This window comes from Myotis nattereri (genome assembly GCF_964212035.1).
Source record: "Myotis nattereri genome assembly, chromosome: X".
Classification (NCBI taxonomy): domain Eukaryota; kingdom Metazoa; phylum Chordata; class Mammalia; order Chiroptera; family Vespertilionidae; genus Myotis; species Myotis nattereri.
Genome location: NC_138078.1, coordinates 92,495,646 through 92,784,003, shown reverse-complemented (window position 1 = coordinate 92,784,003; position 288,358 = coordinate 92,495,646). Strand labels below are relative to the sequence as shown.

The window sequence follows — 288,358 nt, the reverse complement described above, 5'->3', positions numbered from 1 at the left end:
TAGGTAGCAACTTGTTTATTTATGTAATATTAAGTCACAGATTTATATATGAAGCACTGAAGGAGGCACGGGGGACACAGCACAGAGAGCAACATAGGCAGGAGCCCTGGAGTTCCATTCTAGTTTGGGAAAGCAGGCAGTAAGCAGGTAAACACCTCAGTAAGCATGGCAATTTCATATGGGGATGAGTGCTTTGAAGAAAGCAAACATAAATAGGGTAGAGAATGATGGGGACAGGGATTACTATAGATGGGCTGTCAGTGAAGGTCTTTCTCAGGAAGTGACATTGGAGCTGAGTCCTTCATGACAAGAGGAAAGCAGGCCTGGCATGTCTTTGGGTCGCTGGCCCTGCGATGTGCATGGCACCAGGTGTTCCAGGAGAAGATACCAAGTTCCGGTGGCTGGAGCCTGGCACAGTGCAGATGGTAGGAGAGGAGGTCAAAGGGCAGACAGAAGCCACATCATTTGGGTCTTGCAAGGAGTTTTTTCTGAGGGTGGAGGGTGGAGTGTGGGAGTGACATGTTCCCATTCATGTTCTCAGAAGGTGACTGGCTGCTGTGTGGAGAATGGACTGTTCAAGGACAAGATAGCTGTGGAGATAACCATTAGGGGAACCATGCAGCCTCCAGGTGAGGGATGAAGGTGGATTGACCCAGTGCTGCAGCAGTGTGCAGAGGACAGGGGTGGCCCTGGACAGGGTGTGCTGCAGGTGGGGCACCTGCAGTGGCTGTGCGTAGAGGGCACGTGAGGAGCAGGCAGGATCCTGGGTGAGCCCTCGCCTTTCTGTTCAGCCACATGCAGAAATGGTGGTGGAGTTTCCTGAGATCAGTTGGTCCAAGTGCTTTAGAGATGTTCTCATGATAATCACTTGGGTACCTAAGAGTGGTTATCCTGAAAACTAGTGATTTAAAACATGCATCAGTTGATGCATAATTTTCAGTTGTAAGACTCTTTTTCATCTATATTGCTGAGAGTATACAGATGTTCCCCATTTTCCCCCTACTGCCCCCTCTACTCAGTTCCCACCCCACCCCAGGCCTTCACCACACTATTGTCTGTGTCCATGGGCTATGCATATATGCATATAAATTCTTTGGTTAATCTCTTCCCAACCTCCCACCCCCACCACCTTCCCTCTGAGATCTATCAATCAGTTGTAAGACTTAATCTTTTAAACACATATGCAAACTATAAAATTATAAAAATATCACATTCTATTTTTTAAAAAACAGCTAGAAATTTTTGAGCTATTACTGTGTGCCTAGCAGAGTTCTAAGTGTTTTCATGTACTAACTGAATTAATTCTCAAAACCACAACCCATAAGGTAAAAATGATTGGTTTCCTCATACTACAGAAGAGGAAACTGAAGCACAGAGGGGTTCTTTCAAACTTCTGAGATCACACAGCCAGCTATCCCATGTCTCTGCAGTAGATTTTTTTAAAAATCTGGACAATTTATCCTTGTAAAGACCAAAACACAAAGCAATATTTTGCTCACCTTTTTAACTCGTTAGAATGGATTGTCAACTTCCATCTTCTTACATACAGGACTGGAACCAGAAGTTCTATTCTGTATTTTTAAGAGAATACATACATCATTGGCTTCCATCATGGGCTGTTCCTCTGTCCCCTTATAGGTAATCACTTTTATCAGTTTTTGTTTATCCTTCCAGTTTCTGAAAATATAATCAAACATAGCATGTGTATTAGTTTTTTAAGTTCTGTTCAGAAGTAAAAGGTAGCATATTCTACACCAATGCAGTCCAATAGAAATTTCTGTGGACGTGAAACCGTTCTGTATCTGCACTGTCTGATATAAATTCTGGTGAGCACTAGTGAGAAACTGAGTTTACAATTTTATTTAAATTTGATTTATTAAATGTAAAGTAGGTGAGTGGCTACTGTATTGGACAGGAGCAGCTCTACATACTTTTCTTCACCTTATTTTTCACTGAACAATGTATCTTGGAGATTACTATGTAGCAGTTTAGAGAGGGAGTCCTCATTTTAAAGCTGCATAGTACTCTAGGATGTAGACATATTTTAAATTATTCAACTAGTCCCTTATTGGTAGACATTTGTGGTGTTTCTATTGTTATGAATTATTGTTATGAATTGTTCTGCAAGGAATAGTTTTGCACTTATGCCCTTTTGCCTTTTGCATTGTTTCTTTGGGATAGATTGTCAGAAGAGTGCTTTCTGATTCCAATAATATGTATGTAATTTTACTAGATAATATCAAATCCCCTCCTCAGGAATTTTACATTGTCTCCAGCAATGAATGAGATAACCTCTTTCCTCACAGACTATCTAAGAAGAACCCTGAGGGGAGGTGAATATGATATGAGTAATCTGTGAAAACCATTTCACTAAATCAGGAGAATTAGATCTTTGTACAAGGTTCCTAGTCCTGTGCTTGTCTTTGAGAACTCTGGCTCTACTCCTTTCTGTCTCCTTGGATCTGGGCCCAGGCCCTCCCAACTGAGAGAGGAGGTCTTAACATGAAGCAGAAACTCCATGTCACCTCACAATACAAGGGGGCGTGACTTCCCTCTAGGGATAAGGCAGGTACAAAACCGGTTTGGAAATCCACCACTGTGACCTAATAAAGGGCTAAAGTAAAAAGTAAAGGCTGTAGGTAGTTCCTGCCATGAGGAAAAGCAATATTGAAACCTGACAAGGGTTACCTTGCTCTTCGTAATCTGTGAGTGAGGACCTGTGAAGAGAAGGTAGGAGCCTATTGGTGCTACGCATGAGGAGGGAGGGGTGGGTTACAGGTACAGCACTTTCCCAAGGTTCAAGTTCTCCCTTTTCAATCACATGATTTTCTCCTTAGATGCTGAATTTCCAGGACTCAGGACCAAACTTGCTTGGAATGGAGTCCATTGTACGTCAGACACCATAGGGTAGACACTAATATCCATCTTGCTCCCTGTGAACATTTCAGATTTCAGGTCTAGAGATCAAGAAGCAAGGTGCAGGATGCAATTATGGAATTCCACTGACATGTCAGTGCCTGGCCCAGTAAACACCCAGCACACATTAATCAATTAATGAAGCATAGATTCAGGAATAAGCAGAATAAGATTATCATCTCAATCTACATATATAAAATCCTAATAAGCAAATAGACTGAACGGCAGAACAACTGAACAACTGGTCACTATGACGTGCGCTGACCACCAGGGAGCACGTGCGGAACATTGCAGGCATCAGCCATGGCAGGATGATGAAGCAGGTGAGCGGGGGTGCCAGACCAAGGCAGGGCGCCTGTCGCTGTCATCGGGGTGAGCCTAGTTACTGAAAATTCTTTGCTCCCGAGTGCCATGGTCCCGCCCAGTGCTCACACCCGCTGCCAACACCCAGCACGGGCCCCAATTGCTCGGCACCATCAGTGGATGCGAGCGGCAGCTGCCGGCCCCGATCACCCCTCAGGGCTTCTCCACCTCCCCCTGCTCTTGAGGGGCGATCGGGGCCAGCAGCCACCTCTCACACCCGCTGCCAATGACAGCTCTGCTCACACCAGCCGCCAGAACCACCGCTTGCACCTGCTGCTGGTGCCCGGTGCTGGTCCCGATCACTCAGCGCCCTCAGTGGGTATGAACGGCGGCTGCTGGCCCTGACTGCCCCTGAGGGTTTCTCTACCTCCCCCTGTTCCTGAGGGACAATTGGGGCAGCAGCTGCTGCTCACACCCATTGACGGTGCTGGCCCCACTTGCACCCGCTGATGATGCTGGCACCAATCGCTCTGTGCCATCAGTGGGTGTGAGCGGGGCTGGCACCATCAGCGTGTGGGAGCAGCAGTGGCAGGAGCAGGGCTGCCAGCAGACAGAGAACTGGGGGCCATGGCGGGAAAGGCTGGGCGTGGGCTTGGAGAATAGGCCAAGACCTGCCCCTGTGCCCACTGCAGCCTTGACGCCCACAGTTCCTTTCAAGGTGCACAAATTTGTGCACTGGGCCCCTAGTCTTTTTATAAACATGAATTTTTCAAAGAGAGTTGCGATCACGCAGTACTTACTATTTCATAATCTGCTTTGAAGGAAACATTTTCTGTTTATAAAAATTATGACTTTTCATTGGGATAAAAATAACCTGTATTAAATGGCAAAAGATGCCACCTGGTGATCAGAGTCAGAATTGCAGGCATGGAAGTCTCTTCTAGGGGTCCTGATAAAGGGTGAGGTAATGGGAGGGTGGGAGGGAGGTGTATGAATTCCATTGCATAGGCCAAAGCTTTCTGAAATTTTCTACACACTGGTGATCCTGCTATATTCCTGCCTGTTGGGAAAGAAAGTCTCAGGGGCATAGTCTTTCAACCCTCACTCAGCCACAGAAGAATGGACCTCGGGCCTGGAATACTTCCTTACCTAGAGATAAAGAGCCCACACACAGCCTGTGTCAAGCTTGTTACCTATTGTGGGAATATCTTTCTCTGTTTCAGATGCAATGAGTACTCCTTTGTTTTGCTCAAGGATGTGTGCCAATGACCTTCAGGACAGCGCGCCACCCCCCCCCCCCTTTCAGTATTTATCACATCACCAGTTAATTCTTTTTTTGTTTAACACATATCAAACAATATCAAAATGTATATTATAAGTTAAAATTATTCTGCCTCTCCCTTTGCCCCCAACATAATACAGTGATAGTTTCTGTTAAGTTATTGATACCTATTCTCCAGATTATTTTCTCTATATGTAATACACTGAACTTACAATCACACATCTATAAACCCATGCTGATATATATATTATTTTGTATAATGAGACCATATTATACATTATAATTTATTACTTGTCTGATTGACTAAATATTATTATTTTCATTTTATTTATTTGTGTTGGTGTGTTTCCAAGTATTTGTTGGGGATTTATATAATTTTTTATGTGAATTGTCTGTCATTTTAAATAAGATAATTGACATATTATATTAGTTTTAGGTATATAAGATAATGATTCAATATTTGTACATATTGCAAAATGATCACAAGTCTACTTAACATCCATCATCATATATGGCTATAATATTTTTTCTTGTGATGAGAACTTTTAAAATCTACTCTCTTAGCTTCCCTAAACAAAATATAATAGTTATGCAACTTTTCACTACACACACACACTATTATTCTTGAGTTTACTGGTAATATTGATATATCTATAATAATAAAAGCATAATATGCTAATTAGACCAGACGTCTTTCCAGACATCCTTCTGGACAAGCTTCCAGACAAAGCTGAGGCTGCGAGGGAAGCCCGGGTCCTGGATGCCAGAGGGAAGCCGGTGCCTGCAGCCAGGGGAAGAAAGGCCTACTCTTGCATGAATTTCGTGCATCGGGCCTCTAGTATTATATATATTGATTGAATAATTGTGCTTTCTTTTCCTGTCCTCTGTTGATGCCCTCTTTCCTCATCTAAGGAATGCTCGGTATCTGGAGTCTGGAACCTACTTAAAGTTCTAGGAAGAGGTGACTGGGGGTCTGCAAGGAGAGACACTGCAGTGACATTCGGGAGCTCTTCCAGGTCCCAGTGCCTGAGCCATCCCAGGGAGAGTTCCTTCCCCTGCCATGACCTGCATTGTCACACAGGTGTTCACTGAGCATCTGTCACTCTTCACACCTCCAGTGACCCAGGGGCTACAGAATTCACAGTAAAGGTTTCACATGGTCCAGGTCCTTGTGAAAGTTATGGTGACCTCTGTAGAACCTCCGTAGGCCTCAGTGGAGTTGTCTGAGACTCCTCAAAGAGGAGCTGGGCCTGGCACAACGGGCAGGACTAATGGAGGCTGGATGGGAGGGAGGGAACAGGGAGTCCAGCTTGACTGGAGTCAATAGTGGGGCTCCCGGGTGAGCAGACAAGGCTCTGAGGTAACTGACTGGACACTTCAGGGATCTGAGGCAGTCAAGATTAAGGACAAATTTGCTTCCATGGGACTCTGACTAGTCCATTTACACACTGAAATGACACCAATGTTGGTAAGAAGGAAGGTGCCCTGCGTGTCTGTCACTGGTCCATGTGTTAGTTTGGAGATCCTTCCATAACCCTATGTGGAGCTATTCATTCTTCTTCTTTTTAAATCCTTACCCAAGGATATGTTTATTAATTTTAGAGAGCGAGGGAAGGAGAGAGAAACATTGATCAGTTTCCTCGTATACACCCTGACTGGGGATCAAACCCACAACTAGGTACGTGCCCTGATCATGAATTAGATCCACAATCTTTTGATGTATGAGACAGTGTCCCAACCAACTGAGCCACGCAGCCAGGGCCATTCTTCTGAGGCTTCTGATTATACACTGTTGTGTGGTTCTGTCACAGTTTAGTCATTCATCTCCTCCTATTGATATATACAGGGTGGGGCAAAAATAGGTTTAGATTTGTTAGGATGGAAAACAATACAATAACAAATAAATAATATAAAAATAAACTGTGTGTTTTGCATACTCACAACTATAAACCTACTTTTGCCCCAACCTGTATTTAGGTTTCTTCTTTTACAATAAAGATAACACTATAAATTAATATATATCTGTATGTATATGTATATTGATGTGTATATCTATTATATCTTTTGTGTTATAGCAAGTAGATCTTCAAGATATATATATATATAACATATATATACATACATATATATATTATTTATGAAAATTACATTATTGAATCAAAGGATAATGACATATATAATTTTGCTAGATATTATAAATTCCTTTCCATAGTATTAGTAGTTATATTAGTATCCTATGGCTGCTGTAACAAATTACCACAAACATAGTTGTTGAAAAGGAGAGAATTTTATTTTATCATAGTTCTGGAAGCCAGAAGTTTGAAAATAGTTTCACTGATCCACAAAAAAGGTGTCAGCAGGACCATATTCCATCTGGAGGCTGTAAGGGAGAATCTGTACCTTGCTTCTTCCAGTTTCTGAGGGATGCTAGAGTTCCTTAGTTTGTGGCTGCATCATTCCAATTCTGTCTGCATAGTCATATTGTCTTTTCATGTGTCAACAGTCCCTCTGTATCCCTCTTAAGGACACTTGTGACTGCATATTAGGCTCACCCAGATAATCCTATATAATAAAAGCCTAATATACAAATTGTCCCCTCAGGTGATCATTCAACTGAGGTTTTGACTGGGAGTTCAACCGCTCGCTATGGTGTGCGCTGACCACCAGGTGGTGGCGCGGAACATGGCAGGCGTCACCAACACGGCACTCACTGGCAGCGGGCAACAGTGGAGGTGCTGCTGGCCCTAATGGGCCCTGACGAGAGCAAGACCATGGCAGGATGGTAGAGCAGGAGAGCAGGTGGCACCAGGTCAAGGCGGGTGCGAGCAGGGGCTGGATTGTCCCACTGATCACCCCACAGATGGCAACCAGGAGTGGCGGCGGGCAGTGGGGCCACTGCCCAGCTCCCAGGCACCGAGGGAGCCGGGCTGGGGGTCTGGCCCAAACCGATCACCCTGCAGGCTGGATGGTGGAGCAGGTGAGGGGGCAGCACCAAGCCAAGGTGGGGTGCCAGGCGGGGCTGCAAGGTAGGGGGCACAAGCTGGGGCTGCAAGGGTGGGGACATGAGCTGGGGCCTGATCTCTGCAGGGCACCCTGAGGGACCCCACCCGTGTATGAATTCATGCACCAGGCCTCTAGTCTATAATAAAATCCCTATTCCAAGATCTTTAACTTAATCACATCTACAAAGAGCCTTTTTCTATATAAGGTAAGATTTATAGATTACAGGGATTAGGACCTGATATCTTTGGGGACTGTTATTAAGCTTGTTACAATGATCATACAACTTTGATTTTTTTTTTTACATTTATGAACACACTTTATTATTTTTTTAATAATTATTTTATTTTTCAATTAGAATTGAGGTACAGTATAATTTTAGGTGCTCAACCTAGTGATGGGACAATTATATAATTTACAAAGTGATTATCCCAATAAATCTACTACCATCTAACACCATACATGGCTATTATAATATTACTAGAGGCCCGGTGCACAAAAATTTGTGCACTTGGGGGGGAGGGGGGTCCCTCAGCCCGGCCTGTGCCCTCTCGCAGTCTGGGACCCCTTGGGAGATAATGACCTGCTGGCTTAGGCCTGCTCCCAGGTGGCAGAGGGCAGGCCCAATCCCTAGGTGCAGCCCCTGGTCAGGCTCAGAGCAGGGCTGATTGGGGAGTTGGGGTGCCGCCCCCTGTCATGCAGAGCAGGGCGATCGGAGGTTGTGATGCCACTCTCAGTCACACTCAGGGTAGGGCCGATTGGGGGGTTGGGGCACCATCCCGTCACACTCAAGGCAGGGTCGATGGGGAGGTTGCGGCACCACCCCCTGTCATGCACAGAGCAGGGCCAATCAGGGGGTTGGGGCACTGCCCCCGTCACTCACAGAGGAGGGCCCATCAGGGGTTTGGGGCGCTGCCCCCTGTCACGCACAGAGCAGGGCCCATCAGGGGGTTGGGGCGCCGCCCTCTATCACCCACAGAGCAGGGCTGATCAGGGGGTTGGGGTGCCGCCACTGTCACACTCAGGGCAGGGCCGATAGGGAGGTTATGGCTCTACCCCGTCACACACAGAGCAGGGCCCGTGGGGCGGGGGGAGGGGGAGGTTGGGGCGCCGCATCCTGTCACACACAGAGCCGCAGGGTGATCAGGGGGTTGGGGAGCTCCCCCCTATCAGGCACAGAGCAGGGCTGATCAGGGGGTTGGGGCACCTTCCCCTGTCACGAACAGAGCAGGGCGGATAGGGAGGTTGTGGCCCCGCCCCCTGTCACACACAGAGCCGCAGGGCGATCAGGGGGTTTGGGCGCTGCCCCCTGTCATGCTGATCCCGGTGCTGGGAGGCCTCACGGCTCCTCTAATCCCGGTGCTGGGAGGCATATTACCCTTTTACTATATAGGGTAGAGGCCTGGTGCACAGGTGGGGGCCGGCTGGTTTGCCCTGAAGGGTGTCCTGGATCAGGGTGGGGGTCCCCACTGGGGTGCCTGGCCAGCCTGGGTGAGGGGATGATGGCTGTTTGCAGCTGGTCACACATCCTTCAGGGTGGGGGTCCCCACTGGGGTGCCTGGCCAGCCTGGGTGAGGGGATGATGGCTGTTTGCAGCTGGTCACACACCCTTCAGAGTGGGGGTCCCCACTGGGGTGCCTGGCCAGTCTGGGTGAGGGGCTGAGGGCTGTTTTCAGGCTGGGGATGACTGAAGTTCCCAACCGCTCCTTTTTTTCTTTTTCTTTTTTATTCTGGGCCAGCTTTAGCTTTGAGGCTTGGCTCCAGCTCTTAGGCCTCCACTGCTGAAAGTAGGTTTCTGGCCTTTGCTTACAATGTTGCGATCCTGCTGGCTGAAGCCCGGCAGACTAAAGCAGGTTTCTGGGGTTTTGCTTAGCTTCTATATTTGTTACATAGTTGCTTAGAGTTGCAGCTCAGAGGCCTGCAGCGGCAGGTGGGAAACGTTGGAGTCCTCCGTCACTGAAGCAAGCAAGCCTCATGTTAGTTTCAAGCTGCCTGGCTGCCGGCCGCCATCTTGGCTGGCAGTTAATTTGCATATCGCCCTGATTAGCCAATGGGAAGGGTAGCGGTCGTACGCTAATTACCATGTTTCTCTTTTATTAGATAGGACTAGAGGCACAGTGAATGAAATTCATGCACAAGAGGGGGTGTTCATCACCCTGGCCTGCATCCTCTCCAATCTGGGACATCCCTCTCGCAATCCGGGACTGTTGGGTCCTAACTGCTCACATGCCTGCCTGCCTGATTGCCCCTAACCCCTCTGCCTGCCTGCCAGATCACCCCTAACTACTCTGCCTGCCTGCCTGATTGCCCCTAACTACCTCTGCCAGATCACCCCTAACCACTTGCCAGCCTACCTGATCACCCCTGACTGCTTGCTGGGGGGCAGGGCCAGCCCTGCAAGGGGCCATCTGCCTACCTGATTGCCCCGAACCTCTGGCCTGCCTACCTGATTACCCCTAACCACTGGTATGCCTGCCTGATCACCCCTAACCACTCTGCCTGCCTGATTGCCCTTAACCACCTGTTTGGGGGCAGGACCAGCCCGGCAAGGTCCCGTCTGCCTACCTGATCACCCCTAACCGCTTGCCTGCCTGCTTGATCACCCATAACCACTTGCTGATGGGCAGGGCCAGCCCGGCGAGGGACCTTGTGTTTTTTTTTTTATTGCTTAAAGTATTACAAAGGGTATTACATATGTGTCCTTCCCCCCCCCCCCCCTTGACAATCCCCTGGCCTCCCCTACTCCCCAGTGTCTTATGTTTATTGGTTATGCTTATATGCATGCATACAAGTCCTTCGGTTGATCTCCTACCCCCCTCCCTCCTTCCCCCTAACCCTCCCCGGCCTTCCCGCTGCAGTTTGACAATCTGTTTGAGGCAGCTTTGCCTCTGTATCTATTATTGTTCAAAAGTTTATAATGGTCTCTATTATCCATGAATGAGTGAGATCATGTGGTATGTTTCCTTCATTGACTGGCTTATTTCACTTAGCATAATGCTCTCCAGTTCCATCCATGCCATTGCAAATGATAAGAGTTCCTTCCTTTTTAGAGCAGCATAGTATTCCATCGTGTAGATGTACCACAGTTTTCTAATCCATTCATCTACTGATGGGCACGTAGGCTGTTTCCAGATCTTAGCTATGGTGAATTGTGCTGCTATGAACATAGGGGTGCATATATCCTTTCTGATTGGTGTTTCTGGTTTCTTGGGATATATTCCTAGATGTGGGATCACAAGGTCAAATGGGAGTTCCATTTGTAGTTTTTTGAGGAAACTCCATACTGTCTTCCATAGTGGCAGCACCAGTCTGCATTCCCACCAGCAGTGCACGAGTGTTCTTTTTTCTCCACATCCACTCCAGCACTTGTCGTTTGTTGATTTGTTGATGATAGCCAGTCTGACAGGTGTGAGATGGTACCTCATTGTTGTTTTGATTTCCATCTCTCGGATGATTAGTGACTTTGAGCATGTTTTCATATGTCTCTTGGCTTTCTGAATGTCCTCTTCTGAAAGGTGTCTATTTAGGTCCTTTGCCCATTTTTTGATTGGATTGTTTATCTTCCTTTTGTTAAGTTGTATGAGTTCCCTATAAATTTTGGAGATTAGGCCCTTATCAGATATGACATTGGCAAATATGTTTTCCCACGCAGTGGACTTTCTTGTTGTTTTGTTGATGGTTTCTTTTGCTGTGCAGAAGCTTTTTATTTTGATGTAGTCCCATTTGTTCATTTTCTCTTTAGTTTCAAGTGCGCTAGGAGCTGTGTCAGTGAAGAAATTGCTTTGTCATATGTCTGAGATTTTGTTGCCTTTGGATTCTTCTAGGATTTTTATGGTTTCCCATTGTACATTTAAGTCCTTTATCCATTTTGAGTTTATTTTTGTGTATGGTGTAAGTGGGTGGTCTAGTTTCATTTTCTTGCATATATCTGTCCAATTTTCCCAACACCATTTATTGAAGAGACTATCTTGGCTCCATTGTATGTTCTTGCCTCCTTTGTCAAATATTAATTGAGCATATTGGTTTGGGCCGATTTCTGGGCTCTCTATTCTATTCCATTGATCTATATGTCTGTTCTTGTGCCAGTACCAGGCAGTTTTGAGAACAGTGGCTTTGTAATATAGCTTGATATCTGGTATTGAGATCCCACCTACTTTGTTCTTTTTCAGGATTGCTGCAGCTATTCGGGGTCTTTTTTTATTCCAGATGAATTTTTGGAGAGTTCCTTCTAGATCTGTGAAGTGTGCCATTGGTATTTTAATGGGAAGTGTGTTGAATTTATAGATTGCTTTGGGTAGTATGGGCATTTTAATGATGTTGATTCTACCAATCCATGAACACGGTATGTTCTTCCACCTGTTTATGTCTTCCTCTATCTCTTTTTTCAACATCCTGTTTTGGTTTAACAGTTGTTATGATCGTGACGCTGTTATTGTCTCTGGCCTTTTATTATATAGGATTGACTATATTTCCTATGCTGAACTTTACATCCCCATGATTATTCTGTACCTACTAATTTGTACTTCTTTTTTAAATTCTTATTGTTGAAAGTATTACATATGTCCCCTTTATCCCCCCATTGTCCTCTCCCAGCCTGCCCCCTCCCCTCAGCATTATCTATGTCCATTGGTTATGCTTATATGCATACAAGTTCTTTGATTGATCTCTTACTCCTCCCCCTTCCCCATTCTCCCCTGCCTTCCCTCTGAGGTTTGATGGTCTATCTATGCTTCTGTGTCTCTGGATCTATTTTTGTGCATCAGTTTATGTCATGATGGCTAACCTATGACACGCGTGTCAGAGGTGACACACGAACTCATTTTTTTTGGTTGATTTTTCTTTGTTAAATGGCATTTAAATATATAAAACAAATATCAAAAATATAAGTCTTTGTTTTATTATGGTTGCAAATATCAAACAATTTCTATATGTGACACGGCACCAGAGTTAAGTTAGGGTTTTTCAAAATGCTGACACGCTGAGCTCAAAAGGTTCGCCATCACTGGTTTATGTTGTTCATTATATTCCACAAATGAGTGAGATCATGTGATATTTATCTTTCTCTGACTGGCTTATTTCGCATAGCATAATCCTCTCCAGGTCCATCCATGCTGTTGCAAATGGTAAGAGTTCTTTCTTTTTACAGCTGCATAGTATTTGATTGTGTAAATGTACCACAGTTTTTTAATCCATTCATCTGCTGATAGGCACTGAGACTGTTTCCAAATCTTAGCTATTGTAAATTGTTCTGCTCCATATATTCTTTCTGATTGGTGTTTATGATTTTTTGGGACATATTTCTAAAAGGGGATTACTGGGTCAAATGGGAGTTCCATTTTTACATTTTTGAGGAGACTCCACACTGTTTTTAACAGAGGCTGCACCAGTCTGAATTCCCACCAGTAGTGCAGGAGGGTTCCTTTTTCTCCACATCCTTGCCAGCACTTGTCATTTGTTGATTTGTTAATGAAAGCCAGTCTGACAAGTGCGAGATGGTACCTCATTGTCATTTTAATTTGCATCTCTGGGATGATTAGTGACTTGGAGCATGTTTTCATATGCCTCTTGGCCTTCTGTATGTCAGCTTTCGAGAAGTGTCTATTTAGGTCGTTTGCCCGTTTTTTTTTATTGGATTGTTTATCTTACTTTTCTTAAAGTGTATGAGTTCCCTATAAATTTTCCTGTTAACTGCTTATATCTTTGATAGCATATTGGTTTTGCTATGCCTCTCTATTTATAAGCTTGTATATAGATCGGAAATCACTTTTTTTAGAAGTCTTGGTTGCAGATATATTTCCTTGTGTCTTTTTAATTGGCTACCATGCTTTCTTTGCCTTGCAAAAGTGTTGTTTTTATTTTTATGTAGTCAAATGTTTCAGTATTTTTTCGTATGGTCCCTGATTTTGGTCATAGTTTAGAAATTTTTCTCCACTTTCAAACTATAAGTATTAGCAGGGTCATTCTCTCTTTGGAGGCTAAAGAAGAGAATCTGTTCCTTGCCCCTTATAGTTTCCAGATTCTTGTAAAACTTAAACAGTTTCATTGTTTTAATATTTAAATCTGAACCATTTAGGATATATCCTGATTTAAGACATATGAATGGAATCATTTTTCCCTTTTTAACCATATGCTTATTTAGTTATCAATACAACTTTAAAGTCATCTATCATATCTCCAATAATTTGAAATGCTGCCTTAATCATATTCTAAATTTCCAAATATAGGTTAATCTATGTCAGTATTTTCCAGTCTGTTGCATTAGTCTTTCTGTCAATTCATGGGCCAATACCACACACTTTTGTTGTACAAACTTTATTATACATTTTAATATCTAGTAGGATCAGCCGTTAGCCCCTTCCATCAACCAACACTCTTCTTTTTCATGGTTTATCTGACTATTCTTGCTGTTTGTTCTGACAAATAAATCTGTAAGTTAAGTTAACTCAATAAAAAAGCAAATAGTATTTTTATTGGGACCACATTGAATTAATAACCTAACTGAGGGAAATTGACATCTCTATTTTTCTTTGCTTGAAAGTACTTAATATTTTATTATAAAAATGCACTTAGAGCCATTTGCATAGCTTTGACTTTTCATTGCTGAAACGTAGATAAAAATAATTACCCAACAGTTGTTGTAGATATGTTCTTACCAGTCAGTACTAGATTTTATTTATTTTTTATTTTTTTTAATTAAATCTTTATTGTTCAGATTATTACATTTGTTCCTCTTTTTTTCCCCCCATAACTCCCCTCCTCCCAGTTCCCGCCCCACCCTCCGCCCTCATTCCCCACCCACTGTCCTCATCTATAGGTGCACGATTTTTGTCCAGTCTCTTCCCGCATCTCCCACACCCCTTTCCCCCCCAGAATAGTCAGTCCATTCCCTTTCTATGTCCCTGATTCTATTATAATCAACAGTTCATTCTGTTCATCAGATTATTTATTCACTTGATTCTTAGATTCACTTGTTGATAGATGTGTATTTGTTGTTCATAATTTGTATCTTTACCTTTTTCTTCCTCTTCCTCTTCTTAAAGGATACCTTTCAGCATTTCATATAATCCTGGTTTGGTGGTGATGAACTCCTTTAGCTTTTCCTTATCTGTGAAGCTCTTTATCTGACCTTCAATTCTGAATGATAGCTTTGCTGGATAAAGTAATCTTGGTTGTAGGTTCTTGGTATTCATCACTTTGAATATTTCTTGCCACTCCCTTCTGGCCTGCAAAGTTTCTGTTGAGAAATCAGCTGACAGTCCTATGGGTATTCCCTTGTAGGTAACTGAGTTTCTTTCTCTTGCTGTTTTTAAGATTCTCTCTTTATCTTTTGCTCTTGGCATTTTAATTATGATGTGTCTTGGTGTGGTCCTCTTTGGATTCCTTTTGTTTGGGGTTCTCTGTGCTTCTTGGACCTGTAAGTCCATTTCTTTCACCAGGTGGGGGAAGTTTTCTGTCATTATTTCTTCAAATAGGTTTTCAATATCTTGCTCTCTCTCATCTTCTGGTACCCCTATAATTCTGATGTTGGTACGCTTGAAGCTGTCCCAGAGGCTCCTTACACTATCCTCGCATTTTTGGATTCTTTTTTCATTTTGCTTTTCCGGTTGGGTGTTTTTTGCTTCCTCGCATTTCAAATCATTGACTTGATTCTTGCGCTCCTCTGGTCTGCTGTTGGGAGTCTGTATAATATTCGTTATTTCAGTCCGTGTATGCTTAATTTCTAGTTGGTTCCCCAATATAACATCGAGGGTCTCATTAGTTTTCTTGTAGATCTCATTAAGTTTATCGGCGGCTTCTAAACGGTTCTTGAGAGACCTTAAAAGTGTGGTTCTGAACTCTATATCTTCCATTGACAATTTTGTCCTGTTTCTTTGTCTCCGCATTTTGTTATGCTTCCTTGGTGCACCCCCTAGTGGTCTTTGTGCACAGTCTTATAGTTAAACGATTGTTGTAGCTAATACCAGGGAGGGTTTGACCTCCAGGCCAAGTGGCTGTGAGAATCAGCTGTGTCTGCAGTGGGAGAACTTCTGTTCTCTAGGGAGGTGCTAATCTAGCCTTTGCCTGAGGCTATCTGGCAAATGCCTCTGTGCAGGGCTTGGGCGGGGCGGGTCGCACAGGATCAATAGGGTGGGCCGGAGAGAGCAGTTATGGCGGCTCTCAGTCCTGTCCCCAGGGGCTCTGCCTCTCTGAGTCCCAGCACCCGCTGCAAACCTCGGAGAGAAAGCTGCACTCGCTCTGACCGAAGCCAGACAGTCCCGCTTCTCCCGTTTGAGTCTGGGTCCCTAAAGACTCGCCTGTATCTGGAGCTCAGAGTCTGGGACTCCCTCCCGATTGAAAACGCCAACCGCGCCCTCCGCCGCCAGCCCGCTCCTCGCACTCCGCACCTCAGAATTTGACTTCAGCACTGCGCCTCCTCTGAGTGTCCGTATGCGTTTCTCTTTCCTCCTAGTTGTAGGACTTCCACTCAGCCAGTGTTCCTGTGGTTCTGGGTGATGTCCCTTCCATTTTTTGGTTTCACTTTTGAAGTAGTTGTTCAAAGCAGCAAACTCCTGTGTTAACCTATGCCGCCATCTTGGTTCTCCTAGATTTTATTTTTAAAAAATAATTGTTTTTATTCTGCTATAGTCTCTGTACATATTATATGCATTTTTAAAGTGGGCTTGCTTTGGCCTTCATGCACCCAATAAATAAAATTAATTCCATTTTTCATGATGAACTAAGTTAATTTGTTAGGCAAATAATTGAGTAAATATCTCATGCTTAATGGCGCAGTGCCCTTCCTAAGAGGCACTCCTGTCCCCCATACAGGACCCTGGAGGGCAAAGTCTGTGGGTATAGATATAGGTGTCTCAAGGTGGTACCTGGCCTACAGGAGGTATGTGAGACCCTCCTCAGAAGATCACCAGAGAGCACAGCATCTGATAAAAGTGTAATATTACCTACAAGGAACCTCTGACATGTTCTGCCTTTTTGGGAGACCTGGAAGAGCTGCCAGTTCTTTAGAGCAGAAGTCTCACCTGAGGTACTGATAAGGCCAGACAGAAATGTGGGTGTGTAGCTCAACCAGGCATAGGACTCAAAATCTGGCAGGGCCTGGTGGACTGGAGGGCATTCAATCCACACAGGGACTGAGAAAATCCACCTTGTACTTGAGCCCAGAGGCTATGGGCCACCAGGAATGGCCAAGGTGAGCCATGGAGGAGGCCCTCCAAGGACCTTCCCACTCAAGAAGTGCACAAAAAGGAGATTTGTAAAAAGCTGTTGGCTTCAGAATGGGCAGTCTTCATCGTCTCAGAGCCGATGGGCAGGCAAAGGATGGAGGTGAGGTCATCCCTCTAACGGCCTTTGTCCCTGCTGGTTTCTCTCCATGGCTATAGCACTGTCTTTGAGTTCCCATGATGGCACTGCTATTTCTGCCCAGGTGTCTCCCAACCCTACCCCGCCTTTGACCAAGGCCTTGAGTGTGCCACCTGGAGTTCTGTAGGGTCGGGTCACTGTCTGTCACCACTAGTTTCCTCCACAGAACTGACTGCATGATCTCATGGACAGGCCCCCAGAGAACTAAGGAAGGGAACGTTTTCCAGGATGCCAGCTTCCTGCCTCTGTGGCCCTCTGTCACCCATCCCATGGTGGCTCATCCTCCCCATTGCTGACCCCATTCAGGGCCCATAAGCCCCAGATTTCTTTTTTTTCCCCTCATGGCAAATCAACTCATCTGCTGGGATATAAAATGCAGATGAAAGTTGACTCCTTCGCATTGGGACATGGAGCCTATTCAGTCCACACTCAGGTCAGACTCCTTTGTACCTGGGGCCATCGCTGCAGTGGTGACTGAGGATTGGAGGGGACTTCCAAGATGGTTCCCTCCAGGCAGAGGCCCTTCAGAAGGTGGCAGTCATGTCAGAAAACACACTTCAGTGGGTATTGCTTATCCCAAGCCTTGGAGCTGGCTTTCCAGGCTGGCCTAGAGGCTGAGATTGGAGCAGCCATCTCCAGGGAAGTGTTAAGGGTGGCTTTGCCCTCATGGGCAAATACTGTCCTCAGAGCTCCTTGGCAGTGGTGTCAGATGAGGAAGGTGCTAGTGTTGCAAATGGCTTTGCCATCTCCTCTCTGTGGCCTAGTTGAGTCTTCTTATTGAAGGCTGTCATCAGATGTCTTTCTATTTGTTCAAATCTAATTTGGGCTTTATATGAGTTTAGACATTGCTTCTTAAGTTTGTCCAGTCATTTCATTTTTGCTTTATATCTCCTATTTCATTTTTTTGTACATATGAAGACCTTTAATAGTTAATAGTTTTATCTGTTACTTTACTAAATTCTCCTTTTGTTTATAGTAGTTGGGGGTAGTTTCCAATTTGTAATCATATCTTCAACAGATACAAAGAGATTTTACCACTTTCTTTGCTTCTAATTGCTTGATCTTGTCAACTTAATTGTCAGACACCTCCCACACAAGGTCAAATATTGAGGAGATAAGTGGTCATTTGTCTTGTCTGTGTCTTTAGCAGGAATAACTAGTGTTTCTCCATTTAGTAGGTTGCTAGTTTTTTGTCTGATGTGTGTATGTATATTGTCCTGTTAAGAAAATATTCTCCAATTCCTATTTTATTAAGTTTTTAAATGAATGGGTGTTGTGCTGTTAAATACCTTTCTGTGTTTTGAGGTGATCATATAATTGTTGCACTGGCTCTATTATTACACTAGATTATATTAATAGATTTCTTGATATTGAAACACCTTTGTGTTCAATTGTGTTTGAAAATATTGTATTTAAGAACATTCCTTCATATTCTTATATAATCCTATCTAATAAAGAGGGAATATGCAAATTGACCTTTACTCCACCACAAAGATGGCTGTACCTACAGTGGAGGCCGAGTTCCCATAACGAGGCTTAACAAGCAATCAGCAGGGACTTGAGGCTGCGCCCCCCCCACCCCCGTGGGGGTTGATAGGGGACCTCAGGCCGCACCCCCCACCAGGCAGGGCTTGACGGGAGACCTCAGGCTGTACCACTTGCCCCAACACTGGGCCAGGGCACCTGAGGTCGCACCCCCTGCCCCAACGCCAGGCCAGGGGACCTCAGGCTGCACCCCCTGCCTGGCGGGGCTTGACGGGGGACCTCAGGCTGCTCCCCTGGCCCCGGTATGGGAGACCTCAGGCCATGCCCCCTGCCCAGCAGGGCTTGATGGGAACCTGAGGCTGCACCCCCCTCACGGTGCCAGACCAGGGGATCTGAGGCTGCACCCCCTGCCTGGCGGGGCTTGACGGAGGACCTCAAGGCGCGCCCCCCACCCCAGCCTGGGGGACCTCAGGCCGCACCCCCTGCCCCAGCGCTGGGCCAGGGGACATGAGGCTGTGCCCCCTGCCCAGTGGGGCTTAACAAGGGTGGGACCAGCTGGGTATGGATCTAGCCCAATGGGAGGGGCCGGCTGGGTCTGGGTCTTGTGCAATTTTGAGGCACACGTGAGTGGGCAGGGACTTGACTCTGGGTCCCGTGGTGCGCCCCAGACTCTGACAGGAGGAAGATTTTCATATACATTTTACTAATTTTCTTTCATCTCTGACACTTCTATTATAGAGAAAGGGCAAATAGCAATATTAAAATATTACCTCTAATTAATCCCCTTCTAATGTGCATGAATTTCGTGCACCGGGCCACTAATGTTATATAATGTGTAATTTCATTTTTGGTGCATTTTTGCCATTTTAAAATCAGTTTTAAAAATAGATCCAGAGACATAGATGCATGGAATAGACTGTCAAATCTCAGAGGGAAGGTGGGGTGGGTGGGTGAGGGGATGGGGTTGGGTGGGTGGGAAGAGATCAACCAAAGAACTTGTATGCCTATAGCATAACCCATGGACACAGACAATAGGGTGGTGGAGGCCTGGGATTGGGGGAGGGGAGGCGGGGTGGGCTAGAAGAGGTCAATGTGGGGAAAAGGGGGACATATGTAATACTTTCAACAATAAAGTTTTTTGAAAATTCAGTCCCCCTGTCCTGGTGCCTCATATCCATCCATTCTCCTTAGAATATGTCATTATCTTATATACTCTATTTGATGTATGTTGTTTATCTCATACACTAGAGGCCCGGTGCACAGATTCATGCACCAGTGAGGTCCCTCAGCCTGGCCTGCAGGATCGGGCTGAAACCAGCTCTCCAATATCCCCAAGGGGTCCCAGATTGCGAGAGGGTGCAGGCCAGGTCGAGGGACCCCACTGGTGCACTATCAGGGCCAGGGAGGGATGCAGGAGGTTGGTCAGCCAGGAAGGGACTACAGGAGGGCTCCAGGGCATGTCCAGCCCGTCTCACTCAGTCCCGATTGGCTGGATTCCAGCAGCAAGTTAACCTATCAGTTGGAGCGTCTGCCCCCTTGTGTTCAGTGCACGTCAAAATGACTGGTTGACTGGTCAACTGTCTGCCCCTTGGTGGTCAGTGCATGTCTTAGTGAGCGGTTGAGCAGCCTTAGCATATTATTAGCATATTACACTTTGATTGGTTGAATGGATGACTGGACACTTAACATATTAGGCTTTTATTATGTAGGTTTATCTTCAAGAGAGTGTAAACTCCATAGGGAAAGGAACTTTTCCCATTTGATTAATTATGTCTCCAGGCTATATGTTCACATTATAAAGGTAAAAAGAAACAGATGAAAGTAAGTTTAATAATATACTCTGTTTAACTCATTATATCCAAAGTATTATCATTTCAACATGTAATGACTATAAAAATTATTCATGAGATAATTTACATTCTTTTTTATGTTTTAAGTCTTCAAAGTCTGGGGCATATTTTACACTAACAGCACATTTAATTTGCACAAGCCACATTTCAAGTCCTCAACAGTCACTTATGACTTGAGGCTACTGTACTGAACAGTTCTATGTAGCTTACTATGTTAGCATTGGGACATTTTTCTTAGGAGAAGTAGGATGTTATTGAAGGGCTTTGGGTAGGGTTTAGGAATAACATGATCAGTTTTATATTAACACAGATTACTGCGGCAGCAGAGAGGAGAATGAATTGTGGGTAATCGAGAGCATATGTAGGAAATTTGATTTAAGAGACTCTGAGACAGATTGGCTAAGAATCAAACATAACTGCCTGGATGAGGGTGTTGGCAATGGGGAAAGACAGAAAATTATAAGGACACAGTAAGTTCTACAGGGACTGACAATAATTGGATTCAAATAGGCAAGCTAATTTTATAAGTCAGATAATAATTTGGTTATAATAATTTTTTGTCCTTTGTCAGACAAAGAACAGGTTTGATTGAAACACTGTTTTGAAGTGTTTTCCATTTATTTTCAAATATTGGTTGTGATTTTTATGGAGTTGTGGGACTATGCAGAACTTGAGTTTTTAGTGGATAAATCTAAATGGCTACATGATGGTGCCAAAAGCTTGGTAGTTAATAAGGTTTTTCAGAACTGCTTACAAATTCTTTCTACAGAAATGTTACCACCTTGGCTAAGTTATTTTATTTTAAAAAACAAACAAATTTATTGAACATAAATGAAAAAATTGTTGTGTTTTTAAAGTAATGATTTATTTCTAATCATGTTCTTAAGTCAACAGGTAGACCTTAGTTCTCATTATTTTATAGTTGTAAAATTAGAGTTTTCTAAACCCAGTTTGGCATATTCTCAGTAGTGCAGAAGAGAAATACAGTCCTATATTTATTTTAAAATAAGACCAGTAGGATATGTATATGATAGCATTCCATTTCTTTGAAATTTCTCTATAGTATTTTAGAAGATATACCAAACTTCAGTAAGAGATAGTTATAAAGCTAGTGAATCCAGATGCCTTGATACAATATTTGAAGTGATTAGTTAGAAGTTCTGTACTCTATACACAGTAGATTCTTAATTAAATTTGCTGACACAGTACTGCAAGTATGAATTAATGAAAACCCAAACCACCTATTCGCCAAAGAGTGTCACTTTTTCCAAATTAAGTAGACAGTTTTTGTTGAATACAAAACATGGAGTGTAGAAATATGTAAATATTAGCGATATAACATTTAGCACACATTGGAGACCCAAGAAGAGGCCATTTATTCATTCATTCTTTGAGTGTTTAATGTGGGCTTGGGGCCATGATTTTAGGATGAGCAAATGACCCTTAGTGCCATTAAACATCCACCTTCTAGAAATGTAAATGCCACCAGCACTCACAGCCAAGGATCACCAAGTATAAAACCTCAAGTGCTGTCATGGTCTAGACAGCCGTGGGCAAACTCCGGCCCGCGGGCCAGATCCGGCCCGTTTGAAATGAATAAAACTAAAAAAAAAAAGACCGTACCCTTTTATGTAATGATGTTTACTTTGAATTTATATTAGTTCACACAAACACTCCATCCATGCTTTTGTTCCGGCCCTCCGGTCCAGTTTAAGAACCCATTGTGGCCCTCGAGTCAAAAAGTTTGCCCACCCTTGGTAGAATCATAAGCGCCACTGTGTCCCAAGAAGCCTTCTCCATGGGCTGGTTCCAGATGTGCCAGAAAACACCACAACCTATAATCATATGTGCTATTAAAGTATTATCAAGTGCCACAATGTGCTACTAGTGTCACTGAGACCTAAAAGTATAAGTTCTATCAGCTTCTAGGCCATAGGTCAGCCAATTATGGTTTGCAGACTTACCATCTTCTTTGGTAAATTAAGTTTTGTTGGAACACAGCCACACCCATTCACTTATACATTGTCTATGGCTGCTTTTGTGCTATAATGGCATAGTAGTAGTTGCAACAGAGACCTTTTGCCTGCAAAGCCTAAAATCTTTACTGTCTGACAAGTGTCATTGATTCCTAAAACCAGATTTGCCTCAAATATTTTTAATCAAAGCTGTTATCAAATGCAACAAACACATAGAAACACAACTCTTTCAATGAGTAAGCATACAGAAAACCATCTTGGAGGAGTGATTAAGCACTGGGGAAAGCTGCTAAGAAAGTTTGTAGAGTCTATCTTTTCCATTATATTCAGAATAAAATTATAGAATATAGACAAAGATTACAGGTTACATCAAAGTTCTCATAATCGTAGCCCTAACTGATTTGGCTCAGTGGATAGAGCATCAGCCTACGGACTGAAGGGTCCCAGGTTTGATTCTGGTCAAGGGCACGTACCTTGGTTGCGGGCACATCCCCAGTGGGGGGTGTGCAGGAGGCAGCTGATCAATGTTTCTAACTCTCTATCCTTCTCACTTCCTTTCTGTAAAAAATCAATAAAATATATTTTTTAAAAAGTTCTCATAATTGCTATTGACTCTATAATTTTGACCTTTCTTAGGGATATTGATTTTGTAAAAGAAGAAATAGAGAGGAGGAAGTAATAAATTTTTTCATACATGAAAAAAATAAAATCAGTTGTGTACTTGCTTCATCATTTTACATATTTTCTATGCCTTTGGAGTAATGTAAATAGCATTGGGATTACGTTACCTTTAAAGGTTTGCTAGAATTCTGGAGACCCTGGAAAGATTTGAGTTTGGTGCTTTTTCACGGAGATTTATGTAACCTATTTCACTGTTTCTTCTGTGTAACTGGCGTATTTAGACTTTTGGTCTCTATTGAGGTTAATCAGGGTAAATTGTATTTTTCTAAAATTTTATCCATTTTGTCTATGTTTTCAAATGTATTTGAGTGCAGTTCCGCAAAATTTTCACTTAAGAGACTTGAAACTCTCCTTTATTTTAAAGACTATATCACCCTTGTCATTTTAAATTTTGTATACAGTCATGTGCCTCTTAAAGCCAGACATATGTGCTGAGAAAGGTGTCATTAGGCGATTTCATCATTGTGTGAACATCATGGAGTGCACTTACACAAGCCTTGGTGGTATAGCCTACTACTGTAATTGTATGTCCCATGCTTTTATAGGACTGGCACTGCAGTAGGTTTGTTTACACCAGTATCACCACAAATATGTTAGTAATGTGCTGAGATGTGACGTTACAAGTCACCAGGTAATTGATACAAATTTTTCAGCTCAATTGTAATCTTATGAGACCACTACTGTAAATGCAGTCCATCATTGATTGAAATTTCATTATATAGTGTATAGCTATAGATAAAAATATTGAATTGACTCTGTGTATGTGTGTTTCTATGTCCCCTCTAGCTCTGCCACCTTAAATGCACGCTGACAGTTGCAGCTTTATCCTCAGTTTAGAACGAAGCTGGACTTCCAATCTTGTTTAGATATCCCAGAAAATAAGCTTTTCTGTCGTAGAAAAGTGATGGGTACAGAAGTATTGCTCCAGTTTAGTAAAAATCCAGAAAATGTTGGCTGGCTGTACCCATTAAGGTAGCTGCCATTCTCCATCCCTCCCTCCTCCTTGCCCAGCTCCCTGGTCTGAGACTCTCAGAGCTGCAATCCTAAGAGCTGGCCACCAGGTGGCATTACATCTATCTCCATGTAAATATATATTTTAATTGATTTCAGAGAGGAAGGAAGAGGGAGAGAGAGATAGAAATATCAGTGATGAGAAGGAATTATTGATTGGCTGCTTCCTGCACACCCCCTACCGGGAATCACAACCCGGGCATGTGCCCTTGATCGGAATCAAACCTGGGACCCTTCAGTCCGCAGGCCAACACTCTATCCAATGAGACAAACTGACTAGGGCCATTCTTTTTTTTTTACTAAAAAGGAGTACATTTTGTTAAAAAAGTAAACAAATATCATGATTTTTTTTTTTTTTTTTACTATGGCACCAATTCTGTTTGGAAACTCCACATGTATATTAAAGAAGTCCTATCTGCTTTTGATTTCAATCCACATCAGGTAAATTGGTGTATCTTTTTCCTTCTTAGTGTAAGTGGATGTACAGTGTGGATTGTAGATATGGTTCTAGGGCATTCACCCTCCATTTCCCAACCCCTGTACCAGTTGCCAGTGCTCTCGCACCACCTGTCTGTCATGCCCTGTTCATGACACTGGACACAGCTGCCTAGAACCCTCCAATGCGCTATCATCTCTCAGTTACCTTCCACCTGCCCTGCTCTGCTTTTCTCCTGCCCGCTGCTCACTACCAAGGCACTCTACTGTGGTTCATCATATGCAGCCCCAGAGCATGTTTTATAGTCATCTTTTACATTATCTGTTTTTTCAGACATAATTAGAATCATTCTGTACATAGGTTCATAGGATGGATTTTAAGAAAGTGTATTATATATTTTTGGTCTTTGAAAAGCTTCTTTGTAGAGAAATTTGTTAGTGGAGATTGATGGGAGCCACCTCGTGCCAGAAGCCTGAACTGCAGCTTGAACACTAGAGCAGAGGGAGGGGCTGTGGCCCAAACCCAACAACCATGTTTTCTGAAAGTCTGAGTGAAAAGGGGTAATTCCTTGAGTACAGCGATACTGATGTCCTCTGTCTGGACATTTCATATATATGAAATGATACAATATGTGGTCTTTGGCACATTTGGCTTCTTTCACCGGTATATTTTCAAGGTTCTGCCATGTTGTAGCATGTAGTAGTACATCATTCCTTTTCTTAAAAAATATTTTTATTGATTTCAGAGAGGAAGGGAGGAGAGAGAGAAATATCAATGATGAGAGAGAATCACTGATTGGCTGCCTCCTGCATGCCCCACACTGAGAATCAAGCCTGCAACCTGGGCATGTGCCCTGACTGGGAATCGAACCATAACCTCCTGGTTCATAGGTCAACGCTCAACCACATAGGTCAAGATGAGCTATGCGGGCTGGGCCTTCATTCCTTTTTATTACCAAACTAGAGGCCCGGTGCACAAAATTTGTGCAGGGGGTGGGTGCGTCCCTTAGCCCGGCCTGCACCCATTTGCAGTCCAGGACCCCTTGGGGGATATCCACCTGTCGACTTAGGCCCACTCCCCGGGGGATCAGGCTTAAGCTTGCAGTCAGACATCCTTCTGGCAGCCAGGGAGCCCTCAGGGGATGTCTGACTAAAGGCTTAGGCCCCCAAGGGTTGGGCCTAAACTGTTAGTTGGACATTCTTAGTGCTGCCACGGAGGTGGGAGAAGCTCCTGCCACCATCACTGAACTGGCCAGCCATGAGCCAGCTTCTGGCTGAGTGGCACTACTCCTCGGTCTGACCTAAACCCTAGAGATTAGTACTTCATTTTACAACTTTTTTCTCAGTTTATAGGCAGCAGCAAACTCACAGTCGGGTGTGCAAGAAATGTTGCTTTCTTTATTGTTTAGTAACCAAACCTAGCTTCAACTTCAGCCCCCATTCTGCCAAGTGAAAAAACAAAAACAAAATATTATTTAACTTGGGTTCCCCACCCCCTTCTCTGGAGTTGTACTTCCATGTCAGACAGTTTATATCTCAGGCAGAGGTGCCAAAGAACCGAGCAGGGTCAAGGACATCTGGACCTGAGTCTTCTGTCTGGGCTGGCCCCCACCCAGCTGCCCTTGACCCTCACCTCAGAGCTCACGTCCATGCGGATCCCTGGTATAGTCTCCTCATCTGGGCCTTGAGGCCTCTGGAGTCCAATGTGCTCCCTCCCTCCCTCCCTGCCACCTTCTCTCTCTCACACAAAGAGCTATTGGGCTTTCTGGGGTGAGGTCCTCTGACACCTCCTCAGCCCCGTTGCAGGGGCACCATCCTGGTGCCTGGGTCACGGCCACAAAGCTGTGTGGCTGCTCTCAGACCCTCCGTCTCCTGCTGCCTTAGGGAGTGACTCAGCGGGAGGGGAGGGTCACAGTCCTTTTCACATGGCTGCCAACAAACACGCAGTGTTCCTTCCCTCTAGTTCTCCTCCTCCTCCTCACCCCAGTCCAGGCACATCTATGTGCAGGGCAGGGGAGGGTGGGAGGCAGGCCTGTCTCTGACCCAGCACACAGGCTTCCAGATCCACTGCTCCCCCAGGAGGTCTTCCACGCTCTGGACCTCGACACCCAGAACCTGCCCCCTCGCAGCTGCAGGTCTTTGCCCGCAGTGGTCAAGTCTGTTTAGAGCAGTGGTTCTCAACCTTGGCTGCACATTAGAATCACCTGGGAATCTTTTCAAAATCCTGATTTCTGGGCCTCATCCTCCGGAAATTCTGATTCTTTGTTACTAATGTTGTGGCTCTACCCCATAACAAAGAAACAGAATTTCCAGAGGATGAGGCCCAGAAATCAGGATTTTAAAAAGATTCCCAGGTGATTCTAATGTGCAGCCAAGGTTGAGAACCACTGGTTTAGAGGCTTGAAGTCAAGAAGTGCCTCTTTGTTCTCTGCTTTCTGGAGGCGGTCAGCGTGGAACATTCCTGCCTGGACTGGGGAGGGGTCTCTGGGTGTTAAGAATACCAGGAGGGGGAGCACAGACTCCTCCTAGAGCTCTGAGATGGGAAAGGCAGCACCCCCTCACCTCTAACCCCAGGACATTTCTTTAGAAGCGGAAGCCTCATCCTGTGCAGGGGCCTGTGCTGGCTGCCTCAGTTTCTCAGAGACAACGAATTTGATGAACGTCTTTTCCCCACTGCAGTAGCTGCTTCATTTGTTCGTTCTCGCATTTTTCATTAGCTGCTAAATCGCCCCTGTGGCTGCAAACCTGTTGTGCCTGACTCAGCCAGTGGGGAGCTATGGGAGCCGTGCAGGGACAGGGGAAGGGGGAGGGGGAGGGGGGCCCGGCCTGCAGAGAGGGTCAGTGCTGCCTGCCCGGCTGTCTCAGAGGATGTGGCTTAGGTTAGGTCCTGTCCTTTGGCGACTTTAGGAGGGGAGGCCGTGTCCTCCGCTCCCCACTTTGACTCAGGGGCGGAAGTTCTCCTTGCTCTCTGGCCTCATAACTCAGTGGATCATAGTGGGATGCGGCAGGCAGGCAGCTTCTGTGGCTGCACACAGGCGCGGGCTGGTGGCTTCTGTGGCTGCACATGCTGTGGGCAGGCGGCTTCAGAGGCTGCACACGGGCTCGGGCTGACGGCTTCTGAGGGGTCGGGGTTGCTGCCCGGCCTGCGCCCGGGACCTCCCGCCCTCCGATCGCCATGGCAATTGCTGAGTGCAGGCCGGCCGGCAACCCTGGCCCCCCTGGGGTCCGGGGTTGCGGCCTGACCTGGGCCTGGCCCTCCCGCCCTCTGATAGCAGGGGCAGGCCCACCCGCCCTCTGATCGCCATGTCGATCTCTGGGGCAGGCCAGCTGGCAACCTCGCCCCGGGGGGACCAGGGTTGCTGCCTGGCCTGCTCCCAGGTCCTCCCGCCCTCCAATCGCCATAGCGATCTTGGTGCCGCAGGCCAGCCAGCAACCCCAACCAGCTTTCCGATGGCGATCACCAGCTGAAGGCGGCCTTTGCCGACCCCCCAGCTCTTGCCTGCCGCCTGGGTTGCCAATCACCATTCTTCAGTCCTTCCCCTTTCACCTCCCAGCATTGTGGCTACGTATGCAAATTAACCGCCATCTTTGTTGGTGGTTAACCGCCATCTTGGCTGGCAGTTAATTTGCATATCGCCCTGATTAGCCAATGGGAAGGGTAGCGGTCATACAGCTAATTACCATGTTTCTCTTTTATTAGATAGGATATTTAAAACCAGGTTCAGAACAATTGACAATCTTGGGTGCGTAATTTTTTGTTTTGTTTTGACATTAAAAATAATCATGAACGTGCAAAAAACCAAAATGGGTTGAGGCCTTTTTTAGTTGTCACCATCCCCCTTTGTCTACTTGTGGTGGGCAGATCTTCCTGGAAAATGTGTGGTTGGTCATGTATATAGTTCTGTTTTTATACCCTTTCCCCTCCTCCCTACACTCTGTTTGCCCTGGGAAAGTTCAGTAACCGACTGGCAATATGTTGTTAGCTTTTTTAGTAAACGTTGACTATGCTGAAGATATCACTATTTCCTAAAATCTGAGCACCCCTGCCCTGGTGACTGCGGGCAGGTCTGACAATGTCCCATAACTATGTTAACACTGAGGAGCCAAGAGCAGCAGTTGGGCCAGCACCACCCCTTGTCTCCCTGGTGTTGTTACTAGAGAACTGAACTTCCCCATCTCTCGAGGGAGAACATCACCTGCAACAGGAGTCACTGGGGTGCAGGCACAGGAGAGACAAGAGGGTAACAACCAGGAGAGCACGGTCTTTGTTCAGAAGGTAAAATAATCCTGTTTCCCTAGCTTGCAGTGGCCACGCCCATCAGGCCACGAAAAGTGTGACTGAAAGACTGGTAAGCACCTTCCCATGTCACTAAGACTGATGGGGGCAGAAATAGAATATCGGGAAGCAGCTGTAATTGCAAGAAAGAGTGACCATGCTCTTTTAAGTGTGATTGTTTTATTCTGATTAAAGAAGGCACATTCTAACCTGGCTGGCAGTTGCCTGTGGGACCTGGGACTCACCTGGAAATGCAGCCCATCCTCCCCATCAAGGAGCTGCCTATTCTCCTGGAAAGATTAACAACCAGAGCCAGAAACCAGAGCCACCAGATCTTTGAAGACCCCCAGCCTTTGCATATCGCTAGACCTTTGAAGATCCCCAGCCCCTTGCATACCCGCAGGCCTTTGTAAATCTCCAGACCTGTAAACTGCCCATTGCCCTTTTTGCCTACTTCCCCATGTAATCTTGGTCCTTCTACCCAATATAAGCAGCCGGCTTATGGTGGGGGCAGAGCAGATTTTTGTGGATGACCTGCTGCACTCCCATGCTGCAGGCAGTACTGGAATAAACGCTCATATATGATTCAACCGTGTCTCTGCTTAATTGGCTCAAGTAGTGACAGGCAGCCTGGACCCACTGGTTGTCCGGTTACAAGACCTTACTGGGCATGCATCCAAACTGCCTTTGTCCAGTCCCTTTCCCCAGTGATCAGTGGGGACCAGTCTTGGAGAGTGTTAAATGCAGCTTTTTGGCAAAGCTGTATAAATGGCAGGCCTATATTATCTAGTCTTCCTTTCCTGTGAAATAATAACCAGATTATTATAACAGTATCAGTGTGACCTCAGCTGAGTCAGAGACAAGACTGGGAACTGGATTAGGGTCTGTTCAGAGGCAGGATGTGGAGCAGCTCTTAGGAGCTTCTGAGACATCCCAGAAAGGAGAACATCGTGTGTCTCCAAAAATTGAACTTATTATGAGAAACAACAAAAAACAACTTTTCACAATGTCCACCTTGGGCCTGAGGCTCAGCCAGCCCCCACCGCTGTGTCCCCCCAACACTACAGGCCATTGATATCCTCCCGCATGCCATATACTCAGACAGGTGTGCTCATTTACCCCTCGGGGCAGCTCTGTGCCAAGTTAGCCTGAGTCCCACTTCACACATGACCAAGCTTGGGCTGATAGAGTCTATGTCACTCTCTAGATAAGTGACAGGATGGGAATGGGGTTCCATCCCCCGCCCTTTCTAGAGGACACAGAGCAGCCTCCCTTCTGGAAGATGGACTTCCCGGGCAGGAGAACCGATCAGATCACACTCCCTGCTATTGTGGTCCCACGGGGATGGCCCTCCACAACCCTCTGGATGACAAAGATGACAGAGGAGATGAAATCCTGTCCTTGTTCCAAGAGGCATCCGTTATCCCTAAAGGGGAGAACTGGGCTCCAGCAGAAGCTCAGGTGTTGCCCCTGGGACAGGTGACCTAGAGGGAAGGGAAGTGGTATGTACAGACCTGCTTTAAGAAAATGCACTTTATATTTCCTCTCCTTTCATTCTAACAGCACTTACATTACCCATTATTATGAACAATACTCATAGCAGGGTACTGACATTAGAGGAGTATGTGCACCTCAGAAAAACACTTTTTCTTGTCTCCTGATCAGCTGCTCACCCTGGAATAGTCTTAAAGTTTTCCCATTTTGTCTTTATGCTTCCAGGGCTCTGAATGCCCTAATCTCCCTATCAGATGCCAACACAGACTCCTTTGGGTCAGGAGGTAAAAGCAGCACTAGTGAGAGATGCAGGAAAATTTCAGTTTATAAATATACTTTTATATATTGTTTGCACGCTTGTACTCAGGAAGAATGGAACTTTGATAAAACACTGACAAAAGAAAATATGCCCAGCTGACATGGCTCAGTGTTTGAGTGTTGACTTATGAACCAGAAGGTCATGGTTTGATTCCCAGTCAGGGCATATGCCCAGGTTGTGGGCTCCATCCCCAGTGTGGAGTGTGTAGGAGACAGCCGATCAAAGATTCTCTCTCATCATTGATGTTTCTATGTCTCTCTCCTTCTCCCTTCCTCTCTGAAATCAAATATACTTTTTTTAAAAATATATTTTATTAATTTTTTACAGAGAGGAAGTGAGACAGATAGAGAGAGTTAGAAACATCGATTAGCTGCCTCCTGCACATCTCCTATTGGGGATGTGCCCACAACCCAGGTACATGCCCTTGACCGGAATCGAACCTGGGACCTTTCAGTCCGCAGGCCGACGCTCTATCCACTGAGCCAAACTGGTTTCGGCTAAATATACTTTTTTTAAAAAGAAAATATTTGGGGCAAGAGCATACAGTGGAGTCAAGACAGCCTCTTCAATAAATGGTGTTGGGAAAATTGGACAGATACATGCAAAAAGATGAAACTAGACCACCGACTCACACCATACACAAAAATAAACTCAAAATCGATAAAAGACTTAAACGTAAGACGGGAAACCATAAAAATACTAGAGGAATCCACAGGCAGCGAAATCGCAAACATATGCCGAAGGAATTTCTTCTCTGATAATGCTCCTAGGGCAATGGAAAATAAAGAGAAAATAAACAAATGGGACTACATCAAAATAAAAAGCTTTTGCACAGCAAAAGAAACCATCAACAAAACAACAAGAAGACCCACTACATGGGAGAACATATTTGCCAATGATACCACCGATAAGGGTTTAATTTCCAACATTTACAGGGATCTCATGAAACTTAACAAAAGGAAGATAAACAATCCAATAAAAAAAATGGGCAACGAACCTAGATAGACACTTTTCGAAAGAGGACATACAGAAGGCCGAAAGACATATGAAAACATGCTCAAAGTCACTAATTATACGAGAGATGCAAATCAAAACGACAATGCGTTGTCATCTCACACCTGTCAGAATGGCTATCATCAACAAATCAACAAACAACAAGTGCTGGAGAGGATGTGGAGAAAAAGGAACCCTTCTGCACTGCTGGTGGGAATGCAGACTGGTGCAGCCACTGTGGAGAACAGTATGGAGCTACCTCAAAAAACTAAAAATGGAACTCCCATTTGACCCAGTGATCCCACTACTAGGAATATATCCCAAGAAACCAGAAACGCCAATCAGAAAGGATATATGCATCCCTATGTTCATAGCAGCACAATTCACCATAGCTAAGATTTGGAAACAGCCTAAGTGCCCATCAGCAGATGAGTGGATTAGAAAACTGTGGTACATACACAATGGAATACTATGCTGCGGTAAAAAGAAAGGAACTCTTGCCTTTTGCAACAGCATGGATGGAACTGGAGAGCATTATGCTAAGTGAAATAAGCCAGTCAGAGAAAGATAAATACCACATAATCTCACTCATTTGTGGATTATAGAGAACAACATAGACTGATGAAAAGGGACAGACCCAAAGACTGAGAAACAGCGATCAGGCTATCAATCCCCAAAAGGAAAGTAGGGGAGGGCGGGGGTGAGGGGAAGAGATCAACAGAAGGACTTGTATGCATGTATATAAGCCAAACCAATGGACATGGACAACAGGGGGATGGGAGCATGAGTGTGCGGGGCGGGGGTGGGGGGAGGTTGGGGATTAATGGGGGGGGATGAGGACACATTTGTAATACCTTAACTAATAATAAAAAAAAGAAAAAATATTTGGGAAGATATCAAAAAAAATAATGAACACATATTTTCATTACTCTGTAAAAGTATTTTGTTCAATTTTATTATGTGGAATTTGGGGCGTTTGGACTATTCCTGTGGGTTCTTGTCCCACGAAGTTTGAGGAATAAAATTCGCAGACTGAAATAAAATAAAATAAAATAAAATTCGCAGACTGAAAGATTTTTAAGCAACGTGTACAAGTTTATTGTAAGCATATACAGACTCCCCTAGGGAAGTGTGCCCGAAGGGGACTCCCTGGGGAGGGGTCCCCAAATGGGAAAAACCTGCTCTCTCTAATGGGAAGAATCTAGTTCAGTTTCTGAGTTTCCTTGTCTACCAGTTTATATATGCTGGTAGCTTTGTCCATCTCACTTTCTAATCGGACCCTTCCTTAATTGATGTCCACCGTACTCCCCTAATTGGTCACTCTCCTGCAGAATATCAGTTTCAAAGCTCAAACCCCACCAGGTGCCCCCTCTTCCTTTTCCCCTTAACTTGTGACATCCCTCTATCCTCTGAATTCCTCTGTCCTGTGTCTTCCTCTCCCACAGACCCCATTTTTTTTGATACCGCCTTTCCTGTCTCTAAAATTCCTTTCAATTGCAAGGGGAAATGAAGTAGATTTTTAAAAACTGGGTTGATTCTGTATGTTTGTGTGTGTGTGTGTGTGTGTGTGTGTGTGTGTGTGTGTGTGTGTTACTATGTTCCCTCTAGCTTTATCACCTGAAAAACACATTCACTTACAACTTTACCCTCACTTTGGACCGGAGCTGGACTTCCAATCTGAAGGTTAGATATGCCAGAAAATGTGCTTTTATATCCTAAACAAGTGATGGGTACAGAAGGATGGTTAAGTGAAAATCCACAAAGCTCTGGCTGTACCCACAAAGTCAACCTTCCAACCTCCATCACTCCCTCTGGCCTTACTCAGCCCCTGGTCTGATTCTCAGAGCTGCAATCCTGGACCAGGCCACCAGGTGGCAGCACATCTATCAATATTTATTCTTTTTTACTGAAGAGGAGTACATTTGGAAAGAGTAAGAATATTATGAAAAGTTTTGTTTACTAAGATGCCAATTCTCTTTGAAAGATTCATATGCATATTAAAGCAGTTCCCTCTGCCATTGACCCCAAATTTACATCTCTTTCATTGATTCATCTCTCCCCGCATCGGTGCCGGTGGATGTACAGCGTGGACTGTACAAGACAGTCCTTACCAGAAAGCAGGGCTTTCACCTTCCATTATTACCCCACCCCATACAGGCTGCCGTGTCCTTCTCTTCCACACATTCTTCCTGTCATCCCCGTCCAGGACACTATGGACACAGCTGCACGGACCCCACTCTATGCCCCGCGCTCTCAGTCACCTCTCATCCCCTGCCCCTTTGCCCCCCATCACTGCTACCCGGTGTTTCATCGGGTCCAAGTCCTAGGCTGTATGTTTTTTAAAAAAATATATATTTTATTGATATTTTACAGAGAAGAAGGGAGAGGGATAGAGAGTTAGAAACATCGATGAGAGAGAAATATCGATCAGCTGCCTCCTGCACATCTCCTACTGGGGACGTGCCCGCAACCAAGGTACATGCCCTTGACCGGAATCGAACCTGGGACCTTTAAGTCCGCAGGCCGACGCTCTATCCACTGAGCCAAACCGGTTAGGGCTAGGCTGTATGTTTTTACAGTCTTCTTTTACACCTTCCTTATTTTTCATTCAGAATTAGAGTCATTCCATGCATAGGTTTATAGGCTGAATTTTAAGGGAGGGTGTTATACTTTTTACTCTTAGAATAAACTTACTTGAGGAGGAATTTGAAAGTGGTGGTACTTGGTGCCACCTGCTGACAGAAGTCTGAACTGCAGCTTGAACATCAAGAAGCCTGAAGGTGTGAAGGAGAGAGAGAGGAAGGAAGTGCCTGTGACCCAAACCCACCAGTCGGAGCTTTCTGGAAATCTGGGTGGAAGAGGGGAATTCCTTGGGTACGGTCATACTGATGGCCTGTCTCTGGAAATGTCATATAAATGGAAGCATGCAGTACGTGGTCTTTTGAATATTCACCTTTCAAGAGCATAATGTTTTCAAGGTTCATCCTGTTATAGCGTGTAGCAGTACTTCATTCCTTTTTATTGCCCAATGATGTCCCCATTTTGTTTATCCATTCATTAATTCGTGGACATTTGATTGCTGTCACATTTGGTTATTATGAGTGTTGATGCTAGGTACATTCCTATACTAGTTTCTATTTAGACATGTTTTCATTTCTCCGGGCTTTGTACCTGGGAGTGGAATTGCTGGGTCATATGTTAAGTCTCTGTTGTTATTGTTTTTTTACATATATTTTTATTGATTTCAGAGAGGAAGGGAGAGGGAGAGAGAGATAGAAACATCAAAGATGAGAGGGAATCATTGATCCACTGCCTCCTAAACCCCCCCGGCCCCCACTGGGGATTGAGCCTGCAACCCGGGAATGTGCCCTGACCATGAATGTAATTGTGACCTCCTAGTTCATAGGTCAACACTCAACCACTGAACCGTGCCAGCCAGGCTCTGTTTAACTTTTAAGGAATTGTCAGATTGTTTTCATGACCCTGACAGTCTTGAGGGTGTCAGACAGTTTGTTATTTTTTATTATTATTTATTTTTTATTTTTTGATTAAGGTATTACATATGTGTCCTTATCCCGCCATTGCCCCCCACCCCCCTTGTGACTGTATCCATTGGTTAGGCTTATATACAAGCATATCAGTCCTTCAGTTGATCCAGTTTGTTATTTTTCTCATGATTAGACATGGTTATGGGTTTTGAGGAAGAATACCACAGAGTTGAAGTGCCCTTCTTGTCACACTGTATCTGGGAGGATTGGATACCCACGTGACATCACATGGGTCACTGATCATGTTGAACTTCATCCCTAGGTTAAGGTGGTGACTGCCAAGTTTCTTTAGTGTACAGTAACTATTTTCCATTCATCGACACTGTTCTTCGGAAGTGATTCCTAAGTGGGCCCTGCCCTCAAGGGTTAGAGGTGGAATTAAGATTCACCGCATGGAAGTGTTACCAGACAACTGAACTTCTCCTTCCCTTGTGATTGGTCATAAAGGACCAAATCTGATTGGTCAGTGAAAATGATGGAGGATAGAGCTGTGCAGCTTGGATTGGACAGGGGAAGCCTGGGTTCTATTGGTAGAAGTACAATTCCTTTGTAAGGGCTGGCTCAGATGGCAGCAACACAGTGCAGATGAGGAGTTTAGCTCAGACTTCACCCTGAAGCAGTTTGCCTGAGAGGGACCTGTGTAGAAATGGCTACTAGACTCTGCTTTTAAATTTGAGCCCAGTTAGCCACCAGGAGCCTTTCTTAGTATGCATCTTCTAAGAGTTCAGGCTTAACAAAGTCAGAAACATGTGAAAGTTTTCTGTCACCACCATTGTACTACATAAATATAGTACATGACACAATGCTTTTTTACAACCTGTTTTTACATTTATTTTTGTTTTTACCTTACTAGAATTTTCCTTAAACAGTGATTGGAACCTGCCCCCATCCCAACCCCCCACCCCCACCCGATAAATAATCCACACTATTAGTCAATGCCTTTAGACAACATATTGTGTAGATGTAAAGTCCAGCATGCAAATTACCAAAGTGCAATTTGATTTGTCAACCAATATGAATCAACTATTCTATATTTAGCCATCATTCAATAACATTCAACCTATATGATAAAAGGCTAATATGCGAATCGACTGAATGGTGGAATGACTGGTCGCTATGACACACACTGACCACCAGGGGCAGACGCTCAACACAGGATCTGTCCCCTGGTGGTCAGTGTGTTCCCACAGGGGGAGCATTGCTCAGCCAGAAGCTAGATTCAGGGCTGACGAGCGCAGTGGAGGTGGTAGGAGCATCTCCTGCCTCCGTGGCAGCACTAAGGATGTCCAACTGCTGGATAAGGATGTCCAACTGCTGGATTAGGCCCACCCCACCCAGGACCCCTCAGGAGATGCCTGCAGGATCGGGCCTAAACTGACAATCGGACATTCCTCTCACAATCCTGGAACGCTGGCTCCTGACCACTCTGCCTGCCTGCCTGCCTCATTGCCCCTAATCACTCTGCCTGACTGCCTGATTCCCCCAACCCAGGGGTGGGCAAACTTTTTGACTCGAGGGCCACAATGGGTTCTTAAACTGGGCTGGAGGGCTGAAACAAAAGCATGGATGGAGTGTTTGTGTGAACTAATATAAATTCAAAGTAAACATTACATAAAAGGGTACGGTCTTTTTTTTTTTTTAGTTTTATTCATTTCAAATGGGCCGGATCTGGCCCGCGGGCTGGAGTTTGCCCACGGCTGCCCCAACCCCTCTTTCTGCCAGCCTGATTGCCGCTATCCACCTCTGCCTTACTGCCTCATAGCCCCTAACCACTCGCCTGTCTGCCTGATCGCCCCTAACAACTCCCCTGCCTACTTGATCACCTCTAAACACTTGCCGGCATGCCTGATTACCCCTAACTACTTGCCTGCCTGCCTGCCTGCCTGAATACCCCTAACCACACACCTGCCTGCCTCATCACCCCTAACCTGCCTGACTGCCTCATTGCCCCTAACACTCGCCTGCCTGCCTGATCGCCCTAACCACCTCTGTCTCACCCCACTGCTGCGGCTTGGTCTGGAAGTTCGTCTGGAAGGATGTCTGGAAGGTCGTCCAGCTGTCTGGTCTAAGTAGCATATTACTCTTTTATTATTACAGAGAAGGTAGAAAGGCTACATGCAAGCAGGAAGAAGGGAAGCACGGTAACAGCTGCACAGACTGTGGCCCGTGTGTTTCCTTGCAGGATATTGAAGTCTGATAACAAGGTAATTAATTTTCTACCATGTTAAAACCCAGCTCAGCCCATTGCTGGGAACAGAGAATGGTCAGAATTCCTGAGACAAAGTCCCAAAGGTGGTCATGATTCAGCAAAGAAACCAAACCAAAGTGTGTCCTGTATTTAGTTTGTCCTCCAAATGAATTTTCTTTTTGAATAATCTGAGTTCTGAGATATCTCTTACATTTTTACAGCCCTGTTTTCCTCCTTCCAATACATACTCCACTTTCCCAGGGTTTGTAAGAAAACCTCTTATCTGTAGTTAGTAAGATGAGTAATCATTAACTGTGGTCCTATTCTTTTTTAAAAATATATTTTATTGATTTTTTAGAGAGGAAGGGAGAGAGATAGAAACATCGATGAGAGAGACACATCATTGATCAGCTGCCTCCTGCAGCGCGCCCCCCTCCACCCCCGCAGGGGATAGAACCCGCAACCCGGGCATGTGCCCTGATGCCCTGACCGGGAACAGAACCGATGGCCTCCTGATTCCTGGCTCCACGCTCAACTGCTGAGCCACACCCTGCTGGTCGGTCCTATTCTTATTGCATGCCCTTCCCCCTATCACTGTATCTCCTCAACTCTAGAGTGGAAGCAAAAGGGTGAGGAAGAACAGAGTTTGGCTCCCCACAATATGCCTTTGGGGATATTGAGTCTTTCAAGCTGATTATTTTGAAGAAAAAAAGACTCAAGAAGAGCCTTCCACTCCCCCTCACCTGCCTAAAGGAATTCAGATGGACAAACCTGCTCCAGGAAGGGAGCTATCTTCACACTTAACTATATTTCAATATGAACTGAGTGTGGCAGACAAGGAGGAACCTGCCAAGTCTGTTATTTAGACTCCCTGTGTGTCCCCTGATTCTGGTCACCATTGGCAACATGTTGTTTACCTAATGTTTTTTCCTCATCCACCTGTGAATTGCCTTACCCCCTCTCCCTTAAGCGCAAGATGGCATAGAGCCTCAACTGCTCCATTTTTCTTCTGGCCCCATGTTCCTCTGCAATTGTAACAAGCAGCCCTGACAGTTTCAGTGAAGGGGTCTGAGGCCACACTTAGGGAAACCCTGACCTAAGCAGCTGACATTGTCAAGAGCAACTGGGGTTTCCAAGCTCTTTCCACCTTTCTGATTCTACAGTCTAAACAAACAGAATTCCTGACGGCATGAACACACCTCAGAGCTCAGTTCACTGTTAACCGTGTTGCCGCCTGTCTCACCTGTACGTAACACAGCCTCTGTTGTTGTCACTGTCTTTCCAGCTTATTGTATTCCTGTTTAACTCAATGTAAAGCCCACCATGAAGGTTACTATTTTGCAATACAATTATTTTCAATTTCTTAAGCAATGGTACTTAGTGCTAATTCAATCCCCAATTTGGGGGTGCAGTGAAGAAATATACTTTATTCCCTGCAGAGAACGCAAATGTGACAGTATGCCTATGAGAGGAGTGTGGTTGTGAACAGCTCATTAGTGCAACAGCATAATTATGCAGCAAGACAGCTTGAACCAGACTGGCTGTGAGGAAGCACCAAAGCAAGGTGGTTCTGCGGTGAGGAGGGTTTGCTCTAGCTCCTGCAGCTCGCTCCTGCCACTCCTGACACCTCTTCATTGCATAGGAAAGTGTGCTCTCTTAGATAGCACAGGAGCTCATTTATATTGACAGAAGTCTCCGGCCCTTAGCCATGATTGGCCCGTTCTCAGGCAAATGAGGACTGCAAATCGTCATAGTTTGATTGGTCCCAAAAGTACTGTCCTGATTAGTCATAATAGTGCCACTCTGATTGGTTGGTGAAAGTGCAGATGGGATAGAGCTGTGCAGCTGGTTTTGGACAGGAAAAGCCTCAGTCCTATTGGTTGAAATAGAATTCCAGAAATACCTTTAAGTGCTGGCTCCACTGGCAGCAACACAGTGCAGGCAAGCAGTTTAATGCTGGAGGCAGGCAGTTCAGTGCAGGATTCTCCCTCACGTGCAGTTTTCCTGAGAGGGCCCTGGGCAGAAATGGCTGCTAGGCTCTGCTTTCAAATTTGAGTGTAGTTAGTGCCAGGCGTTTCAGAGTTCACAGACTTAACAATCAGGAAAATGTGAAACAGTTTTGTATCACCACCATTACATTACCTAAATATAGCACTTTAGCCCTACCTGATTTGGCTCAGTAGATAGAGCGTCGGCCCATGGCCTGAAGGGTCTCGGGTTCCATTCGAGTCAAGGGCACATATCTTGGTTGCAAGCTCAATCCCTGGCCCTAATCATGCACCAGGCCACTAGTACTATATAATAAAAGGCTAATATGCAAACAGACCAAATGGTGGAACAACCAAACAACCGAACAACCAGTCACCATGATGTGCGCTGACCACCAGGGAGCATGCGCGGAACATGGTGCGCATTGGCCCAGACAGGATGATGGAGCAGGTGAGTGGGGGTTCCAAAATACCGACTTCTGTGCATGGGCCACGAAGTTTCAATAGCACTGTACGTGCGTGCCCGCATATGGTATTTTGTGGAAGAGCCACACTAGAGGGGCCAAAGAGCCGCATGTGGCTCACGAGCTGCAGTTTGCCGACCACTGGCAGCAGATGAGCCCCCTGCAACAGGAATCTGGTACAAACAGCACGTAAGCCAGCCAAGAGAGGAACACCCTTTGTGCAGGAGTTTAAACGTTCAGGTTTCATACCCTTGCAGTGGCCACTCCTATTCTGCCACTGACTTGTCCCCAGATGAGACTGACAGGTAAGCATCTTCCCATGGCACTCAGACCTTACTGGGCATGTGCCCAAACTGCCTTTGTCCAGTTTCTTCCCCATCAATCAGCAGGGAGCAGACTTGGAGAGCATTAAATTATAGCTTTCTAGCAAAGTTGTATGAATGGCATGCCTATATCACACAAAATTCTATAAAGAAACAGCAAAGGTTTCCATTAATATCACCTGCTGTGTGTTTCATATCTGTTTTGTTCATTGGAAGGAAACTATTCCGTGGAAACAGCTTAAATGTGATACAGCATGCCTATGAGAACAGCATGCTGTGGTATAGATCAGCAGTATAACAACTTAATTATGAAGCACAGCATGGCTATGAAAAGGCACCAAAGCAAGGTGGGCCTCAGAGGATGTGGGCAGGCTCCATGGCTCCAGCTTCTGTATATGCTTCTGCTCCTGCTCCTGAAATATGGCTTCAGTGTTTCAGCTCCAGCAAGGAAAACACTCCTAAAAGGAAAGGGAGAGTATGCTCCCTAAAACAATGCGGAGCTCATTTATATAGACAGAAGTCTCTACCTCTGAGTCATGATTGGCCCATTCTCATGCAAATGAGGACTCCAAATCCTCACAGTTTGATTGGTCCCAAAAGCACTGTCTTGATTGGTCAGAACAGAGGCACTCCGATTGGTCAGTGAAAATGCTGATAGGGATAGAGCTGTGCAGCTCAGATTGGACAGGGAAAGCCTTGGTCCTATTGGTTGAAATAGAATTCCAGGAATCCCTTTATAAGGTCTGTCTCAGAGGGCAGCAACACAGTGCAAGCAAGCAGTTTAGTGCTGGAGGCTGACAGTTTACTGCAGGCTTCTACCTGAAATGCAGTTTGCCTGAGAGGCACCTGTGTAGAACTGGCTGCAAGGCTTTTATTTTAATTTATGATGTATTGTTGATAGTATTGCTGATATTCTCCACTTCCCCCACTTTATCTCCCCCCCAACCCCCCTATGCCTAGGATTTCACCTCACTATTGTCTGAATCCATGGGCTATGCATATATTCATACTAGGGGCCTGGTGCACAAATTCATGCACGGGTGGGGTCCCAAGGGGGCAGGGGCAGGGGACCAGGATGATACTAGCCCTACACTTGGGCACTGGGATGCCCTTGCTGGCCCGGGATCCAGATCCATCCTGCTGACATTCACACTGGTTGTTGGAAGCCACCTGGAAGCAGCTTTTATATCATTTCTTCCTTGTGGAGTGTCTAGGGAGGGGAAGTGGCCCCAGTGCCCAAGGCCGACTTCCAGGAGTCCAGCAGTGCTGTCAGGATTGTGCCAGTGGCTCTGGTCCATAGGTGCCTGGCCTGTTCGCCAGAGATTGGATCTGCAGGACCACTGAGAGAGTGAGTGGCTGCTGCCAGGCTGGTGGGCCACTGAGACCAGTTGGTCAGTTGATAGGCACTCCCACTGTGGGAGCGCACTGACTACCAGAAGGCAGCTCCTTCATTGAGTGTCTGCCCCCTGGTGGTCAGTGCACATCATAGTGACTGGTCGTTCCAGTCATTTGGTCGCTTAGGCATATATATATATATATATATATATATATATATATATGCACACAGTAGTTGCCCGGTGCACGAAATTCGTGCACATTAAAAGGGAATTAATTAGAGGAAATATTTTAATATTGCTATTTGCCCTTTCTCTATAATAGAATTGTGACAGATGAAAGGAAATTAGTAAAATGTATATGAAAATAATATATAAATTTATTAATAAACAAACAGTAACAAAAGGATATAACAACAACAGAGTCATGATATAAAAATGACAAAAACATGATATGAAAACAACAAAAACATGATATAAAAACAACAGTGATGCAAACAATGACTGATAAAGTGATTAAACTTATTCTAATATCTCCCTGTACACCACATTAACAGTAAAAACACTTTCAGAGTGCTTGACTAATTTCCCTTGTGATGAAATATTTAGAACTTTAACTGTAACGTCCCATGCTCTTTGCACTCGAGAGAAAGCAACATATAACTGACCATGTGCAAAAACGGGTTCAGGTAGGAATATTCCTACTCTGTCTAGAGTTTGTCCTTGTGATTTATTAATAGTCATCACAAATGCTGGCATCACAGGAAACTGTCATCGAATCAATTTAAATGGGAGGCAAGTGTCAGATGGGGACAAATTAATTCTTGGAATCAGAACAACCTCTCCCTCTGCAGATCCTGTTAATACTGGTTTGTGTGGCTGTAGGCTGCACCAGGTTTGTCTGTCTGGTATTTGTTGTCTGGTGTTTGTTGTCAAAAAGTCGTCTGCTTCTGTGTGCACCCTGCTGCAATGTTTTTGAAAATTTTTAGGACTTCAAGGAGTGAGCTACAGGTTATGGTTATGATGTTAATGCTTTTGATTAGCAGAAATTCTGTGAACGGGAGTGGCCCACTTTCCAGGTGGGATGGCCGGACGTAGGGACTTATGATTTAACCACTGCTTTTCGGGTTCACCATGTTGTCTATGGCTGGCCAGGTCACCCTGACCAAATTCCCTATATTCAAGTATAGGTTGATTTTTTTTTTTTTATTCATAGAGGAAAATTTTATTTTATTATTTTTTCTTTTTTTTATTGCTTAAAGTATTACAAAGGGTATTACATATGTCTCCTTTTTTCCCCCACCCTTGACAATCCCCTGGCCAGGGGACTGTATAGGTTGATATTTTGACTGAAAAACCAAGGTGGTTGAAGAGTTGTCAGAATAAGGAAAAGAAATTGGGACAGAGACAGACAGTCCTCTTGGTTTCGGCCCAGAAGGGAAAAACTCCCCCTGTTCTGCAAGGTCCGGGTGAGGAGGCACTCCCCAGGGTCAGGCCTCCCCTGTATGCTCCCCCACCCACCAGTCCGACGGTGGCAAATGACCCTGATCCTGAACCCCTGCCTCCTGCACAGCCGGTTTCCTTTCCTCCGGAAACACCAGTCCAGGGCCTGGCTCCGTTCTCCCCTCCTCACACTGGGCAGAGGACGGTGTGTGGAGGTGGGGAGTGGGAGAGCCAGCGGGGTCCTGCAATGTCTGCTGGTCCCGCGGCTCCTGTGTTGCCACTGCTGCAGGCAGGCCCTCCGGACCTGGGTCCAGACGGGCAGCCTTTTGTGGTCTGTGTCCCCTTTTCTACCGGTGGCCTGTACAGTTGGAGGGGCCGGAGTCCTTTTTTCTCCCAGAACCCACAGGCATTAATCTCTCTTTTGGAGTCCGTGTTTTTTATGACTGTCAGCAGCTGCTGCAAACCCTTTTCACTTCAGGAGAGAGAGAGAGAGTCAAGGCGGAAGGGAGGAGATTTGTGCTGGGTCCGGATGGGCAGCCTACATCTGACCAAGACAGATTAGAGGCTGTGTTTCCCTCCAGGCGATCCGACTGGAATCCCAATAGTGAGAGGGGAAAGGAGGCTCTCGATCGGTATCACCAGACTCTATTGGGGGCCATCCGAGCTGCTGCTCGGAGACCCACAAACCTCTCTAAGGTGACAGAGACAGTCCAGGGGCCTAATGAGAGCCCGGCAGCTTTCCTGGAGAGGCTGTGCGAGGCCTATGAGGCCTATCGGGTGTATACCCCCATTGACCCTGATGCCCCGGAAAATTGGAGGGCTGTCAATGTTGCATTTGTTTCCCAGTCAGCCCCAGATATTAGAAAGAAATTAGAAAGTTATAAGGCTTTGAGGGAAAAGTGCTGTCGGAATTGGTTAAGGTTGCTCAAAAGGCATTTCAGACTCAGAAAATGGCAAAGGTCCTGGTAACTGCCATGCAAGAGGACCAACCTAGGGGCCGGGACAGTGACCCACTCATTCTTTGTGACTGGGATGGGACCTTCTCAGCAAACTGCAGGCTACCATCTCCTTCCAAGAGGAGATGGCTATAGTGACTTTTAATCAGAGACCGGGGGCTGTGCTTTTGACTTGCCCCATGAGCGAGGAATAGCTCCTCACTGAGGGAACCGAGAACAACAATCCGGTCCCAGATGCCCCATTACTCCAAGAGCTGCAACAGAAAATACCTGGAGTATGGGCAAAGAGTAACTCCCCAGGATTGGCGGTCCACAGAGCCCCAATTGTAGTACAACTCTCCAGCACACCAAATCCACTACGGGTTAAGCAATATCCAATAAGCCAAAAGGCCCGAAGAGGCATCGCAGTTCACATAAAAAAGACTGAGAAACTAAACTGGACTAAAACTGAAACTAAGGCTTTTCAAGATCTTAAACAAGCCTTAGTCAGCGCACCAACGTTAGCGCTGCCAGACCTCACAAAGCCATTTCAGTTACATGTGGCAGAGGCTCAGGGAATCGCAAAGGGGGTGTTAACCCAATCTCTGGGACCATGGAAAAGGCCTGTGGCATACTTATCCAAGTGGCTAGACCCCGTGGCTGCAGGGTGGCCAGGGTGTTTGAGAGCAGTAGCAGCTACAGCTATATTGGTAAAGGAAACCTCAAAGCTAACATTTGGCCAAAATCTCCAAGTAGTTGCCCCACATGCAGTTGAGACCTTGTTAAGGAGCCCCTCGGAGAGATGGATGTCCAACGCCCGCATTACCCAGTACCAGGTGTTACTGCTAGACCCACCACGAGTCAGCTTCCTGAAAACAGCTGCGTTGAACCCGGCCACACTCCTCCCTGACGAGGAGGCAGAGCCCCCTTTGCATGACTGCGAGGAGACATTGACTACCCTCACTTCCCTCCGAGAGGACCTCGTGGACCAGCCCCTGCAGAATCCAGATGAGACCCTCTACATGGACGGGAGCAGCTTTGTAGAGGAAGGTACCCGGTATGTGGGGGCGGCAGTGGTGACACAAAAGGAGGTTCTCTGGGCACAGGCCTTAGGACGAGGCACCTCAGCCCAAAAGGCAGAACTTATAGCACTCACTCAGGCCCTCTGGTGGGGAAAGGGAAAAAGAGTGAACATTTACACGGACAGTTGGCATGCTTTCGCCACTGTACACATGCATGGGGCCCTATATCAGGAAAGAGGCCTCCTGACCTCAGGAGGAAAGGACATTAAAAACACTTCTGAGATACTTAACCTCCTGGCAGCCATATGGGGGCCAAAAGAAGTGGCAGCAATTCATTGCCGAGGGCACCAGAAGGGTGATAGTCCCGAAGCACAGGGAAATCGGTTTGCAGACCAAACCGCCAAGGAAGTGGCTAAAGGACCAGTAGGGCCCCTAGAAGTTCTCACAGCCCTGCTAGCGCGAAGGCTCCCAGAGAAGCCTACTTATCTGCCGGAGGAGCAGAGGCTAGCTGTGAAACTAAGGGCCCAGGAAGGAGAGACTGGATGTTCCATCGCTTCCCAGACCCACCAGAGTACCCACCTGGGGGGAACGAAGCTATTAGAACTACTGGGAAGAGAATTTTACATCCCAGGGCTCCAGAAAATATCCCAAGACTTGGCTAGAAGGTGCCAAGTGTGTGCCCGGGTGAACCAAGGGCTCCCTGTTGTCGCCGCACTGGGGCAGCGATTCCGAGGTCAAAACCCCGGAGAACACTGGGAAGTGGACTTCACCGAGATACCAGGAGGACAAGGAGGGTATAAATACTTGCTGGTTTCCATTGATACCTTCTCTGGCTGGCCTGAGGCATACCCACCCAAGGCAGAGACAGCACAGGTAGTAGTTAGGAAACTCCTCACTGAAATTGTCCCCCGGTTTGGCCTGCCACTATACATGGGGTCCGATAATGGCCCAACGTTCATCGCCAAAGTTACACAATCCATAGTTAAGGCCCTGAGGGTTACCTGGAAATTGCATTGTGTTTATAGACCACAGAGTTCTGGACAGGTAGAGAGGATGAATCGAACCTTAAAGGAAACATTAACTAAGTTAAAATTAGAGACTGGCGAAAACTGGGTAAGTCTCCTTCCTTTTGCTCTCCTCAGAGCTAGGTGCACCCCGTATATAAAAGGACTCACCCCTTTTGAAATTATGTTTGGCAGGCCACCACCTCTTCTTCCCCATCTAAGAGAGGAAGATCTTGCCTGACTCTCTACCCAAAATTTGCTTAAGTCCTTACAGGCTTTGCAGAGCAGCGCTACATCGGCACAACGGGTGGTGAGAATCCTATGGGAGGAGGATGCGCCGAGATCCAGTCCAACGCAGCCTGCCTTCTCTCCGGGTGATCTCGTTTGGGTGAAGCATCACGACCCTGGCAGCCTGGAACCTAGATGGGATGGACCCTACCAGGTGGTGCTGAGCACTCCAACCGCCATCAAAGTCACAGGAAAGAGGCACTGGATCCATCGTACACAGGTTAAGAAGGCGAATGACAGCGTCGAGGGATGGCGGGTCCAGAAGACCAGAGACTAGTTAAAGGTCAGACTCACTCGGTGTTCTTCCTGACTCTCCTCGTCTGTCTACAGCCGGGACTGGGAAATCCCCATCTGGCCAAAAATTACTCTTGGGAGGTCACACGCACTATTGATGGGACTGTTATAGGCTCTGTTGTTGGAGTAGCGGCGCCTGTCATCCCGACAGATCTCTGTAAACTGTTTGGAGAAAACTAGGGAAATTCCGGAACCATGGGGTTACGGGTGCGGAACGCTCGGGCTAGAGCAAGGGTTATGGCACACTCAACATTATGCTTGCCCCTGAGAAGTGGGTAGTAACTGTGGAGGAGAAGGCGACTTCTACTGTGCCTCTTGGGGTTCTGAGACCCTAGCCCTATGGGAAAAAACCCCCACCGACAAGCTCCTCCGTCTGAACAGAGAGGTTTGACCTGGGGCCCCAAAGAAGAACTGCACAATCGGAAATTGTAACCCCGTCCTCCTCATGCCTCTCGCCTGGTGGACAGACCAATGGGAAGGCGGAAAGACGTGGGGACTAAGATTCTATGTAAGCGGCCGAGACCCTGGCCAGCTCTGCACCATCCAATGCCGGACTCTTCCACGGCGTCTCAACCCGATTGGCCCCTTGTGTCCTCTAGACAAGCCAGGGAGGCCGAGCCTGCCACAACACCCAGCCCTCCAAAAATTCATCTGGAATTAAAAAAAAGACCCCAAATAGCTGCAGCGATCCTGAGAAAGAAGAACAAAGTAGGTGGGATCTCAATACCTGATATCAAGCTGTATTACAAAACCATGGTTCTCAAAACTGCCTGGTACTGGCACAAGAACAGACATGGAATAGAATAGAGAGTCCAGAAATCGACCCGAACCAATATGCTCAATTAATATTTGACAAAGGAGGCAAGAACATACAATGGAGTCAAGACAATCTCTTCAATAAATGGTGTTGGGAAAATTGGACAGATACATGCAAAAAAATGAAACTAGACCACCAACTTACACCATACACAAAAATAAACTCAAAATGGATAAGAAGTGCGTTGAATTTATAGATTGCTTTGGGTAGTATGGACATTTTGATGATGTTGATTCTACCAATCCATGAACATGATATGTTCTTCCATATGTTTATGTCTTCCTTTATCTCTTTTTCAACGTCCTGTAGTTTTCTGAGTAGAGGTCTTTTACCTCTTTAGTTAGGTTTATTCCTAGGTATCTTAATTTCTGAGCATTGTATTTTTAATCAGCTTATAATTATTTTGTTTTCAATATTTCATAAATGTTCCATATTTGAAACATTATGGAAAAGCAAATTTATAAAATGAAAGTATATCCCACCAACCCAAATGCTTTTAATTATTATCAAAGAAATGTTTTCAGGGTGTTATTTTCACACAACAGTATATGAACATGTTTCTAAATCAACAAATGTACGTATTTCCACACTATCATTTTGTGTAGAGGAATCCAAAGGCAACAAAATCTCAGACATATGACAAAGCAATTTCTTCACTGATACAGCTCCTAGGGCACTTGAAACTAAAGAGAAAATAAGTAAATGGGACTACATCAAAACAAAAAGCTTCTGCACAGCAAAAGAAACCATCAACAAAACAACAAGAAAGCCCACTGCATAGGAGAATATATTCGCCAATGTTATCACCGATAAGGGTTTAATCTCCAACATTTATAGGGACTCATACAACTTAACAAAAGGAAGATAAACAATCCAATCAAAAAATGGGCAAAGGACCTAAATAGACACCTTTCAGAAGAGGACATTCAGAAAGCCAAGAGACATAAGAAAACATGCTCAAAGTTACTAATCATCCGAGAGATGCAAATCAAAACAACAATGAGGTATCATCTCACACCTGTCAGAATGGCTATCATCAACAAATCAACAAACGACAAGTGCTGGAGAGGATGCAGAGAAAAAGGAACACTCGTGCACTGCTGGTGGGAATGCAGACTGGTGCAGCCACTATGGAAGACAGTATGGAGTTTCCTCAAAAAGTTAAAAATGGAACTCCCATTTGACCCAGTGATCCCACTTCTAGGAATATATCCCAAGAAACCAGAAACACCGATCAGAAAGGATATATGCATCCCCATGTTCATAGCAGCACAATTTACCATAGCAAAGATCTGGAAACAGCCTAAGTGCCCATCATCAGATGAATGGATTAGAAAGCTGTGGTACATCTACACAATGGAATACTATGCTGCTGTAAAAAAGAAGGAATTCTTACCATTTGCAACAGCATGGATGGAACTGGAGAGCATTATGCTAAGTGAAATAAGCAAGTCAATGAAAGAAAAATACCACATGATCTCACTCATTTATGGATAATAAAGACCATTATAAACTGATGAACAAAAATAGATACAGAGGCAGAGCAACATCGAACAGACTGTCGAACTACAGCGGGAAGGCTGGGGAGGGTTGGTGGGCGGGAGCGGGGGTAAGAGATCAACCAAAGGACTTGTATGCATGCATATAAGCATAACCAAAGGACATAAGACACTGGGGGGTAGGGGAGGCCGGGGGAATGTCGAGGGGGGGGAGAGACATATGTAATACTATTTGTAATACTTTAAACAATAAAACAAAATTAAAAAAAATACGATGCTCATATATCCATTGTTTTGGAAACACGTTCATATATACTATTTTATGAGTAAAAGACGATAAAAGCAACGCATTTGATACTGCTTCTAATGTGAGCATGTTTCCACATTGCAAACTTCATACCAACTATTCATATACAAACTTGTGCAGCTTTCCATTTGGTTCACATGGGGCTGCACTTGTAGCCTCATGGCTTGAAAATCCAAGTATGAGCATGAATATAGAAGGCTTTCCACTGGTGTATGGAAAGTTCCAGAAAGCTTTGGCCTATACAGTGGAATTCATGCACATTCCTCACTCCTGACTACATTACCTTACCCTTTGCCAAGCCCTCCAGTTGACTTTCAGACCTGCAATTCTGATGCAGATCACCAGGTGGCACCTTTCTCCACATTCTACAGGTTATTTTTTCCCAAAGAAAAGACATAATTTTTAGAAATAGAAACAAAATCTTTTTTTAAAGTAGATAACTAAATAATAAGTACTGTGTAATTCCAACTGTCTTTGAAAAATTCAGATGTATATAAAAACTGAGAGGATGTATACTTAGTTTTGTTTTTTGCTCATTTCTACACCTACATCTCATTAATTAATGTGTATTGTCTACGTGTCCAGCACTGTCAGTCCAATTCCACATCTGCATCTCACACCTTCCCTCTGTTGATCGCTAGACCTAGAAAACTAGAAATATCCACAGGGAACAAGATGGATACTAGTGCCCACTCGAAAGAGACTACATTCCAAGCAAGTGTAGTCCAAGCTTCACCCTAAGTTTTGAAAACCCAGCATCTAAGCATATGCAGTTGGGTGGGGGAAGTTTTCCACCTTGGGAAACTGAGGCATCTTAGAAACCACACCTCTGTCCTTTTGCATAGTGCTAATGACAGGATCTCACTCCCAGATAGAGAGTAAAGAATGCAGTAACCTTTGTGCATTTTCAGTCTTGGTTCTTCTCATGGGTATGAACTAGGATTTTACTCTCTTTTTTTGTCCTTGTGATAGACCTTTGGAACTGGTTTTGTGTCTGTCTTATCCCTAGGAGGGTGGACTCTTCCATTTAGTCCTCTGAGGGGTTCCTTTGAGGTGACAAGGAGTTTCTGCTTCATGTAAGATCTTGTCTACCAGTAAAAAGGCCTGGACCCACTTCCACAAGATACAGAAAAGAGTAGCAACCGAGTTCTTGAATATAAGCACAGTACTATGACACTGATCAGAATATTGGCTTGAACTAGTGGATTTTTTTTTATAGATCTCTAACATTAAGGTCACCTTCCCTCAGGATTCTCCTCATAACAACACCCCAGCATGATACATAACTCTTTCTTCTATCTCCTGTCCAGTGAAGTACATCCCTGGACAAATTCCTCTATAACCCTGTAGGGGAGAAAAATTGTCTAATTTTGATTTAAAATCCAGAAGCAATATGGGAAAAGTGTGATATGTGTGCATTTTTTCTCATTAAAAAACTGAATTGCAAAACAAAACCCAAAAGCAAAGTAAAATGAAAAATTGGGAAAGATATATACAACTTATATTACAAAGAAATGGGTATATCCCTAATATGTAGAAATCTTATTTAAAAGTGAATACAAAAACTAACAATGTGAGAGAAAAAAGGGGGCAATGAATACAAGCAGGTATTTCATACCAAAAAAAAAAAATGTTGACAGAGTAATTTGAGTTAACGAGCTCCTTAACAAGCTCCTTAATGAGCTCGGTCTCCGGTCGAATTAAACTCGTAAGTCAAGGCCCCACTGTATTGCCAAAAGCTGTAGTTGTAAACTTGAACCAAACATGTGGCCCCACGTGCCTGAGTGATATGGACTTGATAGAGTTCAGGTGCACATAACTGAGTAGCTCGAAACCCACGAGAATGTTGTAAACATCTTGACCACGCCCTTACTTTGCCTCTTGGAACCTGGCTATAAAATAAAGACAGGGCTTGTAGTTCGTGGTGCTGTTGATAGCTCTTCATCAGAGAGTCTCTCCATCAGAGAGGACAGCATCCCACCCAGACCCAGCTTTCTTCTCTTGTCTGTCTTTTCTCCATCCTTCACCACCCCCTCTCAGGGTCACTGAACCTGGCTGAGCTGGCACGACACATAAGGCGCCCAATGTGGGGCTGAGTATGCCATGGCCATACCGGCTTGCCACAGGATACCTAACTAATTGTATTGAGAATGTCTGGAAAGCTCTTGGACCAACTGATCTCAGGAAAATCCACCACCATTTCTGCATGTGGCTGAACAGAAAGGCGAGGGCTCACCGAGGATCCTGCCTGCTCCTCACGTGCCCTCTACGCACAGCCACTGCAGGTGCCCCACCTGCAGCACACCCTGTCCAGGGCCACCCCTGTCCTCTGCACACTGCTGCAGCACTGGGCCAATCCACCCTCGTCCCTCACCTGGAGGCTGCATGGTTCCCCTAATGGTTATCCCCACAGCTATCTTGTCCTTGAACAGTCCATTCTCCACACAGCAGCCAGTCACCTTCTGAGAACATGAATCGGAGCATGTCACTCCCACACTCCACCCTCAGAATAAACTCCTTGCAAGGCCCAAATGATGTGGCTCCTGTCTGCCCTTTGACCTTCTCTCCTATCTGTACTTTGTCTGCCATGCTCCAGGCACTGGAGCTCATTGTCTGCTACTGGAGCTGGTGCCACTCACATCACAGGGCCACTGACAATAAGGGCTGCCCAGCACTGGCTTCCTCTTATCATTCAGAATTCAGCTCAAATATCAGTTCCTGAGAAAGAGCTTCAGTGAAAACTCCTCTATAATAATCCCTGTGACCATTATTTTCTATTATATTTGTGTGTTTCCTTTTTTAAATGTATCTTTATTGTTGAAAGTATTACAAATGTCCCATTTTCCCTCAATTGACCCCCTCCACACCGCTCCTGTCTCCCCAGACCTTCACCACACTATTACATATGGGGTTTGCAAACTCCATATGTAACTCCCCCATTACTGATTTTCCTGCCTACTGCCAGTTTTTTCTAACTAGAATGGAACTCCAGGGCCCCTGCCTGTCTTGTTCTCTGTGCTGTGTCCCCAGTACCTAGCTCAGTGCCTCATATAAATCATATGAATCATTTAAAGCTGAGTGTCAGGAACAACTACCAACAAAACTAGACATCAAAGGATTCAAAATTTGAAGAAGACATTGTTGCAAAACCATAGCAGTACTTTACAAACTTGGATGAGTACCATAACCAACTGAAGACATTATTCAAAATGTAGACACCTTCCACTCCACCTACCTGTTTTTGATTCAGCAGACCCAGGGTGGACCCAGATAGCTGCAATTTTATCAAGCACCCCCTGATGATTATGATGAAATAGACAATGGACTACACTTGGAGAAATCCTTACTTAAACAGCTGACATTTGTGTAGCATTAATTTAATGTCTACCATGCAGAGTTCTATAGTATCTAAGGTGTCTCTGTTAATGTAATTACTCAAAAGTGCACTGGTCCTTCCCCGCTCCTAAAACCACAGCTTGTTTTCCTACCTAGATCAGACCTAAGCTCCACAATGTTCCTGAAGCATTGGGTATTGCTATCCTGTTGAATAGAAGACACTGGAGGAAAGGGTGGTGACTTACCCGAAGGGTCCCAATGATGGGAATCCTCACTCTCGCTCCAGGAGTCTGTCCAGCACATTTGGCATCACATTTGGTCCTTCTCCATCAGAGTCCACACCTTCTCTGACTTTCTACTAGAAGGGAGAGTCAGGGGATAAGACAGCACATGGACAGAGAGGAACATGAGAGGACGGGAAAGCGCATGAAATGCAGGGAAAGGGGTGAGGATGAGCTTCCTGCCCCCACTCAGTTCACTGGAGGCTGTGCAATGATGCTTTGCCTCTTCCCCAGCTGATCACACCCCACCTCCCCTCATAGCAGTGGCATTGAAGCTCACACATCGTGGAAAGCGGGCTCATCCCTGCTTGCTGTTACATGTCCCAGGGTTCTCTCTGGTAGTCATGTTATCATGCTAATTCCAGGGGCATCACACTGACAGAATAAAGGTGGCAAAGTAGGAATGGAGAAATAAAATTTGGTGAGGGCACACTAGATGCCACACATTGTAGGTTGTTGTTTTCACTCTTTTTCTGTTCAATTTCTGAAAGTGATGCTCTGAAGTGGGCATCATTACTTCCTTTTGACAGATGGTGAGATGGGCTCACAGAGCAAAGTACTTGCTCAAAGACGTCTAGGGAAATGTCCAATGGACATAGAGGCCATCTTGAAGGACTTTATACTGGCTAATTCTGGGACAATTGGAGCATCAAAATCTATAATAATAATTCCCTAGCTGGTTTGGCTCAGTGGATAGAGGGTCGGCCTGCGGACTGAAAGGTCCCAGGTTTGATTCCGGTCAAGGTCATGTACCTGGGTTGTGGGCACATCCCCAGTTGGGGGTGTGCAGGAGGCAGCTGATTGATGTTTCTCTCCCATCAATGTTTCTAACTCTCTATCCCTCTCCCTTCCTCTCTGTAAAAATCAATAAAATATATTTTTTAAAAATCTATAATAATAATAACAAAGTATAACTCTTTGACCATAATAGGAATCTATGAATCACAGTGATACAAATAAAACTTGAATAAATATATAAATAATTGAATAATAGGGGAGAAGGGGAAGCTCTATCCTAAGATAAAACCACCTAATAAATCTAGAAGGAATGAGGACTAAGAAAAGCAACACTTGACAATTACCATAGTAACGATTGAGATAAGAGTCCTGAACAGATGCTCAGTCTGTACCAACTCCCACAGCAGGCACTAAGTCACCATGGTAACCATGCTGGCCATGGAAAGCTGGAAAAATCTGGTTCCTAACATGTGCTGGAACGGAACAGGACTGACACAACACACAGAAATTAACCGCAAGTAATCCTCACAATAAGTGTTCCTGGTAGCTTCAGTATATACAAATACATTCATACATATCACACATATATAATGCTCTTTCCCTTTCTGTCTCTCTCACCAACCAAACTCCCAGGAATTCATTGTGGTGGATTTACTGTGAGGTTAAAAAAACAAAGAAACAAAAGCCTCACAATTCAACAGACTTAATTCTATGCACATATATACATTTGAAAGCTACAAACCATGTTCTTTCAGTGACAGGCTTTTCTGCAGATGTCCTGTAGAATTGTATCTGGACATTTTTCTCCCTAGTTTCAATAGATCATCAATAACGGATAAAAGCTGATTGAGAAATACATGCAAATGCATCAGTTATCTTTTCTATCCCAGAGTAGCCTGTGCTTTCAAACAAAAAGATTCCTCAACATCTATTGTTATATATTTTGCTGCTGACAATTCAGTGAAAATATAAACATTAGCAATTGTCATAAAAAATAATGGCAGTTACAGTAGCTTAAAAAAGTATGGAATACTTAGAAATAATCTGCCCACAGATGTGCAATGTCTACACACAGAACATTACAAATCATTGCTGAGAGGCATCAAAGAAGACCTAACAAGTGGAGCGATATCTCATGTACATGGTCCAGAAGACAGTATTGTGAAGATTTCAGTTCTGCTCAAACTGATCTACAGTTTCAGTTCAATCCCGATAAAAATTCCACAGACATTTTAAAAAAGAAAATTGATAGGATAATTCTAAAATTCACGTGAAAACAATAAGACCCTAGACTATGAAAACAATTTTGAAAAGTACAGAGCTGAAGGATGAATACTACCTGATATCAACTCACTTTAAACCTTCAATAATCAAGACAGTATAATATTGCATCAAGGTAGACAAGATCAAAGGAACAGAATAAAGAGATAAGAAATATGCTGTGAAATAAGCCAGTCAGAAAAGGACAAGTACCATATGAGATCACTTTCATGTGGAACCTAATGAACAAAATAGAAACAAACTTGTAGAAACAGAGAACAGACTACCAGCTCTCAGACTGAAGGGGGTTGGGGGCCTGGGTGAAAAAGGTGAAGGAATTTTTTAAAAAATACACAGAAAAACTCATAGACCTAGACAAAAGTATGATGATTACCAGAGGGAAAGGGAGTGGGGGAAGGTAGGGGAGGGTAAAGGTGAGATAAATGGTAATGGAAGGAGACTTGACTTGGGGTGGTGAACACACAATACAATATACAGATGATGTATTACAGAATTGTACACCTGAGACCTATATAATTTTATTAACCAGTGTCACCCCCCAAAATTAAAAATAATAATTAACATTTTACAAAAAATAGACCCAAATTTACATGAATACCTGATGTTTACATAGATCAAAACCAGTTTTTAAAAAGCCAATTCAGTGTGGAAGGTCTAATCTTTTCAGCAAATGGTGCTGAACAGTGGATATCCATATACAAATAAATTAACTCTGATTCATAAATGCACCACATAGAAAATACAACTCAAAATGGATCTTAGACCTAAATATAAAATTTAAGGCTATGAAATTTCTTGGAGAAAATTCTTGTGCTCTTGGGTTAAGTAAGTTATGTCTTATATATGGCAACAAAGCAAAATCTCAACTGTATAGGAACATATACATAAATAGGACTTCCTCAAAATTAAACAAAAACAGATCCAGAGACAGAGAAACATCAATTAGACCGTCAAACCTCAGAGGGAAGGTAGGGGAAGGTGGGAGTAAGGATGAGAGATCAACCAAAGGACTTGTATGCATGCATACAGGCCTAACCAACGGACACAGACACCAGGGGGTGAGGGCATGAGTGGGGGGGGGCAATGGGGGATAAGGTCACATATGTAATACGCTAATCAATAAAGACAAAAACCTTCTCTTCAAAAGACACTGTTGAGAGAATGGAAAGGTCAGCCAAAGACTGGGAAAAATATTTGCACATCATATACCTGACAAAAGGTTTGTATCCAGAATACAGAAAATTTCCCCAAAGGCAATAAGAAACCACCAGGCACTTTGCTAAATAAATGGGCAGATGATTTTAACAGACTCTTTACCAAGACTATACAAATAGCAAGTAATCACATGAAGAGATGCTCAACATCCTTACTCATTTGGAAAATGTAAATGAAAACGACAATGAGACACTACTACACCTCCGTGAGAATTACTAAAATTAAAAAGATTGAACACACCAAGCATAGGCAAGGTTGTGGAAGATAGAACTCTCATACACTGCTGGAGAGAATGACAAATGTCAGCATCTTAGCAATGTTAATCTTTTTTTTTCTTTTTTTTTAATATATTTTATTGATTTTTTACAGAGAGGAAGGGAGAGAGATAGAGAGTTAGAAACATCAATGAGAGAGAAACATCGATCAGCCGCCTCCTGCACATCCCCCACTGGTGATGTGCCCGCAACCCAGGTACATGCCCTTGACCGGAATCGAACCTGGGACCCTTCAGTCCGCAGGCCGACGCTCTATCCACTGAGCCAAACCGGTTTCGGCAGCAATGTTAATCTTACATCTACTTTAGGACCCAGCTATTGCACTCCTAGTATTTACCCGAGAGAAAGAAAGAATATGTCCGTGCAACGACATGATGCAAATGTTTATAGCACCTTTACTTAAGAGCCTCACACTGAAAACAACTCAACCACCCATCCAAAGCCGGCTGGTAAAACAAAGCATGGCATAGCCATCTAATGCAATGCTACTTAGCCATCAAAAGGGAATATTCAATCATGCAACAACATGGACAAATCTAAAAGTAAATAGGTTGAATATAAGAAGCCAGACAGGCAAAGAAAACATTCTGCATTATTCCATTTATATGAAATTACAGGAAATGAAAATTCATCTACTGTGCCAGATCAGTGGTTGTGTGAAAACAGGGAGGGTGGGAGAGACAGAGAGGCTGGATTTAGTTACATAAGAAGATTGCAACAAAGGGGCAGGAAAAAGGTTTTGGCGGTGATGGCTATGTTCATAACCTTGACTGTAATGGTTTTACAATGTATACATATCTCACAACTTGGTAAAGCAAATACTTTAAATATGTGCAGTGTATTTGGATACCAATCATACCTCAATAGAGCATTTAAATTGTATTTTTCTAAGTCATATATTAACAGAGTCACACTATATCTTATGAAATTGATACACAATACATATGTCAAAAACAGACATAATCATTTGAAATTATATATCTAAATATTTAGGAAAAGTTGATGCATATTTCCATCTTAAGTACAGACATGAAAATGTTACTACCAGACAAAATAATCAGTAATATTTAAGAATATTACATGTTTTTTTTGTTTTGTTTTGTTTATTAAATATATTTTATTGATTTTTTACAGAGAGGAAGGGAAAGAGATAGAGAGTTAGAAACATCAATGAGAGAGAAACATTGATCAGCTGCCTCCTGCACATCTCCTACTGGGGATATGCCCGCAACCCAGGTACATGCCATTGCCCAGAATCGAACCTGGGACCTTTCAGTCCGCAGGCCGACGCTCTATCCACTGAGCCAAACCGGTTTCAGCATGTTTTTTTTTTTGTTTTTGTTTTTGTTTTTTACAGAACATGGCTATATGTTATAGCACAGAACAAACTTTAGGATAACTTATTTTTGAAAGTGATAAATCTTTTTGACTAACACAGTAAAATTTCTTGACTCTACACAATTTCACTATAGAATGGATAAAAACCTGGCTACCTAGAAAGAATTCATATTATAATCTCACAATACCTTGGAAAGAAAACCCCTACATATTCAATACCCATCTGATGGTACTGATGGGAATAACTGATTACTATTTATATATCAAAATATATGTATATGTATTGCCCAACCATGATACATATCTAGGTCCTTCCTCAAGCTGGACACTTTATTGCATTTAGACAAAGAAGGCTTCTCTAAGATGGGCCTCAGGGCTACTGATAAGCACATAGCTGCTAATGGGCTAAAATTCCACCTGCTCAGCCTCTTCCCCCAGGAGGAGATTAAAGCAGCTTCTCTGCTTTGAGGCTGGTGTGTGACCCCCCACAGGAGCGATCCCACTACCTGCTTTTATCAGGTCCATGAACTCACCGGAGCCAGGCGTCCTGTCCCACTGCGGATGGGAAGTGTCGGGGTCTCCTGAGGACCGCTGTCCTGGAACCTGGAGCAGAAGCCTCAGCAGCCACCTGGACACAGATCTTCAGAACCTGCCTCCGTCAGACACCTGACAGGAGCTGGGCCGCTGGCATGAGGGGCTGCGTGGGGAGAGACAGATCCAGCATCACTATGCTTTTGTGGTGTGACTAAGTGCCCCTACCAGGCGAGGCACTGGGCTAGTGACACCTGAGACCTATATATGGTCTATTTCACTTTCATGTGGAACCTAATGAACAAAATAGAAACAAACTTGTAGAAACAGAGAACAGACTACCAGCTCTCAGACTGAAGGGGGTTGGGGACCTGGGTGAAAAAGGTGAGGGGATTTAAAAAAAACACACAGCTGGAAAAATCTGTGTGTAGTGGTCCTAACAACCCACAAGTGGGTAGTGGTCCTAACAACCAGATGTGATAACGGGCTGCTCACAGAGCCCTTTCTCCTTCCCGAACAACAAAGTTGGAAAGGAGTAAGGAGTGGCCTGGATTCATACAGGCATCATGATCCCACAATAACCACAGGGCCGAGGGCTTACTCATGTGTCATCACTGCACGTTCACAGCCACCCTGTGGGTTAAACATTATTATCCCTGGTTCACAAAGGGGGCTCTGGGACTCAGAGAGAGTCCTTGCCAGTCTTACCTCAGGAGCCCCTGCCTTTATTTATTTATTATTTTTAAATATATTTTTATTGATTTCAGAAAGGAAGGGAGAAAGAGAGATAAGAAACACCAATGATAAGAAAGAATCATTGATCGGCTGCCTCCTGCACTCCCCCTGCTAGGGATCAAGCCTGCAACCCTGGCACTGGAATTGAACCTTGGACCCTTTAGTGCGCAGGCCAACACTATCCACAGAGCCAAAGCAGCAAGGGCTATACCCCTGCCTTTAGAAGAATAGTAGCTCCAGGACACCCCTGAGGCAGGACATCACACTCACTGGTACTGGCGAGATCAAAGGACCAATCTCTCTATTAAAATGCTGAGGCATCAAGTCCCAAAACGAGAAAGGAAACTCTTAAATCTCATGCCTTTGTCTCCCCACATCCTAGGACAGTTTGGCCCCCTCCATGGGGACCACACCCTCAGCTGAAGACAAATACCTGAAGGCGAGGCCTGCTCTCTTCTCCAGGTCACCTCTGTCTTTATTACAAAGTCTCACTCTGGTTGGTGTTCCCAGTGGTGCAGGGGTGGGCAAACTTTTTGACTCGAGGGCCACAATGGGTTCTTAAACTGGACCGGAGGGCCGGAACAAAAGCATGGATGGAGTGTTTGTGTGAACTAATATAAATTCAAAGTAAACATCATTACATAAAAGGGTACGGTCTTTTTTTTTCAATAGTTTTATTCATTTCAAACGGGCCGTAGTTTGCCCACGGCTGGGTTAGAGCATCGCCCAGGCACTGAAGGACTGCAGGGTCTATCCTGGGCCTGGTCAGGGCATGCTCAGAAGGCAACAAATCAATGTGTCTCTCTCACATTGATGTTTCTCTCTCTTCTCTCTTCTCTCTTCTCTCTCTTCTCTCTTCTCTCTTCTCTCTTCTCTCTTCTCTCTTCTCTCTTCTCTCTTCTCTCTTCTCTCTTCTCTCTTCTCTCTTCTCTCTTCTCTCTTCTCTCTTCTCTCTTCTCTTTCTCTTTCTCTCTCTCTCTCTCTCTCTCTCTCTCTCTCTCTCTCTCTCTCTCTCTCTGACACTGACACTAACACAAGTGGGTAGTGGTCCTAACAACCAGACGTTATAACGGGCTGCTCCCTTCCACTCTCTCAAAATCAATGGAAAAAATATCCTCGGGTGAGGATTAACAACAGCAAAAAGTCTCAAGGTCACCATATTGACATCAGGTTTCTATGGCAACCATGACGCGAATCCTTGTTTTTCATACCGGAAATGCCTCCCATACCCCTCCACCCTCTCACACTTAGCTGAAAGCAGAACACCTTAGCTCTTCAGACCACCCAGTGAGAAAGACAACTCATTAGAAGCCCTAGACTGGGACCAGGGTGATTGGTGGAACTCTGCCCACGTTTTGGAACAAATCATGTCCGTTGTCAGGAATTGTGTGCTTTAAAGAAACAGTAGGAAAAATTTAAATAATAAAAAAAAGACAGTAGGGGAGTATATCAGCACAGAGACCCAGGGCATATCCTAGGGTTCTTAGAGATGGGCTAGCCTAGGGGGAACATGTAAAATCACAGACTATGCTAAGCAGTTGGTGATTTGTAGCAAAGAACTAGAAAAGTGTCTATAATCATGTGACTAAACGACCTAGATACAAAACTAAAAAATATCATTTAAGAAAGCTCTTGCCCTAGCAGGTTTGGCTCAGTGGATAGAGCATCCACCTGCTTGCGTCCTGGGTTCCATTCGGGTCAAGGGCACATGTCGGGGTTGCAGGCTCAATCCCCAGTAGGTGGCGTGCAGGAGGCAGCTGATCAATGATTCTCATTATTGATGTTTCTATCTCTCCCTCTCCCTTCCTCTCTGAAATAAATTAAAAATATATTTTTTAAAAAAGAAACCTCAGCTATTTCAGGGACTCGGGTCTAAAATATTAGTCATTTATTCAGCAGAAACCTAGTCAGATGAACCAGACATTGGTTTATCCTGAGGAATTCTTATCCACCATTTCTGATATTTTCTTCCATGTGGAGGTCTACCCATGACCAAGACTATTCCAGGCCCTCTCCACACTCACAGTTTTTCTTTTGCAGGAATGGCTTACCTGACTGGTGAGGTTGGAAGGAGAAAAGTGGTGTTGCACAGCCCAGACCCTCCCACTTTGAAACTCTTAAAGTAATCTTCCCATTGGAAGCACTGTTCAGCTCTGCCCTCAGGGGTGTGCATTTCCTCCTTTTTTGTGTGTCTCACTGGCTCACCAACTATTCCTACGTTAATGCTTCAAAATGCTTGTGTCTTTATTGCTCCCCCCATCAATACACTCTTGCTCCATGTATATGCTGTAGACCAACCAAGAAATATGAAAAAAAAGGATAGGAAGAATACATCAACTTTTTTCCTTATATAGGTGAGATTGGAGAAAGTGGCTTAGATATGGTGGCAAGTGGACAACCTATTAATGAGCTCCAGATTTCAAAGACTTATCTACTCAGCAGTGTTGCATTGGGTAATCCCAAAGACCAGAGACTGCAATGCATATTTCTCTCTAATGCCTTGTGAAGGAGCCCTGTCTATGTGTACTCAAAGGAAGTGGCTTCGTTGCCAAAGGCAATCCCTGTAGAAGGAGAAAGTATTTCAGGAAACCTTTGAGAAACACTTCTCAAAGTGAATAAATACCTGTTGTTCTGAATGAATATTCACCAATGTCTGAGGCTTTCCCTTAAGGAACCATTTGTAGCAGTACCATCTTAGTGCCTTAATTTATGTGATTCCATAATTATTCTGGAATTATTTTCCAAGACTAGTGTGAATATCATATAATGTGAAAATTTTCCTTAGAAATCCTTTCAAGAAGGGATTCATGAAATGCTCATAAATGCACTCACACACACATAAACCGATACACAATCTATAGGCAAAATTATAACAACTTCCTACAAAGTATTTAAGTATAAGAGAATCCCTGGCTTATCCTATATAATAAAAGCCTAATATGCTAAGTGTCCGGTGCTCCAGTCATCCACTCAACCAATCAAAGCATAATATGCTAATAATATGCTAAGGCCACTCAACCGCTTGCTATGATGTGCACTGACCACCAGGGGCAGACGCTCCAACTGGTAGGTTAGCTTGCTGCTGGGGTCCAGCTGATTGGGACTGAGCGAGATGGGCTGGACACACCCTGGAGCCCTCCCGTGGTCCCTCTCTGGCTGGCCAACCTCCCGTGTCCCTCCCTGCCCTGATCATGCACTGGTGGGGTCCCTTGGCTTGACTTGTGCCCTCTTGCAATCAGGAACCCCTCGGGGGGGATGTCGGAGAGCCGGTTTCAGCCCAATCTTACAGGCCAGGCCAAGGGACCCCACTGGTGCACGAGTATTCATGCACTGGGCCTCTATTATAGACATAAAGTAGAATGGTAGTTGCCAGGGGATGCGTGGAGGGGGAGGGGAATGGGAAGTTATTGTTTCACAGGGATAGAGTTTCAGTTTGGGAAGATGAAGATGTTTTAGAGATGGATGGTGATTATGGTTGCACCACATTGTGAATGTATTTAATGCCATCTAACTAAACACTAAAAAAAAAAAAAAGCTAAAACGATAGCTTTTGTTATTTGTATTCTACTATGATTTTAAAAGTATATATGATTTCACTTATATGTGGAATCTAATGAACAAAATAAACAAACAAAATAGAAACAGACTCATAGGTACAGAAAACAGATTGACAGCTGTCAAAGTGGAAGGGGTTGGTGCGGTGCTGGGTGAAAAAAGGTGAAGGAATTGAGCAAAACAAAAACAAAAACAAAAACCACCTTATAGACACAGACAGCAGTATGGTGATTCCTAGAGGGAAAGGGGGGCTGGAGATATATAACCAAGTAAAGGGGGGTTAAATGGTAATGGAAGGAGACTTAACTTTGGGTGGTGAACACACAATACAATATACAGATGATGTATTACAGAATTGTACACCTGAAACCTATATAAATTTATTAACCTAAGTCACCCCAATAAATTCAATAAAAATTTTTAAAAAGAATGTATTATTGATTCATGTAACAAAGTTTAAGAATCTCAAAATATGCTGAATGAAAGAAAGAGTATATACTGTATGATTTAATTTATATAAAATTATAGAAAATGAAAACTGATTTGTATTGATAGAAAGCACATCAGGGGTTGCCTGGGTGAGGAAGTTGTCACATGCAGGAATGTGAGGTAAATTTACTAAGAGGCAGAAAGAAACTTGGAGGTGATGGATATGTTCATTATCTTAACTGTGGTGCTAAGTTCATGCACCACATGTGTCAAAACAATGAATTATGTGCAGTTTAAGTAAATTATACCTTAATAAAGCTGTTTTTTATGGTGGTAAGGACATAAGATCAATCCTCTTAAATGATTAAGTGCACAATATAGTATTGTTAATTAAGACACAATTCTGCATAGCACATACCTAGAACTTATTCATTTTGCACAAATGAAACTATGTTTTCAAATAACTAAAGCTGTTTTAAAATGTATGCTTCATGGATTGTAATAATCTGGGAGCTTGTTATAAATGCAGGGTCTCAGACTCATCTATTAAATCAGGATCTACATTTTAATAAGATCCCCAGGTGATTTGTATGTAAAATAAATTTTTAGAAACACTGCTTTAATGAACATATGTGATTTTTTGCAGAGAAGAATACAAGAAATAATTTATTTTTGGAGAACGGATTATAAAACTACTATATATTATTATTCTTTTCTTCCCCAGTTTTATTGAGATATAATTGACGTGTAATATTGTATAAGCTTAAGGTATACAACGTAATGACTTGATATATGTATATACTGCAAAATGATCACCACAATAAGTTTCCATCGATGACCTCACATAATAATACATTTTGTCCTTGTAGTGAGAACTTCTAAGATCTACTCTCTTAGCAACTTTCAAATCTACAATATAGCATTGTTAACTGAAGTCATCATGTTGTATATTACATTCCCAGAACTTATAACTGGAGGTTTGTACAATTTGACCACCTTCATCCAATTCCCCTACTCCACCCCCATTTCTGTTTTATGAGTTTAGGTTTTTTTAGATTCCACATATAAGTGAGATTATACAGTATTTGTCTTTCTCTGTCTGACTTATTTCACTTGACACAATGCCCTTAAAGTTCATCCATTTGTGACAACATGGATGGACTTTAAGGGCATTATGTCAAGTGAAATACTTGTATATATAATATTATCACACCATATATTTATATTCTCACATTTTCATTATTCATTCACCCATCAATAAACACGTAGGTTGTTTCCATGTCTTGACTATTGTAAATAATGCTGAAATAAACAGGGGGTGCACATATCTTTTTGGGACAGTGATTTTGCTTCCTTTGGATATATACCCAAAAATGGAATTGCTGAGGAATACCCATACATTTTTTCATAGTGGATGTACCAATTTTCATTCCTACCAACAGTGAACAGGGTTCACTTTTCTCCACATAATTGCCAGCATTTGTTATCTCTTGTCTTTTTAAAATTTTTTTATTGAGAGAGAGAGAGAGAGAGAGAGAGAGAGAGAGAGAGAGAGAGAGAGAGAGGTTTGCTGTTCCACTCACATATGCATTCATTGGTTGCTTCTTCTGTGTGCCCTGACTGGGGATTGAACCCACAACCTTGGTGTACCTGGAAACGTTCCAACCAACTAAGCTAGTGTTATCGCTTGTCTTTTTTATGATAGTTATTTAACAAGTGTGAGGTGCTATCTCATTGTGATTTTGTTAGCATTTCCCTAATAATTAGTGATGTTGAACACCTTTTTCATGTACCTGTTGCCCATTTGAATATCTTCTTCGAGAAAATATCTATTCAGGTCCTTTGCCAAGTTTTTATTTGGATTATTTGTGGGTTTTTAAATATTAACCCCTTATCAGGTAAGTGGTTTGCAAATATGTTCTCCCATTCCAAGGTTGTCTTTTCATTTTGTTGATTATTTCTTTTGTGGTGCAGAAGTGTTTCAGTTTGATGTAGTCCCGCTTGTTTATTTTTTGTTTCTTGTGTTTTAGATATTATATCCAAAAAACAATTGCCAAGACTCCTGTCAAGAAGCTTTCCTCCTATGTTTTCTTCTAGGACTAGATTTTATGGTTTCAGTTCTTACACTTCAGTCCTTTAATCCATTTGAGTTAATTTTTGTGAGTGGTGTAAGATAGGGGTATAGTTTCATTATTTTGCACGTGGACATCCAATTTTCCTAGCACCACTTATTAAAGAGACTGTCTTTCCTCCTTTGGGCATTCCTGGCTCCCTTGTCAAACATTAGTTTACCATCTATAGATGAGTGGCTACACCAGTCTGCATTCCCACCAACAGCGCACAAGGATTCCGTCTTCTCCACATCCTAGCCAGCACTTGTTTATTGATTTATTGATGATAGCCATTCCGACAGGCCTGAGGTGGTATCTCATTGTGGTTTTAATGTGCATTTCTCTGATCATTAGTGACTTTGAGCATTTTTTCATTTATATGTCTTTGGAGAAGTGTCTATTCAGGTCCTTTGCCCATCTTGTAATTGGATTGTCTTCCTGGTGTGCTGTATAATGAATTTTCCCATATTTGTCCACTCAACAACCAGTAGATATCTACTGAGCACCCACCAATGACAAAAGGGCAGTGAAAGATAACATGACCAATGTGACGCAAAATGTTTCAGGGTCATGAAAATAATGATGTAGCATTTAGGCTGCCACTTACAGCTGTGTAACCTTGGGCAAATTACGTTATCTCTGAAATAGTTTCTTATGGATGAAAATGGTGAAATGAGATACCATACATAAAGTGCTAGTATAGCGCCTGGGGTTGGGGAATGTGGATTATGCTAAATAGGGAATAAAAGGTGACAGAAAGAGACTTGACTTTGGGTAGCGAGTGCAGGATGTGTTACAGAGTTGTACACTTGAAAATTGTTGGTTTTATTAAACAATGTCACCCCAATAAATTGAATAAAAACAAAAAATAAATAAATGAATAAAAAAGCAAACAGAACCTCTATTGTGCTTATGTATAAAGGACATTTGGGTAGAAATTCACATGTGAAGTTTAAATTGGCTCACTTAAATCTTGAAGTTTGCCTGATCAGTGGTGGAGCAAGTGAATGATGACTACAGAAGTACTATTTAATTAAAATTTTCTTTATGGATATATGCTTATCTGTTTATATATCAAATGCTTCTTTATCAGATCTTTTTTTAAAAAATATACTTTACTGATTTTTTACAGAGAGGAAGGGAGAAGCATAGTTAGAAACATTCATGAGAGAGAAACATCCATCAGCTGCCTCCTGCACACCCCCTACTGGGGATTTGCCCGCAACCAAGGTACATGCCCTTGACCGGAATCAAACCTGGGACCCTTCAGTCTGCAGGCCAATGCTCTATCCACTGAGCCAAACCGGTTAGGGCCAGATATTATTTTTATAATTTTTGTTACACAAGTATTTGTTTACCTCATTAAAAGTATAAATAAGGTAAGTGAAAAATAAAACACTCAAGTCCCTTCAGCTACAATCAGTTAGATTTTTGATATGTCATTCCAGTTTTTCTTTTTGCATGTAAACTATTATGTTTCAAAACGAATATGATGCTTTAGTTAATATAGATTTCTTTAATTATTTTTAACTGATGCATAGTAACTCATGTTATAGAAATAATGTTCTGGAAATACTGTAAATTATTTAACTAATTTACTTCAAGAAGTGCCACAAGGACGTTTCAATGCACCTGCCCCCCCTACTTTATTTTTATTTTTTTAAAATATATTTTATTGATTTTTTACAGAGAGGAAGGGAGAGGGATAGAGAGTTAGAAACATCGGTGAGAGAGAGAAACATCGATCAGCTGCCTCCTGCACGCCCCCCACTGGGGATGCACCCGCAACCAAGGTACATGCCCTTGACTGGAATCGAACCCGGGACCCTTCAGTCCGCAGGCCGACGCTCTATCCACTGAGCCAAACCAGTTACGGCATGTCCCCCTACTTTAGAGATGTCCAGATCAGCGACACTGTCATGGTGGGTGAGTGCTGGACCCTGAGCAAGACCATGTGCTTCAATGTGCTCAAGGTCTCCAAGGCCACTGGCACCAAGGACCAATTCCAGAAGTTCTAAGAAAGGATACCTGCCCACTCTCCCAAACAAAATAAAATAGCGCTATTTTCTGAAACAAAGTGGCAAGTATTATATAGACTATATATTTGAAAGTATTATGTAGAGTCTTCAATAAATTATATTGCTTTGATTGAAGGTGGTATGGATCACACAGATCCAACCCACTCTCCCTCCCCCGGAACCTCTTCAGGGCCTTCTGAAGCATTTTCAGGTAATCCTAGAACTTGAAGAAACACAGATTGAAAACCAGTGCCCTGGGGTAAAGTATTCCACCGGTATACTGGAAATGGCTTACAGATATGCTACAGATACTACTTCCTTCAGGCTCAGTGGTTGCAGCAGCAATAAGGCAGATGCAGTCACTGGGGCTGATGCCTTTAATGGAGAGCATATGGGCGTTTATCACAGTACAAATACCATTTTCTATGTGTGTCATGACATGATAAAAATTGAAAACACTAATCTAGAGAACAGAAATATTCAGTGTATAGCCATGGCTATAAAATAATGATCCTGGTGCGGCTCAGAAACTGGTTCTGAAAGCATTTCCAATGTTGTTTCCATAGGGGCCATTTTAAAGGATAAGGTTCATGTGCACTTATATTTTGATGTGTTTTTAACGAGTGCAATCAATCACATCATATTGTAGTATACAGAATCAAGATGGATCTGATAAGAGTAGTGCTTCATATCTTTAAACCATAATAGCCTGACTACACATGAAAATCACACAATACAGCATGTGCCTAGTGGGGGATACTCTCTCCAATGCAATATCCATTTTCCATTTCCAAATAAAAATATCATTCCATCATTGAGGAGAGGAAATAGCACTTTGTTGATTCAAAGCAAAGCATCTGTAAACACATTACTGCTTTCCGAATTACTCTCCCCCAAACCATTATTAACATACTAGGTACTTTGTTCATTCCTGACATATTTTAGAACTTTGCACAGAGTACCTCACTGCACTGTGGGGGGTGGAGTGGCAAGCGTCTACATGCACGCGCACGCGCGCGCGCACACACACACACACACACACACACACACACACACCATTTTGCAAGTTTCTGGGGTTCAGGGAAACCTTAGCAATGACTATTGAGAAGGACATGGCATCTCTAGGAGAGAGGGAGCCCGTTTCTTTCAGAAAATTTGACAACAGGGTATATAACACTGTCCTGCAGGGAATAGGTGTCCAGAGACAAGTTGAGAGAGTCCTATAATTTCTGAAAGCAAAATCTGCATGATTTACTGAAGAATTTTATCAGCTCATTATTAATTCTGATGTTGTTCCGAAGCTTATTTTATACAATAATGACCAATCTCTAATCTGAAGCTTATTTTATACAATAATGACCAATCTCTAATCTGAAGAATTACATAATCTTTACAAGGCTCTAACTAGAAAGCAAGTCTGCTCACTGCAAAGCTTGTGCTTGTCTCGTTAATAACCCCCATTCTGTCTCAAGCTTGCTAGTCCGCTGACTGTGGCCATTGCCTGTGTGTGTCCATATCACAATATCAGCACAGCTAAACTCTTCATTCTTCTGTTTTTAATTTAGTTCACAAAATGTAAAATGGTATAACTGTTCTGTTTGTCAGTTGGTGGTATTTGGAAGGGCCTGAATCTGGAGATCACATGGGAAGAGTAGCAATGAGGGGGCATAAGTAAAACAGACAAAGTGGTATACACATGTATATACACCACTCTCCTTTTCCCATTAGATGATGGGGTCCATCCTCACATTCCTAGAACTAACACAACAAAATGTAGCTGTATGATTTAATTGTCACATCCATAACACAAAATATTATGTAACTTTTAAAATGTTATAAAAAACATATTTTGGGCTGAAACGGCCCCGGTGAGGTCGAGACGGCCCCAGTGAGGCTGAAATGGATAATAAAGACCAATATAAACTGATGAACAAAAATAGATGCAGAGGCAGAGCAGCACTGAACAGACTGTCAAACTACAGTGAGGAGGGTTTGGGGGGGGCGGTTAAGAGATCAACCGAAGGACTTATATGCATGCATATACGATTAACCAATGGACACAAAACACTGGGGGGTTGGGGAGGCCGGGGGAAAGTCAAGGGGGGGGGGAAAGGAGACATATGTAATACTCTTTGTAATACTTTAAGAAATAAAAATTATTATTATAAAAAATAAAGAATAAGTAGGACTTAAAGAAAAAAACATTTTGCCTCTGAGAGTAGCAAAAATTGAAAATATTAATACTGAGTGATGGCAAGTGTATGAAGAAATAGCCATTCATGTTCTATGGCTTGAGAGAATATGTTTTGAAAGTCAGTTAGCCAATATATATCAAAATTTTTAAATGTCCTTGAAAAGGGGGAAAAAAGCAGCTCCTGACATTCAGGAACTGGCCTAGAACTCACAGCTAGGCCATGGTATTCTCATGTTGAATATAAACAATTTCACTGAACATTAACATCAAATAAGGCCACTCTGTGACTGTGATGTATCAAGACAAAAACAAGACCACTCTGTAATCATGTATGAACACAGATGAACATTGTCTCAATCACAAAAATGACCGAATATCCCCCTATTCTTGCTAATATGTGTGATTGCTACTTCTTTACCTATCATTTTAGTTTTGGCCTAGTCGTCCCCATTTGTAGAGTAAGACTGATTTAGATACCAAATCACATAATTACTCATGCTTCCTGACAGCTTTCAACCTACAGCAAAGCCTCGCTTCCTTAAACCCACCCAAATCACCTAACACAAGTCCCAATACTATAAATCAATTCTAACTCCTCTTACTGAAGCACCCCATGATTTCCCATGGTATGTACTCTACCTCTGTGCGACTCAACTTTTTAAAATATAAGCATGTTCCTGGTAGTTTTTGGCAGGAGGGCATTGCCATTCATGATTTTTGACAAGGCAGTTTCACTTCAAGGAATTTATCATACAGAAATATTCAAACAAGCATATATATATGTGTGTGTATACACATATATATACATATATACATATACACATATGTATATATGTATCTACACTAATAAAAGAGAAAAATGGTAATTGGCGTACGGCGATACCTTTTTCATTGGCTAATCAGGGCTATATGCAAATTAACTGCCAACTAAGATTGGCAGTTAACTGCCAACTAAGATTGGCAGTTAACTGCCAACTAAGATTGGCAGTTAACTGCCAACAAGATGGCGGCTAATTTGCATATGTAGGCACAATGCAGGGAGGCGAAAGCGAAAGCAGGAAGAAGCCCCCTGCCACTGACAGTGATCGGAAACCCAGGGGGGAGCTAAGAGCTGGGGGGCATGCCCCCCGGCCATGATCGGAGAATCAGGCGCCTTTGCTGCCCTGGCCAGTGATAGCAGGAAGTAGGGGTGGAGCCAGCGATGGGAGCTGGGCACGGTCGAAGCTGGCAGTCCCAGGAGCTAGGGGTCCCTTGCCTGGGCCTAAAGCGAAGCCCACGATCGCGGCGCCCCCCGCTGCCACTGCAGGTCCCCGCTGCCCGGGCCGGACGCCTAGGCCAGAGGCGTTAGGCCTGGGCAGGGGCAGAGCCTGCAACCGCGGGGAGCTGGGGGTCCCCTGCCCAGGCCTGACACCTCTGCCAGAGGCCTCAGGCCTGGTCAAGGGGACGATCCGGTGATTGGTGATCAGAGGGTGATGAGGGTCAACTCCTCTGGCCGAGGCATCAGGCCTGGGTGGGGGGCGGAGCTGGGGATTGGGGGGATATGATGGTCCCCTTGCCCAGGCCTGAAGCCTGGGTCAGAGGTGTCAGGCTTGGGCGGGGGTTGGAGCAAGCGATCAGAGGGAGATGGGGGTCCCCTGCCCAGGCATGATTCCTGGGCCAGAGGCCTCAGGCCTGGGCGGGGGCCAGAGCCAGTGATCGGGGGGAGATGGGGGTCCCCTGTCCAAGCCTGACACCTCTGGCGGAGGCGTCAGGCCTGGGCAAGGGGCCGATCAGGAGATCGGAGGGTGTTGGGGGTCAACGCCTGAGGGCTCCCAGTATGTGAGAGGGGGCAGGCTGGGCTGAGGGACACTCTCCCCCGCCCCCCTTCACACCCAGTGCACGAATTTCGTGCACCGGGCCCCTAGTATGTATATATATGTATATGTATATGTATGTATATATGTATATATATGCCTAAGCAACCTTTACAACTGGTCAACCAAATGACTGGTCAGCCAATCACTATGATGCGCACTGACCACCAGGGGGGAGATGCTCAATACAGGAGCTGCTCCCTGGTGGTCAGTGTGCTCCCACAGCCAACCTCCTGTGATCCTTCCCCTCGGTCGGCTGGCCCCAATCACTGGCCGGGCCAAGTGACCCCACCCGTGCAAGAATTCATGCACCGGGCCTCTAGTAAAGGTATAAACAAAGAATCATCAATTTTCACAGGAGAAAGAATATACAAATATGCTAAAGAATATGAAAGAACGTGCCAAAAGGTTATGTTGCATAAAAATTACAAAATGCTGCTGAGAGAAATTAAAGATGATCTAAATGAGATATTCAGGGGTGGGCAAAAGTAGGTTTATAGCTGTGAGTACACAAAACAGAGTTTATTCTTGTATTATTATTTATTAAATAGAGGCCCAGTGCATGAAATTAGTGCACTCAGGGGGGTCCCTCAGCCTGGCCTGCACCCTCTGGCAGTCTGGGATCCCTCAGGGGATGTCTAATGGCTTAGGCTTGCTCCCCATCAGTCGGACATCCTTAGCACTGCTGCAGAGGTGGGAGAGGCTCCTGCCACCACTGCTGCGCTCTCCAGCTGTGAGCCCGGCTCATGGCTTCTGGCTGAGCAGCGCTCCCCCTGTGGGAGTGCACCGACCACCAGGGGGAAGCTCCTGTGTTGAATGTCTGCCCCTGGTGGTCAATGCACGTCATAGCGACCAGTAGTTCCACCATTCGGTCGATTTGCATATTTGCGTTTTATTCTATAGGTTTATTTTATTACTAGTATATTCCATACAACCAACTGTAAACCTACTTTGCCCCCTGCATATTCTCTTAATAGGTCAGAAGATTCAATATTGTTAAAATGTCAGTTATTCCCAAATTGATCTATTGTTCAAAGCTATCTCAACCAAAATCCCAACTGGAGGTTTGGTAGAAATTTATAAGCTGATTCTAAAATTCATATGGAAAAACATGAATAACCAAAAATAACCAAAAATAACCTTGCAAAATAATAAAGTTAGAGGACTCACACTGTTTGATTCAAGACATTATAAAGCTATAGTAATCAAGAGAGTTTGGCATCATAACCAAGATACACAGTGGATCACTGAAACAGAATGCATACGAAAATATGTCCAACATCATTGGTCATTAGCTAAATGCAAATTAGAATGAGATATGGTTAATATTAAAAAGACTGACCACACGAAGTGTTAGCAAGGATGTGGAGGAAAACCAGAACTCTCATACACTGCAGCAAGAATGCAAAATGTTACATTTCAGAAAATGTAAGTTAAACATACACTTACCACATGATCCAGCTATCCCACTCCTAGGTATTTATCCAAGAGAAAAGCAACAGTTGTACATGAATGCTGATAGCAGCTTTATTTCTAATAGCCCAAATATGGAAACAATCCAAATTTTCATCAACAGGTAAATGGATAAGCAAAGTGATATAATCATATTGCGGAATACTACTTGACAATAAAGAACAATTACTATTGATACATATAACATGGATGGATCTCAAATAATTATAGTAAGTGAAAGAAGCTAAACATCCCCAAAAGAATACATGTGTGGATTCCATTTATATCAAATTACAGAAAATTAGAATGATTCTATATTGTCATAAAGCAGATCAGTGGTTGTCTGAGGGCAAGAGACATTGAGTGGTAGGAGGGAGGGGACTACAGAGGGACATGAAGGAACTTTTCAGGGTAGTAAATGTGTTCACTATTTTGATTATGGTGATTGTCTCACGTGTGTATACATATGTCAAAACTTATTGAATTGTATACTTTGAATATGTATGGGTTAATGTATGTCAATTATATCTCAATAAAGCTATAAAAAGCATGTGGCAGATATGTTTAATACTATAATTGAAAAAATAGCTGGAAAGATGAAAAGGCAAGTTGCAGAACACTACAGCCTTATTTTTGCAAGAGAATTTGTGCATATTGTTTAAGAGGATATGTAAAAGATTAGGCACTATGCACCAACTATTAACACACACACAAATTGAGTGATTCAAAAATATGCTGCAGTAACACATTTATTGACATGCAAAGATATTCACAATATACAGATAGTGGGGGAAACCAAGTTATAAACATTCATTTACAGTATGATCTTGTGTTAGTTTCTTAACTGTTGAAAAATTTCAAAGCATATAACCCCTTTTTTGCACACTGGGACATTCTCTTCAACTTAGACCAGGGGTTATAGTTCCTACATGAACCGTAGAGAACATAGCCATAGTCCAAAAGTCCTGGGGATGCTTTCTGAACCATGAAGACTTCCAGGAATTACTGATATGCCAGTTGAGTTAGCAGCTTCTCTCCTAGCTTTCCTGTTCTGTGTTGATAAAGCTGCAGTTCTGGGTCTAAATTTGTCCAATTAAGTCTATCCTGTACAGTTTTAGACTGGTACAAATGCAGAATATAGACTAGACTACTAGTAAAAGATGGAACCTTTTGACATTTCATGATATATATGAAATAGAAAAAAATTATAAAAAATTATGATTTTGCAAGGAGGAAGAAAGGATTTATCTTTTTAAAAATGTTATATATGAAACAATGTACAGAATGAGACCAGTTCTGACAAAAAAATATAATCAGGTTGAAAAAGGTAAGGATATAGCAAATTTTACTTGCTAATGACTCAAATTTACATGTTATTCAATAGCTTTGGGTACTTACTGCTTTCCAGGCGCTGCCAGTTCGTATCCATACACTCATCCCAGACTTTTCTCCTGACCCCAAATGCCTAATGGACATGTGTATTTGGAGGAAGTGAAGAATTGCAAGACTGGCAGGGGCATTATCTACAGCAAACTGAATCATTAAAACCAGTCTCTGAGCCTTCAAGGCCACCACTTAAAAAAGTGAGAGGACTATAAGGTCGCATAGTAAATGGTTTTTTTAAATAGACAGAACAGCTATATGCCACCTGCCTCTATGGGAATGTAGGAAAAAAGTATTTAACCTCCCCAATTCTCATTGGAGGTGATCCACAATGAGTTATATAAAAAATAACTACCAGTACCTAGGCTCACAGGACCATTGCCAGAAGAGGGGGGAAAAACCTGTATAGTGCCAACACATTGCCTGACATAAGAGCAGGTACTCAGCAAATGTTTCCTCCCTACACCTACCTCCTTTCTCTTCTGTGAGATGACTTTGACATAAATGAAGTAGCCTAACAATGAGTTATAAACGTAGTAGCGACATTTAAAAGTGAATCTTACATTTTATCTAGGATTCAGGGCCATTTCTGGGTTGTAGAATATGCTATATGATGCAGGCAGAATAGGAGGAAACTTAATTCTTATATTAAACATCTTATAGAAACACCTACCTTCTTTATGTTGAGAGTGTACATTTCACAATGGGTATGAGTGTGCGAATGCATTCATGATCTGTTAGTTATCTTTTTGTGTGTATATGCCTTATTTCTGCAACTAGATTATAAGTTAAGGCTATTTTTTTTTGCCATTTGAAGCTACAAATGGATCTAAGCAGATACTAATAAACAAGTTAGCTTATTTAGGATGAACTGGTTCACTAATTTCTTAAGTAAAATGTTGAAAAGTACCCCATCTACACAAGATAAAAATCAACATTTTCAGCTCACAATGTAATAATATTTGATAACCTCAAAATGGTCTAGCTCAAACCTAGAGACTACCACAAATAATAGTGTTAAAGACATCATTTATAATGTGCACACTATAACAAACAAAATATTATGCAAGGCTCTTTGAGAACAGAGGAAGAAACTCTTCCACCACTCCAAGGCCACCACAGTCACCACTGGAGATGGACCTAAGGTGGAAGAAGGAAATGGGCTTTAAGCCTCTTCCAACTGTGCTCATCTATGCAGACAGCCAAACAGGACATGAGAGAGTAGAGATGGACTGTTTGGTAGAAGTAGGAGTTATCTCATCAGAATTTGGAGATTGTTCTGTGTTCTATTTCTGGCTCATTTTACATTGTTTCAATAATCATTTTAACTTCACGGAAAAGGTCCATGAGTGTGCTGTAACTCGAGTGATCGACAACTACAATTGAACCCTTTCTGATATGCTCCTTTATGTTAATAAATATGGCCACAGCACTAACGAGACTGGCTTTTGCTTCTCTCTGGTTAAAAATTAGTTTTAATGCTGCTAATGCCCTTGTACTGATCATGTCTCTGGCTGCAACTGGGTTTTCAGACATATTCAAAAGTACCTTCAAAACAAGATTTCTGGTTTTACGATTTCCCTGGGAAAGCAAATAATAAAAGTCTGAAAGATAACTGGCAACAATATGGTGACGGTTAACATCAGTAGTCAGTTGCCCCAGTATTTTTAAGCCAGATTGCTGTCCGGGTGAGTTCAAGGGAAAACACATGGTTTCCTTACACATATGTTTAACATGTAATTCAACCTTGCGGTGTCTTTCAAGCCCACCAGGTTCATTCAGAGTAAATACAGCATTTTTTCTCCTTTCAGAGGAAGGAAAACTAAGCAAGCTCTCAATAAGTGTCACTACACCTACCTCATTAATGAACTCTTGGGCAAATGGATGAACCTTAATGATCCCCATTGCAATTTGAGCTACTTTATGAATGAGAGGATCAGTAGTTGACTCAAGTAAGGTAATAAGTTTTTCAAATTCCTCAGAAGTCATATAACATTCCATTTTGCAAGGACAAGCAAATGGCTTAATCCCATTCATCTCCCTGATCTTGATTTGGCGTCTAATCTGCTCTATAGTCTGAATGCAAGGCTCAGAACCAAATGGGTGCTCCGGGATAGACTCTGAGCATGAGAATATGCTCTTAGAAAGACTTTCTGTTTCCTCAGGCAAAGCATGAGCATTTTCCTCAGCTGAGCCCAGGACAATGTATGAAGGAGGCTTTGTCTCAGATGTGACTTGAGATCTAAATCCTAACACTGCTGGAGTTACAGCAGGGGCATTGGGCCAGATAGTTACCTCAGACCAGTCTTTGGGCCTATCTTTTTCATTAATTTCATCCACAGGCTGGGGCCTAAGTATTCTGCTCACAGGTTTAGGATCAGGGTCAAAACTAGTTTCATCTCCATCCCAAAACCAGTTCCCAATAACATTCTCTTCCTCCTCCTCTTCAGTGCCTGGCCTAGCTTTACAGCTAGCGCTGGCCACAGGCTCCAACTTCTCAGCACAGGATGGGGGACCAGTATCAGCTTTACCTTCATCCTTGGCACTGGAACTATTATCAGTCTCTTCTCCATTCTGGAACCTGGAACCAACACTGGTCTCTTCCCCAGCACAGGTATCAATACCAGCCTTATCTTTACACATGGACTTGGTCTTATCCTCGGCCTTTTTCACAGAACGACACTGAGACACTTGAGTGGCCTCATCTTCAACTTTGGGACTGAAATTTGCTGGGGCTCCTTTCTTCTCAGTAACAGTCTTCTTCTTAGACACTGCCTTCACCTGTGCCACTGCATTTGCCTTAACCTCTGGCTTGGCTATTGCTTTGGCCTGGGTCTTGGCTACAGGTCTGCCTATGCCTGTAGCTTCCCTCTTTGTTTTAGCTTCTACACTAGCCCTTTTTGCAGTTTTGCCCTTATTTCTTTTCCCACCCATGGTTAAAGCCCAGTTCTATCAATAGCCCTATAGAGTCTTGGCCTTGGTTCTCAACAAGTCCCGGGTCAATATGTTGACACTTTCACGGGGTCAGAGACCAACTTTGTAGCAAGAGTTAGAGCCAACTGTCAGTTCAACAGTCACACAGTCCCCTTTCTGAACACAAAACTTCTGTCAATGATACAGACAGAGGGCAGAGGCACTCAGACTGAGGGAAGATGATGGTTCCTGAGTGCAGACTTGCTGAAAGTGATACTCTTCCACCACTCCAAGGCCACCACCGTCACCGCTGGAGATGGACCTAAGGTGGAAGAAGGAAATGGGCTCTAAGCCTCTTCAAACTGTGCTCATCTATGCAGACAGCCAAACAGGACATGAGAGAGTAGAGATGGACTGTTTGGTAGGAGAAGTGGGAGTTACCTCATTTTATCCCTTCCACACTCCCACTAATGTCCAACATCCTGCTCAGGCACTACCACACTCTTCTCTGCATTAAACAGGACCAGGGATGATGGGAAAGTTTGCTGAAAGTGAGAGAGGCTACAAAGCATCCAGCCCCTTTGGTATATACCACTATACCATACAGGTCTATCTAGGTAGGCCTCACACCAACCTGCACTGGTCTTCTTTTCTTGATTGCTTCCAGTGTTGATAAGCCCTACAGCTGAAATCACAGGCAGACCTATGGACAAAAACACAGGATGGACTGGAATTCAGAGTTTCAGTAGAAAGACATGCACTTTGGTTTCTAGACCCAATACCTAGGTATCTTTTCAGATCTGGAGCTTTGGTTATACAGTTGGCCCTTGAACAATGCAAGGGTTGGGGCGCTGAAGTTGAAAATCTATGGATAACTAAAGTCGATTCTCCACAAACATAGATTCCCAACCACAGAGCTGAACCGTGAACAATGTAGGTTTTAATTGCAGTCAGTAGAACTGTGTGGATAAACTCAACTGTGGTAAATTGGAAAAAAATCCTATAAGTAGACTCACGCAGTTCAAACCCATGTTGTTCAAGGGTCAGCTGTATGTTTCTGGCTTTGTCCTCCTCATGGTTTCTTTCCCCATTTCCTGGATGTCTGTCAATTATCCTATAGCACAACCCTTTCTCACCCCCCATTTCCTAAACAGGAATGTGAGGGCACAGTTGTCTAGAATGCTAGAAGACAATGGCTCCATCTGTCTCACCCACTTCTCAACACCCAATTCCCATCCCCAATTAGTAGGGGTGCTCATGCTCACACTCACCTTGGGTCCAAATGAACAGTTTTGGTCTTCCTGAAAGTCAACAGCTACCTACAGATTTCTACAGGAACTGATAAAGGAATAAACCTACAGAGACAAACAGGCAGAGGAGAGAAAACAGAAGAGACTGAGATCCATGACAACTGTTATAACATACGCTTTTGTACATTCAAGGTCATGTTATATGTTTCCCATCTGTCTGCTCTTGCCAAATGATTCCCCATTCATTCCCCTAAGACTTGCAGTTTGTCTAATTACATACATCTCCCAACTCTGAAGTCAGTCATTTCCCCAGCAGAGGCCACACCTCTTTGCCCTGAACAAAAATGAGGTGCAAGAGTGGGTAGTGAAAACAGACAAATGTATTTAGAAAGAAGGTAGTAAAGATAATGGAACTATTCTTTCAATAGGATCTTTGCATATCCCAGCCCTTCCTTCTCCAAGCATACATAGATCCTATCTCATTCACCACCTATACCAGCCAGCCCACAGCAGGGGACCTCAGGAGATGCTATCTTTCCCACCAAAGAACAGTCTTCTAGCTAGAGATGAGTCATGCCATACAGAAAGAGGGAGGGGTTTTCAGCAAAACACCAGGAAAATATTGACAATAATAGAAAAATATCAGGTTGATGGACATAAACCCAGAATTCAGGTCGTAACACCTCCTTTTCAAGAATCAGGAAATAAGTAAATAAATGCCTCTCAACATCCATGTTCCTCAGGTACCCACTCTCAGGAAATCCACAGAAGCTTTTGTGAGACTGCCTCTGCACCGAAATGAGAGAGGCTGTGAAGGGTATATGGAGATGGAATTTAGTTTGAAATAAGCAGACTGACTTCATGCATTAGAAACGGTCTCTACAGAAAACTGTCCCCTCTATTCTGAACCGCCATTACCTCAATATATTAAAGTAGGCTGGGATGTTGAGTAAACAGTTGCCAAGTAAGAAAGGGGAATAATAGCACACTATTTGTTTATATGGACCCTTCCCATGAAAATCGATGGACTCCTCAGCCTGTCATTTGCTTGAATTTAATTTGGTGCAAGATCTAAACATAGAAGGAAAGAAAACTGCTGTATTAAGAGGCTGTATTTGGTGTCTTAATTTAACCACTGAGTTTTACTTTTGCTTAAATCGCCGGACCTACCACGCAAACATGAGGCTTTGGCATCAACGGGCGCCTGTGGGAAGGGAGAGCACCCAGAACGCAGGGCCCAACAGGCCCCTTTCCACAATCACGGCCCTGAGTAGCCATCGCCACCGCCATCGCCATCGCCCCGGCGCCCCCACCCCCGGCCCCGCTCCCGCTCCCGCTCCGCCATTTCTCCCCAGCACCTCCCCTCAGCCCTCTCCCAGCACAGACACCTCGAAGGCGGGGCGCGGGCGCCGGGAGAGCCGGCTGGGGAGCAGCGCGCGTGCTTCGCCTCCGCAGACGCCCGGGAGCCCCTCCGGCCCCTGCGCCTTGGCCCGGCCCGCGCCGCTCTCGGGGACCGGCTCCGACAGCCCGGCTCGCCTCCTCCTCGCCAGGACGCCAGGGTCGCGGCGCGGGCTGTAAGCGGGTGGGAGTGGGGCCGCCCCCCGCCCCCCACTTGCCTTTCCAGGCTCGGGGCCCGGTGGTCGTCCTCCCCGCCTCTCGGAGCCGCTCACGCAGACCCCACCGCCTCCCGCGAGCGCGGAACTGCAAACAGGCGTCCCGCCCCCGCGCCGCTGCACCAAACCGGCAGGGGCTGCGCAGGCTGCGACAGAAGCGCTGGCAGCGAGGGTGTCGGGAAGGGGGCGGAGGGATACGGCACGAATGGGCGCGACGCCCCCCAGGGCCCACCGTAGTTCCGACCCGAGGGGGCGGGGCCGGCCGGGGTCCGGGCCAGACCAGACCCAGCCCGAGGGGCGGCTTAGCGCCAGCCCGCCTCCGGGCACCAGCGCGGCCCCTGCCTGGCGACCACCCCCACTGCAGCGCCGTTCCTGGCGCTACAATCGGGGTCGGCGGGCGGGCGGGGGCCTGGGGGGCGGATGGGGAGGGAGGTCCATCGGTGCTGCGCTGGACGCAGCAGCGGAAGGATACAAAGCGCCCTTGGTCTGTGCGTCCCCAGACAGCTCTGACTGCCCACCTCCCCCTCCTCCATCCCACCAGCCATCCTTCCAGACGCGGTGGGAGAGGAGGGGCTGTGGGGACTGCGGGCTGTGACGGGGGGAGGAAAGCCATACGTATTTTTAATTCCCTGATAATTACACAGTCTGAAATTGGGTGAATAGACCCTTAGCAAGAAGTTTTATGTTAGGCTGGTTAGCAGTTGAGCTGTGAGTAATGTTTGCTGTAGCTGTAGGTGCCGGTGTTCAGATTCCTCTAGTGTCCTTATTTTTGTTTTCCTTATCTTTGGGCTTCCCTAATTACTCCTTGCAGAATCTATGCACATTATAGCTCCTTTAGCTGTACTCCACTCCTATTATACTGGACACTTGTGACATGGTAAAAATGTGTGAAATGTTCTATAACCTTACAATTAAATTCTAGTCCTTTGTGGGCCTGGGTCCCTAGGCTGTGTCCTTCACAAATATTTCCTAGCTTCTTTCTCCCTTTTACATGAAAATGGAAGACTAGAGTGGGTGGTTAAGAGGAGTACCTTTCGCCCTGACTGGTTTGGCTCAGTGGATAGAGCATTGGCCTGTGGACTCGGGGGTCCCGTGTTCGATTCCAGTTAAGGGCATGTACCTCGATTGCGGGCACATCCCTAGTGGGGGATGTGCAGGAGGCAGCTGATCCATGTTTCTCTCTCATCGATGTTTCTAACTCTCTATCCCTCTCCCTTCCTCTCTGTAAAAAAATCAATAATATATACACACACACACACACACACACACACACACACACACACACACACTAGGGGCCCGGTGCACGAAATTCGTGCACTGGGTGTGTGGGGGGGGGGAGAGTGTCCCTCAGCCCCGCCTGCCCCCTCTCACATACTGGGAGCCCTCAGGCGTTGACCCCCATCACCCTCCGATCGCCTGATCGGCCCCTTGCCCAGGCCTGATGCCTCCGCCAGAGGTGTCAGGCTTGGACAGGGGACCCCCATCTCCCCCCGATCACTGGCTCTGGCCCCCGCCCAGGCCTGAGGCCTCTGGCCCAGGAATCATGCCTGGGCAGGGGACCCCCATCTCCCTCTGATCGCTTGCTCCAACCCCCACCCAAGCCTGACACCTCTGACCCAGGCTTCAGGCCTGGGCAAGGGGACCCTCATATCCCCCCAATCCCCGGCTACACCCCCCACCCAGGCCTGATGCCTCGGCCAGAGGAGTTGACCCTCATCACCCTCCGATCACCATTCACCAGATCGTCCCCTTGACCAGGCCGGAGGCCTCTGGCAGAGGTGTCAGGCCTGGGCAGGGGACCCCCAGCTCCCCGCGGTTGCAGGCTCCGCCCCTGCCCAGGCCTAATGTCTCTGGCCTAGGCGTCCGGCCCAGGCAGCGGGGACCTGCAGTGGCAGCGGGGGGCGCCGTGATCGTGGGCTTCACTTTAGGCCCAGGCAAGGGACCCCTAGCTCCTGGGACTGCCAGCTTCGACCGTGCCCAGCTCCCATCGCTGGCTCCACCCCTACTTGCTGCTATCACTGGCCAGGGCTGCAAAGGCGCCTGATTCTCCGATCATGGCCGGGGGGCATGCCCCCCAGCTCTTAGCTCCCCCCTGGGTTTCCGATCACTGTCAGTGGCAGGGGGCTTCTTCCTGCTTTCCCTTTCGCCTCCCTGCATTGTGCCTACATATGCAAATTAGCCGCCATCTTGTTGGCAGTTAACTGCCAATCTTAGTTGGCAGTTAATTTGCATATAGCCCTGATTAGCCAATGAAAAAGGTGTCGCTGTACGCCAATTACCATTTTTCTCTTTTATTAGTGTAGATATATATATATATTTATTTATTTATTTATTTTTTTTAAAAAAAGAGGAATGCCTTTCCTTTAACAGAGATAACACTCTGGGAAAGTATTTCCACTGCAGAGTAGGTCTTTGTCATGGAGAAGGCTCTGAGTTATTTCACAGGAGCACACTTCCTCTCCCACTGCCGGAGCCATAAGATCTTTCTGGGATCTTCACTGTAAGAACCTGCTAGAGTTCCTGGATTGAAAGACGATGAAACCTCTAAGACTGCAGGTTGGGTTTCTCACTCTCATACTATTCCACACTCAGTCTCCAGCAATTTGTCAAATTTACTCTTTAAGTCTTCTCCCCAGTTTATGTCTCTAGCTGTTTGTGCTCTATGTAAGGACAGATAGGTTATGACTCCCCAGATTTGTCTTTTCTTCAGAATTCGGGGTGGTCATTTGCCCTGTGACATGTTTTCTTATGGGTCTAAGATAAGTCATTGATTCTGTTTGTTCAGCTTTTTTATTTTTCTGGTTTTCAGTACAAAAGCAATGACTTCCAAACTATCTACATGACAACTGACATTGGAAAGCTGGCCTATGGATTTTAACCCTGTAGCTAAAGGCCAGTGAACAGCTTTTGTCCTGTTCTTTTCAGCTGAAATTCAGATCTGAAAAATGAGAAACCATCTGATATTCTGAAATACCTGCATGTATCAGGTCTGTCTAGTTCCTTTTTAAAATGTCATCTAGTCATATTATGGGGTAAACTGGGGTAAGTAGGGAAGAGTAGATGATAACACTGTGGTAGCTTTTAGTGGTCTTAATTGCTAAGACATTGCCCTGTGCTCTTTTTTTTTTTTTTTTTTTTTTTTTTTTTTACAGAGAGGAAGGGAGAGAGATAGAGAGTTAGAAACATCGATGAGAGAGAAACATTGATCAGCTGCCTCCTGCACATCTCCCACCGGGGATGTGCCCGCAACCCAGGTACATGCCCTTGACCGGAATCGAACCTGGGACCCCCCAGTCCGCAGGCCGACGCTCTATCCACTGAGCCAAACCAGTCAGGGCACCCTGTGCTCTTTATTACTATAACCTCAATGCTTTGTAATACACTGTTTTGCCTACCATAACCAACTCCTTACTAAAAGAACGTCATTTTTGCATAAGTATGCCGCCCTTCTCCTTGTAGTCATGTGTCTCAGGGAGGCTGATCGCAGTTCCAGGGTTGAATCTGCATTGTGTAGGGGTAATCCATTCCCTTGGTGCTCTCTGGTTTAGGAAGGGTGATGATTTAACCCCAACTCTGCTCAATGAGACATTAGGAGAAGACTGCAGAAGGACGAAATAAAGTGTCCTCACTCATAAAAAAAGGCAATCAGGAAAAAATTGTCTTCTTTTCTTAGGAAGTTGCTTGACTCCTAGAATCATTGCAGCCATCAAGCTTCCAGCCTTCAGATGGAAGCTGATACTGTGAATGGTAGAAGAAGATGGAAAAAAACCCGAGTCCTTAGCTGAATCAAACACCCACCAAGGCTTCAGTACATCCAATATCTGAATCATAAATATTCTTATTTCGTTTTAGTTCAGTTATTTGTTATATGAAAATGGAACAATCTTAAATGATATGTATGCTCAGGCATTGAACAACTCTTCAGTGAATAATAGTTCCTGACTTTTGTTGTCAGTGAGCACCTACCTCTTAAAACCAGTGGCAGAACTCATGTTTCCATGTGAAAGGAAAAGTGTAGATTCTGAATGCCTTGCCTAATAATTGCTAGAGGTATGACAACTGCGACTGGCTTTTATTCTAGATATAAAAGGAAAGCCTTGGGCAGAAAACCTAAACCCTTACTTATCTAGGGGGGTTCAAAGATACATTAAATACTTGAGCTCATAGGTAAGCCTGGTTTCAATTTGGAGTCATTGTGTGAAAGTGCATCCTTATGAAATGTCCATAATGTAAAGATATCAGAGTTATCTGTGTTCAATTCAGAGGGCTGTACTGAGTTTGAGAAAGGTAAATTCATAGTGTCAATAGTCAGAAAGGTTTGGTTAACGTCCCCCAGGCATACTGCACTAAGCAACACAGGTATAAAAACAGGTGGATATTTGGGATTTATCAAGAGCTTGGATTTTGCTAGGACACTGGAACCAGGCACTGCAATATATGATAAGGTAGAAGCATAGTAAAAATAATGGACTACGATTGACCATTATGTTGGGAAGGAAGGGAAAGCTGGAATAGGCTGATACACAGGAAGAAGGGGGTAGGGGACAGGAGGTCTAACTATACACAGGTTTAAGTTTCTATATGATGAATAGAGTACTTTGCTATAAGCTGTGAGACAGGCTAGTGAGTCAGAACAAGTGGAATAGGGAAACTGAACAAACTGGCAGAGCAATTTATAGCAGATACAGAAGGTCATCTCCCTAGAGATAACATCTAGGGCTCAGTTGTATTTGAACTCCAGGCCCAGAAAAGCAGCAAAACCAGGTAAGGTGACACCAGGACCAGCTGCAATGACTAAGGACCCTGCCCTGACACTGACCAATCAGTGGAGACCATAACCCTGAAGGAGCACACCTAGAAAACTGATGAGTATTCTGCTGAGACCTCCCCTAAGATTCCTGCCTTCAAGAAAGAGATAAAAGCCCCCAAAGGACCCAGCACTCCCCCTCTCCCCCGGGGAGCAGCCCGTGCCATTCCCTTTCCCCTTATTCCCTCCCTTCTTCTCCCACAGGCACACATCTCCTAAACTCTAAGGGTCCCCATGAGACTTGCATCCAGGGCAGCAATGGACAATGGCAGTTCATTCCAAGGCGAACCCCCTGAACCTGACCCCAACCCCCCCCTTTTCTCTGACTTATTAGTAAGCCAAAGCAGACCAGCCTAGGCTCATTTCCCAGCCCTTTATTATTTTCCCTGTCCCCAGATTAATAAATGTCCTCTAAAATTCACCTGGACTTGTGTTGTGAATTTTTTCCTGCATGAGGTCAAGAACCCACACAGTGGGTCTGCCCTAGTCAGACCCTCTAAGGGCCAGAACTCCTTTCGGGTAACATAAGGAAAATCTGATGATGAAGATAGTGACAGTGATGATGGCAGCTTTTAGTGATAATCAGCACTAGAGGGATATAGACACAGCATAGTGGTAATGCACACCAACTCCAGATTCAAACTACAAAGGTTTGAATCTCAGCTCTTCTGTTAAACAGCTCAGTGAGCTCGGCCAAGTTACTTAACCAATCTGTGCCTCAGCTTCCTCATATGTAAAATGGGGACAGCAGCAGCAGCATGTACTCCATACGTTTGTTTTGAGGATCAAATAAGTTAATACAGTTAGAACCCTTAGAATAGTATCTGGTACAAACCAAGCACTCAATATATCAACATTACTATTATAAGTAACAAAAGGCTCAGGTGTTGCAGTCAGACAGATGGGTTTGATTCACACTTACAGAGTCCAAGTTTCTTCCTCTATGTTACTTCTATCCGAATTCCGTCTTATTCATTAAAAAAGACTCCAGTACATAGCATAAAGAAACAAATGCAAATAAAAACCTGTGCAGAGGAGTTACTTCCTACCAAGGGGCAAACAGTAAAGGTGAGGGTATCGGAAAGACTTCAGAAAGGATGACTGTTTCCCTAGGCAGAGAAAGGATTGTGAGAGTAGTGATGATTGAGTGAACAGTGGGGAAAGGCACAGAAGTAGTAAAGCACAGAGTACAATTGGGTTGGGAAATAACAGCCCAATGTGGCTTGAGTGCAGGCAAAGTGGAGCAGGGTTTGGATTAGGAGAAGGCACCTGAGAGTGAGTGCCTCCTCAAACTGTGTCCTTACCTTATTCTAGTCCTGACTCTGACTTGGAAGAAAGTGTTGGGAGATGGAGATGGAAAGGTGGAATTGTATGGAAAGGTGAGGGCCTTGAAACCCTGCATAGAGAACCTGGTAGTATTTTATAAATGAGATCCCATTGAAGGTTGCGCTTTTGAAACTGGGGACAGAGAGTGTCAGTGGGTGCTGAGTCCAGCTGTGCTATAAGAAAATACCTTTCTTTCATTTATGATTGGAGAGAAGGCAAATCCACTCTAATTTTGTCTCCAGGTGGGTCAACTGACATTTTTTTTTTTAAATCCTCACCCAGGGATATGTTTTTCATTGATTCTACAGAGAGACAAAGAATGAAGGAGAAAGAGAGAGAGACAGCAAAATGAGAGAAAAACATCGATCAGTTGCCTCACATAAGTGCCACAACCAGGGACTGAACCCAGAACCTGGGTATGGGCCCTGACCAGAATCGAACCTGTGACCTTTCGGTATACAGGACAACACTCCAATGTGCAACGTCGGCCAGGGCTCAAATGACATTTGAACGGACCCTTATTATCTTATTACATGAGATCCAAGTAATATTTATCCAGGAAGGGAGCAGAAACAAAAGGGTCATGTGAGTGGTGAGCTTTTTACTTTAACTATACCCCAGAAAAAAGGGAGTGATCAGAATATAATCATCTTCATTCTTGGACACACACACACACACACACACACACACACACACACACACACACTACTTACCCTGCCCTTGGGCTGAGACTAAAAAATTCCACAGGTGTGAATTGCTTAAGTATCTGCTTCCCATGAAAGTGGGACTAAGAGGTATCCAGCAAGACCACAATGTGAAGCTCCCAAAAATTTAAGCGCATGACCCCAACAGGAATTCTAGGCTGCAAGAGTTCTGATAAGAAAAAAAAATTATACAGAACTTTAAAAATCATCTAAGTGCAGGCATGTGTCACAAAAACATATGCTGCCCCCCCCATAATATACTGCTGGGCTCTACCTCCTTCATTTTAACTGATTTATGTATGATGCATAGGATCAGAGATAGGTTTACAGATACTAATCCAGCAATGGCTGCTAAGAGAATGACATCAATTCTTTGGCACCAACTACCTGGAGTTAGCATTAGACTCCACAGATTTAAGGCAGTCCTTAATACTGCCCCCATTTCAGGTAAGATGCCAGTTACAAGTCTTGGGGACAATAACCCATGCTTCTGATTCAGGAGTTCCCATGACCCTCTCAGGTTTGATAATTTACTAGAAAAACAGAAATTACTAAAAGTACCATATTTCACATTATAGTTTTATTATAAAGGCTACACACAGGACAAGGTCTGGAAGGATCTTAGACACATAGCTTCCATGCCCTTTTCCCCATAGGTTCAGGGCAAATCACCCTCCCTGGATATCACTGTGTTTACCAACCAGGAAGCTCCACAAAACCCTGAGTTTTCATTGGAGATTCTTTATATATGCATGGTTAAATCAATGGCCACCCAATTGAGCCCCAAATCCAGCCCTCCTTCCCTCTGTGGTCTAAGGTTCTAACTCTAATCATGTGGTTGCTCCTAATAGGTGACCAGCCCACATCCTAAAGCTATCTAAGGGCCCACCATAAGTCAGTTCATTGGCAAAACAAAGACACTCCTATCATTCAAGAATTCCCTAAGGCTTTTTGAGGGTCTGTGCTAGCAACCAGGGACAACGCTTAGATATATTCTTTCCATACCACACTATGTTTGAGGTAGTCTCTTTTGTCAAACTCTATAACCACACACACACAGACCAGAGACAACAGAGCTTAAGCCGAAAGACCGTAATCTGAAAATTGGCCCCAATACTTATCTTACTATATTGCTGGAGAGTGGAGGAAAGAGAATAACAAAGGAGGCAGCGATAAGAGAGGAGGAGTCAATCCTAGGCCTCAATCTCTGTAATTTTACCCCACAAGTCCACTGCTCAATCCTAGCTTTTAAATGTAAACATGGGGGCCTGAAGAAGTATTACAGCACAGTTTCAACTCTATACCGAGAATAAAAATAAGGATATGAGTAGCCTTAGGGAAATTAATTATTTCCTAGTGACACGTTCCTAAACTGCCTTGGTGTGTAGCCTAGGGGCACCAGGGGTCCCCATGACCCCCTCAGGTTTGGTAATATTCTGTTAGAAAGAAGACAAGAACTTATCAAGGGCTGCTACCTAGAATGAGACCAAAGGAACAAGTCCTAAAAACTGGGCAGAGAGCAAAACACATGGAAGAGAGCAAAGCATCTGTAGAGGGGAACCTACGGGACCATCCACAAAGCAGTTTCTGCAACTGTTTCCCAGAAAGATCCTACTCTGAAGCCCAGGACTAAAAAGAAAGGGAACCTCAAATGGAATAGCCACTTTTGTATTCCCAGATGGGAGGGATATGCTGCCCAGGGCGGAGATCCAGATATTATCTTGGGAGTTTAAAGCTTGGCAGTATCCCAAAGAGAAATTCTCTGCCAATGGTCTCAGCATCTAGGTTCCCTCCTCCTGAATCTGTCTCCAAACCCCGTTCTCTAGAGTTGTTCACATTGGGATTCATTCCTTCAGGGAGCTGGAGCCTTGGAGCATAAGGCAGATATATTCCCCACTCCCTTCTTCTCTTCCACCCTCTCTCAATTTTGAGCTGGTCTTAGCAATCCCCGTCCTCTAGAAAAGACAAAAAATAGAGTGGCAAATAAGATTGAGGACAGCGGTGTAGCTCAGGGTTCCTATCCTCACACCTGCTTTTCCAGAGCCAGGACTACTGGTTTATATGAGTTGCATGTTCATGAAATGTCACTTCATGGTTTCCAAATTCTAGACTCCCCTGAGCTAACTCCACTTCCCTCACCCACACATAGAGACACAGAATCAACACTGGGAAGGGAGCCTGGGGGTAAGGAAACAGGTGTTCAGAAGGCAGGAGGGTCTCAGGCACTTTCTCTACCAGGATGTAGCCCAGTGGTTCCCAACCTCTTTTTGGCCATGCCCCACCTAAGCATCTCTAAAATCCTGATGCCACCCTACCCCCGTGACATATAATTCTTATTATACAAAAAGTGAACTCTTATTCTCATGGGGGAAGCCTAAAAGGCCATTAACTTGGTCTAAACAAGCTTCCAAAGAACATGGCATCCATGAAAAAGAAAAAGAACGAAAGGATAGTTGAAGTACTGAGGAAGAAATCACTATGAAATTGTTTAAAAAATAATATGAAGTGATATAAAAATAGCAAATAAAGTTTCAAAAATATAATAGAGAACTGAAATGCATAAATATGGCACAATACATATTTATATACTGTATATGAGGCTCCTAGAACCATAAGAAATGCAAAAAAAAAATCACTGTTAACTCATTCTCAAATTGCCCCCCTGTGGGGCATGTGCCCCACGCTGGGATCCACTGATCTAGTCTCACCCACCACCTCCTGCAGAGGCCATTTCCCGGTCTCATACCCACCTTCTGCGTTCCTATCTCCTCTGCAAGCGACCACCGATTCTCTCCACTTGTGCCTCCCACGGGATGACTTCCTGCCTCTTGAGCTCCTGGACAAAACACAGACCCAGCAAAGACGCTCGCAATTGCCCGCGGGGCTGTTTCCTCTAGCAGCAAATACTGTAATTCTGGTCTTCCACGACTAGGTTTCAGGCTAGTGCGGCACGGAGAGACAACCACCCACCCACCATAACATCCTACCAGTCCCCCTGCAGCAGTCTGTCAGTCCTCAGGTGTATAAGCTTCCTGACTCTTTTCGGTAGGAGATAGGATACACCTCTAGGCCCGCCCAAAGGCGAGCGCGGTCACATGATCCACCGTCAGCCCATGTGACCACGCAGTCCCTGTCAGCTGCGGCCCCCTGCAGAACCGGAGGGCACAAGCTTCTGCCTCTGGGATTGAGCTGCTGGCTATGGAACCTGAAGCTCCTGTGGACGGTAAAGATAGCTAGAGGAAGTCTGGATTTGGAGCCAAAGCTTCAAGCCCGAGGCCTAGTTCTTGTTCTATGGGAGCCCAGGGATGGCGAGGAACACTGGATGAGGAGTTTAGAGACAAAGTGATTTAGCTTATTATTTCTAAAATTCAGGGTGACATGTGAAAACACACACAAGATCTGTCTTTAAAAGTATTGCAAGGCAAAAGAAACATTCAAACTCCAATTTCCACCATCAGGATGATCCTTTTTAACACTTATGGTTTGTGAAGGAAGGCAAAACTGCCATTTTGCCCTATTTCCATAAACCAGTGATTTTCAACCAGTGTGCTGCAAGAATTTTTAAAACATGCAATAGCTGACTTTTTAGTGAGGGGCACTGACCTCTTTCTCTGACTGTCAAATAAAAAAAATTACATCAGCCAACACAATAGCTGTCCTGTGTGAATGAATCACAATTATACCTGTTTGTTGTTTTTTGTCAAACTGGCAAAAAATAGGTTTTTTTGGTGTGCTTCAAACTTTTAGTGATTAGTTTATGTGTGCCGTGAGATGAAGTTTGAAAATTGCTCCCATAACTCTTGCATATTAGAAGGAGGGAGCACGTTGCACTGTCAGAAAAATTATACAAAACTTGTGTAAAGAAAACATCGGTTACTGGATATCATTTCAGTGCAGGGCTGAGCTTCACTTTCTATTGATTGAACAAGTTTTAAATTCTATGAGGCTGATTCTAACTTGTAGATATTTTGTCTGACATGGAAATGATTTCTGTTTAGTGGAACAGATAACCTCAATGACTAAAATTTATTGCCCTTATGATATTAACCAGTTTTGTATTTAACCCAGCAATGATATACTAGCATTTATTGTCTATGTATGTATGAAATTTAACATACTACATTTTGTTTTTATTATATTGAATACACTTACCTCCTTCAACAGTTTTCATAATCTTAGCAGTTCATTGTGCTGAAAAATATTTCATGATCATTTTTAATTTGAGTCATAATTTAACCTTTTCAAAAATTAACAGCATTCCAAGACAGGACAAAAATAACATTTCCACAATGTCTAAAAATAATAAAATGTATTTCTCACAAGTCTGGATTCCGTCTCCAAACCATTTCTATTCCTGACTTCTGTGATTTCTATCTGAAAGTGAGAAGGCTAACCCCTATTTTGTAAAACTACTATTTGGAATTCTCTGCTATTCTTTAGATGGCCTCTTATTCTAAAAAATAACTTTGCTTTCTAGCCTGCTTTAGCCTGCTTGAATAATGAGGAAGATAAACTTAGCTGTCTGACCTTGTAGGCCAGAGACTAGAAACGCCCATACTCTCAATGCCATGCCAGGTGTATTTTTTAATTGGATAGAACTGTGTAGTTTTCAAGGCCACCAGTGAGATAACCACTAAGCACACATAGGGCTGGCTCTTTAATAAAAAGGGAAGTTCTGCTTGTAGCTCTGCTTAGAATTTTAATTCATTTTCTCTAAGCCCACTGAGGTGAATAAAGTGTGACTCCAAACTCTCTGAGCATTGCTTGATTTATTCTGGTTCTCTGTAACAAAAGTATGGTATAATCTTCTTAGTTATTGTTGTAGAAAATACACATAAAATAAAACCTATCATTTTTTGTTGCTTATTTTTTAAATTTTTTTCTTTATTGATTAAGGTATAACATATGTGTCTTTATTCCCTCAATGTCCCTCTACCCCCTCACTCATTAAAAAAAAAATCTATCATTTTTAATTGAACAATTCAGTGGCATTAGGTACATTCACAATTGTTACTCCAAAAGGAAATGTTATCTTTTGAATGTAATAGTCATGTAAAAATGGTGCCATCTTTGTACAGCCAAGAGACTAATATAAACTTAGCAAACTTGATCACTTATTTTTCTTTAAAGCATTTCATTTAAAAAGCTAGTTTTTCTAAGTCTCATGGGAATCCACTTTTCTTTCAAACTTTTCTAAGTGATTTTATCTCTAAACATTCCTTCTAACAGAAATAGTTTGTTTTATTTATATAACTACGAGTGGCCCATTGCATGAATTCATGCACAGTGAAAGGAAAATAATTAGAAGAAATATTTTAAAAACGCTATTCACCCTTTCTCTATAATAGAAGTATCAACCAAATTCATGATCAACAATGACAGATCGAAACACAAGCATATGAATGGCACCAGCAAGAGCTTTATATGTATCGTGCATGCACGAGTCAACTTAGTCAACTTTATATACATAGACTAAACTTTCTTAATTAGACCTTCTTTCTGATTTACCTAAACTTTTTCCAGCCCAGTGAAGCACCCTAACTTCTCTTTAAGCAGTGTAGAGATTGTCAGCGACACAGCAGTAAATATCAACATGAAGCAGATTATTATTGTAGATCACACAGGGAGAACAAAGAGTAAAATATTTAACTGCAGCAGTGTTTGACTATATTGTGCACAGTGAGAAAACCTGAAGTCATTTTCAAGGTCTACCATTTCTTACTTCTTTTCAGTTGGGTCAAGTTTCTAAATCTCCATTTTCTGCCTAATGCAAAGAAAATAGGATTCCACCAAGTCTCCTATCTACCTATTCCAGGACTTTTGTGAGGATCAAATGAGATGAGGCATGGGAAAACACTTCACAGAAATTTGGTTAAAGTGTAAAATGGCCCTAACCGGTTTGGCTCAGTGGATAGAGCATCAGCCTGCAGACTCAAGGGTCCCAGGTTCGATTCCGGTCAAGGGCATGCGCCTTGGTTTCGGGCACATCCCCAGTAGGGAGTGTGCAGGAGGCAGCTGATTGATGTTTCTCTCTCATGGATGTTTCTAACTCTCTATCCCTCTCCCTTCCTCTCTGTAAAAAATCAATAAAATATATTAAAATTAAAATTAAAATAAAAGTGTAAAATCTTTCCACCTGTGTTCCTGGGTTGGAGAAACTTCAAGGAGGCTAGTTGCTAGGGAGAAGAAGCCAGGCGTTGCTATGTGACATTATCACCAGGAGCCCACAGCAACAGGGTCACATTTGCGCCATGGGGTCTTGGCAGCATTGGCTGCAATTTGGTGAGGTGTCGTTCCAGGGTGGTGGTGGGGTCTGTGTCCCACTTGGGGGAAGCTGAGTGTTAGTTTGTCCATGCCAGGTCCATGGTGCTGGCCAGTGAGTGTCATGGCAGCTCCTGCGTTGAGCGTCTGTCCTCTGGTGGTCAGTGCACATCATAGTGACCTGTTGGACCATAGGAGTGACACTTATTAGCATATTAGCCTTTTATATATATAGATATGTTCCAACATGTCTACCTATAACTTGAGGAATTAGAAGCATATTAAACGGGAAAAAAAAGCCCTGTGCTACTAATTTTTCTATCTCCCTCATGTCTGTCTTTAAAATATTTTTTACTATGGTAGATTTTATTTGACTATGGAATATATGATGTTTCTTAAAAAGTCATATTGAAATTGCAAAGTTGCTTATTCACACACAAGTTTTTAAAATGAGATCTAGCCCTAGCTGGTTTGGCTCAGTGGATAGAACCTGGGGACTGAAGGGTCCCAGGTTTGATTCCTGGTCAAGGGCACATGCCTGGGTTGCAGGCTAGATCCCCAGTAGGGAGCATGTAGGAGGCAGCCGATCAATAATTCTCTCTCATCATTGAGATTTCTCTCTTTCTCCCTTTTCCTTCTCTTTAAAATCAATAAAAATATATTTAAAAAAATAAAATGAGATCTAGTATTCCATAGATCAGCAGTCACCAACTGGTGGTCTGTGAGAAAATTTTGGTGATCCATAGAAAAATTTGGACATTATTTGCATTTTTATGTTTTTTATTAATCCTAATAAATAATAATAAAACAAAAAAATTCTAAGAAATTCTTATATTCTGACTGAATGACAATTTTCGCCTTTACATTGCACTAAATTGTACTAGAGTCTAGTACATTTCACGAATTCCCCTTTCTAGTATCTAGAGAGGGGGAAACGAGAGGTGCAAGTGGCTTCAGTATTGTTTTGGCCATTATAGCAGTCACCCGCTCCGCGATTACCGATTCTCATCCAATTGTTTTATTTTATTTGTGTACTGTATGTAACTGTGTATTTCCTTTAACTGTTATATAGAATGGCACAAATAGTTTGACTTTAATAACTATCATTACTTGTTTGGTTTTAGATTCGAATGAAATAAACCCATAATGAGTGAAAAAAAAAAGCAAAGGAATATTTTGCATTTCTTTAGTAATACAAAAGATAATGTAACTAATGATAATGGCCAGTGAGCGTCATGGCAGCTCCTGCATTGAGTAACAATAGTAATATGTGTACTTCACTTAACCGTGAGCTGATCAATGAATCAGAGTCTCCACAGTCCTCGTCAGGCACCATTTGGAAGAACATTTGAGCTAGAGGTGGAGAGAAGAAAACACTGAAAGTATTAAGAAAATATGATTCGAACTACTTGAAATTTGGATTTGTTCAAGAACCTGGTAGTGAGCTGGACCAACGGCCGCTTTGTGTTGTGTGTTCTGAGAGTTTATCCAATGATGCCATGAAACCTTCAAAACTCGAAAGACACTTGCAATCAAAACACCCAGATTTAGCTAAAAAACCATTTGAATATTTTCAAAGAATGCATGAAAATGTGCAAAAGCAAGTACTTGCTCTAACAAAAATGACTGGAGATAAATCCTTATCAAAGGCTTCTTATCTGATAGCACTTCAGATCGCAAAAAATAAAAAGTCGTATACGATTGGAGAAGAATTAATTAAGCTTTGCATGTTCCAAGCCTGTGAAGAGGTTTTGGGAAAGCAGGCTGCCCAGAAACTAAAAGCAATTCCTATGTCTGCTAACACTGTCAAACACAGAATTAAAGACATGGCTGAAGATATTGAAAATCAAGTTATCAACCAAAGAACTTGTATGCATATAAGCATAACCAATGGACACAGACAATGTGGGGGGGGTGATAAAGGCTGGGGTTGGGGGGCAGGGGAAGGCTGGGAGAGGACAATGGAGGTAAAGGGGGACATATGTAATACTTTCAACAATAAAAAATTATAAAAACACCGTTAACCAATAAAAAAAAAGAAAATCAACTTATAAAAATGGTGAAAAATTCACCATTTTATTCAATTCAACTTGACAAATCAACGGACTTAAGTAACAAGGCACTTCTCCTTTGTTTTGTGAGGGTTGAGTGTGAAGGAGAGTTACAGGAAGAACTACTTTGTTTGCTCAACTGGCCAGGTGGAACAACTAGCTCTGAGATTTTTGAAGCACTTAAGAGTTATTTCCTAGAACACAGAACTGAATGGAAAAAATGTATTGGGATATGTACTGACAGTGCCGCAAACATGACTGGACATCTTTCAGGAACTGTTGCAAAGGTGAAAAACGTTGGTCACCCAGACATTTTGTTTACACACTGCATTATACATCGTGAGCAACTTGCAGTGAAAAAAAAAATGTCCCCAGAACTACACTAAGTATTATCAGATGTTATTAAAATTATAATGAAATTTGACACAAAGCTCTCAATTCTCAAATATTTGAGGCACTTTGCAAAGAAATGGGTTCCCAGTATACTCACCTTCTTCTTCACACTGAGGTGAGATAGATGTTGAGGGGCAAGATACTAACCCAACTGTTTGCCCTGTGCGGAGAAGTCAAAATATTTTTCCAGCGGCAAAATAATCCGAAATTATAAGAATTCTTCTCCGACGATGAGTGGGTAGACAAGCAGATATTTTTTTGCTATTAAATGAATTAAACATATCCTTTCAAGGACAACTTAAGGACGGGTTCACACTACGAGGTAAAATGGACACTTTTCAAAAGAAAATATTACTGTGGCAAATGCGGTTGGCTGAAGAAAATCTGCAAATGTTTTCAAACTTCGATGAATATATGAGAGAGAAGGGAGTCAACCGGCAGGTGGTAACCGTTGTTCAACAGCACTTACAATCACTCACAGAACCTTTTGGTCATTATTACCCAAAGAAAGAAGATCCCAGGCATAGCAGTATATGGATAATAGATCCATTTGCAGCAAACATTGAAGACAGCAATTTAAGCATGAATGAAAAAGAAAGCCTCATTGATCCATCATCCGATGACAGTCTCGACGCTAAATCCCAGTCATCCTTATCAAGTCCTCATTTTTGGATCTCCATTAAAAGTGAATACCCATTGCTGAGTGAAAAGGCAATGAAAATTTTGATTCAATTTTCAACAACATATTTGTGCGAAAAAACATTTTCATCTGTCACAGCAATTAAAACTTGGTACTGGTCTCGGCTTGAAATAAATATGGCTCTCCATCTTGCAGTAACAACATTGGAGTAAAAAATCCATAAACTTATTTCAAGCAGACAGGAGCAAATATCACACTCTAAAAATGTTTAATACTTAAGGAAGTTTCAATTATTTCATAAAAATTAAACTTACTTTAATAAATTTGTTACAAGTAAACAACCTTTGAAGATTTTGATACGATTAAATAAGTATTTATAATGTTGTTATATTAAACTAGGGCCCAGTGCACGAATTTGTGCACCTTGAAAGGAACTGTGGGCTGCGAGGATGTGGTGGACACAGGGGCAGGTCTCGGCCCATCCTCCAAACCCCTGCCAGCCCCCAACCCCTGCTGTGGCTCTCTGGTCCCCTCTCCCCACTCCCACCGCTGCCATTCCCAAACACTGATGGCGCCGGCCCCACTCACACCTGCTGACAGCCAGCAGTGGATGCAAGTGGGGCCAGTGCCGTCAGTGGGTGCAAGCGGGGGTTCAGGCGCCAGCTGTGTGAGTGGGGCCGGTGCCAGCAGTGGGTGCTAGAGGTGGCTCCAGCACAGCAGCGGGTGTGAGTGGTAGCTGCCAGCCCCAATTGTCCCTCAGGAGCGGGGGGAGGTGGAGAAGCCCTAAGGGGTGATCGGGGCCAGCAGCTGCTGCTCACAGCTGCTGACAGTGCTGGGTGCTAGTGGGGCCAGCGCAGGCAGCAGGTGCGAGTGCCTGGTGGGATTGTGGCGTATGGGAGCAAAAAAATTTTCAGTGACCACCAGAGGCTTGCCCTGATGACAGCGACCAGTGCCCCATATTGGTCTAATGCCCCCACTCACCTGCTCCACCATCCTGCCACAGCCAATGCCTGCCATGTCCCATGCGCCCCCCCTGGTGGTCAGCACAAGTCATAGCCAACGGTTGTTCTGCCATTTGGTCTATTTGCATATTAGGGTTTTATATATATAGATAGGTGCATTTCATATTAATAAAATGGAAATTCTCTGATCATTTTATAAATGTATTTATCTTTTTTAAAAAATCTTATTAGTGGTCTGCAGGATTTAAAATTATGAATTTAGTGGTCCATGAGGTCTGAAAGGTTGGTGACTGCTGCCATAGATGATGGTATTCTCTATTTCACCAAACATAAAAGCATCAGTGTCATTTCATGGCAACAAATAGATCATTTTTGAAAGATGCATGGTATTTCCTTAACACGTTAAGTGTCCAGTCAGTCACCAGTGACTGACACTATACTTTCTGTCCGGAAGACAAAAACAGTTTGGGCGCTTAACATGTTAATACTTTCCTTGGACTAGTATCACAAAGAAAATCTTACTCCTGACTCCAGTTCATTTGCTATCTTACCCATTCATTCTTGTTGTTCATATATTTTTATTGATTTCAGAGAAGGAAGAGGGTGAGAGATAGAAACATCAATGATCAGAATCATTGATCAGCTACCTCCTGCATGCCCCACATTGAGAATCAAGCCTACAATCCAGGCATGTGCCCTGACCGAGAATTGAACTGTGACCTCCTGGTTCATGGGCTGACGCTCAACCACTGAGCCACACCCACCGGCCCCCATTCATTCTTTCCATGGCACTGAAACCACACGTGTAATTTGAGTTATAAAATATGTAGATTTGGCTGCCTTAGCTTTCCAAACTGACCTCACTCCAAGCGTATCCCTCAATAAACTTGTCTTACCTATTCCAGGCAGACAGGATACATCTACATTACTAAAACTGATTTTTAAATTATAGACTACCACTGGTCACTTCTTATCCTATGCTTCAGTGACCAATTTAAGGGGGTTTCTCTTCTCTGAAACATTCCTCAAGTACCACAGCCCACACAGTAATCTCCTTCCTAAACTCCAGAAGTGGAATTTTCCAGTGAGGATATGCTTGTCATACTTCTATGTATGTTTGTAAGTGTGCACAATGTATCTGCACCTGGGTTTTAAAGTGAAGAAGCATCACTTCTGCCAATTTTCACACAGAACTTTATTGAAAACACAGACTCAAATAGAGAACCATATGTTTAAACAACAAACAACAGGGTAGCTTACATAGGCAACTCAGTTCATTGGAAGCTCAATACTGAAAAATACTGCAATCTGGACAGCAAGACAAATATCAACAAATATGTTTTCAGCTCTAATATTCATTTGGCATCCAGAAAATGATCCAGCTCAAGCCAAGAACTGGACAAAGTTAACATCAGCATTAAAAATATAAGTTACAACACAAAACCAGACGGTGAAAACCAAAGCACTACTCGGGGCTCTTTGGGAACACAAGGCTGATGAGACAGATGGTTAATCTTATTCGTTTGGTTGTCCTCCATCAGGATCGTTTTGATTGTCTATTTGGGTTTGTAGTGCCTTAGCTAGCTTCTCAAATTCGTGGAATGCAGACATAAATGGCACAGGACTGAAATCATCATCAATTAAGGCTGCTTTTCCATTTCTCATAATAGTATTGATATTCTGAAACATTTTAATAACAATTTGAATATTATCATGTGACTCTTGTAAGGTAAAGAGACCCACAAATACCGACAGAGCTTTGGTACTGAATAGAGTTTTTGCCACCACAGGATTTTCAGACATGTTCAACAGCATTTTCAGAACATAAAACTTTGTTGTTGCATCTCCTGTGACTAACAGAGAAAGAAACTCAGACATAAAATTGGCAACCAGTGTGTGATAGTCATTAGTCATAGTGAGGTGTCTAAGCAGCCTTAATCCAAGAAGTTGCTCAGGGGAATCCAAGCCTTGTGCAAAGGTTTCCTCACACACTTGACATATGAATGTTTCAATCATGTTTAGATGTGGATAAGGTGGAGCCATGAGAATCATATTTTCCAAAAATCTTGTCCTAACTCGGGAGGTGGGATAATCAAGCAATGTTTCAATAAGTGAGACAACACCTGAATCCCGAATGAAATCTCGGGTAAACTGAGAAGCACTTCTCGTACCCATTGCAATTTTATATATTTCCTGAATAAAAGGATCTCGAACCTTTTCCATTAACAGGAGGAGTTCCTCAAACTCTCCAGAACCAATTTTTAGTTCACATTGTATGCAGCTGCAAGACCAACTCTCAGGCTCCGCACCCTCCCTGGTCCTAAGATGCTCTCTAATTTCCCGGACTGACCGGTAGGAGGGTTCACACTCCAATGTGAGCTGATCGGCCTGAGGGGAAGATTCCTCATCTTCCCCTTCCGCATTGGGCTTTCCCACAAACAGTTCAGCGAATGCAGAGGATGCATCTTCAGGAATTCTAAAGGAGCTTGGGGATGGGAAGCCAATCCTGTAAGGGCCAGATTTGTATTCAACAGTGACCTCTTCCCAGGTTCGAGGCCTGGATGCTGTATTAATTCCCTCTTCAGCTAAATCTCTGAACCTGGAACTAGCCCTGTACACAGGATTAGGATTTAGGTCAAAGCAAGCCTCATCCCTATCCCAGAACCAGGACCCAAATATGGCCTCTTCTTCAGACTCCTGCCTGGTCTCTTCTCTGGCCACAGCCCCCAAACTGGACTTTTCCTCTGTCCAGAACAAGGATCCACCAATGGCCCCCTCCTCAGCCCCTGGCATGGACTCACAGATGGCTGAAGCCCCAGCCTCCACACCAGCCTCTTTCTCTGCCCAGAACCAGGACCCAATGATGACATCCTCCTCAAACTTGGGCTCATGCTTGACCCTATTACTGTTATCATCTTTCTGGGCCCTGGGCTTCAAGACAGTATTAGGCTCCTCCTTATCTCTGGGCCTGAACCTATTAATGATCTCTTCAGGCAAAAACCAAGACTCATTATAGTACTCATCTTCAGACTCAGATTCAAAAAAGTCCTCTTTCTTTGTCCTGGGTTTGGACTTAGCATTTGCCTCATCCCTGACTCTGGGTCTGAACAAGTTATTGGCATTTTCTCCAGGCCACAAGCAGAATGGGTTGCCAGACTCCTCCTCAGACCCAGACCAGGAATCAACATAGGGTTCTTGCTTGGATTTGGGCCTAGACCTGGGGTTAGGCTGATGTTTAGCCCTGTGCCTGGACCTGGTACTGGCCTCTTCCCTGGGCCATGATCTGATAGTGGCCTCTTCTCCAGCCCAGAGAGAAGACATGGTAGAGGTCTCATCTGCTGACCAGAATCCAGATTCATTAGACGCTTCCTCTCTGGCCCTGGGCCTGGGATAGCACCAAGAGCCCATATTAGTTTCCTCCCCTGATCCAAACCAGGGTTGAATTCCTGACTGACCCTGGGAGCCAGGAAAGGTCTCAGGGTCCACATTTACCAGTTCCCTATCTACAGATAGGGCTATGGGTTTAGCAACTGATCCAGACTCAGTAGTGACCAGTGGCCAAGCTGCTGCATTGGTTTGGGGCATGCCCTCTGTTTGGGACATTGCTTCAGCTCCAAATTCAGCCTGAGCCCAAGCCTGGGCTTCATCCTTGGGCCTTGCCCCAGGGATTGCCTTGGCCTCAGTTTTAGGACGTGCCCTGCCTACTGCCCTGGCCTCAGTTTTGGGCCTTGCCCCAACCACTGCCTGTGGTTCAGTTTTGCGTCTTGCCCCAGACATTGCTTGGGACTCAGTTTTGGGCCTTGCCCCATTCATAATAGCCTTTGACTCAGTTTTGGGTCTTGCCCCATTCATAGCCTTTGACTCAGTTTTGGGCCTTGCCCCAGGCATTGCCTGGGTCTGGGTCCTAACCTTGGGTCTGACCACCATCTGGACATCATTCTCTCTCTCAGTCCCACCCCCAACCTCTTCTCCAGCCTTCTTTTCAGGCTTGGCCTGGGCACTAGGTTCAATCTCAGCCCCAGTCATAGTACCCGTTACAGAAAAGACACAGTTAAAGTATCAGTAGCACAGTCTGAGCCTCTACCACAGATGTGTCACAGTCTCTATCTTCACACTCTGATCCTTCGGTGATTCAGACGATACAGTTAGAAATAAGAGTTAGAGTCAATCACCAGTCCAGCAGTCAATAAGCCTCCTTCCCAAGACGAGCCACAACCAATATTATAGACAGGGTGCAGAAGAGGCACAACCAAGCTGGGGGAGAACGGATGGTTCCCAGGTGGGGGTGGATCCGTTGAGGGTGGTGGTCAGCAGCAATTCCAACACCACCAGAGCTGCCACTAGAGGTGAATCTAAGGAGAGAGATCAGCATGGGGCTTTGAGTCTCGCCCAATTGTGTCACTCCAAGTGGAGACTCACACAGAGACACTGAACCTTGAATACTTGGTGGAGCTGTTTGGCTACTAGAAAATCTGTCACCCTCATTCCCCCAGAGCTGCCACATACTTGGCCTGCCACAAAATAGGTGTGAGGTTGGTGGGGAAAGTATGTTGGTAATGGAGCTAAGGAGCCCCCAGACTAGATGCTAATCACTTTTGGACCTGTGTTAGTCTCAACTATCCCACTCCCATACTAACCTGCTCTGATGTGGTGCAATATCCCCTCCCTTGCTCTGTTCCAGTGGTATTCAGCTGTACAGCAGATAGCAGGCTGTCCTATGGACAAGTAAACATACAAGAGAAAATGAACTCTGAGTGCTTAGGTGACAGGCAGACACCCTGACGCCTGATGCAAACACCTCCCTTTCTGTTTAAGGGTCAAATTTTTCTAATGTTTCCTGTCTCCTGGTTCTTGACCCCAGGTCTTCTCTCATTCACACCCAACACATACCCAGATATTTCTAATATCTCCTGCAGGAAATGCACAGGGGAGGCTGTAACAGTGTGCAAATCTGGCAGGGCAGGAGAGGTGGATCACAAAGACCTGCCATAATCTTACTCGGTAACTGTCCCTTGCATTGTCCCTCTTTGCACCAACCTGCAGAGAACTGAGCCAATCTCTTCCTCTTTTCCTTCCTTGCAGAAAGTGACCAGCCTTAAAGCAAGCCTATGGACAGACAGACAAAAAGATAAGTCAGGAGACCATGGTAGCAACTGAGCACTTGATGGGAGTCCAACACCAATGATGGGAGTCCACATGTTATTTGTCTTTCAATATTTAGGGTCTTCCTGGTCGAATACTCTCGTTTTTATCCAGTCCCTCTGTTTCAGGATTCCAGATAACGACATATTTTCTTGACGTCACAGTCTTCCCATTGCTCCCTTCTCCAATTCTGAGGATTCACCACTAGGTGCACCACATCCCTTTGCCTTGCGCAGCATAAATTGGGGGAAGGGCTCCCGCATATTCTAGAAAACAGGTTGTGCAGTGGCACTTGTAATTATGAATCTGTCTCACCCTCACCTCTGAGCCCATCTTTTTCTGCCCACTTTTGGTTGAAATAAAGGGAGGAGGTTAAGAGAAGTACCTAGAAGCTGGTACACAGGGAACCCCCCAATTCTGCATACAGTCAATGCTGCCCACCAATCCCCATCCCCACACACCTCCAGATCCAGGCTATTTTCCTGCTCCAACTTTCTCAAGCCGCTCCTCTAAAGATGCACCCTGCAGCCTGAAACCGCCGGACCTACCACGCAAACATGAGGCTTTGGCATCAACGAGGCGCCTGTGGGAAGGGAGAGCACCCAGAACGCAGGGCCCAACAGGCCCCTTTCCACAATCACGGCCCTGAGTAGCCATCGCCATCGCCATCGCCATCGCCCCGGCGCCCCCACCCCCGGCCCAGCTCCCGCTCCCGCTCCCGCTCCGCCATTTCTCCCCAGCACCTCCCCTCAGCCCTCTCCCAGCACAGACACCTCGAAGGCGGGGCGCGGGCGCCGGGAGAGCCGGCTGGGGAGCAGCGCGCGTGCTTCGCCTCCGCAGACGCCCGGGAGCCCCTCCGGCCCCTGCGCCTTGGCCCGGCCCGCGCCGCTCTCGGGGACCGGCTCCGACAGCCCGGCTCGCCTCCTCCTCGCCAGGACGCCAGGGTCGCGGCGCGGGCTGTAAGCGGGTGGGAGTGGGGCCGCCCCCCGCCCCCCACTTGCCTTTCCAGGCTCGGGGCCCGGTGGTCGTCCTCCCCGCCTCTCGGAGCCGCTCACGCAGACCCCACCGCCTCCCGCGAGCGCGGAACTGCAAACAGGCGTCCCGCCCCCGCGCCGCTGCACCAAACCGGCAGGGGCTGCGCAGGCTGCGACAGAAGCGCTGGCAGCGAGGGTGTCGGGAAGGGGGCGGAGGGATACGGCACGAATGGGCGCGACGCCCCCCAGGGCCCACCGTAGTTCCGACCCGAGGGGGCGGGGCCGGCCGGGGTCCGGGCCAGACCAGACCCAGCCCGAGGGGCGGCTTTGCGCCAGCCCGCCTCCGGGCACCAGCGCGGCCCCTGCCTGGCGACCACCCCCACTGCAGCGCCGTTCCTGGCGCTACAATCGGGGTCGGCGGGCGGGCGGGGGCCTGGGGGGCGGATGGGGAGGGAGGTCCATCGGTGCTGCGCTGGACGCAGCAGCGGAAGGATACAAAGCGCCCTTGGTCTGTGCGTCCCCAGACAGCTCTGACTGCCCACCTCCCCCTCCTCCATCCCACCAGCCATCCTTCCAGACGCGGTGGGAGAGGAGGGGCTGTGGGGACTGCGGGCTGTGAGGAGGGGTGGGGGGAGGAGAGCCAAGGCCAGACCACCCCAGACATCCTGGGGTGGCCCCAAATATTTCTTTTATTGTTCACAGTCCAGGAGAGGGGTGGAAGGTGGGAGGGGGCTGACATGGAGGCCTCACCACTTGTTCCTCTTCTATAGGAGAGCAGATCTAGACCTCTAACCCTGGCAAACAGTCCAGTGCTCTGCGCCCAGTCATTCTTTCTGTCACACTGCTTTTTCTCTCATTCGAAATGATTATACGTGTTGCCATTTTGCGGTCCCCACAGTTGCCCAAGAGTTCCCTTCCCTGCCAGGACCCACGCTGGCCATGCAATCTTCCCTGCCTGTAGCCCCATAGCCAAGTATCAAGCACCAGGTAGGGCAGGGCCTGGCTCCTCTTCCTCTGGTTCTGTCTGTCAAGTCTTCTCTGGCAGTCACATCCAAGCTATCATAATCTTTGGCATTGTGGAAATGTGTCAGGGATTAGAACCAGCTTGGATCTCAGCCACTTCCCATATACACCTGTCTAGTTTGCCCAGTTATTCTTTGGATAAGGCTCTCGCATGCATGCACCCAATTCCCAAGGCAGAAACCTGGCCATTCCTTCACCCCTACATCCTTCCTCTAGTCTTGAGCCCCTCCTTTTTGTGCCACATCCAAACAGTGCAGTCATGGTTAAGCACACTCTGGTTGAACACAAACCTGCTGGCACTGATCCCCTTTTGAAAACCGAATTAAATGGCACCCCTCACTGCAGTAGGTTGTATGAAGGTCCCTCAAGCATGTCCATGTCTAATTCTCCCAAACCTATAAAAGTGTGATGTTAAATGGCAAAGGAGAATTAAGATTGCTAAACAGCTGAATTTAAAGATTATGGATATGCTGCATTATCCTGGCCAATGTAATCTCAAAGGTACTTTAAATGTGGAAGAGCCAGGTAGAAGAATCAGTGTTACAGTGAAGTGGCATGACAAAGACTGGACATGCTGACAGGCCATTACTAGTTTTAAAGATGAAAGGAAGCCAGGGGTCAAGGAATGCAGGCAGCCCCAGAATCTGGAGATAATGGATGCCAATTATCAGAGGACAGCCACTTTTACTATACAGTTTAAATGGCGTTAGCTGAATTGTGGATTTTTTTTTCTTTGTTCCACAGTATACTCTGTTGGGTGAATACCAGGCTTGAAGAAGGGAATCTGAGTGAAGCAGGTTAGTAAGAAGCAAGGAAAATTCTTTGGCAAGTGGAATAGGGAAACTGAGACATAGTTAATTGGCCAAGCAATTTACAGCCAGATACTAAATCACCAGGTCTTATCTTCCCTAACCAAGGACACTTGGCAAGTGGTTTACACATTACAGAAGGTGCAGGGGCAGACCCACCTAGGTCCTAGTCCCTCTTCAGTGACATTCTTTGAAGGTGAAACTGACCAGAGAATGACCCTGACCCCTCTATAGGCTCATTTTGACAAATCAGCATATTAAAGGACACACTTGGAAAGCTGAAGACTATTCTCTTGAGATCCTCCCCTGAAACCTCCCTTAAAATTCTCCCCTTTAGAAAACAGATAAAAGCCATTAAGACAAAGGACCCAGTGTATGCTCTCTCTAGAGCAGTGGTTCTCAACCTTCCTAATGCCACGACCCTTTAATACAGTTCCTCATGTTGTGGTGACCCCCAACCATAAAATTATTTTCGTTGCTACTTCATAACTGTAATTTTGCTACTGTTATGAATCGTAATGTAAATATCTGATATGCAGGATATATTTTCATTGTTACAAATTGAACATAATTAAAGTATAGTGATTAATCACAAAAACAATATGTAATTATATATGTGTTTTCCGATGGTCTTAGGCGACCCCTGTGAAAGGGTCGTTTGACCCCCAAAGGGGTCGCGACCCACAGGTTGAGAACCGCTGCTCTAAGAGTAACCAGGGGAGCAGCAGGCAGTGGTAGCTTTTCCTGGGCTAACCCCCTGAACCTGTCTCAAAGGGCTCTCCTTTTGCCTAACTTTTCAGTGAGCCAAAAATCAGTTCTACCTAGGCTTACTCCTGTTGCTGTGATCTTGCCTCTTCTATTTGGAGCCCTTCCTTTGTCTCACTGTCCCCAGCTTTAATAAATGTACTCTCAAAATCACCTGGACTTGTATTTTGAAATCCTTCCTGCACAAAGTGAAGAACCCACACGTTCCAAACTGTGCAGGGCAGACCGCCTTGGTCCTGGTCTTTTCCAGTGACATGACTACTGCTTGGATCTGTGGGTGTGTGTGAATCTCTTTGACTCTAAACTGCTCCTTCTCTTTCTTAAAGCTACTTGTGTCTTTCATTCACTCAACAAGTATATATTGAGTACAGACTTTGTTCTAGGCACTAGGGATGCAGTGTAAACAACAACAACAAAAAATGAATTTCCAGTTCTTATGGAGCTTACATTCACTTGTGGTTTCTATATTATTTAATTTCCTAATAAAAAGTTTACAATCATGCCAGCATAAGGTATCTGGTAATTCTCAAGGTGCTGGAATATTGATTCCAAGATATTTATTGACAGGGGAGTGGATCTGCAAAAGGTTGACTTTACTGTGAGACTTTGAAATATTTTTTTGTGTAACTTGTTCTCAATTCGTTGATAGAATAGGACTCAGTGATGGCGAACCTATGACACACATGTCAGAGGTGACACGTGAACTCATTTTTTTGGTTGATTTTTCTTTGTTAAATGGCATTTAAATATATAAAATAAGTATCAAAAATATAAGTCTTTGTTTTACTATGGTTGCAAATATCAAAAAATTTCTATATGTGACACGGCACTAGAGTTAAGTTAGGGTTTTTCAAAATGCTGACACGCCGAGCTCAAAAGGTTCGCCATCACTGGAATAGGTGTTGCTGGTGGAAAATAAGGCTCTTCCAGGGAATCAGGAGAAAAGCATTTTGGGGACCCACGCATGGAAGGATGAGGTGTAGCAGTAAGATTTATTGGAGCTGGAGCAAACACAAAGGACTGTCCCTAAGTGCCCAGTGTCTCATCTACTATCAGGTGACTTAGCTCCGTCCAGCTGTGTAAGAAGCCAAGCATTGTCTTCACCAAGCCCAGAAAAAGGGCCAGAATCCAGAGATGTTATGCCATTACCCGGTATCAGCAGGGCATGCAAGGCTTTCATAGTTCAGGTAAGACCATGCCAAAGCTTAGTCCAGCTCAGTCTCTATCTCCATGCAGCTAGCTTAGTCTCCGCTCCCTGCTGTGCTCCAGCTGGTGCTGTGCTACTGCACCAAACCTGCGCTGGGAGCCTTGCAGCTACTATGGAGAGAGAACTCACCCAAATAGGCGACGGAAGTGGCAAACATGTGCTACCAAGAGGGGCCTTTGTTAGGCTTTGATTATATTACCTCAGGCTTAGGAGAGGCTTTTCTTTTTATTTATTTTATTTTATTTTTTAAATATATTTTATTGATTTTTCACAGAGAGTAAGGGAGAGGGATAGAGAGTTAGAAACATCGATCAGCTGCCTCCTGCACACCCCCCACTGGGGATGTGCCCGCAACTAAGGTACATGCCCTTGACTGGAATCGAACCTGGGATCCTTCAGTCCGCAGGCCAACGCTCTATCCACTGAGCCAAACCGGTCAGGGCTCTTTTTATTTTTTAAAAAAATTATCTTTATTGTTGAAAGTATTACAGATGTCCTCTTTGTTTGTGTTTTTTCCCCCCTTCCACCCCTTACCCGCCCCTCCAGGCCTTCACCACTCTATTGTCTGTGTCCATGGGTTATGCATATATGCATGTAAGTTCCCTGATTCATCACTTCCCTCCCACCCCCACCTTCTCTCTGAAATTCCTCAGTTTGTTCCATGCTTCTATGTCTCTGGTTCTATTTTATTCATTAGTTTATTTTGTTCATTAGACTTCACATATGAGTGAGATCATGTGGTTCTTATCTTTCTCTGACTGGTTTATTTTGGTTAGCATAATACTCTCCAGGTCCTTCCATGCTGTTTGCAAGTGGTAGGAGTTCTTTCTTTTATAGAGTTGCATAGTATTCCATTGTGTAAATGTATCACAGGTGTCTTTTGTTTGTTTGTTTGTTTTTTTATCCACTCATCTGATGATGGGCACTTGGGCTGTTTCCAGATCTTACCTACTGTAAATTGTGCTGCTATGAACATGGGGGTGCATATATTCTTTCTGATTGGTGTTTCTGATTTCTTGGGATATATTCCTAGAAGTGGGATTACCGGGTCAAATGGGAGTTAATTTTTTAATTTTTTGAGGAAACTCCATACTGTTTTCCACAGTGGCTGCATCAGTCTGCATCCCCACCACAGTATATTAGGGTTCCCTTTTCTCCACATCTTTACCAACACTTGTCATTTGTTGATTTGTTGATGACAGCCATTCCAACAGGTGTGAGATAGTACCTCATTGTCATTTTGATGTGCATCTCTCGGATGATCAGTGTCTTTGAGAATTTTTTCATATGTCTTTGGCCTTCTGTATGTCCACTTTGGAGAAGTGTCTATTTAAGTCCTTTGCCCATTTTTAAAATTGGATTGTTTGTCTACCTTTTGTTTAATTATATGAGTTCCCTATATATTTTGGAAATTAATTCCTTATGAGATATATCATTGCCAAATATGTTCTCCCATGCAGCGGGCTCCCTTTTCATTTTATTGATGGTTTCTTTTGCTGTGCAGAAATTTTTTATTGTAATGTAGTCCTGTTTGTTTATTTTCTCGAGTTTCCTTTGTCCTAGATGTATCTGTAAACACATTGCTATGAAAGATGTCTGCAATTTTGCTGCCTATGGTTTCTTCTAAGATTTTTATGGTTTCCTGTCCTACATTTAAGTCCTTTATCCTCTTTGAGTTTATCCTTGTGTATGGTGTAAGTTGGTGGTCTAGTTTCATTTTTTTGGATGTATCTGTTCAATTTTCCCAACACCATTTATTGAAGACACTGTCTTGACTCCATTGTATGCTCTTGGAAAGGCTTTTCTTTTAAACTAACCAATTTCTTTTTTTTTTAAATATATTTTATTGATTTTTTACAGATAGGAAGGGAGAGAGATAGAGAGTTAGAAACATCGATGAGAGAGAAACATCGATCAGCTGCCTCCTGCACATCTCCCACTGGAGATATGCCCGCAACCCAGGTACATGCCCTTGACCGGAATCGAACCTGGGACCTTTCAGTCCCCAGGCCGACGCTCTATCCACTGAGCCAAACCGGTTTCGGCTAAACTAACCAATTTCTTGCCTGGCTCTTCGCAGGCTTGTGTTGGGTCCTACTGTCTTTATTCCCACGTTTTCCAGGCTAGACTCTGCCCCTTTATGGTGAACATCTTGGCTCTTACTGCACATGTCTCAAAGTAGAAGGCCCATCCCTGCACCATCTTGGTTTCTACTGCACATGCCTCAGTAGAAGGACCTACCCCTGTGTCATGAGGGAATGGACAAGTGGTCCCCTTGGGAGATTGGAAAGTTGGTCTGTCCTCCCTACAGGTGGGAAGGGAGGTACAGAGAGCTGTAATCCCCTTGGCAGGATTCAGCTATCCTCTGGGGTGTCTGAAGCTGTAACTTCCAGACCTATGTCTCATAAGTATAACTTCCAGACTCAGCTAGGCCCAGCCAATCTAGCTCTTTTGTTAACTCCTAGCTGCCTATGCTAACACAGGCACAATATGCCAATTAACATTTATTGAACTGAGGAAAGTCCTATTTTAAGCTCTTTATGTGTATACTAGAGGCCTGGTACATGAATATGTGCACCAGTGGGGTCCCTCAGCCTGGCTTGTGGGATCAGGCTGAAACTGGCTCTCCGACATCCCCCGAGGGGTCCTGGATTGTGAGAGGGTGCAGGCCAGGCTGAGGGAATCCACTGATGCATGATTGGGGCTGGGAGGGATGCGGGAGGTTGGCCAGCTGGGAAGGGACCACAGGAGGGCTCCAGGGCCCGTCTCGGTCAGCCCTGATCGGCCAGCCCCAGCAGCAAGCTAACCTACTAGTCAGAGCGTCTGCCCCCTGGTGGTCAGTGCACGTCATAGCGACTGGTTAACCGGTCGACTGCCCCTTGGTGGTCAGTACATGTCATAGTGAGTGGTTGAGTGGCCTTAGCATATCATTAGCATATTATGCTTTGATTGAACGGCTGACCAGTCGACCAGACACTTAGCATATTAGGCTTTTATTATATAAGATACCAGATAGGTGAAATGTCATCTTTAAAATCCAGAGAGCAAAGTAAAGATTGAAATAGGATACTACTGAATTTATGGCTGTCTGACTGCTAATTAATATAATATTTAGTTCTTCCTAAAAATGGATTCCAGTCTGACTGCAATATACATTGTTCCACTCCCCGTTATCTCTACTAGCAGTTGTGTAAACCTGACTAGCCTCTGATACTTAAATTTCTTTAGTCTAAGTACCTGACATTAAGCTTTTGATTGCCCAGGTATCTATTTCAAAAGACATCCATCTTGCACAAAGACATTGCCAGCTGTATGACACAGCTACTAGGAAAACAACTGGATAATGAATGAGGCCACCCTCACCTATGAAGTTCTCAGAAAACCCTGGGTAATGTAGATAACTGAGTCCTTGAATGACCCCACTTTATCCATTCCACAACCTATTTAAATAAAGTATAAAAATAAAGTTTTTATGCTCTATTTATTTAATCTTCATCCAAGGATATGATTTTATTGATTTTAGAGAGAGGAAGGGAAAAAGAGAAAGAAAAAAAGAGACATAAATGTGAGAGAGAAACATCAATCTGTTGCCTCCCATATGTGTCCCGACTGGGGATAAACCTGAAACCTATGTATGTGGCCTAATCTTGAATTGAACCCACAACCTTCTGGTGTACGGGACTATGCTCCAACTGACTTAGCCACCTGGTCAGGGCCCTGCTCTTTATACTTTAAATAAGCCAATAAAGAGTGAACCTCTAGAAACCCTAGGCTCCTCACCCTCAGACCTAATAAAAGCAGAGTCCCAGGTTTGTTGTGTCACCCCCCTCGGCTGCCCCCCACATTACTAACTGAGGGAGCTACCATCAATAGGCTCAAGAGCTATGGAACAATTTCAGAATCAAACATTCTCCCAAGCATTAAGCCCAGGTTAGAGAAGCAGCTGTGATGCTTCATCATACCTACAACTCTGCCCACACCCCACCCCCACATCCCACATCCATGCAAGTGAACTTTCACACTAGAATATCCCTTGCCTGTGCAGCTCAAATGACCTCCGTTCTCTCTCAAACATTGTGGGCATGGACCTGGGTTTATGCCCACTTAATTTAATTTGCCTCTGTTCTCTCCTTCATGTGCCACAGACAGACTTTTCTTCTGGGATCTCCCTTTTGTCCAAGTCTAAGCCAAACCCTATTCATTCTTAGAATGTATCTATTCTTCTCTCCCTGATTTTCAAGAGCCTTGCATAGGAACTTAAGCCACTTGCAGTTGGGACCAAGCAGACCAGGTTGAGTTTTTGTGATAAAATTGACTCAACAGATGTCTACTTTCAATAGAGGCTGAAGAGCCTCCTGGGAAAGATCTCAACCTAACTTTACTACTTGAGACAAGGCATATCTGGAGAACTGGTGGGTAGACTTGACCCAAGAATATTTTCAGTTCACATTTGGTGTGGGTTCTGCTTTAAGAGAATTTATCCTGAGGGAAAACAGAGCCAGGGACAATGACCTCAGCCCAGGAACACTACCTGGTCATTAGGGGAATACAGCTATTCTAATGGCAGCCTGTGGAATAGGGCTCCTATTTTTTTCTATTCTAACATATGCCCTCAACTGTATGTTTGTCATAACAAAGGCGGGTTCATAAGTTATCCCAGAAAGCACTGTTTTAAAATAAACTCTTTTATACTTTGGGGTGCAAATCTCATTTATAAAGTGCAACCTAAAGAGAGGAAAACATCCTTCTCTCTATTCTCTAGACTACTCAGCTCTGACATGATGAGGACTCTAGGTATGGGAAGTGGTTGGGAAAATTAGAAGGAGCAGTTGGAGGGACTTAAGTGTTTGACAGTAAAACTTAGTGTGGCAACAACACTTGAAAAAATCATGTGAAAGCCACTGATATTCAGGACATGGAAAATACTCCTTGAGGAATGCTAGATCTAAAGGGGTTGATGAGGTGAGGTTATTAGATTTGCTGGGAGAGGAAATCCTGAATTTCCACAATGCCAGCAAATACTGACATTTAATTGAATGTCAAATTACTTTCAAAATAGAAAGAAAATGAGAATTATACAGTACCTTTTGTTATGTTTCAGATTACCTAACCATCACTTACTTATTTTACTTATTTCTAAACATTTGTTTTTTAATTGACTTTAGAGAGAGGAAGGGAAAGGGAGAGAGGGATAAAAACATCAATGATGAGAGAGAATCATTGATTGGCTGCATCCTGCACACCCCCTACTGAGGATTGAGCCTGCAACCTGGGCATGTGCCCTGATCAGGAATCTAACTATGACCTCCTGGTTCATGGGTCAACACTAAACCACTGAGCCACACTGGCTGGGTCATCACTTACTTATTGCATCAGTACCATGGGACATAATCACAGCCTGTGTCCAGCCAGCAAAGTAGGGGAAAAAAACAGTAGAGGTAGTCCACCTGCCTCTTAAAATCCTCAGTCAAGAAATGCCCACATAATTTTCACTCATATCGCACTGACTGGAATTCAATCACCATTTATAGAAAATCCTGTTTACAAGCAATGCTAAGACAACTAAATATTCACATGTAAAAGAATAAAGTTGGTTCAGCAAATCAGGGAGAGTGGAACTTCCTTGACCTGATAAAGAATATCTACAAAAACTCCATAGCTGATATCACACTTAATGGTTGAAACTAGAAGCTTTATCATTAAGATCAGGAAAAAGTCAAGTATGTTCCCTCACACCACTCCTTTACAATATATGGGAATTCATACCAAATGCATTAAGACCAGAAAAGGAAATAAAAGGAATATAGATTGGAAGAAGAAATAACACTATCTTTGTTCACAGATGACATGACTGTGTATGTAGAAAGTCTGAAAGAATAAACAAAAAACTCCTGGAACTAATAAGACATTCTAACAAGTTTAGAGGATAAGGTTAATAAACAAAAGTCACTTGCTTTAGTATATACTAGTAATGAACAAGTTTGAAATTAATAACATAATACTTTTAGCACCTCAAAAAGAAAGTTGGAGAAGCTTTATTATTTTCATACAAAGCATACTTCAAAGGAAGGTAAATTATCAGGAATAAAGATCACACTACAAATGATAAGTGGATCAAATCAAAGACATAATAACCCTTAGTGCAAGCATGTCAACCTCGTGGCCCATGGGCCGCATGCGGCCCACAGTGAATATTTTTGCAGCCCAGCCAATATAATGGTATATAAGAAACATTTTAATAAAAATTTCCTGACTTAATTTTTACAATATCCTGTTATATATCACTAGAGGCCCAGTGCACGAAAATTCATGCACTTGGGGGTGAGGGTGGGGGGGTTCCTAAGCCCGGTCTGTGCCCTCTTGCAGTCCAGGAGCCCTCGGGGGATGTCCGACTGACAATGTGGGGTGTGGGCCTAAGCAGCAGTCTGGCCTCCCTCTTCGGGAGGCGACCCGTGGGCTGATTGGGGGATAGCACCAGTCAGTGAGCAGCCAGCCCCACACCCCAATCGCCCCTCCACCACCACCTCTGATCACCTTCCCCTCCCTCTACCCCAGCCGTGGGCAAACTATGGCCCGTGGGCCGGATCTGGCCCGTTTGAAATGAATAAAACTAAAAAAAAAAAAAAAAAGACCGTACCCTTTTATGTAATGATGTTTACTTTGAATTTATATTAGTTCACACAAACACTGCATCCATGCTTTTGTTCTGGCCCTCTGGTCCAGTTTAAGAACCCATTGTGGCCCTCGAGTCAAAAAGTTTGCCCACCCCTGCTCTACCTGCTGGTACCTGCCTTGGTTGGCCTGGTACCACCCATTTGCTGGCCCTGCCCCCAGCTGACCAGTAGTTCCGCTGTTTGGTCGATTTGCATATGAGGCTTTTATTATACAGGATTATTAATAACAAACTACAACGTTTGCTAATGACTGATTACTATAATCGTGTTGCATTTATTTCCCTTATGTGCCTTACACACAGGTGCACCATTTCTCTCCACTAATACTAGCAGCAAATATTTTAGCAGCTGATTGCCATGTCATTAGTCTTGCACTGACTTATTTGGTGTGTGCAACAGGAAATATTTCTCTTTCAGAGAACAAGAAAAATAGGTTTATTTGCATTACGCTTATTAATTTGTGCAGTTATTCAGTGTCTGATAAGTTAATGCTCAAGAAAAAGATATTAATTTTTATTAAAATGATTTTATGTGAACGGTAACTCATTTATTTCATATTCAGCATGTCTTTATCGAAATAAACCTACGTTTCTATGAAAATTGAAGCTTTTGTTTTTTTGCAGCCCACATAAATGTAAACCTTGTTTATTTGGCCCATGTTAGCCTTTTGAGTTTGATATACTTGCCTTAGTGTGTATGCCTTAACAAAAGAGTATAAAAATATATGAGGCATAAGAAAATTATTATTTATGGAAAGCATATAAGTGCATGCTATCATCTCACTTCCTTAAGTAGTTTAGGTTCTATCATTGGATCAAGTCAGATTAGTATAACTTAAATATTTTGACCTCACAGAAGGTTTAAAAGTTATATCATACAGGCTTCTTCAAGTTTAGATTAGGATAATAAAGAAATATTATAAACAACTCTATGCACATTAATTTTTATAATCAAGTTGAAAAGGACCAATTCCTAGGCACCATGTATCAAAAGTCACACAAAGGAAATAAATAATTCAAATAGATTCTATTTTTTAAAAAAATATTTTTATTGACAGAGAGGGAGGGAGAGGGAGAGAGAGATAGAAACATCAATGATGAGAGACAATCATTGATTGGCTTCCTCCTGCACGCCCCATACTAGGGATCAAGCCTGCAACCTGGGCATGTGTCCTTGACTGGAATTGAACCAGGGACCCTTCAATCCACAGGCTGACGCTCTATCTACTGAGTCAAACCAGCTAGGGCTAGATTCTATTATTAAAAGTACACAGTGGTTCCTTGTGGCAAGATACGGACTAAAAACATTGGACCTGAAAGCCAGAATTTACTATAAGAAGAAAATTAATTCTTTAATGGCAAATAAGACCACTAATGGGAGCCAAATATCCCATGAGAGAGGTTAATAACCTCCAAATAGAGGGATGGGAAGAATCTGGAAAGAGAGAAAGTTCTGAATAGAGTATTTTATAGAGACTTGCTCCAAATGGGCTTTGAATAAAATAAATGGTTTACTGACATTCTATAATTATTTGCTTTGTGTTTTTATTATATTACTAGAGACCCATTGCATGAAGAGATTCATGCAATAGGCCTTCCTTTCCCCTGGCTGCCAGAACCGGTTTTCCTCCTGCACCCGGGACCCAGGCCTTCGCTCTGTCTGGAGCCTTCAGTCTTCGCTCCACCGCTTCGCCCCTACGTATGCAAATTAACCTCCATCTTTGTTGGGTTAATTTGCATACTCTCCTGATTGGCTGGTGAGCGTAGCGGAGGGACAGTTAATTTACACGTTTGTCTATTATTAGGTACGACTAGAGGCCCAGCGTGCAAAATCATGCAGCACCACCCACCCGCGCACCTTGCTGCGCTCGTGCCCCGCCCACCCGCCTTGCTGCCCTGCCACACTTGCAGGCCCGCCCACCCACGCCCTTCACCATGCTCCCCTTGCTGCGCCCCACCAGCCCGCCGCCCTGCCCGCCCACCGGCCTCCAGCCTTGCTGCGATCAGAGTCTGTGGGCTGCGGGGGAGGGAACGAGAGGTGCTCCATGCACTTCATGGTGACCAGTCATTTGGTCGTTTTGGTTGTGACACCTCTGGCCTTTTATTATTATGATTATTTATTTATATTTATCTTGATTGTGGACTTTCCATTTTCCAGAATTATGAGAAATAAATATTTATTGTTTAAGCCAAAACAAACAAACCCATATACAAGAAATAAAATCTGGCCCTAACTGGTTTGGCTCAGTGGATAGAGCGTTGGCCTGTGGACTGAAGGGTCCCAGGTTCGATTCTGGTCAAGGGCATGTACCTTGGTTGCGGGCACATCCCCAGTGGGGTGTGTGCAGGAGGCGGCTGATCGATGTCTCTCTCTCATCGATGTTTCTGACTCTCTATCCCTCTCCCTTCCTCTCTGTAAAAAATCAATAAAAATATATTTTTTTTAAAAAAAGAAAGAAAATCTGTGAGGCAGAAACTGATAGAATTGCATACATAAATAGATGAATCCACTATGATATTTAAACTCCACACTCCTCTAAAAGTAACTGACAGATCCATAAGGCAGAAAATCAATAAGGACACAATTGAACTGAACAGCACAGTCAATCAACTAGATCTAATTGACATCTATAGACTATATCATCCAACAACAGCAGGATATAAATTCTCAAACTCACATAGAACACATCAAGATGGACCACATTCTGGATCTTAACAAATTTAAAAGAACAGAAATTGTGCAATATATGTTCTCAGACTACAATGGAATAAAACTAGAAATCAATAATAGAAAAATAATTGAAAGTTCTCAAAATACTGGAAAATTAAACAACATGTTTCTTAATTACATATGGGTGAAAGAACTCTAAATTTAAAGCAATATTTTAAAATGAATCAAGATAAAAATACAACTTTCAAAATTTCAGGGATATAACAAAATCAAAAGTTAGTTGGATATTTATACATTTGAATGTACATATTAGTAAAGACAAAAAGATCTTATATTTAAAAGCTAACCTTTCACCTTAGAAAACTAGAAAAAGAGCATATTAAATCTAAATTGAGCCAAAGAATAAAAATTAGAGCAGAATTCAGTGAAATTGAAAGCAGAAAATCAATAGAGAAATCAACTAAAATAAAGTTGGTTCTTTGGAAAGATTAGAAAAATGGGTAAGCCTCTATCTTGACTAACCAAGAAAAAAGAGAAAAGACACAAATTATCAATATCAGAAATGAAAGAGGTGCCAGCACAATTGAATCTATTAACATTAAAATGGTAATAAAGAAATATTATAAACAACTCTATGCACATATTTGATAACCAATTTGAAAAGGACAAGCTTTATTATTTTCCTGCTATTCCTGGACACTATGAACCAAAATTTACACAAAGGAAATAGATAACTTAAATAGATCTATATCTATTAGAGAAATTGAATCAATAATTGATAAACTTTCAAAATAGTGCAAGGCTCAGGTATTTTCACTGATGAATTCTATCAAATATTTCAGTAAGCAATTATACCAACTCTCTACAAATGAAAGCAGAGATAATACTTCCTAATACCCAAATCAGATAAATATATATCATAAAGCAAGATGTAAAAAGCCTGAACAAATATTAATGAGTTAACTCTAAAATATTATATATATACATATATATATCATAACTAAGTGAGATTTATCCCAGGTATATATGGCTCATTTCAGCATTTGAAAATCTATTAATGTAACAAATCACATCAACATGGTGAAGAAAAAAAATCACATGATCACATCAATACATGCAGTAAAAGCATTTGACAAAATATAACACCTCTTCATGATTAAAAAAAAGAACTCTCAGCAAATTAGAATGGGGTACCTTCTTCAACTTAATAAAGAGAAGCTAAAAAAAATTTTCAGCCAACATCACACTTCATGGTGAGAAAGTAGGTGCTTTCACACTAATATCAAGAACTAGGTAAGGGTGACCCCTTTTCACCTCTCCTAATCAACATCATACTGGAAATCCCAACTAAAGGAATAAGATAAGAAAATAAAAGGTACACAGATTAGAAAAGAAGAAATAAAGCTATTTTTGTTCTCAGATGATAAGATTGTGTATGTACAAATCTTAAAGATTCAACCAAAACACTCATGAAACTAATTAGCAAATATAACAAGGTTTCAGGATACAAGTTTAACATACAAAAATCAATTTCTTCTCTACATACCAGGAATAAAATTGAAATTTGAAATTAAAAGTGCGATAACATTTACATCTATATCCAAAAATAAAATACTTAGGTATAAATTAGCAAAATATGTACAAGACCTACAAAACCACTGAAAGAAATCAAAGATCAAAATAAATGGAGAGAGGCACTCTGTGTTTATAGATAAGTAGACTCAGTATTGTAAAGACATCAGTTCTTCTCAACTTCGCTTGGATTTCAAATCTAAGCAAATTACTTTGTGGATATTGAAAAATTATTCAAACGCTTATAAAAAAGGCAGAAAAACAAAAATAGCCAACATAATATTGAAATATAAGAATAGACTTCTGATCAAGATGGCAGTGTAGGTAGATGTAGTACTTGCCTCCTCCCACAACCACATCAAAATTACAACTAAACTACACAACAACCATCATTCAGAACCACCTAAAATCTGGCTGGAGGGAGGTACTAAAACTAGGGAAATAAAGAAGCCATATTGAGACTCACAGAAGGGGCAGAGACACAGAATGAGCTAGTCCACACTCACATGTAGACTATATCTCGGCTGCAGAGGTCCTTCCTGAGGAATGAGGGGTTTCAGCACCACACCAGACCCCCAGCCCAGGGTTCCAGTGCCAGAAAGAGAAGTCTCCATAACTTCTGACTATAAATCAGTGGGGATTGAGGCTGAGGAAGACAAAAGGATGCTGTAGTCCCAGACAGTTCCTGTTAAAAGGCCCATGCACTTATTTGGACTCACTTCTCTGAGCTCCAGCACTGGGGCAGCAGTTTGAAGGGCACCAGAGATGTAAAGGGAGAAACTGAATTGTCTGGCATCAGAGCGAGAGCTGGGGATGCAGCTTTCTCCCAGATAGGAAGTTCCAGTGACCACCTCCTTAGGTCTGATTCATTTGCTAGTGGCTCACAGAACTCAGAGAAAGTTTATTTACCAGATTACTGGTTTATTATTAAAGGATATAACTCAGGAAAATCCAGATGAAAGAGCTATGGCAAGGTATGGGAAAAGGGTGTAGTGCTTCCATGCTGTCTCCTAGTGCTCTACTATCCCAGAATCTTCTTGTGTTCACAAACCCAGAAGCTTTCCAAACCGTATCTTTTGGTTTTCTTATAGAGGTTTTATTATGTGATTGATTAAATCATTGGCCATTGGTAATTGATTCAACCTCCAGCCCTTCTCCTTTCCTAAGAGATAATAGTGGGGTGGTTGGACTGAAAGTTTCAACCCTGTAATCACATACTTGGTTCCTCAGCCAATCAGCTATCATCTTTAGGTGCTTTCCAAAAGTCACCTCATTAATATAGACCCAGTCATGGTGAAAAGGGGCTTGCTATAAATAACAAGACACCCATTTTACTTTAGTGGCTCTGAAGTAAATTTCAGGAACTAAAGACGAGACCAAATATAATGACAAAATAAGCCCCCATTACTCTTACCACTCAGGAAGTTTCAACTGTTTTGGGAACTGTCAGTCAGGAACTGTGGACAAATACAAACTATATATGAGAAGTATATTTTGGTTATTAGAATGACCAAATATATGCATATTTCTTACAAATCACAATATCACACAAAGCTTGTTACAACAACTCTGGTAATCTAAGCAGTATGGTACAGTAAACCCTCAATTTTGTGGACCTCAATTTAATGGATTTTGCATTTACCAGACAAAATTTCCAGTCCATATGTCATATGTGAAAATTAACACCCCGTTCATTTTAAAATGCTTTGAACTAAGATTTGCTTACAGTTAAATTAACAGCTTTTTTTTGGTTATTTTTAACAAATTTTAGCTAACAGGTCATAAGTTTGAAAAACACTTCTGTAATTTCACCAACATAAATAAATATTACATATCTACAACTATAGTCTACATATTTAAATCCAAGAGTCACGAATCGTAAACAATGTTCGGTGAATGATTAGCATGTGATCACAAAGCATCGCGCTTGGTAATTGTTTCTGTTGTCACCTGGAGTGACTTTGTACAGCAGTTTTAAAGCGTGTTGGCCAATGTTCCCTTGTGTGCTCAGCCACGCCCCAGCTGCATGCATTTGTTTACTCGAGGTGACTTGTGAATGTACACATTTACTAGACTTCTTCGGTATAAATTTAAAATTACAGTAATACATACAGAAAACTTTTCTGTGAAATTAATACTTAATTTTCATTACACAAATGTGTCTACATAAGTAAAAACAGGTCAACTAACTAATTTGTAGATTTTTTAACATACCCATTTGGAAAACCTACTTTATTATATAATGGACTTTCGGCTTTAATGGACTCCCTTCGCCTGAATTAGTCCATTATATAGAGGTTTTACTGTACTGACAAAAAGATAGACAATAAACCAGTGAAACAGAATCGATAGCCCAGAAATAACCCCCTGCATAAACGGCCAAATGATTTTTGACATGGGTACCAAGACCATTCAATGGAAAACAAGCATTCCTTTAAAGAAATGGTGCTGGGAAAACGGGATATCCACATGCAAAATAATGAATTTGGACCTTTACCTTACATCATATACAAAAAATTAACTCAAAATGGATCAAAGACAAACTTAAGAGCTAAAACTTAAAGACTGTTAGAACATAGGGAAGAACTTCGTGGCATTGGGTTTGGCAATTATTTATTAGATATGACATAAAAAACATAAGAAAAATAGATAAATTGGACTTCATCAAAATTAAAAACTTTTGTGTATCAAAAGACCATTTCAGGAAAGTGAAAAAGCAGTCCCACCGAATGGGAATAAATACTTGCAAATCATATGATAAGGGGTTAATATCAATAATACATGAAGAACTCCTAAAACTCAACAACAAAAGACCAAACAAACCTGTTTTTAAAGGTTTAAGTTTAGGGGCAAAGGTCATGAATAGACATTTCTTCAAAGAAGACATACAAATGGCCAGTAATCAAATCTATAATAATAAAAATGTAATATTCAAATCGACCGAATGGCCGAACAGCTGAACAACTGTCTGGATGACCTTCTGGATCCAGATTAAGCTGGGGCTGTGAGGGCCGAGGCAGCTGGGGCTGTGAGGGCCAAGCCCCTTGCATGAATTTCGTGCATCAGGCCTCTAGTGGAAATCTATTCAACATCACTAGATATTAGGGAAATACAAAGCAAAACCACAAGATACCACTTCACACACATTCAAACTGGTCAAACACAGAAAATAACAAACGTTGGCAAGGATGAGGATAAACTGAAACCTATGTGCACTGCTGGTGGAAATGTAAAATGCAGCTGCTTTGGAAAACAGTATGGAAATTCCTCAAAAAATTAAACATATGGTAATTCTATTTTTAATAATTCTACTCTAGTTATATACCCAAAATAACTGAAAGCAGGGACTCAAACAGATATTTGTACAACCAGTGTTCTTAGCAGAATTATTCACAATAGTCAAAAGGTGGAAACAACCAAAATGTCCATTGACAGACAAAATATTGCTAAAATAAATTAAATATTTTTTATATATTTTTATTGATTTCAGAAAGGAAGGGAGAGGGAGAGAGATAGAAACATCAATGATGAGAGAGAATCATTGATCGGCTGCCTCCTGCACGCCCCCCACTGGGAGGTCAAGCCCACAACCCAAGCATGTGTCCTTGACCGGAATTGAACCTGGGACCCTTTAGTCTGCAGGCCAATGCTCTATCCACCAAGCCACACCAGCTAGGGCTAAAATAAATTAAATATTTATATAAATTGGAAAGAATCCTGTGTTCATAGATTGGAAGACTTAATGTTATTGAGATGACAATACGCCCAAAGCAATCTATAGATTGAATGCAATCCCTGTCAAAATCCAAATAGCTTTTTTTTTTTATCAATGGAAAAGCTGATCCTAAAATCATATAGAATGGAAAGAGACAGATTAACAAAAACAATATTGAAAAAGAGGAAACTTTGGAGCACTTACACTTCCTGATTTCTAAAGTTACTACAAAGCTATAGTAATCAAAACCCTGTGCTACTGGCATAAAGATAGATACAGAAATGAATGGAATGGAATTGAGAGTCCAGAAATAAACCAATATGTCTAGGACCAATTGATTTTGACAAGGGTGCCAAGTCCATTCAATGGGAAAAGAATAGACTATTAAACAAACCCTTAAGTGGGAATGTAAAATGGTGCCATTGCTGTGAAAAACAGTTTGGCAATTCTTCCAAAAGCTAAACACAGAATTACCATATAGCACAGCAATTCTACTTCTAGGTATATTCAAAAGAATTGAAAGCAGGAACTTGAACAGTACACCAATGTTCACTGCAGTGTTATTCATAAAGTGGAAACAATTCAAGTGCCCATCAATAGATGAATGGTAAACAAAATGTGGTGAACACACATAGGAATATTACTCTCTCTCTCTCTCTCTCTCTCTCTCTCTCTCTCTCTCTCTCTCCCTTCCTTCCTCTCTCTCTAAAATCAATAAATAACAATTTAAAAAAACTTAAAAAGGAATAAAGTTCTGATACATGCTACAACATGGATAAACTTTGAAAATGGCATGCTAAGTGATATAAGCCAGACACAAAAGGACAGATACTGCATGATTCCTCTTAAAAGTAGACTGGTAATTACCAGGGGCTAGAGGGAGAGGAGAATGAGAAATTATTACTTAATGGTTGCACAGCTTCTCTATCAGGTGATGAAAACGTTTTGGAAATAGATTGTAGTGATGGTGCCAATTGTACACTTAAAGTCATTAAAATGCCAATTTTCATGTTATATATTTCATCACAATAAAAAGGAAAATTTAACAAGATGTTGAAAAGTGATGAATCATAAATGCTTAGATAGGAAATGAAGGTAAGGCAGAAGTGGTCTACACAAAGGGAAAACATAAGGGTCAAGTGTATCAATATACAAATTAAATTTTGAATGGGCAATGTACTTTACTAGGAGCTATGTGGGGATACAGAGTTAAAAAGTGGTCACATATGCTAGCTCCAGATTCAGAATACAAAAGGTTTGAATCTTAGCTCTACTACTAACCAACTCAATGAGCTTGGTCAAGTTATTTAACCAGTCAGTATCTCAACAGTACCTTCTCCATTGGACTGTTTTAGGAATTAAATGAGTTAATACAAGTAAAGCACATAGAACAGTATCTGGCACATAGTAGGCACTTCAATAAATGTATAAATGTTAATTATTATTACTGTACATAATTTAAAAAATCAGTCTTTGGAGTCAGACACTCTCAAACCCAAGCTTCCCCCTCTATACTAACTGTCCCTAAACACAAGTTCAAACTTAAAATTAAGAATCCAAGACATGGTATAAAGACACAAATGCTAAAATAGAGGAACAAGACAATCAAATAAAAAACACACCTCTGGAAATGCAGAAGGAGCTATTAATTTCAACGTGGAGGAAGGAAAGATAAGGCTGTCGGAGAAGACTTCAAAAAGGACCTGGCATTTTAACGGAGCTTAAAATAATGAATTAGTTTCCCCATAGGCAGAAAAGGGTTATAAGGGCATTGCAACATGAGTGAACAGCATGAGGGAATGCACAAAAGTAGGAAAAGTACATGAAATAGTCAATAAATAGTCCAGTGTGACTTGAATATACTAGTAGATCACTTAGTGGGATATAATGGGGAAAGTGGAAAAGTACTGAAGTATACAGAGTTTTGAAAGCCTTACTAGGGAACTTGGTGATATTTTATAGATAAATGTCCACTGAAAGTTCCTCTTTTAAAATTGAGGGCATAGTAGAGGGCCAGTGGTGCTAACAGCCCAGCTGTGCTGGAGGAAGATTCCTTGCAGAGTCCAGGTCCTTTTTGAAGTCTTCTTGGACATCCTTAGCTTCCCTTCCCCCATGTTGTAATTAATAGCTCCTCTGCATTTCCAGAGGTGTGTTTTTGTTGTTGTTGTTCCTCTATTTTGCTCCTTTTGCAAGATGAGAAATCCACACTAATTTTTACTCCTGGTTGCAACACTTTAATATAATTAACATCTTGATTAGCCCTGATACTACATGGGCTTGCCTGAATTATTTTACCAGGAAAGGATATGAAACAGAGATTAAGTTTGGATCTCAAGGACACCCTAAGAACAATTTGGCAAATTATTCTGTCTCCCCTGATTCCCACCCAAAAAGAGACCACCAGTTACTTGCTTTGATACAAATACTGACATAACCCACACTCACCCTTCTCTTTAGCTGATGGAAAAATATATAGTCATCAACTGATTAAGTGTGTGCTCCATAGGGTGTTTCAGACACAGAGTATTCCAAAGGGTCTGGTCCAATTGTATAGTGCAGGTTCCCAACTCTGAAAGCAGTACCCAGAGCTGGAATTCCAGGCTATGGGAGTTCTGTGGATTAAAAAGCAAGTTATAAAAAACTTTAAAAATCATATAAGTTGTAATTGCACATTCCAAAAAGCTTACCTGCTTTTTTTTTCAGGTAAGCTTAATGCCCAAGTATGACCAGTTGTCTTTCATTTTAACTCCTGGATTTATGTAGTAGTTCAGATTTTACCTTAATAGAACTTAAACCAGGGATAGCTGCTAAAACTAGGGGTACATAACACCTTGTTAAGATTTTTCAGTTTAGGCCTTCTGCCCAATACATAAAATGTTAAGAGAGAGAGGAGGTTCAATAGAAAGACGAATATTTGTACACTGATCCTAATATATCTATCTCTCAATTCTGGGCAGTAAAGTGGATAATAACAGCAAAGGAAGCAGAGGTTAGAAGAGACACAGGTGACCCCACAACCCAATCTATACTTTGGCATTTTATGCCACAATCCCCAAGCCAGAATCTAACTTTAGTTAAGTTTAAACAGGAGGAGCTGAGATAGTATAGACAATGTGGCTGTACTAAATTGTGAATTCTGTAAATTGTACACCTGAACAAATAGGATAGTGAGATAGGGGAATTAATTTCTTTCTGGCAACATACTCCTAAAAGACTTTGGTATCCTATGACTGTCTCTTAGTACTGAGCTCTGACCAAAAGGGATCAGTGAAAACAGGGGCTGTGCCCTGGCTGGTTGCTTAGTGGTTAGAGCATCAGCCTGTGGACTGAAGGTTCTCAGGTTCGATTCCAGTCAAGGGCATATACCTTGGTTGCAGGTTTGATCCCCGGCCTCGGTCCAGGTGTGTGTGGGAGGCAACCAATAGATGTGTCTCTCTCACATAGATGTTTCTCTCTCTCTCTGTCTTTCCCCATCTCTTCCACTCTCTCTAAAAATCAATGAGCAAAATATCCTGGGGTGAGGATTAACCAAAAAACAAAACAAAACAAAACAAAAAAACAGGGTTGCCACCAAGGATAGGCACAAATAAGTCCAGAGGATTGGCCAGCAAAAAAAAAAAAAAAAAAAAAAAAAAAAAAAAAAAAAAAAAAAGCAAGGATGAGACTAGTCACCAAGGCAGGACAATGAAACTATCCATGAAGCTGTTTCTGTAGTTGGTGCCCAGAAAGATCCTCCTCTGAGGCTCAGGACTACAGGGGGAGAGATATCAGATGAAGCCATAAATCTGGTACCTCTAGATGGGTTACCTGGATGTTGAGGGTGGAGTTGTCGTATCACAACCACACTTCCATGGCTTTGCTGAATGAGTGTGAGAACTGGGAATCATTTTGGGGGTTAAAAAGTTAAAGGTATCCTGATGAGATATCCTATGTGAAAGGCTGAACACAAGTTCTGGGACTCAGACTGGGATGAAACCATCTGTGTTCCCTTTCTCCTATGTCTGTGTCTTCACCCCTTTCCCCAGATTGGTCCAGATGTCAGCCAGGAGCACAGTCATGTCTTCTTGTGTACAGAGTGATTCTACTCTTTGAACATGCAACTAAAGTCTGTCAATGTGAATTTGTTTTGTTGGTATCCCTCTACAGACACAAACAGTGTACTGGTTGTGCTTTATCCCTGACTATACTTCCAACTTAAGAACTAGGACAATTTTTTCACCAGTTTAAGCATGCAACTTTATTATGTAAATGAAGTCTCAAATGAATACACTTATGTCAATATAAAGCACAGAAGTATAACTTACTTGGGATGAACAGTTTCATTATCAGGTCACGTTATACAAATAATGAAAATATCTCAATTTATATAGCACAATAAAAATTAACAAATATTTAAGTTCTCAGCATCATTTGGTATCCATAAAATTGCCTCCTTCAGACAACACAGATAACATAAATACTGAACTTTTAATATGCATTGGTTTCATATTACACCAAAAACTATTCAAGGCTTTGTGAGAACATTTAGCTATTCAGAGTTTGAGTATTAATCGTATAACTTTATCTCTCACCTCAGGATCACTGTGCTCTGCTAAGTCTTGGAGTTTCTGACCAAACTGTTTTGCTTCCTGGAATATGGAAATAAGTTCAGATTTAGTGAACTCTTCCTTGGTAAATAACTTCACCTTCTTTTTGAATTGGAAATTTATATTCTCAAAAATTTCAATAATATTAAGAATATTGGCCTTTGACTCATTCTTGTTAAAGGGTGCAACCAATGATGACAGTACTTTGGCACTGATCAATTCTCTTGTATTGGCTTGATTTTTAGACAAGCGCGAAAACACTTTTAAAACATAAAATTTGGTTTTGACATTTCCATTGTTTAACAAGGTAAGGAGATCTGGAATATAATTGGCAATCATATGGTGATTCTCAAATTTCACACTCAAGTGCTCCAATAATTTTAGTTCAGCAAGTTGCACAGGGGAGTTCAAAGGATAAGAGATTATGTCCTTACAAACTTCATTTACATATGACTCTCCTGTTTTTGCTTCTTCAGAAGATTCAGAGTTGTCATCCACTTTATTTAAAGCTCTACGGTGTTCTTTAACATTGGGATTATTGACCAGGTTTTCAATCATAACAGTAATTCCTACATCATGAACTATATCTTGGGTAAATGGATAAGCAGGACTGATGCCCATTATCATCCTTGCTATTCCATGAATGAAAGGATCCCTAGTTAACTTAAGTAGGGCCACAAGTTTATCAAACTCTTTAGGCTCTAAACTGAAGACCCGTGATTTGCAGCGGCAGTTTTTTGGATGGGGCCCATACTTTTCCCTATACCTAATCTGTTCTTTGATCTCAGCTAAGGTCTGGAAGTAAGGCCCATCATCAAAGAGTGGGATCTTGGTCAGAGGCCGAATACCCAGAGGAGTTTCAATCAAGGTCGCAACCAGAGTCCAATTCCCTTCTGGAGGCAAGGATGGTTCCCCTCCATCTATTGGGACTAGGACACTATACCTGGCCCTTGACCATGCTGCTGCTTTTTGCTTTATAGTAAGTTCAGGTTTGGGTGTGGACTTGGGCTTTTCCTCGATCTTAGGTGGTGGAGGTTTATAAACTTGATAAGGGTTCTCTTCTTCAGGCCAGAACCAGGATCCTAAACTAGGTTCTTCTCCAGTCCAGAACCAGGAGCAGACATTTTCTTCATCCTCATCATTGGACTCGATTATACCAGCTCTGTCCCCAGCCCTGAACTTGGTGCTGGCCTCTTTCCTTCTCAGGGGCCTGGATCCAATATCGGCCTTATTATCCACCTTGGAAAAGGACCTGATATTGGCTTCACTTCCAGCATCAGCCTTGACTTCATACTTGTGCACAGCACTGAACCTGGATGTAGGCATGGCTTTTGAATTGTTTTGGGGCACTATACGAGGTTCTGCCAGGGATTTTGCCTTAGTTTCAGCCATGACTCTAGTCTGAATCTTTGCTTCCATCTTGCTCACTTCCTTTGCCATAGCCATGGCCATAGGTCACTTTCTCTGTCCTGGCCACTGCTCCATCCCCAGCCTTGGCCTGGGATACTGGTCCTCTTTTCCGTTCTGCCTCAGCCAGTGCCTTGGCCTGGATTTTAGCCTTGGCTATAGTGTCGGCAGGACCACTGATCATAGTTTTCCGGCCAGCCCAGGCCTCTCCTCTGTCCTTGCCTTGGCCTCAGAGCCAGTCATGATCCAAACTAAAGTCAAGGACAATTTATATACCCCCACCCCTGTCACAGCCTTAACCAAAGGTCCATCCCAGGTTGGTGTTTTCATAAAAAGTCCAGTAGTCACTCAGCCCCCTTTTCAACTACAGGCTCTGCCAGTGATATAAACAATGTGCAGAGAAAGCTCACTCAGAAGAATGGCTGTGTGCCTGAGCGCAACCCTGTGGAGGGTGGTGGTCTTCAGCCCCTCCAAGGCCACCAGATCTGCCACTGAAGTTGGACCTAGGAGTGGAGGAAGGAAATGGGGCTTTGAGTATTTTCCAATGTTTTTCTCATTTTGACAGGAGAGTAGTATGGAAACTCAGTGTTAAAGGGAGAGATAGATAATTAGCAATCTTCCCCTTAAATTCACACTCTTCAACTGCAGGTGCTACTAATCTTCTTTCCAGACACAAAACAGGAGTATGGAGAGTGGGAAAGCTGGATGGGAATGAGACAGAGAAATCCCTAGATTGGCTCTTTACCCCTGATGGACCCAAGCAGATCTCCACTACCTCATCCTACATGACTACTGAGGATGTCTCCATCCACATCCATACCAATCTGCACTGATCTGGAGTAATTTCTACTCCTTTCCTTGATTCCAATGATGATAAGCCCTACAAAAGATCTATGGACAGATAATCAAACAGCAGGTTATGGAAACTGATCTCTTGGTAGCCAGACCTTGTACTTTCCCTATATTTGTACTTTTTCAAGTGTTTCCCTCCTTCTGGTCCCTTCCCCCATTGTCTTGCTTTAGGACTACTCCTCTCCTTCCTGCTACCTATCATTTTCCTCTTCAGTGACTACCCTACTATTTTCCTTGTTTAGAATTGGGCTAGGGCCATGGTTGGCAAACAGCAGCTCGCGAGCCAGATGCGGCTCTTTGCCCCCTTGAGTGTGGCTCTTCCACAGAATACCAAGTGTGGGCGCGCACGTACAGTGTGATTGAAACTCTGTGGCCCATGCACAGAAGTTGGTATTTTGTGGAAGAGCCACACTTAAGGGGCCAAAGAGCCACATGTGGCTCGCGAGCCACAGTTTGCCGAGCCGCAGTTTGCCGACCACTGGGCTAGGGTGAAACATACAGATAGAAAAATCAGATGGGAAGTTAGAAAAGCAGATGTTACCCTTCTGTAACCCCAATGCTTATGAAGACTCCCAACTAAATCAGCAGTAGATCCAACAGGGGTTAGTAAACTGGTAAAACAGAAGGGATATAATTCTCTAGTCCCTCTACCATCACACCAATCTTAACAGGGCACTTTTCTCTTCATCATTTCCTAGCTTCAAGTTGGGTTACCATTTATAAACCTTCACAACTGAGAGTTCTACAGATTTAGAGAACACACAGAGATTTACAAATGCAGAGATAAACAAATGGAGACACAGGACACAATGGAGGCTGAGTCCTTGGTAGAGAGCAGCATCTAGGACACCAATGCCTTCTTGATACAGATACTTTTTCACCAAAATTTTCCACCTCCCCTTCTCCCAAATCTCCAATCTTCTCTGCTTCATTCCCCAAATCTGACAACCCAAACATCCCTGCATGATAGCGGTGGTGTCAATAGGGATGGAATGCTCAGCCTTGGAAGTTTGCTGGGAAATCAATGAAAGTATTATTTTCAAATTTCATCTAAGTTCTTATGTTTTCATACTCTCCCTAAAACCTATCAATTGCTTCAACACAATGAGAGTATAAAGGACTATTCAGAAAGCTGGCAAATAGGAGATCTGGAGTTTCCCCTAGACCCCTACCTGCTCTAGTCTTAGCTATCTACCACCTTCAAAGCACTGCCCACTCAACAAAAATTAGGTTAATTTTCTTTTTCTTATCCCGTCCCTTCAAGGTCCTCTGCCCCCTACAGATTACAGAAGCATGGAGTACCGCACACTTAGAAACAGACGTACACATATAAAGTGCATTGATATGCATCCAGAGACCACATTAAACGACGGTGAGAGAGACTTGGTCAGACTAGTAACCAGGACATGAGACCCTTTTCTAATTCAGGACCTTGATTATCAAGCACTTCAACCTGCATTTACCCTCTCTTCCTTCCTGGGGTCTCCAGGCAAGTCTTCTTACCAATAGCTGCAGCCCTTCCTTCTATTATATAACCCGCCACTTCTCTACTAGAAAACTGCTATTATATTCCTTTCCCTTCCCAAACACGGTCGGAGGTGGGGTGGGGGTCTGAAAAATCACACTAACAAGAGACATATCATTTTAACTTTATCGTCGTGTGGCGCTCAAACTACCTCCGTCCCTCTATCACTCTCACCGCCCATGCCTCATGACCAGGTCATGTATTCCACATTCATCTGATACTCATATCCACATCCCCAAACCATACCCGCCTTCTCACTGACCTGCTCTGCTTGGATCAGGGGCAGTTTTCTCATTTCCTTGCCTCAAGGGGTGCCGTGCCCTACAGAAAGAGGGAAGGACAGTCAGATGGACACAAGGACACGAGACAATGGCGGCGACTGTGTTTGGGGATTGGTCCCGCGCCTGGGACGAGATGCCTGCTTTATCAGATTAAGGGCCGTAATTGCCAAGCAATAGTCACTTTTGGGCATTTCCCTTTCCTTCTCGTCCCCAGGGCTCCTCAGAGATCCGCTTCTAGTGACTAAATTAACTACCTTTCCCTCCACAGGCTCTGCCTTGTCTCGTCTCCAATACCAAAATCCACTGCGGGAGGAGCTAGTGTAGTTTAAGGTGATCCGGCCAAATGAAAGCGGATTGATACCAAGCTGTGCAGAACGCCACTTCTCTCTCTGTCACTGACTTCCATCCCGCCTACCACGGCTGTTTCCGGTATTGGAATGTGCAGCGGCGGGAATCTGGATATAGAGAAAGCAGCGCTGGATGGAGAGAAGCAGGCTTATGTCAAAGGGTCTCTAGGTATTAGTTCCCCTCTTTTAGGAACTCCCCCCAGCAAGCCTACATTCCGCCGCCCGGTAGTGTTCGCGGGTTTCAGGCGGTGACGTCAGTGAACCAGCTCCGCCTGACCAGGCGGATGGATACCGAAGTGTCGTATTTACACATTCATGTCACCAAAGCGCCGTATTTACAGGCTCACATCACCAGGTCCCCCGGCCCACGGAAAGGGCAGGTTGAGGAGGTAAGGTTGGAGAGAGGCTCCAGACTGAGAGGAGGATAAATTCTAACCTATTTCAAAACTGTACGTCCCCTCTTTGAGAGAAGCCCTCCCAGGCACTCAATTTTCTACAGGAAATGGGGCGGGGCGTCTGGAAAGCTGCTCTGGTCTGATTGTTGATCAATATCAAACATCGTAGTCTTGTTTCTCTCCAAAGTCTCTCGCCCTTGTTGCTTACCAAATTTCCTACAGGGAAAGAGTCAAGGTAAAGGTGGGATAAGGATATAGGGGGGAAAAATGGAAGAGAGAAGCATATGAATACCAAACTACCCTTGTGTGTACATGTCCCATTCTTATGTTCTGTCTCCCCTCCTGATGTCCACGATATTTTTCACACTTAAATATGTGGGAGCTCGAGCGTGGGCATGAGGAAAAATAATTCTGTACTCATGGAAGAGGATTAATACTCAAATATCTTTGTGCCCATACCGGCTTCCCTCCCCCCAATCTCATAGTTTGCTTATCACCTACAATGGAAGATGAAGTAGAACAGAGATAAGCAACTACTAAAATGAGAACAGATTAAATGCTAAAGTATCCCATTATCCCATTGTGAGCCCCTTCTAGGCCTGACCCACCACAGGTTCTGCACCTAAAGTCAGGTGGGTAGAGGACGTGTCAGGAAAGCAGGCTGAGAGAGGAAAGGCAATTTAAGGCCAGACTCTGGAGGTTCTGGGTGGCCTTCCCAAGTTCTTTCACTGTTCAGGGGGCCACAGAGGGGAGGAAAGTGGGAGGGAGCTGCCATGGAGGTCAACTATTTTTCTGTTCGTTTATCTGTAGTATTTTGCAAATTGCTTTAAAAATGTTTTAGAAGACTTTAGTGATATAGGGAAAATTCCAAAGAAATGATGCCAAGTGAAAAAATATTCCGTAAAACAATGTTATCCAGATGATGTTATATGGGTATAGAGTATGTATAAAGAAAAGCAAAAATCAGCAGTGAAGATTGTGCTCATGATTTGGATTGTGAGGGTATTCCCCCTTTGGTTTTTATAGTCTTCAGTATTTTCAACATTTCTATAGTAAGTATATTATATTCATGAAAAATTCAATGCCATTTTTAAAAGAACTCCACTGTAGATTTTTAAAGATTATGACAAAATATAGACAGCATAAAATTTACCACTTGAATCATTTTAAATTGTACAATGCAGTAGCATTATGTATGTTCGCAATGTTGTATAACCATCATTATTATCTAGTTTCACAAATTATTTACAAACCCCATATTATTAAGCACTCGTGCTCATTCTTCCTCCACCCAGGCCCTGGCAACCACATACCTGCTTTCTGTCACTGTGGTTTACCTATTCTAGATATTTCATATAAATGGCTTTTTTCACTTAGCAAAGTACTTTCAGGGTTCATCCACATTTTAGTGTGTGTTTTTAAATTGTGGGAAAAAAATCACATAACATAAACTTACATTTTTAACCATTTTAAAGTGAACAATTCAGTGGTATTTAGTACAATCAAATTTTGTACAACCATCATCACGATATAGTTCCAGAACATTTTCATCACCCTAAAAGATCCTATATCCATTAAGATGTCATGTTCTATTTGCATTTTGCTCCTGACCCTGGCACACACTAATCTACTTTATATCTACAGATTTTCATACTTTGAATGTTTCATATAAGTGGAGTCATACATTATATGGTCCTTTGTAACTTATTTCCTTCATTTAGCGTAATGGTTCATACATGTTGCAGTAGGCATTCCTTGCAAAATGCCTTTGTGCCAGGTCCCATGCCTGCTTCTGTGGGCCACTAGGTAAAGCACATGACTGAGTCACACTGTCTCCAGAGGCCAATTTTTGGAAGCACTGTGTGTCCATTCTTATTAGAATCTATTGACAAACTGCCCATGTAGTCAAGACTGATGCATCTGCTAGAGATTGCCGGAGTGAATGGGGGAGCTGGGGATGGAGAGCGAAGGGCCTTTCAGTCCTGGACCCATTGCTCATGGTTGGGCACAGGAAGAGAGATCCAAGACACATAACATAGAATGTGTAACATCACTCTTTATTATGAAAAAGAATAAAACAACAGCACAACCACAGTGATCATGAATGGGAAGAATAAACAGAACAAATGACACTTCAGGTGGTTAGGTAACTTTGGCTTCTTGGTCAGCCAGGCCTCCAGGCCCAGTCATGGGTATGGCCTTAGGCAGGAGAAAAGATAAATGATGTGGATGAAGACAAAGATGACATCCAAGAGCTCTTTTTAAGAGGTTTGTTTGAAGGCCTCTTCTGGGATCTTGCCCTGGGTCTGGAGAGGAGGAGTCAAGGTGTCAGAAGAGCCAGCTCCCTGAGTTTTATTCCAGGGCACCAGCCTTCATGTTCTTGGCCTCCCCAAAGGCCCAGAAACATCTATCTTTAACCCACTTGATACCCAGATCTCACCTTGAGCGTAGTGAATACCTGAGCAGCTTTGATGTAGTTCCACTCATTGTCCTCAAGGCACCTGGAGTGGGAGAAGATCAGGTGATCTCCATTAGTACCACAGTACAGACACGCTGACCATGCAATTCCACCACTAAACCTATGCCACTAAATCTATGCTGGGACACATGTACCAGAACGAGCACTATGTGCAAGGAGGAAGAAAGACCTAGTGAAAACCAAAACATCTGTCACTAGCATTCATTCCCACTAGAATTCAAAACAGAAAAACAGAGATCTTCAAAAGAACAAGGGAGCTTAATATATATTGATAAAGATATTCAAGAAAATAACAAATGTAAATTTTAAAATACAACTTTCCAATCATTTTTAAATTGGGTTATAATGTATATACTGTAGTGTTCATCATTTTAAGGTGAAACATCCACAATTCAGTAATTTTCTAGTATATTCACAAGATATTGCAATCATCAGAATTCTGAAATCTAACACCAAGGCATTTTTATCGCCATAAATAAAACTCCTTACCCATTAGCAGTCATTCCCTAGTCCCCCATTTCTCCAAACCCTAGTAAACATTAATATGCTACCTGACTATATGAATTTTCCTATTTGGGCATTTCATGTGAATGGACTTATATAATACATGGTCTTTTATGTCTGCCTCTTTCACTTAACGTAATAGTATCAAGGTTCATCCAAGTTATGAAAAGTATCAGAACTTCACTCTATTTTATTATTGAATAATATTCCATTGTATAGATATACCAAATTTTGTTTATCCTTTACTAAATTGATGGACATTTAGGTTGTTTCCACATTTTGGCTGTTAAGAATAATGCTGCTGTGAGCCTGGCCAGCATGGTTCAGTGGCTGAGCATTGATCTCTGAACCAGGTCACAGTTCTTTTCCCGATCAGGGCACATGCCTGGGTTTGCGGGCTCCATCCCTGGTGTGGGGCATGCAGGAGGCAGCCAATCTAAGATTCTCTCTCATCATTGATGTTTCCGTCTCTCTCTCCCTCTCCCATCCTCTCTGACATCAATAAAAATATATTTTAAAAAAAGAATGCTCCTGTGAATATTTGCATACAATTTGTGTGAACATGTTTTCAATTATCTTGATATATATTCACTAGAGGCCCGGTGCATGAAATTCATGCATGGGTAGTGTCCCTAGGCCTGGCCTGTGATCAGGGCTGATGGGGGCCTTCCAGCTGACAGCCAGGGCCTCCCTTCGTTCCACACCACCCCGATGGTCAGCGCACGTCATAGAGAGCAATAGGTCTCCCAGTTGAACTCCCACAGGAACAATTTGCATATTAGGCACATATATATATATATATATATATATATATATATATATATATATATATGGAATTGCTGAGTCATAGGGTAAATGCATGTTTAACATTTTGAGGAACTGCCAAACTGTTTTCTTTAGTGGCTACAACATTTTCCATTCCCACCAACAAAGTATGAGGGTTCCAATTTTTCCACATTTTTCCAACATTTATAGCCATCCTAGTATGTGTTAATTAGTATCTCATTATATTTTTGTTTTGCATTTTGCAAATGACTAATGATGTTAAGTACCTTTTCATTTGCCTTTTGGTCATTGCTTTGGATAAATGTCTATTGCGATCTTTGTTCATTTTAATTGAGGTACTTGCCTTTTAATTTTTGAATTCTAAGAGGTTTTTTTATATATATTCTGGATACACATCCCTTATCAGGTATATAATTTGAAAATTTTATCTTTGATTCTGTGTATTGTCTTTTCATTTTATTGTTAGTGTCCTTTGATGCAAAAGTTTTAGGTTTTGATGAAGTACAATTGATTTAAATTTTATTTTTTGTTGTGCTTTTAGCATAATATGTCAGAATCTGTTGCTTAATTCAAAATCATAAAGAACTTATCCCAATATTTTCTTCTAAGATTTTTATAGTGTTAGCTATAAATTTTTATTTATATTTGTCTATGGTGTGAGATAAAGGTACAAATTAATTCTTTTGTGAGTGTGTATCCAGTTGTCCCTGAATCAGTTGCTGAAAAGACTACTCATTATTTACTGAATATTTTTGCCACCCTGGTTGAAAATCAATTATCCATAAAAGTGAGGTGTTTGTGTGTGTGTGTGTGTAAATTCTAATTCTATTCCATTGATCTATACTAGTGTGTCTATCCTTAGCCAGTAGCACACGGTATTGATTAGTGTAGCTTTGTACTGTTTTGAAATAGGGAAGTATGAGTCATCTTTATTCTTTTTGAAGATTATTGTATCTATTCTGGGTCTACTGCATTTTCCTATGAATTTTAGGATTAACTTATCAGTTGTACAAAGAAACCAGCTAGGATTTTGATATAATTGCATTGAATGTGTATATAAATTTGGGGAGTATTGCCATTTAATATTAATTCTTCTGATCCAGAAACATGGGATATCTTTCTAATTTAGGTCTTTTAAAAATTATTTCAACAATGTTTTGCAAATTTTGTAGTATACATTTTGCATTTTTTGTTAAATTTGTTCCTCAGTATGTTATTTTAAAAAATATATACTTTATTGATTTTTTACAGAGAGGAAGGGAGAGGGATAGAGAGCTAGAAACATCGATGAGAGAGAAACATCGATCAACCGCCTCCTGCACACCTCCTACTGGGGATGTGCCCACAACCAAGGTACATGCCCTTGACCAGAATTGAACCCGGGACCTTTCAGTCTGCAGGCCAATGCTCTATCCACCGAGCCAAACCAGTTAGGGCCTCAGTATGTTATTTTTGATGTTATTATAAATTAAAACGTTTTCCTTTTTTCTACTCTTTGTTATTGAAAATATTACATATGTCTTTTTCTTCCCATTGACCACCTCTAGCGTGCCCCACGTCTTCACCACCCTATTGACTGTGTCCATGGGTAATGCATATATGCATAAAAGTTCTTTGGTTGATCTCTTCCTACCTACCAACCCTTCCCCGCTTTCCCTCTGAGGTTTGACAGTCTGTTTCATGCTTCTAAGTCTCTGGATCTATTTTGTTCTTCAGTTTATTTTGTTCACTAGATTCCACATACTAGTATGAGTGAGGTAATATGATACTTATGTTTCTCTGACTGGCTTATTTTGCTTAGCATAATATTCCCGGTCCATCCATACTGTTGCAAATGGTAAAAGTTCTTTCTTTTTTACAGCCCTGTAGTATTCCATTGTGTAAATGTACCACAATTTTTTTATCCACTCATTTGTTGATGGGCACCTGGGCTGTTTTCAAATCTTACCTACTAGAGGCCCGGTACACAAAATTCATGCACGGAGGAGGGGTGGGTCCCTCAGCCTGGCCTGCACCCTCTCACAGTCCAGGAGCCCTTGGGGGATATCCGACTGACGGCTTAGGCTCACTCCCCCTGGGCCGTCAGTTGGACAACCTTAGCACTGCTATGGAGGCAGGAGAGGCTCCCGCCACTGCCACTGTGCTTGTCAGCCATGAGCCTGGCTGAGCGGCGCTCCCCTATGGGAGCGCACTGACCACCAGGGGGCAGGTGCTGCATTGAGCATCTGCCTTCTTGTGGTCAGTGTGCATAACAGCAACTGGTCGTTCTGTAGTTTGGTCAATTTGCATATTAGCCTTTTATTGCCGGGAGCCGGTCCATCCTTACTATTTCAAGGGACCTGGCATATATGGCATACTGTTCTTAATATGTTTGCTCACCTTCTTGGCACTATGTGTTTTAACCAAGGTCACCTCTCTGAGAAAGGTTGTTTCCCGAGGTAGGGATTTTCCCCTGAAGTTAGGGAGGGAATAAAACCCCTTAACTAAGTGCCAGGTAGGTAATTAATCACTTTAACTATGAACAATCATGCTTAAGCTACATAATCTTTACTCCCTGGAATGGAGATAAGAAACGCCCTAACCTTTGGAATAGAGATTGATAGGATTGGAATCAACTGGTATAAATACAGATGTAACAAGACAACAGGACACACAGAACCTAGACACAGAACCTAGACACAGAGCCTACACAGAACCTAGAGACAGAAGAACTTCGCTGGAGAGAACATGGCTACAGAAATTGGCTGGAGAACCTAGACAGAACCTGGCTACAAAACCTGGATAGAGAGGAGAAACCAAGATGGCGGCATAGGTTAACGCCGGAGATTGCTGCCTCGAACAACCACTTCATAAAACAACTAAAAGAAGGAACGGACATCATCCAGAACCACAGGAAGGCTGGCTGAGTGGAAATTCTACAACTAGGAGGAAAGAGAATATCATACCCAGACTCAGAGGAGGCGCAGGGCTGAAGTGAAATACTAAGGTGCGGAGTGCACGCGGAGCGGGCTGGAGGCGGAGGGCGTGGTTGTTGTTTTCAATCGGGAGGGAGTTTCAGACTCTGAGCTCCAGATCTGGGCGAGTCTCTAGGGACCCAGACTCAAACGGGAGAAGCGGGACTGTCTGGCTTCGGTCAGAACTCGAGGGCAGCTTTCTCTCCGAGGTTTGCAGCGGTTGCTGGGACTCTGTGAGGCAGAGCCCCTAGGGACGGAACTGAGAGCAGCCATAACTGCTCACTCCGGCCTGCCCTGTAGATCCCTGGGGACCCGCCCCGCCCAAGCCCTGTGTGGAGCCATTTGCCAGATAGCCTCAGGCAAAGGCTAGATTAGCACCGCCCTAGATCCAGCACAGAAGCTCTCCCACTGCAGACACAGTGGACTCTCATAGCCAGTTAGCCTGGAGGTCAAATCACCCCCGGTATTGCCAACAACAATCAAGGCTTAACTACAACAAGACTGCGCACAAAGACCACTAGGGGGTGCACCAAGAAAGCATAAAAAATGCGGAGACAAAGAAACAAGACAAAACTGTCAATGGAGGATATTGAGTTCAGAACCACACTTTTAAGGTCTCTTAAGAACTGTCTAGAAGCCGTCGATAAATGTAGTGAGATCCTCAAGAAATCTAATGAGACCCTCGATGTTATGATAAAGAACCAACTAGAAATTAAGCATACACGGACTGAAATAACAAATACTATACAGACTCCCAACAGCAGAACAGAGGAGCGCAAGAATCAAGGCAAAGATTTGAAATGCGAAGAAGCAAAAAACACCCAACCAGAAAAGCAAAATGAAAAAAGAATCCAAAAATACGAAGATAGTGTAAGGAGCCTCTGGGACAGCTTCAAGCGTACCAACATCAGAATTATAGGGGTACCAGAAGATGAGAGAGAGCAAGATATTGAAAACCTATTTGAAGAAATAATGACAGAAAACTTCCCCCACCTGGTGAAAGAAATAGACTTACAGGTCCAGGAAGCGCAGAGAACCCCAAACAAAAGGAACCCAAAGAGGACCACACCAAGACACACCATCATTAAAATGCCAAGAACAAAAGACAAAGAGAGAATCTTAAAAGCAGCAAGAGAAAGAAACTCAGTTACCTACAAGGGAATACCCATACGACCGTCAGCTGCTTTCTCAACAGAAACTTTGCAGGCCAGAGGGGAATGGCAAGAAATATTCAAAGTGATGAATACCAAGAACCTACAACCAAGATTACTTTATCCAGCAAAGCTATCATTCAGAACTGAAGGTCAGATAAAGAGCTTCACAGATAAGGAAAAGCTAAAGGAGTTCATCACCACCAAACCAGTATTATATGAAATGCTGAAAGGTATCCTTTAAGAAGAGGAAGAAGAAGAAAAAGGTAAAGATAAAAATTATGAACAACAAACATGCATCTATCAACAAGTGAATCTAAGAATCAAGTGAATAAATAATCTGGTGATCATAATAGAATCAGGGACATAGATAGGGAATGGACTGACTATTCTTGGGGGGGGGAAAGGGGTGTGGGAGATGCGGGAAGAGACTGGACAAATATCGTGCACCTATGGATGAGGACAGTGGGTGGGGAGTGAGGGCGGAGGGTGGGACGGGAACTGGGAGGAGGGGAGTTATGGGGGGGGGAAAGAAGAACAAATGTAATAATCTGAACAATAAAGATTTAATTTAAAAAAAAGAAAAAACTGAAAAGAAAAACAAAAAAAACAAAAACAAAACAAAAAAAAGAACCTGGATAGAACATGGCAAGAGAACCTGACTAGAACCTGGCGACCGAACCTGGCTGGAGAACCTGGCTGGAGATCCTGGCTGGAGATCCTGGCTAGAGATCCTAGCTAGAGAATCTGGATAGAACCTGGATAGAGAACCTGGCTATGATGATCACCTGAATGCTGCCTCCATGTCATTCCTTCTTCACTGACTCCGTCCACACCTTTGGGAACCCCTGGACCTGCTGGGGTGGGACCCCAGCATTTTATTATATAGGATTGTAAATTGTGCTGGTATGAACATAGCGTGCATATATTCTGACTAGAGGCCCAGTGCACAAAATTTGTACACGGAGGGGGGAGGAGTGTGTGTGTCCCTCAGCCCAGCCTACACCCTCTCCAATCTGGGACCCCTCAAGGGATGTCTGACTGCCTGTTTAGGCCCAATCCCACACTGCCCGTTAAACAGGCAGTCAGACATCCCTTTCACAATCTAGGACTGCTGGCTCCTAACCGCTCGCCTGCCTGATTGCCCCTAACAGCTTCTGCTTGCCAGCCTGATCACCCCCTAACCACTCCCCTGCCAGCCTGATTGACACCTAACTGCTCCCCTGCCGGCCCAATTGCTCCTAACTGCCCTCCCCTGCTGGCCTGGTTGCCCCTAACTGCCCTCCCCTGCTAGCCTGGGTCCCCCCTAACTGCCCTCCCCTGTAGGTCTGGTCACCCCCAACTGCCCTCCCCTGCAGGCCTGGTCACCCCCAACTGCCCTCCCTTACAGGCCTGCTCCCTCCCAACTGCCTTCCCCTGCAGGCCTGATTGCCCACAACTGCCCTCCCCTGCTAGCCATCTTGTGTTGGCCCTCTTGTGTCCACATGGGGGTGGCCATCTTGTGTGTTGGAGTGATGGCAATTTGCATATTATTCTTTTATTAGATAGGATTGGTGTTTCTGATTTTTTAGGATTTAGTCCTAGAAGTGGGTCACTGGGTCAAATGGGAGTTCCATTTTAAATTATTTGCGGAAACTCCATACTGTTATCCACAGTGGCTGCATCAGTCTGCATTCCCACCTTTTCTCCACATCTTACCAACATTTGTCGTTTGTTGATTTGTTGATGATAACCATTTTGACAGGTGTGAGGTGATAGCACATTATCATTTTAATTTGCATCTGTGATTAGTAACTTTGAGTGTTTTTTCATATGTCTCTTTGCCTTCTGTCTGTCCACTTTAGAGAAGTATATATTTAGGTCCTTTGCCCATTTTTTAATTGGATTGTTTTCCTTTTATTAAGTTATATGAATACCCTATATATTTTGGAGATTAACCCCTTATCAGATTGTTTATTACTAGTGTATAGAAATAGAATTGATTTTTATGTATTGATCTTCTATCCTGAAATCATGCTGAAATTGTTTATTAATTATAAAATTTTAATGGTTTCCTTAAGATTGTATATATACAAGTTCATGTCACCTGAACAATGTATTTTTAAAAATTATTTACATACTAGAGGCCCAGTGCACAAAATTCGTGCACTGGGGCGGGCGGGGGGGGGGGGAGGTAGTCCCTTAGCTCAGCCTGCACCCTCTTGCAGTCCGGGAGCCCTCAGGGGATGTCCACCATCCTTAGAACTGCCACGGAGGAGGGAGAAGCCCTTGCCACCGCTGTTGCACTCACCAGCCATGAGCCCGGTTTCTGGCTGAGCAGAGCTCCTCCTGTGGGATCAGGCTGAAACTGGCTCTCCGACATCCCCTGAGGGGTCCCAGATTGCGAGAGGGCGCAGGCCAGGGGATCCCACCAGTGCACGATCAGGGCCAGGGAGAGACGTGGGAGGTTGACCAGCCAGGGAGGGACTTCAGGAGTGCTCCAGGGCGTATCTGGCCCGTCTCACTCAGCCGGCCTGTCTGGGTCATCTGGCCCATCTAGCTCATCTGGCTGGACCCCAGCAGCAAGCTAACCTACCGGTCAGAGCGTCTGCCCCTAGTGGTCAGTGCACATAATAGCAAGTGGTTGAGCAGTCTTAGCGTATCATTAGCATATTACGCTTTGATTGGTTGAATGGCCGGCTGGTCAACCAGACACTTAGCATATTAGGCTTTTATTATATAGGATATCAGAATAAAATTAATATACATATTTTATGAGCTCACTTTTTGGAAGCACAACATCCAAATAATTATTTTTACAAATTAACTACAAGTTAGCATTATCCATTCCTTTGTCCTCCCAGCTCTCTCTTATTACCATAGATTCCCAGCACTCACTTCTGAGACCACTGGAGGCTTATCCCAGACTGGATGGAGAAAATCTGCACCATTTCTTGCTGCTCCTGGGAGAGGGTAGATAGGGAGCTGAAGGTGGGTGTAGGTACTGGAATGGAGAATGCATTCTGGGTTTCTTCTGTCCTGGCATTCCCCACAGTCAATATATCATTCACGATGCACATACTGGAAGAAAGATCAGCCCTTAGACTCCCAAAAATTATCCTGCCCCCACTGCCACTCAGAAACAAGTTTCCTTCCATACCCCAAGCGTGCCTGCCCCCCAGATTCCTTGCCTGGCACCTCCGCCTTTCCCACTGAGCTCACCTTTGAAGAGCTTGATTTATGATTCTGAGGACCAGTTTCACTCAATTTTTAGATTTAGTACTAATGCATTTACCCCTTACAGCAGCCCAAGGAATGGATCCTCTAATTCCCATTTTCAGAAGGGGATAATGAGTCACTAAGGTCTTATATCTTCACCAAAGTCACTTTAGCTAGCTAGCGAGTACTGAGGTCAGGAAAAGAATATAGTATTCTGATTCCAAAGCCCATAGTCTTAACCACTAACCTATACCTCTCTTTGGGTCTACCTGTTGGCTTTCCACAATACTGAGAAAAGCTCCAAGCCGCACCACTACATTCCTACACCACTGGAATTAGGCTGGGATGGGTGTTCATTCCCATGTTGTACCCACAACACAGCACTTACCTGGAATTGCTGCCAGAAGACAAGATGAAGGTCCGGGTGAAGGCATGGACAGAACCTTGAGACTTTCTTTCCACTTCAATAACAACAAAAAAGTAACTCCTCTTAGAGCTGTACATACTTTTCACACAAGCAGCATTCCCCCATCAGGGTCTTAACCTGATACTCTTGCAGCACCCTGATGGGAACCAGACCAGGATAGTGTTTCACTGTGACTCAGGAGGGAGTTTCAAGGACCGAGAAGACAACAAGAGAGATAATCAACTCCCAGTAATAGGACCCCTAACATGTGTCACATCTTCTGACAAACACATGTTCACTTGATTCACTTTTTAAAGCATTCCTAGAAAAGGGTATTACCAGCCCATTTTGCAAATGAGAAAACTGAATGGTTTGATATTGGGTCCTATGTCACAGAGTAAAGAACTGAGATGAAAGCTATAAAACTCTACAGGTCGAGTCTCTAATATCTGAGCTGCGTTGAGATAAAAAGGCATGGATGCATGTCAGAACACAATAGGTTTGGGGCAAGGTAGGTGTTGGAGAAAGGAAAGGGAAGGGGAGGGGGAAGGAAAGGAAAGAAAAAGAAAAGAAAGGGGAGGAGAGGGCAGGGAAAGGAAGGGAGCAACCTAGGAAGCGGGGGAAAGTTTGGGCGTAAGTCCAGGGAAAGGGAGCAGTGGGGGATCTGAGGAGGGAACTCACCTTCCTTGAAAACCCCACTGACAGAAAAACAGAGCATAATTTCCTGAAAGGAGAGAACAGTTATTAGGGCTCTCAGTATCCTTCTAAACTTCCTACCCACCTCTGACTTTCTTGGTCTGCAGGAGAGAGAAAACTGGTGCTCACCGTGTGGGCCCACAGGTCTACCACATAGGAGTTAAGGTCATGCTGAGTTTTGGGGAACACACAGAGGGAGTTCACAATCTCACACTTTGTATGCTTCAGTAGCTGAAACCGCAGGTCTGTGAGGAGGGGGGGAGGAGAAGGGAAGGTTGGGCCCTTGGTTACTATGATCGACTCCTTTACACTCCTTTCCCATGCCGATTTCCTATCATGCAATTACCAGAATCCTTGACGTTCTTCATATTCCTGTTATCCTTTAAGTACTCGCACAAGTTGCTTCTAGGGGAAAAAAGAGAAACAGGAAGTGGTGGCCTAGACAGGGTAGGTGTTTCCAAGAGATGGTCTATGTCTGCTGGAGAGCAAAATGGCCCAGGATCAGAGTCTGAGCTGTGATACTCACAGGGCTGGGTCTTCGGAGTTGAAGGGAACAGTCAGGGAGAAGCAGGCCTCCTCGTGGTAGGCGCTGAGGAGACTCTCTCGGTCTTCAGAATCATAAATCAAGTAATAGCTGTGGGAGAAAGATGGGAACAAGCTATATCTCTGATTTGGGCCCACCAAAGGGCCTTGAAAGCTTCTCTTAACTCATGGGCAGACCTGTGCTGTGTAGCCTTTCCTGTCCCTGTCCTCCTTTGCTTCATGATCCAAGGGGTACTTACTGAAACAGGAATTGAAAGACTACATTCTTCAGGGTCTCAGGTCCTTTAAAGCTTTCCTGGAATCAAAAGACAACTTCAAACTATGTAGGTAGACAAAGCATCCCTTGTAAAACCCCAATCGTGCTTGATCTATTCTCACCTTACAGGGTTTTATTATGTCCATGTTTACAATGCCAGTTACAGTTGGTGGAGGTAAATCCTGGCCATCCTGAAGAAGGGAGGAGTAAGTTAGCAGTATAGGGAGGTGGTCCTGGGTGATTAAGGGAAAGGATGGACCCAGGAAACGGTGAAGGTCAGAGGTCAAGGGTGAAAAGGACCTGGAAATTCCATGGGCAAGATTCCAGTGGGCGTCTGCATCATGAGGTTCTGGAAGTCTCTACTGTTTTATGCAATGTGTGTGTGTGTGTGTGTGTGTGTATGTACTTCTCCCTCTTTCTCTTTTCCTCCCTCCTGTCTTTGTTCCCTCTCTCCTTGGCTCTCTTTCTTTCTCTCTGTATGTGTATACACTTTTGCAGAGATATTCATGTATTTTTTCAGAAGTCCATGTTCCCCCAAATGGATAAGAGTTTGATGCAAACATGTAATCCAGGCAAGACATAAAGGGCTTGAGGGCAGGTGTGGAGGTTGTCAATGTAAGTAAGAGATGATGACTGTAGGCACTTACCAAGCGTAACAAGTTGGGGAAATATTTCCTGATGGCGCTGTCCAAATGCAAAAATAGAAAAAGTGGTTGACAGTTTAGATTGCAATGCTGTAATTTACTTAAAATACTGATGGAATGAACAGAAACAGGTGTTCTGCCCACGCAGAATCCCCTTTTCCCTCCTCAGCCTCAGATTTCAAGGCTTCTGGGTCCATTTCTCTGCTGAGCACTGACCATCTGCCATATGGAATCCCTGAAACACAGTCTCCTCACCTCTCTTCACACCTTCACATTCATATTACCTCCTTTCCTTCCTGCGCCCCTCGCCTTTTCCCTCCTTCCCTCTCTCTCCCTCTCCAGCCTCCTGGTTAACTCCTGCCTAGAGGGCCCTGACTCCTTCCCCACTGCCACAAACCACAGCATTTGGATCCCAGACTCCAGAGCTTCTTCTCCCTCCCTGCCTCCCTTTCCTCCTTCCAGGCCACCACTGATGGCTGCAGAGAGAAGAGGGAATGGGGTGGGGGCCCAGGGCTCTGCTACTTCACTGGGGGTCCAGCATCCTGCCATGAACAGCACATGCCCCAAGGATGGCTCAGTACTCTGGGGCAAGGGGGTGATGGAGAGAGGGATTAGGAGACAGGGAGTGGAAGGGAGAGGGATGAAGACAGAAAGAAAGTAAAGATAGGAGCAGAGATTGGAAGACATCGAAGTGTAGAGACAAAGGAAAAACAGAAAGAAAATTAAAGGAAAGGGAAAAATGTTCTGCCCTGGCAGTGGGGGTTGGGTCAGAGAAGAAGAAAAGAGGAAAGGGATATGGCTCCCCTGCAGCAGCTCTTTCCTCCATCTGCCCCTGGCTGGCCCTGGGTCTCCAAGCAGGAATGGAAAGCATGAGTCTGTTGGCCTGTTAGAATGTTGGTTGAGCCTTTGTCAGCTGTGGGAGCTCAATGTGATCTGGGCATGGGAAACATACCACCCACGGCATCAGGACACCTTCCCAGAAGGAGTAAAGGGCCAGGCCCCAGCTCAGCTTAACCTTGGGGATCTGTGGCCCACTCATATAAAAACCACCTTCTCTCCTCATGGCCCCTGTGCATCTTTGTCTGTCTTAGTTGGTTTCTTTTCTGAGGAATCCTACCCATGTCAGGCTACCCAGGGCTCCTCTGAAGGATCAGGCAGGAAGTGTAGAGGAAGGGTTTGTGTCCCTGAGAGGATTTTCTTTCTGTCTTCTCAACCCTCTCTGCTGTCAGCTTTCCACTGCTGCCTCAAGAGGCCCTCCGCTAATTTCTGGCCCTTTAACTAGGGAACTCTGGATTCTCCCAAGGAGAGCCCAGCTCCTGGCTTTGGGCCAGAGGAATGGATGCAATGATGGCAGCTCTCTGAGAGCATTGACAACAGCATGGGGTGGGAAAGTCCTCATGTTAGTGTGGGATTGTAGAGAAGACCCTTTTGAAGAAGAGGAAATAAGGTTCTTCCTAGAATAGGATAGGGACACTCTATATCATCTAAGAAGCAAGAAGCCCTGTCTGTGCATGAGGCCCTGGGCTAGAAGATCCTTCTTAATGCAGGAGACCAGAATCTGTCTCAAGGCTGGACACCCCTGATTCTTGTGATGAGGGAGAGTCCTGTTTCGTGGAGCACATTCTTGGGAGAGTATGCTAGAGAATGGTGGGTGCAGAGAAGTGGAAACCAACTCCACATGAGGTGATCAGGTCAGAGGAAGGAAAGGAGACTTTAAGCTCAGGTGAGAGACACACACACAATCATATATAATAAAAGGGTAATATGCAAATAGACCGAATGGCAGAACAACCAGTGGAGGGGTGGGGCTGGCAAGCAAGTGGTGCCAGGCCAGCCAAGGTGCATGCCAGCGGACAGAGGGAGGGGATGGCGATCGGGGGGCAGTGGCAGCAGAAGGGCAATCGGGAGGTGGGGTTGGCCGCTTGCCGGCAGCACACTCCCCTGATCAGCCTGCCCGGTCACCTCCTGCAGAGGGAGGCCAGACTGCGGCTTATGCCCACTCCCTGCAGGGACATCCCCTGAGGGCACCCAGACTGTGAGAAGGTGCAGGCTGGGCTGAGGGACTCTCTGCCCCTGAGTGCACGAATTTTCATGCATTGGGCCTCTAGTAAGAAATAAGAGGGCAGGGCATGTGGTCCTCCCAGAGGACTAGAGGTTCTATATCAGGGGTGGGCAAACTTTTTGACTCGAGGGCCACAATGGGTTCTTAAACTGGACCGGAGGGCCAGAACAAAAGCATGGATGGAGTGTTTGTGTGAACTAATATAAATTCAAAGTAAACATCATTACATAAAAGGGTACGGTCTTTTTTTTTTTTTTTTTAGTTTTATTCATTTCAAACGGGCCGGATCCGGCCCACGGGCCGTAGTTTGCCCACGGCTGTTCTATATCCTGCAGAGGGACAGAGTCAGGAATCATTTGGTTCTTAGGGGGTGGAGGAAAGATCTCTCCCAGAAAGGGTGACAGTGTTTTCACCAACCTTATGTAAGTGGGCTGGTTTGGGAAGGTATTGCACAAGGGGTTCCCTTGCAGCCACAGCTCTTCAAGCTTCAGCCCTTTTATCTTGTCCAACTCCTTGGCTGACTTTAGCTGAGAAACATGGGGGAAATTGGAAAAGAAATATCAGGAAAAGAGGAACATCTGGGCTCCTGCACCCACAACCCCCTCTCTCCCCCACAGGTACTTTTGCATCCCTCCTGTCATCACTCTGATGACCACTACCACCCATTCTCAACCCAACTTTGACCTGGCTCCCTCTTCTCACCTCATTTTTTGAAAGGTTCAGGGTCTTGATTGTGGGGGCAATCTGTATAATATCGGACAGGCCATCCAGCTGACACAGTTTGTTCTTACACAAGTTCAAGGACAACAGCTTTGGGGAATAAGAGTTAGAGTTATTATCTAGGACCTGAGAGACAAATCTGCCCTCTATTGCATCTGTTCCACCCCCTACCATAACACCAGCACTGGGTCTAAGGCCTCACCTCAGGGATATTCTTTTTGATTATCTGCAGGATGGCAGTCATGCAGTTTCTTCGATTCAGGATGATAATAATATCATGGCCCAGTAAGTCTTCAGGGAACCAAGAGTAGGGAATCAGAAGGTTGCGAAGGTTCCAGGACCAGCACCTCCCTCATTACCATTTCTAGGTCTCCCTCTCAGGCAGACTCCTCTGTCCTCACCTTCCCTAGAATTACTACTATTAGCTGTACCTGGGTCAAAGCGGAGCTTATAAAGGTCAAGAGTTTTCTGGGAAACGTCATATCGTTTGCTTATGGTCAGCTGTAGAGGGAGATGAAGAGAGCTGCTCTGAGGTTATTGTGGTGATAGGGAAATTGGGGACTGAAGGAGGAAGATGTGGGTCTGAGTGTGGGCACACAACATGCCTTATGTCTACATTACCTCTAGCTGTTCCATTTTTTCTGGCTCCAACTTATTGCTCATAGAGTAGGGTACAGCAGAAGTATTAACAAAGATAGGTATCTGCAGGAAGAAGAGGTGGGATAAGCACCCAGAACTCTAATGCCAAAGAAAGTTAGTAGCCTCTGGCCTGTGTTCCTGCTTTGGGACTAGGTACAAAAATAGCTTCAACACATACCTTTTGGTTCTCCTCATCAAAAATCTTGTAGTTTATGTCCTTCAATGCAGAGGCAGCAGTAGCATCCTGGACAAAGAACTGGGCCAGGTGTTTAACATAGTGGAACTACAGGGATTAAAAGCAACAGCAATAATGTCAGTGGCCTCTGGCCCTAGCTGAGCCATGCCTCTCCCCTTTCCCTGAGCCTCCTCATCTGGCTTCACCATCCCTCTTACATCCACTGGAGTGAAGGGGACACTGCAACGGCTTTGGATTGAATTCATTAGCCATGTCTTGTCATATTTTATCCCATAAGGGACCTAAGGATGAGACAAAGGGGAGGGGTGGGAGAGAGGAGAGACAACATGGAAATAAGGCTAGAGAATAGCCCAACACAGTGTTTTATTCTGACCTCCTACCAAACTTTAAAAGACTTTAAAGTAGGGACCATAAACATGATTTCAACGTGTTTTGTTGTTGCTCACCAGATATGTATTTTCTAATTATCCTTTTTCTCTATTCCAATATTTACCTCCCAAATAATCAAATTTAGATGTTTAAAACGAGCTTCCTTTAATAAGGTCCCAGGGAAGATCCTACCTATTAAAGACCTTACCTGTCCCTCTGATAAAAAACAAACAAACAAAAAACAACAACAACAAAAAAACAACTTTAGAGAATCAAATGGAGATTTCTAGTGAGGAGTTGCTCCATCTCCTTGGCAGTAGTTTCTACCTTTGCCTGTAGTCGACCTTCCTTCAGTCACTCTGTTCCCTTTTTATTGCTAATCTGAATCTGACCTTTGGATAATCAAAGATGTTAATTCCTCCTGACCTTAAAAACGTTCCTAGCATCTCTATATGAGATCAACACAACTCCCCTTGATCTGCCTCTCTTACACATTTCCTACATTTTTTCAGGATACTCACTGTGATCTTGAACCAGTCCCCCAGGTTTCCATCCTGTCTGTTTTCCATTTGTCTTTCTGGAGTTCTATTTTGGTATGCTTTAATCTACTTCACACCAATATTGTTAGTGTGGAAGTTAGAGAGGGTCCTGTAGAGAAGTGTATAGAAGTGAGTGTTTAGAAATGTATAGAAATGCTAAAAAGTTTCCTATATGCTGGGGGCTAATTCCAGCAGGTCTTAATAAAGGCAGGAAGTCCTCAAAAGGTTGATGGGCTTCTATATTCAGCAGGGCTGAATCATATTATCTGCTGCTGAAATAGCTGGAAGCATTTCCCCAAACCTGAAAATCTGCATATATTATTGCCTGCTGCCAAACAGGTGAGGGCAGTTCCCCCAACCTGACAATACTTTACTGCTTACCAAACTTTACCTTTGATATGTATATCTGCTTTGCTTTAGGGAAATTTGTGTTAATAAAAAGCAAGGGGTCCAGAGATTTGGAGAACTCGGTTACTATAGCTAAGTCTTCTCTGGATCCCCCCAAGAATGCCTTCCAAATGTATATTTCATGTCTAGTCTCTATTAATTTACTGCAGCCCCTTCTCCAGATTCCTGAACCCTTCTATATGCAGGGAAAGACCCCTGGCACCTATATATGCTCACCTCAATTATAACAGGTCTACAAATGGGATTGTTCAACCATTATTCCGGTTCTATCACTCTTCACATTTACAGCAAGAAAAGAAAAAGACCACGGAGAGTGAAAGAGTTGCATAGTCCTAGGTGCTGCTACATGCAAACTAGGCTATCTGAATAGTTACTGTCATATTTGAGGGTCCTTCTGGGAACCCCTCATTGCCTTGTTTCCATCCTCCTCCTGAAGGTGAAAGGTTGATGCTCATAACTACCATATTCATAATGAAGTTTCCCAAAATGATGGAAAAATCCCAACCTTTATTTTCCTTTGAAGAGAACTACTGCTATTATTGTAATTTGAAATTGAGAACAAAAATAAATTTGAAGACACATCAGTGGTCACGTACTATGTACCACATCTTGGCCTAACATTATTGTAGGGAAGCCACATGTCAACCTGCCTGAGTGGAATAATCACACAAACCCCAGAAAGAAAACTCCTCTATCTCTCTAGATTTGAGAGTCTTACTCAAAAGATGGCATAATCAGGAAAGAAATCTTGAAGTAGGGAGTAACTGTATGGAACCATTTAGAAAATGAGACAGGATTTATAAAGAACAAAAGTATGAACATACATGGGCTATACACTAGGAAGGCATATGAATTTTGCCTTCTTTCAGGACTCTCTAATCTATTAACCCTGCTACAACCTGGGAAGTAAACTCATACCTCCCAAATTTAATCAGATACAAAATTGACTTCATGACTAATTAGCAAGCTGTACTTTCTTTTTTAGTACAGTCCAAACTTCAATGTCAGGTGAGACTGATGTAACAGCTTCCTAAACTGTCCCCCTCCCTCCAGCCTTGCTCTCAACAATACTTTGAAATATCCTAAGTAAGCTTTCTTTTTGTTCATCTGGAAAATTCTAACTTCTGCTCTTTTATAACAGCAATCTCAACAATAAACTGGGACCATAGTGTGTATTATAAGTGTGTAGATATTTTTCTATTTGCTTTTGTTATAGATATATAGTTTGATATGGTCAGAGAACATAGTCTGTATTATTTCAATTCTTTTTATTTTTATTGAAGTTATTGGTGTGACATTGGTTAAGAAAATGGTATAGCTTTTAGGTATATAATTCTACAGTACATTATCTCAAGTCATCTCCTTCTATCACCATTTATCCCTCCTTTACCCTCTGCTACCTCTCCCACCCCCCTTCCATCTAACAATCACCTTACTATTGTCTGTGTCTATGAGTCTTTATTTTTTGCTTAATTCCTTCATCCTTCTCACCCAGCCCCCAAGCCCCTCCCCTCTGACAGTTGTCAGTCTGTTTTTGTATACATGAGCCTGTCTCCACTCTGTAAGTTTATTTTGTTCATTAGATTCCTCATATAAATGAAATCATATGGTACTTGTCTTTCTCTGACTGGCTTATTTAACTTAGCGTAACAATGTCCAGGTCCATCCATAGAGTCACAAAAGGTAAGATTACCTTATTTTTTTATTGCCGAGTAGTAGTCCATTGTGCAAATATATCACAGCTTTTTTATCCATTCATCTACTGTTAAAGATTTGGGCTGCTTCCAAATGATGGCTATCCTATCTAATAAAAAGGGAATATGCAAATTGACCACCATGCCATCACAAAGATGGCAGCGCACGGCAGAGGCAGGATTTCCGTAACACAAGATGGCTGTGCCCACAGCGGAGGCTGAGTTCCCATAACGAGCCTTAATGAGCAATCAGCAGTGACCTGAGGCTGCGTGGTGCTGGGCCAGGGCAGGGGACCTGAGGTTGTGCCCCCCCCACCTGGTGGGGCTTGATAGGGACCTCAGGCCATGACCCCTGCCAGGTGGGGCTTGATGGGGGACCTCAAGGTGCACCCCCTACCCTGGTGCTGGGCCAGGGGACCTGAGGCTGAACCCCCACCCGGCAGGGCTTGACAGGGGACCTGAGGCTGTGCCCCCCACCCAGTGGGACTTGATGGGGGTCCTCAGGCTGTGCCCCTCACCTGGCAGGGCTTGACAGAGCACCTCAGGCCATGTCCCTGGCCCGACTTGATGGGGGACCTGAGGCCACGCCCCCCACCCAAGTGCTGGGCTGGGGGGACCTGAGGGTGTGCTGGGGGACCTGAGGCTGTGCCCCCAGCCCAGCGCTGGCCTGGGGGATCTCAGGTCGCGTCCCCCACCTGGTGGGGCTTGACGGGGGACCTCAAGACATGCCCCCTGCCCTGGCCTGGGCTGGGGGACCTCAGGCCATGCCCCCCACCCCAGCACCAGGCCAGGGGACCTCAGGCTGTGCCTCCTGACCCAGTGGGGCTTGACAGGGGACCTCAGGCTGTGCCCCGGCCCAGCGGGGCTTGATGGGGGACCTCAAGGAGTGCCCCCCGCTCTGGTGCCAGGCCAGGGAACCTCAGGCCATGCCCCCCACCCAGCATGCACAGGGGGACCTGAGGCTGCACCCTCCACCTGGTGGGGCTTGATGGGGGACCTGAGGCTGCACCCCCCCCAGCCAGTGGGGCTTGATGGGGAACATGAGGCTGTGCCCCCCACCTGGCAGGGCTTGATGGGGACCTAAAGCTGCACCCCCTGCCCAGAGCCGGGCCAGGGGACCTGAGGCTGCGCCCCCCCGCCCAGCGGGGCTTGACAAAGGTGGGGCCAGCCAGGTCTGGACCTTGCCCAATGAGGGTGGGGCTGGTTGGGTCTGGGTCTCGCGTGATTTTGAGTTGCTGCATGTGGGCGGGCACTTGACTCTGGGTCACATGGTGCACCCCAGACTCTGACAGGAGGAAGATTTTCATATACATTTTACTTATTTTCTTTCATCTCTGACACTTCTATTATAGAGAAAGGGCAAATAGCAATATTAAAATATTTCCTCTAATTGATACCCTTTTAATGTGCATGAATTTCATGCACTGGGCCACTTGTTATAAATAATGCTGCAATGAACATGGGGTGCATATATTCTTTCAAATTAATGTTTCGGATTTCTTTGGATATATTCCCAGAAGTAGAATTGCTGAGTTATAAGGCAGTTCCTTTTTAAATTTTTTTGAGGTAATTCCATACTGCTTCCCACAGTGGCTGCAGTATGCATTCCCACCAACAGTGTAAGGTTGCCTTTTCTCCATATCCTTACCAACAGTTGTTCATTGATTTATTGATAGTAGCCATTCTGACAGGGGTGAGGTGATATTTCATTGTGGTTTTAATTTACATTTATCTGTTGATTAGTGATGTTGAACATCTTTTCATATGTCCATTGGCCATCTGTATGTCCTCTTTGGAGAAGTGTCTATTCAGGTCTTTGTCCATTCCTTAATTGGATTGTTTGTTTTTTGGGTGTATTTTTCATAAGTTCCTTAAATATTTTAGATAGTAAGCCCTTACTAATTATGTTGGTGAATACGTTCTCCCACTCAGTAGGTTATTTTTTCATTTTATTGATGTTCCTTTGCTGTGCAATACCTTTTTATTTTGATGTAGTTGCGTTTATTTTTCCCCTTGCCTGAAGAAATATATCAAAAAAATATTGCTACAAGAAATGTCTAAGATTTTACTGCCTATGCTGTCTTCCAGGATTTTTATGGTTTCAAGTCTTTAATCCATTTTGAGTTTATTCTTGTGTATGGTGTAAGAAGGTGGTCTAGTTTTCCAATTTTCCCAACATCATTTATTGAATAGACTCTCTTTACAACATTATATATTCTTGCCTTCTTTGTCAAATATCAATTGACTATAAAGACCTGGGTTTACTTCTGGGCTCTCTGTTCTGTTCCATTGATCTGACTGTTCTTATGCCAGTATCAGGTGGTTTTCATTACAATGACATTGTGGTATAGGTTGATATCAAGTAGTGTGATATTTCCAACATTGCTCTTCTTTCTCAAGATTACTGAAGCTATTTGGGGTCTTTTGTGGTTCCATATAAATTTTTGAAATATTTGTTCTCAATCTGTGAAATATGCCATTGGTATTTTTATAGGAATTGCGTGGAATCTATAAATTGCTTTGTGTAGTATGGGCATTTTAATGATGTTAATTATTCCTATCCATGAGCATAGTATATATTTCCACTTATTTGTGAATTCCTCAATTTTTTTCTTCAGTATCCAATACTTTTTCAAGTATAGGTCTTTTATCTCCTTGGTTAAATTTATTCCTGGGTACCTTATTTCCTTTTGCTGCAATATTAAATGGGACTGTTTTCTTATTTTCCTTTTCTGATAGTAAGTTATTAGTGTATACAAATACCACCAAATTCTGAATATTAATTTTGTATCCTGCTACTTTGCTGAATTCATTTATCAGTTCTAGTAGTTTTTTGGTGGAGTCTTTAGGGTTTTCTATGTACAGTCTCATGTCATATGGGAATAATGACATTTTTGCTTCCTCTTTTCCAATTTGGATGCCTTTTATCTCTTCTTCTTTTCTAATTGCTGTGGCTAGAACTTCCAGTATTATGTTGAATAAGGTGGTGAAAGTGGACATCCCTGTCTTGTCCCTGATCTTAGCACAAATGCTTTTAGTTTTTGTCCATTGAGTATGATGTTGGCTGTGGGTTTGTCATATGTGGTCTTTATTATTCTGAGGTATGATCTCTCTGTTCCCACTTTGCTGTGAGTTTTTGTCATAAACGAGTGCAGGATATTATCAAATGTTTTTCTGCATATATGGATATGATTATGTGGCTTTTATTCTTCATTTTATCCTTCAGTCTATGTGATGTATCATATTTATTGATTTGCAAATACTATACCAACCTGCATCACTAGAATAAATCTCACTTGATCATGGTATATGATCTTTTTGATGTATTGCTGGATCCTGTTTGCTAATATTTTGTTGAGGATTTTAGCATCTATACTCATCAGGGATATTGGCCTGTAATTTTCTTTCTTTATGGTGTCTTAATCTGCCTTTGGAATTAGGATAATGCTGGCCTCATAAAAAAACTTGGAAGTTTTCCCTCATCTTGAATTCTACTTCTGGGAATATATCCCAAGAAACCAGAAACACCATTCACAAAGGATATATGCACCCCTAGTTCACAGCAGCACAATTTACAATAGCTAAAATTTGGAAACAACCTAAGTGCCCATGAGCAGATGACTAGATTACAAAACTGTGGTACATCTACACAATAGAATACTACGCTGCTGTAAAAAAGAAGGAACTCTTAGCATTTGCAATAGGACGGATGGACCTGGAGAGCATTATGCATTGTGAAATAAGCCAGTCAGAAAAAGATAAATATCACATGATCACTCATTTGTGGAATATAATGAACAACATAAACTGATGAATTAAATCGATCCAGAGACATAGAGGCATTGAACAGATCATCCACCCTCAGCTGGAAGGCAGATGGGGTGAGAGAGCAGGAGAAATCATCCAAATGACTTGTATGAATGCATATAAGCATAACCCAAGGACACAGACAGTAGGGAGGTGAGGGCATGTGCTGGAGTAGTGGGAAAGATTGGGGAGAGGTCAATGGGGGAAAATGGAGTCATATGTAATACTTTAAACAATAAAGAATTTTTTAAAAAAGGAACAGAATTTATAGAACACAAAAATGTAATTCCTGGAATTAAGAACAATTATATGATTAGCAGCATATTAGACACATTGAAGGGTGAATTATATAAATACAAAAAATATCTGAAGAAAATGTCCAGAATGAAGTATGATGTGATAAAATGATGAATAATACAGTAAGAAAAGGGGCAAAGAAATAGAGGGCACAGTAAATAAATCAAACATATGTTTAATAGGAGTCCTATAAGAAAAGGAAGAGAATATTACAGAAATAGTATTTCAAGATATACTAGTAATGTTTGAGAAGTTTTGAAAAGTAACAAAAGACATCAAGTAACAGATGTAGAAAGCAATATACATGCCAAGTATAGTGGGGTATAAGGAAAACCAAAACCAGGCCTATCATAGTAGATAACCAAAATATTCAAAGATGAGAGAGAAAAACAACACAGTATCTTCAAAGAAGCAAAAAATAAGACTGACATAATTTGAAACAGAAATAATGATAGTTTGAGGAAAGCGAAATTATATCTTCATAGTGCTGAAGTAAAATAACTGAATACTCAGAATTTTGTGTTCACAAAAATCTTGTCCAATTACTGGGTCGTACATATGAAAAGAACATAATATTGCATGTCAACTGTAACTGAAAAATAAAAAATAGTTAAAGTAAAAAAACAATAAATACTAAAAAACTTATCTTTTGAAAATGGAAGTTAAATAAGCATATTAATGCAAAGAAAAGCTAAGCAAATTTGTCACTGTCTAACTCTAAAGGTTCATCCTCTTTTTAAAAAATGTATCCTTATTGTTGAAAGTATTAAAAATGTCCCCCTTTTTTCCCCTTTGACTCCCTCCTCCCCACTTCCATCCCCTCCCCCGGCCTTCATTGGACTACTGCCTCAGGCCAAAATATAATCCAAAATGGAGAAACATAGATACAAAAAGAGTAAAGAATAATGACATTAGGAGAAACCAAGATGGCAGCATAGGTAAACACCTGAAATTGCTGCCTCCCACAACAACTTCAAAAATACAATGAAAAGACAAAATGGACATCATCCAGAACTACAGGAAGGCTGGCTGAGTGGAAATTCTACAACTAGAAGGAAAGAGAAAAGCACACTGAGACTCAGAGGAGCTGAGGAAGTAAAGTGCAGAAGTATGGAGGCTCGAGCGCACGCCAAAAGGGGCCGGCACCTGAGAACGCAGCTGTCTTTTTGAATTGGGAGGGAGTCACAAGCTCCCGACTGCTCTGAACTCCAGTTCCGGGAAGTCTCTGGGGACCCAGGACTCAAACAGGGAGAAACTGGACTGTCTGGCAGCAGGCAGGCAGCAGGCAGAACTCAGAACTTGAGGGCGGCTTTCCCTCAGAGGTGCTTGCAGCAATTACTGGGACACTGAAACGTGGGGCCCCTTAGGGCAGGGCTGAGGATCAGCCATAGCTGCTTGCTCTGCCCTGTTGATTCCTTGAGACTCCGCCTCATCCAGGCTGCGGCAGAGGCTTTTGCATATGAATTCCCTGGCCCTTTGCAATCTGAAAATTACTTAACAAACTGCAGCTGAGCCAGACAGACCCAGAACTTCCAAGAGAAGGCCCATGGCCCCACAGCAGCTTGCATTGCTTCACAGCTGGGTCTCATCTGGGCACCTCCAAACCCCCAAAAAGGAAGGGGAATCTGCAGATCTCTTCGTAGCTCCTGCTGGGTAGCCTTAGGCAGAGGCTAAATTAGCACCTCCTTAAATCCAAGAGCCAGTGTACCCAGTGGTCAGAGTGGGACCATCCAGATTACAACTCCTCAGATCCATAAGGGACACACTCAGGGGGCAGACTCAGTGAGCACCAAAGCCCCACTGAAGCAAGTCTTACCCCATAAGGGTGTCTCCAGCACAGAAATTCTCCCACCGTAGACACAGCTGATTCTCACAGCCAATTGGCCTGGAGGTCAATTCCTCCCAGTGTTACCTACAACAGTCATGGCTTAACTACAACAAGACTACAACAAGACTGTGCACAAAGCCCACAAGGGGGTGCACCAAGAGTGTCCACCTCAGGTAATTGGGGAGGCTGAGACACTGGGCCCTATAGGACACCTAGCACACAAAGCCACTCTACCAACACAGGGAAGCATAAAAAATGTGGAGACAAAGAAACAGGTCGCAAATGACAGAAATGGAGGAAAGCAAATGCCTGGATATAGAGTTCAAAACCACGGTTATAAGGTTTTTCAAGAATTTTCTAGAAACCGCCGATAAATTTAGTGAGACCCTGGAGGATATGAAAAAAGACCATCTAGAAATTAAGCATACACTGACTGAAATAAAGAATAATATACAGAGATCCAACAGCAGACAAGAGGATCCCAAGAATCAAGTCAAAGATTTGAAATATGAAGAAACAAAAAAATACCCAACTGGAAAAGCAAAAAGAAAAAAGAATCCAAAAATATGAAGATAGTGTAAGGAGCCTCTGGGACAACTTCAAGCATACCAACATCCAAATTATAGGGGTGCCAGAAGAAGAGAGAGGGCAAGATATTGAAAACCTATTTGAAGAAATAATGACAGAAAATTTCCCCTACCTGGTGAAAGAAATAGGCTTACAAGTTCAGGAAGCGCAGAGAACCCCAAACAAAAGGAATCCAAAGAGGACCACACCAAGACACATCATCATTAAAATGCCAAGAGCAAAAGACAGAGAGAATCTTAAAAGCAGCAAGAGAAAAAAAGTCAGTTACCTACAAGGGAGTACCCATACGACTGTCAGCTGATTTCTCAACAGAAACTATGCAGGCCAGAAGAGAGTGGCAAGAAATATTCAAAGTGATGAAGAGCAAGAACCTACAACCAAGATTACTTTATCCAGCAAAGCTATCATTCAGAACTGAAGGTCAGATAAAGAGCTTCACAGATAAGAAAAAGCTAAAGGAGTTCATTACCACCAAACCAGCATTATATGAAATGCTGAAAGGTATTCTTTAAGAAGAGGAAGAAGAAAAAGGTAAAGATAAAAATTATGAACAGCAAATACATATCTAGCAACAAGTGAATCTAAAAATCAAGTGAATAAAAAAATCTGATGAACAGAGTAAACTGGTGAATATAATAGAACCAGGGGCATGGAAAGGGAGTGGACTGACAATTATTGGGGAGAAAGGGGTGTGGGGGTGCAGGAAGAGACTGGACAAAAATAGTATACCTATGGATGAGGACAGTGGGAGGGGTAAGGGCAGAGGGTGGGGTGGGAAATATGGAGGAAAATCTAAATGAGTATTTACTGTATAATATAGTGATAATTTCTTTGGAGAATATCCTATATAATAAAAGCCTAATATGTTAAGTGTCCGACCGTTTGTTCGAATGTTTGACCAGTTGCTATGATGCACAGTGACCACCAGGGATCAGACTCTTCTACCAGTAGGTTAGCTTGCAGCTGGGGTCTGGCTGCTTGGGACTGGGCGAGATGGGCCAGACATGCCCTGGAGCCCTCCTGCAGTCCCTCTCCGGCCCTAATTATGCATTGGTGGGATCCCTCAGCCTGGCCTGCACCCTTCTGTGATCTCGGATCCCTTGGAGGATGTTGGAGAGCCGGTTTCAGCCCAATCCCCACAAGCCAGGTCGAGGGACCCCACTGGTGCACGAATCTGTGCACCAGGCCTCTAGTCCTATATAATAAAAGGCTAATATGCAAATAGACCGAATGGTGGAACATCTGAACAAACGGCCGCTATGACATGTGCTGACCACCAGGGGGCGTGTTGGCAGGAGGCGGCAGACTATGGAACATGGTGGGTGTTGGCTGTGGTGGAATGGTGGAGTAGGTGAGCGGGGGTGCTAGAACAAGGTGAGGCGCCGATCGCTGTCATCAGGGTGAGCCTCTGGTGGTTACTAAAAATTCTTTGCTCCTGCCTGCTGTAGTCCCACCCGGCACTCTCACCTGCTACTGGCACCAGAGCCACCACTCACACCACTGATGGCACTGGCCCTGATCACTTGGCGCTGTCAGTGGGTGCAAGCAGTGGCTGCCAGCCCCGATTGCCCCTCAGGGATTCTCCACCCCCTGTGCTCCTGAGGGGTGATGGGGGCTGGCAGCCACTTCTCGCACTCACTGCTGGTGGCGTCCTCGCTCACACCCATAGCCAGTGCCAGAGCCGCTGCTCGCACCCACTGCTGGTGCCCAGTGCTGGTCCCAATCACTTGGCATCATCAGTGTGTGCGAGCAGCAGCTGCTGGCCCTGACTGCCCCTGAGGGCTTCTCCACCTCCCCCTGCTCCTGAGGGAAGCAGCTGCTGCTCACACCCGCTGACGGCACTGGCCCTGCTCACACCTGCTGCTGGTGCTGGCCCCAATTGCTCTCTGCCCTTAGCAGGTGCGAGTGGTACCAGTACAGTCAGTACATGGGAGCAGTGGTGGTGGGAACGGGGCTGCCAGCAGACAGGGGACAGGGGCTACGATGGAAGGGGCCGGGTGAGGAGTGGAGGATGGGCCGTGACCCACCCCTGTGCCCACTGCAGCCTTGCGGCCCACAGCTCTTTTTTTTTTTTTTAATATATTTTATTGATATTTTACAGAGAGGAAGGGAGAGAGATAGAGAGTTAGAAACATCGATGAGAGAGAAACACCGATCAGCTGCCTCCTGCACATCTCCCACTGGGGATATGCCCGCAACCCAGGCACATGCCCCCGACCGGAATCGAACCTGGGACCCTTCAGTCCACAGGCCGACGCTCTATCCACTGAGCCAAACCGGCTTCAGCCCCACAGCTCTTTTCAAGGTGCACGCATTCGTGCACTGGGCCCCTAGTGTATATATAATGAAAATGCATGAAAATAAATCAGGAGGTGCATTAATGGAGTTAAGTGTTGGAAGTTACTTGTATTAACCAAGAAGATGTAAAAGACCTAATTCATATTAAACAGTGATAAGGCAAAAATATAAGTTGTAATCTGAAGGATGAATATGACAAAAACAACAAAAGAATGTTTAACTACCAAGCCAAATAAGGCAAAAATTTGATTAAAAATATATTATATTAAATGTTACAAAATAGAGGAAAATAAAACTAGAACAGAAAAATAAATATAAGTCAAACAGAATAATTTAAATGAAATTGTATATGGAATTACATTTACATGCAAATTGACTGAAGATTTCAAATGAGAAAGTAGAGATCATTAAGTCTAGATAAAAACATTTATTCAGTCATATGCTCGTTAAAAGGAACACATATAAATATAACGTTATAGAAAATTTAAAGAAAGATAGCAAAGGATATACCATTTAAACACTGACTGACTGATGGCATAACCATTCAAAAGAGAAAAAAATATATAGCTTAAGTAAAAACATTACTAGAGAAAAAGGGAGATTTCATTATGACTAAAGGTTCAATTCAACATGCAAATATTAATAAATTTTAAATTTGTATGTACCTTTTAACGTAGAACCAAAAAATACAAAGCAAAAACTGATAGAAGTAGAGAACATACACACAGCAAAATATGACAGAAGTAAAAAAAATGTACAAATCCACAGTGGGAAATTTTAACACACCTCACTGAATGACAGATAAAACATTCAGATAAAAAATGAGTTAAATGAATATTTAAATAACACATACAACAAAATTTAGTTAATTGACATAGAACACTGCACATGACAACCTATGCAACATTCTAGAACAGATCATATGCTGGACTATAAAGCAAGCCTAAAGAAGCTGCTATTGAGATAATACAATATAATAATAAAAGCATAATATGCTAATTAGATGGGATGACCTTCTGGACAAAGCTGGGGCTGTGAGGGAAGCCTGGGTCCTGGGTGCCAGAGGGAAGCTGGTGCCAGCAGCTGGGTGAAGGAAGGTCTACTCTTGCACGACTTCTGTGCATCGGGTCTCTAGTACAATATATGCTGACTAGTTGGTGTAAAAATTCAGTAATAATGCTGGGTTCCTTGCCCCTCCCCTACCTCTAGTATGCATCCAAAGAACGTTAATTTCCAATACTACCTTCCTCAGGTAACCCTCCCCACTCACCAAATCCTGGACCAGAGAGGTATACTAGTAGATGACTCAGACTTTCCCCCTCATCCAAGGAGAACATCTCAGCTGTCATAACCATAGCCACAAGAGGGGAGGTTTTCCCACAGGGGGTGGGAGGTTTTCCATGTGAAACCAGGATGGTGTGTCAGGGACCACTCTACCCATTTCTTCAAGAGAGTGGAAAATAGTCAGCCTGGGCCTCTCCAACTCTCCCCCATCTAAAGGCGGCTTGGCTGTGTATCCCGTGGGATGGGGTGGGGGAGGGGTCCTAGACTCCCTCCGTTCCTGTGAATACTCACACTGACCAATTCACCGCTGGTGTAGTCTGAAGGCAGTAACCTGTCACCACTGTCCTCACACGGTATTTATGAAGAGAATCTGTGGAGTCTGCAGCTGGAAGGTTGTGGCACGTATGAGGAGGGTCCCAAACTTTAATCGAGACGACACAAGATGGAGTCCTTACAGGAAATCCCTTCCCCCAAGGCCATAGAGAGGAGGGTCCTAGCAGCTAGGGGAGACTCAACTTCCTGTTCTCACTGCCCCCTGGGTTTGCTACTAGCTAGCCTAACACCTAGGCAACTGTTTCCAACCAAGCCAGCTCCACGTAGGCTTTAAGTAGATTTAATAGGACTGGTTCCCAGGTAGGTGTTTGCACGTAGAGTTCCCAGAGAACTCTGATAGTCAATTGTGACCAGTTTCTATGTGGGCTGTATTACACTGTACTCCTTCATGTATTCCTCATGAGGACACCTGTATCTGCAAATTAACACTCCTTGTCCTCCCTGAAGTTGCTGAGGTTTAGGAAGGTGTAGAAGCTTGTTTGGAGTAATAAAGATATTAAATGGTAATGCAGACACTGGTGCTGAGCTTTATAGAATGGACATTATTCCACCTTGCATTGCTTTAATAAACTCTCTGTGAAATATATAAGATTGACTTAAAGAAGGACCAAGTTCAAGATCTGTAAATAAGTCACATGGCAAAAAATAACTCCAGTTCACCTTAGAGAGGTCATACTAGGGGACGAACTGAAATTTATAAAGAAAATAGCAAACAGTTTGGTGGGACACTGGAATGAAAGTAGGAAAAAAAAACCCATACCTTTTCCTTTGGGTGGCTGGGCTGTGTGTGTGTGGGGGGGGGGGGGGGGGCGGGGGCGGGGCGGGAGGGTGCGGCGGGCGGGGGGTAGTGGAAAGGGATGGTGCACCTGGAGAAGCTCTCCCTAGTGGTCACAGCCAGAATTGTAGCTTTGAAAGTCTGACCTGAAGGCTTCCTAAGGGGAAGAGAGTGAGATAAGGGCCTGAGGTCCAATGAATTAGCCAGAACTTAACTTGTTTTTCAGCCACCCCTCCCCGCAGCAGCAGTGCCTTCCTGGGTTTCTATACCCTGAAAGAGGACATCCAACCTCCGAATTAGCTGAAGAAAAATAAGCATGCAAGAATGTGCATATTTGGAATGAGGGAAACATAAGACAAAACACACACACACACACACACACACACACACATATATACTGTCAAACTGTGTTTTTATAATTTTTTGTAAAACACTATAACATGAACAATTTTCTAAGTTAGTAAATATAGGAACTTTTGTCAACATGTTAGATATTTTCAAGTATCTCAACAAATTTGCCTAATTACAAAATATTAAACACTATTAAATATATATTTAGAAAATAAAATCATCCCATATCTTTCATCTATATGATCCTCTCAACATGACCCAAAGAAACCCACTTTAAATAAATTGGTGCAGATTTTCTAGATGTGTAAGGTTGGGGTTTATCTAAAGATATTTCCCAGTTTTATATACATATACATATACACACACATGTGTGTGCATGTATATATGAATATATATATTTAAATTTTTCAATCATATAAATGATTTTATGCAAATTGGATTTTTACTCATTGTGACATCTCTGAATATTTCTTTGGGCAATGTGGTTTGGCTTCTGTGCAGACATATATTGGAGAAACAGTTTGCTTTTTAATTAATTTTGATATCTTTGTCTTCCTTGCTTCTGGTTAGCAAAAGTTCTTTATGTACAGGCATATTAGCACAAAGTCTGCAATATTATTTGCAAATATGTTCTTCCTGCTTTCACACTTTAAGTTTTTCTTTTGGCAGTGCAAAATATATTTCTAAATTTTTATTGAATTTACAATTTAAAAATAGCACAGGTTACTCTTCAGGAGCAGAGTGGAGGCAGAATAACACAGAAGAAATAGAAGGGAAAGGGAAGAAATCAGGAAAGCTGTGAGAGTTCTAAGATAGAGCCCAGCCAGGACCCCATACCCCACTGACAGAGAAGCAGAGCATCCTTTCCTGAAGAAAAAAAAAAAAGAGTGCAGCTGCAGCACCTTTTATGCCTCCTACCCACCTGTGTCTTTCTGGGACTGCCTGAGGGAGAAAGCAGGTACTCACTAACTAGGTTACTAGAACCACATGTCCACCACGAAGGAGCTGTGGTCATGCTGAGTTTTGGGAAACACACAGAGGGAACTCACAATGTCACGTTTTGTTGTGTTTGTTTCAGCAGCTGAAAATGCCAAGTCTGTGGGGGAAGGACAGAAAAAGTCAGGTTTGCTGCATCCTGGGTCCTATGACTGACCCTTCATGCCCCCTTTCCCTGCCCAGTCTTCCCCATCCCACACGCACTGGGGTCCTGGAGGTTCTTCATATTCCTGGTATCCTTGAAGTACTCAAACAAGCTGCTTCTAGGAGGAAAAAAACAAAACAGGGTGTGGTGGTCTGGCCAGTGGGGGTGTTTGCATCAGCTGGCAAGTTTCTGCTGAAGAGACACCCCCTGCCCCCAGAATGAGAATCTGAGCTGTGATACTCATGGGCTGGGTCGTCCAGCATGAAAGGAATGCTCAGGGAGCAGCAGACTTCATCTTGATAAGCACAGAGAAGACAGTGCCAGTCTCCAGAGTCATAGATCAAGTAATATATGTGAGGGGGCAATTAATACAGTCTATCTCTATGGACAGAACCTCAAAAGGGACTTGAAAACTTTCAGAGGTACTTACTGCTGCATGAAATGCAGGTCTTGAGTCCTCAGAATACCAGATCCTTTACAGCTTTCCTGGAATCAAATACATTTGAGACCAAGTCGCTGATAAAGCCTCCCTTATAATACCCCCAATGATGTTAGATCCTTCTTTCTCATTTTGCAGAGCTTTATTAAGTGGTGTCCATCAATGTCAATGGTAATTAGTAGAACTAACTCCTGGCCATCCTGAAAAAGGGAAGAGGAAGTCAGCACTATAGACCAGGGAGGTGGTCTTGGATGATTAGGGGAAAGGATGGGCCCAGGAGTCGGTGAAGGTCAGAGGTCAAGAATGAAAGGATCCTGGAAATTTCATGGCAAGATTACAGTGGGCATCTGCATCATGAGATCCTGGAAATCTCTACTGTTATATTCAGTTTTTCCTGTGTGTATGTGTATGTGTGTTTGTGTGTAGAACATTTTTCCAGAGATCACGTTCATGTCGTTTTCAGTTCATATCCCCCCAAATGGATAATAGTCTGATACAAATATGTAATCTAGGCAGGACTCAAAGGGCTTGAGGGCAGGTGTGGAGGTCGTCAAGTTAGTAAGAGAAGATGATGAATGAAAGCACATGCCAGCCTTTGTGCCTTCATAACTCTGGGAAACCATCCTTGATGGTACTGTCTAAATCCAAAAATAGAAAGTACTCACGGTTCAGGGTTGTGAAGCCTCTCTGTAGCTCTCCTTTCTCGCTCTTTATCCTCCTCTTTAGGTAGTTTCCACCTAAACAGCTCTGACTCCCTCTCCAGTGCCACAACTAGCAGCATTTGCAGCCCAGGCTCCAAGTTTCTTGCCTCTCTCTTCCTTTCTCCAAATCCCCAGCGAACACTCTATAGAGAGAAGGAATGGGATGGGAGCCTCGGGCTCTGCTACCTCGCTGGGAGTCCACCATCCTTCCAGGACCAGGACACTCCCCAGAACACTGGGGCAGGGAGGTGAGATATGGAGGACTAAAGTGGCAGAGTGGAGAAGGGAGAGGGATAAAGACAGAAAGGAAGTGAAGATAGTGGGGACTGTGGAGACCTAGGAGTGTAGATACAAGGGAGAAAGAGAAAGCAAAGCAAAGGGAAGGGAAAGAAGCTCAGCTCTGGCAGTGGGGGTGGGGTCAGGGAAGAAGAGAGAAGAATGGGGACATGGCTCCCCTGCAGCAGCCCTTTCCTTCATCTGCCCCTGGCTGGCCCTGAGTCTCCAGTTAAGAATGGAAAACATGCACCTGTTGGCCTGAGTCCCATAGGAAGCCAGTTGAGCCTTTATCACACATGGGAGCTCAGTCTGAACTCAGCAGGGGAAACACACCAGCCACAGGATCAGGAGACGTTCCCAGAAGGAGTAAAGCATCAGGCCCCAGCAAAGCTTGGGGTGGGGTGTCTGTGGTGCCCTCTTATAATCACTGCCTTCTCACCTCATGGCCCCTGTCCATCTGTGCTTGTCTTAGCTGATTCCTTGCCTGAGGAATCCTATTCATGTCAGGCTACTCAGGGTTACTCTGAAGGGCCAGGCATTTGAAATGATGTATGGAAGGAGGGGCAGTGCCCCTGAGAGGACTGTCCTTCTGTCTCCACAAACCACTCTGCCCTCTGCCTTCCACTGCTGCCTCCAGAGGCTCTCTGCTCACTGGTGGAGGCTCACTTCTGGCCTCTTAACTCAGGGAAACCTATTTTTTTCTGAGGATGGCCCAGCTCGTGGCAGTAGGTCAGAGGAACAGATGTCATCATGACAGCCACCCTTTTGGTGTACGGGAAACAGGGCTCTTCTCATGGAAGGAGAAGGAAGCTCCATCTCAGCACCCAGTAGGAAGGCTTTCTTAGCATGAGGCACTGGCCCCTTTTCGGTGCAGGGCACCACATCTGACTCAAGGCTGGACCCTCCTGGTCTTGATGCTTCTGGAGCACACTCTTGGGAGGGCATGCTAGAAAAGCTAGGTGCAAAGGAGTGGGGAACTTACCTCAGACCAGGAGAACAGGTGAGCAGGTCAGAAGAAGGAAACTCCTCACTGGTAAGGGAAACAGAGAGAGGAGAGAGTGGGGTCTGTGGTTCTTTCAGAGGATAAGGGTTGTAGCTTCTTGCACACATGCGTTCTCAGAGGTAGTTCAGTCTCCCAGGGGGCAAGATTCTCAGGAAGAGTGACAGTGGTTATCACCAACCTTAGGTGGGCTGGTCTGGGAAGGTGTCGCACAAGGGGTTCCCTTCCAGCCACAGCTCCTTGTGGAAGAGCCACACTCAAGGGGCCAAAGAGCCGCATGTGGCTCATGAGCCACAGTTTGCCGACCACTGGTCTAGATGAATAGTGCTTCCTCTTGGCCCTTCTATGGAACATTATCCTCAGCTGGGTCTTCTCTTCTCCTATAAAATAGCCATTTCATCCTGGCCACCTCTATGAGACTTTGCATTTTCCCCCTCTCTTGTTTACCAGGGTACCTCAGGCATTTCCATGTAATTCAGCATAGATAATTGCTTTCTCCAGACTTCTAATGACTGCATTAACAGCAAATTTGCCCTATCTCTTGAGGTCCTTGCTGATATTAAATCCTATGTCCCCAGAAAGTGCTCCAAAGTAAATGAATTCTTGCTTATCCAGTCTTATATTCTGGCCACCTTGATCAAGTACCTGTAGAACGCAATCCTGGGAGTATTTCCCTAGCTCTTACTGGTACATGCTAGGCAATTCTTACATGCAGCAACTTCAATGTCAAATATCTTTTCTTCCTTATGAAGCTCAGAATACCCACAGTTAGTTCATGCTGTGACTTAACATTAATTAATGGTCTAGCAGCCTTGTGTAGAAGAAGCTTCAGAGGGTAGTACCTGTTACATTGTTGAGGTGATAGAAATATAGGGGAGTGTATTGTAACTAAACAGTCATGGGCTATCTGCAATTTCTGAGGTTCAAAGTAATCTGCAAAACCAAAATCCTCAAGGATGTGCTCACAGGTATTCATCCAGATGTTGCCCCCATATTTCCAAATCCCAGATTTTTCAACCAGAGTCCTGACATTAATATAACACCTGTCTTGCCTGAGTACTTAAATTAAGCATGTCAAACTCAAAGGGTAACATGGGCCAAATAAACAAGGTTTAAGTTTATGTGGGCTGCAAAAAAACAAAAGCTTCAATTTTCATAGAAATGTAGGTTTATTTCCATAGAGACATGCTGAATACAAAGGGCTGAAATAAATGAGTAATCGTTAACATAAAATAATAGAACATTTTAATAAAAATTAGTATTTTTTCTTGAACATTAATTTACCAGACACTGAATAATTGCACAAATTAATAAGCATAACAAAAAATAAACCTATTTTTCTTGTTCTCTGAAAGCGAAATATTTCCTATTGCACACACCAAACAAGTCAGTACAAGACTAATGACGTGGCAATCAGCTGCTAAAATATTTGCTGCTAGTATAGTGGAGAGAAATGGTGCTCCTGTGTATAAGGCGCTTAGGAAAATGAATGCAATCGATTATAGTAATCAGTCATTAGCGAACGTTGTAGTTTGTTATTAATAATTATGTGTAACAGGATATTGTAAAAATTAAGTCACAAAATTTTTATTAAAATGTTTCTTACATACCATTATATTGGCTGGCTGCAAAAATATTCATTGTGGGCTGCATGCGGCCCGCAGGCCATGAGTTTGACATGCTTGACTTAAATGTATCTGAAGCTCTGGATCTCTATCAATTCCAAAGTCTTATGCTCAGCTTTTTCTGCCCTTTCACTGAAAAATGTAAGAGCCTCTTTAAAAGCTACCAGCAATGTTTTCAGATTCTCATACTTGTTGAGGACCTTTAGTTCTCATTTTTCCTCTGCAGGGTATCAATAAATTTAGCCAGCTAGTAAGCAGCCAACTCCACTCTCCTAATAAGCATTATCCCTTTCCTAGCTTTTAAAATGCCTGTATTCCAGCAAGGGTGTTTTTATCATGGAGGCTTTTTTTCCCACTTCAAGACTGATGAAATCTCTAGCCATTTGGCCATATTATGGTAGGGACTCTCTGTGTCGCCATGCCACTCAGGATATTTTTTTATTTGCCTGTTGGGTGGTGAGCCAGAACCCAACCTCACTTTACCACCAGTTTTCTTGGACAATTTGTGTTAGCACTGTCCTCTGAGAAATAGCTGTCCCAATGGGATAGATGATTAAGAGATTAATTGGAGTAAACGCCATGAATGATAAAAGGGAGGGAATGGGAGAAGGTGGGGAGAGCCTTCAGATGACAATGCAGGTCTGATATTGGTGAGGAGGAGTAAAGGAAGGAGGATTTAACAGGAAGAGCCTTAGTTAGACTGTAGTGGCATCTTAGGGTTTAAGCCAGGCTGAAGGGGAGACCTAGAGCCAAAGACTCTGGTTAGAGAAGTCTCACACCTTACAGAAATGCGAGTACATTAGCACCAGTTATTGGCAGGGATCAGCCCATGGATGCATTGCCTCAGTATGAATGTGGGGGTAAATTCAGAGAGGCAGCAGCTGAGACCATCAGTCAGCAATGCTCACCACTAATTAGATCTGGGTGGTGCATTTTCATGATTGTTATATTACCTAATAACTTTTTAATAACTAAGGTAAAATTCCTGATATTTGGGTGTTTTACCAGTTCTGATTCCTTTAGTTTTTTTTAAAATTATTATTAATCAATCATGCATTATTTCTAGCTTGTAAAAGTATCTAATATATTTATGTGTGAATTTATATTTGAATTTCACCAAATCCTACAAAAAATCACAGATATTTCACCACAGATATGAGATACAAACTAAAAGTGTAATACAAAATGCAATATCAGAACTTTCAAAAGTTGGATTGTAAAATACACTGAGTGGCCAGATTATTATGACCACCTGACGTTTGTAGGCAAATTAGCTATAATTTTACGCTGAAGTTGCTAGAGGGCCAGACCATTATAAATAGGGAAGCAGGTTGTTTACCATGACAGTAGAAGTGATTTTTTTCTGAAGATATGGTTAAACAATGCGATTTAACAGCCTTTGAACGTGGGATATATATTATTATGAGTGGCCAGATTATTATGACCACCTGATGTTTGTAGGCAGATTAGCCGTACACTGCATCATATGGAATATGGAAGCCAAAGGCCTGTTCGAACACCTTTGCTGTCTGCAGTTACCAAGATAAAACGTCTCCAATTCACACAGGAACACAAGAATTGGACATTCGAGCATTGGAGAAAAAGTCATGTGGTCCCATGAATCACGTTTCCAGTTGCATCATGCAGATGGCAGAGTGAGAATTGGGCAGAAACAGCATGAAAGCATTCGCCCCACATGCATGAGCACAGCCGTTCAAGCTGGTGGGGGCAGTGTTATGGTTTGGGGCATGTTTTCCTGGCATGATTAGGGCCCTTTAATTCGTGTGGAACAACGTCCGAATAGCACAACATACCTAAGTATCGTTGCTGATCAGGTTCATCTTATCATGTTGATGGCATATCCCAATGGGGATGGCTTCTTCCAACAAGACAGTGCGCCATACCACGGTGCTCATATTGTGCAGGAGTGCTTTCAAGAACATGAGGGAGACTTTACCTTGCTTAGGTGACCCCCAAAATCACCAGATCTCAATCCAATTGAGCATTTGTGGGACGAAGTTAAAAGAGCCATCAGGCAGCTGGTTCCACAACCATCAAATCTCACAGAACTGGACAGTGCTATTCATCAGGCATGGTGTCAGATTCTTCGCATCACCTTTCAACATCTTGTGGAGTCAATGCCAAGAAGAATCGCCACAGTATTGAAGGTAAAAGGTGGTCCCAATGAAGTAGTGATGGGGTGGTCATAATAAACTGGCCACTCACCTTCCAATATATCCCACGTTCAGCTGTAAAAAGGAAGGAACTCCTACCATTTCCAACAGCATGGATGGAACTGGAGAGAATTATGCTAAGTGAAATAAGTTAGTCAGAGAAAGATAAATATCACATGCTGTCACTCATTTGTGGATTATAATGAACAACATAAACTGATGAACAAAAACAGATGTAGAGACAGAGAAGCATCGATCAGATGCTCAAAACTCAGAGGGAAGGCAGGGGAGGGTGGGGGTGAGGGGGAAAGATCAACCAAAGGACTTGTATGCATGCATATAAGCATAAGCGATGGATGTGGACAACAGGGGGTGAGGGTGAGGGCAGGATTGGGGGATGAGGGGACATTGGGGGGATAAGGACACATTTGTAATATCTTATTCAATACAGGGAAAAATATTTAAAATAATAAAAAAAATGAAAATGCCAAAAAAATACCTAGGAATAAATTAAACCAAGGATGTAAAAGAAATTTACTCAGAAAACTATAAGACAATGAAGAAAGAAATTGAAGAAGATACAAATAAGCAGAAGCATATACCATGTTCATGGATAAGAAGAATTAACATTGCCCAGCTGGTGTGGCTTGGTGGTTCAGCATGGACCTATGAACCAGAAGGTCACAGTTCAATTCCAGGTCAGGGCACATGCCCAGTTGTACTAGTAAGCTCAATCCCCAATAGGGGGCATTCCAGAAGCAGCTGACCAATGATTCTCTCTTGTCATTAGTGTTTTTATCTCTCTCCCTCTCCCTTCCTCTCTGAAATCAATAAAAAATATATAAAAAAGAATTAACATTATTAAAATGTCAATACCATCCAAAGCAATCTATAGATTCAATACAATTCTTATCAAGATACCAATGGCATATTTCACAGAACTAGAACAAATATTCCAAAAATTTATATGGAACCATAAAAGACCCTTAAGATTCACAGCAATTCTGAGAAAGAAGAACAAACTGGGAGGAATCATGCTACCTGATATCAAACTACTTGTATACTACATGGCCATAGTAATCAAAACATGATGATACTGGCATAAATACAGACATATAGATCAATGGAACAGAATACAGAGCCCAGAAATAAACCTACACCTTTATAGTCAGTTCATATTTGACAAAGGAGGCAAAACATACAATGGAGTAAAGATAGTCTATTCAATAAAAGGTGTTGGGAAAATTGGTCAGGTATGTACAAAAATATGAAACTAGACCACCAACACCATACACAAGAATAAACTCAAGATGAATTAAAGTCTTAAATGATAGACTCAAAACCATAGAAATCCTAGAAGAAAACATAGGCAGTAAAATCTTGGACATTTCTCATAGCAATAATTTTTTTCTGATATACCTCCTTGGGTAAGGGAAACAAAAGAAATAAACAAACAGGACTACATCAAACTTTTTGCACAGCAAAGGAAACCACCAAAAAAAATGAAAAGACAACCCATTGAATGGGAAAAACATATTCTCTGATACATTTGATATGGAGTTAATATCAAAATTTTATAAATAACTTATAAAATGCAACACCAAAACCCCCCAAACAATCCAGTTAAAAGTGGGCTAAAGATCTGAATAGACATTTTTCCAAAGAGGACATTCAGATGGCCAATAGATATATGAAAAGATCCTCAATGTCATTAATCATCAGAAAAATGCAAATTAAAACCACAAGGAGATATTACCTCAAACCTATTAGAATGGCTATCATCAATAAATCAACAAAGAGTAAGTGTTTGCAAGGATATGGAGTAAAGGGAACCATTGTGCACTGTTGGTGGGAATGCACATGGTGCAGCTACTGTATAAAGCCATATGACATTACCTCAAAAAAATAAAAAAATGGGTCCTGACTGATGTGGCTCAGTTGGTTGGGCATTGTCCTGTGGACTAAGAGGTTGCCAGTTCTATTCCAGGTCAGGCACATGCCCGAGTTACAGGCACTGAGGGAGGGGGGGAGGGGTGTGTGGGAGGCAGCCAATATATGTTTCACTCTCACATTGATGTTTCTCTCTCTCTCTAAAAAATTCAATAAACTATTTTTAAAAATTAAAAATGGAACTACCTTATGACCCAGTGATTCCACTTCTGGGAATTTATCCAAATAAACCTGAAACATTAATTCAAAAGACTATGTGCACCCTTATGATCATAGTAGCATTATTTACAATAACAAAGATTTGGGAGCAGCCCAAGTGTCCATTAGTATATGAGTAGATAAGAAAGCTGTGGTACATCTACATAATGGAATACTACTCAGCTGTAAAAAAGAAGAAAATCTTATCTACCCTTTGCTATAGCATGGATTGAACTGGAGAGTATTATGCTAAGTGAAATAAGCTAGTCCGATAAAGACAAGTATCATATGATTTCATCGTATGTAGAATCTAATGAACAAAATGAAGTAACAAGCAAAATAGAACCAAAGTCATAGATAGAAAGCTGGCTGTCAGATGGGGGAGGGGTGGAGGGCTGGGTTGGGGGATGGAAGGATTGAGCAAAAAAGAAAAAAAGAGAGAAAAAACTCATGGACATGGGCAACAGTGTGGTGACTGCCAGGGTAGGGGAGGTGGAGGAAGGTATAGGGGGTTGATAAATGGTGATGGAAGAAGACTTGACTTGAGGTGGTGAACACATGATACTGTGTACAGATGATGTATTGTGCAATTGCACCTGAATCCTGTATAATTTTTTAAACCAGTGTCACCCCAATAAATTTAATAAAAAGGAAAAAAAATAAATAGACAATTTTCTCCAGCTGGAGAAGTAGAAATTAAAGGAATTCTAAGTGTTAGAGAGATTTGAAATAAGGGCTGTTCACTCTTGCTGGGATTGAGGGGACCACATGTAGTTGCTGAGAGCAGTCCCTGGCTGACAGCTAGTAAGAAAACCTGGATCTTGGTCATATATCCCCACAGAATTGAATCCTGCCAATAACAAAAATGCGCTTGGAAGCAATTCCCTGGTTTTACCACCAGATGAGGACACAAAAAGCCAACACCTTGATTTTCTGAGCAGAGAACCCAGGCATTCTGTTCCTAATTTCTGTTTGATAGAAACTGAGATAATAATTTTTTGTATATGCCTCTAAGTTTGTGGTAATTTGTTACATAGCAATAGAAAACAAATACAGATTTTACTTTATTTACTGATATGGAAATATATTGTTAGGTTAAAAAAAGAAAGCAGCCCTAACCGGGTTGGCTCAGTGGATAGAGCATTTGCCTGCGGACTCAAGGGTCCCAGGTTCGATTTCGGTCAAGGGCATGTACCTTGGTTGCGGACACAACCCTAGTGGGGAGTGGACAAGGGGCAGCTAGTTGATGTTTCTCTCTCATTTATGTTTCTAACTATCTCTCTCCCTTCCTCTCTGTAAAAAATCAATAAACTATATTTTAAAAAAAAGAAAAAAAAAAGAAAGCAAATCTCAAAAAAGTATATACAGGGTTGGGAAAGTAAGTTTACAGTTTTTCGTATGGAAAATAGTACAATAATTAATAAATAATAATACAAGAATAAACTTTGTGTTTAGTATATCCCAAACTGTAAACCTACTTTTGCTGGCCCCTGTATGGTTCAATTAAAATATATGCATATGTAAAGTATGTGTTATTTTTAGTAACATATTTTTACAGAGCACACATTTTTGTTATGTGTTTAAGATTTAAGAAAGACAGTAGAATCACCTTTATTTCTACTATAAAAGAGAGGTTTATCTTGAACCATGTTTATTAATATTATCAGGAAAACCTGAGTTTTACTAGCATTTGAATACAAAGTTTTCTTTAATAAAATCTTACTAAACTTAACAAAGGGTTGTTTTACATTTGCTGTTAGAATTTTTAAAGCAACAATAATTTTCCCACTAATCTTTTATGACCCATGTTATATTACAATGTTTCTAATGTCGTAAACTATTTGAAATAAAAAGACAATCTTTTATTTTAAAGCATTTGAAATAAAAAAGGACAAATAATCTTTTATGACCATGAAATTGTTACAAGTTTTAGCATTAGAAAATAAGTGTATTCATTAAAAAAAACTTAGTTGAGTAGTGAACAATAGTTTCTTTTACAGAGAAATAGAAAAAATGTAGTGACTTTAAAACGTTATTTTCTTTAAACTTTCATCTTGCTCTGAAGCATAATTTTGTACTATCCTTAAAGAAGAAATTCACATTTATTATGTAATTCTCCCCTGATTTAATAAAGTTTTCTTTTACATATGTATATGCATAGAAAATAATTTCCAATAATATACACCAAACTGGATGGATTGTTTTATTTTTTTTGAAAAACAACTCAATCATTAATATAAAAGGTATAAAAAGAACAGAGACTGAAATAAAAACAGAAGAAATCAAAATTACAGATCAATGATGGGTGTGTGAGTGTAAACAATTTTCAGGGCTTAGGAAAATAAATTGCTTGCTTGTACAGAAAACTTAAGGAAATGTATTTAGTTTGAAAATTTTCCCTTAAACTTAAAATTTTGTTCTTAAACAAAATTTAAGAACTCTGGTTAGAAGCTATGTAACATCCTAAATATTAAAGAGCAATTTTAAGTATTATTTCATCCTTAAGACCCAATCTTTAAGGACAATAAAGAAACTTAAAAATAAGAGTCTGAACTACACTAAGAATTAAAGAAAATAAATTAGCAAATTAATGATTTTTTAAACCCATCAAGGTGTTTCCCAAACGTTCCTGATCTTATAAGTTACCTGGGGTGCTTCTTAAATACAAACTCTCATGTGTTATCACAGATATATTATTAAAACCTCCTTAGGATGAACTTGTGTATCAAGGTGTTATTTATATATCTAGGATGTCACTCAAGAATAAGCAGATTTGGTAAATCCTGGGAGATTAGATTTACAAAAACAAAACAAAACAAAAACAAACAAACAAACAAAAAACCATCAACAAAACAAACCTAAAACCTAAAAACAAAACAAATTTTATTGTTCAAGTGAGGGAAGTGCAAAGGAGCCATGCACAAGAACCTTCATTGCATATATGCTTGTAATAGAAAAAAATAAGGGGGGGAAATCTAAATGTACATCAGTAAGAAAACAAAAGGTGAATGACAATACAATTGTACAATGGAATACTATACTTCTATAAAAATAAATCACCTACATTTATATACAGTAGTTCTTCATCATTTGCGGTTTCAATTACTCATGGTCAGCCAAGGTATGAAAATATTAAATGGAAAATTCCAGAAATAAACAATTCATAAGTTTTACATTTTAAGCCAAGGCTGTTAAATTGCGTTGTTTACCCATATCTTCAGAAAAAAAATCACTTCTGCTGTCGTGGTAAACAACCTGCTTCCCTATTTATAATGGTCTGGCCCTCTAGCAACTTCAGCACGAAATTATAGCTAATTTGCCTACAAACGTCAGGTGATCATAATAATCTGGACACTCAGTGTATATATAAATAATACTAGTATGAATTACTTGGGGATTGATCAAATAGGTTATGATAATTTAAACACTCTTGAAACATTAAAAACAAGTGGAGTCCTTAAACTGTTACTAACCTGAAAATACTTTTAAACAAATAAAAAAGCATGTAGCAGCCCTAACCGGTTTGGTTCAGTGGATAGAGCGTCGGCCTGTGGATTGAAAGGTCTCAGGTTCAATTCTGGTCAAGGGCATGTACCTTGGTTGAGGCACATCCCCAGTGGGAGGTGTGTAGGAGGTGGCTAATGGATGTTTCTCTCTCATTGATGTTTCTAGCTCTCTATAAAAAATCAATAAAATATATTTTTAAAAAAGCATGTAGCAGAATAGTTCATGGTATATTGTTCCACTAAATAAGATATGTAAATAAATTATATGAGTATAATAGTGAGTACTGAACATTTAGTAAGACTATACACTAAAATATTTATCTTTAGACATTACAAATTATATGTATTTTTAAAATCTTATATAAGAAACCCAAAGATAAAAATAGGCTAATATTTAAGAAAATGTTATATAGAATGAGGAAGTTGAGGAAAGGTGGAAGAAGGCAAAGGGGGCCCTGGCTGCATGGTTCAGTAGTTAGAGCGTCGGTCTGGTTCCTGGGTTGCAGGTTCTATTCCTGGCCCTAGGGCTGAGTGGGGGAGGCGACCAATCGATGTGTCTCTCTCACATCAATGTTTCTTCTCTCACACCCTCTCTCAATCCCTTCCACTCTCTCTAAAAAATCAATAGAAAAAAATATCCTTGGGTGAGGATTAAAAAAAAGAAAGGGAGATAAAGGGAGAAAGGCAAAGGGAGATAAATGTGGACAAAACTGGGCGAAGGGTGCACAATGCAGTATGCAGATGATGTCTTGTTGAGTTGTACACTTGAAACCTGTATGGTTTTGTTAACCAATGTTACCCCAGTAAACTCAATAAAAAAGACCAAATACTTCAGGGTTTAATAAAGTAGAATTCATTTTTTAAAGTTTTATATGAAATGAATTAAACTAAATATTTTTAAATGGCCAGTTAGTATTCAACTGAGGACATGTGAAGTACTTTGTGCTATTTTCAGAATCATTCTGTAACTTTGAAATGATTTCATAATAACTTTTTTTTTTGTAAAAAGACCACTTACATAACAATGGGAGATTTTCTGTTTTGTTTTTGAGGTTTCTTGTTTGTTTTTGCCTGGGATATGGATTTCCAACCCTACCCAATATTAAGAATTGCATAAGGTGAAAGATTTATAGGATCTGAAAAGGAACTCTCATTTACTGCTACAGGAATGTAAACTGGTATAGCCACTATGGAAAGTAGTATAGAGGCTCCTCCAAAAATTAAAAATTAGAGTTACTGTATGACCCAGCAACTTCTCTTCCAGGTATCTACCTGAAAATCTTGAAAACATTTGTTCGCAAAGATATATGCATCCCTATATTCATTACAGCATTATTCACAGTGGCCAAGACATGGAAACAAAGTGTCCTTAGCTAAATGTCTGGATAAAGAAGATGTGGTACATATATACAATGGAATACTACTCAGCCATAAGAAAAGATGAAATAACTGTCATTTGCTACAGCACAGATGGATCTTGAGAATATCATGCTAAGTGAAACAAGTCAGACAGAAAAAGTAAAGAACCATATGATTTCACTCATATGTGGTATATAAAACTGAAAGTAACAAATGAACAAGCCTGAAAGACAAACAAATCTCATAGACACAGATAACAGTATGGTGGTTATCAGAGGGAAAGGGATGGGGAATAATAAAGGGTATTGGGGGCCAAATATATGGTGATGAAAGAAGATTTGACTTTGGGTGGTGGGCACACAATGCAATATATAGGTGATATATCATAGAATTGTATACTTGAAACCTATATAATTTTATTAACCAATGAATTTAATTTTTAAAAAATAACTGCATAAGGAACTTAAATGTAGATTCTCAGATATGACTCCAATTTACTGAACTAGAATCTTCAGAGTCTGGAAATATTAATGTTAAGAGTCTGTTTGATGTGGCAAGTTTAGAAAATATTGCCTGATAACCTTGACAACAAATTTTTAAAAATAAATGAAATAAGACAAAAAGAAAAAAAAATAAAATAAAAACTACAATAAACAAGGTAATAGTGTTCGTGAACACATGGAAAAACAGGAATGCTCATTCATTATAGAATCAAATTGGAACAATATTTTTCAAGACCAATTTCTATGACAATTAAAAGCATCCAAACTATACGCATAGCCTATGGACACAGACAACAGTGTGGTGATGGCCAGAGGGAGAGGGGTAGGGGCTGGGTGGAGATGGGTAAATGAGGAGGAGGAAATGGGGGACATCTGTAATAGTATCAACAATAAGAAAATAAAGACATCCATAGTAATATACAGCAATGACAGTTCTAGGAATTTAATACTCTCATATTATTATTTTAAAAAACCATGTACAAAGAGTTTTGATTAACACTGTCTCTCATAGATAAAACTACAAACATCCCAAAGTTCATAAATATGGGAATCGATGTGTGTGTGTGTGTGTGTTGTTTTTATTTTAAAGGAAAATATTTGGACTGATTTAGAGTAAAATCTGAATAGTATATTTCTTGAGGCAAGGATAAAAGCAAATATTTTCCTTCTACCTCTTCTGTATTTTCTCATTTTACTGAGGGATTTTTCTGGCACCTTGGGAGCTTGCTCAACCTAGGCAAAGGACAACTCAGAAGTGCCAGAGATTTTAGCATTCTCAGGGTAACATGCACTAATAAAGACCTGCATCTGTGGATAAACATTCTAGATTTGCAACGCTGATTGGGATAGTTCTGAGGAGCATTCTACCTGGTTCCTTAGACTTAAGCAAAATTGGGCCAGTTGTCTTTTGCCATGTCTGTCTCTGGTGTTATATTTCTAACAACTTTTTCATCCTAATATTATATACAAAATTATTTTTCCTATATATTATTTTCAATGGTTTTATGTCTTTTTATCTAATCATTTAATGTCTGTATGTAAGTGTATAACAAGAGTACAGCACTTTATTATTTTTTTCCAAATAGATAACCAATTATCCATCACCATTTCTTCAACAATATAACCTCTCCCCACTAATTCAAAATATTTCAATCAGATTACTAATATTTCTCTTTATTTGAGTTGGACAATTGGCTTTCTTTTCTGTTTCATTTTTTTCTATATTTAGTCTGGCATAATATTTTTAATATTGTAACTTTACAATACTTGTTAACTGTCAGTATAACTTTCCCAAATAATTGTTTGAAAGACCTCAGTGTTGCTCTAATTTAGAGGCCATGTTAGAGGCTTGTTGTAAAGTTGTACTAATGTAATTTAGAGGAGACCATAAGTTTGTCATAGGCTCTCAAGATCTGAAAATCCACCAGCAAGAATCTATTAGGAAAAAAAAAGACTCTAATTATTAGACACCTGCCTCATCTCATAGAAAGACCACACAGAGATCCTTCCTAAGAGGAACCACTAGCTTAGCTTTCTATTTCAAAGTCCTTAAAAGGGGAAGGGGTGCTGTCTGAAGGGTCTATATTTATAGAATGTTTCAGCAGCAGATACTGGTTGCCAAGATTTTACAACTTGAATCCTATTTTTCAACTTAAAATAATAGTATTGTCTAATTATAACAACTAAAAGATTAATGCATGCCAATGGAAACCAAAACAACCACCCCCTTTAACAATCAACAGAAAGGGAAACAATTAAGCTGAAAAAAATGTTAATGTTACTTCCTACCTGTTTTCCAGACTTCCTAGCCTCACCCCCCTTCCCTGCTCTGGTTTCAGTCTGGGACAAAACCAGTAAGTCCTGGTGAGTGGAGGGAAGAGAAGTTGGCTTTTCATAATATAGAAGAGAAAGAAACAATTCTTTAAAAGTTCCAGCAGAAATCAGGGAAAAGGGCAAATACAAACTATAAAATATTATGGCCCGATTGGTCTCAAAGATTGCTAAATAGAGGGAAATATAATAAGGCATGGGCAGTAGCCTGCGGTAAGGATGGGATGGTGAAAATGAGGAGAAAGGTGGCCCCGCCATTCTCCTGCCCCCACCCTCCTGCCGTACTGCAGGTATGATCCATAATTCCGGATCTGAGCTCACAGTGACGTAATTCTTACGAGACGTAATGCTGACGCGAGGGTTAGTTTCTCCTCCTACTTGCGGTGTGAGAGTCCTTTGTAGCTGTGTGTCTGCTCACTATTGCCTTCAAAGCGATCCTGTAGCCCAGGGAAGGAGGAAGTCCTAGAAGCTGTCTCCGATCCACTGCAGGTTGGTGGGCGCTGACTGGGGGAGGGGTGGCAAAGGGCAAAAACCAGATTGGGTCCTGGACTAGATTCTCTGTACCCCTCCCCCGATGCCCACCCGTTTGGTGCAAGAAATGGTTGATATAGGGAGGGGCCAAGAGTTGGAATTGTGTACCAGTTCGGATCTTCAGGAGATGGGTGATTGGGCGACATCTGGAAGGGAAGAATGAGAGAAGGGGTTATCGAGGAATGGGCCAGGCAACGGGAGGGGGGCATAACCATGAAATCAGGTTGGGGATGACGGGCTCCCCAACCGGTTTAGGCCTCCGTTACCGCCATCTCTTCACCCTTCGTCCATTTTTGGTGTCTGAAATGGTGGGCTGCGGGAACCGCGCGGGGATGGCGCTTACTGCAGAGAATATAGGGAAAGGTATTAGGCCTGGGAAATAGGTCCTTTTTGCAGAGGAGGCAGTCGAGTGGGCGGGTTTTTAACTGAGGGATCTCGGCAGAGAGTGCGAAACTGTTTCAGGTCTTTGCGGGTCGGTGTAATCGTGGTCGCTGAGTGTGCATCCTAGGGCAGGCATGACAAAGCGCTGAGACTGAAGCGGGTCCAGGTTTGCATGCCCTCGTTATTCTCCCTTCGTCCATCTTGATACATAAAATGATGGGCAGTGAAAGGCCACTGGGTCTCAGAAGGTCCTGGCTGATACCCAGACTGAAATTCTTTATGAATAAACCACGTCGCCGTGCAGTAATCTCTTCTGACTACCCCGCCCCGAAAAGTTATCCATTTGTGTTCAAGAAATGGTAATTAGGTGACGGGAGGGACAAGACAGTCGGGTAAGGGACCTAAAGAATAGGTAGCACTGGTTTGGAAATAATCATTGATTACAATGCCTATTTCTGGAAGGCGTGTTAGGGCATCACTAGAGGGGAAAAGAAGCCGTGAGACCGAATGAAGGAGAAAAAGATGGTGGCAATGCTTGACTAATAAGCAATGAAGCTGTCCTTTAATCAAATGATCAGTCCTGGCCATTGTATTTCTGTCTGCAGGTCTCTAGGTCCTTTGGTGCAGCCGATATCAAGGCTAAGAGAGGAAACCTGCTTCTGATCTCTGAAGGTAGGGGAGTGCCTGGGATCCTAAAATGTAGAGGTATCAGGGATTAGAACAGAAACTGGGGGACTCAGTCTTCTGTGCCCGAATTAAGAGCAGGAGAAACTTGTGTAAGTCTTTAGAAACTGGGTCTGTGGCTGGTGAGGGAAGAAGGAGGGGAAAACTCGGGCGCCCCTGGAAGGCTTATCAGGATTTCTGTTCTCTCAACCACTATCCCACCCACCACTTGTCCTGCGTTTTTGTGTGAGGACTGGCCTAGGGAAGGATTTTCAGGGAAGGTGGTGGGCTTTGGGGGTCAGGGCTGGGCCTGGGGCGACCCCTAGAGGGCGCGCCAAGTCTCTCAGATGGGGAAACCTTTGCCTACACAGGGTTCTGAATCAGATTGTTACAATGCATTGAATCCTTGTTTTTTAATCTCCTAGAAAGAAGCAGAAAAACAACAACCTCAACATGGAAAATGTCCCCAAGGAATGCAAAGGAGGTGAGCAGGCTCCAGTGCAGAATGAAGAAGAAGCCCGCCCTTTGGGAGGTGGTGAAGTCCAGGAGCCTGGAGGAAATATTAGAGAGGCTTGGGCTCCACCTGCCCAGGATTTTAGAGAGGATATGCCAAATAGGCTTGTCAATAACATTGATATGATAGATGGAGATGCAGATGATATGGAACGGTTCATGGAGGAGATGAGAGAGCTAAGGAGGAAAATTAGAGAGCTTCAGCTGAGGTACAGTCTGCGCATTCTTATAGGAGATCCCCCTCACCATGACCATCATGATGAGTTTTGCCTTATGCCCTGAATGCTGAGGTTAAGAATAATAAACCCCCTACTTCCCACACTTGCATTTTTTGATGTACCCATTATGGTGAATCTTTGGTGTTTTTTATTTTTCTGATTGGAGATTTCATTTTGATGTAGTCTGTAACTTTTTCTGTCAGCAGGGGAGTTTCATTAACTTGCATGGAAAAATGGTTAATAAATATCACAAAGTTAATAAAGCAGTTTAAAAAGCAGTTTATAGATATACTATCTCATTTAAAAGCATGCATATTACATATATATCAGAGTGTGTTTTTTATTTTCTTGTTTTTCTCTTTTTTTTCAAAATAAATACACATGTATTATATGTATCAGAAAACAAGTAAGAAGCAAAGAACTTGTCAATCATCTTATGAAGGGGATGCATACAATTAAATACTTGAGACACAATTTAAAGACATTGATCTTTTTTAATACATATATTTTATTGATTCTTTACAGAGGGAAAAGGAGAGAGATAGAAACATCAATGAGAGAGAAACATTAATCAGCTGCCTCCTACACACCTCCTACTGGGGATGTGCCTGCAACCAAGGTACATGCCCTTGACCAGAATTGAACCTGGGACCTTTCAGTCCACAGGCTGACGCTCTATCCACTGAGCCAAACCGGTTAGGTCAAAGACATTAATCTTATATTACCTCTGTATCTCTTATTTAGAAGCACAAGCCTGGAAGGATGTCCTGTCTAATTAGCATATTATGTTTTTATTAAAGTCAGCCTATTTATGATGAAGATACAGCAATACATGCCTTACAGGGCTATTGTGGGAATCAGTAAGGTAATAAGTGAACTCTGGCTGGCTCTATCCACACATGCAAGGCCCTAAACCCTCTAGGTGCCATTCATATTTAGGGAAGAGCCCAAGGAGTATGCTTACCAGCAAATACAGTTGACTGCCAGGTGGGTAACACCTTTGTATACCTATGCTGCTGGATTATGCCATGACTGATTGGCACCCCTTCCCTATATAATGCTATGACTGCTATGTACTCCTTCCCCTTCTGCTCAGTTTTGTTTTCCTCCACTGGTCCCAACCACTGCTGATGTGCTGGAGTGCTAAAGGTGAAAAAGACCGATTAATTTCTCTGGAACCTTCAGTGGTCTGACTCCCCATTTTTGCCTTTCAGAAATGTGGAATATGCCCCCTTCCTGCTTTAAAGTAATAATCAGGCGCATACTTCCCCAGTGCTGCTTAGGAGTCCAAACAGCCCTTTATGGTTTATCTCAGACTTTTTTTCTCACCCTTGTTCCCTAGATAACTGAATGACACTAATGATAGTGTGCTCAGAATTGGACTATTCCTTTTATCTTTGGATGAATATGGCCCGGTTTTCTTGACTTGCCATTTCTTGTGCATACACTGCTGTAGGTTTGCTCTGAGAATATACAGGTGTTTTGAGGTCCCCAAGACTGTTCTGGTCCACACCACTCACACATCCCAGGAATTCACAGTAGTCTCTACTTACACTAGCTTACATGGACCCAGAGTAGTTTCCTTCTTCCTTTGCTTTGATTTTTGCTGAACCAAATAAACCTGTAATCACAAATCATTGGGAAACTGGCTGGGATTGGGGACCTGGTAGATGGACCATTGTTTTAGAACATATTCCACCACCCAGTCATCACTGCTCCTAAATTGATTGTGCCCTTCTATCAGTAACTATATTGTCTCCTTTGTCCTCATACTCTCAGTACCTAGCACATAGTCTGATAAGTTGTAGGGCACAATAGTTAATTATAGCTGAGTCAAGAGTCCTGCATTCTGGGACCAGGTTTCCTCTGATCATTTATGGGCAAGTAACATCTTTTCCCTATAGACTGTAGCTTGTAATTGAAAAAAGTATCACAACAGAGAAAGCATAGTACACCAATGTTAACACATGGACTTAGTATAATGTTACATACATATCAGTATTTATAAACATGTGCTATACAGACCACCTACAGAGAATCACCTGAGAAATTGGCTAAATATTCAGGAAACTAGGTTTTAATTCACTCCCACTGCATCCTACAAGTTCATCTTTGGACTTAGATAAATTAAAATGGAGACCCCAGCTTTAATTCAAGATATATATATTTTTTTAAGTGCCTTAATTAACCTATATACATCAGGCTTTATTTTCCCACTAGACTACCATGTTTAGAGACAACTGTCTTATATTTTACTGTTATCTTTAGTTCATAGGTTCTCAACCTTGGCTACAGGTTTCATTTATTTGAGATTTTAAAGTGCAGCTCAGAACCTACTCCCAACAAATTGAATCAGACTCATGAGAAGTGAGACCTAGGATTATCACAGTGTAAGTGCTCTCCCATTGATTCTGATGTACATGGAGAGTTGAGAATAATTGGGTATAATTTGTGATTAAAATATCTTTGGTTCATTTTATCTGCACTACATTTGGTTGACTGTGTGAGCCTAATCAAGTCATATCATTTATGTAGAATATATATTTGTTAAAGAATAAAAAAGGAGGAATTACACCCCCAAAACAACACATCAGAGCCTTTTAAGATGATATATGTCAGAATTCCTCCAGTTTGATAGCCTATCAAATACTTCAGAATCACATGTGGAGCTTGATTAAAATACAGAATCCCAAGAACCACTCTTTGGTAATTGTGCCCAGGTAACTGCATTAGTAACAACCTCCCAGGTTATTCTGCTGCTCACTAGAGTTTGAGAATTACCCTTGCATACATTTTTATCTCAAGTATATTAAGGACAAACCAATTAAATACAGACAGTCCTCGGGTTACGTCGGACTCAACGTACATCGTTTCGTGGTTATGTCATCATCTCCCATTTATTTATAAAAAAAAGTTCCATCATTTCAATATATGTACATATATGCTTTATGTTTTTTTATTATTTATTTACCACAAGTAAAGGTCAGGAATTGCTATTTTTTTTAAAATTTTTTTACTGTTTCACTTCATTACTGCTGTGTATGTGCTCCATGTGAGTGATGTAGGTGCTTTGTAGGTGGGTTCTGACTTACGGCAAAAATAGTGTTACGTTGCGTCATAGGAATGGATCTCCAATGTAACCAGAGGACCTACTGTACTCTGAATTCTTTCTATGACATGTTACTTGCCTCCATTTCATTTAAGTCCCTTTCTGGTGATTCCTCTTTTTCTTTCCTTTGGGAATTTTTTTTTGTCTCCCATTTTTTGCTGTAACATTTTAATTATTTCTGTGTCATAGATCCAACTGCTTTGCTACCCAGGTTCTTTTGGGGGTGGTGCTAGTGGTGCGATCTCTCAGGTCTCCTGGGCTTGGTGATCTAGCAGAGTTCCCTACTTGAGCTATTTGGGTTCTCTTGATGGAGTTAAATCTTGAATGTTAGTTTCTTATTCATGGATAAAGTCTCATCATGGATTGGCAATATGACCCAACCCTGGCTTCATTGTGCAAGCTGCTTTGGATGTGATCACGGTTCCGGCTCTTGTGGAAAAGGTTGTCTGAGGTCTCAGCGGTATGTGCTCATTGTGAGTTCCCAGAGTCCCGGCCTGGGAGAAAGGAGTCTCAGGGCCTGAGGCACAGGTACTGTGACTTTGGTTGGTGTGGTGTAACTCTTGCTGGATTAGTGTCACTCTGTACCTCACTACGAGAGGCCTAGAACCTGTGACAGTGGGGGGCAGATGTCTCATAGTCTGTGGTTGAGGCAGAGGGACTTTGGCCAAAGTGATTCCCTCTCTGAATCATGAGGGAATTCAGAATCCTAAAGCTGGGGATGTGGGAATCTTGGAGTCTGTGGCTGAAACAATGTGACCTTGTCCAGGGAGGCAAGTCCTCAGTAACTCACCAAGCTGTCCAGAGGTAGGTAGCCGGGAGGGGGATGTCCTGGATCCTACTGAGGGAGCCATACGACCTTGGATGCAGAGGCACACATGCAGTGACAGCTCACAGAGGGGCCCAGGAGCCGTCTGCAAGGGGTGTGTGCTCGTGGGGCCCACACACTGAATTGGAGCGATTGTGGTGTGCCACCAGCTCCGTGGAGGGAGAAGCCCCAGTTTCTGCTTTGAGGGATGTGCACCCTTGGTTGGATATGTGCACTCAGTGCCTGCTTACAGAGGTACCCAGGAGCTGTCTGCTGGGGCAGTGGGCTCAGGGGGCCCATGTGCTGGAGTGGTGCTACCGTGGGGACTGGATGCCAGCAGCCAGGGTTGTGCCTTGCGGCGGCTCAGAGAAGCACCCCGGGAGTCACCTGCTGGGCAGCGGCCTCAGGGGGCCAGTGTGCGATCAGTAGAACAAGATTGCTAAATACATTTTTAAAAATTTTATTTTATTGTTTAAATAATTACAAATAGTAGAGCATATGTCTCAATTTTTCCCCAATGACCTTCCCCAGGCCTCCCCAACCCCCCAGAATATGCCCTCACTCCCCCCCCCCCAGTTCTTGTGTCCATTGGTTATGCTTATATGCATGTATACAAGTCCTTCAGTTGATCTCTCTCCCCCCCCCCCCCCCCCCGCCCAGCCTTCCCACTATAATTTGACAGTCTGTTCGATGCTTTTCTGCCTCTGTATCTATCTTTTTGTTCCTCAGGTTATAATGTTCTTTATTATCCACAAATGAGTGAGATCATGTGGTATTTGTCTTTCACTGCCTGGCTTATTTCACTTAGCATAATGCTCTCCAGTTCCATCCATGCTGTTGCAAATGGTAAGAATTCCTTCTCTTTTATAGCAGCATAGAATTCCATTGTGTAGATGTACCATAGTTTTCTAATCCACTCATCTGCTGATGGGCATTTAGGCTGTTTCCACATCTTACCTATTGTAAATTGTGCTACTATGAACATAGGGGTGCATATATCTTTTCTGATTGGTGTTTCTGTTTTTTGGGGATATATTCCTAGAAGTGGTATTACTGGGTTAAATAGCAGTTCCATTTTTAAATTTTTGAGGAAATGCCATACTGTTTTCCAAAATGGCTGCACCAGTCTGTATTCCCAACAACAGTGAAGGAGGGTTCCTTTTCCTCCGAATCCTCTCCAGCATTTGTCGTTGGTTGATTTTTGATGATACCCATTCTGACAGGAGTGAGGTGGTACCTCATTGTTGTTTTGATTTGCTTCTACCAGATGATTAGTGACTTTGAGCATGTTTTCATGTGTCTCTTGGTTTTCTGAATGTCCTCTTTTGAAAAGTGTCTATTTAGGTCCTTTGCCCATTTTTTGATTGGATTGCTTATCTTCCTTTTGTTAAATTGTATGAGTTCCCTATAAATGTTGGAGATTAAACCCTTATCAGAGATAACATTGGCAAATATGTTCTCCCATGCAGTGGGTTTTCTTGTTGTTTTGTTGATGGTTTCTTTTGTTGTGCAGAAGCTTTTTATTTTGATATAGTCCCATTTGTTTATTTTCTCCTTAGTCTCTCTTGCCCTAGGATCTGTGTCTGTAAAGATATTGCTGTAACATATGTCTGCAATTTTGCTGCCTATGGAGTCCTGTAGGATTTTTATGGTTTCCCGTCTTACATTCAAGTCCTTTAGCCATTTTGAGTTTGTTTTTGTGTATGGTGTAAACTGGTGATCTAGTTTCATATTTTTGCATGTATCTGACCAAATTTCCCAGCACCATTCATTAAAGAGGCTGTTTTGACTCCATTGTATGCTCTTGCCTCCTTTGTCAAATATTAATTGAGTATAATGGCTTGGGTCAATTTCTTGGTCCTCTATTCTGTTCCATTGGTCTATATGTCTGTTCTTATGCCAGTACCAGGCGGTTTTGAGAACCGTGGCTTGGTAATATAATTTGATGTCTGGTATTGTGATCCCTCCAACTTTGTTCTTCTTCTCTCAGGACAGCCATGGCTATTTGTGGTCTTCTTTTATTCCAGATGAATTTTTGGAGAGTTTTTTCTAGATCTTTGAAATATGCCATTGATAATTTTAGGTTAATACCTATTAAAATTCTTTAATACGTATTGCATTGAATCTATAGATTGCTTTAGGTAGTGTGGATATTTTAATGATGTTGATTCTACCAATTTATGAACATGGTATGTTCTTCCATTTGTTTATGTCTTCCTCTCTCTTTTTTTAATGTTCTGTAGTTTTCCAAGTACACATCTTTTACATCCTTGGTTAAGTTTATTTCTAGGTATCTTAATTTTTTTGGTGCAATAGTAAATGGGGTTGTTTTTTTCATTTCTCTGTGAGTTCATCATTGGTGTATAAAAAAGCCATAGATTTCTTGGTGCTAATTTTTTTATCCTGTCACATTGCCAAATTCATTTGTTAGGTTTAGTAGAAAGGGAAATGGAGAGGGATAGAAAGTTTGAAACATTGATGAGAGGAACAGTGATCAGCTGCCTCCTGCACTCTCCCTACTGGGGATGTGCAAGCAACCAAGGTACATGCCCTTGACCAGAATCGAACCTAGGACCCTTCAGTCTGCAGGCGGACACTCTATCCACTGAGCCAAACCGGTTAGGGTGAGGTCTCGTAGTTTTTTGATGGAGTCTTTGGGGTTTTCTATGTATAGTATCATGTCATCTGCAAATAAGGACCCTTTTACTTCTTTTGCAATTTGGATGCCTTTTATTTCTTCTTCTTGTCTGATCACTATGGCTAGTATTTCTAGTACTGTGTCAAACAGGAGTGGTGAAAGTGGGCATCCTTGTCTTGTTCCTGCTCTTAGGGGAAATGGATTTAGTTTTTGCCCATTTAGTATGATATTGGCTGTAGGTTTATCATATTGGGCTTTTGTTATGTTGAGATATGATCCCTCTATTTCCACTTTTCTGAGAGTATTTTTTATCAAGAAAGGGTGTTGGATTTTGTCAAATGCTTTTTCTGCATTAATTGATATGATTATTGCTTTCTGTCCTTCAGTTTGTTTATGTGATGTATCACAATTTTTGATTTGTGGATATTGTACCATCCTTGCATCCCTGGAATAAATCCCATTTGGTCATGGTGTATGATTTTTCTAATGTAATGCTGAATTCGATTTGCTAGAATTTTGTTGAGGATTTTAGCATCTATGTTCATCAAGGATATTGGCCTGTAGTTCTCTTTTTTTGTGTGTGTGGTGTCTTTATCTGGTTTTGGGATTAGGGCAATGCTGGCTTCATAGAAAGTCCTTGGAAGTGTGCCTTCCTCTTGGATATTTTTGGAATAGTCTGAGGAGGATAGGTTTTAGTTCTTCTTTGAATGCTTGGTAAAACTCCCCTGTAAAGTTGTCCAGACTAGGGCTTTTGTTTGCTGGAAGATTTTTGATCGCTGTTTCAATTTCTTTGGTAGTTATCGGCCTACTCAGTTTTTTGTGTTTTTTTTTTTATTATTATTCTTGGTTGAGTTTTGGGAGCTTGTATTTTTCTAAGAATATGTCCATTTTGTCTAGGTTGTCCTTTTTTTGGGAATAGAGTTGTTCATTGTATTTTTTTCATAATCGTTTGTATTTCTGTGGGATCGGTTGTTATTTCACCTCTTTCATTTCCGCTTTTGTTTATTTGGGTCCTCTCTCTTTGCTTCTTGGTGAGTCTGGCTAGAGGTTCATTAATCTTGTTTATCCTTTCAAATAACCAGCTCTTGGTTTTGTTCATCTTTTGTATTGTTGGGGTTTTTTTGTCTCTATTTCATTTATTGCCACTCTGATCTTTATTATTCCCTTCCTTCTGCTTACACTGGGCTTTTCTTGTTTCTCTCTTTCTAACTCTTTGGGTTTTAGTGTTAGATAATTTATTACCATTTTTTTGTTTGTTTTTTGATGTAGATCTGTAGAGCTATGAACTTCCCTGTCAAGACTGCTTTCACTGTGTCCTATAGATTTTGGATTGTTTTGTTTTCATTGTCATTTGTTGCCATGATGCCTTTTATTTCTTCTTTGATCTCTTTGGTAACCCAATAATAGTTTAATACCATGGTATTTAGCTTCCAGATGTTTGATTTTTTAATTGTTTTTATTGTAGTTGATTTCTAGTTTTATGCCAATATAATCTGAGAAGATGCTTGATATGATTTCTATCTTCTTGAATTTGAAGAGACTTTGCCTATGTCCCAATATATGGTCTATCTTTGAAAATGACCCATGTGCACTTTAGAAGAATGTATATTCTGTGGCTTTGGGGTGAAATGTTCTGAAGATGTCAATTAAGTCCATCTGATCTAGTGAGTCATTTAGGATTGATGTTTCTTTGCTGATTTTTTGTTTAGAGGATTTGTCCAGTGATAGCGGGGTATTGAAGTCCCCTACTATGACTGTATTGCTGTTAATCTCTTCATTGATATCCTCCAGAAGTTTTTTATGTATTTGGGTGCTCCTGTATTGGATGCATACATGTTTACCAGAGTTATATCTTCTTGTTGAATTGCTCCCTTTAGTATTACGAAGTGGCCTTTCTTATCTCTTGTTATGGCCTTCATGTTGAGGTCTAATTTGTCAGATATAAATGTTGCTACCCCAGCTTTCTTTTCATTTCCATTCACCTGTAAAACCTTTTTCCACCCCTTCCCCATCAGTCTTTGTGAGCCCTTTGTTCTGAGGTGGGTTTCCTGTAGACAGCAGATATATGGTTCATGTTTTCTTATCCACTCACCTACCCTATGTCTTTTAACTGGGGGATTTATTCCACTTACATTTCAAGTTATTATTGATAGGTACTTGTTTGTTGCCATTTTTATTCTTTTGCCTGTGTTCCTTCTTTCCTTCCTATTTCTTCTTTTTACAACAGACTCTTTAGCATTTCTTGCATTGCTGGTTTGGTGGTTATAAACTCCCTTAGTCTTTTTTGTCTGTGAAGCTCCTGATTTCACTCTCAATTTTGATTGATAGCCTTGCTGGGTATAGTATTCTTAGATTCAGACCCTTGCTTTCCATGATTTTGTATATTTCATTCCATTCCCTTCTGGCCTGATGTGTTTCTGTTGAGTAATCAGTCAATAGTCTGATGGGAGATCTTTTGTAGGTAACTTTCTGTCTCTCTCTGGCAGCCTTTAAAATGCTTACTTTGTCGTTGGTGTTTGCTTATTTAATTATAATGTGCCTTGGTGTTGGTCTTTTGGGGTTCAGTTTGTTTGGGACTCTGTGAGCTTCTTGGACTTGTGTGAGTTTTTTTCTTCCAGATATCAGGGAAGTTTTCTGTCAATATTTCTTCAAGCAGGTTTTCTATTCCTGCTCAGTTTTCTCTCCTTCTAGTACTGCTGTTATGCAGATTTTGTTTTGTTTCATGTTGTCCCAAAGTTCCCTTAGGCTCTCCTCCTGTTTTTTAAATTTTGTTTTCTAGATGCTGCTCTGCTTGGGTATTTTTTCCCATCTTGTCTTCTAGCTCACTGATGTGGCCCTCCACTTCTTCTAGTCTACTATTGATGCTTTCTATTGCATTCTTTATTGTAGTGATGTCATTTTTCATTTCCTCTTGGTTCTTACACATATTGTTGAATTTGTCTTCCAACCTTTTCAGAGTCCTTATGACCATTGCTCTGAATTCTTTCTCTGACATATTGGTTGCCTCCATTTTGTTTACTTTCTTTTCTGGTGTTTCCTCCTTTTCTCTTGTATGGAGGCTATTTCTTTGTCCTTCCATGATTGCTCCTCTCAGGGTGTCTGGTTCTGTAGTTCTCTCTCTCCTGCGTTGACTTTCTCCTTTCCATCCATGGATTGCATCACCAGCTGTGTTTAATTTGCCACTTCCAAGTGGGTGTTGTTTGATTCAGCTGTTCCTTCTACCTGCTCTTTGAGATGGCACAGGGCCCATCCACATAATTGGTGCCACTTTGTATCCCCCTGGACAGACTCTTTAGGCACCCATGGTCAGTTGGGGATTCTGGAGTCCTGGTGTTCGTGGGTTCGCAGCTGAGGCAGCTGGTTCCTGGGTGTTGTGGTTGTAGGGTCCCGGGAGGTATCCGAGGTCTCCCCAGTTGAAGGTACAGCTGGGCTTCCAATCACAGCCAGTTTCCCCTTCAAGATGGCATGGTCTCTGCAGCAGAGCTGACCACTCAGTGAGAGATTTCAGCAGCAGTAGAGGCTGCCCGGCCAGGGGAGCCTGGTCTGCCAGTCCCCAACAGTTTTGTGGAATATAGCTGTCCCTCTCTCACAAATACAGACACTCTCCACACGTCCATGCACTCTCTTTTTGTTCTCTCACTCACGCACTATCTTGCAGCCTGCCATCCTGTTGGCAGCCATCTTAGATCTCTTAAGTATTTTTTTTTGTCATTTAGAGACAGTCATTGTTTTACTCTGATGCATTTGAAAAAATGTTGCATCTTCTGACTTCTAAAATATGAATTTTTGAGAATAAATTTTCTAATCATACCTTTGAATTGGATGAAAATTTATAAAACTCCAAGGAATAACTGGATTCATAGACATACTGGCAAATAATAAGGATAAATAAGAATCAATTACAGATTGAATAAACTAAAGATAATTATATTATGATTTTTTTCAAAGTATGGTTGATTTTGAAAAATGTGTTTGTTTTCTTAGAGAAATTTGGTAAATTGTACCTTGCTAAGCAATAGTAAAGCATTTATATTTTCTCCTTACTTTATCCCTCTAGAATTTAAGCACTCTTAATGAGTGAGTATTATTATTTTAATGTCACTATGTTTGTTTGCATAAATCCAATAGGAATCTGTTTTTTTCATAATAGGACACATAAAGCCAGTTTCCAATTGTTGTTTTATTAAGAAGGACTGACTGAAATGTCATATTTGAGAAAGACCTGCCTAGACTTTGGATGTCAGTAAAGAAGCCTACAGAAGCCTGTTGGAAAAATGTCATGGTACCTTGCTTATTCATATGCTTCATGGCAATCTTTCCAGGTAAGGATTGAAGGTTGCTTTCCTGGGAGTTGGCAAGGAAAGAATCTCAAGACATTTTGGAGATCTCAAGAACTTGAGGAATTTACCCAAACCTATAGGCATTGCAGGCAAAGCCTGATGGCAACTCTGTGGCTTGAGTTCTTTTCTCTGAGAGAACAAAGCAGATTTTAAAAGCCTATATGATCAATTGCTATTCTTGTTTTGTTTATGCAAATAATCAGGCCAAATTGAAACTGTACTTAATATAGTAAATGAATTAGTCTTGACTTGGCTCTTTGACAAAAATGAGGGTGATTTTAGGAGAAAAATGTGTTCCAATAAATCTATAATATATAGTTATGAATATTAGACTCTAGTTCAGTTAATTGTCTGTAAATTTTTACTTTTCACTTATGAACTAGACCTGTGGTCGCCAAACCACAGTTTTCGAGCCACATGAGGCTCTTTGGCCCCTTCAGTGTGGCTCTTCCACAAAATACCACGTGCGGGCACACACGTACAGTGCTATTGAAACTTTGTGGCCCATGCGCAGAAATCGGTATTTTGTGGAAGAGCCAGTATTTTGTAGAAGAGCCACACTGAAGGGGCCAAAGAGCCGCATGTGGCTCACAAACCGCAGTTTGCCGACCACTGAACTAGACTATATCCTGAATTCTTTTCTGAAATAGTTTGGCTACAACCACCTAACTTTTATGGAAATGGAAGAAAAAATGACATGGGGGAATTGTAACAGTGGGAATTGTAACCCACCTCACTATTCTTTTGGGATTATTTCTGTAAATTCTGACTCTGACTAATATGTAGCTTGTAGATAAACAGCATCCTATCTAATAAAAGAGAAACATGGTAATTAGCCATTCCTCCACTACCCTTCCCATTGGCTAATCAGGGCGATATGCAAATTAACTGCCAGCCAAGATCACGGCCGGCAGCCATGCAGCTTGAAGCAAACATGAGGCTTGCTTGCTTCAGTGATGGAGGAATCCAACGTTCCCCGCCTGGCTTGCCGGCCTCTGAGCTTGCAGTTTGAAACATTGTTACAAATATAGAAGCTAAACAAAACCCCAGAAACCTGCTTTCAGCCAGCCGGGATCTCAGAGCTGGAGTTGATACAGTGTTTTGATTATAGTACCCAAACAAACCATATACCTGCTTTCAGCAGCAGAGGCCTCAGAGCTGGAGCCAAGCCTCAGAGCTAAAGCTGGCCCAGAATTAAAAAAAAAAAAAAAAGGAGCGGTTGGGAGCTTCAGTCACCCGCCAGGCTGAAAACAGCCCTCAGCTCCTCACCCAGACTGTCCAGGAACCCCAGTGGGGACCCCCACCCTGAAGGGTGTGTGACCAGCTGCAAACAGCCATCATCCCCTCACCCAGGCTGGCCAGGCACCCCAGCGGGACCCCCACCCTGATCCAGGACATCCTTCAGGACAAACCAGCTGGCCCCCACCAGTGCACCAAGCCTCTATCCTATATAGTAAAAGGGTAATATGCCTCCCAGCACCAGGATCAGCGTGACAGGGGGCAGTGCCCAAACCCCCTGATCACCCTGCGGCTCTGTGTGTGACAGGGGGCGGGGCCACAACCTCCCTATCCGCCCTGCTCTGTTCATGACAAGGGAAGGCGCCCCAACCCCCTGGTCAGCCTTGCTCTGTGCCTGATGGGGGGGGGCTCCCCAACTCCCTGATCGCCCTGTGGCTCTGTGTGTGACAGGGGGCAGTGCCACAACTCCCCTATCGGCCCTTCTCTGTGTGTGACAGGGGGCAGTGCCCCAACCCCCTGATCGGCCCTGCTCTGTGCGTGACAGGGGGTGGCGCTGCAACCTCCCCATCAACCCTGCCTTGAGTGTGACAGGGGGTGGTGCCCCAACCCCCCAATCGGCCCTACCCTGAGCGTGACTGAGGGTGGCATCACAACCTCCCGATCCACCCTCCTCTGTGCATGACAGGGGGCAGCGCCCCAACTCCCCAATCGGCCCTGCTCTGAGCCCGACCAGGGACTGCACCTAGAGATTGGGCCTGCCCTCTGCCACCCGGGAGCAGGCCTAAGCCAGCAGGTTGTTATCTCCCGAGGGGTCCCAGACTGCGAGAGGGCACAGGCCGGGCTGAGGGACCCCCCTCCCCCCTGAGTGCACACATTTTTGTGCACTGGGCCTCTAGTGTTTGTATAAGAATCCTAGGAACTAACTTCAGAAGATGCAGACTCCAACCTTCAATCATCCCAATCTCGTGAGATTTGTTGACCTTCAACCATAGAACCAGGATGACGTAGAACCAAAATGACAAAGACCAGGATGATGCACACCACCCTTAGTTTCTATGTTCTGCTTTACCTCTCCATCCTAATAAAAACCTCTGCCTGCACTGAGATTTTGAGATGGGCTTTGGACAAGAGTCCTCCATCTTCTCAGGTGACCAGCACTTGAATAAAACTCTTTCCTTTTTTACCAGTATCTTTCTCATGTGTTTGGTTTTCATAGCGGCAGGCAGTCAAACTTTGGTTCTGGTTACAGTTTCCTGATAAGCATTTTAGTGAACCTGTAGATTACTTTGGGTAGCATGGACATTTTAATGATGTTAATTCTGCCTATCCATGAACACAGTATATGCTTCCACTTATTTGTATCTTCTTTGATTTCTTTCTTCATGTCTTATAATTTTCTGAGTACAGTTCTTTTGTGTCCTTGGTTAAATTTATTCCTAGGTATTTATTTTTGAAACAATTGTGAATGGGATTGTTTTTTAAGTTATCTTTCTGATAGTTCATTATTGGTGTATAAAAATGCAACTGCTTTCTGGACATTTAGCTTGTATTCTGCTACCTTAATGAATTCATTTTTCAGTTCTAGTAGTGTTTTACTGAAATATTTAGAGTTTTCAAAACACAGTATCATGTCATCTACAAATAATGACAGTTTTGCTTCTTCCTTTCAAATTAGGATGCCTTTTATTTCTTCTTGTTGTTGGATTGCTCTGGCCAGGACTTCCAGTACTATCCTATCTAATAATAGAGAAACATGGTAATTAACTGTAACTTCGCTATCCTTCCCATTGGCTAATCAGGGTGATATGCAAATTAACTGCCAGCCAAGATGGCGGTTAACCGCCAACAAAGATGGCGGTTAATTTGCATACGTAGCAGCAATGCTGGGAGGCAAAAGGGATCAGAAACCCAGACAGCAGGCAAGAGGTGGGGGGTGGGCAAAAGCAGCCGGTAATCGGTGATTGCATTGTGGATTGGAGGCAGAGAGAGCCGTGGCGCAGGCCAGCTGGCACCCCCGGACCTCCGGGGGGTCCCCGGGTGCCGGCTGGCCTGCTTCCCCGTGATCGCCATGGCACCCCCAGCACCTCAGCACCTGAGATGCAAAGTTTTGGGATGAAATCACTTTTCTCAACCACATCTGCAAATATCTTGGTGAAGGCATCATGAAGAGTTCACATCAACTGTCTTACTTGGCAAGGAAGAAAGCAGTTGGCAATGGAAACAATCCCTTACATCAAAGTTAAGGTCTCTCTGAGTAAAAAAGAATATTTCCAAACTAAAGGAGGGAGCAGGCAAAAGTAATAGGTTCTCATGACTTCCACTGAAGTTTGAGCATATGACAGAGTCAAAACGAACATACAAATTAAAACAGACAGTGGACATTCAAATGACCCGAATCAACTGTCACTGTTTGTTCCAATAGCAGCAATGCTTATGTGATAATATAGTTTAACAAACATGCAAAACAAGTCACATGATAAGAGAGGTTCGGCTTCTAAAGTAAATTGAATATGTTCTTTAAAAATTCTCATGTCCTCCCCTCTGACTATAATTCTTAATTTTCCAATCAGAAAATTACCCCAGGTGATCCAGTAACATGTAGAACTTTAGTAACCTAACTTATTTAAAACAAACAAACATCCCAACCATTTTTAAAATATTTAAATTGATATTTTAGGTTCTAAATTATAGCAGATATTTAGATCCAAATATATTTTCTGAATAGAAAATATTTCAGTTTTTGATTTTAAAAAAATAAACATAAAAAATATATAAGTGACACATTTTCCCAAGGAACTCTGAATTAGTACCTTTCCCTCTAACTTTCTTCAAATTAAGAGAATCTATGGAGTTCCCTATACTGCACAAGTTTTAATGAAAGAAAATAAGACTTTCTAAGAGCATCAAATACATGTTTTGTTATTTACAAACATATACACTTCTCTCTCTCTCTCTCTCTCTCTCTCTCTCTCTCTCTCTCTCATATATTCTTACTGATTCAGAGAGGAAGGGAGAGGGAGAGAGATAGAAACATCAATGATGAGCCCTGGCCGGTTTGGCTCAGTGGATGGGGCGTCGGCCTGTGGACTGAAGGGTCCCAGGTTTGATTCCGGTCAAGGACATGTACCTTGGTTGCTGGCACATCCCCAGTAGGAGGCGTGCAGGAGGCAGCTGATTGATGTTTCTCTCTCATCGATGTTTCTAACTCTTTATTCCTCTCCCTTCCTCTCAATAAAATATATTTTTTAAAAAAGAAAGAAAGAAACATCAATGATGAGAGAGAATCATTGATCGCCTGCCTCCTACACGCCCCGTACTGGGGATCAAGCCTACAATCCGGGCATGTCGCCTGACCTGGAATCAAACTGTGACTTCCTGGTTCATAGGTCGATGCTAAACCACTGAGTCACACTGGCCAGGCTCAATTCTAATTTATAAATTCATTCCAAGGACATATACAGCTTGAAAAGCTTTGGAAGTAGTTTCAAAAAAACTAGCTTTTAAGTAACAAGAAAACAGTTATAGAAGAAAGTTTAAATTAAAAGAAAAAATTGTTTTGATTTATTCAAGAGTGGGAACATCCTCCATGAAAATGTGTACCTTGACTGTGGATGGCTGGGAGGCCTTATCACACCTTAGGAATTCAAATGCTTTTTACAATGAAAGGAAAGAGAGTTTCATCTCATTTCTCTACCGGGGTAGATGTCTGTCAATAGAAGGTGGACATTAATAAAAGGAGGGGCTTGCACAATAAATCCAGAAAGTCAGCAATCTATGAATAATCCAGAACCGAGTATTTATCTCCTCTGCCACACATCCTCCCTCCCAGCCAGTGAGCAAGATAATTACCCTCAAGTCAAGCTAAGTGCCCCCCAGTCACAGTGGCCCAATGCTGACATACAAAGCATACAAATAATTCTCACTCTGGCATAAAAGTGACAACTTTCTTGGAAGAAAAGCAGATACTGTAAATTTCTCAAAGTCTTCCTGAGACATTTTTTAAAGTAATTTTTACTTCTTTAGAAAAAATGCCATGTGAAACCATCTGTAATAAAATGCCCATTCTATGAAATAATTCATCTATACTAATAAAAGGGTAATATTAGCCTGGGAGACCTTCCAGATGTTCTTCTGGACAAAACCACGGTGGCGGGGCCGAGGTAGAGGCAGTTAGAGGCCAAGAGGGGAGGGCAGTTGTGGGTGATCAGGCTGGTGGGGGGGCAGGGCCGTTGGGGGTAAGCAGACCAGCAGGGGGGCCAGTTGGGGACAAGCAGGCCATCAGTGGGGATCAGTTGGAGGTGATCAGACCTGCGGGGGGAGGCAGTTTGGAGTGAGCAGGACAGCAGGGGGACAGTTGGGGATGAGCAGCCAGTGGGGAGGCAAAGTAGGGGCGAGCAGGCCAGCAGGGGGGGTAGTTTGGGGGGATCAGGCTGACAGGGGTGCATTTGGGGGCAAGGAGGCCGGCAGCGGGGAGGGCAGTTGGGACCAAGCAGACCGGCAGGCAGAGTGGTTAGAGGCAATCACGCAGGCAGGCAGACAGGTGAGTGGTTAGGAGCCAGCAGTCCCGATTGCAAGAGGGATGTCCGACTGCTGGTTTAGGCCCGATCCCTGTAAACTGGCAGTAGGACATCCTTTGAGGGGTCCCAAATTGGAAAGGATACAGGCCAGGCTGAGGAACATACCTTCCCCTGTGCACGAATTTTGTGCACTGGGCCACTAGTCTATATATATAAAACCCTAAGTGACTGTTACTACCAGTCGCTATGACACACACTGAGCACCAGGGGGCAGATGCTCAACACAGGAGCTGCCTCCTGGTGGTCAGTGTGCTCCCACAGCCAACCTCCCATGGTCCTTGCCTCTGGCTGGCTGGCCCCTCTTGGCAAGAGGACCTCATTGCTGGCCAGATGAAGGGACCCCACCTGTGCACGAATCCGTGCACCAGGCCTCTAGTGTTGAATAAGAGTGGTGAAAGCGGACATCCCTGTCTTTTTCCCATCCTAAGGGGAACTCTTGTGGTTTTTGCCTGAGTATAATGTTGGCTGTGGGTTTGTCATATATGGTCTTTATTATGTTGAGGTATGTTCCCTCTATTCCCACTTTGCTGAGCATGTGGTTTTTTATCCTTAATTTTATTTGGTGTATCACGTTCATTGTTTTGTGAATATTTTACCAACCTTGCATCACTGGAATCAATCCTACTTGATCATGGTGTATGATCTTTGTAATATATTGCTGAATACAGTTTGCTAATATTTTTTGAGGATTTTAGATTCATGTTCATTGGGATATTGGTGTATAATTTTATTTCTTTGTAGTTTCTTTGTCTGGTTTGGAATTAGGATAATGCTGGCCTAGTAAAATGGGCTTGGGAGTCTTCCCATCTCTTGAAATTTTTGGCAAAGTTTGAGGATAGTTGTTAGCTCTTCTTTGAATGTTTGGTAAAATTCACCTGTGGAGACATCCAGTCCAGGACTTTTATTTATTGTGAATGTTTTTATTACTGCTTACATTTCACTGATTGTAATTTATCCTTTCAGAATCTGTGAATATTCTTTATTCAGTTTTGGAAGACTTCATGTTTCTAAGAATGTATCCATTTCATCCAGATTGTTCAATTTGTTAGCATATAATTGTTCATAATATTTTCTTACCATTTCTTGTATTTCTGTAGAGTCAGTTGTTACTTCTCTTTCATTTCTGGTTTTATTTATTTGGGTCTTCTATCTTTCTTTTTCTTAAAGGATCGTCAATCATTTTTATATTTTTAAAGAACCAGCTCATGGTTTTATTGATTTTTTGTATTGTTTATAGACTTTGTTTTGTTTATTTATGGTCTGATCTTTATTTTTTCCTTTCTTCTACTCACTCCTATCTTTGTTGGCTGTTCTTTTTCTATTCCTTTAAGTGTAGAGTTAGATTATTTATTTGAGATTTTCTAGTTCCTTGAGATAGCCCTGTAATGCTATGAATTTTCCCCTTAGTACAGCTTTCACAATGTCCCATAGGTTTTTGGCTGTTGCGGTGTCATTTTTATTTGTTTCAAGGTACCTTTTGATTTCTTTCTTGATCTCAATTGTTAATTGATTGCAATTGTTAATGGATTCATTGTTTAACAACATATGATTCATCCTCCATGTCTTTGTGTATTTTTCAGTTTTTTCTTGTGATTGATTTCTAGTTTTATACCATTTTGGTCAGAGAAGATGCTTGATATGATTCAAATATTAAATTTATTGAGACTTGTTTTGTGTATTAACATGTAGTATATCCTAGGAAATGTTCCATTTGCACTTGAAAAGAAGGTATATTCTGCTGCTTTGGGGTGAAATGCTCTGGAGATATCAATTAAATCCATCTGATCTAGTGTGGTATTTAGGGCCACCATTTTCTTGTTGATTTTCTGTCTGGAAGATCTATCCATTGATGTCAATGGGGTGTTAAAATTCCCTACTATGACTGTATTACTGTCAGTCTTTCCCTTGTAAGCCCATAAATATTTTCTTTACATGTTTAGGTGCTCCTATGTTGGATGCATAAATGTTTACAACACTTGTGTACTCTTGTTGGGAGAATCATGCTACATGATATAAAACTATATTACATGGCCACAGTAATCAAAACAACATGGTACTAGCATAAAAGCAGACACTTAGATCAATAGAACAGAATAGAGATCCAAGAATAAATCCACACCTTCCAAGTCAATTAATGTATGACAAAGAATGCAAAAGCATACAATGGTGTAAAGATAGCCTATGCAATAAATGGTGTTGGGGAAATTGGACAGATACATGCAAAAAATGAAACTAGATCACTTTCTTAAACCATACACAAGTATAAACTCAAAATGGATTGAGGACTTAAATGTAAGTTGTGAAACCATAAAAATACTAGAAGCAAACATAGGCCATACAATCTTGGACATTTCTCTTATCAATATTTTTTTCTGATATTTTGTCTCAGGGAGGGGGAATAAAATAAAAAGTAAAAAATGGGTGCCGGAGGCAAAGACCAACAGTAGTTAACATATAAATGTGAGAAGTCCGCTGGAAGGCTAATGGACTTTAATATTCAGCAGGGCTGAAAATCAGCATATTACCCTGCTGTTGGCAAGATGGCTGAAGACAATCCCCTAACCTGATAATCCTTTTATTGTTTACCAAACTTTAGCATTGATATACCTGTTTGCATTCCTAAAGGGAAAATGTGTATTCAAGTAAATAAAAGCTGATGGGTCCAGGGTTTCAGAGAGTCTCTCCGCTAGAGAGAAAGGTTTCTGCTTGGCTCCCCCATGCCTTCTAAATTCATATTTCCTGTCTAGTGTATTTATTGTGTATAGCCCCTTTTCCAGATCCTGAATCCTTGCTGCAAAAGGTTGCAGCAATGGGATTAAAATAAAAAAAGTTTTTGCACAGAAAAGTAAACTATCAACAAAATGATAAGATAATTCACTGGATGGGAGAACATATTTGCCAATGATACATCTGATAAAGGGTTAATATAAAAAAATTTTAAAGAACTTATAAAACTCAATACCAAAAACCAAAGAAGTCAATAAAGAAATGGGCAATGGATCAGAATAGATACTTCTCCAAAGAAGACAAACAGATGGCCATTAGACATATGAGAAGACTAGAGGCCCGGTGCACACAGTTGGGGAGGGTCCCTCGGCCCAGCCTGTGCCCTCTCGCAATCTGGGACCCCTCAGGGGATGACTACCTGGTGGTTTAGGCCTGCTCCCCAGCAGTCAGACATCCCTCTGGCAGCCCAGGAGCCCTCGGGGGATTTGCATGTTTCTCTTTTATTAGATTAGATCATGGTGTGTTTTTTTCTTGCCATCATTAATCATAGTAACTCTTACTTATGTATTAAAGTTCTATTCCTGCTAGGTCTAGAAGCAGCCTCAGAATCCTTCTCACCATTCTTCTTAAGTCTGATGCTTAGTTGATCAGAATTAATACCTGAGGTGAAGCCTCTTACTGCAGATGTATCCCAGAATGTATGGCATCCTCTCTGCTTTATGATCCAGCTAATAATACATTGCCTCAATCATGTTGACTGAGGTCATTTTTCCCCTTGAAGTTTCTAGTAGTAGATTACCATCTACTGCCTAGGAAGTAAAATTGACTGTCTCCATGTAGATCGCAAAATAATGCATTTTTCTCATCAATAAAAATTCATTCTTTCAGCATGAGTAATTTTGTCAACAACGTTTTCAGGCAGTAATAGTTTATAACAAATTGAGTGAATTATTGTTTCAGTACTGTGCTGTGCCATACAGAGATTTCATTTTATCTTTGCAACAACTCTATAGAGTAGGTACTATAATGACACAGATGAGAACCCCGAGGGATAGAGAGATCAGGTAATTTGGCCAGTAAAACCCAAAAGTGGCTGAGTCTCATTTCAAATCCATGAGCCTTTGCATTTAACCATTACACTCCACTCAGTATTGTGCTAGAGCCTGCTCCTACTGGCTCACAAATTTTCAGGAATTTTGTAAGCTGGTTGTTAAACATGTTCATTATTAAAAATTAAATTATATAATCTTAAAAGTGAATAAATTACATTAAAACCAAAGGAAATACATAGTCTACATTCATCACGCCTCAATTATTTACTACACTTTACTGTTCTGACTCTTGACATTATTTATATTTTTTGGGTCTTTCTGGTGGAATATAATAGTGTATTACTGCATGTTTCTCCTCAGCTCTGCATTTAGTGGCATCACATTAGCAGCTGAAATCAGCCTTGGATGGAGAATTTATGCCACAGAAATTGGCCGACAGTATAAATCAGAGTCTTGTTTTCTTTGATTGAGAGCCAGTTGTTAAACATTTATTAGCACAACACTGACCACATTGGTGGTGGTGGTCTTGTCAGAATGTGTTAGATTATGCTGATGAAAATCTATTTAAACAGATTTGATGTAGATATTTTCAAAGATGGAAGAATTGTCCCTGTCAACTATTTTAGTTGATTCATATCTTCACTAATAGTCATCATTGCAAAGTTTTCAGTCCCCATATGGATTGCTGGATATAATAGGTCATGCGCTGTCCCTGTCCCCACCCCCCCTTTGTAGCCTTTGTTACCTTAAGGACTCTAGTTTTCCATTTATATGTTTAAGTACCAACCTTACCAGCTTAAAAATGTAAGCTTTTAACACTGCTTTGTTCCGTATCCTTCCGATGAAAAGTGGAGTTGGGTTGCGGCACAGGAGAGAAATTCAGAAGGGGAATATTGAAGTAATGACTGCAGTAGGAGAAGAGGGAACCTATTTCCCGGGCCACAGGTGCTGGAGCCCTTGACCACTGGGCTGGCAGCTTCTCCGGGTGGCTGCAGCCTGGGACCTCAGGGCAGGTGGCTTGTCCATTTCCTGGGCCACAGCCAGCCGCAGGCACTGGCGCCTGGACCACAGGTGGGTGGCTTCTTTATGTCCCCTGGGATGCAGTGTGGGCAGCTTCTCTGACTGGCTGCAGCCTGGGATCATGGGGCAGGTGGCTTCTTTGTCTCCTAGGCTGCATCCAGCCTCAGGTGCTGGGGCCCGGCTTCTCAGTCCTCCTGAGGACATGGGGCAGGCACATGTGGGGCAGGCAGCTTCTCCGGCCGTGTGTGGCCTGGGATCACGGGGCAGGTGGCTTCTCTGGCCTGCTGAGGCCTGGGATCACGGGGTAGGTGGCTTCTCTGGCCTGCTGAGGCTTATGATCATGGGCACGCAGCTGCTCCAGCCTGCTGAGGCCTGAGATCATGGGGTAGGCAGCTTCTCCGGCCGGCTGCAGACTGGAATCACGGGGTAGGCGGCTTCTTCGTCTCCCGGGCCGCAGCCAGCCTCAGGCACTGGAGCTGGACTTCTCTGTCTCCCCTGACTTCTGCGTCTCCAATAAGCCTGGAACAGCCAGAACCGGGATGCTTGCATGGTAGCTGTGGCTGCAACGCAAGTATCTCGGCTCTGGCCTCCACCATCTTTGTCCGGTTAATGTGCAGGTCTCTGGATCGGTTGGTGGGCGTGGCTGGTGGGTGTGGCTGGTGTTGGGCCTAGTGAAGGTACGGTCAATTTGCATGTTTGTCTATTATTAGGTAAGATGCTCAACATCACTAGTCATCAGAGAAGTGAAAATTAAAAGCACAATGAGATATCACTTCAGACCTATCAGAATGGCTATCATCAATAAATCAAACACAAGTACTGGTGAGGATGTGGAGAAAAGGGAACTCTTGTTAGAAGGAATGAAGATTGGTGCAGCCACTCTGTAAAGTAGTATGGTGTTACCTTAAAAATTTAAATATGGAACTGCCTTATGACCCTAGTGAACCACTTCTGGGAATATATCCAAATACACCCAATACACTCATTTGAGAGAATATATACACCCCTATGTTCGCTGCAGCATTATTTACAGTAACCAAGATTTGGAAGCAACCCAAGTACCCATCAGTACATGAGTGAATAAACAAGGTGTGGTATATTTACAATATGAAATACTACTTGGCCATAAAAAGAATAAAACCTTACCCTTTGTGACAGCATAGATGGAAAAGAATTATATGATCTCACTTATATATGGAATCTAATGAACAATATAAACAAATAAAAATTAACTCATAGATACAGATAACAGACTGACAATTGTCAGAGGGAAGGGGATGTGGGGGTTAGGTGAAAAAACTGAAGGGATTAAGCAAACAAATAAACAAACTACTCATAGATAGATAGCAGTATGGTGATTATCAGTGGGACAGAGCTGTTGGGGGAGGTAGGAGAGGGTAAAGGGGTGATAAAGTGATGAAATAAGATGTGACTTGGGGTGGTGCACACACAATAAACAGAAAATGTATTATAAAATTGTACCTCTGAAATCTGTATAATTTTATTAACCAGTGTAACCCCAATAAATTCAATAAAAAAGACACTACCTTTTAAAATGTACAAAAAGTGAGGGAAAACTTTAATTACAGAAAAGAAAGTCAAATTTATTTAATGAGAAACTAGAATTAATAAAAATTATCAAATACACAAAATATACACACAGTAGCACTACATATTGGCTAAAAAAGAAAAAGTGAGCAACGTCAGAGAAATGGCAGCATGAGAGATCCCCTTGACCTCTTCCCTTGAAGTTCCAACAATTTGAACAGCTATAATTCAACAAAGGATTCCCTGTTTAACGTACAAACAGATCTGGGCATTAAAACATCTGAAGTTGAGCAAATGGGAGCAAAACCCTGGAGGTGGGAAGGGAGAAGAGCTTAGCTGGTGTCAAGGACGCACCCCAAGGCTCGCAGGCTGGAACTCATATCTTGAAGCTCATATCTTGGGTCTCCAGATAGGAAAGGAATCAGGTTGCCACTGGTACTCCCTTCTGTCCGGAGGTGCAGAGAGCTATAATGAGCATCTCTGTAGCTCAGTATGTGCTGCAGCTGAACCCAGTGACCTTGGCAGAGACAAAGCTCAGAATTGTAGACATGGTTGTCCAGATACTGCCATTCCAGACAGAGAAACAAAGTTACAGAGCCTGCCTGCCTTCCCTCACCCTCTCCAGAGCTCTTCTCCCCTCACGTTGCCAGAGCTAACAGCAGGCCCCAGGAGAAGTTATAGCAGTGAGTGTTGTGTTGCATGGCACATTATCTGAAAACCTGAGAAATGCTACTACAGAAACGTCTTTTCCTTGGAGCAACAGGCACATTCTGCAACTAATCCGAGGGTCATGCAGAGATATAGAGGGGAAGCCACTGAGGTCTGCCAGTCACCAATACTGGGGGAACAAAACAACAAAGGAAGCAACCACTTTTCCCTAGGTAACTCCAAGTCCACCCATCAAGGCTGCACTGAAGCAGTGTCTGGCTGTAGAGGACAGCACTGATATTTTATGGATTTGGAACCCTATCACCCACCACATTCCCCCTCAGTGTTGATCCCCTGAGATGGAGATGTCCTGAACACAGAGGAGATGCCCACCCGGGAACACCAGGCATTCTCCATCATCCCATAGAGATCTGAAAAGTCAGAACAGTGCAAGAGAACTAAATATCTTGTGCTTCAGCACTACCTACTAGAAAACAATAGAAGGACTTCTTATAAACCTACCAGAGCCTACCACTAAGACATAGATGCCTAGAGAGAGAAGAAATCCATTAATACCACGAAAAAACAAGGTCACAATGCAGCTCTGGAAAAAGGGGGGGGGGAGTTCCAGAAAATAAACAGAAAGAAAACACAGATAGGCAGTTTAATGAACTCAGAAATAAAATCAATGAACAAAAAGAATACTTTACAAAAGAGATTGAAACTTTAAAAAAGAACCAAATAGTAATTCTGGAGATGAAGACCTCAATAAAAGAGATAAAGGATAAACTAGTGAGCTTAGGAAATAAAGCTGGCCAGATGGAGGAAAGAATTAGTTATGTTGAAGATAGAAATTTAGAAATGATGCAGAAGGAAGAGAGAGACTTGAACATAAAAAAGTGCAAGAACTCTTTGAGAACTATCTGATTCCATCATAAAGAGCAATATAATAATAATAAACATACCAGAAGAAGAGAGGGATAAAAGAATGGACAGCCTATTCAAATAACTTGAGAACTTTCCAAAGCTATGGAAAAAGCTAGATCCTAGAATCCAAGAAGCAAACTGAACACCTAATTACATTAATCCAAAAAGGCATTCTCTAAGGCACACTGTGTTAAAACTGTCAAAAAATTAACAACACAGAAAGAATTTTCAAGGCAGTCAGGAAATAAAAGACAGTAACCAATAAAGGAAAGTTCATTAAGTTATCATTGGATTTCTCAGCAGAAACCCTACAAGCTAGGAGAGAGTGGAATCAAATATTCAAGCTACTGACAGAAATTACCAACAAAAAATAATATATCTAGCAAAGGTATTTTTTAGATATGCAAGAACTGAGGACTTAGTCAGACATAGAGAAGGTGATGAAATTTCTTAAAATATATTTTTATTGATTTCAGAGAGGAAGGAAGAGGGAGAGAGAGATAGAAACATCAATGATGAGAGAGAATCACTGATCGGCTGCCTCCCGCATGCCCCCCACTGGGGACCAAACCTGCAACCCAGGCATGTGCCCCTGACTGGAATCAAACCCAGGACCCTTCAGTTCACAGGCCGATGCTCTATCCACTGAGCAAAACCAGCTAGAGCAGAAGGTGATGAAATTTATCACCAGAAAACCCTATTGCAGGAAATACTCAAGGTGGTTATTATACCTGAAACAAAGAACAAATCTTTGAGTAAGATCACCAACCGGCAGACAGAAACAGGATATTATAACCATTTTTAGAATAAGGTACTATATACTTAAATATCACATTAAGTTTAAAGGAGGTAATAACAGAGAGAGGAAGAAGACAATAGCCACTTCAATTTAGAAATGAACTAGGAATGTAAATAAAGATAATTGGTGACACTAAAAATATAAAAGAAGGGGGTTATAAAGGTCTGAATTTGAAAAAGGAGATAGAGATTATATGCATTCAGAAGAAAAATGACTAATACATAGATGAAAATTTCTTTTACATAGACCTAACTGCAACAATATAAAAAAGAAACTGAGACATAATTTTAAAATTAGAGGAAACAGAAGGAAAATTAAATAATGCCTCAAAACAAAAATAACAGACAGAAATGCAAAGGAAAAGAACCAATCAAACACCCTCCAATCAATTCTCACAGTTTCATTAATTTTCATTCTACTAGAAAGTAATAATAGAAACAAGTAAGTTTTGAGCAACATTTAAGCTCTCATAAGGTCAATCATGAAGGATGATATGGAAATAAAAAAAGGCTTTTTTTTTTTTCCTGGATACAATATTTTTCTTTTATCCAGAATCCCCGCCCATAGCTGTATAATTTAAATAATGTTTTTCACTGTTACATTTTTCAGATTAAATAGTGTTGAAAGAAAGGGTGATATTTTAGTTGGGCATTTTAGAAGAGGGTAATGTGGAGAGGTTAATGTTGAGAAAATACCAGTGAAAGTACATCTCCGAAGAGGAGTCATTACACTGGTGAAGTTTGGAGCGAGAGCCAGGGCCCCTGCCTTGGGAATGAAATCCGAGGAAAGACTCTTTAGCAGACAGTTCACTTATTCCTGGCCCCATTTTATCTTGTCCAGTTTTCACTGCTCAGTGAGGAGTGTTGATTTCATTTTTCCCAAAGTGCTAGTAACCAGGAGTTGTTCCTCTGAAAGGTAATTGGCCAGAATGCCAATTGACCACATATTCCCTCGGTCCAGTTTATCCTTAAGCACCTGGGAATCATTGTGCTGCCTCGCCAGGACCTTCTTGTTCTTGTTGAGAGGGCTCCTTTCTTAATTACTGGCATCTTCACCAAGGACAATAAGGAAGTTCTGCATGTGGGCTAGGTGCCTCCACCAGAAGAGCAGCAGGTTTACCACCTTGTCCAAGTCCCCAATGAATAGCTTGTACTTGTCAAACTCACTGGGCTTGCAGAGCTCACTGATCAAAGTCTTCACCTCTTCTCCTAAGGCATTATTGAGCTTGATGGCTATTAGCAGACATTCCTTCTCTTTCTGGAGTGTCTCAAGGTTGTGGGTAAGGCTTCCCATCAGCGTGATCTTCTTCCTGTTGACATCTCCCTGCTCCTCTTCTTTATTCACTTGTTCTGGGGTATCTTTAATTATGTTAGAAGTTCCACTTTGGGAACAGACACACTGTAGTAGGCAGGACAGTTGATCAACAACTGCTTTCTTGTCTTCACCCCCTCTTGCTTTCATATCCTGGGCAGCAGACAGTTCTCTGCACCACCTTCCTCTTTATCTGTTTAGCTACAGCAAGTTAACATTTTGAGGGAACAAATCTTCCATCAGACACATAGCTGTCTTCATTCTGGGGTCTGAATCCAAAACGTCTGCCAGAGATTTGTCTTGGTGGACAACTTCTTTGTCCAGAGACTTTATTCTGTTGTCTTCTGAGGACCAGAAATGACACAAAAGAGAACTATTTTATTATTTATTTACTCTTTAAAAACATGTATATTTTTAATTATCAATCAGTTGCTTCCTGCACGCCCCCTTACTGAGGATCAAGACCACACCTGGGCATGTGCCGCGAATGGAAATCAAACTGTGACCTCCTAGTTTATAGGTTGATGCTCAGCCACTGAGCCATGCTGGCCAGACAGAGGAGGGCTATTTCAAAAGAAATTTTTTCATAAAGTAAAAACTTGTGGTGAGTGGTTCTGTTGAAGAGGAGTTCAAAGAACTGGATCTGGGCTATTCAGCTCGTGTGTGTGTGTGTGTGTGTGTGCGCGCACACACACACACACACACACACACACTATCATCAAGCTAATAGACCCTTCTTTTTTAATTTTCTAAAAATATATTTTATTGATTTTTTACAGAGAGGAAGTGAGAAGGATAGAGAGTTAGAAACATCGATGAGAGAGAAACATGGATCAGCTGCCTCCTGCACACCCCCGACTGGGGATGTGCCCACAACCAAGGTACATGCCCTTGACTGGAATCGAACCTGGGACCCTTGAGTCCGCAGGCCGATGCTCTATCCAGTGAGCCAAACCAGCTAGGGCAATAGACCCTTCTTATAGCATAAAATCTTAAATTCTGCAATAGTGATAACTATTTTAAAAATGCCCATGTGAAATACACCCTTTAGCAATAACCAAAAATATGGCTATAGTGATATTTATTCTAATATTATTTTCATCCAGAAAATAATTACTAGCTGGGCGGTAAGATTAGTTATACATTTAAAAAAATACTCTACTGCACACTATTTGTGCAATTACGTTTAGTTAACTTCATTATCACTTGAATACAGTGAACAGTTTCTAGCTGAAAGAACAACCATAGATAGGACTAAGATAGCAGCTGATGTCTCTTAAAGCAAGAGCTGCATGGTGATGTGAAGATGATGAATAGCACAAAAATGAAAAATTAGAAATCAGGGGTGCACATGAAATAAGAGGAAATGGAGTGCTGAAATTGTTTTCCAACTCCAAAACTGCACTGGATGATTAAGGGACCAATATTTAAACATGTTCCCGCCTTAACCAATTATAGAAGATAACCTCAGGTTATGGAAAACTATTTTCTATACTTCGCAAACAATGAGAACTTTCTAGATGTTTATAAAACATAAGGAACATTTAGAGTAATTCTGGCAGAGATGATAAATCACTTGGTAGGATGTTCCCTTTAGACCTTCTCTATGACTGTGTGATGTGGTGGGGAGCAGACAACAAGAATGAGAACATATGAGGGTGTATACTTTGACACACATACATTAGGCATACATAGATATTTTTCTGTACAAGTTCTGTACAACCTCCTTTTCATAAAAATATATATTTACATATGAAAACTTTTCATGTCAATAAAATACACTTCAACAACATAAATAACAACAATGTTCAAGGTTTTATAATTCCCACACTCAGAGATTCTGATTGAATATTCCTTTACAAGTGGGCTGGGATTCACATTTTGAGAAACAATGCTTTTGAGGGATTTCTCTTCCTCCCCTTATGGGAAGGAATAAAATTACACTCTATTTTTTATGCTTACCTTGACGTACTGGCTATTTCAGTGGAATATTTCTTGTACATGACCTATCCAATAATTTCTTTGATGAGTAAATGTTGCACTAATTAAAGGACATGATAGAAGATTGGAGGAACCACCCAATTACTCAGATAACATTGGATAAATTAGAACCACAAAACATTATGTTCTTAAGAGCCCAGCACTCCAAGTCTCAGAATTTGCTATTCAGCTCCAGTACACAGCTACTACTGCCAGTCTTCAAATGCTTTTAAAAGACTTTTTTTTTCATGAAATGCCCCTTTCAAATATTGACAAGAAAGTAAGTAAACAATTATGCAGTTAAACAAAACATATTTGTGGGCCAGATCTAGGGACCTAGGACTTAGAGACCTAGACTTAAGGTCCACTGGTTTGAGAACTTTGTCTTAGTAATTAACTGTTCTGAAGCATGGGGTGTCAAAAATAAAACAAACTGTATTTTGTGATGTATTATTTGAGCTTCAAGGTGGGTAGAAGGGTTTACTAGGCAGGTGCCTATTGTGAGGAAATGGGCCTTTCAGGAAGCAAGAGAAACAAATACAATTACATTGCATCATGGAAAAAATCATAGTCTTCACGAGAATCTATACGAGGATTTAATACTGCCGAATCATAAAGTACGAGTGGTGAGGTGGGGGCAGAAGAGGATGAGATTAGGGAGATAATACTAGGAAGCCATGACCTTTGAGTATCCAACAATCAACGGAGAGCTAGCGATAAATGACAGTGATACGGAAATAGATTGGAGGGATTGAGATCAGAGGAAAGGTGGCCATTGGGACAGGTACCATAGTTCTGAAAAGAGATGATGAGGCCCTGACAGGTTTGGCTCAGGGGATAGAGCATCCGCCTGCGGACTCAAGGGTCCCAGGTTCGATTCCGGTCAAGGGCATGTACCTTGGTTGTGGGCACATCCCCAGTCGGGGGTGTGCAGGAGGCAGCTGATCCATGTTTCTCTCTCATCGATGTTTCTAACTCTCTATCCTTCTCACTTCCTCTCTGTAAAAAATCAATAAAATATATTTTAAAAAAATAAAAAAAGAGATGATGAGGACTTGAAATAAGGCAATGAAAGTGAGTCTGGAGAGGATGGCATACCTAAAATAAACTTTGCACAGATGCACCAGGGCACATACACATCAACAGAAATGGATGGGGTATTATACAGCACTGACAATGAATAAACTACAGTTACATGGTAATCTCAGGAACAAAATGTTGAGTGAAAGAATCAAGTCCCAAAATGCTATATAGAAAAGATATACATTTTCGTGAAATTTTGAGAACAATAAAAACTAAACAATATTGTTTAGGCACATAGCCATGTGATAAGAATATATGTAAAGAGAAGACAGACATAATAGATATAAATCAGGATATTGGTTTCTCTGGGAGGGAAGTTTGGGAAAAGATGGTGAGTCGGATATTTAAATTATCAGCAATATTCTAGTTCTTTGGTTGGGTACTGGATTCACAGGTTTTTAATTTAGATGGGTAATTTGATAGACACGCCATTGTTCATGGGGACATAATATGTCATGACCAAGGACGCTGCTTATTTCTGTACTCCGTACTGATGTTTTCCACTGGCCCCCTGCCTTGTCTACCCGTGTTAAGCTAACTCCTCTCGCTGACAGAAGATGTATTTTAGAGATATTTTGGGGATGGAATCAATTGTTTTTACCAGATACTATTTTCCCCCTTGAATTGGTTGTAGATAACTCGTGAGGCCCAGGTACTTTCACAGTCCTCGCTTTTTTGCCCTTTGCCCTTGGTCATCTTAGCTTCTCCACGGAAGGGAGAAGTGTGACGCCAAGCAGTGGAGAGAGGGAAGAGGCGGCCAGCGGGTCTAACGCGTTTTCATTGGCAGAGAGAAGGAGCTAGTAGATTCTAGAACGAGGCAGAAGCTGAAGCGAGAGAAAGAGGGGCAAAGGGGCGGGGCTTAGAGGGAGGCGGGGCTAAGGGGGTTAAGGGGAGCGTGCGATTGTCCACGCTTCACTGCGTTGGCGGCAGTCACACCGTCGGTGGCAGAGTCTTCCCCCGAGGAAGCTACCTTCTCTGCCACCTCCCCCTCCCCCTCCCCCCCCCTCCTCCTCCTCCTACACCGCCTGCGCGGCGGCGGCGGCAGTGATTGAGTCTGCCTCCTCGCCACCTCCACCCCTGCCAGCTCGCCTGCAGGTGGCTGTGGCGACAGCGGCAGCGGAGGCTTTGGCGGCTCCACTATGGCGGCGGCGGGGAGGGGGGACAGTAGTTTTAAAGTAGACACCCGCCCTTGCCTCAGAGAAGGTGAGTTCCCGTGCCGGGGTTTGGGGGCGGCCCCATCTCCTTCGCTGCCTCTCTTCAGCCTGTCCAAGATCTGAGGGGCGCGGTTCGCCACCGCCCGACCCCCCACCTGCTGTGGCGCAGTAAGAGGCCAAGCTCCTCCCGCCCCGCCTCGATGAAGTAGCCCCGAGTGTACAAGACGGACTGAAGCAGAGAGTGGGTTCCCTAATTCTCCCCCCACCCCGAAAAGGATGGGGCTCCCAGTAAAAGGAACCTCAGATATTCATTCACAAGGCAGGAGTTTGAAGGGGGGAAAAAGCCCGTAATTTTTCTTCCAGTCGGGCCACCTCAGTATGCTGTAGGAAGCTGAGGCGTGATTTGGTAAAAGATAGGAGACAAGGTAGACAAGCGCTGTGGAACTATAGGATCAGGGAAAGGGAAGAGAGACTGACGGATGAGAAAGGGGGCAGAGATCAGAAGAGTAAAGGTCAAAGAAATCAGAGAGAAGAAACCCCCCTTTGGTGAGATTCAGCATCCTGAAGGGCAGTTACTTGCAGTGGGATATTAAAGAAGAGATGAGTTTAGGAATTTAGGGTTGTTAGCGTGTATACTTTAGCTTTCAGGTAGGATCTGTTTGATTTTAGAATCCTAGGGTCTGGTGGAGGAGGGAGTTGTATTGAGGAAAGGAAAGGAAGAGAGTGTGGCAGAAACACCGATTTTCAGGAATCACTTTGGAGAGTTTTCTTTGGCTCTTTGAGGACGAAACCTTGTACATACAGCAAGGTTTGTGGGCCCATCTTTAAGGTGGTTTTGGTTTTAATAAGTGCTATTGTACCTACAACACATTCCTAACAGAAAAAAAAATATTTCTTGACTATTTCAGTATATGGTATTTAGTTCACACAAGTACTATATACTTGTAAGCAGCCTGCTAGTAGCAAACTGTAAAGTTTGCCATTGTGTTTTAAAGCATCTTTTGGAAATGTTTCTTAGGTGGTTAAAATAGATTCCAACTGGAGACCTCTAAAGCATTTTGCCAACGTAAACTTTGTATTAATTTTCATTATTTTCGCTGTGTTACCTTATGTTGCTAACTTGACTCCAAAGTGAAAGGTCATGGACTCCAAAATAGAGTAGAATAATGTAAGTTCCTTTGCTTAGGAGCGCACCCCATTAAAGTTACCCCATAAAATGATTTTCCTCGTCACATTCTTTTTAAAAAAATATATTTTATTGATTTTCCACAGAGAGGAAGGGAGAGGGATAGTTAGAAACATCAATGAGAGAGAAACATTGATCAGCTGCCTCCTGCACACCCCCTACTGAGGATGTGTCAGCAACCAAGGTACATGCCCTTGACCGGAATCAAACCTGGGACCCTTGAGTGCGCAGGCCGATGCTCTATCCACTGAGCCAAACCAGTCAGGGCTTCACATTCTTAAATGACACATCCCTGTGTGCTATTCTATATCCGTTCACACCTTTCACTTTGGAGGAAAAGCAAAGCAGTAAAAAAAATTACAATATTTCTCATAGGCTCACTACATACATACCACTTATTAGAAATTAGAAATACACTGTGATATGATGTTTTTATTTATTAACACACTTACTGAAGGCAACCTTTGAAACCCTTTGTTTAATGTCTTCAGTCAGCCTGGATTTGTACAGTTGTTCTGGGATGAAGATATGAAATCTCCTGGATTTTTGTTTTTATACCAAACTTTCTCTCTATAACCAACAAGGAGGAGAAAACAGTGTTATAGGTGGTCATGACCACAATTCAGTTTGGCTCTCATAACTTTTGCATAGGAAGGTTTAGAACTAGTATTTCATGGAGAAAATGGCTTTTTCCTGGCTTGGGTGCAATGTCTTTTAATATATGCAGGTATTAACAGCTTTAAGAGATAAAATTCATAAAGTAGCTGCAATACCATGTCTATAGTATTGCTAGCTGGTAAAATGAGGAGAGCCCTAGTGTATGAGTCTGGTGTAGTGACCATACGTTCTGTTGTTAATCTACTAAATTTTGTTGCCCTGAAGAGATCCCAAGTTTCCTGGATTTGAGTTTTGACGTTTCTGAAGTACAGGTTTTGGACTAGCCAGAGTCTGAGGTTGTTTTCAGATCTGAACATATGAACCATGATTTTGCAGTTCTGTATTAATATTCTTTCAATGACATTTCCATGGCTGTGCACTAGAAACCCATAAGAAACCTTGCCCAAATAGTATCGCTTGATATTCAGTGAGTAATAAAATCTATGTTGTTAGTGTTGAGACAATTTACTAGGATATGAAAATCCAAATATAATTGCTACCCCAAAACTATCATTTCATTTTAGGTAAATATCCTTCATTAACTTCAGTCCAAATAAAACTCCCTTACCTTTTCATATAGTACACTATCTAAAACACTATTAGTTCTCAAAATATTTTTGTTTAGATGTTTATAAAGGCCATAAATGATTGTCATTTATGATAGTAGATAAAGGAGAAGAGAGATAAATGTTGTTTGGTAGTGTGCCAATATCTTGTGTTTGTTTCTTAAGTCCTAGTTAGTAGATTCTCTTAAAGATGGCAAAGAATTGTCAAGATTTCAATTATTACAAGTCTACTCCAAATAGGACCATTAAAAGTGTCTTGCTATAAACTATTTGCTGATCCATTTTCAATGATAGCTAACATTCCTGAGGATCTCATCTGTCTTGGTTTGGTAATGAACAAATGTCAGTGGAGATTAGAAATTGCAAAGCAGGGAAGATTAGAAGCTTTCAAAGGTTCCAAAGAGGAAGGCAATCAGCCTAAAAACAAAAACAACAAACAAAAGTGCCCAGTGAACAGACATATGAAAAAACATATACCCAGAATCCATGGTAAAGGGAATAATGAGATTTTGTAGGGCACTTCATGTTTCAGTCACTGAAGTTTTTAAAAATAAACATGTTCAATGGCTCAAAAATGAATTTTCAACCAGTATTGATATCCATGATGTAATCACAGTAAAAATCAAAACAAAATTAAACAAAAACTCTCTTTAAGAAAAATAAATTATTAAATGGATTCTGTTTTAGACTGGAGGGCATTCTGGATTTTTATTTAGTTACTAATTCATTTGCATAGCAATTACCCAGCAAGGCTTCCTTTTGTCTCTATATTATTCAGTAAAGTTTCAGGTTCACCATAAGAAAACTAGTTAATAGCCTTTCCTTTATTCATTCGGGAATCATTTATTGAACACCTGTGTGTGTGTGTGTGTGTGTGTGTGTATGTGTACAAGTGAGCGCATGCCACACATTGCTGAGGATATACAAATGAATTAGACAGTTATATTATAGAGCTTGATAATAAAATTATGAAATGAATAAGATCACTGGGGAAATGCAATCTAACTAGTCAGACTCCTAAACTATAGGACCTTTCCATTTTTTATTATAAATCTGTACTCTTCCCATGGTGGTTTATCTATATATATAAAAGGCTAATATGCAAAGTGTCTCCTTAGGAGTTCAACTGGGAGACCGGGAGTTTGATCACTTGCTATGACGTGTGCTGACCACTAGAGGGCGGCACGAAATGAAGGAAGGCCCCAGCAGGCAGCTGGAAGGCCCTGATTGGCCCTGATCGCTGGCCAGGCCTAGGGACCCTACCTGTGCATGAATTTCATGCACCAGGCCTCTGTAAACACAATGAAACACATTATATTGTTAATCTAATGTTGGCATCTAGGAAGAGTAATTAGAAAATCGTTAGAATTAATTTTTAATCCTCTGCATTTGACATGGTAGGGATGTCTGGAGAAAGGTTAATGACCATTTGTTAGTTTCTGACCCTCTGTCTTTATTAGGTGTCAATATGTGAAGATATTGACTAAACATGTCCGCTACTGTATTCATCACCTGTCTGTTAGGATCATTTTCTACCTGAAACCAGTCTTGCAGATCCATTCACATTTACTAACCTGTTGGAATGAATGGCATGGTGGCTTTCTCATGCAAAAAGCTGTCATGGGATCAAGTAAATTAATGGATTTAAATAGTACTTAAACTCAGTTTTTCACAATCATGTCTTCTGAACTAGCTAGGCACAGAGTGCTTATGATTATAGAATTCAACTTAGTAAACATTAAACATATAACTAGTATTCACAATTAATTTTGTTAACTTTATTGTATTTTGTAACTGTTAATATGACATGAGAAAACCTTTACCAAAACTTGCCAAACTCATATGTCATACTTATCTTCTAGCCTGAGAAAATAAGGATACTAGATAGCGTTACAGTAAGAGTGTTCAACAGGTCTTTATTTCTGGCAAAGTTAATATTTTGAAAACTCCTGAAATGGGGTGTGGACTTTAGGGAAAAAGAGAGTTAAAACATCTTGGCAAGGATAGCACAGGCACCTTCCCAGTCTCCTATAACTTAGTGTTGAGCTCTACTCATTCATTCTTAAAATTATGATGGTATTAAAAGATTGCAAATGTCAAGTCAGCTATTTTTAAAAATCATTTTTTTATCAAAAATATTTGAGGAAGGTTATCTCTAAAAGTGAAATCAAGGAGACTATAGAGCACATATGCTCTTTGCAGAATTAATATGATTATTTCTCAGATTTCTTAATGCCTGGCTTTAAACCTGTGACTAAGAATGAGATTTGTTTATAGTATTATAGCCAACCCTTCTGAGGTTTGCTCAATTCTTGTCACTATATTAAAATAGGATATGCAGAGTTCTTTACAATGTTCTATATTTATAACTATATCTATATTATGTGTATGTATATGTATATTATTTATGTCTATGTTTATCTTCAAGATCAGTTGGACTGTGAAATTCCCACTTCAACAAAGCATTAAAATAATTAATAGCTGCCCTGTCCAGGTGACTCAGTTGGTTGGAGTATCGTACCCTGCACCAGAAAGTTGTGTGGGTTTGATTCCTGGTCAGAGCACATACCTAGGTTTTGGGTTTGCTCCCTGATTGGAGTGTGTCCAGGAGGCAACCAATTGATATTTCTCTCTCACATTGATGTTTCTCTCTCTCTCCCATCCTCTCTCTCTAAAGATCAACAAAAATATACCCTCAGGTAAGGATTAAAAATTAAAAAACAAAACAAAACAGTTAATAGCTATTATTGCCATAAGCAACTGATGGGTTATCTTAAGGAAGAAGTGTGAGGTTTTGTACAACTAAATCTGTCATATAACAAATGCAAGTAATATTCAATTTATTAAATATAGCCAATTTTATAGAGAGTCACCTAATTTGAGTAAGCTTAATTTTTTAGCAGGTAACTGGTGAACATTTAATTGGAGTGAAGAGAGAAAGTTCTCTTACCTAGAACTGATGAGATGTGATAATCTTCTTCTTTTTAAATTTAATTTAATTTTTATTTATTTATTTTTTGATTTCATTATTGATTAAGGTATTACATATGTGTGTGTGTGATAATCTTCTGATTCCTTCCTCAGAGATCTTATAAGGTTTTAAATTCTATTACTGAAAAACAAACCAAATTGTAGGCATAGATTCATTATTCTTTTCTGATTCAAGCCATAAATATTGTTCTTTTGTCACAAAGATCTATTTTATCTTAAATTGTCTGTTGTTATATAGCAGTATTAATTAGAAGAAAGTTTCAATCGTGATAAGTTAGATGCCATACTCAATTGCATTTTTGGATAAAGAAGTTAAAGCTATTTTACTCTAGTATAATACGGTAATACAACTATTTGGAGTAGACACATTCCAACAAGGTCCCTAAAAAGTGAATTTCTGGCAAGTAAATCAATCCCCTTTGCTTTTTATATCATCAAAGGCAAAAATCTGGTACAAGCTGAATTGCATATTTTTATATCAACATAGGGGATTTTAGTAATGCCCAAGTCTATAGGATGTGAAATATTAGTACTCACATTTGTGTTTAACTGACTTAAGAACTTTCCCCTCCTATTACTGTCTCCCCCAGACTACAGAAATTTTTTTCATGGTTCAAGTCCACCTGAGTACAGAATCATATCTTTTAAAGTTTAGCTTTCCAAGTCCTTTATTTCCTACTAGAGGCCCAGTGCATGAAATTTGTGCACAGGTAGGATCCCTAGGCCTGGCCAGTGATCAGGGCTGATCTGCGGGGTGACCAGCGGGGCAGTTGGGGGGGCCCCTGCTCTCACCCGCCTTGGCTGGCCTGGGGCCTCCAGGCTGGGGGCAGCTCCTGTATTGAGCGTCTGCCCCCTGGTGGTCAGTGCATGTCATAATGACCGGTCGTTCCGCCGGTCATTCTGTCGTTCAGTTGATTTGCATATTAGGCTTTTATTATATAGGACTAGAGGCCTGGTGCACGAGATTCTGGGAGTCCTCGGGGATTGTCCAACTGACGGCTTAGACCCACTCTCCCCTGACATCCTTAGCACTGCAGAGGAGGTGGGAGAGGTTCCAGCCACTGCCGCTATGCCCGCCAGCCATGAGCCTGGCTCAGGGCTTCTGGCTGAGCGACACTCCTCCTGCGGGAGTGCACTGACCACCAGGGGGAAGCTCCTGGGTTGAGCATCTGCCCCCTAGTGGTCAGTGTGCATCATAGTGACCGATCATTCTGCCATTTGGTTGATTTGCATATTAGCCTTTTATGATATAGGATAAGCTCTCTGGGCCTTAGATTGCTCATTTTGAAATAAGGACATTAGGCTTAATAATTTATAAACTGGAGGCAATTTTGTTTCACAAGGGACATGTGGCAATGTCTAAAGATACGTTTGGTTGTCATACCTGGGGAATGCTATCAATTTCTAGTTAGTAGAGGCTAGGGATTCTGCTAAACATCCTACAAGGCATAAAACAGCCCCTCACAAAAACAAATTATTTGGCCCAAAGTAATAGTAGTACCAAGATTGAGACACCCTGGACTAGATTATTTCTAAAAGGATTCTGATCTTGCCTGACCAGTGTGGCTCAGTGGTTGAGTGTCAGCCTATGAACCAGGAGGTCAAAAGTTGCAGGCTCTATCCCCAGTAAGAGGCGTGCAGGAGGCAGCTGATCAGTGATTTTCTCTCATCATTGATGTTTCAATCTCTCCCTCTCCCTTCCTTTCTAAAATAAAAATATATATATTTAAAAGTTTTAAAGTATTCTGATCTGAAATAAAATTATTATGTATAATATTAACTAAAATTTGTAAAGCTTCTGGATTCATAACAAGCATATTTTGCCAAGTACCTACTGTGTTAATCATTTAAAATATTTTACTGTATTTAATATTCATCATATCCTGAGACAGACATTGTATTTCTGTACTATTTAGATGAAAAAACAGGCTCAAAGTGGTTAAATAATTTGCTCAGGGTTATATAATAATTATGGACAGAGATAGGATTTCAATCTGTTTGACCAGCTCAAAATCTTATTTTTTTCCTGCTACCTAGTGCTATAGGTCATAATTTCCCCCATTTCAAATTATTATGAAAGATTTATTTTCTCAAGTCATGTAAAAATTCCTTGTAGAAAGGAAATAAAGATATTAAACAATTTCATTAATAAAAAATTGGTTGATTCATTCTCTTACCAAAGGCTAAAGCCACACATAAATATAATCAAATTGTAGGAGCATTGAATACATGAATTTCTTATCAGACCCCATTTATAATTTGTCACAAACCCCTATTTCATTTGCAATAATCCTCAAAAATGTTTTTCAGGAGAGGATGGCTATGTCTTGGTAGCAAAACAAAAGTTTTTTTCTTGTTCATGCAGTTCCCTCTGTGTGATGGATTGATGGGGGGCAACTGTCCTTCATGCTGTGGTTTGGGGAGAAGGTGCTTTCATATATATACATATATATGTATATTTATGTATATTTAATGCTTTTATTTCTTTCAGAGAGGAAGGGAGAGGGAGAGAAAGATAGAAACATCAATGATAAGAGAGAATCATCAATCGGCTCCTTTCTGTATGCCCTCAACTAGGGATCCAGCCTACAACCCGGACATGTGCCCCAACTGAGAATCGAACTGTGACCTTCTGGTTCATAGGTCAATGTTCAACCACACTGGCCAAGTATTCCAAATATATTTTTAACTATGATAAAATATACATAACAAAAATTGCCATTTTAAACATTTTAAGTGTGCAATTCAGTAATTCAATTCAGCATTAAGTACATTCATGTTATGCAACAACCATTACCACTATCCATCTCCAGAAATTTTTCATCATTTCAAACTGCAACTCTGTACCTGTAGGTCATAGTTTTGTTATATGACCATGTTCCTCCACTCTCAAGAACTTTACTAATATGTCTACTTTCTGTGAAACAACAGATATTTAAAAGTTATACGTAAGCCCTGGCCAGTGTTGCTCAGTTGATTACGCGACATCATGTACTGAAATGTTGCTGGTTCAATTCCAGGTCAGGGAACAGGCCTGGCTTGCTGCTTGATTCCTGGTAGGGAGCATGCAGGAGGCGGCCGATCAATGTTTCACTCTCACATCAATGTTTCTCTCTCCCTCTCCCTTCTTCTCTCTCTAAAAATAAATAAAAAACCTTTAAGATATATATATATATATATATATATATATATATATATATATATATATATTACATATATATGTTACATTTAATTTGTTAACATTTGACAACCTTAGAAAGTACGATTTATTGTGACCATAGATCATAGGACCAACCATGCATTAAGTATTGGTTTTATTTTATCTTTTCCAGATCCTATTAGTTTAAGCCCTTATTCCATTATCAGACTTAGGTTCTCTTCCCATTTTGAACCTGTTTTTGACAGTATTTTTTTATTCCCCACTGGTTTTGTTTTATGCTAAAACACAAAGTAATGGTATCAGCACCAGAAACTCCTGTATGTTTCAAAGGCATTTTTTTCCAATCCATATTTGAGAGGTCATTGTTGTATCATTAAGATCTCACTACCAAGTTGCACTAAAGTGGGCTTTGATTCAGACTACAAAATCTTGATTCCCATCCATATCTTTTTTCCAAACTCATGATAGCATACAAAATTCAAATATGTCAGGGAATGAAGAACACTTGAAAAGTGCTATGCTAGGAATAGTAAAACAACATTCCTGAGATTAACCAGCAGTTAATTACCTTCCCATGTTCAAAGAACTTAATTTGCTGTAGATGAGAGATGAAGTCACACTTGACAGCATTCAGTAATTTGTCATTGGGTATTTTTTTCTGTATTTCTTTTAAAAATTTAATTTATTTTTTACTACAGTTGACATTCAGTATTATTTTATATTAGTTTCAGGTGTACAGCATAGTGGTTAAACATTTATATAATTATGAAGTGATCACCCAATAAGCTTAGTACCCACCTGGCACCGTACACAGTTATTACAATACTAGAGGCCTGGTGCATGAATTCATGCACTGGGTGTGTGTGTGTGTTGGGGGGAGTCCCTCAGTCTGGCCTGTGCCCTCTTGCAGTCCGGGACCCCTCACTCCTTACTGCCCGCCTGCTCACTGCTCCTTAGCGCTGCTCCTTAGAGAGGCTCCCACCACTGTACTCACCAGCAGTGAGCCTGGCTTCTGGCTGAGCGGTGCTCCCCCTGTGGGAGCACACTGACCACCAGGGGGCAGCTCCTGAGTTGAGTGTCTGCCCCCTGGTAGTCAGTGTGCATCATAGTGACTGGTCGTTCCACCTTAACAATCGCTTAGGCTTTTATTATATAGATTATTGACAATAGTAAAAAATGTTGTACCTTTTTTGTTGTTAATCCTCACCCAATGATATTTTTCCATTGATTTTTTTTTAAAGAGAGTGGACGGAAGGAAGGGAGGGTGAGGGAGGAAGGGAAAGAGAGAAACATCACTGTGAGGGAGACATGTCAATTGGTTTGCCTCCCACAGGCAGGGACCCGTGGTTCAAACCTGCAACCCAGGTATGTGCCCTTGACTGAGACTCAAACCCTGACCCTTCAGTGCGAGGGCTGATGCTTTAACCCCTTAGCTACACTGGCCAGGGCCCTATGCTGTACTTTACATCACCATGACTATTCTAATGTGTAATCTACTTAGATATTTTAACCCTAGCTCTCTTAATTTCTAATTAAAGTAGATCTAAAGATGCAGAACCATCTGCCATGAATTTGGTATTCATTGTCAAGAAAGAAAAGTAAAGCACTTATACCTAAATTATAACCAAAATAATACTTATTTTCTGTTTGATACTATAATGACTAAAACACTGTACTTAGTAATAGAAATGCTGCATCTGTTTTTGCAAAGAAGTATTTTGGAGAGAACTATTTGGAGAATATTGGGATCTTTTTAATATTAGGACCTTAAAGTCTGTATGAACTGTATAACTGCTTAAAACTTCAAATAATCTCTTGTGTTTCCTAATAGACATTATTTGGAAGCAGTTAAGATATTTTCATCCTTCTGTAAGGACCCCACCAAAATTTTGCTTTTGTGTATGTATTCCTATCTAAAATACGTTTTCCCATTGATGACGATGAACTTATAGTCAAGTACAAAAGAAGCTTAAATGGAAATCTGAAAGGTTGTTACATGTTCTTAGTCATACACTAGTTAATAGCAGCATAAAGACTATAATGTAATCTCAGTGTAGTGCTTTTTACAACTCTTAAGAACCAATATAAGCCTATACTTAGCAATCACACTATAAAAATACATTTGTTTCATATTCTAATCAGTTAAGGGATAGTAAACATGGAGTGAGTATAAAGAAAAGAAGGAAAGGAACAAAGATACAAACCCCCAAGTTTCTTCAGCTATTCCCTGGTCCCCGTGCCTACCAGAATGATCTCCTAAGCCTCAGTTCTTTGTGAGAACACTTACTTTAGTTCCTAGCATGTAGTGAGTGCTCAATAAACATTAGTTCCTGTCCCAGCCATCTTCCTAACAGCCAATGTCATTTGCTTACCTGACCCCTAATTTAACATCTGCCTGAGGTTGTCCTGCCCTCTCTTTCTTCTCCTTGAGACAGGCTGAAAAATATCTGTACTATCAACAGTTTCTTGGACCACTTTCAGAATTGGCGATAGGCTATGTATTTCTTGGAGTCCAAACATCATGTTTCAAATATTGGTGATGGGGGTAGAGTGGGGTCTTATTTAGCACCTCTTGGGAAGCATACATATGTTTCTTACATGTGCCAAACCTAGAGAGGAAGTTGTTCACACAAGACTTTTGCCTTTTTAAGAGTCAACTCTCAGGGATATCTTGGGCAGACAGATTTGAATTGGACAGGTACTAGCTGTGTGACTTTGGGCATATTGCTTGACCTATTCAAGCCTTAGATATCACCATTAGAAAGTATAAATCATTACAATCATGTTAAACTTAGGGTAAATGCATCTTGAGGAGAAGTTGACAGTGTGGAGTGGCCTCTGACAAACAATACCCCATCATATATAATTGTTCTTAGTAAAAAGCCACCCTCCACAAACCTCCTTTGACAGATTTAGGATTTAAAAGATTTTGAGAGGCTGAAATGATTGGTAGAATCCAACAAGGTAAATATTTAATGAGACAAATATAAGTTTATATTGGGTCTGAAAATTTTTTTAACTATATAACTATGTTCTAAAGAGGGACAAAGTTTAACTAGCTTAGGTAAAAAAGAAGCTTATATTTTAGTAAAAAGTTGGCATAGCAAGAGTCAACAGTATGATGTGACCACCAAAAAATGTTGAAACTATCTTAGGCTATATTGCCTTAAAGTTTATTTAAAAAAATTAATTTCATTTTAATTTTTCAATGACAGTTCTCTTTTAACATTTTATTGGCTTCAGGTGTACATCATAGTGGCCAATCATACACTTCATAAAGTGTTCCCCCTGATATTTTCAGCACCCACCTGGTAACCACAAAGTCATTGCAACATTGTCTACTGGTATATTCCCTCGGCTATGCTTTACATCCCTGTGATTATTATGTAACTACCAATTTATACTTCTTAATACCTTCACCTCTTTTACCCAGTCCCCCAAACCCCTTCCTCTGGCAACGACCAGTCTGCTCTCTGTGATTGTGTTTCAATTTTATTTATTTTGTTCTTTAAATTCCACATATAAGTGAAATCATATGTTATTTGTCTTTCTTAGACTGACTTAGTTCACTTAGCATAATACCCTCTAGGTCCATCCATACTGTCTCAAATGGTAAGATTTGAATTTTTTTATGGTCGAGTAATATTCCATTGTATATATGTACCACTTCTTTATGCACTCGTCTACTGATAGGCACTTAGGTGGTTTCCATATTTTGGCTATTGTAAATAATGCTGCAATGAGCATAGGGGTGCATATATTCTTTCAAATTAGTGTTTTGGGTTTCTTCAGGTAAATCTCCAGAAGTGGAATCACTTGGTCACTAGGCAGTTCCATTTTTAATTTTGGAAGGAAACGCCATACTATTTTTCCATAGTGGTTGCACCAATCTTCATTCCCATTAACTGTGCATGAGGGTGAGCGTTTCCTTTTCTCCACATACTAGCCAGCACTTGTTGTTTGTGGATCTATTGATGATAGCCATTCTGACAGGTGTGAGGTGGTATCTCCGTGTGGTTTTAATTTGATGTTGAGCATCTTTTCATATGTATGTGGGCGATCTGTATGTCCTCTTTTTTAAAAAATGTGTTTTTATTGATTTCAGAGAGGAAGGAAGAGGGAGAGAGAGAGAGACAGAAACATCAATGATGAGAAAGAATCATTGATCAGCTGCCTCCCACATGCCCCACACTGGCGATCGAGCCCTCAACCCGGGCATGTGCCCTGATTGGGAATCAAACCTCCACCTCCTGGTTCATAGGCTGATGCTCAACCACCAGGCTTAACCACCTAGCCATACCAGCCAGGCTGTATGTCCTCTTTAGAGAAGTCCTCTACCCATTCTTTTTAATCCTCACCTGAGGATATGTTTTTATTGATTTTAGAGAGAGAGGAAGGGAGAGAGAAAGAGAGAGAGAGAGAGAGAGAGACAGACAGACAGACAGACAGACAGACATTCATTAGTTGCCTCCCATACCCACACTGACTGGGGATTGAAACTGCAACCTAGGTATGTGCCCTGACCAGGAATCAAACCTGAGACCTTTTGGTATATGGGAGGATGCTCCTATCAACTGAGCCACTTGGCTAGGACTCCTCGTGATTTTTAGATAGTACTGGGGCAGCGGGTCCAGATAAATGGCAGTCTTAAAACAGTGCCTTTCTTTAGATTGTCTGCTGTAAAACACAGAATTCCAGGGATGGGTGTTTTAATCCTGCCTGTCATTATTGGTGTCCCAAATCATTACATGAAGCTCATGAAGTTACTGATACTCTTATAACTTTTCCTTTGGAATGGTATTGCCTAGACTTACTATACTAAATAAATAACTCTTGCCATATCAGACATTAAAGGCAGATTTAATGTACCCATATTAAATTACATACTCAGTAACTAAAAAGCTATTACTGTAGCCTGCAAACACTCGATTTGAGGTGGTATCTGAAATAATATATGGTTGAAGAATGAAAATGATACTTGTAAATATTCATTAATGGGATATATAGTCTCACCTCCCTTTATTTTGTTCATAGATACAACTGGGACTGAACAGGAAAAGACTGAACTTTTTACAGATAACTTTTGTAATGTATGCAGAGTTGTGCTACCGTTTGAATCACAAAGGATTTCACATTATGAGGTAGGTTAAAAAGAAGGCCTAGGAATGGGACTGGAATGGGGAGGGAGGCAATGGGGAAAAGGAGGGACATCTGTAATACTTTAAACAATAAAGATAAATTGAAAAAAAGAATCAGAATAGAGTCTAAAATGGGTTTTTAAATATAGCAGATAAAATTCCTATGTTATATTTTTTTGATTATGTAGAATAGATGGTATTATTTCCCTTTGATGGATAAGGAGACTAGCTCAGATGGGGACAGTAATTTACTAGCTTAAATTTGGGGAATTAGAGTTTAAACTCAGTCTCTCTTTTTTTACTACAAAAATGCTTTATTTTCTTCACACCATTCTGTATCTCTTTGTATTCATCAAGCCACTACTATATCCTTTATGACTTTGTAATAAATTCAAGGAAAACTGTTCATGTAAATCAGGGGATATTATAGAACTCCAGTGTTCCTTTATAGCAAACTGGAAACCCAGTGCACGAATTCGTGCACCAGTGGGGTCTCTTGGCCTGGCCTGTGAGATCAGGCCAAAACTGGCTCTCTGACATCCCCCAAGGAGTCCCGGATTGCGAGAGGGCACAGGCCAGGCCGAGGGACCCCACCAGTGCACGATCGGGGCCAAGGAGGGACATAGGAGGTTGGCCAGCCAGGGGGGGACCACAGGAGGGCTCCAGGGTGTGTCTGACTAATCTTGCTCAGTCCCGATCAGCCGGACCCCAGCAGCAAGCTAACCTACCAGTTGGAGCGTCTGCCTCCTGGAGGTCAGTGCACTTCATAGGGAGTGGTTGAACAGCCTTAGCATATCATTAGCATATTGTGCTTTGATTGGTTGAACAGACGACTGTACACTTAGCATATTAGACTTTTATTATATAGGATGAAGGCTTTAAAAATAAAATGAACCAGTCTAGCCACATGTTTTTAGGAACAGAACCATGGAATTCTAGAGCTAGAACATGGAAAGTTTAATGTTCTTTCTCTTTTGGTTTATCGATCAGAAAATTGAGACCCAGAGGGAAAGTGATTCTCTATAGTTAGTATTGGCATGGCTAAGCTTAAAAATGATTTCTTGTGATTTCATATCCAGTGTTCTTTCATCTGCTATTGCCTTTCATTTCTACATCATGTAATGAGCTATTGGATTTTTTTTCATATCTGGTATCTGGGTTACTAAAAGTACTAGATACATTTACTTAAAAGAAATAGAATGCCAGCTATACTTTTTAAAACACCTTATCTCATTTTGCCCTTTGCAAATCTTATTGGCAACTATATTTAAGTCCTTATCTTCTTTGGGATTCAATTAATATAGTTACAGATAGGGGAACTGTTTTGGCTGTGGATTGAAAGGATTTAGGATCTAGTCCAGCCGTGGGCAAACTACGGCCCGCGGGCCAGATCCGGCCCGTTTTAAATGAATAAAACTAAAAAAAAAAAAGACCGTACCCTTTTATGTAATGATGTTTACTTTGAATTTGTATTAGTTCACACAAACACTCCATCCATGCTTTTGTTCCGGCCCTCCGGTCCAGTTTAAGAACCCATTGTGGCCCTCGAGTCAAAAAGTTTGCCCACCCCTGATCTAGTCTTAACTCCGTCATTGTTGTGTAACCCTGAAGAAGTCACTTTACCTCTCTGAGCATGTTTCTTGAACCTGTAAAACGGGGCTGGTAAAATCCCTCTTACTATACTTGTGAGAATTAAATGAAATCAAATATGTGAGTGTACCTAGCTCATTCTCAGACTCCATAGCTCAAAGATTTAGAGTTAGTAAAGAGAAACACACAATTGAGGCCTCTGTGATAATTGTGGTTAGAACCATTTGAATTTAAATTTGAAAAGTAGCTTTTTATGGGCTTATGGAGTGCTATTCAATGGGGAAAATATACTAAATATGAGAAAATAAAAATCAATTATAATTATGTTGACCAATGTCACCCCAATATAATTTAATAAAAATAAATAAATAATTATATTACTTGCATTATTTAATTTTTCTTTTGCTTATATGATTTCAGTATGCTTTCTGAACACACATGCACACATTTTTATAAAAGAAAATTGTATATGTTGTGTTGTACTTGTTTTTTCATATGAGATCATATTCTGGACACTTTGTCTTATCATTACACCTTTTTCTTCTTTTATAATATTTTATCGGCTATAAAGCACATAATAATGTAATGGTGTAGCATATTTTAAAATTTAAATTTCAGTGCCATCTGTAAGTGTGGTGCTTAAGCTTATTAAATCGTCAAATCAAAATTGTACATGACTTTCCATGTATTCTGAAAAGGTGATTTTTTTTCTGTTTAGTATATAGCTTGGTTAATACTTTTAAACTATCTCAGTATAGTATTTATTGTAAAATAGAACAGTTCTGCAGGAGTTTTGAATGTTGATGAGGTTGTACTTATACATGTTTAAGAAACCATTCTCTGCACTTTTGTCATATAGATTTCCCCTATATTTTATGGTTCTGTACCAAAATGTTATTGCCTTCTTGAGTTGTAGCATAATTTTCATTTCACTGAGATTTAGAGATTTGAAAGCATGTGAAGCTCTTTTATAAACTTGGTACACACCAAATAAATTATAGCTTACAAATTCTGTCCTCAAATTCAAAGAGGTATAAATTTGGAGTGTCACTGTTATTGAATAAAGTCATATTACATCTTTTTACAGAGTGAAAAACATGCTGAAAATGTTAGGTTTTATTTTCATATGTATGGAAAACAAAATGAAGTGCCTAGTAAAAAAATGAAGATGAACGTTAGAAATTTTCAGGTGAGTGGTCTATGTTGATGTTGTAATTCTAAATTTTGAGTTATTGAATCTTTCTAATAAGATTGTGCTTATTTCAGGTGCATAAAAGTGAAGTAGTGGACAGAAACAAATTTTGTGATCTCTGCAACATGACTTTTAACTCTCCAATTGTTGCTCAGTCTCACTATGTGGGGAAAGTCCATACTAAAAAATTGAAGCAATTAATGGAGGAGCATGATCAGGTACCTCCGTCAGGATTTCAGGCGAAGATGGGTAAGATTACATTTACTTCTTTAGCTTCAATACAGGATCTCTCTATCATCCCCCTCCCGCCCCCCCCCCAACTCTGCCATCTATTTCTTTTTCAGAGAAACTTTCACTCCAGGGCAATATATTGATTCTTCTTCTTCTGCCCAGTTAATCTCTTTCTGTGTTCTTATAATTTACTATAGAGATTATAATTGTTAGCTGAATTTTAGGAAATATTATGACCTCTCCTTTTCAGTTTATTAAATTCAAAAATAGGTGATTTGCTATGCCTGCTATAAAGAAACAATAACCAGCCTGAATTCTTCACTTTCTAATCAAATCATAACATCTTAGCTTCTTACTTCTCCTTGGCATCTATCTCATTCTTTTTTTTAATTTAGTACTTTCCAGAACATCATCTCATGTGTGGGTTCAGACCCCATAATATAGTTATGATTCAGCATCCTGACTACAACTGTAGGCAAAAAAATAAGTAAGTTATAGAATCTCCTTTTACCCTGATAGCTCATTTCTTCCTTCCTATGAAAATAAAGAAAAAAATATCATTAGTATCATCAATCAGTAGTTATTAAGTACCTATTTTTATGCTAGATCCTAAAGATACAGTGAACTATAAAACATTGCCTCTTCCTTCCAGTGATGTTGGGTCACGAGCATATGAGAGATATCACCCAAACTTCTAACTTCTTGCCTGAGGTGGCAGAGTACAACCTGGAAAACCTAACTAGTATTTTGAAAAATGTGTGTGCTAGAACAAAAAAATGAGATGATTAATCCTCTGAATAAATAATTTACCACATTTTCACTAACTTCAGCACTTTAAGGATATGGCATGCTTGGCATGGAAAATTTACCAACATTAATTTCCAATTGATAGTGTAGGCCTCATCCAGCATTAAAATATATTGTCTCTCTAATTTTTGTATTTTTTTTCTGTCTGTCATTCTAAAAGGGCTAGAATCAGTGTGCCCTACAAAAGAAAGCGTCTTGTAAAGTCTTATCTTCAGTTACCCAAACACATCAATTTGGTCTCAGAGAGGAGACCAAATGAAAGAGCTCTGAAATAACTGTAATTGTGAAAGTGTATAATTTTATAGCCTTAAACACCTGCATACATTTTATTTTGATACAGACACAGCAAATCTGGACTGAATAGATGACTTACTCTGCTACTCAGGGACCCCAACTTAGTATTTGGTACCATCTGTTTTACCCTCACTAATTTCAAGAACCATCCTAAGACAGCTTTCATTGATTTTTCCGATTAATATAATTAGTCAATGCCTGATGTTGAACATCCTTTCCTGTATCTTTATTGGAGAAACTTGGTGACAGATTTGTACTCAACTTTCCTTTCTCACAGAAGGCACTTATTTTTAACCCAAATGTGAAAAAAATAAAAAGATAGTGGGTTTTAAAAGCATTCTAAATTTCCCTAATACTTTATAATCAATGTAGCTCTAATAGCTGAACACATGTTGATCACTTCTCATTATGACTATTTTAGCAGGTGTGCCTATTATTACTTCTGCAGAATCAACTTTTCTGAAGCCCCTTGCAGTCAAGCCTCCTCCAGGTGGGATTAAAGACAAGACTATGCCTTCCTCTTTCAGCACTGCTTTGGATTTGAATAATCCAAACAAGTATTGCAAACTCTGCTCTGCTTCTTTTAATAGTCCATTAATGGCCCAACAACATTATGTTGGGACAAAACACAAAAGAAATGAAGCTAGAAAGAAATATGTAGACAAGATAAGAGAGAAACCTCTTCTAGCAAAATCAGATGCAAATGGTAAACAGTAAAAATATCACAAAAATTTCATAGGAAGTTTGTATTTTTAAACACAAACTACTGGCTTATGTAGATACAATTTGACTCTTATTGAGTAGGAGGCTGATAGTACTCATGGGATCATATATTTTTAGGTAAGTAAGGACTTAGAGTCTATCTAGTTCTGTCTGTTGGTTTTCTAGAAAATGAGACCCAGAAAGTTTTAAATGACCCTTATTAATTACAGAATCAAATATAGGTATTTTCATGGTTCCTGGTTATATCATAAGTACATAAGGAAGTATTTTAAATTAGTATTGTGTGGTTTTACCATTTATTCACTAAGTATGTTTTAAGTGTCTCTTGGGAATACAAATGAGGGTGGATAAACTATTTTCTCAGGATAGGTGTATAAACTAGTTAGTAGGTAATATTTCATTGCAAGTGGCTACAGACATGGATTTATGTATGTATTTATGGAGGAGTGAAACATCATGGTTCAAAAATATTTTTAGAGGAAATGCATGATTTAGATTGGTAGGAGTGGGAAGGAGGAAGGATGAACAAAGGTGCTAAGAAAAAGTGTCAAGAATTCAGGCACAAATAAAAATTCTGATCCTGACTGGAGTGATCTACTTGCTCTTCTAACCTTCTTTTTTTTTTTTTTTTCATTTTACCCCCATAGGCACCTTCTCACTATTGGTATATTTTATTACCTTTTCATATTCTTTCTTCCACCTACGTCTTTCCCTCCACTCACTCTTATTTTTTAAGTCTTTCCTTACTAGACCTTTTCTGCTTCATGTGAAAATGTTCATTACTTCTTTCTTCTTAAAGCTCTATTCTTTTGTCATATGTAACTCCTTATGCTCTGGTTCTTCTCCTGTGATTCTACTTCTTTTCTGTTTTTTTTTGGGGGGGGGGGCTCTTTAAAAAAAAATCCATTACCTAAATGTAGATATTCCCATGGTTCCGTTCTTGCCCTTACTCTACAAACATGACCTAATTTACCCTCTGATTTCGTCTCTCATTTGTATGCTTATAATTTTTCTGGCAAGCTTTAGACTCATAGATCCAAATGGTAGCTGTTACTTCCACTGGATACCTTATAGCTATTTCAAATCCACCAAGTCATTCAAACTAGAAACCTGTAATTAACTGGGAATCCCCCACACCACCTTATTCACTTTCTATATCGAATGAAGCACCAAACCATGACTGTTTTACCTCCAAAATATTACCTATTCCTTATCTTCAGCCTGTTCTTCCCACACTAGTTCAGACCCTCAACATCTTTCCTAGAGCTTTGCTACTCAAAGTATGGTTTGTGGACATATTCATTGGCATCACTTGAGAGCTTGTTAGAAGAAAAAAGAATTTCAGGCCTCACTTCAGACCTACGGAATCAAAATACGCATTTTAACAAGATCCCCAGGTGATTTGTATATACAATAAATTTTGAGAAGCATTGTTCTAGAATATTGCTATAACCTCCCAACCACTCTCCCTGCTATCATTTTTGTCTGTCAAATATGTCCTCAATTTAATCACTAGAATATTTCACCTAAAGTGCACATTTCCCATGTCATTCCCTTGCTTAAAAATTCATAATTGTTTCTCTATTTTCTAAGGATAAAATCTAAGCTTCATAGCTCTTTACCATGTTGTCCCTGCCTACCTTCTCAAGGCTTATCCTCTACTACTTCCTGCCATGATCTGCGTGGGTCAGAACCTACAAACTCTTTAAGGTTTCCAGAAATCATTACCCTATTTATTGTCTCTATGACCTTGTTCATGTTGCCTTTGCCTGGAACATCTCCATGTCCCTCTTGTCTTGGCTCACTTCCACCCATTCTTGTGTATCTAGTTATCTCTCCATGTATCTTTAGCTCCCATTAGAATGTAAGGTATTTGAGGGAAGGGACTTCACTTAACTAATTTCTATTTCCAGTGGCAGAGTATGTCTACCTCAATAGAGATTAGTCTAATATATGAACCAATGAACTATTAAATTTTTAAATTTTTTATTAAGGTATTACAAATGTGTCTTTATTGCCCCCATTGTCCCCACATCTCCCCAGTCTTGCCCTCACCCTCACCCCCTGTTGTCTGCTATTTATTTTTATATATTGAGTGCTAACCCTGTGTTTATACTACTTAAGTTTCTTAATGTGATTCAAATTCTCTCCCAAAGTTACACAAAGATCTGTGTTTTTATGTAGGGTTTTAAAGAATTGTTATTTAGGCAAGTGTAGAAATAGAAGTCATAGGGCTTCTGAAAGTAGTAGATGTTTAGAGAAATCACAAACTTCCACTTGGTAGAGGTTTTTTATTTTTTTATTGTTATTTTTTGTATTGTTGGGCTTAGGGTATCTGAAATAAGTGACTTCTAGTTTAATGGCATTAGGTAAAATTGGAACCGAGTCAGCTATGAGAAGTGTGTGTATCTTGAAGGGGGGGGGGGTCATTTTAGTACTCTGAGGTCTCAGGGTTATTAGAATAAGAGAAAAAAGTTTGGATAATATTTTCATCTGCCTGGGAAAGGGTTGCTGATCATCAACAGAATTTAATCCAACCATTGAAGTCATTTTACACTAGCTTCTAAAGCTAGAGCCCAAAGAAGAGATTATCAACCTTGCCTTGACTATTCCATTTTTTAGAACAGTAACCATTTGAGGATCAAAAAGTAGCTGGAGAATTTAATTTAGCAAATGAGAATTTCAAAGAACTGCAACAGCAGAAGCCTACATTATATATATGAGCAAGTAGTAAGACAAAAAGTGTTTAACACATGCCTCCTTAAATATTTCACTCTCCAACCATTTTCTCCCTTCTTACTCTCTTTGACTTCTTTTCCATTTGCTGTTGTTTATATGTTTCCACTATATCTAATCTCCCTCTTTCTTCATCATTCTCACTATTTCTTCATGTTCCTTATCCAGCCCAGATCTTATTAGCACAGGAATGGCTACCATAACAATATGGAACTAAAGTATGTATGTATTATTTATTTACTTGTTTTGCATATCTTACTAATTTCTAGCCCCATTATTGCACATAGATGTCTCATTTCCACCTGTAACTCAACATATCTTACATTGAAATAATAATCTCCACTAAAACCAATTTGAATTTCCCAAGTTTTCTCTCTTTGTCAGTGGTGCCACTATTTGTCACCAACACTTGAATCTTTGAGAACTTTGATTACTTAATTCCCGTTATCCTGTCCATCAGTCAGTCTTACTAAGTCTTCTTAGAACTATTTCTCCTTCCTGTACCCTTCCATTACATTCCATTACCATCATCTCACACTTTAATGCTGCAATAACCTTCTGAAAGGCTTTACTTATATCTCATTGTTATTCTCTCATTACCTAGTAGCAGTGGGGCTGGGATGAACGGGAGCAGCAGGCAGGAGTGGCATGTGGCGTTGGACTGCTGATTTCAACCCTATCCCCGCGGACCACACCGAGGAACCCCACCAGTGTGCAAATCCAGGCCTCTAGTATTTACATAACTGTGGTCTCCTTACTTTCAGGCTTGCTCCTCTCAAATTCAAGGTTTCCAATGCACAAAATAAAAAGTCTAGGCTTCTTAACATAGCATGTAGGTCTCTCTTTGATCTGACAACCTTTTGCCTCTCCCATCTCATACCCTTATATTTATTTCTAAAACAATTCGAATTTTTTTAAACAATTTTAAATTTTAAGAAGTTCCTGCAGACATTTCAGTGTTTTTTTTCTCTCTTTTTAAAAATGAATTTATTGGGGTGACATTGGTTTCAAGTGTACAATTCTATGCTACATCATCTGTATATTGCATTGTGTGCCCACCACCCAAATTAAAATCTCCTTCGCTCCATATATTTGACGTCCTTTACCCTTTACTACTCCCATCCCCCTTTCCTCAGGTAAAGACCATACTGTTGTTTGTGTCTATGAGTTTTTGTTTGTTTGTCTTGTTTTTTTCATTAGTTGCTTCCAGTTTTATATCCCACATATGAGTTAAATCATATGGTTCTTGACTTTTATTGTCTGACTTATTTCGCTTAGCATGATATTCTCAAGATCTATCCATGTTGTTGCAATGGCAGTATTTCATCTTATGGTTGATTAGTATTCCACTGTGTATATATATGTATACCACATCTTCATTTTTAATGCTATTTCCTCTGCCTATGGTACTCAACTCTTTTCATTACGTTAACTATTTTTCATCCTTCCAAATTTAACTAAGGCATCATTTCTTCCAATAGTCCCCTTCAGACCCCCATATTGTTCTCATTGCCTCTGCTTCTTTGAGCTCCTGTACCCATTAAGCATACCTCTTTTATACACATTAAGCATACCTCTTTTACCTTTTACCGAATGAAGTTGAACTCTGTTCATGCATCTGTTTCTCATTTGGAATTGTGAGCAACCTGCCCATTTTATTCATCTTCTACCCTTAGCATCTAGCTGCCAACCGTGGGCAAACTACAGCCCGCGGGCCAGATCCGGCCCATTTGAAATGAATAAAACTATTGAAAAAAAAGACCGTACCCTTTTATGTAATGATGTTTACTTTGAATTTATATTAGTTCACACAAACACTCCATCCATGCTTTTGTTCCGGCCCTCCGGTCCAGTTTAAGAACCCATTGTGGCCCTCGAGTCAAAAAGTTTGCCCACCCCTGATCTAGCTTGATGTTTGGTGCCACATTGGTGCTTGTTGAACAGATTATTTGAATTAAACACATCATGCTAATTTATGTCTCTGCCATACCTGATACTGTTTTCACCCCCTGGATGCCCTTATCCACTTTCTTTACATTTCAAATCCTTCTTCTCCTCCAAGATCCATCATGACCACCCTCACTGCTCCAGCTCTTGGTATTATCCTCTTTCTCTGATTTCTCATAGGCTTTACTGTTTATTGACAATTGCATTAACTATAGCCCCTTAATTGAATTAGCCTCCTTGAGACAAAGGATTATATTTTATTCTTTAATATCCTTCTCGGTGCTTTATATGGTAATGACTATATAATTTTCCCTCAATTAATATTTGCTAATAGTTTATTGAGAGGAAATGTTGTGTAGAGGGATAAACATAGATTCCTAGACATGTTCAAAGCCACTTGCCCAGTTGCAATTCAGATTCTTCAAGTATAAAATAAAAATAAGGCTACTTCACAGGATTGAAAAAGGATGAAATAAAGCAGTATATACAGTATCCATCACAGAATAGGTCCTCAAGAAATGTTAGTTTTTAAAAATGTTTTGTTCTCCTGTCATAAAAATTTTTTTAAAAGGTAAGCTGGACATTTTTTTCTTCATAAGTTAAATCCCATATCAAGTTGCATTTTTGCGTACATATAGTACCAATTGTTTTATCCGCATTTAAGACATTAGACCCATGTTTCTCATCCTTGACTACATATTGGAATAACTCATGGAGCTGTTAGAAATTCTAGTGCTCAGGCCTTCCCTCAAATCAATTATATAAGAATCCCTGGGACCTAAATATTAACGTTTTGTTTTCTTTTTTAACTCCCCAATTGATTATAATATAGAGCCAAGATTGTGGACCACAATGTTAGACTATGAGGACATGCACTTCCCTAATTTATGCTTTGAAAACAAAGACCTTAATCAAGGGAGTTATGAGATTGGGCTGTGATTAGGAGAAATGTGGACCCCACAAGTGGTTATGGAAGATTCTGAAAAGTATAAGGTGCAAAGGAGCTTGAGTTTCTGGTTAAAGTCAGAAACAAGGAATCTTAGCAGAGCTAAGGGCAGAAAAGCTAGACAGGACCAAGGAGCAGTTTCAGATAGAAAGGTAGAGAGCATAAGAAACATATGCAGGCAGATTCCAGGAGTATTAGATCAGGAATTTTTATCTCAGGGCCAATAAATATATTTTATATCTTCACAGAAAGGGTTTACACTGTTTTTATATATTATTTTCTGCAATGTGAATATCTTACAAAAAGATAAGGATTATCAGTGTGTGAAAAAGACAATGGCTAAGTTAATAGTAATGAGACCACAGTTTCAGAAGTACCTCTGGACCTTTCATGTGTGACCTGCAGTTCCTCGAAACTCTTGTATTATCCTATATAAAACCTTGTATTATCCTATGTAATAAAAGCCTAATATGCTAAGTGTGTGGTGATCCAGTTGGCTGTTCAACCAATCAAAGTGTAATATGCTAATGATATGCTAAAGCTGCTCAATGGCTCGCTATGATGTGCACTGATCACCAGGGGGCAGACAGTCAACTGGTGGACCAGTCGCTATGACATGCACTGACCACCAGAGGGCAGACACTCTGACTGTTAGGTTAGCTTGCTGCTGGGGTCCAGCTGATTGGGACTGAGCGAGACGGGCCGGACATGCCCGGGAGCCCTCCCATGATCCCTCCCCAGCTGGCCAACCTCCCACATCCCTCCCTGGCCTCAGTTGTGCACCGGTGGGGTCCCTCACCTAGCCTGTGCCCTCTCGCAATCCAGGACCCCTTGGGGGATGTCGGAGAGCTAGTTTCAGCCTGATGGTGGAATGACCAGTAGCTATGATGTGCACTGACCAACAGGGGGCAGACGCTCAATGCAGGAGCTGACCCCTTGTGATCAGTGCTTTCCCACAGGGGGACCGCTGCTCAGCCAGAAGCCAGGCTCTGCGGCAGCACTAAGGATGTCTTGGGGGAGCGGGCCTAAGCCATCAGTCAGACATCCCCTGAGGGCTCCCAGACTGTGAGAGGGTGCAGGCCAGGCTGAGGGACCCCCCTGAGTGCAAGAATTTTGTGCACTGGGCCTCTAGTCCTATATAAAACCCTAATATGTAAACAGACCAAATGGTGAAACGACTGGTTGCTATGACACGCACTAACCATCAGGGGGCAGCTCCTGTGTTGAGTGTCTGCCCCTCAAGAGGGAGGTGACCAGTGGGTGGTGCCAGGCTGCCAGCCAAGGTAGGTGCTAGTGGGTCCTGCCACTCGATCACCCTGCCCACTGGTTGCCCCACAGATTGGCCCTGATTGCCAGCCATGCCTAGGGACCCTACCCTATATATTGGGAACAGTCTCTTAGATTTAAAAATTAAAACCTGGCTAGGCTACTCTAACATTGAAAAAACAGGATGATGCAGGGATGACATGCATGGACTCTGGCTTGCACATTTTGTGATCAGCCCTGATTCTGTCCCTTATAACTATGTGACAAAGCCAATTACTTAACGTCTCTCTGCTTCAGTTTTTCCACCCATAAGATGGGGAAAATGGTAGTATTGCCTCAGAAGAATCATGTTATGTACTACTTTTTATAATGAGGGCAAAAAAATGTAGGTGCCCATACAACAGCAAGATGCCTTTCACCTGTATGAAAAGTATGGTCACTGGTGTATGCAGCATCCCGGATAGCGAGAGGGATGTCCAACTGCCGGGGATGGGTCCTAAACCAGCAGTTGGACATCCTCCGAGGGCGCAGGCTGGACTAAGGGACCCCCCTCGCCCGCATTTTGTGCACTGGGCCTCTAGTCTATATTATAATCTTACGTGATTTTTGAAGAAACAAAGGAGGAACTGAGAAAGACATTATATACCATTTATTTTATAAACACTAAAGAAATGTAAAACCTCTGAAATATAATCTAAGTTTATAATCATAATGAAGATCATTGGCTTGATAAACTAGGGAAGTGATGCTCAACAGTGGCTGCACAGAAAAATCATCTAGAATACTTTTAAGAAGTCAGAAAGCCTGGTTCCACTCTCAGAGATTCTGATTTAATGGGTCTGATGTGAACTGTAACATGAAAACTTTTAAAGTTCTCCATGTGGCTCTAATGTGTAACTAGCATTGAGAAACACTAATTTAGAAGAAACAGGGACTCCTGCTTATCTTGCATAATTTGAATGCCCTCAGAATGAATGGTGTTGGCCAAATGAATCTGAGTCTTAATTTCCATATCTGTTAAATAAAGATAGCAATTTATTGAAAAGCATTGCTGTGAGCATGAAGAGTCTTCAATTTAGTCCTTAGCTTTGAAAGAAGTCCAGAATATTCTGAGTCCATCTGCCTCAAATCAGGTACTCACCACACCACAGACAGATTTGGAAGATGCTAATAAATAAGGAACTGGTAAGTATTCCCTTAGTGCATTTCTCACACATTCTCTAATAACCACAGCCTTGGGTATTATTAAAATACAAATGCCCTGCCCCAGACACAGAAAAGCATGTTCTCCAAAGGAAGAGCCTGAAGATCTGTATTTTTTCATTAACATCCCAGTTGTTCCTATGGAAAACAATAAAATAATTAATAAATAATAATACAAAAATAAACTGTCTTGCATACTCATAACTGTAAACCTACTTTTGCCCCACCCTGTATATATTTCAGTTCCCAGGGTTTAAAAAATAATCATCCAGGGTATCCTTTTTTTTGGTATCAAATAATATGGGAAGCCAAATTATAATCAGAACATAACTTTGCAAGCACAAAATCAGAGCACAGGGAGAGAGGATAGTTTTGAAGAATCACTCATTCAAACTTGGTCATATTCTGCTAAGTTCTCCTTGCCCCAAATAGTGTGTCAAGAGTGAGCAGAGTTCTCATGTTCTTCAAAATCAGCATCTTTCTTTCCCCTTGACACTAGTTTCCTGTTTCTATGAATAATCTTTGCTTCAGAAAGGTCAATATACTTGGTAATGATTATTTTAGCATAATATAAATGATTAAGTTGCTGTTTGATTTCAAAGATGACCTTGCTTGACCTAAAATCTATGCATCCACCAATTTATTGATTTTTAAAGGTGGGATTGATTTTTATTTTTGGTTTATGAAATTTATTAATTTGTTTCTTCTGACCAAAGAGATAATGGAAGGATGATGAGATTAAGAAAATAAAAATTAACTTATCCCCTGTTTACAATTCTACCTGCAAAGCATAATAGAGAGGTAGTTAGTATACCTTTTCTGTAGCTGTTAACTCTTTTGAAGTGGTAACTCATAGTTTTGTTTTAGAATTTTGCTTTCAGCTTTTGTCCTGAGAGTGGGTCTCACTAAACCTATCTCCTTTCTAAAATCTGTCTGTGGAAAGTACTTTTGACTAACTAATGTACTACAGTGATTTCAGGTAAGAGAGTAAATATTTGCTTTTGTTTGCTTTTAAGCTTTTGGGATGTTTCAGGTTTTGGTTGGGTGTAAAAAATAAGGGGAAAACAAAAAGAGGTTGGTTGAGGGGTTAAGAGGTAAAGGCTCATTGGGCCTACAGCACTCACACATAGAAACAATAAGCAGGCAGACAGCAGATTTTTTAGGAAAGAAGCCAAGGCTAGAGAAGCAGTGTGACGTTGTATAAAGAATACTGGGCTTTAAATTAAGAGACATGAACTCTGAGAGGCTATCTCTATTACTAACTGGTTCTGTGACTTTGACTAAGTCACTTGACCTTTCTAGGCCTTATCTTTAAACTAGAGTCCCAGTGCACGAAATTTGTGTAAGCGCGGGGGGGTCTCTCAGCCCAGCCTGCACCCTGTTATGGTCCGGGACCCCTTGGAGGATGTCCCAGGGAGAGCAGGCCTACGCCAGCAGTCGGACATCCCTCTCTCAGTCCAGGACCCCTTGCTCCTTACCACCCACCTGCTCATTGCTCCTTACCACTTAGCTAGCTGTTCCTTAGTGCTGCTGCTGCTGCAGAGGCAGGATAGGCTCCAGCCACCACCATTGCACTTGCCAGCTGTGTGCCTGGCTTCTGGCTGACTGGTACTCCCCTGTGGGAGCACACTGACCAGCAGGAGGCAGCTCCTGCATTGAGTGTCTGCTCCCTGGTGGTCAGTGCATGTCATAGCGACCAGTTCTGCAGGTCATTCAGTAGTTCAGTTGATTTGCATATTAGGTTTTTATTATATAGGATTGGGTAAGTTGAAGTAGATGGTGTCTAGTAAATTCCTGTCCAGCTATGTGATCCTAAGTGTATCCATATTGACCTTAATTTGAACTGTTTTTTCAGCATTTAGTGTGAGAACCTACAATTGTTATATTTGTAATATCACCTTTACATCATTAGAAATGTTCCGGTTCCATATGCAAGGAAGTGAACATCAAACTAAGTAAGTATTTTTTTGCCAAAATGCTCCTATAACATCAAATACTAGGGCTTCTACCAAGTGCCCTTGCATGTATTTTACAAATTTTCTAAGCATTTATTTCGTTAGGAGTTAATCCTGTATATGATTTGTGGTATTTGTAACATATTTCATGCTTGTAACATCTCCAAGGAAGTTCTCTGACAGTATTATTTTTCTTTGGAGGGATATGTTAAAGGATCATTCTCTGGCTAACCATACAAATTCAAATAATACCTGGTAGGTTGGTTTAGTTCCAGATTCCGTGATCTGGTCATCATTCTTCCAGTGAAGTATAGTGGTTAATAACAAAAGTCTTGCTGTTAGAGAGACTTGGATTGGAATACCAGATCTATCTTTCCTTCAATTATGTAACTTTGGACAGTTCTGATATAAAGTGGTTATAATGAAATATAAAAATGTGGGTAAAGTGCCTGGCCTGGAACATAGTAGGAGCTCAATAAATGTTTATCCCATTCTATTCTATTATTTTAAGGAGGAGAAGATTGAGTGGATAGTTAGGGGCTAGATAAGTCAGGTAGCAGGACAGACAGGTACTTACTGGTAGCTATTGTATATTGGTTTGTTGCTTTTAAAATCAAAGCATAACATTAAATTATTTATTATAGTAGAAGAGATTTATACTATTGAGTGTGAATACCTAGGAGGTAAATTGTCTGACTCACCAAATTAACCTTCATTTAGACTTCTTTTTTTTTTAAAAGATTTTTTTATATATTTTATTGATTTTTTACAGAGAGGAAGCGAGAGAGAGAGTTAGAAACATCGATGAGAGAGAGACATCGATCAGCTGCCTCCTGCACATCTCCCACTGGGGATGTGCCCACAACCAAGGTACATGCCCTTGACCGGAATCGAACCCGGGACCCCTCAGTCCGCAGATCGACTCTCCATCCACTGAGCCAAACCGGTTTCGGCCATTTAGACTTCTAAGAAAATCTCAGGATTCCAGAATAAATAGCCATCACATTTAAAATATTTATACAAGGAACTAACTAATCAAAACTTTTAAAACAATGTGATATTCAGATGAGATCATCTTCTGATAGTGTTTAAATATTATTGGTCCTTTCCCACACATCTCAGCATGTCTTACATTCTAAGTACTATAACAGTATCAGATATGTCTGCTTCTTTGTACCCATATTCCCACACCTGAAAATGTTTTTATATGTAGAATATTGAGAAGTACCTGGGACATATCTGACCATTCTTGCTGCTTCTTTTTTTGGCATAAAAAGTCATGATTTTTAGCTTTTATTTTAGGTAGGTTTTAAAAATCTGTGTTTTTTTAGAGTAATCTTTTCAAAGGTACAGAAAAATATTCAGAATAAAATAATCTAGTAACAAGAACTTTCTACTGTCTTTGTTGCAGAGAATCCATAACTATCAGTCTAGTGAAGAATTCAAAGAAGACACAAGACTCTTACCAAGTAGAAAGTGAAGATTACATGAGAGCCCAGAAAGTTAGAGAACCAGAGCCCAAGATTTGTTTCAGAAAAATGGAAGATAATTCTTTGGAAACCCGTGGATACAGAAAAGTGGTTGATTTCCAATCCAGACATAGAGTATATGAACAAAGACACCCATATGAGACTTTCCGGACATACCCAGAATCATACAAAATTTCGCAAACAGTGGAAAACCGCTTACCTCATTACTTACCAGCTTATTCAAGGAAGACATATGACTCTTTCCAAGATGAACTGGAAGAGTACATCAAAGTGCAAAAAGCCAGAGGATTACATCCAAAGACTTGTTTCAGAAAGATAAGAGGGAATTCTATGGAAACCCAGGGGTACAGAGAAGTTGATTCTGGATCCAGACAAAGAATCAATGAGCAAAGATTTCCAGTTCAGACTTCTCATACCTTCCAACGACCATACAATATTTCACCGGTGGAAAGCCAGTTACATCATTCGTTACCACCAGCTTACTTAAAGAGGACATATGATTCTTTCCAAAATGAACTTGAAGATTACATCGAAGTGCAGAAAGCCAGAGGACTACATCCAAAGACTTGTTTCAGAAAGTTAAGTGATAGCTCTATGGAAACTCATAAGTACAGAGAAATGTTTGATTCCAGACCCAGACATAGAATGTCTGAGCCAAGAATCCCATTTGAGACTTTCCAGACCTACCCAGAATCACACAATATTTCACAAGTAGTGAAAAATCAGTTACCTCATTGCTTACCAGCTCATGACAACAAACAGAAACTAGACTCTATGACCTATTGTCAGTCCACCAGAGACTATTTCCCAGAAAAACCAGTACCCCTAAGCCTTAGTCAGCAAGAAAACAACTCTGGCTTATACAGTATAGAATCTGAAGTTTACAAGCACCTCTCTTTAGAAAACACCACCAGTGTCCCTCAAGCACGTCATAAACGGAGACATCAGAAGAGAAGGCATCTGGAGGAAGGTGAAGAAAAGCCAGAAAAAGAGCAGTCCAAGCATAAAAAGAAAAAGAGTGATGGGGATATGGACCTAAATAAGGACAAGAGCATCCGACAAAAGAAAAGAGAGGGAGATAAAGTTAGTGTCAGTTCAGGCAAGCTTAAGCACCGAAAAAAGAAAAAAAGCCACGGTATACCCTCTACAAAAGAAGAACGTAAGCACAGGAAAGAGAAAAAGAAATCTGTTGAAGAAAAGACAGAAGAGGAAATGCTTTGGGATGAGTCTATTCTTGGATTTTGAACTTTTAGGTTAATTTACTCGAAGATGAATTGAAGAAATCTTATAAGAATATAGATTTAGGCAAAGAAATGTTCAGTGAAGAAAAAGAGGTGGATACAGTCAGTGTCAGCTCAGGAAAGTTTTTTTTGTGTATAAAAATTGAAATTGAATTAAAAGAAGAAACACACAACCCTAAACCTAGCCTTTGAGAAAGAACATAAGAACAAAACAAGAACATAAGACAAAAGTATACCTGTTGAAGAAAAGACATAAGTCATTCTTCGGGACGAATCTACTCTTGGATTTTGAATGTTTTAGTTTTGTTATTTTAAGTTTGAATTGAAGAAATAAGTTAAAGAGTTTCATTTTATGAAATTCATGTTATTTGAATTTTCCTAAGTGGACAGTGACTTTAATCTCTAACAAAAGCCAAGTGAAGTAAAAGTATTTAATATGCCTTTTTGTCAAGTTATTTTTCCTCATTTTCTTTTGAGGGAGGGAGGGAGGGAAATTACATATTTCTTACATATAATGTAATTTCCCTTAATGAGGTTGTCCCTCTTTCTAACTCATCAAATTGCTGTGATAATGAATTATTTACCCATGGGATATCATTTATTTTAAGTGAAAGAATTACTAGGCATTACAAAATCCATTCTTTGTTTGGGTTTGTGTTGATGGTATTTTATTGTTATGTGTTTATGTTTCTTGATTTTCTCTAAGAAAAATGTATGAAGAGATTTAGACTGCTTTTTTGTTTGTTAAATCTAATTTGCAGTGTATTTTTGTATTTTATAGTTCTAAAAGTGGAATATGAAACAGTCTATAATAAACTTAGATGATATATAGTTTTAAAAGTACTGATACAAAGTCTATATTCTGGAAACGTTTATATTATATTAAAGCGTTTTAATTTCTACATATTGTTTAATGTAAATGGTCATTTCCCAGCCAAAGATAATTTTGGGAATGAGAGGAAATAATTAAACAAGACTGTACCTCTGGGGAGATCACATTATAAAGTTGTAATAATTTTATTTCTTCTACAGCTTGCTTAGAAGCTGATATTCATATGAGCTCAGTTTTAAGTTAGAGAAATATGACTGACTATATACTTGAAAATGAAGGGATAATTTATACGTGGAAGAAGGCTGTGAGGGTACATTACCTTTAAAGGGCTTAATCTTGATTATTTTTTACTCTAGTGCTCCCTTTTATATAATAAGCGCCTCTTGTAAGCATTTGAGCATCACCATAGTATAGAGGGAATAATAGCCAGGGAATGTAAATCTCAGGATTCTGGTTTCAGTTGTAACATCAAGTTTCTGTGTGACCTTGTGGGAATATCATTAGAATTCAACATGGCCCTAGCCGGTTTGGCTTAGTGGATAGAGCATCAGCCTATGGACTGAAAGGTCCCAGGTTTGATTCCTGTCAAGGGCACATGCCCGGGTTGCAGGCTAGATCCCTAGTGGTAGGTGTGCAGGAGGCAGCCAATAAAAAATTCTCTCTTATCATTGATGTTTCTATCTCTCTCTCCCTTGCCCTTCCTCTCTGAAATCTAAAAAATAAAATAAAATAAAAAAAGAATTCAACATGGAGTCATCAGGAACAGGAAAAAAATAGACTACAGTAATTCCTTGATGTGTTAGTCCTATGAAAAAACACATAAATTTAGATGGTGTTGTATTTGCACTTAGGAAAAGCATTTAATAATTGGATTTTCTTGAGATTTGAATAAAATGGTAAATATGAGCAGAAGCATATGATTGGTTGGGGCTTGTAGCTGATAGAATGAATAATCCAAAAGGGAATTATATGGTCCACAAATGAACTTGTATTCCGCAAGACTGTTGGTATGAGATTATTTGGTGATATAATATCACTTTCTCTATTTAAACACATCTGGTATACTGGAGATAGGGGGAAAGAGGAACCAGAGTCAAGCAAAGAGAGTGTCAATTAGCCATACACACAAAAAGGCAAATTCTCTTTTCTGAACATGCCAAAAAGGCAACTTTTTTCCCACAAAAAATGTGAGACAAGATAGATTGAACTGTAAGCATTTTTAGAACTGACAATTTCTTTGATTTTTTAAAATTTTATTTTATTTTTATTAATTTATTGTTTAAAGTATTAAATGTCTCCTTTCCCCTCCATTGACCTCTCTACAGGTCGTTCCCACCTCCCCAGCACCTGCCCTCACCCCCATACTATCTGTGTCCATGGGTTAGGCTTATATGCATGCATACAAGTTTAATGAACAACGCAAACTGATGAACTAAAATAGATCCAGAGACATAGAAGCATCAAACAGACCATCCAACCTCAGAGGGAAGGTGGGCGGGGAGGGGAGATGAGAAATCAACCAAAGAACTGACAAATTCTTTTGAATAAAGTCCATTTTGTGTTTAAAACTGGGGGGTGGGAATTCAAAACTTATAAGAATATTAACTAAGATACCAAATTACTGGAGAAACTAAGATGGCGGCATAGATAAACACCGGGAAATTGTTGCCTCCCACAACAATTGAAAGGTACAGCAAAAACACAAAACGGACATCGTCCAGAACTACAGGAAGGCTGGCTGAGTGTAAATTCTACAACTAGAAGGAAAGAAAAGCACACTGAGAGCGGGAGGAGCTGCGGAGGTGGAGTGCAGAGGTACGTCGGCTCGCGCGCGAGGAAAGGGGCTGGCACCTGAGGACGCGGCTGTCTTTTTGAATCCGGAGGGAGTCACAAGCTCCCGACAGCTCTGAACTCCGGTTCCAGGAAGTCTCTGGGGACCCAGGACTCATACGGGGAGAAACTGGACTGTCTGGCAGTGGGCGAACTTGAGGGAGGCTTTCCCTCAGAGGTGCTTGCAGCCGTTACCGGGACACTGAGACCCGTGACTCCTCAGGGCAGGGCTGAGGCTCTGCCATAGCTGCTTGCTCCGCCCTCTTGACTCCCTGAGACCCCGCCCCACCCAGGCTGAGGCAGAGGCTTTTGCATATGAATGCCCTGGCCCTTTGCAACCTGATAATTACCTAACTGCAGCCGGGCCAGACAGACCCAGAACTTCCAAGAGGAGGGCCAAGACCCCACAGCGGCTTGCATTGCTTCACAGCTGAGCCTCATCAGGGCAGCTTCTGCTGTGTAACCTCAGGCAGAGGCTAAATTAGCACCTCCTTAGATCCAAGAGCCACTGTACCCAGTGGTCAGAGGGGGACCATCCAGATCACAACGCCTCAGATCCATAAGGGACACACTCAGGGTGCAGACTCAGTGAGCACCAAAGCCCCACTGAAGCAAGTCTTGCCCCAGAAGGGTGTCTCCAGCACAGAAGTTTTCCCACTGCAGACACAGCTGATTCTCACTGCCAATTGGCCTGGAGGTCAATTCCTCCCAGTGATCCTACAACAACCAAGGCATAACTACAACAAGACTGTGCACAAAGCCCACAAGGGGGTGCACCAAGAGTGTCCACCTCAGGTAACTGGGGAGGCTGAGCCACTGGGCCCTACAGGACACCTAGCACACAAAGCCACTCTATCAACACAGGGAAGCAGCCAAAATGCGGAGACAAAGAAACAGGTCACAAATGGCAGAAATGGAGGAAAGCAAACAACTGGATATAGAGTTCAAGGCCACGGTTATAAGGTTTTTCAAGAATTTTATGGAAACCGCTGATAAATTTAGTGAGTCCCTCAATAAGTATAGTGAGACCATGGAGGACATGAAAAAGGACCAACTAGAAATTAAGCATACACTGACTGAAATAAAGAATAATTTACAGAGATCCAACAGCAGACAAGAGGATCCCAATAATCAAGTCAAAGATTTGAAATACAAAGAAACTAAAAATACCCAACCGAAGAAGAAAAAAGAAAAGAGATTCCAAAAATATGAAGATAGTGTAAGGAGCCTCTGGGACAACTTCAAGCTTACCAATATCAGAATTATAGGGGTACCAGAAGAAGAGAGAGGGCAAGATATTGAAAACCTATTTGAAGAAATAATGACAGAAAACTTCCCCTACCTGGTGAAAGAAATAGACTTACAAGTCCAGGAAGCGCAGAGAACCCCAAACAAAAGGAATCCAAAGAGGACCCCACCAAGACACATCATAATTAAAATGCCAAGAGCAAAAGACAAAGAGAGAATCTTAAAAGCAGCAAGAGAAAGACAGTCAGTTACCTACAAGGGAGTACCCATATGACTGTCAGCTGATTTCTCAACAGAAACCATGCAGGCCAGAAGAGAGTGGCAAGAAATATTCAAAGTGATGAATAGCAAGAACCTGCAACCAAGATTACTTTATCCAGCAAAGCTATCATTCAGAATAGAAGGTCAGATAAAGAGCTTCACGGATAAGAAAAAGCTAAAGGAGTTCATCACCACCCAACCAGCATTATATGAAATGCTGAAAGGTATTCTTTAAGAAGAGGAAGAAGAAAAAGGAACTCTTACCATTTGCCACAGCATGGATGGAACTGGAGAGCGGATAAATACCACATGATCTCACTTATTTGTGGAATATAATGAACAACATAAACTGATGAACAAGGACTGATCCAGAGATGGAGAGGCATTGATTTGACTGTCGGGCCTTGAAGGGAAGGTAGGGGAGGGTGGGGGTAAGGGAGAAAGATCAACCAAAGGACTTACAGGCAAGCATATAGGCCTAACCAATGGACACGGACAACGGGGTGGTGAGGGCATGAGCGGGGGGTGGGGGGTGGGTGTAGAGGGTAATGTGGGGACAAGGACACATATGTAATATCTTAATCAATAAAAAATATATTAAAAAAAGATACCAAATTACTGTGATCTTTTCAAAATAACTTAAATAGATTGATGATTCATTAAAATTAGCCACAGTTTTAATTAATACTGGGTAAATTATACAAATTTTTAACATTAAAACCATTTTAATTGGGTGGTGGCAACTTGGGGAAGGATAAGGGTGTGGTGTTGACTACATTATTGAGGAAGTCGTCACTGACTTGCTGTAGAAAATGGTTTTTAAAAATTACCAAAAATAAACTTTATGTTAAGCTACCATAAAATAAATTTTCTGTTAACCAGAAAGTGTTGTTTTCTGGTTGAAGCTCGGCAGAAGGACCTGATGCCCGATTTTGGCATCTGAACACTTAGAGGTAAAAGTGTAAGTCAAGATATTTAAATATATATGTATGATCCCAAATGATCTCCACTTCTGAATTAAGTACTAAATCTCCAGTAAGATGAAATTGAATAGTATGTATTTAATCCTGCATTTTGCTATGGAAGACAATACAAAAACATATTTGAGGAGACATACTTTAAGATATTACATATAAAAACAGTTTTGGGATTTTTATTGCATGCCTGGTTTGAAAGGGTAGTATACTCATCCCGATATATGATCTAAAGCAAATTATTGAAGTCAGTATTCAGACAAGTAAATTAATAGCATATAGCTTCATAGGAATAGAAGATAGATGAAGGCAAATTTTAGCTGAATTTGGAAAATGAGTTTTAATTATTGTAGCTATAGAAAAAATTGAGTTGACTACCTTGTTATATGCATGCATTGAACAAATAAGAAGAGATGACTGTCAGCATTGAGCCAGGAAAGAACCTGACAAAATCATGAGAACATAGGTTCTTTATTTTTTAAATATATTTCACTGATTTTTCACAGAGAGGAAGGGAGAGGGACAGAGAGTTAGAAACATCGATGAGAGAGAAACATCGACCAGCTGCCTCCTGCACACCCCCCCACTGGGGATGTGCCCGCAACCACGGCACATGCCCTTGACCGGAATCGAACCTGGGACCCTTGAGTCCGCAGGCCGACGCTCTATCCACTGAGCCAAACCGGTCAGGGCGAGAACATAGGTTCTGTTCCACAAACCACTCACAATCACTAACAGAGAAAATGGACCAATAAAAAGGAAATTGCAATGCAAATTTGATAAAATCTACAATGAAGTGATGATGGATGCTATGGGTAGCAAGGGTAACAAGCTTAAAAGGATGGGAAGTGGGCATATAGGAAAGGCTTCCCAAAGTGGCATCTAAACAGACCTTTTCCTTTCAGTTCAAAGACTTCCTTTGATATACCTACATGCTATCTTTTATGTACTTCAAACTTAATATAACCAAATAGAGTGCCTGCTTCTGTCATTGACAATCATTCTTCTTCCACTTTTCCCCATTTCTGTAAAATGTTCATCCACTTGCTCAAGCCAAACATCATTTTGAGCACCTCTTCACTCCTATATTAGACCATAAGCAATTCCCCTTGATCAACTCACCAAAATATTTCTCTTAATGTTCAATTATTTTCATCGTCACTGCCACCACCCTAATCTGAAACATTATTTTTTAATCAAACTGGCAAAATAGATTTGAAAATTAACTGAAAAATTTGGCAAAATCATCACAGGTTCTGAATTACAGGTCAGTAGGAAAAAAAACTGCACAAAATTAGCAACAGGTCAGGATGCTGTGGTGAACTAAGCCCTTGAGGATTTCAGAACTATCAAGCATATAGTTTCTTTCAGAATAACAAATAGAATGTTAGTTTCAGAAATCAAATTGGACAGACTCATTGTGGGTAAGCAGAAGGGGAAAGAATCCAGAGAAAGATAGTGAATGGGGGAAGAATCCAGAGAAAGCTGATCTTAGGCAGTATTATGACAGCAAAATAAACTTCTAAAAGAAAGAGTAATATCTTGGAAGGTAAGACCTGTAGGATACGAACACACGAGAAAAACACAGGCACAAAGTAAATGGAAACTCTACTATGTGGATGGTACGAATATGTAAGCCCCTATGGTCACATGTCTTCCCTAATTTAGTATTTAAAAATGAGTGGAGGTGGGAAGGAAGATGGCTGCCGAAGGGAAGGCAGACTGCAAGATAGTGAGTGAGTGAGAGAATGAAGGGAGAGTGTGTGGTTGCACGGGGAGTGTTTGTTCGTGAGTTAAGGGACAGTTATACTCCAGGGGACTGTGGGGGATTGCTGGACGGGGTTCCCCTGACTGGGCAGCCTCCACTGCTGCTGGGATCCCTCCCGGAGTGACCAGCTCTGACACGGAAACCACTCCATCTTAAAGGGGAGAGTGGATGGTGTTGGAAGCCTGAAAATCCTGGGAATCTACAACAACGGCACCCAGTGAACAGCTGTGAACCCAGGAACACCGGTCGCCAAGTGGCGCAAGCATGCAGATTCGGAGTAGCTCTCTACCCCCTCACAGAAAGGAGAGAGAGAACTACATAACCAGACACCCAGAGAAGAGAGATCATGGTGAGACAAAGTAACAGCCCACATATGAAAGAAAAACAGGTATCAGCAGAAAAAGAAGTAAACAAAATGGAGGCAAGTAACCTGTCAGAGAAAGAATTCAGAGAAATGCTCATAAGGTGGATGAAAAGAATGGAAGACAAATTCAACAATATGTGCAAGAACCAAGAGGAAATGAAGAACCAAGAAGAAATGAAAAATGACATCACTGCTATAAAGAACTCAATAGAAAGCTGATCAGTGAGTTAGAAGACACGGTAGAAAAAAATACCCAAGCAGAGCAGCTTCTAGAAAAAAATGAAATAAAAAGCAGGAGGAGAGCCTAAGAGAACTTTGGGACAACACGAAATGAAACAACATCCACATAATAGGGATGCCAGAAGGAGATGAAACTGAGCAGGAATAGAAAACCTGTTTGAAGAAATAATGACAGAAAACTTCCCTGATATAGGGAAGAAAAAACTCACACAAATCCAAGAAGCTCACAGAGTCCCAAACAAAATGTACCCCAAAAGACCAATGCCAAGGCACATCATAATTAAATTGGCAAACACCAACGACAAAGCAAGAATCTTAAAAGCAGCCAGAGAGAGACAGAAAGTTACCTACAAAGGATCCCCCATCAGAATAGCGACTGATTTCTCAACAGAAACACATCAGGCAAGAAGGGAATGGAATGAAATATATAAAGTCATGCAAAGCAAGGGTCTGAACCCAAGAATAATGTACCCGGCAAGGCTATCAATCAAAATTGAAGGTGAAATCAGGAGCTTCACAGACAAAAAAGGACTAAGGGAGTTCATAACCACCAAACCAGCAATGCAAGAAATGCTAAAGGGTCTGCTGTAAAAAGAAAAAAATAGAAAACGAAGAAGGAACACAGGGGTAAAGAATAAAAATGGCGACAAACAAGTACCTATCAATAATAACTTTAAATGTAAATGGATTAAATGCCTCAATCAAAAGACATAGGGTAGCTGAGTGGATAAGAAAACATGACCCATATATCTGCTGTCTACAGGAAACCCACATCAGAAAAAAAGATGCACACAGACTGATGGTGGAGGGATGGAAAAAAGTTTTTCAGGTGAATGGAAATGAAAAAAAAGCTGGGGTAGCAATATTTATATCTGAAAAATTAGATCTCAAAGTGAAGGACATAAAAAGAGATAAGGAAGGCCACTTCATAATACTAAAGGGAGCAATCCAACAAGAAGAAATAACTCTGGTAAACATATACACACCCAATACAGGAGCACCCAAATACATTAAAAAAAATGTCTGGAGGATATCAAGGGAGAGATTGACAGCAATACAATCATAGTAGGGGACTTTAATACCCCACTATCACCATTGGACAAATCCTCTAAACAAAAAATCAGCAAAGAAACAGCAATCCTAAATGACTCACTAGAGCAGATGGAATTAATTAGCATCTTCAGAACATTTCAAGCCAAAGTGACAGAATATACATTCTTCTCAAGTGCACATGGGTCATTTTCAAAGATAGACCATATATTGGGTCACAGGCAAAGTCTCTTCAAATTCAAGAAGATATAAATCATATCAAGCATCTTCTCAGATCACAATGGCATAAAACTGGAAAACAACTACAATAAAAACAATCCAAAAATATCAAACACATGGAGACTAAATAGCATGCTATTAAACTGAGTTACCAGAGAGATCAAAGAAGAAATAAAAAACATCATGGCAACAAAGGACAATGAAAACACAACAATCCACTATGGGACACAGTGAAAGCAGTCTTGAAAGGGAAGTTCATAGCTCTACAAGTCTACTGCAAAAAACATGAAACAATGGTAATAAATTACCTAACCCTACAACTCAAAGAGTTAGAAAGAGAGCAACAAGAAAAGCCCAGTGTAAGCAGTAGAAAGGAAAGAATAAAGATCACAGTAGAGATAAACAACATAGAGATGGAAAAAAAAAACAATACAAAAGATCAACAAAACCAAGAGCTGGTTCTTTAAAAGGATAAACAAGATTGATGAACCTCTAGCCAGGCTCACCAAGAAGCAAAGAGAGAGGACATAAATAAACAAAATCAGAAATGAAAGAGGAGAAATAACAACATACTCGACAGAAATACAAAGGATTGTTAAAATATACTATAAACAACTCTATTCCAACAAACTGGACAACCTGAAGGAAATGGACATATTCCTAGAAAAATATAACCTTCCAAAACTCAATCAGGAAGAATCTAAAAATCTCAGTAAGCCAATAACTATGGAAGAAATTGAAGCAGTAATCAGAAAGCTTCCAGCAAACAAAAGCCCGAGGCCAGACAGCTTCACAGGGGAGTTTTACCAAACATTCAGGAAGAACTAAAACCTATTCTCCTCAGACTATTCCAAAAAATTCAAGAGGAAGGAACACTTCCAAGCTCATTCTATGAAGCCAGCATCACCCTAATACCAAAACCAGGTAAACACAACACAATGAAAGAGAATTACAGGCCAATATCCCTCATGAACATGGATGCCAAAATCCTTAACAAAATCCTAGCAAATCGGATCCAGCAGTACATCAGAAAGATCATACACCATGATCAAGTAGGATTTATCCCAGGGAAGCAAGGATGGTACAATATCCACAAATCAATAAACATGATACACCACATAAACAAATTGAGAGATAAAAACCACATAGTCATATCAATTGATGCAGAAAAAGCATTTGACAAAATCCAACACCCATTTCTGATAAAAACTCTCAGCAAGGTGGGAATAGAAGGATCATACCTCAACATAATAAAAGACATATATGACAAACCCACAGTCAACATCATACTCAATGGGCAAAAACTAAAACCACTTCCCCTAAGAACAGGAACAAGATAGGGATGCCCACTCTCACCACTCCTATTTGACATAGTACTGGAAGTATTAGCCATCGTGATTAGACAAAAAGAAGAAATAAAAGGCATCCAAATTGGAAAAGAAGAAGTAAAACTGTCATTCGCAGTTGACATGATACTGTCCATAAAAAACCCTAAAGACTCCATCAAAAAACTATTAGACTTAATAAATGAATTTGGCAATGTAGCAGGATACAAAATTAATGCCAAGAAAAAATAATCTATGGCATTTCTATACACCGATAGTGAACTTATAGAGACTAAAAAAGCAATCCTATTTACCATCACACCATTCTATGAAGCCAACAATTAAGATACCTAGGAATACACTTAACTAAAGAGGTAGAAGACCTCTACTCAGAAAACTACAGGACGTTGAAAAAAGAGATAGAGGAAGACATAAACAGATGGGAGAACATACCATGTTCATGGATTGGTAGAATCAACATCATTAAAATGTCCATACTACCCAAAGCAATTTATAAATTCAATGCACTCCCCATTAAAATACCAACGACATATTTCACAGACCTAGAACGAACTCTCCAAAAATTCATCTGGATTAAAAAAGAGACCCCGAATAGCTGCAGCGATCCTGAGAAAGAACAAAGTAGGTGGGATCTCAATACCAGATATCAAGCTGTATTATAAAGCCACTGTTCTCAAAACTACCTGGTACTGGCACAAGAACAGACATATACATCAATGGAATAGAATAGAGAACCCAGAAATCGACCCAAACCAATATACTCAATTAATATTTGACGAAGGAGGCAAGAACATACAATGGAGCCAAGATAGTCTCTTCAATAAATGGTGTTGGGGAAATTGGACAGATACATGCAAAAAAAAATGAAACTAGACCACCAATTTACACTATAAACAAAAATAAACTCAAAATGGATAAAGGACTTGAATGTAAGATGGGAAACCATAAAAATACTAGAGGAATCCAAAGGCAACAAAATCTCAGACATATGCCGAAGCAACTTCTTCACGGATACAGCTCCTAGGGCACTTGAAACTAAAGAGAAAATGAACAAATGGGACTACATCAAAATAAAAAGCTTCTGCACAGCAAAAGAAACCATCCACAAAACAACAAGAAAGCCCACTGCATGGGAGAACATATTTGCCAACATTATCACCGATAAGAGTTTAATCTCCAACATTTATAGGGAATTCATACAACTTAACAAAAGGAAGATAAACAATCCAATCAAAAAATGGGCAAAGAACCTAAATAGACACTTTTCAAAAGAGGACATTCAGAAAGCCAAGAGACATATGAAAACATGCTCAAAGTCACTAATCATCTGAGAGATGCAAATCAAAACAACAATGAGGTACCATCCCACCCCTGTCAGAATGGCTATCATCAACAAATCAACAGACAAGTGCTGGAGAGGTTGTGGAGAAAAAGGAACACTAGTGCACTGCTGGTGGGAATGCAGACTGGTGCAGCCACTATGGAAGACAGTATGGAGTTTCCTCAAAAAGTTAAAAATGGAACTCCCATTTGACCCAGTGATCCCACTTCTAGGAATATATCCCAAGAAATCAGAAACACCAGAAATATATTTTCTTTAAACACACATGAAATTAAGTTAATAATAACTGTACCTTAATCTTTTAATCTTTTCCCCCTTAATACAATGTTAGGTTTAATGATATTTTCTTTGCATAAAATAATTTTTAAAACAAAACATTTTTTACTAACATAGAACACTGTTGATATTTACCTAATCTGAATGTTAGAAGCATTTCCCACATATCAAAATATTAATTGACATTAAAGTTGAGTATACTTTTAAAGTTTGTCTTTAACATGATTAATACACACGTTTATCTTTCATTGCCCATAGCTTAGGCTTTTGAAGTAGTCCCCACAATATGGTGATGGTTACGGTTTTAGGTAGTACCTGTTTCATTGCTATGTGTTAATTTATGTATTAAATTGCATGTGTTATTAGAAAACCCCCATAAATTAGCACATTAGAGAAGAGGTGGGGACAGGTGAAGCCCAGCTTGTGTGTTGAGGAAGGGCACCCAGAGGCACCACCATCACTGGGGAGCCCAGGAATGTGGGCAATCTCAGATCTGCAGGTCTCATGAAGAGAAGTTTCCTGAAACAAGCAGGTCAGGGAACCCTACTGTCATGAAGCTGACCCAGCTTGTGAGCACTGTGGGCTCCTAAAGCTGTGGTCACGTGGATGCTGCCATCATGTGGACACTAGAAGTACTGATCCTGTCAGCACCTGAGCTCACCTGGCCTCTCTAGACCTAGTGCCACTGTGGTCATGAGGTAGATCAAGCTCTTCAAGTCACTGAGCATCGTGGACTCCTAAAAACCCCGCCCACCATGTGGATTCTTCCTGTCATGTGACCCTTACTAGTTAGTGGCATGCGAAGACGTCAGCCCTCAAAATCACATCAATGAACGGCTTCTTAGGGTCACGTGGATGGTATGGACATGTATGCCCCTATGGTCACAGGTCAGCCTCAGCCATCTCTACCATGTGAAGATTGTGGGCTACGGAACTCTGCATATTTTAACTCAGCAGTTACGTGGCTTCTACCATCTCAGCACAGGCAAAGCCGGGCACTTGGGTGAACCCTGCCGCTACTCAATCACTGTGGCTCATGTATATCCTAGGGTCACGCACCACGCACCACGCACCACGCACCACGCACCACGCACCACGCACCACGCACCACGCTATGATCACGCTACATACTGGGATCATGCACCACGCTATGATCACGTATCACGCTATGATCACGTACCGCGCCATGATCACGTATCGGCGCTGTCATCACATATGATCACGCGAGAGTCCGCTCTCAGGCGAGAATTGAAGGTTCTAGAACTCTGAGTGTCTCCATTTTGTGACTCCTGTTAGGAACCGTCTTGGGAGTCAGGTAAGGCCCCACAGCTGCCAGTGCTGTGAATCCCGCAGTTTTGTGACCCCCCTATGGCCGTGTCCGCCATTTAAGTGTGTGGTGAGTCCTCGACTGTATCTCCGCTTATCTTTCCGAGGAGTCAGACTGCCGGTAGGTTCAGAAAACCGTTAAAACCTCCGCGCGCTGGCTGAGCGGGGATTTTGATGAGACAGGCCCACGGTATCTCTCCCTCCACCCCGTTCCTCTCCGGCCTCCCGAGCGGTGGGCCTCACTCCGTAGAGGGGCGTCAACCGGTAGGAGTGTCCCGAGTCTTTACTAGACGTTTTTTTTTTTTTCAGAGGATTGGCGCGGGAGAGGGCGCGGCAGGGGTTTATGGACTTCTCTCCAGCCCAGGCTGAGGAAATCGGGTAAGACCCCCTTTCCCATTTCCCTCCCGCTGCCACATCAAAGCCCTGCTCAGTTCTGGTTTGTGTGGGCGGGTGGGGGTGAGTGTTAGAAGAGGTGTTGGGGGGGGGGGATGGAAGGATTGAGTAAAAAAGAGAACGAACTCATGGACATGGACAGCAGTGCCATGAACTCATGGGCGGGGGTCATAGGTGGAGGTGGAAGAGGTTATAGAGGGGATAAATGGAAAAAATTTAATTAAAAACATAAAATAAAATGGGCAGGATGTTCTAGCTGTGCCATGGGTACCTGCGTCATGGGTCATTATCATTAGCTTCTGCCATGGCCCCATTTATCAATTTGCCAAATTTCTTGAGGGGAGGTCAGTAAACCAACCGTGTTGCCCCTTTCCCATTTTTTCGCAGTGGTCGTCCTACTCCTCTTCCCTCTTCTCCCCATCGTGACGGGAAGCATTTTGGGTAACAAAAAGTAGCTCCCCCAGCCCGGCCAGTGGTAGAGCGATGACCTGTGAACCAGAGGTCACCAATTCCCAGTCGGAGCACATGTTGCCGGCTAGATCCCCAGTGTGGGTCCTGCAGGAGGCAGCTGATCAATGTTTCTCTCCCATCTCTCTCTCCCTCTCCTTTCCTCTCTGAAATATATATATCTATATATATCTACATATATCTATATATATCTATATATATCTAGATATATAGATATATCTAGATAGATGTATAGATATAGATATAGATATAGATATAGATATAGATTTAAAAGTAACTCCCTCATGGTGAAGAACTGGAGCAGGGTGGGAATCCGGTGGAGGGGGGCAGTGGGGGGAAAAAGGGGACATCTGTAATACTCTCACAATAAAGATTTTTAAAAAGTAGCTCTCCCATAAAAGAAAATAAAATAGCTGAGGGATACTCTGCTTGGGAGTGCATATAAAACCTAGAAATTAGGGTTTTTAGAAGTAGAATGCGGCCATTTGCTCCACCCTCAATATTTATACAGCAGAAACATATTCTTGGTGGTTAAGTGTTAACCAGACTTGAGTTTCAGTCTTCTTGACTCTGCCACTTACCAGATGTGCAACTTCAGGCAAATAATTTACTTCTTTGTACTCAGTTTATCATCTGCAAAATGGGAATAATAATGGTACCTGCCTTATAAGGTTCATGTGAATATTAAATGAGGTGATCTCTGGTTTAAAGAGAACTTCCGATAAACAAACATACACACACACACACACACACCAAAACAAACAAACTAACTCTGCTCTTGCTTACCATCCTCCCATATTCACTGTCTGTGCAGTGTGATGGCTTACTCTGGTTAAGGACACCAGAGACCTCTGAGATGCCAATTTGTATAACCGATTCCAAATCTGATTTTAATTTCTGTTCCATATTGGCTTCTAGAGAAAGAGAGGGAAGGAAAGAGAAGTAATTTTTTAAAGGAATTTGATTTTTTTAATAAAAGTGTGAAAGTACCATCATGTGAAGAATCAGAATTTATTTCTTATATTTACTTGCTGCTCAATAGTTTCTTTAAAATTCATGTGGGCCCTGGTCAGGTGGCTCAGTTGTTTGGAGCATTGTCCCATACACTATAAGGTTCCTTATTCAAGTCCCAGTCAGGGCAGATATTTAAGCTGCAGGTTTGATCCACAGTCAGGGCGCATATCCTGGGGTGAGGATAAATAAATAAATGCATATGGAGTGGGTTGCCATAGTCTTTTTGTGCTTGGGTTCTCTAAATGGTTTAAACTAATTTAACCAAACACTATTGCTTTTGATTTTCTAACCATTGCTTCTTAGACTCCTTTAAGACTCGCTGCTTTTCTTCAAGTGGAAAACACTAACTTTTCAAGGAAAAACATATTAAGTGAAATTATATGTGATACTTGCATTTAATAAACTTGTAGATGATACTTCAGCAAGTAAGGAATATGTTTACATTTATGGGTATTTAAATATTGTATGAAAGATGGCTAAGGAATGTTATCACTTGTGCTATTATTTTATTATATCCACTTTATTTTTCTCTCATTTCAGCACTTCCAGGTTTATTAAGAGACACTATGTCTAAAAGACAGCAACAACAAAAATGTCCTCCATTAAAGGAATATGGGACATACAGAAATGAAGGTAAAAGGGTTTCCATATCATATTTTTAAGATAATATGCTAATATCTCAAGGAGAGGATAGTATCTTAGTTGGTTCATGCTGCTATAACAGGACATCATGGATTGGGTGATTTATAAACAGAAGGTATTTATTTCTCACAGATCTGGTGGCTGAGGAGTCCAAAATCAAGGCACTGGCAGGGTCAGTGTCTCATGAGGGCCCACTTCCTGGTTCAAATATGGCTTATTCCTGTGTCCTCACATGGCAGAAAGGGCAAGAGAGGTCTTTGGGTCTCTTAGAATGACACTAATTCCATTCATGAGTGCACCTCCACTGTGATCTAATCACCTCCCAAAGCCACATCTTCAGATCAAGTTAGAGATTAGGTTGCAATGTAAACATTCAGTCTAAAGCAGGTAGTTTCCTTTTCTTATATGGGAATGGAACACTTTTCCACAGACCATTTGAGGTACTAGTGTGCTGTGGAAAACATTTTAGGAGACACTGTTCAAACTAATTCTCTTGTACCACACTAATACTGTGTATCTATGTATACCTAGAACAATGTAATATGTATACATATTATGCTAATATGTATAACTTATGCTGCTCATTAAGAAACTACTTATTTCTCCTTACCTGATTTTATCTTATTTCTCATGCTTAATCTGTCCACTTGTTCATTCTTTCCATAACCCTAGTTTGTAAGTATGTTTCTAATATCATTATGGCAAGAAATAAGTGTATAAGTGCAAATCATTAGGAAGTCATCTAATAATAAGGTAATATAAAAATTGGTTAGTACACCGTCACGAAACAACAGATCAGCAGGCTGTGTGCACAGCAGGAGTGGGTGGGCGGGGACTTGCAGCATTGGTGGGCGGGGTCTTGTGCTGCCTGGGGACGTGAGGCTCATGTCCCTGACCCTGGCAATGGGCCTGGGACATAAGACTTGTGTCCCCGACCCCTGCACCTGCCCAGGGACATAAGGCTCATGTCCCCAACCCTGGCAATTGGCCCCAGTATGTGAGGCTCGTATCCCTGACCCCTGCGCCAGCCCGGGGACTTGAGGCTTGTGTCCCTGCCCCCAGCAACAGGCCCAGGGATGTGAGGCTTGCATCCTTGCCCCGGCAACAGGCCCGAGATGTGAAGCTCACATTCCTGCCTCCAGCAATGGCCTGGGGATGTGAGGCTCACATCCCGCCCCCCCCCCCAGCAAATAGCAATATTAAAATATTTCCTCTAATTAATTCCCTTTTAATGTGCACGAATTTCATGCACCAGGCCACTAGTCCTATATAATAAAAGCCCAGTGACAGAACAGAAGAATGACCAGAATGACCTCAACTCCCTCATCCCGGCTAGCCCTGTGCCCCAGCAGGTTCCCCCACCCCAATCGGGGGTGGGGCTGGCCGGCAAACCGCCCGTGGCCCCTCGCCTGAGTGGGGTGATAGATAGACCCTACCAGTGCACGAAGTCATGCACCAGGCCTCTAGTGTATAATACAAGTACAGTGTCCCACTCATAGAGGAAGATACAACTTACCTGTAAAGACAAGCAGATGCAGAGTCTCTCATTTTATACCAATTTTCCACACTTTTTAAAAACCAGCTATTATTACTTAACTAGAGGCCCAATGCACAAAATTCGTGCATGGGTAGGGTACCAAGGCCTGGCTGACAATCAGGGACAATCTGTGGGGCAACTGGCGAGGTGATAGGGGACCCCCTCGCTGGCACCCGACTTGGCAGCCTGGCGCTGCCTGCTTGCTGGCCCTGCCCCTGCCCCCTGCTGCCGCTGGTCACCTCCCTCTGTGAGGTGACCAACAGGGTGATTGGGGGCCCTGCTGGCACCCACCTTGGCTGTCCTGGGGGCTGGGGGAAGCTCCTGCAGTGAGCGTCTTCCCCTGGTGGTCAGTGCACATCATAGTGACTGGTCATTCCACTGGTCATTCTGACGTTTGGTTGACTTGCATATTAAGCTTTTATTATATAGGACTAGAGGCCCGGTGTGAAAATTCGTGCACTCAGAGGGCGGTCCCTCAGCTCAGCTTGCACCCTCTCGCAGTCCGGGACCCCTCGGGGATGTCCGACTGATAGCTTAGGCCCACTCCTTGGGGGAGCAGCCTAAGCCATTAGTCAGACATCCTTAGCACTGCTGTGGAAGCGGGAGAGGCTTCTGCCACCACCACTGCACTGGCCAGCCATGAGCTGGCTTCTGGCTGAGTAGTGCTCATCCTGTGGAAGCACACTGACCACCAGGGGGCAGCTCCTGCCTTGAGTGTCTACCTTCTGGTGGTCAGTGCACATCATAGTGACTGGTCGTTCCCGGTTGTTTCACTGTTAGGGTCAATTTGCATATTACCCTTTTGTTATATATGACTAGAGGTCTGGTGCATGAAAATTTTTCACTGGGGGGGTCCCTCAGCCCGGCCTGCTCCCTCTTGCAGTCCTGGACCCCTCGAGGGATGTCTGACTGGCAGCTTAGGCCCGATCCCCTGGGAAGCAGACCTAGGCTGGCAGTCAGACATCCCTCTCGCAGTCTGGGGCTCTCACAGTCCGGGACCCCTTGCCCCTTCCCACCCACCATCAATGGAGGTGGGAGAGGCTCCCGCCACTGCTGCTGCACTCACCAGCCATGAGCCCAGCTTCTGGCTGAGCAGCGCTCTCCCTGTGGGAGCACACTGACTACCAGGGGGCAGCTCCTGCGTTAAGCATCTGCCCCCTGATGGTCAGTACACACCATAGCAACTGGGAGATTTGCATATTCTGCCATTCAGTTGATTTTCATATTAGCCTTTTATTATATAGAATTATAGCTGCTATTTGTAAAATTTCTATTTTATGTAAAGCACTGTGATAACCTCATCATATAAATCATTTGGTTTTCAGAAAAATCCTGAGAGGATGTTAATATAAAGATGAAGTATATGAGACAGAAAAGGCTGGGTTATGCCATGGTAATAGAAAATCCCCAAATGCCAGTGGCTTATTCTTCACTTGTACTACATACCCATGGCAGGTGCACATCCATCACAGGATGGTGGATGTTGGGGGTCTGAGCATTTCTTTTTTTTCTGATTTTGATCATTTTATTATGTAAGGTATGTCTTTATTTTTAGGAAATAACACATTTAATCGTGTAGCGATAAAGAAACATCATGGCTGCAAATTTCTCTCAAATCGTTCAGAGAATGCAAACATAAAATGTCAACATTCAGCATTTAAGGGAATTACCTCTGTTAGCTTTGCAACATTTCTGTAAGCCTGAATTACTCTAAAATAAAACGTTAACAAAATTACTGGAGTCACTCAGGGACAGAAAAAAAAATATCTAGCACTAAACCATGAGTAACCATGTTTAGACAAAAATAGGGAGAAGGGTGAGCAGTGGAAAGAAAGATGGAAGAATGTTAAAAAAGAGTCAAATGGAATGTGGACAAAGTTACACAGGAGTCAAAGCTTCTGTGCTCTTCACTCTAAACTGCTAAGCGATGACCTTCCCTCCCGCCACTCAGCACCGGACCACCAAGGGCCGGTCTGAGCATTTCTTATTGGAATGACTTGGAGACCCAAACTGACGAGGAGCCACCATCTAAAAAGTTGCCTCTCTATGTGCCTAAGGGGAAGAGGGCCCTGAAGTGATTCAAACCAACAACCATATGTTCTCACACGGAAATAACACTTTACTCACAAACCATTATCCTTAACTAGTCACACACACCACCACATTCATAAAAAGGGTGTCAAGAAGTGCAGTTCTACCAGGTGCCTAGAATGGGAGAAATGGAAACACTTGGCAAACAGCACCATTGACAACCATATCATTGAATTGAGGCTCAGAGACCTTGGTTATTGCCTAAAATCACATAGGTAGTAAGTGACAGACCATATTCCAGATAAACATATATATTTCAAATCCATGCTCTTTCTACTCCTACTTCTTTGAACATTTACTCTGTCCTTTTAGATGAAGTTCATATATACTTAAAATAGGAATTCCTTTACAACAGTGCTGCAGTCTATCTTCCTTAATTGTCTGATTTTTTCAAAAATGAAATTGAATAGACATGATGGATTTAAATCCCCTGAACTGGTAAGCCACACGTCATTTCCAAGTAAATATATGTATTGCATATTTGAATATCCATGAAAACCTGATGGTAGATGAGAGATTGTTCATTTGTTTCATACTTAATAAAAATAATCTCATATCTTTCCATATTGTCAAGGAAAAATAATAAAAATTAGAGCAATAATTAATGAAATTGATAATATGTGAAAAAGTTGAATAAAGTGCTAGATGTTAGTGCTTTTAAAATATAAGAAAATAAATCTCTGGTGTAATGGGTTAAGAAAATTAGAAGGCAAAAATAAGTAACTTTTGAATGAAAAAGGCATCATGCTTGCACTTACAGTAAAGATGTAAAATATAAAGCAGTAATAATTTGAAAATTTATATGGATAAATTTTAGGAAGACATTTTTATATTGAAGAAATAAAAAATATGAATATTAACTGTATTCTTGCCAAACAGTGATTAGAAGACACAATTACTGGTCAATATTAGTTATAGAACTATAAAAATATTTAAATCTTATATAATAATAGAGGAATATGCAAATTAGCTGGGCACCATAACCTCACTACCAATCTACAAGCGGCAGAGAGCTACAGGAGGGTGGGGCAGTGAGCTATGAGCAGCAGAGAGCTACCAGCGGTGGTGGGTGGGGTGGCCAGCTGAGGCAAGCAGCGGCGAGCTACTCACACACAGAGTCGTGCACAGGGCTACTAATAAAATAATAACAAACTATATGCAGCAATGGATAAAACAGATACTACACCATGCCACAGTTGTGTTTATCCCAAACTTGCAATGTTGGGTTAACAGGAGATCTATAATGTAATTTAACACATTAATAAGGTAAGAGAGTAAGAAAAGGGTGATTACCACAAAGATTCTGGCGGGGGGAGGAGGGAAAGGCATACCACAAAATTCCACAACCAATGAAGTTTGAATAAGAACACCAATAACTCTCTCAGCTAACTGGGAATACAAAAATACTTCTTTAAACTGATAACAGGTATTTTTTAAAAAAAACTACAATGAATGCCATACATAATAGTGAAACATTCAAAGCATTCCATTTAAATTTTTGAAGCATTTTTGCTAACTCAATCAATTTTAACTTTTTTTTAAATTAAGGATCCCTAGTAGTTTAGCGGTTGTTGCTTTTTTATTGGTTTATTGGAGTGATATTGATTAATAAAATTATATAGTTTTCAGGTATACAAGTGAATTAACATAAGCCATTCAGAGAAAGATAAAGCATTCCATTTTAAATCAGAATCAGCAAAAATGACTCACAAATAATCACTTCTGTTCAAGATCTAAATTGAGAGTCCGAGGCATTACTATAACGCAAAATAAATAAATAAATAAGTAAATAAGTTAATAATTGTATAAATGTTAAAACAAAACTATAAGTAGAATTGTCTTTATATAAACGTCAAGAGAATTTACAAACAGAGTGAAAGCGATTAATAAGTTTATTGTATATAAGACTAATGTATACAACATAATTGCAACAAATAAAAAATAACATTTTCACTGTGAATATACCATTTACAATAGCAAAAATAAATTGGTTCTGTGAAATGCACTATGAATTGGCAGATTTGGCAAATATTTCAACATATATATATATATTGATTTCAGAGAGGGCAGGAGAGAGAGAGAGAGAGAAACATCATGATAAGAGAGAATCATTGATCGGCTGCCTTCTGAACACCCTCAACTTGGGATCAGGCCCACACCTGGGCATATGCCTGTCCAGGAATTAAACCTTGACCTCCTGGTTCATTGGTCAGTGTTCAACCACCGGCTAGGCTGTAGACATTCTTATATGCTTTCCTGGTTTGAGCTATAGCAACCTTTGAAGATGGCTTATTGATAAACAGATCCCTTGGATCTTGAAATATCTGAAAATTCTCAAATATTGCATTTAATCAATGTAAAGATAAAATATAATTATAATAAACTATAAGAAAACTATACACACACACACACACACACACACACACACTCTAAATCTGGGGACTTGAGCCATCTTGATGGCAAATGATGGTTCTTTACTCAATTCCCACACCTGACCCAGAAAACCATGAACAAATAGACTACTGAGAAAATACCCTACAATGAAGTCACAAGTAACATACATCTTCCTGAGCTACCAGAGTTACTGTGCACTTGCTTGAAGGACACTTGTTCTAAGATAGGGCTGAACAAACTTCTTCTGAAAAGGGCCAGATCATAAATGTTTGAGGGTCATTTGATCTCTGTTGTAACCATTCAACTCTGCTATTGTAGAGTGAAAGCCGCAATAGAAACAGTATGGCTGTGTTGTAGTAAAACTTGATGTATGTATGCTGACATCAGAATTTCAAATAATTTTCTCTTCTCAGGAAATATTGAGTTTGCAAACATTCAAATATGTAAAAATTGTTATCTTAAAGGCTCCACAAAATTTTTCCACAAGCCAAGTTTGGCCCATGGGCTGTACTTTGCCAGCCCCTGATCTAAGCTTGTGGAATCACTAGCACCCCAAAACAACATTGAGAAGAAAATCAGTAAAATAAGATGGAAACCATTCCTAGGAACTTATGGCGAGCATACACCAAAAGCTGATATTTTAACACAGTGGTTTTCAACCTCAGTGGCACATTGCAGTCACATGGAGAGTTTAAAAATATATTTGTCTGGATTTCACCCCAATTGTACTTTAAGTGTTGTGGGTGTGGAGTGGTGCTAGCGATTATTTCAATTTCCTTATGCAGCTGAATTGTTTAAACAAGTTTGAGAACCACCTTAAAAATTTCAGTGTTGAAGTTGACCTCAAGGGAAGGGAAGTAAAGGCCAAAACAAATGAATGGGACTATATCAAACTAAATAGCCTCTGCACAACAAAAGAAATCAACAACAAAACAAAAAGGCAACCAAAAGAATGGTAGATGATATTTGCAAATAACAACTCTGACAAGGAGTTGATATCTAACATATATAAAGAAATACAACTCAACAGTAAACAAACAAATGATCCTATTAAAAAATGAGCAGAGGAGCTGAATAGACACCTCTCCCCAGAATACAAATGGTCAACATATATATGAAAAGATGTTCAACCACACTATTAGGGAAATGCAAATCAAAACTGCAGTGAGATACCACCTCACACCTGTTAGAAACAGTTCCCATGGAGTGTGAAAAAAAAAGATGTAAGTACAGGGGAACTGTGTGCAATGATGGGTCTCTTCAACAGACAGCTGGAGTTCTAGGCATCTTAGTCTGGGACACTGGACCCATCACTGCCTAACAGCCTTTGAGTGAGTCCCATCCAGGCCTCACTTCAGCCTGAACACAGAGTCACACATTATTGGTTCTGCGCATAGGATTTGAGGTGGCTTGGTCAGGATTTGAATCCTAATAATAAATTATATTATCTGGGTCAAGTATCTTTGACCTCCTGGCAACTCACACAAATTTTTGTCCTTAAACTGAGGATAGTAATAGTCTCTATGTCATGAGGTAATTGCAGGCATTGTGTTAATATAGGGAACTACACTGAAAATACCTGGAGAAATGCCTGTGACTTAAACCTCATAAGTGTCTCAGCTTTACTAGGTCAGAAACTTAACATAATATCTGGTGTTTAGCAAGGGAAGAATATGTGTTATTTATATTCATTGTTACAAGTCCCCTAAAAAATGAGAAAGAAAATAGATGGGTTTATGGAAGAAGATTCTGGTGTCAGCTGTTAACATTTCACATGAGTCAACAATATCCTTTCATAAGTTATAAAAACACACACCACAAACAAGTAATAGAAGGAAACTTCACTAACCAACAGAGAAATGCAAATCAAAATCAAAATCAAAATGTGTCAACAATAAAAAAACATCACAATGTGTGTCCTAGCCAGGTGGCTCATTGGTTGCAGTGTCATACCATGCACCAAAAGTTTGTGTGTTCGATTCCCAGTCAGGTCACATACCTTGGTTGCAGATTTGATCCCAAGTTGGGGTGTGTGTGGAGGCAACAAATCAATGTTTCTCTTTCACATCCATGTTTCTCTTTTTCTCTCATCTCCCTCTTTAAAAAATCAATTAAACACAAACACACACACATTTTAAATCAGCAAGTATATAAGAGATCAGAATGTCATAATTTCACTATCAGTGCCACCCATGGAAGGTCTAAAAAGGCTGTGAGTTACCAGATTGTACTGACAGTGGGCCACACAGTGACAGCAGTGATTTCCCAGAGGAGCTCATTTGAGGCCTGATTGTCATCAGTATGTCGTGAAATGATCAGCAGTGAATGATTTTTTACTCATAAATGGCCCTGAGGCAATATGGAGTAATGGGTGTACAACACACAAACCTAGAGAACATTAAATATGAGGCCCCAAAAGAAGCTGGTTTCTAACAGTATAATTCTCATAATCTTCCAGTCCCTCCAAACCACCAGTGTTGTCTGCTGGTACAGTTTCAGTTGAATGTGGTAAAAAAAATATCATTAGTGAATCCACATATAAGAGAGACAATTGAGAGTACCTTATTTCTGTAGATGCCAAAAAAATACTTCCATATCCTTCCACATGTTGAATTACATATGTTGGTGAGAGTGTTTTTGGGGGGAAGGATGAACAGCAACACAACTCCTAGGAGTGAATACAGAGTGCAATATAAACAACACATATTATGAGCATACCCGTGGCTACATTCTACAATAAAATAGAAAATTTACAAGAGACTTATTGGATTGGTTCTTTGATTATTGTGTAATGCCTTCAATACCTCCTCTCAGTAAGTGATTGAATTACTAGAGGGAAAATAAGTACATAGCAGATCTGAATAACACAATAAATTAACAGGATTTACCTGACAAATAAAATACTCTGTCTAAAAGGAACAGTGTACGGTATTTTTCAAGTGTCTATGTAACATTTGCCAAGACAGGCCATCTCCTGTGCCATCAAAAAAACCTCCACAAGTTTAAAAATGATTGAAATGACACAGAGTATGTTCTCTGACCATAGAGGGATCAAATTAGAAATCAATAATAGGAAGAGAAAAGAAGAATCCCTAGAGATTTGGAAATGGTAGTTGAAACATCATTCCAGTTTGTCATTCAGACTCTTGTTACGGAAGAGCTGAGGTTAGAAAGAGCTGTCTCCTGAACTCAAAGGCATTTCAGACTGAGCAAAGAGAAAGCTCACTCTGGATATTTCAAGTAGAGTATTGTTGAGGGCAAGGCAGGATGGAGGAGGCCAGTTTAGAGGCTGGTACCTCCGCTCCATCTGACATGAAAGCTTGTACTACAATGGAAAAAGAAGCACAGCTTGCTGAGTGTTAGTGAAATCAGTGTGGTGGCTGATTGGGTTTGGGAAGCATGAGAGAGTGTGCTTCCCATGTTTTGGATGGGTTGTCAGAGAGCTCTGAGAGAGGCAAGATTCACATGCCTTCCTGATGTATGGCTGGCATCTAATCTAACCCATGGACACACCTCTGTTCTTTATGAATCTTGCACCATATTAAAAGGTTCACACAGTTACCTCTTTCTCCTCCTATCTCCTCTCCTCCTGCTCTTGCTCCTCCTTCCTCATCCTGTACCATTTCTCCCCTGATAGCACCATCTGTCAGATATCTGGACAGGCAGAGGTGTTTCCTTTCTGGGATTTGTGGGATTGACCTCTTAGGGCAGGCTGGCATTTTGTTGCCCTGCCTTAGTGTTCGCCCAAGACATGGTACATGGTATTGGGCACAGATGTGTCTCCAAACTTGTATTTTTGTTCCTTGTTTCAGAAGACAATGATGGTTATAGCTCACTTCAAGGAAGAAAGAACCGTTGGGGTTCTTTTCGAGGTAATTTTCACAACAGGAACAGTCGTTATCAACATGGTGGATATCAGCCTCCACACTTCCTGAAGAATTATGGATACATGGAGAAGAGGGCAGTCCAGAAGTACCAAGTCAGACAGTAAGTGACTGGGCAGCCTGGTTTGCATGTAGAAGCCCATGGGACTGTGCAACTCTCACTGCCTGCAATTTTGTTTTTCTTCTCTCACTGGGAAACTGAAGGATATTAGAAGTGAAACCATGGTTGAGCAATCCTAATTGTAGTCCTGGTGTCAGGGATGAAGGATGTATAGAAGACTTTCTTAGCATTCATGGCCACCCTTTTTCTCTCCATTTCCCCCCACTGCAGCACTCCGTATACCATGGGACATGAGAAGAGGAGAGTGCAATGGCATAATGGAGGCGATCTCCATGTTACTCTGTTGCATAATAGAAAATATTTCAGGAGAGAAATGCGGGAGAATACACAAGATCAAACCATGGGGAGTTGGTTCAAGGTCACAGTAAGTGTTCTGAAAAAAAAAAATCGAGTATGCAGGAGAGAAAGATCAGGTGTACTATGGTGGTCTCATGTAGAGACACTCGATACTTTGCTGGGGACAGTTTACAATTTGTCCTTTTTATTATTCCATCTAAGGGCAAATTTAGAGAAGCAATATAAGGAAACAGACTGACTGTATGGAAAACAGAGGGGGCTGTCTAAAAGGAAAGGTGGATCTATTGCCAAGGAAATGGAGCAAGTCCACACTAGATATCTCAGTTTGGCTCAAGCTGGATGTGGGAAATGGCGGGTAGAGTCTCTGGAAAATGTCTGAGGGGCCAAGCAGTATCCTAGACAGTATCTCCTGGAACTTTATAAAAGGAAGAAAATGTCTAACACCTTAAGTTGACTATGGGGAGGAGAGCTTCAAATGGAGAGATAATGGATTTAAGAACTCCATATTTGTCACAAACAAGAAATCATGCAAGTGGTCTTTACTTTAGAAGCCCTTTAAAGTTCAGTAGAAGGTAGCAAAAGAACACTGTGTTGGGTCTGTTCTCCAGCCTTCTTTCAAGCTGTCCCTCCTGTCTCCATGCCCTTTTCGCCCTTAGGTTGCCTATGGAAGAAAGTATGACAGGACGTGGCTAATGGATTCAATCCAGAGCCATTGCAGTGTCCCCTTCACTCCAGTGGACGTAAGAGGATGGTGAAGCCAGATGAGAGGGCACAGGGAAGGGGGAGAGACCTGACTCAGCTGGGGCCCTTGACTTCTGACACTATTGTTGTTGCCTTCACTCCCTGTAGTTTCACTACGTGAAAAACAAGGCCCAGTTCTTTGTTCAAGATGCTAGCACTGCCTCAGCATTGGAGGATGTCAGCTACAAGATTTGTGACCAGGAGAACCGGAAGGTATGTATTGAGGTCATTATGTGTACTTAGTCCTGGGGCAGGCAGCGCTGGTCATTTTCTGTAGGACTAGAGTTCCTGGTGCTAATCCCACGTCTTCTTCCTGCAGATAGCTATCTTTGTCAATATGTCGGCTATACCTTACTCAGTGCGGGATAAGTTGGAGCCAGAAGAAACGGAACAACTAAAGGTAATGCAGACTCAAAGGTTCATGTTTTCCCCCAGACCAAGCTCTTTCTCCTCCACCCTGATTTCCCTGTCACCACCACAGCCTCAGACCTCTCTCTCCATCTCACTCTGCAGCTGGCCATGTGCAAACGATATGATGCCTCTCAGAAAGCTCTTGATCTCCAGTTGCTCCGCTATGACCCAGGTACAGCTGACAGCAGTAATTCTAGGCAGAAGTTTCTGCCCAGGAGGGAGATTTAGGTATGGTTACAAGGGAAGGTTTGGTGCTGGTCCTGGACCTCTCTCAGCCTTTTGATTTCCTACTCTTGGCTTCCTGAAGACTTGGTGGACCATGATGTTGCTATAATCCTGAATAGAAGAAGCTGCATGGCTGCGACCCTGCAGGTCATCAAAAAGAATTTCCCTGAGGTGAGGCCCTAGACCAGGGGTGGGCAAACTTTTTGACTCGAGGGCCACGATGGGTTCTTAAACTGGACCGGAGGGCCGGAACAAAAGCATGGATGGAGTGTTTGTGTGAACTAATATAAATTCAAAGTAAACATCATTACATAAAAGGGTACGGTCTTTTTTTTCAATAGTTTTATTCATTTCAAATGGGCCGGATCCAGCCCGCGGGCCGTAGTTTGCCCATGGCTGCCCTAGACCCAGTGCTGGTGTTATGGTAGGGGGTGGAACAGATGGGACAGAGGGCAGATTTATCTCTGAGGTCCTAGATAGTAAGCATCACTCTACCTCTTCTTCCCTAAAGCTGTTGTCCCTGAACTTACACAACAACAGACTGTGCCAGCTGGATGGCCTGTCTGATATTGCACAGATAGCACCCACAGTCAAGATTTTGGACCTTTCCAAAAATGAGGTGAGAAGAGGGACAGATCAAAGATGGGTTGAGAGTGGATGGTAGTGTTCATTAAAGTGATGACAGGAAGTAAGCGAAGGTACCTGTGGGAAAAGGAGTGGGCTGTGGGTTCAGGAGCTGGGATGTCCCTTTTCCCTCAGACTATTTTCAGTTTTTCCCCTATATTTCTCAGCTTAACTCTACCTGGGAGTTGTGCAAGATTAAAAGCCTGAAACTGGAAGAGCTATGGCTGGAAGATAACCCTCTGTGCCACACCTTCTCAAAGAAATGCACTTACATAAGGTCTGTGTGAGCCCCTCTCACCATTCCTAGGGTCCTTTGACTTCTGGAAGCCTGAAATACCCCTGACAGTACCATATCGCAGATGGTGGCAGCCCTGGTCCTCTGGGAGGGCTAGAGGCCCCACCTTCTCTTCTGTATGTCCCTTGTCTGTGCTCAGAGGTCTCCTCTCCTTCCTCTGACCTGTTTACCTGTGCTCATTGTCTCCAGTGTGGTTCTTTACTCTGCATTAGTTTTCTCTGGCATGCCCACCAAAGACATGCTCCAGAATGCAGGGCTCCCTTCCTCCTACCACCAGGACTATGAGTGTTGAGCCTTGAGGTAGATACTGCTGATCTGGACTGAGAAACTTCCTCCACCCCAGACTCATGCTGAGACAGTCCTTCCTGCTTCTGAGATGATAGAGTATCCCCAATCTATTCTGGGAGGAACCTTTTTTCCCCTTGCTTCAAAAGGGTCTCCCCTCAAATCCCAGGTTGACACAGGAACTTTCCCACCCCATGCCAAGGACTCAGGCCCAGTTCGTTTCTTTAGTGCAATACTAGGAATGAGCCATCCTTGGTAGAATCCAGAGTTCCCTAGTCAAGGAGCTAGAAGTGAGCTACCACCGCCCTGGCGGGTTTGACTCAGTGGTTGAAGTGTTGGCCAGCCGACTTAAGGGTTTCAATTTTTAGCATGTACCTTGGATGCAAGTTAGATCCTTGGCCCCTGTTGGGGTACATGGTTAGAAGCAACCAGTTGATGTGAGAGAGATGTTTCTCTCTCCTCCCTCTCCCTCCCTTCCACTCTCATTCTAATCATCAACTACATTACATTGAAAACCTCCACACCTGCCCTCAAAAAATATCCTTGGGTGAGGATTGTAAAAAAAAAAGAAGTGAGCCACCAGCAATGAGCAGGGGGCCTCTTGCGGCAGCAGTGGAAGGCAGACAGCAGAGGGGTTTGAAGAGACAGAAGGGCCACTGACCCTTCCTTCACACAACACATCACCTGCCTGATCCTTCAGAGGAGCCCTGGGTAGCCTGACATGGGTAGGATTCCTCAGAAAAGAAACCAACTAAGACAGACAAAGATGCACAGGGGCCATGAGGAGAGAAGGTGGTTTTTATATGAGTGGGCCACAGATCCCCAAGGTTAAGCTGAGCTGGGGCCTGGCCCTTTACTCCTTCTGGGAAGGTGTCCTGATGCCGTGGGTGGTATGTTTCCCATGCCCAGATCACATTGAGCTCCCACAGCTGACAAAGGCTCAACCAACATTCTAACAGGCCAACAGACTCATGCTTTCCATTCCTGCTTGGAGACCCAGGGCCAGCCAGGGGCAGATGGAGGAAAGAGCTGCTGCAGGGGAGCCATATCCCTTTCCTCTTTTCTTCTTCTCTGACCCAACCCCCACTGCCAGGGCAGAACATTTTTCCCTTTCCTTTAATTTTCTTTCTGTTTTTCCTTTGTCTCTACACTTCGATGTCTTCCAATCTCTGCTCCTATCTTTACTTTCTTTCTGTCTTCATCCCTCTCCCTTCCACTCCCTGTCTCCTAATCCCTCTCTCCATCACCCCCTTGCCCCAGAGTACTGAGCCATCCTCGGGGCATGTGCTGTTCATGGCAGGATGCTGGACCCCCAGTGAAGTAGCAGAGCCCTGGGCCCCCACCCCATTCCCTCTTCTCTCTGCAGCCATCAGTGGTGGCCTGGAAGGAGGAAAGGGAGGCAGGGAGGGAGAAGAAGCTCTGGAGTCTGGGCTCCAAATGCTGTGGTTTGTGGCAGTGGGGAAGGAGTCAGGGCCCTCTAGGCAGGAGTTAACCAGGAGGCTGGAGAGGGAGAGAGAGGGAAGGAGGGAAAAGGCGAGGGGCGCAGGAAGGAAAGGAGGTAATATGAATGTGAAGGTGTGAAGAGAGGTGAGGAGACTGTGTTTCAGGGATTCCATATGGCAGATGGTCAGTGCTCAGCAGAGAAATGGACCCAGAAGCCTTGAAATCTGAGGCTGAGGAGGGCAAAGGGGATTCTGCGTGGGCAGAACACCTGTTTCTGTTCATTCCATCAATGTTTTAAGTAAATTACAGCATTGCAATCTAAACTGTCAACCACTTTTTCTATTTTTGCATTTGGACAGCGCCATCAGGAAATATTTCCCCAACTTGTTACGCTTGGTAAGTGCCTACAGTCATCATCTCTTACTTACATTGACAACCTCCACACCTGCCCTCAAGCCCTTTATGTCTTGCTTAGATTACATATTTACATCAGAGCCTTATCCATTTTGGGGGACAAAATGGATAAGGCTTTCCTCCCTCTCCCTCAAAAAAGGGAGATCTCTGAAAAAGACATGAAGATGATCTTTATGAAAATGTACCCCCCCACACACACACACACATAGAGATAGAAAGACAGGGAGAGAAGGTGGGAGGGAGGAAGGGAGAGAGAGAAACAGACAGATACACAAAAGTTGCATAAAGTAGTATGCATAGTCTCATGGACACAGACATTTATGTGGCGAAGGCGTGGGCGGGGGTGGAGGGTACTCTTGCAGGGCGGAGAGAGACAAAGGTGGGGGTGGGGGAACACCTGTAATAGAATCAGCCATAAAAATAAACAGTAGAGACTTCCAGGATCTCATGATGCAGATGCCCACTAGAAACTTGCCCATGGAATTTCCTGGGGCTTTTCACTCCTGACCTCTCACCTCCACCATCTTCTGGGCACATCTTTCCCATAGTCATCCAGGACTACTTCCCTGGTCTATACTACTAATTTACCCCTCCCTTCTCCAGGATGGCCAGGATTTAATCCCACGGATTGCTGTTGACATTGATAGACACTACTTAATAAAGGTGAGGAAGAAAGATCAACACTTGGGCTATTGTAAAGGAGGCTTTATCAGCCACATGGTCTCAAATGTCTTTGATTCCAGGAAAATTATAAAGGATCTGATGTGATGAAGACTCAAGTCCTGCAATTCCTGCAGCAGTAAGTACTCCTGAAAGTTTTAAAGTCCCTTTTGAGACCCAGTCCCTAGAGGTACACTGTCTTCATTGTCCCCTCACAGATATTACGTGATCTATGACACTGGAGACAGACAGAATCTCCTCGGTGCTTATCATGATGAGGCCTGCTTCTCTTTGACCGTTCCCTTCATACAAGAAAACCCAACCACGTGAGTATCAGTTCAGACTCTCATTTGGGGCATGTGTCTCCCCAGCAGAAATCTACCAGCTTCTGGAAACACCCCCACTGGCCAGACCACCACACCCTGTTTTGTTTTTTTCTCCTAGAAGCAGCTTTTTTGAGTACTTCAAGGATACCAGGAATATGAAGAAGCTCCAGGACTCCAGTGCGTGTGGGATGGGGAAGACTGGGCAGGGAAAGGGGGCATGAAGGGTCAGTCATAGGACCCAGGATGTGACAACCCTGACCTTTTCTGTCCTTCCTCCATAGATCTGTGTTTTCAGCTGCTGAAACGTACAAAACATGACATTGTGAGCTCTCTCTGTGTGTTTCCCAAAACACAGCATGATATCAACTCCTTCCTGGTGGACATGTGGTTGGAGTCGGTGAGCACCCTCTTCTTCCCTGGGACAGGCCCAGAAAGATGCAGCTGGGAGTGAAGTGTATGTGGAGACTGAGCACATGTGGTCTTTTTTTTTGTTATTCAGAAAAGCCTGCTTTTCTTCTGTGTCAACGGAGTGTTCAAGGAAGGTGAGTGTATGTAGGTCCCCTCCCCAGGTCCCCCACTGCTCCCTCCTCCTGGCTGGGCTCCCTCTCAGAACTCCCACAGCTTCCCTCATTCCTTCCCTTTTCTTACTATTCCCTCCATGTTCTCCTGCCTCCAGACACTGCCCCCAAACTAGCCTGGTCTGACCTGCATCCATGCCTATAGCTGGGGTGATGGGTACACAGATGTGGGGTTTGATGGCTGTCATCCCAGATCCTGACTGTGCAAACATAGGTCCATTATCTAACCTTTCATTTTCCTCATTTGCAAAATGGGGATAATAAAACACACCCCTTGGGTAGCTTCCAAAAATGAATCAAATGAACTAGTGAAGTGGTTGTCCCAGGCCCAGGACATGGTAGGTTCCTTCTCAGTGGAAGCAGATTGCTCCTAATGTTGCCCTCCCTATTCCTCGCACCCTGACTCCCAGAAAATAGTTGTCTCCTTGGGCATGAGTATGCAGTCCCACCCTGACTTGGGAATGCTGAGTGAGTGTGTGAAGCATGTGTGACCCTAAGGAGGTATTATTGTTTGTTGTTGAAGTGGAAGGAAAGTCTCAGGGTTCTGTGCGTGCCTTCACCCGGACTTTCATCACTACCCCTGCCAGCGATTCCAGGTGAGTGTTATGCTCTGGGTGGGAACATACAGCCCAACCTGGGCTCAGGGCTGTGGGAATGTGGCAGTGCATGTTCTCAGGGTTTTCTCCGTGTTGTGGGAAGCCAGCAGGTTGATCCAAGGAACAGTCCTGCAAAGGGGTTAAGAGCTTGGGCTCTGGAGTTAGAACACTGAAAGTGTTTCAGGTTTCTTTCAGGTTCTCTTCATGACGCCAACACTCACTAGATTTGTACCTGAGTGAAATCACATGACCCTCTCTGTGACCTATGTCTTCCTCTGAAAATGGGATTAGATTGTCTTCTCCCGTGGGCTGTTTTACTGAGTAAATGCAATGGGGTTAGGGGTACAAATCTATTGAAGCTGGTAGACAATTTCTCCAAGGCTGAGGATGTGAAAAGGGAAAAGGAATCTCAGGAGCAGATACAGGTAGGTATGGGAGGAATCTGGTTGCTGAGTGGCAGTGGAAGCAGGATCATTGTTGAGGGTGTGGGGTTGTCCATCCATCAGTTATCTGACATATCATTTTTCTTTTAGTATGTTCATCGTGAGTGATGAGCTGTTTGTGAGGGATGCCACCCCAATTGAGACTCAAAGTGCGTTTTCTACCCAAGTGCCTACATCTTCCTGCAGCACTTGGCCCACCATCTCTCAGGAACAGCAGGAAATTGTGCAGATTTCCTTCAGCCTTTCTCAGATGAGCCTCTAGTGGTCTCAGAAGTGAGTGATGGGTGTGCATGGGATAAGAGGGAGCTGGGAGGATTGAATAGTGGGAACTTGCAGGTAATTATTTTAGATCTTTTTTTTTTTTACAAGAATTCATGTGAAAAATACCTTAATTTTATGCTAATACATCGAAATATAACATCTAGTTTTCCTACTGGACATGCTGTTTTGAAACTTGTTTATTATTAGCACCATCATAGTTTGCTGTAAGTATATATTAGGCTACCTATTTCTTCTAAGAACTGTACATTGAGCAGTTGAAATCCAGTAGGCCATAAGCTATTATTGATAGATATTTGTCCTTCCACTGCTTTTTCAACATTACATGGAGTGCTACTTGGTCATTCTGGTGCATACATCTTGGTAAATGTGGAGGCTTTGTTCTGTGGCAAGATTTAGCAGTGACATTGTGAGGTCAAAGTGTCTCCACTTTGGTACTAAGAGAGGTCATCTGTCCTCCCCCACCATAAGTGCTTTTAGTACAGTGAATAGATGATAGCAGCGCATTAAAAAGTGAAGTCTGAGAATTCAGAGATAAAAGGAAACAGGTCCCAGGCTTTTAGCAAGGCCAAGTGGACAGAAGTCAGGTGGCCTGGGGATGAATCTTAGTGCCCCTTGCTCTGCTGTCTTCCCAATGCTCTCTCTTGACTTTCTCTAGATGAAGAGCAAGATCCCAGAGGAGACCTTCATGCAGTGACCTAGGATCTTGTAAACAAAGCCCAGGAAATGAGCCCTTAGGTACTCTCATTTTCATCCTCATCGTATTTGTTATATCTCTCTTGCAACCTGAGGCCACATCGATGACTAAGGCTGAAGCCAGACTAACCAGGAATCCATAGTTCACCCCTTGAAGCCTGCCAATTGTTCTGTACTTTTCCCACTCAAAATCCTTTTTATTTTCATATTAAAGAGTTACATTGCAAATTGTATGTTTTGTGTCTCAGGTTGCTCTTCCCCTGTCCCAACCATGAGCCAACAGGGCCAAGACCAGAAGGTCCAGTCTTCCCCTTCATTCATGGCAGTCTCTAGCATTTATTTATTTTTTATTTATATTAATTGAATTTATTGGGGTGACATTGGTTAACAAAACTATACAGATTTAAAGTGTATAACTCAACAAAGCATCATCTGCACACTGCATCGTGTGCCCAAAGTAAAGGGACTTTCTGTCTCCATTTATTCCCCCTTTGACCTCTTCCATCTCTCCCTGCCCCGCAACTTTCCTTCTGGCTATCACCATATTTTTGTCTGTGTCTATGTGTGATGTATATCTATAGTTACATATAGATATAGATATAGATACATAGATATATAGAGATGTATATATATAGTCCCAAATATGTATACAAACTTTAACAGCTGATAGCTCAACTTTGAAAATGAAGTGTATTTTATTTTATTTTTAATGTATCTTTATTGTTGAAAGTATTACAGATGTGCCCTTTATTTCCCCATTGGCCCCTTCTAGCCCACACCCCTGACTTCCCCAGGCCTTCACCACACCATTGTCTGCATCCATGGGTCATGCATATAAGTTATTTGGTTAATCTCTTCCCACACACCTACACACTCCCACCTTCCCTCTGAGATTCAACAATCTGTTCCATGCTTCTGTGTCTCTGGATTAATTTTTTTCAGTTCATTTTGTTCTTTAGATTCCACATATGAGTGAGATCATGTGATACTTGTCTTTCTCTGACTGGCTTATTTTGTTTAGCACAATATTCTCCAGTCCCTCCAGGCTGTCTCAAAAAGTAAGAGATCCTTCTTCTGTATTGCTGCATAGTATTCAGTAGTGTAAATGTATCATAGCTTTTTTCCCCCTGAGGCATAGAAGTGTTTTATTGGAGAGGTGATATCTGGTATTGTAATCCCTCCAACTTTGTTCTTCTTTCTCAGGATTGCTGTGGCTATTCGGGTGTTTGTTTGTTTTTATTCCAGATGGTTATTTACTAGTATAGTATTCTGATTCCCAACTAGTATCCAGGCTGAGTAGTAGCAGTGCAAAATTTTAAGTCCAATGCCTGGGACTTATTTTCCCTCAGAGACTCTTATGAACTGGAGAAGCTGGAAGCTAATAGAAGCCTAACAAACCATACTCTTTCCTGCTGTGTCATTGTTTCTGTCTCTGCTCTCTAGTCTCTTATGATAATGTCATTTTAAATCAGGCATTGCTATTGATTGAATTGTGTCCCTCAAACTTCATATGTTGAAGCCCTAACTCCCAGTGCCTCAGAACATGTCTGTATTTGGTGATAGGGCCTTTAAAGAGGTGATGAAGTTAGAGGCTTAATTATGGTGTACCTTAACCCAATCCAACTATTGTCTTTATAAGAAGAGTTTAGGGACACACAGAGAGGCACCAGGGTTATGCATACACAGAGGAATGACCATATAAAGAATCAATAAGAAGGTGGCCATCTTCAAGCCAAGGAGAGAGGCCTCAGAAGAATCCAAACCAGCCAACACCTTGATGTTGGACTTTCAGCTTCCAGAACTATGAGAAATAAAATTCTGTTATTAATACACATAGCCTGTGGTATGATTGCTTGTTATGGCAGTGCACACAGTCTAATGCAGGCATTATAAACATGCTTCAGCCCTTTGCAGGTCATAAAGCAGATACAGTAGCATGTCACATAATGGATGAAAGTTAAGTGATGGTAAAAAATAGCAATGAGTAGTAAAACTAAGATAAAGATAGTTTATTTGTAATATTATCAGGCAAAATAGACATCAAGTAATATTTCAAATAAAGAAGGCCACTCCTTAATCATAAAAGAAAGTTTATTAAAAATAAAATTTCTGAACTTACATTCACCTGTTGACAACTTCAAAAACATATAAAGCAACAAGTAACAAGCTTACAAGCAACAAAAAGTAAATGTCACTTTTGTTTTCAAAAGAGGACATTCAGAAAGCCAAGAGACATATGAAAACATACTCAAAGTCACTAATCATCTGAGCTATGCAAATCAAAATAACAATGAGGTACCATCATCTCACACCTGCCAGAATGGCTATCATCAACAAATCAACAAACGGTAAGTGCTGGAGAGGATACGGAGAAAAAGGAACCCTCGTGCACTGCTGATGGAAATGCAGACTGGTGCAGCCTCTGTGGAAAACAGTATAGTGTTTCCTCAAAATAAAATAAAAATAGAACTTCCATTTGACCCAGTAATACCACTTCTAGGACTACATCCCAAGAAACTAGAAACACCAATCAGAAAGGATATATGCACCCATATGTTCATACCAGCACAACTTACAATAGCTAAGATTTGGAAACAACCTAAATGCCCATCATCAGATGAATGGATTGGAAAACTGTGGTACACCTACACAGTGGGTTACTAGACTACTATATAAAGAAGGAACTCTTACCATTTGCAACAGCATGAATGGAACTGGAGACCATTATGCTAAGTGAAACAAGCCAGTCAGTGAAAGATAAATATCACATGATCTCACTCATTTGTGGAATATAATGAACATTATAAACTGATGAACAAAAATAGATACAGAGGCGAAGAAGCATCAAACAAACTGTCAAACTACAGCGGGAAGACGGGAGGGTTGAGGGGGTGGTAAGAGACCAATTGAAGGACTTGTATGCATGTATATAAGCATAACCAATGGACATAAGACACTGGAGGGGGGGTGAAGGCATGTGCCGGGGGGTAGGGGAGGCCAGGGGGAGGTCAATGGCGGAAAAAAGGAGACATATGTACTACTATTTGTAATACTTTAAACAATAAAAAAAGGTATAAATGTCAAGATAAAAAACATTCAAACCTGTGAAGAATTTTTGTGAGTTTATTTGAGCCAAACTGTCGACAATTGCCAGGAAGCAAAATTTAATGGATTGAGATAATGCTCTGGAGAATGGCAGTTTTGTGTCTTATTTTATGCATTACAATCAAAAGAGGAGGCATATGTGGGGTACACAAAATCCATTGGTGACAGGTTAGGGAGGCAGGAGAAAGCAAAGTGGGGGAAACCTCTGGGATTGGATATAAAGTAAGTGATAAATACATACTTTTTTTACATAGGTGGGTATAGGATAATTAACAGTCAACAATTAACTCAGTAATTAGAAGGGGATTTTTGGTCTATACAGAATGCTGTGCTTTGAGGGGTCCAAAAAGAGGAAAATTACTTGGACATTCCAAAAATATGTTATCTTAGATGCAAAAAGACAACAGACAGGCTCAGTTCGGATAAAGATGGACCTTTGTCAGAGAAGATGTGGGCCCTGGACATGACTACCCACTATAAACTGCTTTTAGTTAAAAAGTTTTAATTCCAGCCCTAGCCTGTTTGGCTCAGTGGATAGAGCGTCAGCCTGTGGACCAAAGGGTCCCAGGTTTGATTCCGGTCAAGAATATGTACCTTGGTTGCAGGCTACTCCCTGGACCAGGCCCTGGTCGGGGCTTATGCAGGAGGCAACCAATGATGTATTTCTCTCACATTGATGTTTCTCTCTGTCTTTCCCTCTCTCTTCCACTATTCCTAAAAATCAGTGGAAAAATATCCTCGGGTGAAGATAAACAAACAAAAAAAAATCACACACACACACACAAAGTTTTAATTTCAGACCATTCTTTGTGGTTACTTTAGGTCTCTGAGTTTGCAAGGCCACTGTGCAGGCCTTTCCTGAGGTAGTCAGGTTAGCATGTGGCACCTTTTCCTCCACACATCCCCCTTTTGGTCATAAATCAATCCAAAGGCTGCATTAATGACCAAACTTTTGATTGGATAACAGGGTCCCATTCTGCTAGGAAGCTTATTCCTAGGAGGTTTCAGCATTAGTGTTTGTCTTGCTGAATAATGGACCATTGAGGATGGGGAAAGGCCACAACCTTAGATGGCACTAAAGGTCAAATTATTATCTATACTAATAAAAGGGTAATATGCTAATTAGCGTGGACGTCTTCTGGATGTCCATCTGGACATCCATCCAGACAAAGCCACAGTGGCTGTGAGGCCTGGGGCTCAGGCGCTGTGGGCTCATGGCAGCCATGGGCTCAAGCAGATGTAGGCTCATGGCAGCCATGGGCTCAGGCAGCTGTGGGCTCATTCAGCTTTAAGGTCTGGGGCTCATGGCAGCGGTGAGGTCCGGCAGCTGTGAGACCCAGAGCTCATGGCAGCTGTGGGCTCAGGCAGCTGTGAGCACCAGCAGCTGGGAGGCCGGGACTCAGGCCTCGCAGCCTTCATGGCTGGCAGTGGCAACAGCAATGGTGTGATGGGGCATCACCTTCCCCTGATCAGCCTGCAGAGGGAGGCCAGACTTCGGCTTAGGTCTGCTCCCCATGGACTGTGAGGGGGGCAGACTGGGTTGAGGGACCCCCCTCCCCCCAGTGCACAAATGTTCATGCACCAGGCCTCTAGTCCTATATAATAAAAGGCTAACATGCAAATCGACCAAACAGTGGAACAACAGGTCACTATGATGCGCACTGACCACCAGGGGGCAGACACTCAATGCAGGAGCTTCCCCCTGGTGGTCAGTGCGCTCCCACAGGGGGAGCACCGCTCAGCCAGAAGCCGGGCTCATGGCTGGCAAGTGCAGCGGCGGTGGAGGGAGCCTCTCTCGCCTCCTCAGCAGCACTAAGGATGTCCATGGGCTCCAGAACCTGAGAGGGTGCAGGCCAGGCTAAGGGACCCCTTCTCCAAGTGCACAAATCTCGTGCACCAGGCCTCTAGTTTAAAATAAAAAGGCATGTGAATGGGAGGCAGTCAGATCCTGTATGTCCTTGTTAAAAAATATTCTGGATAATGTCTAATTTTTGAGCTACCATGATCTGAGTCTTTTTGCTGCTTGTCTTAAGTTTGTTTTTTTGCATCTACTATAACATTTATATACCAGAAATAAAAACAATAGTATTAAACCAGTAACCAATTAGGAACAGAATATGTCTATTATTAGTTAAGGAAGGGTCTGAGGGGAATAAGCATCCCAGCCAAACAAAAAACCCTTTATATGTATTATAATTTTTATTAAGCTAACTGTATATTTTTTAATTCACTGACACTTGTATTTTATATTTGGCCAGATGAATTAAGACTTTTTATTATTTTATTGTTATAACTGATAATTAGAATATCATTGTCTAGTAGGTATTCAAGTTAAATTTTTCATATTTAATAAGGAAGGGGATCTGGGGAGACAGATATTGTTTCCAATAGGAAACCATAAGGAGGATTATGACAATATAAAAATTATTTTATGGACATTTAATTAATAACAATTAATATAAGAATGAGGTTTGAGTAGCAGTAATTTGTGAGCATGCAGACCTTGCTATTGTCTTTGGTTACCTGTCTGCCTCCGTGGTTGGTGGCTTTTTATCCTTGAAAAGTCTTTGATTTCCTTTGTAGATTAGGTGAGTGTCAGAGACAGGGGCAGATGTCCATTTTTGGTTAGGCATCTGATAAGGTAATGTCCCTTTTAATATGGTTGGAGAGAGTCTTTAATTAATGTCTTTTTCAGTGGACAAAAATCTTCTACTTGTAAGTTGTGGTTTTTTAATTCTTTGTTTCCTGGGAGTACTATGAAATGAATGTTTTTAATTTATTAGTTCTTATAACCTTATTAATGAGTCATTGATAATAATGTGGAGTGTCTGTTTTTAGTTTTCCTTATATTTGGAAAACAAAAAGATTTAAAAAAACAGCAATATTTTAAACAGAGACATAAGAATAATAATTATTTTCAGTTCATTTAGTTCAATTTTTGTTTATTCTATTATTTGTCAGTATTTTTATGAATTCAGTTATTTGTTAGAGTTTTATAAATTTTCATCCAGTTTTAAGATATGATTTGCTTAGAAACCTGTAATTTAGAGTAAGTCAGAGTCCTTTTCATGGATTTTTAAAATGATGTAATCTATAATAATAAATGCATAATATGCAAATCTACCAAATGGCCAAACAGCGGAACAACTGTCCGGACAACCATGCTATGACACCCACTGGAGCCAGGCCAATCAAGTCATGTATGATGTGATTGGTCAGGGGCCCAGCCATTGCTGCATGATCGCCCCAAAGAGGGAGGCCCAGGCCACCGACCAGGGCTGTGGCAGGTGGATGGGACCTCCCTCTGCGGGGGAGGGGCGATCCATTGCAAAGCCCCAGCTGGGTGGGCAGGGCCTCCCTCTTTGGGGCAATGGAGCTCAGAGCCCCTTGATTGATCGCCCCAAAGAGGGAGGCCCTGGCTACCCTGCGGTGGTGCTGCAATGGGTGGGTGGGTGGGTCCTCCTTCTCTGGGCCAATGGATTGGGGGGAAGCTCCCAGACTGTGAGAGGGTGCAGGCTGGGCTGAAGGATAGCCCCCACACCCATGCACGAATTTCGTGCACCGGGCCTCTAGTCTATATCATAAAGAGGGAATCTGCTAATTTGTCTTTGACAGAGTCCCGGTCATGACCAGTATGTGGGCAGGGCCAGGGGCGGGAACTTCCGCCCCTAGCATTAAGGTCACACTGCCTGCCTGCGTCCCTGTTTAGCACTGGCATGACGCTGCAGGAGAGTGAGGGGCTGGGCTTGATGGGGGACCTAAAGCTGAGCCCCCCTGCCCCAGTTCTGGGACAGGAAACCTCAGGCCAAGCCCCCCGCCCAGCAGGTCTTGACAGGGGACCTCAGGCCACGCCCCCTGCCCAGTAGGTCTTGACGGGGGACCTCAGACTGTGCCCCTCGTCTGGTGGGGCTTGATGGGGGACCTTAGGCCACACACCCCGCCCTGGCGCCAGGCTAGGGGACCTGAGGCTGTGCCCTCCGCCCAGAGGGGCTTGATGGGGGTGGGGCTGGCTGGGTCTAGGTTTCACCCAATGGGGGTGGGGCCGGCCAGGTCTGGGTCTCCTGCATTTTCGAAGTGCTTGAGGGTGGTGGGCAGGGACTTGACTCTAGGTCCCACGGCGCACCCCCAGACTCTGACAGGAGGGAGATTTCATATACATTTTACTAATTTTCTTTCATCTCTGACACTTCTATTATAGAGAAAGGGCAAATAGCAATATTAAAATATTTCTTCTCATTAATTCTCTTTTAATGTGCACAAATTTCATGCACTGGGCCACTAGTATATTTATAAATGTATTAGAGTAAAACAATAACTATCTATAAATGACAAAAATTAAAGTGGTATGTTATAGATTTTATTATAATGTAATTGATTAAAAAACACTTTGCTTTTTTTGTAAGATAAAACATTCCAAGACAAGAATTTTTGGTAAATAATAATTATTGTAAATTATATAAAGAATAATATAAAGTATATGTATATATACACACACACACATACTTAGATTCAATACACAATTTTAATATATAGAGAACAAATAATATGTAAGATTTTAAAATGTTGAAAATGGTTTATTGGAAATGTGTACTGAGCACTGAAAATAATTCATAAACTTTCAATGTATGGACTACAAATATCCAGAGTAGCATTCCTGGCTGCCCCCAAAGGAACCATCACTTTTGGCTTGCTTGGTGTCACTGACAGGACACCTGTTATCCCTGAGAGTTTCCTGTTTGAACTTGGCTTTGACTCTACATAAGTTCCTTCCTAGGGCAGGTTGAAATTTGTGCAACATTAATTTTAATAAAAATATATGTATACAAATAGAACAGCTATTGTTTTTTTTCTATTTAGAAATCTTTTCATGTAAATTCAAGCATATTAAATAGGCCTAATTTAGTTTTTAAAAATTTTTATAAGGCAAGAAAATAAATTCTTGAGGTATTCCAGGGCCCATTGGAATAGCTCAAAGTCATTTTTTGGTTAAAAAGTCTCTTAAAATTTAAACTTTGGGAAGGTTGTAAAATATACTTAACCAAAAGATAATATCATAAACTCTTTGTAAATCTAGGTAACAACATATTTTATAATAACTCTAAAAGAAAGACATTAATCAAACTTAAAAACAGTTTTATTTTGTCCAGACTACAGAATTTTGCTTTATTTATATATGTATTTAATCTTTTTAGGGCAATAAAAGATTATATCCTAGTAACGCCATTTGGAGGTTGAAAATTCACCACACACAATACACAGACAAATGCATATTATATAAATACCATACACATAAAGACCATATATATAATTTCAATTATTAATTTTTGCAAAGAGAACACAAGAATTTTTTTGCCCTCGTTAATTCTTATGAATACTGGAAAAGGGGAGGGAAGGTCCTAATTACCAAGCAGGAAGACCTGCTGAGACTTTGAAAAGCCTCAAGGGCTCTGAATGAGCAGCGGAAATAAACAAAGTCTTAGCTCTAGTTTAAGGAATTAAGTTAACAGTTGAGAGCTGGGGTGGATTTTTTAAAATAAACTTAAAACTTTTACAAACTTTTATAGCCTTCACAATCTTTCACCAATCTTTTTATAGCTTTCACAAACTTTCTTATCCATTCAGAAATAACTACCCTTAGAATAACTTACTTTTTTCTTTTCCCTCAAAAATGAATTTTCATACCTCATGCCTTTTATTATCATAACCATATAATTTCTTCTAACTGAACTTGAGCTTTTAATTCTTAGAAGCCTCAATTTCTAATAATAACCAAAAAGTAAACAACCAGCATTCCTTAGATTGATATTATAAACACATTTTAAACACACTCCCACCTTCAAGAAACATACCTTCAACAAAGCACAAGGCATTATATCAACAGCTCCAAATCTGCTTTACTTAAGCAGGCGAACTTAAGACTTGTCTAGCAATTAAAGTGTCAGTATTCCATGTTATTTCAAAATATCTAGATATTCAATAACTTTAATTAAAATTCACTAATTTAGAAGTAATAGTTGAAATAAGTTAGAGTAATTTGCTTAGTTGGCTAAGCTTTTTTTCTCTATTTTAAAATAAGATTTACCTTCCAGAGACTTTTTAAAAATTTTATTTTATTTGTATTTCTTATTGATTTCAGAGAGGAAGAGAGAGGGAGAGAGAGAGAGAAACAGCAGTGATGAGAGAGAATCATTGATTGACTGCCTCCTGCATGCCCCACACTGGGGATGGAGCCCACAACCCAGGCATGTGCCCTGACCGGGAATTGAACCATGACCTCTTGGTTCATAGGTCAACACTCAACCACTGAGCCACGCCAGCCAGGCTCCAGAGACTTTTAATTGCTGCTTTGTATAAAAGTATCCCATATTTAGTCAGTTTCCAAATATCTTTAACTGTCTCCAGTTTCTTTGTTTCCTGATTGTACATTTCATTTGATTCAAGATCTTTATAAAATTTATAATTTTTAACTGCAAAAGTATCCCATATTAAAAAAAGACACCCTAGACTAGACTAAATTCACATTTCAGGATCTAGTTCTCATCAACTATTGCAAATAGTTGTCAGTTTTTAGATAGCATAGGGCATGAAGTGTTTTTCTAAATTTTATGAAAAAATGGCAGAGCATCTTGTACAATTTAGATTAAAATTGGGCCCATATCTATATGAAATAGTTAATTAAGAAATCATCTGGTGAGTGGATTAAAAAACTGTGGTACACCTACACAATGGAATACTATGCTGCTGTAAAAAAGAAAGGACTCTTACCATTTGCAACAGCATGGATGCACCTGGAGAACATTATGCTAAGCAAAATAAGCCAGTCAGAGAAAGATAAATATCACATGATCTCACTCATTTGTGGAATATAATGAACAACATAAACTGATGAACAAAAATAGAACCAGAATTATAGAAGCATCTGTCAAACCTCAAAGGGAAGGCAGGGGAGGGGGGTAAGAGATCAACCAAAGGACTTGTATGCATGCATATAAGCATAACCAATGGACACAAACACTGGGAGGATGAGGGCATGTGCTGGAGGGTGGGAGAGACTGGGGAGAGGTCAATGGGGGAAAAAGGAGACATATGTAATACTTTAAACAATAAAGAGTTTTTATAAAGAAAGAAATCATTTGGTGACTATATGGACATACAAAGTCCATCGATATCACTTAGTCCTGAAAACCTTTTATTTTTCTAAAGGAAATTGACTAAGCTCAGTCATTTATGTCATATGCAAAAGTTTCCGCCATCAGTAGATTGAAGTGTGATATTGCAACAAGACTGCTTATCTAAAATTTATCTCACAACATTTTTTTCACAATATTTTTAAGGAGAGTAGGTAAAATTATTTTTGGAGTGGCAAATATATTTTTATTGAGTGGAAAACAAGAGCCAAGCTGGGGCCATTTAAATTCTCCCCTTCAAATAATTTTTAAAGTCTTGAACAAGACATATTTTATTTTATTATTATTATTTTTTTAAATATATTTTATTGATTTTTTTTACAGAGAGAAAGGGAGAGAGATAGAGAGTTAGAAACATCGATGAGAGAGAAACATCAATCAGCTGCCTCCTGCACACCCCCCACCGGGGATGTGCCCGCAACCAAGGTACGTGCCCGCAACCAAGGTACATGCCCTTGACTGGAATCGAACCTGGGACCTTTCAGTCCGCAGGCCGACGCTCTATCCACTGAGCCAAACCGGTTTCGGCTTATTTTATTATTTAATAATAATACTCACCCAAGGATTTTCAGAGAGAGAGTGAAAGAGAGAGGAAAAGACAGAGAGAAACACAATGCTTGGGA

The 288,358-nt window shown here is 42.0% G+C and overlaps 7 protein-coding genes and 1 long non-coding RNA gene across 11 annotated transcripts; 4 read left to right on the top strand and 4 right to left on the bottom strand.

Moving 5' to 3' along the window:
• The first annotated feature begins 2,837 nt into the window (after positions 1–2,837).
• Positions 2,838–4,797, top strand: LOC308536232. The gene is made up of 2 exons (XR_013997331.1): positions 2,838–3,239; positions 4,443–4,797. It is a non-coding gene; the product is annotated as an uncharacterized lncRNA (long non-coding RNA).
• A 68,108-nt stretch (positions 4,798–72,905) lies between these two features.
• GPRASP3 (G protein-coupled receptor associated sorting protein family member 3) lies at positions 72,906–89,217 on the bottom strand. Of its 2 annotated transcripts, none has more exons than XM_081115314.1 (4): positions 88,921–89,217; positions 77,742–77,825; positions 77,105–77,173; positions 72,906–76,792 (listed from the first exon to the last, which is right to left on the bottom strand). In XM_081115314.1, exon 4 carries the CDS (start codon positions 76,489–76,491, stop codon positions 74,860–74,862), a length of 1,632 nt encoding a protein of 543 aa, XP_080971440.1. In that variant the 5' UTR covers positions 76,492–76,792; positions 77,105–77,173; positions 77,742–77,825; positions 88,921–89,217; the 3' UTR covers positions 72,906–74,859. The 2 variants fall into 2 exon arrangements, with proteins under 2 accessions (XP_080971440.1, XP_080971441.1); XM_081115315.1 differs by lacking the exon at positions 88,921–89,217 and adding an exon at positions 79,337–79,417.
• Positions 89,218–97,648: 8,431 nt separating this feature from the next.
• Positions 97,649–102,699, bottom strand: LOC308536216 (G-protein coupled receptor-associated sorting protein 2-like). 2 transcript variants are annotated; one of them, XM_081115313.1, is made up of 5 exons: positions 102,621–102,699; positions 102,081–102,163; positions 101,515–101,583; positions 101,115–101,192; positions 97,649–100,829 (listed from the first exon to the last, which is right to left on the bottom strand). In XM_081115313.1, exon 5 carries the CDS (start codon positions 100,501–100,503, stop codon positions 97,993–97,995), a length of 2,511 nt encoding a protein of 836 aa, XP_080971439.1. In that variant the 5' UTR covers positions 100,504–100,829; positions 101,115–101,192; positions 101,515–101,583; positions 102,081–102,163; positions 102,621–102,699; the 3' UTR covers positions 97,649–97,992. The 2 variants fall into 2 exon arrangements, with proteins under 2 accessions (XP_080971439.1, XP_080971438.1); XM_081115312.1 differs by lacking the exon at positions 102,621–102,699 and having other exon boundaries at positions 102,081–102,368.
• Positions 102,700–125,244: 22,545 nt separating this feature from the next.
• ARMCX5 (armadillo repeat containing X-linked 5) lies at positions 125,245–129,984 on the bottom strand. Its single transcript, XM_081115318.1, has 3 exons — positions 129,934–129,984; positions 129,661–129,719; positions 125,245–127,524 (listed from the first exon to the last, which is right to left on the bottom strand). The coding sequence occupies exon 3, from the start codon at positions 127,064–127,066 to the stop codon at positions 125,561–125,563; it is 1,506 nt and encodes a 501-aa protein (XP_080971444.1). The 5' UTR covers positions 127,067–127,524; positions 129,661–129,719; positions 129,934–129,984; the 3' UTR covers positions 125,245–125,560.
• Positions 129,985–132,459: 2,475 nt separating this feature from the next.
• LOC308536219 (nuclear RNA export factor 2-like) lies at positions 132,460–179,211 on the bottom strand. The gene is made up of 25 exons (XM_081115317.1): positions 178,887–179,211; positions 165,766–165,813; positions 164,472–164,650; positions 163,798–164,006; positions 163,427–163,485; positions 163,276–163,322; positions 148,546–148,672; positions 147,853–147,936; positions 147,638–147,742; positions 147,442–147,522; positions 147,252–147,321; positions 147,023–147,111; positions 146,803–146,910; positions 146,518–146,627; positions 144,042–144,078; positions 143,517–143,585; positions 143,378–143,433; positions 143,122–143,229; positions 142,942–143,000; positions 142,725–142,840; positions 142,581–142,623; positions 141,882–141,954; positions 141,173–141,355; positions 132,862–132,922; positions 132,460–132,727 (listed from the first exon to the last, which is right to left on the bottom strand). The coding sequence occupies exons 7-25, from the start codon at positions 148,591–148,593 to the stop codon at positions 132,683–132,685; spliced, it is 1,545 nt and encodes a 514-aa protein (XP_080971443.1). The 5' UTR covers positions 148,594–148,672; positions 163,276–163,322; positions 163,427–163,485; positions 163,798–164,006; positions 164,472–164,650; positions 165,766–165,813; positions 178,887–179,211; the 3' UTR covers positions 132,460–132,682.
• Positions 179,212–179,292: 81 nt separating this feature from the next.
• On the top strand, positions 179,293–181,512 carry BEX5 (brain expressed X-linked 5). The gene is made up of 3 exons (XM_081115327.1): positions 179,293–179,417; positions 180,446–180,512; positions 180,929–181,512. Exon 3 carries the CDS (start codon positions 180,957–180,959, stop codon positions 181,296–181,298), a length of 342 nt encoding a protein of 113 aa, XP_080971453.1. The 5' UTR covers positions 179,293–179,417; positions 180,446–180,512; positions 180,929–180,956; the 3' UTR covers positions 181,299–181,512.
• Positions 181,513–212,161: 30,649 nt separating this feature from the next.
• On the top strand, positions 212,162–243,945 carry ZMAT1 (zinc finger matrin-type 1). 2 transcript variants are annotated; one of them, XM_081115310.1, is made up of 7 exons: positions 212,162–212,240; positions 225,786–225,892; positions 228,567–228,668; positions 228,746–228,920; positions 230,425–230,493; positions 240,680–240,779; positions 242,191–243,945. In XM_081115310.1, the coding sequence occupies exons 1-7, from the start codon at positions 212,177–212,179 to the stop codon at positions 243,512–243,514; spliced, it is 1,941 nt and encodes a 646-aa protein (XP_080971436.1). In that variant the 5' UTR covers positions 212,162–212,176; the 3' UTR covers positions 243,515–243,945. The 2 variants fall into 2 exon arrangements, with proteins under 2 accessions (XP_080971436.1, XP_080971437.1); XM_081115311.1 differs by lacking the exon at positions 230,425–230,493.
• Positions 243,946–269,443: 25,498 nt separating this feature from the next.
• Positions 269,444–277,444, top strand: LOC308511763 (nuclear RNA export factor 2-like; the record flags this gene model as incomplete). Its single annotated transcript, XM_081081665.1, has 12 exons — positions 269,444–269,494; positions 270,084–270,167; positions 270,277–270,381; positions 270,488–270,568; positions 270,682–270,751; positions 270,887–270,975; positions 271,316–271,423; positions 271,575–271,705; positions 274,744–274,851; positions 274,970–275,028; positions 275,133–275,248; positions 277,406–277,444. The coding sequence occupies 12 exons, from the start codon at positions 269,444–269,446 to the stop codon at positions 277,442–277,444; spliced, it is 1,041 nt and encodes a 346-aa protein (XP_080937791.1).
• Between the last annotated feature and the right edge of the window lie 10,914 nt (positions 277,445–288,358).

Coding starts and splice junctions, on each gene's coding strand:
- GPRASP3 (XM_081115314.1), bottom strand. CDS start 76,491: ATGGGTGGGAAAAGAAATAAGGGCAAAACTGCAAAAAGGGCTAGTGTA.
- LOC308536216 (XM_081115313.1), bottom strand. CDS start 100,503: ATGACTGGGGCTGAGATTGAACCTAGTGCCCAGGCCAAGCCTGAAAAG.
- ARMCX5 (XM_081115318.1), bottom strand. CDS start 127,066: ATGGCCATGGCTATGGCAAAGGAAGTGAGCAAGATGGAAGCAAAGATT.
- LOC308536219 (XM_081115317.1), bottom strand. CDS start 148,593: ATGGAAAACAGACAGGATGGAAACCTGGGGGACTGGTTCAAGATCACA. Junction 142,841..142,941: donor GAAGAACGTCAAGGATTCTG/GTAATTGCATGA, acceptor CCCTCCTCACAG/ACCTGCGGTTTCAGCTACTG. Junction 142,624..142,724: donor TAGACCTGTGGGCCCACACG/GTGAGCACCAGT, acceptor CTCTCCTTTCAG/GAAATTATGCTCTGTTTTTC.
- BEX5 (XM_081115327.1), top strand. CDS start 180,957: ATGGAAAATGTCCCCAAGGAATGCAAAGGAGGTGAGCAGGCTCCAGTG.
- ZMAT1 (XM_081115310.1), top strand. CDS start 212,177: ATGGCGGCGGCGGGGAGGGGGGACAGTAGTTTTAAAGTAGACACCCGC. Junction 225,893..228,566: donor AAAGGATTTCACATTATGAG/GTAGGTTAAAAA, acceptor ATCTTTTTACAG/AGTGAAAAACATGCTGAAAA. Junction 240,780..242,190: donor GGAAGTGAACATCAAACTAA/GTAAGTATTTTT, acceptor TCTTTGTTGCAG/AGAATCCATAACTATCAGTC.